The 243,793-nt window shown below is 43.7% G+C and overlaps 12 protein-coding genes, 1 long non-coding RNA gene and 2 pseudogenes across 22 annotated transcripts in view; 6 read left to right on the top strand and 9 right to left on the bottom strand.

Annotated features, from left to right (window-relative positions):
- LOC139374141 (pre-mRNA-processing factor 19) overlaps positions 1-544 on the top strand; it is a 12,882-nt gene extending 12,338 nt beyond the window's left edge. The window contains exon 16 of the mRNA XM_071115143.1: positions 1-544. This exon is cut by the window's left edge and continues 567 nt beyond it. The gene's annotated coding sequence lies outside the window, so the exon portion shown is untranslated.
- A 124-nt stretch (positions 545-668) lies between these two features.
- Positions 669-21,830, top strand: LOC139374863 (V-type proton ATPase 116 kDa subunit a 3-like). Its single transcript, XM_071116035.1, has 21 exons — positions 669-837; positions 3,959-4,081; positions 4,746-4,824; positions 5,091-5,239; positions 5,481-5,576; positions 6,026-6,090; positions 6,967-7,093; positions 7,290-7,372; positions 7,553-7,646; positions 8,193-8,405; positions 14,115-14,268; positions 14,408-14,547; positions 15,066-15,223; positions 15,310-15,400; positions 15,844-15,962; positions 16,438-16,651; positions 16,806-16,919; positions 17,142-17,228; positions 17,455-17,575; positions 20,661-20,832; positions 21,192-21,830. Exons 2-21 carry the CDS (start codon positions 3,965-3,967, stop codon positions 21,274-21,276), a joined length of 2,478 nt encoding a protein of 825 aa, XP_070972136.1. The 5' UTR covers positions 669-837; positions 3,959-3,964; the 3' UTR covers positions 21,277-21,830.
- Positions 21,831-23,291: 1,461 nt separating this feature from the next.
- LOC139374864 (lysine-specific demethylase 2A-like) lies at positions 23,292-42,693 on the bottom strand. Of its 5 annotated transcripts, none has more exons than XM_071116036.1 (22): positions 42,532-42,693; positions 36,568-36,706; positions 36,265-36,343; positions 36,064-36,110; positions 33,578-33,756; positions 33,257-33,363; positions 32,975-33,068; positions 32,678-32,831; positions 32,375-32,490; positions 32,107-32,233; positions 31,347-31,579; positions 31,105-31,182; positions 29,518-29,769; positions 29,137-29,271; positions 28,803-28,886; positions 28,385-28,699; positions 27,810-27,842; positions 26,496-27,688; positions 25,591-25,754; positions 25,340-25,486; positions 24,870-25,085; positions 24,306-24,702 (listed from the first exon to the last, which is right to left on the bottom strand). In XM_071116036.1, the coding sequence occupies exons 1-22, from the start codon at positions 42,691-42,693 to the stop codon at positions 24,521-24,523; spliced, it is 4,236 nt and encodes a 1,411-aa protein (XP_070972137.1). In that variant the 3' UTR covers positions 24,306-24,520. The 5 variants fall into 5 exon arrangements, with proteins under 5 accessions (XP_070972140.1, XP_070972137.1, XP_070972138.1 ...); XM_071116037.1 differs by lacking the exon at positions 42,532-42,693 and adding an exon at positions 41,158-41,412; XM_071116039.1 differs by lacking the exon at positions 28,385-28,699 and having other exon boundaries at positions 23,292-24,702; positions 42,532-42,673.
- Positions 42,694-44,132: 1,439 nt separating this feature from the next.
- On the bottom strand, positions 44,133-49,508 carry LOC139374142 (syntaxin-3-like). Of its 2 annotated transcripts, XM_071115145.1 has the most exons (10): positions 49,439-49,508; positions 49,236-49,335; positions 48,960-49,034; positions 48,648-48,718; positions 48,369-48,477; positions 47,793-47,866; positions 45,705-45,839; positions 45,475-45,585; positions 44,779-44,870; positions 44,135-44,219 (listed from the first exon to the last, which is right to left on the bottom strand). In XM_071115145.1, the coding sequence occupies exons 1-9, from the start codon at positions 49,457-49,459 to the stop codon at positions 44,793-44,795; spliced, it is 774 nt and encodes a 257-aa protein (XP_070971246.1). In that variant the 5' UTR covers positions 49,460-49,508; the 3' UTR covers positions 44,135-44,219; positions 44,779-44,792. The 2 variants fall into 2 exon arrangements, with proteins under 2 accessions (XP_070971245.1, XP_070971246.1); XM_071115144.1 differs by having other exon boundaries at positions 44,133-44,870.
- A 7,728-nt stretch (positions 49,509-57,236) lies between these two features.
- On the bottom strand, positions 57,237-64,727 carry LOC139374865 (GTP-binding nuclear protein Ran-like). 2 transcript variants are annotated; one of them, XM_071116041.1, is made up of 7 exons: positions 64,540-64,727; positions 59,608-59,666; positions 59,339-59,423; positions 58,937-59,062; positions 58,575-58,762; positions 58,003-58,173; positions 57,237-57,771 (listed from the first exon to the last, which is right to left on the bottom strand). In XM_071116041.1, the coding sequence occupies exons 2-7, from the start codon at positions 59,632-59,634 to the stop codon at positions 57,727-57,729; spliced, it is 642 nt and encodes a 213-aa protein (XP_070972142.1). In that variant the 5' UTR covers positions 59,635-59,666; positions 64,540-64,727; the 3' UTR covers positions 57,237-57,726. The 2 variants fall into 2 exon arrangements, with proteins under 2 accessions (XP_070972142.1, XP_070972143.1); XM_071116042.1 differs by having other exon boundaries at positions 64,528-64,615.
- An 18,112-nt stretch (positions 64,728-82,839) lies between these two features.
- LOC139374143 (snaclec GPIB-binding protein subunit beta-like) lies at positions 82,840-86,604 on the bottom strand. The gene is made up of 6 exons (XM_071115147.1): positions 86,419-86,604; positions 86,166-86,265; positions 85,312-85,436; positions 84,833-84,982; positions 84,443-84,551; positions 82,840-83,536 (listed from the first exon to the last, which is right to left on the bottom strand). Exons 2-6 carry the CDS (start codon positions 86,242-86,244, stop codon positions 83,394-83,396), a joined length of 606 nt encoding a protein of 201 aa, XP_070971248.1. The 5' UTR covers positions 86,245-86,265; positions 86,419-86,604; the 3' UTR covers positions 82,840-83,393.
- A 12,950-nt stretch (positions 86,605-99,554) lies between these two features.
- Positions 99,555-106,064, bottom strand: LOC139374867 (NADH dehydrogenase [ubiquinone] iron-sulfur protein 8, mitochondrial-like). Its single transcript, XM_071116046.1, has 7 exons — positions 105,986-106,064; positions 105,058-105,102; positions 104,602-104,667; positions 104,207-104,296; positions 103,691-103,863; positions 101,288-101,416; positions 99,555-101,022 (listed from the first exon to the last, which is right to left on the bottom strand). The coding sequence occupies exons 2-7, from the start codon at positions 105,098-105,100 to the stop codon at positions 100,891-100,893; spliced, it is 633 nt and encodes a 210-aa protein (XP_070972147.1). The 5' UTR covers positions 105,101-105,102; positions 105,986-106,064; the 3' UTR covers positions 99,555-100,890.
- Positions 106,065-117,136: 11,072 nt separating this feature from the next.
- LOC139374417 (uncharacterized) lies at positions 117,137-122,522 on the top strand. The gene is made up of 4 exons (XM_071115471.1): positions 117,137-117,263; positions 117,923-119,368; positions 119,604-119,791; positions 121,976-122,522. The coding sequence occupies exons 2-4, from the start codon at positions 117,923-117,925 to the stop codon at positions 122,520-122,522; spliced, it is 2,181 nt and encodes a 726-aa protein (XP_070971572.1). The 5' UTR covers positions 117,137-117,263.
- A 5,277-nt stretch (positions 122,523-127,799) lies between these two features.
- LOC139374144 (P2X purinoceptor 3-like) lies at positions 127,800-147,048 on the bottom strand. Its single transcript, XM_071115148.1, has 12 exons — positions 146,927-147,048; positions 146,094-146,229; positions 144,516-144,587; positions 144,252-144,321; positions 143,889-143,982; positions 136,322-136,399; positions 136,044-136,185; positions 134,035-134,171; positions 128,931-129,024; positions 128,706-128,771; positions 128,309-128,386; positions 127,800-127,922 (listed from the first exon to the last, which is right to left on the bottom strand). The coding sequence occupies exons 1-12, from the start codon at positions 147,046-147,048 to the stop codon at positions 127,800-127,802; spliced, it is 1,212 nt and encodes a 403-aa protein (XP_070971249.1).
- Positions 147,049-151,611: 4,563 nt separating this feature from the next.
- On the bottom strand, positions 151,612-162,538 carry LOC139374418 (FACT complex subunit SSRP1-like; annotated as a pseudogene).
- Positions 162,539-163,556: 1,018 nt separating this feature from the next.
- LOC139374869 (uncharacterized) lies at positions 163,557-170,767 on the bottom strand. The gene is made up of 3 exons (XR_011627740.1): positions 170,694-170,767; positions 170,090-170,145; positions 163,557-165,550 (listed from the first exon to the last, which is right to left on the bottom strand). It is a non-coding gene; the product is annotated as an uncharacterized lncRNA (long non-coding RNA).
- A 4-nt stretch (positions 170,768-170,771) lies between these two features.
- Positions 170,772-172,849, top strand: LOC139374868 (DNA polymerase delta 4, accessory subunit). Of its 2 annotated transcripts, XM_071116048.1 has the most exons (5): positions 170,772-170,920; positions 171,342-171,449; positions 171,749-171,838; positions 172,113-172,224; positions 172,686-172,849. In XM_071116048.1, exons 2-5 carry the CDS (start codon positions 171,344-171,346, stop codon positions 172,708-172,710), a joined length of 333 nt encoding a protein of 110 aa, XP_070972149.1. In that variant the 5' UTR covers positions 170,772-170,920; positions 171,342-171,343; the 3' UTR covers positions 172,711-172,849. The 2 variants fall into 2 exon arrangements, with proteins under 2 accessions (XP_070972149.1, XP_070972148.1); XM_071116047.1 differs by lacking the exon at positions 170,772-170,920 and having other exon boundaries at positions 171,299-171,449.
- Positions 172,850-174,938: 2,089 nt separating this feature from the next.
- On the top strand, positions 174,939-191,507 carry LOC139374870 (sarcoplasmic/endoplasmic reticulum calcium ATPase 2-like). Its single transcript, XM_071116049.1, has 23 exons — positions 174,939-175,343; positions 176,178-176,297; positions 176,623-176,640; positions 176,726-176,808; positions 177,060-177,164; positions 177,288-177,426; positions 179,711-179,877; positions 180,728-180,883; positions 181,167-181,308; positions 181,599-181,765; positions 181,954-182,042; positions 182,846-182,948; positions 183,431-183,562; positions 183,717-183,842; positions 183,962-184,183; positions 184,343-184,454; positions 184,937-185,178; positions 185,377-185,597; positions 185,944-186,146; positions 186,375-186,460; positions 186,587-186,720; positions 187,164-187,281; positions 188,991-191,507. Exons 2-23 carry the CDS (start codon positions 176,180-176,182, stop codon positions 189,297-189,299), a joined length of 3,192 nt encoding a protein of 1,063 aa, XP_070972150.1. The 5' UTR covers positions 174,939-175,343; positions 176,178-176,179; the 3' UTR covers positions 189,300-191,507.
- Positions 191,508-191,978: 471 nt separating this feature from the next.
- Positions 191,979-243,353, top strand: LOC139374871 (large neutral amino acids transporter small subunit 3-like). Of its 3 annotated transcripts, XR_011627741.1 has the most exons (16): positions 191,987-192,180; positions 206,107-206,267; positions 206,882-207,065; positions 207,268-207,323; positions 207,471-207,547; positions 229,591-229,683; positions 229,881-230,014; positions 230,162-230,316; positions 230,590-230,736; positions 231,068-231,103; positions 231,314-231,425; positions 232,132-232,261; positions 240,012-240,085; positions 240,399-240,522; positions 241,189-241,528; positions 241,568-241,637. XR_011627741.1 is itself a non-coding variant. In XM_071116051.1 (15 exons), the coding sequence occupies exons 2-15, from the start codon at positions 206,114-206,116 to the stop codon at positions 241,390-241,392; spliced, it is 1,680 nt and encodes a 559-aa protein (XP_070972152.1). In that variant the 5' UTR covers positions 191,979-192,180; positions 206,107-206,113; the 3' UTR covers positions 241,393-243,353. The 3 variants fall into 3 exon arrangements, 2 of the variants coding, with proteins under 2 accessions (XP_070972152.1, XP_070972153.1); XM_071116051.1 differs by having other exon boundaries at positions 191,979-192,180; positions 241,189-243,353; XM_071116052.1 differs by lacking the exon at positions 191,987-192,180 and adding an exon at positions 205,719-205,797 and having other exon boundaries at positions 241,189-243,353.
- LOC139375493 (general transcription factor II-I repeat domain-containing protein 2A-like) lies at positions 235,929-236,934 on the bottom strand (annotated as a pseudogene).
- Positions 243,354-243,793: the final 440 nt, after the last annotated feature.

The raw sequence follows: 243,793 nt of genomic DNA on the forward strand, positions 1-243,793 counted from the left end.
GGTGCCATTTGGGACGCAAGCATTGACTGAATCACACCAAGAGCCATACAAGCATATTGTAGACCATGTCCATTCATCAATGTGTATATCGTACCTTGTAAGACCCCCCCCCCCCCCCCACACACACACACACACACAGGTGACTTCAGAGTGAACATTATTGTTTTAGATATATATAATATAAATATTTGAAGCTCAGTGCCACCTTTATTTTTATTCATATCATTACAGTATAAGTATGTGGTATTAGTCTTTACAGCTTGTGAATGTCATCTTGATTTCATGCCTTTTATTCTCCTCATCTTTTTTTTTTTTACTATCCATTGTTTATTGTACAATGTGAATGATTTCGGTTAGTTGGTAAGTGATGCCAATGATTTGAGGAAATTCTAATATTTGTATATATTTTTTAAAACCTTCATATCTTTATTTTATTATCGTATTGTCCCTCCTTTCTTCATGAAATGCCTGTTTTATGCATTATGCTTTTGCCAGGTGAAGACTGTTTTTGTATCATCAATCAATAAACGTCAAAACAGTCTAATCCGCTCTCATTGTGTGTTGTCTATTAAAGGCTTATTACACACATTGTTATACAACGCAATGTGTGTGTGTGTGTGTGTGACAACACTGTCCCAGAATAACGGGGGGGGGGGTCAAATAGTTTCAGCCATCTAACGTCGTTATCTAACGTAACGGTCATCTGTACTGTAGTCCCTTTGTTTACATACATCTCTGCATCGTGCACGTTGCACCACCCCACCTGCTAGAGGGAGAAACGCTGGGATAGCATGCCCCAGTTAATAGACTGCTAACCGGCGAGCTACCGAGATAACGGTAAGTTACAGAAGTTCCTTTTCGGTCCAGGTAACCGTTATCGCCCTACGACGTGAAGACGTTTCGATTAAATGGTCAACCATCTCTATTTTTGACGGGCATGTGTACAGCTATGCGAGCCAACGTCGGCTAGCTTGCCTTTACCAGCTAGGTTACTGCTAGCCGTTTTGATGCTGCTGATTGATGGCCGCTAGCCAGTTTAGCGTCTCCTACTGCAACGATTCGGGACAGTGTTGCATGACTCCAAAAGAGAGTAGTTAGCGACATTGCCTCGTGGTGAGTAATTGTGTCGTCCTCGCATCGTATCCTAGCTAGCTATGCTGAATCCGATGAAACTAAAACTAGCCCATCACTGCCCCTAGGATTCCAGAGCTCTAGTTTCAGCGTTGATGTACTGTCTCTGCCTTCTTATTAACTGTAGCGGGGTGAACAGGCCGTGGCTCGGGTGGCTGAGGTCCTTGATTATCTAAATTGGCCTTCATGTGACACCGGGTGCTGTAGTTGTCCTGGAAGGAGGGCAAGCAGTGCGTCCCCGGTGATGCGTTGGGCTGGATGCCCCACCCTCTGGAGAGCCCTGCGGTTGTGAGCGGTGCAATTGTCGTACCAGGCGGCGATACAGCCCGACAGGATGCTCTCAATGGTGCATCTGTAGAAGTTAGTGAGGGTCTTAGGGGCCAAGCCGAATTTCTTCAGCCTCCTGAGGTCGCCTTCACCAAGCTGTCTGTCTGAATAGACCATTTCAAATCAAATTGTATTTGTCGCATAAGCCGAAATAAACAGGTTTAGACTTTACCGTGAAATGCTTACTTACAAACCCTTTCTCAACAATGCAGAGTTAAAACGTAAGAAAATCAGCACAAAAAAATAGTAACACAAATAAACAATAAACCCGGCTATATACAAGGAGTAACAGTACGAGTCAATGTGCATGGGAACAATGTAGTTAAGGTAATATCTACATGTAGGTAGGGGTAAAAGTGACTAGGCAGTCAGGATAGTTAATAAAGAGTAGTAGCACCGTATGTGAAAGTGTGTGCGTGAGCATATGTCTTGTGTGTGTGTATGTCTGTGTTGGAGTGTCAATATAAGTATATGAGTGTGCATAGAGTCAATGATAGTCAATGGGAAAGAAAGGGTCAATTAAATTCCAGGTAGCCATTTGATGGCTGTTCAGCAGTCTGAACAGTTACCTCTTTTCACGAGCCTTTTGGTACCAGACTTGGTGCTCTGGTACCGCTTGCTGTGCAGTAGCAGAGAGAACAGTCTATAACTTGGGTGGCTTGAGGTGTTTGACACTTTTACAGGCCTACCTCTGGATGGTAGGGAGCTTGGCCCCAATGATGTCCTGGGCCATCCGCACCACCCTCTGTGGCGTCGGATGCCAAGCAGTTTCCATACCAAGCGGTGATGCAGCCAGTCAAGATGCTCTCAAAGCTGTAGAACCTTTTCAGGATCTGAGGGGCCATTTCAGGTTGTCAGTGATGTGCACACCGAGGAACTTGAAACTTTTGACCCTCTCCACTGCGGCCCGTCAACGTGGATGGGGGTGCGCTCTTTCTGCTGTCTCCTGTAGTCCACGATCAGTTCCTTCATTTTGTTGACGTTGAGGGAGAGGTAATTTTCCTGGCACCACTCCGCCAGGGCCCTCACCTCCTGTCTCGCCTCCTGTCTCGTCGTTGTTGGTAATCAGGCTGTTGTGTCGTCAGCGAACTTGATGATTGAGTTGGCCACGCAGTCATGGGTGAACAGGGAGCACAGGAGAGAGCTGTACTCCCCTGTGGGGCCCCCGTGTTGGGGATCAGCGTGACGGTGGTGTAGTTTCCTACCGCCAGGAAGTCCAGGACCCAGTTGCACAGGGAGGGGTTCAGACCCAGGGCCTCCAGCTTGGTGATGAGCTTGGAAGGGGCACTATGGTGTTGAAGGCTGAGCTTTAGTCGATGAACAGCATTCTTACATAAGTATTTATCGTGCCCAGGTGGGATAGGTCAGTGTGCAGAGCAATGGCGATTGCATCATTCGTGTATTTGATATGCGAATTGCAGTGGGTCTAGGGGTGTGTCGGGGAAGGTGGAGGTGATATGATCCTTGACTAGCCTCTCAAAGCACTCCATGATGGCAGAAGTGAGTACTACGGGGCGATAGTCATTTAGTTCAGTTGCCATTCGCTTTCTTGGTTTACAGCAACAATGGCGGACATCTTGAAGCAAGTAGGAACAACAGAGTGGGATATGGAGAGATGCTCTGAAGCTTGGGATGCCGCCTGGGCCGGCAGCCTTGCGAGGGTTTACGCGCTAAAACGACTCGCTCACGTCGGCCACGGCGAACAAGAGCACACAGTCCTCGTGAGAGTCCATCACTGTTGAATACAGCCTGTACATGTTTCCTTGCTATGTCTTCCTCTAAGTAGGTCTGAATACTTAATTCTATCAATTTAATTAAATGGTAACTAGCTACTATTTATATTAGTAGTGATAGTACTTCCATGTATACTAAAGTGTACTACAGCTCTCTGATTTATTTTTCTTATTTGCAGTACATACGTGTGTGTGTGTGTGTGTGTGTGTGTGTTTTAGGGCCCCCGCTACGCCTCAGCTGACTTTGATTATAGGTTTGAGTGACTGTAGTATTTCATCAGTCTCTCTCTCATTACCATCTCTCAGTCACATGGGGTGGTATCCTGTTCTCTTCCCCTCATCTTAACTCAATTACTGTCCGGCCATCTGTCCCAGAGTCACATATTCGAGAAATGAACTTTTCTGTGTTCAGTAGCTCGCGACAACTCCTCCTGCCTGGTCTTATCTCTTCTTACTCTCCATCTTTCTCTTGATGCTTACACTCCTCTCCGGACGGTCTATATTAGCTTTTATTTATTGACATTTTTGTTACCGCTGTTAGTTAACCAACCTGACAGGTAAAGTTGAGAAGAAACACTTTTTTTTTTTTTTAGCCTGGTCCCAGATCTGTTTGTGTTCTTTGCGAACTCCATCGCTGGTCAGCGTCAGGCCAAACATTGACACTCAGGCTATTGTCTTTTTCCAATAATGAGTCTATCGGAAGTTTTGAACAGGTCATTTATAATGTCTTTTATAGTTGATTGTTTATTTGACACTCATTTCTGCAGGCCGCCATGGGCGCTTTCTTTCGGAGCGAGGAGGTCTGTCTCGTGCAGCTCTTTCTCCAATCGGGGTCAGCCTACAACTGCGTCAGCGAGCTTGGAGAGCTGGGACTGGTCGAATTCCGAGACGTGAGTTCTTAACTTTGACATTCTAGTATTGAACATCTATTGTAAACGCTGATAGTAGACTAATTAAACAATAAGCTTACTTGGCTTATAAATGTATAATTAACGTCAAAACCATAGATATCCTATTAAATTACCGGAGGGGCTATGCCACAAATCCTCAGTTCCAGACTGGGGTGAAAATATCAGCCATTGGGGTCAGTGAGAAATCCAAACCAGTCTAATTGGAATGAATGGTATTAAATGCATAGGAGATGCATTTCCTGCTTATACTTAAGCAGTAAAGTGAAATTAAGGTATGTAGTACGACATAAATTGTCTAAGTCCTATCATCAACTGATTTCAGCCAGTGTGTGGCTGTGAATTGACTGCATTGTTTGAATGGAGTGTTGGGATATTGGCAGTTAATCTGGAACAAATAACGGGATTATTCCTCTAAGACTGTATGGCTGGCTAGCTAGCTAGCGAACATACAGTGCAGATAATATTCACATTCATTGTTTTACACAATTATCTTATTACAGTACTGGCAAACTATGGTTGACCAACTCCCTTACTAAAATGGCTGACTTTTTAATCCGTCATAAGAAGGCTCACGTCCATTCTAGTATTCTAACTCCTCCTCTTCTTCCTTCTCCTTCTTTTCTTCCCCTCCCCTACACTCCAGTTGAACCCCAATGTCAACTCGTTCCAGAGGAAGTTTGTGAACGAGGTGCGGCGCTGTGAGGAGATGGAGAAGACCTTCAGTGAGTCTCTGACCTCTGACCTTCACACCATACGATCAGAGAGCATTCCCATATGGGATATTCATCAAGCCTCCTCTACATATCCTCACTTCCTCTTTGATAATCTGCACCTGATGTCCACTTGCTCCCTCGCCCCTCTTCCACTCTCCTTTTCTGCGCATCTTCTTTCCCTTCTCCATCCCTCCATCCGCGCTTCTGTTCATCGCCTACTCCGTTCATTCATCTCTCCGCCCCACCTTTCCTTCTCTTCGTCCCTCTCTCCCCAGCGTACCTGGAGCAGGAGATCGTTCGGTCCCTGTTCCCCCCGCAGGCGGGTCCTCTCCCCACCCCCAGCCCTTTGCCCGCCGCCCCCCAGCCCAGAGAACTCATGGCCATCGAGGAGGAGAGCGAGAGGCTGGCCCGGGAGCTACGAGAGGTGAGGAGGGGAGAAAGAGAAGCTAGGAGGGGGGAGAAAATGGGAGAGGAAGTGAGGGGGAGAGGTACTGAGAAAGGAGGGGGCATTGTTTTCCTACTTTGAAAATATATCCCTCCTTAGACATTCCAGTCGAAACGTTGCAATTGACTCTACAGGACCATATACAGCTGTACGCCAGGTTATTTTTGATTCCTTTCATTGTTTGGGCTATTCATACTGTTCTGCTGTCTGATTGGTCCAGGTGTCCAGGAACAGAGACTGCCTGATGAACCAGCTGATCCAGCTCAGCCAATACAGAGGGGTTCTGATCCAGACACACACTCTCACTGTCTCACAGGTAGGAACGACAGCTCGCAGCATGGCCTCTAATCACCTCACAGGTATGAACTACAGATCCCAGTGTTCTCTCTGCTGCTCTGTGGTCGGCCATTGTTGCACTCACACGCTCTTGGAATTCTGAGTTTCCAATGTCAAAAAAAAACGATTCAAGTAAACCTCGGTTATTTTCAAACGGGATGGGCCAAGTTTCCGAGGAACTCATGAACACAGCAGATGTGTATGGAAAAGCGTTGATTTCTTTAGCTGAAGCTTTCATTCTGATAAAGGACATTGACGGCCAAAACATCATGATTTTACCTCGAATTTGATAAATAAAAAGGATCAAGATTAGAATTTTAAGCGAGAGTTGCACCTATTCCTTCCAAATGTTCTCTTGATTTTTGGTTGTACTTATTCTCTCATTGGTTGAGCGCCTTGTACTCTTCTCCCATCTCCCTCTCTTGTCAGGCTCATCCTCCCTCTACTCTGGAGACTGCTGCCTTACTGGACAACAGACAAGACATCAGGCTGAGGTGACAGACGGACAAATATATATATATATATATTAATCAGTGGAGGCTGGTGGGAGGAGCTATAGGAGGACGGGCTCGTTGTAAAGACTGGGACGGAATCGATGGAAATACATCAAACATATGGAAACCACGTTGGACTCCGTTCCGCCCATTCCATTCCAGCCGTTACAAAGGAGCCTGTCCTCCTATAGCTCCTCCCACCAGCCTCCTCTGATATCAATCACTTCATTGTCAATGGCTGCATCTCAAATAGAACCCTGCTTCCTATGCGGTGGTCTGGCTCTGGTCAAAAGTAATGCACTATAAAGGCAATTGGGCTGGGTGCCATTTGGGAAGAACACTATCCAATGGACTTTCCCTGCTGGCTTGACAAGCAGCCTAAATAGAGTTCGCATTGCAATATATAAAAGAGAATATGTGATCAGCAAAAGGGGTTGCGTCCCAAGTGGCATTCTATTCCCTAAGGGCCCCGGTCAAAATAAGTACACTATATAGTGAATAGGTTGCCATTTGACGCAACCAGTGTCAAGAGGAGAAAAGATGAAAGATATTTGGTCAAATGTTATTTGTATATTCCGGATTTTCATACGATCAATAGACTATCTGTTGATAAGCAACTGCTTTCTAAGGTTAGGGTTAGGTTAAGCATAAGGTTAAGGTTTAAAGTTGGGGTTAGAGTACGGGTTAGGATAAGGGTCAAGGTTAAGATAAGGGTCAAGGTTAAGATAAGGGTCAAGGTTAGGGTTAGAGCTAGGGTTAGGGTTAGTAGATAGTTGGTCGAAATGTTACTGATAGTCAGTAGACAGGCGGACTATCCAAATAAAGTGTTACCGGGTATTTTTTTCCCTCGCGTGTCTTCTTCCGTCTCCTTCCCAGTTTTGTGGCTGGCGTGGTCCACCCGTGGAAGGTTCCGTCGTTTGAGCGGCTGCTCTGGCGAGCGTGCCGCGGTTACATCATCGTCGACTTCAGGGAGATGGAGGAGAGGCTGGAGCTTCCTGAAACGGTAACAAATGAGAGGGTGGACAGTAGAGGGATGAATACAGGAAATAAGGAATAAAGATGGACGAGCCAAGGAAAGAATGTCGGAGGATCCTTATGAAGAATGGACGTATTTCCCTTTCCACACACATCAGCAAAATTATGTTTCCCCCCTTCTAAATCCCACTTCCTTACTTTATTTTTTTTACGACCAATCACAGGGTGAGATGGTCCAGTGGACAGTTTTCCTCATCTCTTTCTGGGGCGAGCAAATTGGACAGAAAGTCAAGAAGATCTGTGATTGGTTAGTGAGAGCAGATCCAAAGTTTCTAACAATTTTCAGTTACATGTTGAATTTGTCTAATTTATTGTCTAATCTAATGATTCTTGGTCTCCTTTTTTTTCTTACCCCTTCTCTCTCTCTCTCTTCCTGTCTCTCTTTCTTTCTTTCCTCCGTCTCTTTCTTCTTCTGTCCTTCTCTCAGTTTCCACACCCACACCTTTGACTACCCAGAGGGCACGACGGAGAGAGAGAAGATTCTGCACGGGCTGCAGGGAAGGATAGTAGACATCAAAACGGTAAGAAAAGAGAGCGAGATTGAGCGATAGAGAGAGATGGGCAGAGACGAGCAGATCATTTTGAGCTGGAACAGTTTTCTGTGTCTTCGTCAGTCGTCATCGATGTTGGGTAGATATCAGGCTACTCCTGTTCTATCTTGGGCTCCCGAGTGGCGCAGTGGTCTAAGGCACTGCATCTCAGTGCTCGAGGTGTCACTACAGAACCTGGTTCGATTCCAGGCTGTATCACAACCGGCCGTGTTTGGGAGTACCATAGGGCGGCGCACAATTGGCCCAGCGTCGTCTGGGTTTGGCCGGGGTAGGCTGTCATTGTAAATAAGGATTTCTTCTTAACTGACTTGCCTAGTTAAATAAAGTTTAAATTTAAAAAAATACTCCTATGGCAGCACCCTGGTTTGTTAACCTCTTCCTCTTCGCCATGATTTATTTCAGGTCTCCCAGACAGGAGGTTCTGCCCCAGTGGAAGGTGTTCATTAGAATGGTTCTCATTCTATTTGTATGGATTCTTATCTATTCTGTGTTTATTAAACCCCTTCCTTCCCTCAGGTCCTCTCCCAGACGGAACACTACCTGCAGCAGTTGCTGTGTCGCTCGATGGCCGTGCTGCCCCAGTGGAAGGTGCGAGTCCAGAAGTGTAAGGCCGTCCAGGCCGTGCTCAACCTCTGCAGCCCCTCCGTCACTGACAAGTGTCTGATCGCCGAGGCCTGGTGTCCCGTCAGGAAACTGCTACTGTTGCAGAGCGCCCTGATAGAAGGAACGGTGAGAGAGGAGGGAGGGGAGGAGATAGAGAAGGGATGGGCAAATGGCGGCTTTCTCTCTCTCTCTTTTTTTTCTCTCTTTTTTAGCTTTTGTAAGCCCTTGGATCAATTTCCAAAAACATTTATTTTTGTATTTCTTTTAAGAACTCAGTCGAGGTCTCAATTTACGAGTTAGAATAGTAGAATATACAAGGTGCAATTTCTACTTTTGGTTGTGCATCAGCAGTTTTTCCTCTTGTTATGTCAGTCACTGACAGTCACTCAATTATCCATGTCAGCTCATCATTTTTAGATTGGTAAATTAGTCTGTGAAATAATCTGTCTGTAACCAATTGTTGGACAAATGACTTGTGTCATACACAAAGTAGATGGTCTAACCGACTTGCCAAAACTATAGTTTGTTAACAAGAAATTTGTGGAGTGGTTGAAAAACGAGTTTTAATGACTCCAATCTAAGTGTATGTAAGGGAATACCCCCCTGAAATGGACAAAAATGAATGGGAAGTCATTGGCACTGGACAAACCATATACACGGTGTCCAATACCACTCAATTCGGCGTCGTTTCGTGTAAAGTTGATTGCAAATGCCATATGGCAAATGCCAGTTGTAACACTTTAAAAATCCAACAGTTGGCGAGTGCGTTCCACCTTGGTTTTTCATATTGGAAATGTAACCTACAAGTCAACATCCAAAAGCAAAATTTTGAAAAAGTGAATTTTTTTTCAAAAACGTATCACCCCCCAAAAAAGTGCTTTCTGGACCGTTTTTCGAAATTCTTTCGATTTTTGTGTCAATTACACATGTATAAGAACTGTATGAATATACTTTTGTAAAATGTTATTATCATATTTTTTTATTTTGTTTTACTTGTGCATAAGGAATATGATTTGTCCATTTGCAATATGATTTCATAGGAAGTCAAAAGTCAGAGTCAAAAGTCACTTTTTTTGGGGCCAAATGCCATAAGAAATTTGACATGCTCAAAAATCATGCAGAAATGCAAAATTGAATGCCCTGATGAACTGGGGATGGCCAGGCAGTGATTGTTGTTCCTTTCCATCACTCGTTGTGTTGATTTCATCATGTCCATTTGGTGATGTTTTTTTCACTATAGAATCATATTGCAAATGCACGTGCATTTGCAATATGTTTCAATGGGAATTTACCATCACGAATTTGGCATGCTCAAAAGTCAAACTATACTTTGCTCAAACTATACTTTTAATATCATATATATTTTTTTTTCACTTGTGCATAAGGCATATGTTTTGTCCATTTGCAATATGATTTCATAGGAAGTCAAAAGTCAAAGTCAAAAGTCACTATTTTTGGGGCCAAATGCCATAAGAAATTTGACATGCTCAAAAATCCTGCAGAAATGCAAAATTGACTGGCCTGATGAACTCGGGATGGCCGGGCAGTGATAGTTGTTCCTTTCCATCACTCGTTGTGTTGATTTCATCATGTCCATTTGGTGATGTTTTTTCACTATAGAATCATATTGCAAGTGCACGTGCATTTGCAATATGTTTCAATGGGCATGTACCATCATGAATTTGTCATGCTCAAAAATCCTGCAAAAATGCTAAATTGACTGGCCTGATGAACACAGGATGGCCGGGCATTGATAGTGGGTCTTCTCCATCGCTCATTGTGTTGATTTCATTATGTCCATTTGTTTATGTTTTCTCACTTTTGCAAAGTCACTGTGCATTTGCAATATGGTTCATTGGGCATTTACCATCACGAATTTGTCATGCTATAAAAATCCTGCAGGAATGTGATATTGACTGGCCCGATGAACTCGGGATGGCTGGGCAGTGATTCTGGTTCATCTCAATCGCTCGTTAGGGTTGATTTCAGAATGTCACTTTGGTGATGGTACCTCACTGTTTAAACATATTGCAAATGGACAAGAGTCACCAGCAAGTCACCGTCCATCAGTCAATTAGATATCATTCTGACACCAAACTGATACAAACTGACACCAAACACACTTTTTCCAACTCGTTTATTAGCCAACTATCGCATACTTCAGAGCTGGCCCAAAATTCACAACGCCTTCGGTTCAAACCATAAAAAAAACATAAAACACGTAGTTACGTTCTAGCTGCGGGTCCATTTCTGATGTTATGTGTAGGCCTAGCTGAGGCGACCCCGAATCCCAAGTTTCGGCTCGATAGGTCATTTGGTGTCCGAGCAAGACCCTAATTGGTGCTGAAAATCCACTTTTTTCCATGACTTGCTACGGGGTCCTTGAATGAGCTATCGGACAGGAACGTTGGGGTCCGTCTATATAGGCCGAGACGGTCGCAATGCACCTAGTCTTGCGACTCTGGGACATTTCTAAATGTCGTCATTTTCGTGATGCAAAAATTAATTGAAGTCATTGCAAATGTACGAGGCTGTTTCTCGGTCCGAGAACCTTCTAGAGCCACGTAACTCACCACGCACTATCGACCTGAGGTCTAGAACAGGTTTCTAAAGTTTCGGAACTCTAGGTCTGACGGTTCTTTAAAAGTTCCAACAAGGTTAACTAATGCAGGCAGTGTATGTCTCTACGCACCTCAATGGGTCCCTCCTTCCAAGCTGTGTGTGTGTGTGATTTAGTTTTCCTTTGAAATTTTATGGGAAAAATGACTGATTTACAGTTCATGGGGGTTGCCTAATCACACATATGAAGTTTTGGACAGATCTGACTTTTTTAACCCTTTAGCCCCTGAGACACCAATTATGGCACTTCCGGTTGGCACAGGAAGCTATAAGTCAACACGTATCCTCATTGGGTTATGCTTTTGCAGAATCCTGAGTTTTAAGTCTTTACGTTAAGAACTGACTGATTTACACAGGCTTGAATGCACTATGTCTATCAAACTGCAGGCAGGGTATGGATATACACTTTTAGGGTGATTTTAACCACTTCCGGTTGGTCCAGGAAGCTTAGAATCAACACAGGTAGACCTCATAGTGGCCTGATGGACTGTTACCGAAGACAGGTTCATACGGCATTCATAACCCATATAGGCTTCAGGTTGAATTTAGGGGTGCAGGCAATGTATTCCTATGGGGAGAGATGTCATTGTAATCTGTGAGATCAAAAAACCCTGATTTACTGTTAAGGGTTAATGCCACACGGTCAAGGTTAGGCTTGCACGGATCGAGAGGACCTTAGGAACGTACCTGAGGTCGAATTGTGCTTCTCACCCTAACGGTTCTCTCACTGTCACCCAAAAGCAAATGACGTTGTGGGGCAGGCTTAATTTTGGGCCTAATTTTTTTCACGGTCGCTGCACTCAGAGCGAGCTACGGTCAAGCGGGGCGTCTCGTTGAACTCGGCACAGTCTGGAGACTATGGTGATGCCATTTTGTTGATGGTCCCTCTCCGTTTAAACATATTGCAAATGTACAAAAGTCAACTAGCAAGTCAGTGTCCATCAGAGCGAGCTACGGTCAAGCGGGGCATCTCGTTGAACTCGGCACGGCCTAGAGAATATGGAAATGCCATTGCAGGCTCTGTGTGTCTTTAAGCACCACACTTTGTCACTCCATCCTTGCTGTGTGTGTGTGCCTGTGTGTGTGTGTGAGAGAGAGCTTTTCTTTGACATCTGTTGGGAGAAATTACTGACTTACAGTTCATGGGGGTTGCCTAATCACACATATGAAGTTTTGAAAAGATCTGACCTTTTTAACCCTTGGAAAAAGCCACTATGACACCATTTAAGGCACTTCCGGTTGGCACAGGAAGCTACAAATAAACTCATATCCTGATTGGGGTATGCCTTTACAGAATCCTGAGTTATAAGTCTTTACGTTAAGAACTGAGTTATTTACAGAGGGTTTAGTGAGTGTGTGTTATTTCAGAAAATCATAGAAAATCACAGAAATCTCGCAGAGCTCCGCAGCACACTTTAAAAAGATTTGTATGAACACCCTGCAACTGGATCTGTAACTGTTTAAAAATACAAACACCTATTTTTGAACATCACCAATTTGACATTGTACGATTTCTCTTAAATGACGATAGATAAATGGCTGGTTCTTTTTTTATTGACACCGGAGGCTCCTTGACTTTGACGTGAAGTGGAAAAATAATTTCTCTATTTTCATTTTGGACCTTTTTTCCCAGAAAAATGGCCATAATTCAAAAACCGTTGAGGCTTAGACACCATCTTGTTCGGGGCCAACTCCCCATTATGCCAAACCTACGCTCACCAAGTTTCGGCTTCAAAATATTTTCCGTTTTGGAGATAGGCCACGTCGTGATTCGTGATGTTTTGTACATTTGCAATATGATTGCTTTTGCCCTCTTGTGGGATTTTCCGGGACAGCGGAAAAATGACCAAAATTTGATTATTTTATTAAACGGAAACCGAATGTCCGATAAAGTTCGTTTGATGACTTCCCGGTAGGTCCGGCCCTGCCTCTCGGGCCGACGCCGTCCGCGAATTTTAGAAACGTTTTCGGACGTCTGGTAAGGGACCGTACATTTGCAATATGGACTTTCTCACTAACCATACAGCAAATGTCAAAATGTTCCCTTAAGGTATGTAAACTTCCGAATTCAACTATATATACAATTCCTGGAGGCTGCAAATGACCATTTTGTCCATGGCCTGCATACTCACCAGACATGTCACCCATTGTGCATGTTTGGGTTGCTCTGGATTGACGTGTACAGCAGCATGTTCCAGTTCCCGCCGATATCCAGCAACTTCGCACAGCCATTGAAGAGGAGTGGGACAACACTCCACATGCCACAATCAATAGCTAATCCATAGATTAGGGTCTAATTTAATTATTTTAATTGACTGATTTCCTTCTGTGACCTGTAACTCAGTAAAAACGTAGAAATTGGGCTCCCGAGTGACACAGCAGTCTAAGGCACTGCATCTCAGTGCTAGAGGCGTCACAACAGACCCTGGTTCGTTCCCGGGCTGTATCACAACCGGCCGTGATCGGCAGTCCCATAGGGCGGCGCACAATTGACCCAGCGTCGTCCGGGTTAGAGAAGGGGTTTGGGTGGGGGGGGGCTTTACTTGGCTAATTGCGCTCTAGTTACTCCTCGTGACGGGCCGGGCGCCTGCAGGCTGACCTCGGTCGTCAGGTGAACAGTGTTTCCTCCAACACATTGTTGCGGCTGGCTTCCGGGTTGAGCGGGCGGGTGTTAAGAGCGGGCGGGCGGGCGGGTGTTGACTGGTCACGTTTCGGAGGATGCATGACTCGACCTCCGCATCCCAAACCCACTTCGGGAGTTGCAGAGATGAGAGAAGATCGAAATTGGGGAGGAAAAAAGAGGGTAAAATACCAATAAATAAATAATATAATAATTTGAAAAAAATCTTTGAAATTGTTGCATGTTGCTTTTATATTTTTTGTTCAATGTAGTTTAACTGCACAGATGGATTGATTGCACAAATCAGTCGACTACATGTGTGTGTATGGATGTGGGTACGCAGACCCGCAAGTTTACTGCAGCCCCTCATGACCAGTTAGGATTTTGTGTGGCCCCCACCCCCATCAAAGTTGCTCTGAGATGGGAGGGATAGGGAGGACAGGGATGATCAATGTGAAAGAATAGACAGGGATGATCAAGGTGAAAGAAATGAGACTTTTGGTCAGGTAGAAACGTCATAAGAATGCGTAATCAGATTTTGGTGTTATGATTACTTTAACAGGAATATCTCTCTCGCATCTCTCCCTCTCCCACAGAGGAAGAACGGTAGTGGTGTGGACTCATTCTATAACCGCCTCCCGGACCCCAGCACTACTCCTCCCACCCTCTTCCACACCAACTCCTTCACAGCCGGCTTCCAGAGCATTGTAGACGCATACGGTGTTGCCAGATACAGAGAGGTCAACCCAGGTATATATATATATATACATACACACAAACACACACACACACACACGAAAACTCAACAGTCATCCACCAACTCTGTCAACCCTAACTCTCGCTCTGTGTATGTTTTGTGTGTTTGTCCCTCCTGTGGCTCCGTCCGTAGCGGTGTACACCATCATCACCTTCCCCTTCCTGTTTGCGGTGATGTTTGGGGACGTGGGCCACGGCCTCCTCATGACCATGGCCGCACTCTGGATGGTGCTGCAGGAGAGAGACCTCAATCTCAGGACCAACGACAACGAGGTACACACAGCTTACCACTCTCCTTGTGGATGGTACTACAGGAGAAAGACCCGAAACTCAGGACTATTTTATTTAAAAAAATAAAAAATGTTATTTATTTAAATCGGCAAGTCAGTTAAGAACAAATCCTTATTTACAATGACGGCTTGGATTCGAATTTACAATCACGGCCTGGATTCGAACCAAGGTGTCTGTAGTGACGCCTCTAGCACTGAGATGCAGTGCCTTAGACCGCTGCGCCACTCGGGAGCAACAAGGTAAACAGGAGGAGGGGAGAGCCCTCTAATGCAGGGGTGGGCGACTCCAGGGTGTGTCACCCATCAGGCGCCAGAGGACTGGAGCTGAAGCTAGAGCCTCTTCCCAAACACACAATCATCCCAGTTTCCTGTCTCTAGTTTGTCTTCATGTAAAATCAGTACTGGAAATGAAAGTGTTTCAACTGGCCCAGCCACACACTGTACCCGTCTTGACCTCATCCAACTGAAGAGCAACTCTCTCTCTCTCTCACTCTCTCTCAGATCTGGCAGATGATGTTTGGTGGTCGGTATCTGATCTTGTTGATGGGTCTATTCTCTATCTACACCGGAGCCGTCTACAACGAGTGTTTCAGTAAAGGCCTCAGCCCCTTCCCGTCGGGATGGCACCTACAACCTATGTTCCAGCACTACAACTGGACGTAAATGGATACACACACACACATGTATGCGTACACACACACAGACGCACACACACACTAACATTGTCCTCTCCATTCTGTGTCAGTGATGAGACTCTGAGAGAGAACCAGTATCTTACTCTGGACCCGAACGTGACCGGAGTGTTCCAGGGACCCTATCCGTTTGGCATCGACCCGGTAACTAACTCTAAACTACATCCGTCCATCTCTTTTATCTATATCGGTTTGGCCTATTTTCCCGTTCGATGTCTTCATTCCATACTGAATGAGCCGGCACTGGGAACCCCCTTGAAACATGTATCCAAGCTCTTTCATACTGCTGCTTTGGAGTGAGTCGGCTCTGGTGATGCCACATCAACATTTTTCAGGACTGAGTCAAATGAAAACATGGCGTTAACATTACGCAATTCCATTTCCTTTTATTGTCCTGCAATGGCGATTACTAACAGGCATAGGCCTATAACCGTACAAATATGTTAGGTACTGTGCTGGTTTCAAAAAGAAATGAAAAGAGAAACAAAACTAAACGTAAAGAAACTTTCTTGTGTGCGGAATACTTGAATTCGACACATTCCAAAACAATGTTTGTCGTGCTCTGTTTTCTGACCTTTGACCTGTAGATCTGGCGGCTGGCCAACAACCACCTGACGTTCCTGAACTCGTACAAGATGAAGATGTCCGTCATCATCGGGGTCGTCCACATGACTTTCGGAGTCTGCCTGTCCTTTTTCAACTACATGTAGGTCTCCACTTCCACTCCGACACAAACACTTCAACCCTAAAACCATTACCGTAACAAATGAACAGTGATTTACAGTGGGGCAAAAAAGTATTTAGTCAGCCACCAATTGTGTAAGTTCTCCCACTTAAACACTTCAACTATGACAGACAAAATGAGGGAAAAAAATCCAGAAAATCACATTGTAGGATTGTTTATGAATTTATTTGCAAATTGTCTGTCATAGTTGAAGTGTACCTATGATGAAAATTACAGGCCTCTCTCATCTTTTTAAGTGGGCGAACTTGCACAATTGGTGGCTGACTAAATACTTTTTTGCCCCACTGTATATATACCGTAGTCTACATCTTTTGGCACTATATCTTCTAACCCTATGAATTGAGGTTTGTATTATAATGAACCCGGTCTTTTCCAAGGAGACCTTAGTAACACATCTGATCACAGTCATGTTCTTTGTCTCTCTCACACCCTCCAGTCACTTGAACCAGCTGAGCAGTGTGTTCCTGGTACTGATCCCAGAGCTGTTGTTCATGCAGTGTCTGTTTGGCTACCTGGTCTTCATGGTGTTGTTGAAGTGGGTGGTGTTCAGCCCCCAGGACTCCGACCTGGCCCCCAGCATCCTCATACACTTCATAGATATGTTCCTGTTCACTGAGAATGAGGATAATCCGCCCCTCTACCGTGGACAGGTGAGACGCGCACACACGTCACGTGTGGACGGCAGACAGACATGCACGCACACACGTGATCGTACCTGTCCTCTCCACCTAGCTGCATTGAAGCTCTAGCAATGGACAACTTGAACGAATGTCTGTTTCTCTTCTGTCCCCTCCCTCCCTCTAGATGATAGTCCAAAGGGTCCTGGTGGTGGTCGCTCTGGCGTCAGTGCCTGTCCTGTTACTAGGGAAACCACTCTATCTCTACTACAACCACAGGAGACGAGCCAACACAAGAGGGGTAAGGGGGGGAGGGAGAGAGAGAGAGAGAGAGAGAGAGTGAGAGAGAGAGAGAGAGACCGGGATTGGAAGTGGATAACTACATTTTTGCTTGTAGGCGAAGGAGTTAAGTGTGTGTGATTGAGACATGAAGCCTGTTTACCCCACTGAGTCATTGGTTCTAGACCTCAACCCTCTGATTGTAAGTAATAGATGCCACATGTCGTGTGTGTGTGTGCGACAGGGAGAAGGGCGCCACCTTGTGACGGACACCAGCTCCATCAACGCGTTACAAGGAGACCTGGAGGAAGGAGGAACCAGAGAGGAGGAGGTGAGGGAGAGGGAGGGGTAGAAAGTAGGAGGGTTCATTTGAGGAAACTGGGTCTTGTTAATTAATGTAAACCGTACCAAAAGGTTTTTCAACTGAAAACGAAAATGGGTGTTTCTTATTGGACAAGGTAGTCCCTCCAGGTTTCGGTCTGTGTCTCGTAAATATGGACCAGGGCTAAGTGTTGATTTGGGATTCTGGTTTTAACCCTTTCTCTCCTCCCCTGCAGGAGTTTGATACAGCGGATGTGTTCATGCACCAGGCCATCCACACTATAGAGTACTGTCTGGGCTGCATCTCCAACACAGCTTCCTATCTACGACTGTGGGCCCTCAGCCTCGCACATGCACGTGAGTCTCACTCTCTCTCTCACACACTCACACAGTCACATTGTGCCAGTGACGTTTGTGCCTGTGTGTGACATTGTCATAACACACACGCACACACATAAACTTAAATCTTAAGTCTCCTGCTTTATCTACACACGTCTCAATTGTTTTTCAAATCCATCCTTCATGGCACTGATCTGAAAGAACTGACCAGGTGAAAGCTGGCCTAATGATGAAAGGGGGGATACCTAGTCAGTTGGACAACTGAATGCATTTAACCCAACCCCTCTGAATCAGAGCGGTGCGGGGGGGGGGGGGGGGGCTGGCCTTGAATCCAGCTTCCATCACATGACTTTCTTTCACCTGTCAAGTACTTCCGAATCAGAATAGATAAAGGGCGGGAGACAAGGAGAAGACTACTTATTTTATTTTTTTTTATCAGGAAACCCTTTTCCTATCACCTTTAAGCAATCGAAAGAGAGCCCACATTCTATTCCCAAGTTGACTCCAAATGTTGAACGATGCCAACATAGCACTGCAGTTCATGGACACACAGTATGTTGTGGTTGAGTCCAAAACTAAAAGGCTATCGGGATGCCATTTTGAATGCAATATCCAATATAACATAAGTAACATAACTATTACAGCATCGAGTCGTCTTGGGTATGATGCTACAAGCTTGGCACACCTGTATTTGGGGAGTTTCTCCCATTCTGCTCTGCAGATCCTCTCAATCTCTGTCAGGTTGCGGCACAGCTATTTTCAGGTCTCTCCAGAGATGTTCGATCGGGTTCAAGTCCGGGCTCTGGCCCAGCCACTCAAGGACACACTTGCCCCAAAGCCACTCCTGCGTTGTCCTGTCGGAAGGTGAACATTCGCTGCAGTCATAGGTCCTGAGCGTCTTAACAGGTTTTCATCAAGGATCTCTCTGTACTTTTCTCCGTTCATCTTTGCCTTGATCCTGACTAGTCTCTCAGTCCCTGCTGCTGAAAAACATCCCCACAGCATGCTGCTGCCACCACGCTTCACCGTAGGGATGGTGCCAGGTTTCCTCCAGACGTGCCGCTTGGCATTCAGGCCATAGAGTTCAATATTGTCTTCATCAGACCAGAGAATCTTATTTCTCATGGTCTAAGAGTCTATAGGTGCCTTTTGGCAAACTCCAAGCGGGCAGTCATGTGCCTTTAACCGATGAGTGGCTTCTGTCTGGCCACTCTACCATAAAGGCCTGATTGGTGGAGTGCTGCAGAGATGGTTGTCCTTCTGGAAGGTTCTCCCATCTCCACAGATGAACTCTCGAGCTCTGTCAGAGTGACCATTATGTTCTTGGTCACCTCCCTGACCAAGGCCCTTCTCCCCCAATTGCTCAATTTGGCTGGGCAGCCAGCTCTAGGGCGGAATGATGTAGGCCACTTTCTTCTTGGGGACCTTCAATGCTCCAGAAATGTTTTGCTACCCTTCCCCAGATCTGTGCCTCAACACAATCCTGTCTCGGCTCACTACGGAAAATTCCTTCGACCTTATGGCTTGGTTTTTGCTCTGACATGCACTGTCAACTATGGGACCTTATATATAGACAGGTGTGTGTCGTTCCAAATCATGTCCAATCATTTGAATTTACCACAGGGGGACTCCAAGTTGTAGAAACAGCTTAAGGATGGTCAATGGAAACAGGCTGGACCTGAGCTCAATTTCAATTATCATAGCAAAGGGGTGGAATCCTTACGTAAAAAAATGTCATACATTTTAGTTTGAGGATTTTTGATTTATTTAATCCATTTTAGAATAAGGATGTAACGTAACACAATGTGGAAAAAGTCAAGGGCTCCAAAGTTTTGGCCGGTACTGTACACATATCTTCACTACCGTTCAAAAGTTAGGGGTCACTTAGAAATGTCCTTGTTTTTGAAAGAAGAGCAAATGTGTTGTCCGATAAAATAACATCAAAATGATCAGAAATAGTGTAGACATTGTTAATGGTGTAAATGACTATTGTAGCTGGAAACTGCAGATTTTTTTAAAATGGAATATGTAGGCCCATTATCAGCAACCATCACTCCTGTGTTCCAATGGCACGTTGTGTTCGCTAATCCAAGTGTATCATTTCAAAAGGCTAATTGATCATTAGAAAACCCTTTTGCAATTATGTTAGTACAGCTGAAAACTGTTGTCCTGATTAAAGAAGCAATACAACTGGCCTCCTTTAGACTAGTTGAGTATCTGGAGCATCAGCATTTGTGGGTTCGATTACAGGCTCAAAATGTCCATAAACAAATAACTTTCTTCTGAAACTGTCTATTCTTGTTCTGACAATTGAAGGCTATTCCATGCGAGAAATTGCCAAGAAACTGAAGATCTCGTACAACGCTGTGTACTACTCCCTTCACAGAACAGCGCAAACAGGCTCTAACCAGAATAGAAAGGGGAGTGGGAGACCCCGGTGCACAACTAAGCAAGAGGACAAGTACTTTAGAGTGTCTAGTTTGAGAAACAGACAAACAGACAAGTCAACTGGCAGCTTCATTAAATAATACCCGCAAAACACCAGTGTCAACGTCAACAGTGAGAGGCGATTCCTCTGTCCAGAGGGTGTTCTTTTGCCGATCTTAATCTTTTCTTTTTTTTGGCAACTCTGCCTAGAAGTCCAGCATCCCGGAGTTGCCTCTTCACTGTTGTCAATGTCTAGACTGCTTTTCTTTCAAAAACAAAGACATTTCTAAGTGACCCCAAACCTTTGACAGTAGTGTACATTTTAAGCAGCTCTTCTACATACATAATCATTTATATATTTGTGTGACCTGGTGATTATATAAAAAAAGAGCCACATATTTGTATGCTCTTTGCTAAATGGAAAAGTGACAGCCTACTTATGGTGCCTTCAAGACAACTGGGAACTCTTTAAAAAAAACAAGGTCAAATCATGACGTCAGTGAGCTTCAGGTCGGCGCTCTAGAAAGATGACAGTTTCCGAGTTGGATGACCGTTCAAAATGATTTTTCCCATTCGGAGCTAGTTTTTCTCAGAGTTACCAGTTGTCTTGAACTCACTCAAGTCAGAGTTCCCAGTAGTTTTGAGTACGGCATAATACCAGTTGTGTGTGTTGCAGAGCTGTCGGAGGTATTATGGGTGATGGTGATGCGTATCAGCCTGTCGTGGCAGGGCTACGTGGGATCTGTAGTTCTAGCCGTCATCTTTTCCTTCTTCGCCACACTCACCGTCTCCATCCTGCTCGTCATGGAGGGGCTGTCCGCGTTCCTGCACGCGCTCAGATTGCACTGGTGGGTCACACACACACACACACCCTGTTGCCCCTCACTTTCATTCACATACCTAACTGTTGCCCCTCAATGTTTTCCATCTCTCACGCCCACAAACACAACCAGTTGATTTGTATCCCACGCATGCACAGCACACATGGGGACATGTGAAACTTCTCAGCCTGAAGTGTCGCAGAATTGTGAGCGTTTCGGTGGCGCTTCGGGAGGGCAGTCACGTGTGCTAGCAAAGCAGAGATGCTTGGTTCGAGCCTCAGCTCGAGCCACGTCAGGAGGAAGTGGTCGTCGCTGAATAAGCAGCGTGACGTCCTTCAAGCCACACCATTCTCCATCCCTAATATTCCTATTTTTCCTCTTCCCAGGGTGGAGTTCCAGAATAAGTTCTACAGTGGAACGGGATACAAGCTCAACCCTTTCTCCTTCTCCTCCATCCTGAACCCTGTATAGGATTTCAACACAGGACATTGTTACAGAGGAATTGCAGTACCTACACAGATATAGCCCAATAATAAGCTTGCATTGTTCTATATACCGCTTTCAACACAGGACGTTATGTTACATATGAAATACTGACAGATGTAGGGTGTTTGGGATGGCAACCTATTCCTTATATAGTGCACTACTTTTGACAAGAGCCCTATGGATCCTGGTCAAAGGTCGTGCACTATATAGGTTTTAGGGTTCCATTTCAGATACATGCATAGCCTAATAAGCTATTGTTTGATACTAACAATTTTTGACTTGAATTTTCATCTTGCAGATGGTATCCTTCTTAAAAAGGAGAGGAACTTGTGAATATAGTTAGCGTTTGTTTTGCTCAGGAAGCGGTTTTTGACTTGCAAGTTTCTCTTTAATGGTGAGCCTACAACAAAAATGGCTACTGTAGGAGTGCACTACGTTTCCCAGGGACAACTGGGGCACCATTTTGTGCATGGGAGCTTTCTATGTTATTACCACTTATAAATGAATGCCATTAAAGGATTGTTTTATAATCCCTAAAAGCTTGTGGATTGTCTCTACTTTACTGAAAATCCACTACAATGTTGAGTATAAACACGGCAGCAAACATAAATGATAGTTTAGATATCTACTTATTCAAGGGTTACTTTACTATTTTCTACATTGTAGAATGAAGACATCAAAACTATGAAATCATGTAACCAAAAAGTGTTAAATCAACATTTTATATTAGAGATTCTTCAAAGTAGCCACCTTTTGCACACTCTTGGCATAATCTCAACCAGCTTCATAAGGTAGTCAGTCACCTGGAATGAATTTCAATTAACGTGTGTGCCTTGTTAAAAGTTCATTTGTGTGATTTCTTTCCTTCTTAATGCATTTGAGCCAATCAGTTGTGTTGTGACAATGTAGGGGTGGTATATTATGGCAACAGCTCAAATAAGCAAAGAGAAACGACAGTCCATTACTTTAAGACATGAAAGGTCAGTCAATACGGAACATTAAGAACTTTGAACGTTGTTTTTGCAGTCGCAAAAACCATCAAGCGCTATGATGAAACTGGCTCTCATGAGGACCGCCACAGGAAAGGAAGACCCAGAGTTACCTCTGCTGCAGAGGATAAGTTCATAAGTGCTTCAGAGTTCAAGTAACAGACACATCAAAAATCAACTGTTCAGAGGAGACTGTGTGGATCAGGCCTTCATGGTCAAATTGCTGCAAAGATACCACTACTAAGAAGACTTGCTTGGGCCACGAAACACGATGGACAATAGAGCGGAGGAAATCTGTCCTTAGGTCTGATGAGTCTAAATTTGAGATTTGTGGTTCCAATATCCGTGTCTTTGTGAGACACAGAGTAGGTGAACGAATGTTCTCCGCATGTGTGGTTCCCACCGTAAAGCATGGAGGTGGTGGTGTGATGGTGCTTTGCTGGTGACACCGATTTATTTAGAATTTTAAAAAAAGGCACACTTAACCAGCATGGCTACCACAGCATTCTGCAGCAATAACGCCATCCCATCTGGTTTGCGCTTAGTGGGACTAGCATTTGTTTCTCAACAGGACAATGACCCAACACACCTCCAGACTGAGTAAGGTCTATTTGAGAGTGATGGAGTGTTGCATCAGATGACTTGGCTTCCACAATCACCTGACCTCAACCCAATTGAGATGATTTGGGATGAGTTGGCCCGCAGAGTGAAGGAAAAGCAGCCAACAAGTGCTCAGCATGTGGGAACTCCTTCAAGACTGTTGGAAAAGCTGTCATCAAGGGAAAGGGTGGCTACTTTGAATCTAAAATGTATTTAACACTTTTTTGGTTACTACATGATTCCATGTGTTATTTCATAGTTGATGTCTTCTCTATTTTTACTATTTTCTACATTCTAGAATAATAGTGAAAAACCCTTGAATGAGTAGGTGTCCAATTTTTTAAAAAAATGGTACTGTATATGGATACTGACCTCCGTTTAATTTAAAAATCAAGACGTGCACGCACACTACTCATTGAAGATTTGTTTTATTTCTCTTTTTTTCTTGTAAAAACCACAAATGAACAACAAACAAAAAAGAATTTCTGCAAAACATTTCAGAAAATATTTATATCATTGATTGCAATGCTACAGGCATGTTCCAGGCCCATTGAGCAACTGCAGTAGGGCAACCAACACAATTCACCAAGATCAAGGCCGCGTCCCAAATGGTATTCTATTCTCTATATAGTGCACTACTTTTTCAAAAGTAGTGCACTATACTGGGACTAGGGTGACATTTGGGACGCATCCCATGAGCCCTCCGGTTCAACAATAACATTATGGGTGATAGAGCGAAGGGATGAACAAAACGTTACCCCTCTGAAAAGGACTGACAGAAAGGAAAGAGATGAATACGACAAGAGGAGGAAAATATTCTGTCAAATGAGGGAATTCGAAGACTATAACGTTAAGACCTGTAGTGGCTGGTAGTGAGAAAGGGGAGTCAAGTAAAACTGAAGAGACTATGTATTCGTCCCAAATAGCACCCTGTTCCCTATATAGTGTACTACTTTTGAACTAGGGCTCCATTTGGGACGCACCCTAATGAGCGATACAGTACGGTTTTCATCCAACAAAACTCACGGCTGTGAGCGTATCAAACGGAGAGGGGTGAGGATGGTGCGAAAAGGAGGAGGGACAGCGGGGCGGGGGGGTTTCTAGGACAGGTTTGGCACCCGTTCGACGGCTCGGTTTCCCAAGGAGTCCATGGAAAGTTCAGCATAGAGTCTAGACCTAGTGGGACACCAGTCATGTCCGGAGTCTTCTCCAGTCCCCTTCCCTCTCAACCCCCTCTGAAATCTATACCCTGATTCACTCTACCGCTTTGTGGGACCATGTCGTACAAACACCCACATTCAAATCGTCGGGTTCCCATTTTCAGCCATGTAGCGTGAACAACACTAACAAGTGTCTCTGTGCTATTCATAACTCCTAACCCGCCTAATAAACACATGATGCTGCAACAGCACAGTCGACCCTCTCCCTCCACCATCCCTCCATGTCTTCCTTCTATCACCCTAAGTGAGGAGTGTGAACGTCTTTTCACCTTTTTCTTGCCCCCCCTTTTCTGGAGCGCTTGTTCTCCATATCGGGGGAGGGGTGTTTGCTGCTCCCCCTCTCTCCCCCTGCCTGGCTGGTGTGGGGTCTGTGCCCCTTGCGTAGGGGTACGAACGAGAGGGGGGGGGGGGGGGTCAGTTTTACGATATCCTCTGGATGAGTTTCTCCTCCGTCATACAGAACAGGACGCAGTGAGAGAGGTCCGAGATGAAGCCCTCACAGCCCCGCCGCGTCACACCTTTGCAGCCCCGCAGGTCCAGCAGCGCCAGGCCAGACGCCCTCTTCAGGTACGCCAGACAGCCGTCCGTCAGCTTGTTACAGCCTGGGGGAGGAGGAGGGCTGTGACACAGGTAGAGGCATACAACCTGTACGAGGGAAATGAGTGTGTGTACTTGCGAGGTTGATCTCAGGGATTGCAGTGTGTGTGTGTACCTCCAAGGTTAATCTCTATGTTTTTCATGGGATGCGTGTGTGTATGCATGCGCCTACCTGAGAGGTTGATCTCCGTGAGTGTGTTACGCGTGTGTGTGCCGGCGGCGGTGAGCAGGCAGACGGACTGGTCCGTGAGGTCTCCGCAGTGAGCCAGGTCCAGCCGCTCTAGCAGGGGCATGTGACGGAGAATCAGCCTCAGGGTGGAGTCACTGATATCCAGGCCGGCTAGACGCAGCACCACACAGCCACGCAGCCGAGACCGACTGTCACAACCTGCAGGGAGAGAGGGGTTAGATACAGTACACCCTTCAATACAAATACTTACTTGCCAACCCAACCCCCTAAAACACTAGATTCATTTATCATAGGGGAGGTGAGGCAGCTAGATAATTCCCCAAAAGAAACCACTACAGTCAAAAACACACGCGCGCCCACAAACCGGTGGCCTGCTGCAGTTATAACAGCCTGTCGGAAAAGGAGAGAGATGTAACTCCTAACACCTCAGTCAGTTAGTATTGACTAGTGACCTGGTGGTGTGACCAGGTCCCTGATCTGGGTGTCTTTGACCCCCTCTGCCCAGCGCAGGTCCAGGGTACGGAGGCACGGCAGGCTGGGGGTGGACAGGGCTGACATGGACGACCAGGAGCAACCTGCTATCATCAACTCCTTCAGACCTGAGAGAGGAGAGGAGGTGGGGAAGGTTAATTCATCTTGCATTGTTCAGGTGTGTGTGTGTGTGTACCGGACAGGCAGCAGGGTTGAGGTGTGTATGTCCTACCTGGCAGGCGGTGTATGAGCAGGGTGATCTGTTTCTTGGACACGGGGGTCCAGGAGAGGTCCAGGGAGGTGGGCTGGCGTTTGATGATGCCCTGCAGGGCCTGGGAGGAGAGCGAGGGACAACGCGATACATCCACACCACTCCACAGACGCTTGTCACAACTCCTACAGAGAGGAGAGAGAGGGAGGAAGAGGGCAGGAAAGGAGAGGGGGAAGTCAGCAGGGTGGGGGGGTAAAGATATGAGGATCTGGACACAGTCTTGTTGGATGTCTCCCGTTTCTGGTTCAACAAAGCTCAAGTATTTTCCCAGCCATAAAAATGACATCACATGCTCGGGTGTAAAAAAAACCCTGCTTTATGGAGAAGCCCCATAGAAAGTGTCCTTTAGTCCACAGATTACGGAGACAGTCATGCAACTTTATCGGATGAAAAATCCTAAAACTGCATTGAAGCAGAAACAGGAAGTAAACTCCTTTATCTATAGAAACAATAAGTAGGGCTGGTAATTGCCAGGGAGCTCACCGTGTGATATTATCGCGACACTTCGGTGCCGATGAGATTCTATTTGTAACGCGATTCGATACTGCGATTTTAATGCGATTCGATGTTCCAAACGTTTTGCTCAGAGAGCCACGAGAAAACTAGTTTTAAATCAGTCATGGAAAAAGTACTGAAAACAAAATTTGCTCCATATTTGAAAAAAAAAATAAGCTATGACGGAAAAATTAGCACAAAAATAATATTGCGATATTGTTAATACGATATATCGCCAAAAAATAATATCCCAATATGCAACTGTATAGCCCCCCCCCCCCCCCCCCCCCCCCAAAAAAAAAATCACTAAAACAAGCCATGCGAATGGCTGTGAATGTTACTCTAATAACAGAGGGACGGGTGTGACTCACCATTTGTACCAGGCCTTACAGACAGTCATACAGCTAGCCAGCTCGGCTCTGCTCAGGTAAAGGAACACCGCCACCCACACCTCCTTCTCCCCTCCTTTCTCATTTCCTACATCCTTGAAGGAGGGCAGCGACAAGAGCGAGGAAGGAGAGTGGGAGGAGTGGGGAGGAGGGGTGGGGGAGGCCGAGGAGTCTGAGGAGGAAGGAGAGGCAGTGTCCCTCTCCCTGTCTGCTGTGTCGCCGTGAAGATTGTTGATACGGTGACGAGGCGGCCGGCCGACTGGATTCTTGGCGGGCTGGGCCAGGCCATTGCCGGCGGCGACCGTGCCGTTTTTGTGCCGCGTCTTCCCGAGGGTTTTATGTTGGACGTAACCTGGACCGCCGCCGTGGGTTCTGGGAGACATGGCGGCCTCCAGCTTGGGTACGATGGAGCCGGGGTGGCGTTTAGCCCTTGGGGGGCGCTGTAGGGTCACGGTCAGGTACGAGCCATTTAGGAAGTCGTCGTTAAGGTCAGACACTAGGAGAACAGGAGGCTCTGGTTCGGAGTCTGACTGGTTCTCGTCATCTTCCTCATCCTCGTCTTCATCGTCCACATCCTCATCCTCCCCCTCCAGGTCCCGGGCTGAGCTGTCTTCCTCATCGTCTTCATCGTCGTCTTCTTCGTCGTCCGTTCTCCTCCGCCTGCGGCGTTGCCGGTGGTCTTTATGCCGGTGGTGATGCTGCGGATCTTCCTCGCTGTCGTCATCTTCATCGTCATCATCATCATCATCATCGTTGTCGTCCTCCTCTGACTCGTCCCTGCGTCTCTGCATCCTGGTGCCTCCCCGGAGGCGCACTCTCCCGCCTCTCTCCCTGTCCCCTCGCCCCACCCCCAGCCCCCCTCTGCCACGCCTCATCTTCAGGGAGGAGTGAGGGGCCAGCCCACTCCCACGGCCTGCCCCTCTATGGGAGGAGCCTCTCCAAATGCCTCGCCTCCCAGTCCCGTAGCCTCTTCGAGAGGCGGAGCCACTGCCGCGAGGGCGTGGTCCAGACATCTTCCTTCCCGCGCCGCCTCCTCCGCCCCTGGAGCCTTCATCATCATCATCATCCTCCTCATCATCGTCGTCATCATCATCGCTGCCCGAGTCATCGCTGTGACCACCGCGACGGTAGATCTTAGCTATGCGGCCGTCGAGATACGAAGAAGACTTGCGTTTCTGGAAGGAGAGAGGGAGGAAAGGAGAGGAAAGGAGAGAGGGAACAAAGTATCCGTTAGGGTAAGGATGAAAAACGGTCTTCGGTTTAATTGAATACATTTTTATTGGCTGGCATGCTTACCGCGTGTAACATTTTATTCTTGTCCCCTTTCACCTGAAATCAACAAACAAATAAGAAAAACATCAATGCAACAGAAATTCACTGTTCATTGAATACTGTAACATCTCTGTTGACATAATGCCTGCTGCACTGTGAAGACAGACAAGTACATTCACATCACAAGCCGCCGTTTCTCTCACTCAACCTCCGCATGCTTTGGGCTTTCGTTCAGGCTACAAACACTTTCTGCTCCACAAATACTGTCTCATATGGACTAGACCTGGGTTCAAAGGGTTGAAAACCTCGAAATACTTTTGAGTTTGCCTGGAGTGCAAGATGTGCAGATTTGGGACTATTCTATTGGAACATTAAGCTAGGGAAGCTCAAAACAAGAACAGATAAAGTATTTGAAATGACTTAAAACTCAGGTCTGATATCAACCCTAAAGCAAAGTGTTCTGCATTCGCCCAGTATTTGTGGAGCCCAAAGCACCACGTCTCCCCCAGCCCCTCCCCTCGTCAGTCAGAGCAGCGATAGGCGCGTGATGATGATGTAACGGGCGGGGGGAAGGACGGTGGCGGCGGTAGGCCTCTCACCCTCTTCCTGCGCCCGCTTGCCCATCTCCCCGCCCGCTTGAGGCCGCGCTGCTGTGGTAGTAGCTGACCAGGGGAGGGAAGGGGCGCCTCTGAGGACCAGGAGGAGGAGGAGGGGGGGTGGTTGGGAACCAGCCCTGGGTGTAGCAGTAACGCCCTGCCCCAGCCCTCGTCCCCCAACCCAGGAGCAGAGAATGGCTCCATGGAGACGCCTAAAGGCCCCTGGGAGGAGGAGAGGGCGGCGGGGGAGAGGGTGCTTGCGCCAGCGCCGAGGCCAACGGACGCCCCGCTGTCGTCATCATCATCGATACCCGAAGACTGACACACAGCACAGGGAGAGAGTCACGGCCGTTAGCTAGCCGGGACACAGTGGTGTGTGTGTGTGTGTGAGAGAGTGTGTAGATAAAGGAGGAGGGTCTACCTCAGTATCGGTGATTCCTAGAACACATTTTGGACACTCCCAGCAGCTGGGCAGATCTGTGTTCACCACACCCTCCCCTGTTACCTAGAGAGACAGAGAGAGAGCGAGAGGTGGAGAGCATTTTGTTTGAGAACAAAAAGAAAGAGGTAAGAGGGAGAGTTTAACCTTCATCTGTACTGATGTCACAAGACAACAAAAAAGTGATTGTGTGTGTGGTCATGCGTGTTTGAATGCCGATTAGATTGCGAGAGCTCTGGTGAGTAAGATGTACTCACGGCAAATGAAGCTGAAACTTGAAGGTAAGGTATAGTTTGAGGAGTGTGTCGGGAGTTACCTTGAGGCAGGCGGGGTGGGCTATCTGGGCACAGTTGGAACACTCCATGAGGGTGAGGGCGAAGACTGGCCCCTCTCCTCCCTCCTGGTTCCCCTCTCCACAGAGCTCACACACCACTGACAGGGGCAGACCCGGCTAGGGGAGAGAGGGAGAGAGAGAGAGGAGTTAATACACCGAGACTAGTATATTCTGTCAGAATGAATCAAAAACACACACAGTATACTAGCTGGGAAACAGATAAAGAGTTAGGACATAGGCATCAAATCCAAGCAGTAAGTGACACACACAGCTAGCAGAGGGAGAGTGACAATGCTTCGACTGTACAAATCTGACAGCTCACACAGATCAAACACACCCCCCCCCCACCCATCTTTCTCTCACCGCCAGACACTGTCGGAGCACGCAGGTCTGTTTGAGTTTCCCCGGCCCGCCGAACTTCTTCATGTCCCTGCAGAAGTTACAATCCCCGCACTCCGTCCTGACGCACGCCTCGCAGCGCTTACACCGCACGCGCCGCCGCCGCAGCACGGACATGGAGGAGGCGGGCTTCTGGGGTCGCGGGGTCACCACCGTGGCAGACAGCTTGGGACGAGCCACCGGGGGAGGAGGGGGAGGAGGCTGGTACCACGATGGCTGGAAGGGTGGGAGGGATGAGAATGAATGGGATAAAGATGCATTCAAAGTTTTGGGAGGCGAAGGAAGGCAACAGTCCAGCACAAGGCTTAATCTCTGTCTGGAAAAGCATCCCTCTGTGGATTAAATGACCCTTCGATTTGGGAGTCAGATAAGTACATGGATTTTAAGCGTTTGGGGTGTGGAGAAGTCTAAGAACGTGGCGTGATTCGCTCTCGTCTTATGACAATGTACAGTACACGCGTGTTAACCCTTCAGACTTGTGGGTAGAGGCCTATATGGACAGGGCTACATTGTAATGGTTCTCACAGAACAAAATGCATAAGAATGGTAGCAACAGTTGTGGGTTATGATGGAAAAATTATTCAACCAAAGTTGAGGACAACAGTTTACCTGACAAGATTGAATCCAAACATTAAACTTGATTTTATGTGCATTTTACATTTACTGTATTCTGGATACTTATTTAATTCAATGCACTTTTATGTGAAGAGCCTTCAACTATATAAAGGTCCTTTTTGAGCTCTCCTAGTTGTGCCGTTGAGGAACTAGAGCAAGTACACTTGTAGATGATTTGTTTGGAACACAGCCCTGTGTCCCCGCCATCACACAATTACTGCTGTGGTTCACGCTGTTCAAAAACATCTCATTATAAACTGCAGTCTGGGTCAAGTGGGCATCACTTGAAAACTTGTTTCTACTGCCAACATGACTGGCTAAGTTGTCAAATACGATCTTACGGTGTCAGGCTTTCACAAGGCAATTCAGAGAAACAGATGGGAATTTCGGTGTGCGTAGAACGGAGTCGGGAGTGCATTCGTGTGCGTGACGCGCCTAGAAATTCTCTTCACGATAGACAAACATACCCTGTTCTGAACAGAATGAGCCTATGACACCATGCCATCTTATACATCAAACAGTGATCATTAACGCTGTATATGACATGACTTTTATATGGAAATGTGCAGTTCCGGTGTTTGGCTTGTATGATGTCAAAGTTGTATTTATTATCAACCTCAACACTTCATCTTTCAAAATACATTGAGTCCTCATAATTTAAAATGCATTTCCGTCACTCAGACGACCCCCCCCCCAAAAGGAGGGGTGGGAGGTCAACTTCTTGTCGTGCGGTGCTCAAGTTTATAATGGCTGTCAGGAGCCGTAAAGTGGAGAACCTGAGCTCTGACGTCAGGTACAGCATGTTACCGTACAGCCGCTGGTGTCCCAATTAAGGCGCTTATTATATGGCCAAACCTGCCAATCTGAACCCGTTTACGGCTACGAGTGTAAACGGTTACTATGAGCATGTGACTGAATGTGGCGTGTCCTTCTCACCCTAGTGGGCCACTTGACGATGGGCTTCCCAGTGTAGGACAGTTTGGGGATGTCATTAGCATGCTCCTTCAGCAGGGCCTTAAGAGAGGACAGGAAGGTTAATACGTGAACAAAAAAGACACACACTTTATAATACATGCCAATCACCAGACGCTTTCATCTAAAGTGACTTACAGTCAGTCATGCATGCATCCATTTTGATATTAGGATATTTAACTCTGTCAGACACACCCCGTACCCACCCTGATGTCGTGCAGCAGCGCGGGAGCATTGTGTATGCCCGCCGGGACACAGTTCTTCTGTGAGGGCAGCGACTCCAGCTTCCCCAGCAGGTTCCACAGCCCCTCCAGCTCAAAGGGCGTCAGGTGAACCTTCACCCCGGGCTTAGAGCCCCGCGTCGGGGGAGCCTCCTCTTCATCCTCCTTCTGGGTGTGGCCGTTGACTGACTCACAGGTGGAGGGGTCTCTCGTAAGACCTGGAAGGGGGGGGGGTGGACGGAGAGATTAAGAAGTGGAGCTGGAAAGAGAATAAACTTCACAGAGCAATTCAAGGTTTGTAGTCTAACACACAATACGGAGAACGCACGCCTCAAGCTATAGATCTCGTGTTGTCATTCAAACGGAATCACCTAATATAGAGTAATGATGGTTAGAGAAGTGTTGAGAGAGGGAGGGAGGGTGGGTGAGAGAGGGGAGGGTGAGAGAGGGAGGGTGAGAGAGGGAGGGTGAGAGAGGGAGGGTGAGAGAGGGAGAACAGAGAAACAAAGAGAGAAACAAAGAGAGAAACAAAGAGAGAGACAAAGAGAGAAACAAAGAGAGAGACAAAGAGAGAAACAAAGAGAGAGACAAAGAGAGAAACAAAGAGACAGACAAAGAGAGAAACAAAGAGACAGACAAAGAGAGAGACAAAGAGAGAAACAGAGAGAGAAACAAAGAGAGAAACAAAGAGAGAAACGGAGAAACAAAGAGACAGAAACAGAGAGAGGGTAGTGTTGGCACTGACCGATGCCCAGGGAGTGTTTCTGGAAGTCAGGCGTGAGGTAGGAGGTGTTGGTCAGACTGAAGAGGTATCTCTCCAACACGTACCAACACATCTCATAGTAGAACGGATAACGGAACTTAGCTGGTACCTGCACAGACACCAAGTTTAACTTATTAGTAACCTCCACTACATACATAGGAACTTCTCTTCTACGAGTGCTCAGGAATAAAAACATTCAGTACATTTAGGAGAGAGAGATTAAATGGGAGAGTGTGTGTGTGTGACCCACCCGTGTCCTGTCCTCAATGCTGTAGATGTTGAGTTGCATGGGGATGTTGAAGCTGTGGAGAAAGTTCCCCCCAAACACCAGGGTGTCCACTGGAGTGTAGACCGCATGGATCCAACCTGACAGGACACAAACAAAGATAAACATCAGAAACAGGAACAGACAAGACTAGGTTGAAGTTCAAACGGTTAAATATCTGTATGTGCCAAAGCACAAGTAAAGTGTATTTATTATGGATCCCCGTTAGCTGCTGCCAAGGCATTACAATATATGTACACCAGATTTCACTACATATTAAGTGGGTACCTGAAGGGATCATGAAGGTATAGCCCTGCTTCAGCTCTATCCTCTGACAGTCCTGGGCCTTGTCTCCCAGGAAGATGTCTCCCTGTTTCCCTGACAACACCCAGTCCTCATACAGCTCCAGGTTCTGAGGCGTGGGCGGGATCAGCCAGAACACCTGACAGGAAGCAAGGGGTCAGAGGTAAGAAGTGAGGGGAAACAAGAGTCGCTCTTACTCAAATCCCAAGTCGTAGGGGCCCGAGTCTTAAGTAGAGACTCGAGTCAAGTCTTACAGTGTGAGATTAAGTCTTCCGCTCTTACCTTGCCTCCCCGCAGTATGTGGTACCAGACCGAGGAACCTCCGAAGTCAATGTGGAAGTCCGTGTAGCAGCCCTGCACACTCATTAGACAGTACCTGGAACAGAGGTTGGAGGAGGGAAAAGAAGGGGGAAGGAGAATGCAGTTGATGAGGGAGAGGGTCTCACTTCTGCACTTTGGGGTACTGCATGTCTGATGGGAGTTGGCAGAGCCTGCAGACCCTGGTCAATAGTTGTGCACTACATAGGGAATAGGGTGCCATTTGGGGACACATTTGAGCCTTACTTCTGCACTTTGGGGTACTGCATGTCTGTGATGGAGTTGGTGGAGTCTCTCTGTCTCTCCTTCAGGTGCCGAGGCCACATGTTGTCCACCCAGTCTATGATGTCCACCTGATAAGATACACAGGAGGAGGTAAGAACAGACAGGAGGGGGTGTGTGCGCCGATATGCGTGTCTGCGAGCTAATATGCCTATGTGTGTGTGTGTGTGTCTCAGACTGGCAAACGCGGGCCTCCGGATCAGGATCGTCAGCTCGGTGTGTGTGTGTGTGTGTGTGTGAGAGAGTGTCCGTGCGTTCCTATGTGTATATATATATCAGACTGACCGATGTAGGCCTCTGGACCAGGTTCTCCAGTTTGGTGTGGCTAAACTCCAGGCTGATGACGTTGTAGAGTTTGTCCCTTTGGGAGGGGGGCGTCTCGTAGTAACGTCGCCACTGGGCCATAGACATCTCTATACCCTTCTGAGTGCTCACATCCATCACGTCGATCATACGCCTGCTGCCTGGGAGAGCCAAGGAGGGGGGGGGGGGGGGGGGGGGGGGAGAGAGAGAGAGAGAGAGAGAGAGAGAGAGAGAGAGAGGAGGGTGGACAGACAGATGGGTGATACAGTGAGGGGAGGAACAAAGGAGAGAAAGAGGAGACAGACAAAAAGGTGAGAAAAAGGTCAGAGTGTATTTAGTGTTTTATTGGGATCCCCATTAACTGTTGCTGAAGCAGCAACTCTTCCTGAACGTGAAATAATACAGAACATCAACAGACAACAGCTCAAGGACTGAACGACACCAATTTAAAATGAGAACAGGACAACAACAAAAAGGTCCTGCTGACAGGTACCCACACATCAGTACATGTACAGTACATTCTAAAAGCATGCAGACACGTTGCCCTTTTCCACTTTTTGTAACGTTACAGCCGTATTCACAAATGGATCAAATCTACACACAATACCCCATAATGGCAAAGCAAAAACAGAATTCAGACCCTTTGCTAAGAGATTTGAAATTGAGATCAGGTGCATCCTGTTTCCATTGATCATCTTTATGATGTTTCTACAACTTGATTAGAGTCCACCCGTGGTAAATTCAATTGAATGTACATGATTTGGAAAGACACACACCTGTCTATATAAGGTGGACAGTCATGTCAGAGCAAAAACCAAGCCATGAGGTCGAAGGTATTGTCTGTAGAGCTCCGAGACAGGATTGTGTCGAGGCACAGATCTGGAGAAGGGTACCAAAACATTCCTGCAGCATTGTAGGTCCTCAATAACACAGTGGCCTCCATCATCCTTAAATGGAAGAATTAAGGAACCACCAAGACTCTTCCTAGAGCTGGCCGCCCGGCCAAAACTGAGTAATCAGGGGAAAAGGGCATTGGTCAGGGAGGTGACCAAGAACCAAACGGTCACCAACAGAGCTTGAATTCCTCTGTGGAGATGGGAAAATCTTCCAGAAGGACAATCATCTCTGCAGTACTCCACCAATCAGACATTTATGGTAGAGTGGCCAGACAGAAGCCCCTCATCAGTAAAAGGCACATGACAGCCCTCTTGGAGTTTTCCAAAAAGCACCTAAAGGACTCTGACCATGAAAAACAAGATTCTCTGGTCTGATGAAACCAAGATTGAACTCTTTGGCCTGAATGCCAAGCGCCATGTCTGGAAGAAACCCGGCACCATCCCTACGGTGAAGAATGGTGGTGGCATCATGCACAGCATCATGCTGTGGGGATGTTTTTCAACGGCACGGACTAGGAGACTAGTCAGGATCGAGGGAAAGATGAATGGAGAAAAGTACAGAGAACCTTGATGAAAACCTGCTCCAGAGCGCTCAGGTCCTCAGACTGTTCACCTTCCAACAGGACATTGACCCTAAGCACACAGCCAAGACAACGCAGGAGTGGCTTTGGGACAAGTCTCTGAATATCCTTGAGTGGCCCAGCCAGAGCCCGGGTTGGAACCCGATCAAACATCTCTGGAGACCTGAAAATAGCTGTGCAGCGATGTTCCCCATCTAACATGACAATGCATAAAAACCTGTTTTTGCTTTTTCATTATGGGGTACTTCATCAATTTTAGAATACGACTAATGTGATAAAATGTGGGGAAAGTGAAGGGGTCTGAATACTGGCTATCGGTTAATTAGGGCAGATGGGGAGAGGCCTTGTTCTGTGAGGTCTTGTTTTGAAGCAACATTTTTTGCGGTTTGCTTGAGTCATTTGAGATGGGTGTTCCATGAAATAATGGCTCTATAGAATACTGTGCGTTGCCTTGAATTTGTTCTCGATTTGGGGACTGAAGAGACCCCTGGTGGCATGTCTGGTGGGTAAGTACACCTGTCAGAGCTGTATGTAAAATGATTATACAACCAATTTGGAAATTAACACTATTTCTCACAAGAATTGATGCAGTCAATCTCTCCTGTACTTTGAGCAGAGAGAGACTGACATGCAGACAGTTGACATTAGCCCCCTGTGCACATTGAAGGGCAAGACATGCTGCTCTGCTCTGGGCCAGCTGCAGATTTTCTAGGGCCAGCTGCAGATTTTCTAGGGCCAGCTGCAGATTTTCTAAGTCCTTCTTTGCAGCACTTGACCATATCACTATTAGATCAAACTAGAGCCTGCAGGCTTGTTCGGTCGATTGTGTTGTTAAAAATAGGAGGGAGGGAAATAAAGGAGATGAGTAAATGAGGGAGTGTTAAAAAGCCAAAAGAAATGGAGGAAGAGTTAGCATAGAGATAGAGTGTGGGTGAAGGAGAGAAGTTGGAAAAAAGGGGAAGAGAAACACTGGAGGAGGGTGGAATCTTACCAACAAATATCTTGACGTCGTTCACACTGAAGTCTGGATCTGGCATCCTTTAGAGAACACAACAAACCGGGGTTACATACTACTCAAGGAGGCTTACAGACTAACACAATTTCAGCCATTCTAATTTCCCCAGAGAGAATAAAGCGAGTGCGTTTCCAACAGAGTTTGGAGGGGGGGGGGGGGGGGGGGGGGGGGACGTACTTGATACCCAGTCCGTCTGGCTTCTCAAAGATGATCGGGTCCCTCAACCCACCTCTTTGGATGTACTCAAACGTGAGGTCTGGAAAAACCACACACACACGATAATCCATAAACTAAACAGGAATCCTCAAAGCTACTCAAGTTTGTAACCCAATAGCATACTACTACTGTCAAAAGACGTGCATTATATTGGGAATAGGGTGCAATTTCAGACGCAGCCAATGTCTCCAATATTTAGCCACAGCCAAACCCTCCACTGTAGAAGGACACAGATATAGGATTACGATGACCCCCAACACTGACCTTTCCCCTCCATGCGTTTCACCCTGTCTGAGGTGAACCTTTCGCTCCTCAACTTCTCCTCCAGGTCAAAGGTCCTCTTCCCCTCGATCTCGTCGTCCGAGATACCATCGTCATGGTAGCGCCGCCTCGTGCCCGACCGCTGGAGTGAGGAGGGGGAAGAGGAAAGAGATGAGGAGGGGGGAGAGGGGGAGCAAAATAGAATAGGAAAGAGGAATGTGAGGAAGAGGGAATAAAGAGCAGAGATTTACCTCAATGTGTTCAGCAGCTGTAAACCCTTTAAATCCCATTGAGCACTATTTTAGGGTATTTACGGTACTTTGTAATAGTTAGGCTTAATACTTCTAGGTTCTTTAAGGTCTTTCTGTCAAATGTAACACTACTTTAAAGACAGCAGCGTTTGGCTGTGTTAACAATGCTCCCACACAGTTGCCTGCTGCTCCCTCCTACAAAAAGAAACCTGCTCTCGTGCCAAGAGATTGAAGTCGCAATACAACACACACTGGGGCAAGGAAGAATGAACATACCCACACAAACCCATATCAACACAGACAACACACTGATGTTCAGACTAGGGTATTAATTCTCTAATGTAGCCTATCATATTAATTTCCCCTCACACTGACTCTCCCTTCTCTCGGGGATGGGGGGATAAAGCTAGAGGGAGAGAAAGAACAGTGGGGAGGGGGGGGGGGTACTTGGAACCTTTCTTTACCCAGTGCTTCAAGGGCACAACAGATGATAGAAGGATAATATCCCACCCTCCCCTAAACCTGACTTAAGGACCATGCCCCTTTCCCCTGCTCAATATTGTCAACCTAGGTTTATAAGATATTAGGTAGAAGTCAGTCCATAGATTTTAAGTTTGTAAAGCAGCTGGCAACACAAGTTCACAATTTTTTCCCTCATATTTATCCAAATTTTATCTAGTTATCCAATGTCCACCCCGACTCATCATCCTCAAGAACACATGCTAGGTTATAGTAAACCCCCTTTTAGTGTCCATCCATTCTCACCGCCTTGCATTGGGTTGACAGCTTCAATGATTAAAAAAGCATGGTGAGTTCAAAGGGGACTTTTCAAAAAACCTAGGTAGGTAATAAAATGAAAGCAATCTGTCTGACATGTAGGCCCCCATAAAATTGTTAATTTTTGGCCTGAATCCACATAATTCTCCCCCCAAATTCAATTTTCTCCGTTTTGTTTTTCCATGTTTCCGTTAAAAATTTTATTTAAAAAAATAAAAAAAGTTTAAGAAATACAACAACATTTAATGTTCTAAGAGCACAACAATGGATACACCACATCAGGAGACTACTTTTGAGGTCTTGGAAAAATCAAATACATTTTTAATTATGGGTGTAGTTACCCTTTAAAGCAAGTGTGCATGCCCTTTGGTTAGCAGTGTTTTTGTAGCGCTCATGTGATTGCAGAGTCTGCAAAAACAAATGGCCATTGGATTGACGCAAATAATCCTGATATCATTCTGCCAGAAAGGCAGAGGCTACTTTTTAGTTAACATTTAACTGAGAAGGTTTTTCAGAAAGCCTTTCCATCTACCAGCAGATGGTTATCATTAGCAGTATCGCTAACAGCTACACAAAGTGGACCAGGGAGTGGGCCAGGGTTGCCATAGCAATGCACCAGCTGACCCTGGGAGGGAGGGGGGGGGGGGTCCAGCAGCCCAGAGCTCTGTGACAACAATAAGAGATGTCGGAGAACGCAATCTCTCCACCCGTCTCTCACACATACAAACATCCTCAGCTGGCCCTGAACACACACACCTCTAAACATCTTCAGCCTGAACATGACACACACAACTCCTTGCAAACACCACACAATGTGAAACGACCTCACTGTATTGTCCACCAGTCAGCCACAAGCCAATGCCACTCCACAGCAGGACATTAAACAGCACTAGTATCCACCGCTGTAGCAGCCAAATCAGTGACACCAGATGCAGCACGAGGCACCTGCCCTACCTCCAATATCTCACTGCCCATCTGCCAGCCGCCGCAATCCTCCTTGGCTCCGGGCAGCCCAGCCCTTCAAAAAGACAACCCTGGCCCAGTAAATTCAAAATCCATTATCCATTTTTAAGCCTGGTTTGACGAGAGAGCTTTGTTCCATTCAGGCGGTTTGGTAGAGGAGACGGACACAACGGCATTGCAGTGAATTGCAGCGAGCGGTGTAATGCAGTGTGCCTGTCCGTCTGTGCTCCCCTGGGCCGGTGCCCAGTACAGTGGACAGTGGCTGCGTGTACCCAAATCGCTCCCTAGATAGTGCACGACGTAGGGAATAGGGTGCCGTTGGAGACACAGACAATGACACAGCATACCGTCTCTCAGCGACGCACTACGCTGCCACAGCACCCGGCGAAACCAACCACCTTTAACGGAGACATCACACAGACCAGCTGCTGGTAACACACACACCGCAGTGTCCAGCTCCACCTAGTATTCCCAAGTCGGGAACTCGGCTTGCATGACGACAAACTCTAGAGAGAGAAACAGTCTGGAGGGATGCGGGAGGGATCCGTCTGGGAGATGCCTTGGCTGCGGAACGACGGACAGCCATGGCCCCTGTCTAGATCCTGGGTCTCCAGGCAGCCCACTCACTCAGCTACTGAAGAAACAATGGACGACCCTGAGCTACACAATCACACCACGACGCCTGAGCAACCAGAGTGGGTAAGGGCCGACGCAGTATCTAACCGCATTGTCCATGTTTATTATCAAAGATCATCGCCAAGAGACGGTGGGTCTCGGAGCCAGTACAAGCAGGGCTACAGATGTGCTCTCTCCCCCTCTGCAGCAATCCAGTATCCTTTTTCCTCTCAATTTTATTATATTTCTCTCCTTTTCTCTTGCCCTTTCCCTCTCTTGCAGTGCGCCTTGGGGAATCCTGTGGGATGGAGAGAGACTCGCCACACCTCGCACCTTCAGTGTCACCATTACATCCCTCTTCCTCTCTTTATCTTTCTTCCTCCTCTTTTCCCACATCCCTTCGTAGTGCAGCAGCATCTCTGTTCGCCATCCTCCGCTCCCCCTCGCCTCTCTTTTTAGAGTGGAAAAAAGGCCTGCGGTCTATCCAGCTCTGTCATCCTTTCGCCTCTGCAGTGCCCCCCCATCATCATCATCTCCTCCATCTGCATTTCTGCTCACATGGCCAGTCAGGCAGCCAGCCTCTCCAGTAACTTCTCCTCTCGCTTCACACAGAGCAGACAGCGTGCCCTCACCACAGTGTCCTCTCCACTCACACACACCACCCTCCCTCCAATCCACTTACACCGTTGTACTGCATGCAATATGCCTTCTGGAGATGCATGGCTCAAAGTACAGGCAAAGAAAAAGAGCTCCCTCCCTCTCCCTAACAGACCAGAGACTAAGAGATGTAGACCTGACCACTACTGCCTAAATCTCATCCTATTCATAATTGATAAAACTTTGTCTCTGCATCAGAGGAGTGATGGTGCCTGGCTACTGCTCTGAGCGATACATGTTCTGCTTCTGCTCCGACAAAACGTGACTATCGTCTGAAACGCAACTTTAACAATCACAATACTGTACATTATAAACATAATGTCCACTGTCTAGTAAAAGCCTTTGTGTGTCACCTCACCTGTAACTATCCAGATTCTACACAGTCAGGTAGGCTGAGATCCTAGTCACCTTACTAAACCTTGCAGTACACATTCAAATTCGCTCAACAGGCGTGAAGCCAAGGATACTCCTGTCTGATACCCAGAACAAACCAAAAATGCAATTACAATCGAATGCAAAAAAAAACAAAAAAAGATAACTCACCTCAAACACAATCAATAATCTTATCTGACATGTTGGACCCTCAATCAAAAACGCACCATGTAACAAAAATGTGCAATATTCCTTTTCAAGGCTTTAGCTAGATCTGACACTAATCCCAGCCATTGCCCAACCCAACCCTGTGATCACTGCTCTAGACATAGTTGATCTGGTCCTCTTTAACCAAATGTCTTCTGCTCGGTTTGCTTTTACAATGTTTTGGTGCGACTGTGACATGATGCACACTCCTGGCAGGGTTTAACCTCCCAAACAATGGACACATGAACCTGAGTCGTCTTAAAATGACACCCGCTCCCCTTTATAATGCACTACTTATGACCAAAGAGACTGTTTTCCGTGCTCTCTCAAATTGCAGTCAAGAGTGCCAATATGGACTACATGACACCATCAAGCAAGACAAGTCAGAGACAAACTTCTCAGCTTTTTGGGATTGGAAACAAATTAAATTTTTACTTAGGGGGGGAAAAAACACTACAGTTATTCCCATAACCTAAATGATGAGGTATTGGAATTTAAACGTAGACTAGTAACGTTAACTCACTTCCTCTCTGACTGTCTTTATAATCCCAACATCTCAATCCATATGCTTAGTTTAAAAACACACAACAAATAATTAAATATCCATACCACGCACCTTTCAACATAGTTAGTGACTACCGGTAGTCCATGCCATTTCAGATCGTTCATCACCAACGTCTAAAGTAACGTTAGCTAAGAACTCTTACTACAGACAAAACAAGGAGACATTGAAATAACGCTAGTTACTTACCAGTCGCTTGCTGAATCGTGGTCGACGCTTATCTTCCATATTTTATGGACAGTCACTTGACAGTGGACTGCTTTGGTAGGCGATTCACCAATACACGTGGGTCCCCGACTGCGCTGTCAAGCTGCTGAACACTACAACTAACTCGTGATTGGAAATATAGTTTGACTTTATTTGACAGAGCTAAGCTAACTTAAACATTGCACTACTAAAAATCAGCTGTGTCTACTGTCACTTGAGGGTTAAAAACAGCCTTTCAAATCGGACAAACTAAATATAAAATACAGTCAGCAATGTAGCCAAGTTAAGACATGTTGATTTGATTCAACAGCACCGTACGAATAAAGAGCTAACGATAGATAATTACCACTAGGACATAGCTAGTGAAATAGTAAAGAGGCTAGCTATCCCCCACTAAAGGGAAGCATTGTTGTCGATCACCAAAACAAAACCCTACCGAGAGAATGGGATTAACCAACAAGTTTTAGTTTGTGTTTATAGCGCCAATATTGCATTTGGGATTATAGTGTGGTTCATTATCTAGCGTTTAGCGTGGTTATAGCTAAAGTTAGCTATAGAGTGTAGCTTACTATTGATACAATTTAGACACTTGTCTGGCTAGATTTAGGGTGGTGAGGGGGGTGAGGGGGTTACCAGTACGGGGTTATTTGCGGCAAGTAACGTTAGTTCACACACATTTTCTTATGCTGAACAACAAACTGTTAGCTAAACTAAAACGAACGTCCGAGTTTAAAATGCAACGGCAGACAGCGAGTAACCTATTATTTCCAAGGGAACTTTCCGTTTTGTCTTTTGGAAAACTCCAGCCAAAGAGTTTAGGAAATCGTTAAAAAAATCGGGTAATATTAAATGACAATTAAGTTCTGTTAAAATCGACAGAGAACGCCGGTTTAAATCGCAGTTATATATGTATAATATCCGATAGTCGGCGGTCAGCCATCCGCCGCCATTTTCATCTCGTCACAAAACGCTACTAGTTTCTCAAGACCCGCCTACAACAATAAAATTGTCCAAAGGCAGCAAAGCCGGCGAGGCGCTAAATGGTCGGTAAGTATGTCACTCAGAAATACATTGTCGATAGGGATTGGACAAACATACAACAAAAGTGAAAACGACACGTGAATGACCAATTACATTGCAAGTTATTGGACGACTCGAACTCCAATTGGCGACCATTTTGCTACAGTCTTCAGAGGAGAATAATAATTGGTCAACATACAAAAGGGGTCAATATGGCAGCCAATGAACTATCACGCAATTCAGACATCGTGTTACCCAACTCAACCTTACAAAAATTGCCAGACCAGCCATACAACTTATGAACCCATAAAAATAAAATGTATTTCTGTTACACACCACCATGATTGAGTAGAACTGTTCAAGGACGGTCGACCGGGCCAGTCTGCGTAGTCTGCTTCCTGGCTTCTGCTGTGTCTTGACTCCCGGAGCTTTGCATTGCTGAGACACGTTTTCTGGGTAGCTACTTCTGTCTTGGGTTGCTACAGCAAAGCCGCCCATTCATGGCAGTTGTAATCCGGAAGCGGCTGTCTATTGGTCCCACAGTTGGGTGGATGGCAGCAATTGGAGGCTTTGGACTGCCAATTAAACAATATACAGACGGCGAGAGATGTCAAAAGCAATCCGTTTCGTTTTATTTTCTATTTTTCAAATCAGTTTAAAATAATTGAATAATGAAAACTTACAAATAAAAACACTTGGCAAAGGGCGAATCTTTTTTTATTTTATTATTTGTCAACAGACGGGAAAGGCTACAAAAACTGAAATCTGACCTTACATTTTGATCAGATAACATTTTCCATATAAATGCCTACACAATCACTACAAACGTATGCGACTGAAGACATAAACACATATATTGGCTATTCACTTGATACTGCTTGCTTGCTCACATCACAACAAAAATACTATCTTATCTATTATTAGATAGGATAGAGCAATGACTTACATAAATAAACCCTGGACTGTTCATGCTATGTATTGGCCAATGAAATGCTTTGAAGCCACCGGTCGGCCATATTGGCATTCCCTTGAAGGCGCAGTCCTCCATAGGAATGAATGGAATTCTACGGTATTTCAAGGACAAAATTACATGTATTTAAGTTGTTGTTTTTATGTAGTGGTGACAGTAACATAAGTACTCTCCCCATATAAAAAAAAAATGTTTAGCTCACATAATATAATTTTAAAGTATGCATTAAAGTGTATTTAATAAAAAAATAAAATGTGTCAAAAACGAATGTAGACATTAACAAATCCATTTCTATTGCTTCCAAAATATTTTTAATGCTTGAGGAGGATTACCAAGATGGCTGCACGGTGGCTTCAATACAGCGCCCCCTGACAGTCATCCAGGGTTTATACACATCATTCCTAGAGAGAGTGCATGTGACAGTTTGACACAGGCATGCCCCCTGGTGGTACATGCATCGATACACATGTAGGATAAAAATGAAATGCGTGGGTGAAATATTATGCAATAACTTCAACACACAATAATACAATAACAACATAAAAGCGTGCCATTTTGGGGTCCTTTTGATTACTAGCTGTCAGTAGGGCAGTGAGAAATTGTATAGTTTTTTTAATCATCGTTTTATATTCATATTATTTTGTTTACCAATATCTTTAGGTTACTTGACATGACTACACTGTGATAACGTTCACCTGTCTTCGCCAAGGTTATTAAGGAAGCACACTACCAAAGCTAATTGACACAAATCCTTGAAGTGGGAAAAGGAGCTGTGGGGGGAAGCATGCCTTAAAAGAAGAACGAGAGAAAGAGGGAAAAGAGGGAGAGAGAGAGAGTGTGTGTGTGTGTGTGTGTGAGAGAGAGAGAGAAAAAGATGGAAGGAAAGAGAGAGAGAGAAGACGAAAGACAATGTAGGGTGGAAGGCCTTTAGCCGGACTGAGGTGTATCTCCTCTGAGTAGCGCTGAATGTATCTCTTGACAGACAGTGTCCACTGTTGATCCATCCACCCAGGTTAGACTGGGGGTAATCTGGGACACTCCTCTTCAACTTCACCTGAGGCCAGAGTCACAGGTGATTATCACATTGAGGCCAATGATACAGCCTAAGTCTACATCCCAAATGGCACCATATTCCCTATGTACTACAAAGGAAATAGGGTGCCATGTGGGACAAAGACTAAGAATAACCTGGATCTAACGTTATCTAATCTGGTCCCGTATTCATAAAGCATCTCAGAGTAAGGAGTGCTGATCTAGGATCCTGCCCCGCCTGTCCATGTAATCTTATTCATTGTGATCTAAAAGGTTAAACTGATCCCAGATCTGCACTCATACTTTGAAAGGCTTTATAAATACAGGCCCTGATCACACCTGGAAATCCTTTATGCACATCTGCATCCTTTTAGCCTGAGTGCCAGCCTGTTTGTGCTATCATGCCAACTCCTTGTCACTCATCGTCATGCCACACATGTTTGGCTTGACAGGGACAGGAATGGAGTTTGCAAGAGTACAAACACATTTGTGACCAGGCTGACATCCTTCTGCATCATTACATGATTTAAAAGTGTACGTTTTGAGTTTTGAACACATCTCAGTTTTACAACCAGTTTTACCCGGACGGTATTTCCTATTTGATAAAGCTGTAGAGGAAGGACCCTCCGATGACACAGAGAATGACACAGCAACACATGATCATCATCTGCTTCTAAAGGGTCGGAAGACAGAACGAAACAGTCAAAGAAAGACAGAGGATGCGAGAGAGGAAGAGGACACAGAGGAGGAAGTGGAGGAGGAAGAAATATAAAGAAACAATGAAGGGAAGGGAGAGAAGAAACAGAACGAGAGAAACCTCAGAAAAACGAAAGGGAAAATTGACCTGAGCATAGAGAGAAAACATAAGCCAAGATAAGTATTTCGAGACTAAATGTGGCATTGCAGGTTCTGAAGTTTTAAGAGATTCTTTGCATCAGTGAGAATGCTGAACCCCCTGTAGCAAGACAGTAGATTTAGGTTGCGTCCCAAATGGCACCCTTTTCCCTATATAGTGCAGTACTTTCCTGTATAGTGCAGTACTTTCCTGTATAGTGCAGTACTTTCAAAGGCAATGCACTATGAAGGTAATAGGGTGCCATTTGGGACAAAGCCAATGTATCCCTTCACCTGTATGAACCAAGGTGATAGGTAATAGGTCTAGGGTCCGGACTGAAGTGGACCTATAAACAGGACGTTTCAGCCGTAGAAATAGAATCACCTATTATCGCATCATCGACCGACCCTCATTCTAATTCTATGGTTTCAGCCCCACTCACCCTACGGGCCTCCTGCTGAAATTTGGCTGCTTTCTTGGTGTCGGCAACCGCCCGCTCTACGAAGCCCACCGATTGGTCCATGTTGCTCTCAATCTTGTCAATCATACCGCCCTTTGAAGGGGGTGGGCGGAGCGGAGTGTTGGGAGAGGCGCACACACAAACAGCGGTCAAAAGCAGTGTACTATGTAGGGAATAGTGTGGGATGCACACTAAAAGGTGTGAAGGGTTACCTGGTTCTCCACCAGCATAGCAATGTCCACGAACATGTCATGAAGCTCTTTGATGCTGCTCTCCAGCCTCACAATGTCTTTGTGCCGCGCCTCAATCTCATTCAACGCCTGCTTTGATATACCCGACTCCATGATCTACAAAACACATACGAGAAGATATACACAACGGTTTAACACACACACATAGGAGAGTATACACAACGGTTTAACACACACACATAGGAGAAGATACACACAACGGTTTAACACACACATAGGAGAGTATACACAACAGTTTAACACACACACATAGGAGAAGATACACACAACAGTTTAACACACACACATAGGAGAAGATACACACAACGGTTTAACACACACATAGGAGAGTATACACAACAGTTTAAAACACACACATAGGAGAAGATACACACAACGGTTTAACACACACACATAGGAAAGGATATACACAACGGTTTAACACACACACATAGGAGAAGATACACACAACAGTTTAACACACACACATAGGAGAAGATATACACAACGGTTTAACACACACACATAGGAGAAGATATACACAACGGTTTAACACACACACATAGGAGAAGATATACACAACGGTTTAACACACACACATAGGAGAAGATATACACAACGGTTTAACACACACATAGGAGAGTATACACACAACGGTTTAACACACACACATAGGAGAAGATATACACAACGGTTTAACACACACATAGGAGAGTATACACACAACGGTTTAACACACACACATAGGAGAGGAGAGGATATACACAACGGTTTAACACACACACATAGGAGAAGATATACACAACGGTTTAACACACACACATAGGAGAGGAGAGGATATACACAACGGTTTAACACACACACCTAGGAGAAGATATACACAACGGTTTAACACACACACATAAGAGAAGATATACACAACGGTTTAACACACACACCTAGGAGAAGATATACACAACGGTTTAACACACACACATAAGAGAAGATATACACAACGGTTTAACACACACATAGGAGAGTATACACACAACGGTTTAACACACACATAGGAGAGTATACACACAACGGTTTAACACACACATAGGAGAGTATACACACAACGGTTTAACACACACATAGGAGAGTATACACACAACGGTTTAACACACACATAGGAGAGTATACACACAACGGTTTAACACCCACACTCGCAAGCATGCACGAACATACATAGACTCACAATCATTTTTGCTTGTACACACCCACACTCACAAGCATTCTCGCTTGTACACACACACACACACAATCACAAGCATTCTCGCTTGTACACACACACTCACAAGCTTTCTCGCTTGTACACACACAATCACAAGCATTCTCGCTTGTACACACACACTCACAAGCTTTCTCGCTTGTACACACACAATCACAAGCATTCTTGCTTGTACACACACAAGATTTCTCGCTTGTACACACACACACAAGCTTTCCCGCTTGTACATGTAACAGTATAACTTTAGACCATCCCCTCGCCCATACCCGGGCTCGAACCAGGGACCCTCTGCACACATCAACAACAGTCACCCACGAAGCATCGTTACCCATCGCTCCACAAAAGTCGCGGCCCTTGCAGAGCAAGGGGAACCACTACTTCAAGGTCTCAGAGCAAGTGACATCACCGATTGAAACGCTATTAGCGCGTACCACCGCTAACTAGCTAGCCATTTCACATCGGTTACACTCACCCCCCTTTTGACCTCCTCCTTTTCCGCAGCAACCAGTTATCCGGGTCAACAGCATCAATGTAACAGTATAACTTTAGCCCGTCCCCACGCCCATACCCGGGCTCGAACCAGGGACCCTCTGCACACATCAACAACAGTCACCCACGAAGCATCGTTACCCATCGCTCCACAAAAGCCGCGGCCCTTGCAGAGCAAGGGGAACCACTACTTCAAGGTCTCAGAGCAAGTGAAGTCACCGATTGAAACGCTATTAGCACGTACCAACGCTAACTAGCTAGCCATTTCACATCGGTTACATATACACACACACACACACACACACACACACACACACACACAGAATTACCCCTGCGGTGAAGACGGCTGCGTTCCCTCCTTCCAGCATCTCCTCCAGCTCCTCGTCGGTTGTTGTTTTTCCCGCTGTGGAATGGAGATTTCACAGAAAAGGGTTAATAACATGTATGAAAGGGTTAATAACATGTTTAAAAGGCTTAATGACAACTTAACAACATATAATAGGCCCTTAATGCTGGCATAGAATAAACTAATACATACCATCAAAAGTAGATCTGGGTTTCAAATACTTAAACAAATACTTCAAATACTTTATCTGTGTCTGTTTCCGCTTGCCTGGCTTAATAAACCAGAAAAGAAAATGAACAAAACTACAACCCTGCCCAACTCCAGGCAGATTCAAGCAAACACTCAAAGTATTTGAAAGGATTTTCCAAGTATTTTAACTGGTAAAGAGCACTGTATTGGCTTGAGTCTGTCTGTGATAGGTTGAAACATGTACTCCCGTCTTCAACTTAATGCAACTTGGGCCTGGATTTTTTTCCTGACAATTGACTTGTCCAGGAACAAAAACCCTGGCCCTAGTTATACCAGGTATCTTGTCTCTACGACTGGCAATCAGACTCACTGATCTCCAGCTGCCGGGCGATGCGGCCTTTGCTCTTGTCTCTAAAGTCCGTCTGAGCCTCGTTGTACTTGGTCATCACCTCCACAAACTTCTTGGCCAGGATGGCATGCTGGGAAAAAGTGGAGATGGGTAAAGAGGTTGTTATGGTAACCAGTGGGAATGAAACCCGAGTCTCCAACCCCGGTCTCCAACAGGAAAAATGATGGGGGACATGATTGACGTGCAAACCGATAGGGTTAAAGGATCTGGTTGAGGTTAGTTGGTTTTTTAAAGGGTTACCTGGGACTTCCGGATCCTCATGTCTGCTGACGACCGTTCCTCTGTGTTTGTCTCAAGTTGCTTCTCGATACCTGCCAAGGATGGGAACAGGCACCCGTTAGCGTGACTATGGCCATCGACAACAATAACTACCATGGTTTTGCCGTCCATGGCAATGAAGAAACACACATGATCTTGACAGGGAAAACTACCTTTATACACTTATGTTGGTCGTCAGAATACGGTTGGTCGTCAGAATACGGTTGGTCGTCAGAAAGACTGTGGGATAAGATAATGGTGCGTTTAATATTTAAAGGGGCAGGAAGGACTTACTCTTTAGTTTGTTGCGAGCGGTGCCGGCTGCTTTCTTGATGTCGTTGGTGACCGCCTCCAAGTCATCTTGCGTCTCTGGTGAAGACAGGGAAGGAGAAAAAAAGAGAGAGAGGTTGTAACATAGAAGTATCAACAAGCCACAAAGGACGGAAAAATATGGAATGGGAATGAAAGGGGGTGAGATAACAAAGAGACGAAGAGCGAGAGAGTGAAGGAGAGAGAGAGAGAGAGAGAGAGAGAGAGAGAGAGAGAGGGGGATTGAAGGATGATGTTTACTCTGCTCTGATGTAGGGGCGGAGAGGATGGTCGAGTACAGCTTCTTTGCTTGCGCCACACTCTCATCTATCTTATCGATGCTGCTGCGAATCTCCTCAATCTGAGACCGAGACGGGCAATGATGACACACCGGTGAACACACACGCACACAGTATGGCGAACACCTACACACACACACACATCAGGAGTATGGCCGGAAATACCTGGGCGAAGAAGTCATCCATAAAGGCTTGGTTCTCCACTGGAACCTCCACATCGTCCCCAGCCACATCACTTTTCTGTTGACACACACACACACACACACACACACACACACACACACACACACACACACAAAGACACACACACAGAGCCAACAGAGTTGTTGTGGTGGTAGGTTTATAGTGAGATAATCACACTCACAGGCTTTTTAGCGGTTCCTACGTCAGTGAAACAATGTGATTTGAATCCACTATAAAGTTGTTTTTTAAACCAGACCCAATTAGACTTGCGGTGCACATAAACTACAATGAATAGCCTACATCGATAACCTTGAGACCTTGGAAGAGGTGGAGGAAATGAGGAGAAAACAATCCTTTCATATTTCCTTAATCGACCCTTCTGTTCCCCTCTCTCTACCCACCCACCTCCATTTGTAACGCACCACCAATAAACAAGTGCACAGCCTAAATATCATCACACCGCAATTAGGCCTACCTACTTCCAAGAATAACTTAATACTCTAATGTTTATTAGCGCAATATTCAACTAGACTATTTCTGCTTTTCTAGGCCTGAAAATGGGATCAACAGTTGATGAACGTTGTGGTCAAACCGCTCAACCGCAACCAACCGCATCTAGTGCGCAAAAAGAAAACGATTTAAATCAGATACTTCCCCAAAAACAAACGAGTAAATCAGATACGTCCCCCATCCCTATTATATCATTCTATATGATTAGCAACGGTTATATGTTAAGCTAATAGCAAGCAAGGCCACGAAAACATGAACAAGTGTATAAAAAGACTAAGCTTACCGCTTTCAACTGTTCCAGTCTGTCCTTCATCTTCAAAACTGTGTTGCCACTGTCACAATCTCTAAACTATCAAAAATAGATATTCTAATCTACAACCACTAATTAAACGTTTACCAAATGAGACCATTACAATTTATTAGCCTACTGATTAATCCAGTGATTTGTCCGAAAATAAGTTTCAAAGTTAGTTGTAAAAATACTCAGTAGACTAAATAGTCATTAGAATATGGTAATCAAATAAAATAAAATAAATCGTTTTTTTACAAAATGTCTGTTCAATATGGCTGCAGCAGTGTTTCCAACCTGTAGTTTTACTAAGCCTATCCTCTCAAGGAGGATTAGAGTAACAGTTGTGTAGAGGGAGATTAATCTCTCTCTCTCTCTCTCTCTCTCTCTCTCTCTCTCTCTCTCTCTGATCAATAGCATGCGTAAAAACGTATGCAAAGTAAATATCACGCATGCTTTCTGTTTTGGGCACACTACTCAAACATGTCACCGAATGGAAAGGTAGTAGGTTAAATTCTAAATCTGTAAAGTCAACCCAGTGGATTGTCCATCTATAAATAAAATTGAGGCTGTATTTGTATTGTTATTTCTTGAACACATCTGCTTGCTAAATATTGCTAAATTAAGGTCAGGTCAACAAAAGAAAGTCATGCAACGATTATTGATTAATGAAGATATTTTTGTATTCCTTTTTTATTTGCTAGTCAAGCAATGCGCAGTGTTTCACAGTACCATCAATGTGAAGCAGCATTTCATCAACACAATTCCCCCTGAAAATAGATTAGGTTACACTGTTTTCTGACAATAGGCCTAGATAGGATTCTCAACTGCAGTGGTGTAAAGTTCTACTTATGTCGTTTTCTGGGGAATCTGTACTTTACTTTACTATTTCTATTTTTGACAACATACTTTTACTCCACTACATTCCTAAAGAAAATTATGTACTTTTTACTCCTTTCATTTTCCCCGACACCCAGAAATACTCGTTACATTTTGAATGCTTAGTAGGACAGGAAAAGTGTCTAATTCACACACTTATCAAGAGAACATCCCTGGTCATCCCTACTGCCTCTGGTCTGGCAGACTCACTAAACACACATGTTGAGATGTTGAACTGTGCCCATGGCTATCCTTAAAGAAAAAATAAAAAAATAAAATCATGTTGTCTGAAAATCATGTTGCTTAATTAACATAAGACATTATAAATGATTTATGCTTTTGAATCTTAAGTACATTTAAAACCAAATACTTTTAGACTTTTACTCAAGTAGAATTTTACTGGGTGACTTTCACTTTTACTCTAGTCATTTTCTTTTACAGTATCTTTACTTTTACTCAAGTATGAAAATTGGGTCCTTTTTCCACCACTGCTCAAATGCAATGTGTTTAGAAGTTTCTAAGACAATGAGTTGTTTCATTAAATCTTTGGGCGGACTGAAACTGACTGTGACGGTGAGAACTTTTAGCAGACAAAGGCTTAGTCTATGAACAGTGGGTTTTCGCTAACATTTTACAGGGTCCTGGGGTCGTGATGTCTGAGAAAGCTGTAATGCAAAGCGTATCTGACAGGTAGTATATACTGCTATACTGCTCATCTGTCATCTACTTTAAATGATAAACCTCCCACTCCCTTTTTCCACCATCCCCTCTTCTTCTCCTCCATTCGGTTCCTGTCTTTCCTCAAGTTTCAAGGCACACAGAAAGTAATTGGTTTGGCTGCACGACTTATCATTCCATCCCCCTTGGTCTGAGATGTAGATAAAACGAAAAAGTTATTTTTATTCATTATTAGTCCCTTTTTGAGCTATATAATTAGCTAAGCAGCCTTGTCCAAGCCAGAACGGCATGAGCCTATCTACTGTTTCTGTACCATGAGGCTTTTGATGTGTCGTTTAATATAAGTACACCACCTGGACACTAGTCTATCGCAGGGCCTTACCCCGAATCCTTCTCTTTAATGCTGAGTGCCAAGCAGAGAGGAATCTGGCCCCTTTTGGTATGACTTGACCTGGGATCGAACCCCCAACCTTCCAAGTTCAGGACAGTCACTCTAGCCACATGGTCGCTGAGTTATATAATACAAAACATGTGAGATTTGTCATACTTCAAATCAAAAACATCCCACTCCCTTTTCCACAATAGTTAACACAATTCTGAATACATCAGCATACTGGATCTGGTGCAGATGGTAGCTTTGAGGTTAAGAGAGTTGGTTTAAAACCCAGAGCTGACTAAGTGAAAAATCTGTTAATGTGCCCTTGATCAAGGCACTTAAACTTAATTGCTCCTGTAAGTCGCTCTGGATAAGAGCGTCTTCTAAATGACTAAAATGTCAAATGTCATTTCAAAACATTTCATGTCCCCTCTTCCCCTTGCCCCCTTGCCCCCTCCCTTTCATCCATCACCCCCTCTCTCCACTCCCATTATCCCTGCCTTCTCTTGCTTCCTCTGCCAGATTATTTCCATGCACTGTCCATCCCCGGATGGTTGCTTGGGCTTCTGAAGCCAGGAAAAGTAGTCCATGCTGGACCCATCAGTCCAGAGGTAGCGGTGAGGCTGTGAGAGAGAGAGAGAGAGAGAGAAACAGAGACAGGAGAGAGAGAGAGAAACAGAGACAGAGAGAGAGAGAGAGAGAGAGAGAGAGAGAGAGAGAGAGAGAGAGAGAGAGAGAGAGAGAGAATGAAAGAGACAGAGATCAAGTATAAGGACAGAAGGAGTTGGGGGGCATGGACACTGTTGTCCACCTGGTTTTTATCTAGATGGTCAAATTGAATGGTGAGCACTATGGGTTTGGGTTCCTGGATACAGATTAAGCCTAGTCCTGGACTAAAAAGCAGACTCAATAAAGAATCTCCATCAACAATAATTGTACAGCATGCTGCTTTGAGAGTTAGTTATGGTGGTAATTTTGGTAATTCTGCATATCATGTAGAGATACAGAGGTACACTACAATATGTAGTGAGACATTGGTATCAATGGGACTCTCTTGCCTAAATAAAGGTTAAGTAACTGAGAAAACATGGGCAGTACTTACTATAGAATGTTGTAGTATACTGTAGAATACTATAGTAAATACTACAGTATTATCCACACAAAAAAAAAAATTGTAGTAAAAAAATATATATTTTTAATTTTACCTTTATTTTACTAGGCAAGTCAGTTAAGAACAAATTCTTATTTTCAATGACGGCCTAGGAACAGTGGGTTAACTGCCTGTTCAGGGGCAGAACGACAGATTTTGTAAATAGTACAGTAGTTTCCGCAAAACACTCCAGTCTGCAAAAACACTACACTTTTTTTTAACTATAGTAAATACTACACTATCTTATTTTCATATAACCTGCCCATTACCCTCAACCATTTCACATTTTTTTCCACCCATAAGTGAGAAACCTACATGCCAGAACCTACATACAATTTGGGTTGTTAAGTATATAACAAATATTGTGTTCCCTACAGGTTATAGAAAATTAGCTCTTAGCTCTTATTTCACCAGTAGGTTTCCTGGAGGAGAAAGCCTCGACTTCTATGTCAAAGATGATAAAACAAAAACTCCAGTAAATACTACAGTATACTACAATCCACAAAAACACTACGTCAATTGCCATAGTATATACATGTACATTTTAGTCATTTAGCAGACGCCCTTGTCCAGAGCACCTTACAGGAGGATTTAGGGTGAAGTGCTTTGCTCAAAGGCACATCGACAGATTTTACTACAGTATATATACTACAATTAACTGTAAATACTACAGTAAATAAAACAGTATACTACAGTAAATACTACAGTAAAGTCAGCAAAAACGCTACAGTGAATACTATAGTATATATTTTCTTATGTGGGCATACACAGATCTTCACATGGCTATTCTAATTTGAGCGTGCTTTTCAGTCCAGGATTAGGTTTATTCTCGGTCAGAGTAACCGGCCTTGAAAATACATGTTCTACTGAGAGAATCTACATCAGTCACTGTGGTGTTGAGATGATGAGGGAAGGCTACTGTACCGGTGGAGTTTAGATCATTGAGCACCATGGCAGACGTCCCGAGTAGCATCACAGCCAGAATGGGTAGGACCTTCATCATGGGATCTTCATTTCTATTCAGCTGTTGTGAAAAGAGCAATGTTATTATATGTGTTTTTTAAATGAAACTGGGAGTTCCGATCTGTGGGGGCACACGACCAGACCCCGGCACACTCAGAGACAAATGAGAGAGAGGTGCATTTTCTCATTACAGAATCAAATATTTGGGTTTTACCTTGTATGTAAATGTCGTCTTTTTCCTCTATTCTTGCTTCTCTTTGCTTCAGATGCTCTCTTTCACTCAGCTCTGCTTCCTTATACACCTATTCCATACCTCTTAATCTCCATCCTAATCTCAGATGTATTTCCTCTTTTCTGCTGTCTCAACCTCTTACACATAAAAAGTTGCAACCCCTCTGGGTTTGTCTAGACAGTATGTGCAATCCCTGGCTACAGTTGTCCCCCTTTCACTTTTCAACAACAAAACATCTCCAGTTATTTGTTTTACTTCTCCCATTGAAAAAGGATATCTCAAGTATAACTACAGTAACGTATCACCAAGTGAAGCATTCCTCCCTTCAATCAAACATGGGAGAGTTTCGATAATGCTGCGGGGTTGGTTTGCTGCCTCTGGTACTGGGGGCCTTGAACATGTGCAAGGCATCATGAAATCAGCAGATTATCAAGGGGTTTTGGAGTGGAGTGTTCAACCCGGTGTCCAAAAACTAGGTCTCCGTCGAAGGTCGTGGGTATCCAGCAGGACAACGAACCCAAGAACATAAAAAAGCACCCAGGAATGGTTCAAGAAGAAACACTGGACTGGAGTGACCACCAATGAGTCCAGATCTGTGTCCCATCGAAAACTTACGATGAGATCTGAAAACAGCAGTTGGTCAAAGGCAACCATCAAACATTGAAGATTTGGGAGCAGTTTGCAGCTGAAGAGTGAGCAAAATTGCCAGTAGAAAGGTACAGCAAGGTGAGCTTCAGGGAGGGCTACAAGAAGCATTTGCCAGCAGTTATGCTGACCAAAGGCTGTGCAACCAAGTACTAGTAATGGGTGATAATAATTCTGTCAATGCCATTTGTTTTTATTTTCTAAAATGTGCTACCCAGCCGTTGCAAATTGTAGATCCCCCCCCAAAAAAATGGTTCTGCAATGTGGAAATAAGAAATAACCAGGTGTGGAGACAAATGTATTTTCAATTTCAACTTATTTTAGACAGAATTATGAATTATTCAAGAAAAGTGCAAGGGTAGCAATATATTAGGCCACAAAATGTTCATCCTGTCTGCTGGTTGTTTCAAAAGAGAGCAACTTGTCAAGACAACTTTTCACGATAGAACAAAACATGAGAAAAGTACCTAGTGCCTTCAGAAAGTATTCACATCCCTAGACTTTTTCCACAGTTTGTCGTGTTAAAGCCTGCATTTAAAATTGATTGAGGTTTTGCGTCACCGGTCTACACACAATACCCCATAATGTCAAAGTGTAATTATATTTTAGAAAGGTTGACAAAAAAAATATATACGAAAAGCTGAAATGTCTTGTCTTGAGTAAGTGTTCAACCCCTTTATGACAAGCCTAAATTTGTTAAGGTGTAAAAATGTGCTTAACAAGTTACATAGACTCACTCTGTGTTCAATAATAGGGTTTAACATGACTTTTGAATGACTACCTCATCTCTGTACCCCACACATGCAATTATCTGTAAGATCCCTCAGTAAAGCAGTGAATTTCAAACACAGATTCAACCACACAGATCAGGGAGGTTTTCCAATGACTCACAAATAGCACCTATTGGTAGATTGGTCTCAAAAAATGTTTACCAAAAAAAATACATTAAATATATCTCTTTGAGCATGGTGAAGTTCACTGGAGGCTGCTGAGGGGAGGACGGCTCATAATAATGTCTGGAATGGAGCCAATGGAATGGGATCAAACGCATGGCAACCATGTGCCTGATGCATTCGATACCATTCCCCCTATTCCGCTCCGACCATTACCACGAGCACGTCCTCCCCATTTAAGGTGCCACCAACCTCCTGTGGTGGTGAAGTTAACACACCAGCCAAAATGTAATTAATACACACTTCCTTACTCTCCCGGAGAGTAAGGAAACCGTTCAGGGATTACACCATGAGGCCAATGGTGACTTTAAAACAGTTTAATGGATGTTTCAATAACATTGTAGTTATTCCACAATACTAACCTAAAATGACAGAGTGGAAAGAAGGAAGCCTGCACAGAATAAAATATTCCAAAACATGCAAAAGGCCCTGAAGTAAAAATGGTAAAAATGTGGCAAAGAAATTAACTTCATGTCCTAAATAGAAAGCGTAACGTTTGGGTCAAATCCAACACAACATCACTTAGTACCACCCTTCATATTTTCAAGCATTGTCATTAGCAAGGAATAGGGAGTGTTTTGGAGGATAAAAAGAAACGGAATAGACCTAAACACAGGCAAAATCCCAGAGGAAAACCTGGTTCAGTCTGCTTTCCACCAGACATTGGGAGACAAATTCACCCTTCAGCCGGACAATAACCTAAAACACAAGCCCAAACATACACGGGTTTCTTACCAAGACGGCATTGAATGTTCATGAGTGGCCTAGCTTTATTTTTGACTTAAATCCACTACAAAATCTATGTGAAGACTTGAACATGGCTGTCTAGCAATGATCAACAGCAAACTTGACAGAGCTTGAAGAATTCAACAAATATTGTATATATGTAATCGCTGCAAAAGGTGATTCTAACGTGTATTGACTCAGGGGTTTGTAATGTCATTACAGAGTATTGTTTGTAGATGGGTAAGAATTTTTTATTTTTTTATTTAAATCCATTTTACAAATTCAGGCTGCAACACAAAATGTGGAATAAGTCAAAAGGTATGAATACTTTGAAGGCACTGTATATTACAAATAGTACAAATGGATTATTGTACACAAATATGTATTAAGGTATTTACTATAAAACTTTGTTGTGGAACCAGTACATTTTCAATCCAGATCAACCACACCACAGGCACCTCTGAAGAATAAAATGCTGTCAAACAATCAGTCCCACAAGGAAGTGAAATGTGCTTTTTGCTAAATTCCAGTCACACGCCCATTTTGTTTACATGAATTGATACAGCAAATAGTTTATATTCAAATACTTTTTGTTTTAGTGTGATTTCATATCACCCTTAGTCAGTATCGTACAGCGAGTGAACAAAGTCTTTCGTTTGTATGTGTGTGTGTGTAACGCCTACTGTGAGCAGTGTGAAATTCTACTCCTGTTTGTCTCTACTAAAATCTTCACGCTACCAGAGACGCATTTTCAGTTTGAAACACAAAAAAACAAAACATTGGGGGGGGGGGGCTTTTACAATTAAAGGTCAAGGTCAGCAATAGGCCACACCCCCAGAACACTGAAGAGGCCAGAGAGAGGTCACAGGTTAAAGGTCATCGTCTTCATCTGGGAGCGCTGTTTCTGCGGCAACCTGGAGGTGTGAGTAAAAATTGTGTATTCATTATTTTTGTCACCTGTAAAACTAAATACTAGAATGCAAGTTCCTGATGTAAATAAATACAATTTTAATAAAGAACACATTAAACACTGACCTAGCCTGTGTGTGTACGGCATGTGCGACTTCTGCATTTGTGTGTGTTCTGCCTGCGGGTCCCCTGCATGTGTGTGTGTGTACGCTTTCAGCATGCGTGTGTGTACTCACTTTAAGGTCGTTCTCGTACTGCGCGGCCAGGGAGGCGTCCATGACGACCTCCGGGGGGGCGAGGGCAGGCATCTCCACAAACTCCAAGTTGGGGTCTCCTACCAGCTTCCTGGCCAGCCACAGGAAGGGCTTCTCAAAGTTGTAGTTACTCTTGGCTGAAATGTCGTAGTACTGATGAGGAGGTGGAGAGAGAGTCTTGATTAGGTATAGTCATATCTCTCTCTCATACACACACACACACACACACACACACACACACACACACACACACACACACACACACACACACACACACACACACACACACACACACACACACACACACACACACACACACACACACACACACACACACACACACACACACACACACACACACACACACACACACACACACACACACACACACACACACACACACACACACACACAAAAAAAATGAACCAGGAATGGAGAAAGACTGCAGACACACAACACTCCAGCTGAGGAATATAGACTTGTACAGACAGGTGTGGTAGTTGGCAGGTACAAAACACTTTCTAAAAGTGTGTGCGTTGGGTTGCCACGGTTACCTGAAGGTTCTTCTTGCGGTGGAACACGATGCTCTTGGCTTTGACCTTCCTGTCCTTGATGTCCACCTTGTTGCCGCACAGGACTATGGGTATGTTCTCGCAGACGCGCACCAGGTCACGGTGCCAGTTGGGCACGTTCTTGTAGGTGACGCGAGAGGTCACGTCGAACATGATGATCGCACACTGGGCTGGAGAGAGGTAGGGTAGAAGAGGGAGAGTGATTGAGTGTTTCAGATAATCATTAAATGTGTGGTGCCCGTAATCATCCGAGTCATTTTGCACCAGAGGGTAAGATTGTATAGAGATCTGAGGTCGGGATGTGACCTATAAACAGACATGTGACCCACACAAATGTGACGTACCCTGTATGTAGTAGCCATCTCTGAGCCCCCCAAACTTCTCCTGGCCGGCTGTGTCCCAGACGTTGTACTTGATGGTCCCTCGAGTGGTGTGGAAGACCAAGGGGTGCACCTCTACTCCCAGAGTCGCTACACGGGGAAGAGGAGGGGGAGCGAAGGGCAGGTCAGCCATGGTTCAGGGATGTAGAAGGGTTTCAACTCTTGTATGGATAGCATATTTTGTTCATCATGCTACCCTTGCCTGCAAACTCAATTTCCCTCTGGAGAGAATTAAGTGTGATTATTGATTGAAGGTATGGTGGGGTTATGAAGGAGAAGAAGCAGAAGACGGCAAATAAGAGGTATGTAAAGCTGAGAGAGAGAGAAGAGGGAGAGAGAGGACTGTCTGGATTCTAAGGAACTCACCAACGTATTTCTTCTCAAACTCTCCCGTTAAATGCCTCTTCACGAAGGTGGTTTTTCCTGTGCCTCCATCTCCACACAACACTAGCTGAAACACGGACAGTAATTAAACAACGCATTGATTAAAAGGATTAGCAACTAAACACCAATGTACTACTGGTTAGGGCTAGACCAAGGAACAATTCCAAATGACACCTGTATTTTATTCTAGTCAGTTGAGAACAAATTCTTATTTACAACAATGGGCTACTTGTAAATAGTCAAAGACTCACCTTAAATTGTACATCTGGTTCTGCCATAGCGGTCTGTTCTATGAGTTGGTGATTAAACACTGGAATAACAAGAGGAGAAGAAGAACAGGTCAACAATTGGTAGTGTTTGTGTCCCACCCTTTTCCCTTTACAGTGCTGCTCAAAAGACAGCATCAATCATCAATATTAGAAGCCACAAAGGGTGCTGCTGGTGTGATGTGGCGTCACAACAATACCTGCCAAAAGTGACAGACAGACAGACAACCATGTCCTATTAGTGTTAACTACTTGAGTAATTCACATGTTATTCAGTTATTGACACTTGGTTGACATGACTGTCTTGGCACTAGGAAAGCCATTTCAATGTGTTTTGTTTGAGACATGGTGGAGAAAGAGGCTGAAAAACCAGCCTGGTCTCAGACTAGGCGTAACATTGTAAACATACATCCAGGACACTCAAATTAGTATGATATGTTACGTTTGGCATGGTTACATAAGACAGAATGTTACTTAAGGCAAATATGATAGGAGGGTGGTTGGTCGGGGTGGATAGGTAGGTACATAATGCGAACGTCTAGCAACCAAAGTTTGTTAAAATGGTGATGAGATTCGAACACGCGAACACTTACTTCTTAGCTACTTTGCAACTACTTAGCATACTAGCTAACCCTTCCCCTAAACCTTTAACCTAACCCCTAAACTTAACCCCTAACCTAGCTAATGTTAGACACCTAGCTAAAGTTTTACAAATGTATTGGTTGCATACGTGTTTAGCAGATGTTATTGCGGGTGTAGCGAAATGCTTGTGCTTCTAGCTCCGACGGTGCAGTAATAACTAACAAGTATTACTGCATCGTGCTTCTATACCTGCATTGCTTGCTGTTTGGGGTTTTAGGCTGGGTTTCTGTACAGCACTTTGAGATATCAGCTGATGTAAGAAGGGCTATATAAATAAATTTGATTTGAAATTTGATTTGAAGTAATATCTAACATTTTCACAACATATATCCAAAATACATGTAAATCTAAGTAAGGAATGACTAAGAATATATTTACATATATGTCAGAGCGGCATTGGACTAAGATGGTGGCATAGTATAGAATACAGTATATAAACTCAGCAAAAAAGTAAGAGCCCCTTTTCAGGACCCTGTCTTTCAAAGATAATTCCGAAAAATCCAAATAACGTCACAGATCTTCATTGTAAAGGGTTTAATCACTGTTTCAAGTGCTTGTTCAATGAACCATAAACAATTAATGAACCTGTGGAACGGTCGTTAAGACATGAAAACTTAGGACACTAAAGAGGCCTTTCTACGGACTCTGAAAAACACCAAAAGAAAGCTCCCTACTCATCTGCGTGAACATACCTTAGGCATGCTGCAAGGAGGCATGAGGATTGCAGATATGGCCAGGGCAATAAATTGCAATCTCCATACTGTGAGACACCTAAGATAGCGCTACAGGGAGACAGGGCAGACAGATGATCGTCCTCCCAGTGGCAGATCACGTGTAACAACACCTGCACAGGATAGGTACATCCGAACATCATACCTGCGGGACAGGTACAGGACGGCAACAATGCACAATCCCTCCATCAGTGCTCAGACTGTCCGCAATAGGCTGAGAGAGGCTGGACTGAGGGCTTGTATAGGCCTGTTGTAAGGCAGGTCCTCACCAGACATCACCGGCAACAACGTTGCCTACGCGCACAAACCCACTGTCGCTGGACTGGACAGCAGTGCTCTTCACTGACGAGTCGCAGTTTTGTCTCAACAGGGGTGATGGTCTGACTGGCCCACCCATTCCCCAGACCTGAATCCAATTGAGCACATCTGGGACATCATGTCTCGCTCCATCCACCAACGCCACGTTGCACCACAAACTGTCCAGGAGTTGGCGGATGCTTTAGTCCAGGACTGGGAGGAGATCCATCAGGAGACCATCTGCCATCTCATCAGGAGCATGCTCAGGCGTTGTAGGGAGGTCATACAGGCACGTGGAGGCCACACACACTACTGAGCCTAATTTCGACTTGTTTTAAGGACATTACATCAAAGTTGGACCAGCCTGTAGTGTGGTTTTCCACTTTAATTTTGAGTGTGACTCCAAATCCAGACCTCCATGGGTTGATAAATTTGATTTGCATTGATAATTTGTGTGATTTTGTTGTCAGCACATTCAACTATGTAAAGAAAAAAGTATCTAATAAGAATATTTCATTCATTCAGATCTAGGATGTGTTATTTTAGTGTTCCCTTTATTTTTTGGAGCAGTGTATTTATCTGTACATGGAATTGTATTTGGGTTTTCTAATCTTTACAGGAAAATGCCACGGACACCATCTGATGTAGAGCAACATTTATCTGCAGCTGATGTAGAATGAAAAGCGGTGTACTTTTGCAAATACTGTTTCAAATCATATGTCAAGAATGCAACAAAGATGCAGAATCATCTGGCCAAGTGCATAAAGTTCCCTCAGCGCTCACAACAAGCAATCTCTGACTAAAGTCCATCTACTTCTATTCGAGGTGAAAATGGTGAATCAGACACCTTATCGATTTGCAACAGCTCATGGTCCTCCTGGAATCAGAAGTGTTTTTGACTCAACGGAGGAACGTAGTCAGGGAAATGCTGATAAAACATTAATACAGCTCGAGCTGTATATGCAACTGGTTCACCTCTGATGCTCACAAGCAGTGTGTATTGGAAGAGATTTCTGAATGTTCTTCGCCCAGCATACACCCCTCTAACCAGACATGCTTTATCTACTCATTTGCTGGATGCAGAGTTCAACAGAGTTCAAGTGAAGGTCAAGCAAATCCTAGAGAAAGCAGACTGTATTGCAATCAGCTCTGATGGGTGGTCGAATGTTCGTGGGCAAGGAATAATTAACTACATCATCTCCACCCCTGAATCAGTACTCTACAAGAGCACAATGAGCAGATGAGCTGAAGGCAGTCAATGACCCTTGACCACAGAAGGTTTTTGCACTGGTGACAAACAATGCTGCGAACATGAAGGCTGCTTGGTCTAAAGTGGAGGAGTCCTACCCTCACATCACACCCATTGGCTGTGCTGTTCATGCATTGAATCTGCTCCTCGTGCATTGAATCTGCTCGTCAAGGACATCATGGCATTGAAAACAATGGATACACTCTACAAGAGAGCCAAGGATTATTTTTTTACCTTTATTTAGGCAAGTCAGTTAAGAACAAATTCTTATTTTCAATGAGGATCAGTGGGTTAACTGGGTCAGGGGCAGGACGACAGATTTGTACCTTGTCAGCTCGGGGGTTTGAACTTGCAACTAGTCCAACACTCTAACCACTAGGCTACCCTGCCGCCCCACAACGGGTGTTGCTGGGCAGCTTCAACACATACCTACATGGTTAGGTATGTGAAGGGTCATCAAGTTATAACAGCAATCTACCTCACCAAGCAAAGTGAGAAGAATAAGAGCACCACATTGAAGCTGCCCAGCAACACCCGTTGTGGTGGTGTTGATGTCACCATCTCTCCTGTCTCCTGGAGGGGAAGGAGTCTCTCCAAGAAATGGCCATATCACAGTCTACCGATATGGACAGCACCATCAAGAGGAACCTCCTGGATGATGTATTTTTGGAAAGAGTGGTAAGCAGTCTGAATCTCCTGAAACCTATAGCAGTAGCCATTGTGCGAATTGAGGGAGAAAATGCCATCCTGTCTGATGTTCAGACTCTGCGTGCAGATGTAAGAGAAAAAATCCATACTGCCTTGCCCACTGACCAATACAAGGGTTGAAAAATTGGTGGCCATCCAGGCAACTTTGAGGCTTTTTGAGCCTGACAACGAGCCATCATCAAGGTTGGAAAGTGACAGTGAAGATGAGGCCTCAGAGTCTGATGTTGAAGAGGTGGACATTGAGGAGGTCCAGGGAGAAGACATGTAAGCCAGAGGAAGACAACCAAAGCTTTAATTTCTAGACTATCATTTTACAGATGTATGTTGAAAACGTTTTTGGGAGAGTCAAATAATTTAATTACAGTTCAATTTTTTTTTTTTTTACATTTCTATTGGAAGGATTTAATCATTTGCAATTATGTCTACTTATGATAAGTTAAAATGTTTATGTTTCTGTCTCCATATGATACGGTAAATATATCCAATGCAAAAAATCTACATTAAAATGGCAACTATTCGAACCTTTGCGTAGAAAATATACTGAACAAAAATATAAACGCAACGATTTTACTGAGTTACAGTTCATTTAAGGAAACCAATCAATATTTATGACACCTTGAGTCTGGACCAGCCCCCCCTCCAAATACGGACATTTCTATTAAAGAAAAACGCACCGGTCATACGAATACAAATGTTGTTGAGCTTTAAAAAACAGCCATTATATCTATCGTTTCCATTACAAGTTGAAATGATTTTATTTGCGACATTTTTGTCGAATAAACCTGGGCCAATAGAAACCTGCCTACTGTTGCCTTATGGAAGTGGTCCAACTGTCTGTATACACCGTTTTGCTGCAGTTATAGCGTGCTATAGTTACATATGCAATAAGTCCAGTCAAACCGCCTATATTTAGCGAACTACAGCACTTTTTCACGAGGCTTCGCGTCACACTTGGTCCAGTACCTAACAACTTGTTTTTACGACAATGTACCAAAACAAAACTGTTGCATTTACAACCCTGCATGACCATGATGCACTGATAAATCTCAGCTCGAGCGGAACAAGTCGATATGCTAACGTTAGCCACCGTGAACCGTCTTCTCTGACTACGCTAACAAGCTATACAACGTTAGCTAGCTAAATAACATAATTGCAAACGTTGTTTAGGACGAGGCACGAGTGTCAATACAATAATTCTAATTCTGTATTCAGATCTTTGAATTGATGTCTGTGTTCTGACATGGATGAGTAAATTTCGAATATTTTCAAAAATCTTACGTCCACACTTACCCCCACGATTTCGGATGGGACAGTTAGCTAGGTGCTATTGGCCTTCGATTAATTTGGCTAATGTATGTGACGCTTTTGTGTCTATCACGTGATTTCTGACGGTCAACAGAGAAGGTTGTTGATGGTTTTATCAGAGTACAATATGAGTATAGGCAGAAACTGCTTCTCCAACAGACGGGTTGTTTGTTAAGCAACAAAACCGACGGGGGTTGGCCTAGATTGTTGACAACATGTAAACGACACTGAGTGAGTGTACAAAACATTAGGAACACCTTTTCCCACGACAGACTATCCAGGTGAAAGCTATGATCCCTTATTAATGTCACTTCAAATAATGTAGATGAAGGGTAGGAGACAGGTTAAAGAAGGATTTTTAAAGCCTTGAGACATGGATTGTGTATGTGTGCTATTCATAGGACATAGCAGAGTCGATTTCCGCGCTGATAAACCCAGGGTCGTTACAATATGAATGGGAAAGACAAAATATTTAAGTGCCTTTGAACAGGGTATGGTAGTAGGAGCCCAACAGTTCATGTTCAACAGTTTCCTGTGTATCAAGAATGGCTCACCACCCAAAGTACATATATCCAACTTGACACAACTGTGGGAAGCATTGGAGTCAACATGGGCCAGCATCCCTGTGGAACGCTTTCGACACATTACGAAAAAGTGCTATAGCATTCCTATAAGAAACTGTATGTTTTGAATAATAGCTTATAGTATGCTATGATATATTATTTTGCCATGAAAATACTATAGAATGATTATAGGAGTCTCTATAGTATGTATTTTTGACCTATAATAACTTTCAATGGTAATAAGATTTCAATGGTATACATATTCTGCAGTATCTCTATAATATTCTTCTGAATTTAAATAGCGTTCCTGCATTATTTTTTGTAGTTTTCCCCTGAAGTTATTGAAGGCTATTCCTGTCGGGTTTGTAATAGTATTCTAGTTGAGGCGATGAAAATGATCCAAGCCAAAACATTTCCTGCAAGCAATAACAGAAAGCCAACCAATATTTATTTTATATGCCAACATTGGTATAGCCAGGTTACTTTTAAAGTAGTGTGCATTTTTGGAATGGATACTTTCAATACATTACATCAATTAAAAACACGTTGCATCTTAGTAAAAACAGACCAGTAATATTAATGTTAATTTCTTTTTTATTTAAAAAAAAAACTTATTTTTTTACTGAACATGTGGTTAACATGTACAATACAATATATAAGTGATGGCCCTTGCATCACTGATGTATGTCCCTGATAAGTTATCAATGTGTGATACTATTAGAATCACACAGATTCAATTCAACACACATTCTGTGATCTCCAACTATTACTCAAAACTAAATGCATGTGTTTTACCTGGAAGCTGCCCGTCCCTAACATGTCCTCACACTGGACGGACCTGAACTAAGATATGTTGATGCTTTTCTCGGTCACCATTGCAAATGAGAATCAGCTCTAATGATCAAATCAGCTCAATAACATCAACCAGCTCACTAAAAAACAGCCATAACTAATCTCTCTGATAAGTGTTTGACAGAGGGACAAGTCAGCAATCCACATAAATAAATTTACACTTGATATCTTTTTTTTTGTTGTCTCGACCTCTCAACTTCACACTCTTTTTGATGATGAGATGCCTAGATTGCGGTTGATGAACATGCTGTCAGCTTGAATTACATATGGTTGAACCACAACAATGGGAACAGGTGGACATAAGCAGTTTGTTTGACAAATGCAATTCAGTCTAACAAAGAAAAAGAACAGCAGTTGTCCACAACGTCCATTTTTGAACACGACTGAGGTATTATCCCTTTTTTTCTGAGATTTTGTAGTTAGTTGTGTGATAAACAATCTGTTCATAAATTAATTGGCCTTATGTCTCCACAGGCTGGGACGAAGCAGATCTGCTAATTAGTTATTCTACAGCAAGTTTTACACAAGCTGTGAGGTGAAGAGGTACAGATTTTCCAAGAGTGTTGAGGGAGCCTGAGATTTTTTCTCCTTTCAGTCTCCTGTCTGCAAGCTTTGTAAGGAATATACAGAACTCTAACTCTGGGTGAAATCCTAAAACACTAAGACGCTTGGGAATGACTCGCCAAAGAAAGAAAAGCTGGCAAATTCGTTGCGGAACGCACTGCGTCCCATGGAAAAGAGATTTCAGACTCCCATTGTTACCCTCAAATGTAAAAGATGACATTGCCTTAAGATGCCTCCAATTCAGTACACTATCAGTAAGGTGGATTAGCTGATGACAATTGAAAGAAACATTTTCTTGACAAATACGACTAAAGAAATGTGAGCTAATCTAAGGTCACGCTGTGAAATAGATCCTTGAAGCAAAATATGCATGCTGAATGGCAGAACAGTCATTGAATAAAACAGGAAATCCACAACACTCCGATGCTTTTCAGAATGTTCTTATATGCAGTGATCGCGGCATTCTTGTGGTTTCCTTTGAGGGCTTAAGATTTGGCAGTCGAGAGTCTAATTCTGTCATTTGTCGACCTATGTACCGTGGATTCAAACAGTTGCATGTATCCTGTTTTTGCTTCCGTTGTTCAACATTGTGTTTGGTTTTGTGCCTGACTACATGCATTCCTCGTCATAACTCTACAACTTCTGTCTCTTCGGTTGGACAACAGAAGCATAAACAGTGTTGACAACCCCTTTGCACCATTTTGCGGAATGTCAGTGCGAGCAGCGTGAAATGCATTATCACTTAAATTGATTGTGTGATCTTTCAATTTGGAGTTGTTGACTGTAAGGATCTTACATATCCTCTGCCTTTGGGGACAACTTTACTGGGGTGCAAGCACCAGTCACAACCATATTCACCATTGAATTGCTTACAGTAATGAAGGATTGGCCTGGCAATTGCATCTGAGGAACAAATCAAGGAGAAGACCTTTGTCCTCTTCAGAATCCCACTGTTCTCTCTCCAAAGTTATGGGATTAAATCGCAACATTAATCAATAAAAAGGTATCCATTCTGCAACCATCACATTTTCTTTCCAATGTATGTAAGGCAGTTCATTTATGGTAAATTGGAAGGGGCCAAACTGAGTAATTTGAAGAGTTAAAAATGGGTACTCCATCACAGTTCCAGGTTCATGTTAAATCATCAACAGATAGCCTCTTCTCTTTCAGTAATGTTTGGTACATCTTTCCATCCATGACATCCTCGATTTCATATTCTTCTTCCTTCACCGTTTTCCTCAAAACATCTATTCTATGGTTCTCCAGTGTATCTCGCAGAAGGAGCCTCAAAGGTATTGACAAAATTAAAACATTTCGTTTCTCTGATGAAGAACATTCCACAATGTGAGCAATTTGTGTCTTTGGGTTGCTTTTAATTTTGGCATTCATCACAAAAGAAACAAGAGACAGCTGTCAGGGCTGGATTACCCCAAAACTTTTTGAATAGATATTTAGATGTTGGAGACAAGCAAATTCAGCAAGGCAAGTAGGTCTATCAGGGCAGTTCCAGTCAGGTGATGCCGCAGAAAAAAAGAGCATTATTGCCATAAGGCATTGCCCCTTTGTTACTGATTCCCCAGGGTAAATCCTTTCTTCATTCTGAAAAGAGTTAGATGCAAAGTATATTTAGACATTTGTTTAAGCCAGAAGGAAACCTATAATAACCTGACACTAACCATCTCAGGGGCATCATCATAGTCTAAATGATCAGAGCCATGTTGACTGGGGTGTGTCTGGGGGTCCTAAATTAGGAATACATGGAGAAAACCAACACAGAACATCTAACTGAAATATTTGCTAGAATACATAACACTGACTTCACAAGGGTGAGGCTAAAAACTGAATGTCTGTGTGTGTTTGTACCACATTTATGCGGGTACCTGATGTCCCCACATGTATACAGAAACCTGACAAATTGGACCTCGTGGGGACATTTGGCAAGTCCCCATGAGGGGAATTGCGATTTTTGGCTTAGGGGTTCAATTTAGGGGAAAGCATACAATTGGATATAGAGTTAGAATTGGGGTTACTATTAGTTTGAGGCATTGCGGGTTAAGTTTAGGGTTAGGCATTAGGGCCAGGTGATTTTTAGCCTTAACAATTAGGTAATTGAGGTTAGGGTTAGGATCAGAGTTAGGGTTATGTTTAGGGCTATGGAACATGTTTTTTGGGTCAAGTTTAGGTCTCAAGTCCCTACAAGGATAGAAAAACAAATGTGTGTGTGTGTGTGTGTGTGTGTGTGTGTGCGTGTGTTTGTGCACTTGACACTACCCATCTCAGGGGCATCATCACGGTCTAAATCATCAGAGCCAGGTTGATTGGGGTATGTTAGAGGGTCCTACAAAAGTAACCAACACAGAACATTATCTAATGAAAATATTAGCTAGAATACATGACACTGACTTCACAAGGGTGAGGCTAAGAAACTGAATGTCCGTGTGTGTGGGTCAACATGGCTCTAAATAATCAGAGCCATGTTGATTGAGGTTTGTAAGTAGCTAGCTAGAAACTAGATACTGAATACAAACACTGTCAGTATACCATCTAGCTAGCAAGTTCATTAGCTACTGTATCTAGCTAGCAGATATACAGCTAGTGTATACATACCAGTAACAGCATAGCATAAGCAATTGAACACACCAAATAGTAATAGGGTTGTAGCTACATAAAAAAATGAATCTAGTTTTCTAGAGCTCACACCGAGCGAAGGCAATATAACAACAACACTTTAATATTCCTGCTTGACCTGGTGTGTCGAGGAAAAGGAAAGTTTTCATCATGCATCCATTTTTTATATGGTCTCCTTATATCACTCAGACTGGAGGCATTTCTAACTAAGCAAATGAGCTAATTGTTGAAAACTGCTTGCATCATGTCAACTGCTAATGAAACTGATTCCGTAGCTAGCCATAAAATAAACTTTGCGGCTAAGCATAAAAGGCGAAAGTTTAAAAAAACTAGGCGCAAGCAAAGAAAACGGTTTACTCTCAGAGCTAACATTAGTAACCTAACTAATTCGCTATAGTATTAACTGGTATACGACTCCTTGCCACTCAAGTTATAACACGTTAGATGCTTACTGGACCCTGGAAATCTGTGTGAAATGTTAAATAGCTATCGAACAAAACACTATCTGTTAACTAATGTTTTCCCTCTACAGTATGTGGTTAATTTTTGGAATGAGAGAATTAGGTGAAAATGAGTGGATTCAGGGATCAAGTGGAGCTGGAGCTGGGCCTGGCTTAAGCTGGATGCCACTATAGATGTGAAAGGACCACCACACACTTTCCTTCTTTCTCACTTTTGCTCAAACACATTGTAGAACAGATGTCCACAGGCAGAAAGTGTATAATTTGCAGTGTAGCCCAAATATATTGTTTTTGTTGTGTTGAACTTGACAGTAACACGTGTGTGAGTGAGGGGGATTATACACTGCTCAAAAAAATAAAGGGAACACTAAAATAACAGTATCCTAGATCTGAATGAATGAAATATTCTTATTCAATACTTTTTTTTTACATAGTTGAATGTGCTGACAACAAAATCACACAAAAATTATCAATGGAAATCAAATTTAGCAACCCATGGGGGTCTGGATTTGGAGTCACACTCAAAATTAAAGTGGAAAACCACACTACAGGCTGATCCAACTTTGATGTAATGTCCTTAAAACAAGTCAAAATGAGGCTCAGCAGTGTGTGTGTGGCCTCCACGTGCCTGTATGACCTCCCTACAATGCTTGGGCATGCTCCTGATCAGGTGGCGGATGGTCTCCTGAAGGATCTCCTCCCAGACCTGGACTAAAGCATCCGCCAACTCCTGGACAGTCTGTGGTGCATGGAGCGAGACATGATGTCCAAGATGTGCTCAATTGGATTCAGGTCTGGGGAACGGGCGGTCCATAGCATCAATGCCTTCCTCTTGCAGGAACTGCTGACACACTCCAGCCACATGAGGTCTAGCATTGTCTTGCATAAGGAGGAACCCAGGGCCAACCGCACCAGCATATGGTCTCACAAGGGGTCTGAGGATCTCATCTCGGTACCTAATGGCAGTCAGGCTACCTCTGGAGAGCACATGGAGGGCTGTGCGGCCCCCCCAAAGAAATGCCACCCCACACCATGACTGACCCACCGCCAAACCGGTCATGCTGGAGGATGTTGCAGGCAGCAGAACGTTCTCCACGGCGTCTCCAGACTGTCACATCTGTCACATGTGCTCAGTGTGAACCTGCTTTCATCTGTGAAGAGCACAGGGCGCCAGTGGCGAATTTGCCAATCTTGGTGTTCTCTGGCAAATGAAAAATGTCCTCCACGGTGTTGGGCTGTAAGCACAACCCTCACCTGTGGACGTCGGGCCCTCATACCACCCTCATAGAGTCTGTTTCTGACCGTTTGAGCAGACACATGCACATTTGTGGCCTGCTGGAGGTCATTTTGCAGGGCTCTGGCAGTGCTCCTCCTGCTCCTCCTTGCACAAAGGCGGAGGTAGCGGTCCTGCTGCTGGGTTGTTGCCCTCCTACGGCCTCCTCCACGTCTCCTGATGTACTGGCCTGTCTCCTGGTAGCGCCTCCATGCTCTGGACACTACGCTGACAGACACAGCAAACCTTCTTGCCACAGCTCGCATTGATGTGCCATCCTGGATGAGCTGCACTACCTGAGTCACTTGTGTGGGTTGTAGACTCCGTCTCATAATACCACTAGAGTGAAAGCACCGCCAGCATTCAAAAGTGACCAAAACATCAGCCAGGAAGCATAGGAACTGAGAAGTGGTCTGTGGTCCCCACCTGCAGAACCACTCCTTTGTCTTGCTAATTTCCTATAATTTCCACCTGTTGTCTATTCCATTTGCACAACAGCATGTGAAATTTATTGTCAATCAGTGTTGCTTCCTAAGTGGACAGTTTGATTTCACAGAAGTGTGACTGACTTGGAGTTACATTGTGTTGTTTAAGTGTTCCCTTTATTTTTTTGAGCAGTGTATATATATTTTTTTAATTTAGTGAACGTTATATTTGCACACATGTTGCCTTGTGCACTTGATCGATGTCTATAGTATAGTGTGTATATATATATATATAATAGAGACAAAATAGAATGCATGTTGGTTTCATTCTTTTCTACTTTAAGATGTTTTTTCCCAAGTGCAATATTTATGTTTGTGTGGTCACAAGCGTTCTATTATAAAGGCTGTCATGGCTAACTGCAATATTAGTGTATCGTTTTTTTCTCAAGACTTAAGTGGCATTTGCAGTAAAGTTTAGGCAACAAATAACATTGGATTGCTATCTTGAATTTTTTTAGCTGTGAGTTAGGTTCCCATTAAGCACTTTATTTTACACACAGAGACAGATCATGTAGATCATATTCTTTGTTGTTTAATTAGTTAAAACCTGCATTTCTCCTTATAAGTTTTTTTTTTTTCATTTTTCAGTGCAAAACAAAAAGTGGCTCGGAAGACTAACGGGGCATTCATCAACCCGTACGGCATGATGAGGTACTCATAATGCCCTGAGGTAGTACTGAACTCTGTCTTCCATTCGTCTCCCTCCCGGATATGCACCAGGTTGTAAGCGCTCCTGAGATCTAGTTTGGTGAAGAAGCGCGCCCCGTGCATTGACTCAATCGCTGTGGCGATGAGAGGTAGCAGGTAACTGTACTTCACAGTGATCTGGTTTAGGGCTCGATAGTCAATACACGGGCACAGACCTCCCTCCTTCTTCTTCACAAAAAATAAACTTGAGGAGACGGGTGAAGTGGAGGACCGAATGTACCCCTGACGCAGAGATTCGGAGACATGTCTCCATAGCCGCCGTCTCCGCCTGTGACAGGGGATACACGTGACTCCTGGGAAGTGTGGCGTCTACCTGGAGGTTTATCGCACAATCCCCCCTACGATGGGGTGGTAATTGAGTCGCCTTCTTCTTGGAGAAGGCGAGAGCCAAATCGGAATATTCGGAAGAAATGCGCACGGTGGAGACCTGGTCTGGACTTTCCACCGTAGTAGCACCAACGGAAACCTCCCCAAGCACTCTTGCGACCACCCCGTGAGAGCCCTCCGCTGCCACGAGACAGTGGGGTCATGACAGGCTAACCAGGGAAGGCCTAGCACCACGGGAAACACAGGAGAATCAATGAGGAAGAGACTGATTCTCTCCTTGTGACCCCCCTGCGTCACCATGCCCAGGGGAGCGGTGGCCTCCCTAATAAACCCGGACCCTAAGGGTCAGCTATCTAGAGCGTGAACTGGGAAGGGCACAGCCACTGGAACAATGGGGATCCCTAAACTATGAGCGAATGCTCTGTCTATAATGCTGGGAATGCGGGAAAACTCAGGAAAAATTACATGCAAAAACAGGTGTGCAACAGAGGGCCGCTCTACCCTCAGGCGGGTGGTTGAAGACTGCTCGGAAACGATGGGTAAACTCCTCGAAGTGGTCCAGCACCGCATCTCCTTCCACCCACACGGCGTTGGCCTACTCCAGGGCTTTCACCGAGAGGCACGAGACAAGGGCGGACACCCTCTCACGGCCCGAGGGAGCCGGGTGGACGGTCTCCAGATATAACTCCAATTGCAACAGGAAACCCTGGCAGCGGGCAGCCGTCCCATCGTACTCCCTGGGGAGGGCGAGACGAATCCCACCGGAACCGGGTGCAGGGTTAGTGGTTAGTAGCGATTAGTGGAGGCCCCTGTTGTGCTGCTGGGGGTGCTGGAGGGACTCCCTGTCTCTCCCAGCGGTCCATTGTTTGGACGACGCGGTCAATGGCGGCGCCGAGATGGTAGAGCATTGCTGCATGCTCCTGGACGCGCTCCTCTACCCCAATAACAGGGGCACCTGCTCCTGCTGATCCATCATGGGTATGGTATTCTGTCAATGGTGGGTGCAGTTGGTGCATGGAAGTTAGGCGCAGGAGAGCAGAGATGAGTGAACAACAAAGCACTTTACAGAGGCAATAGTAAGAACTAGAGGTCGACTGATTAATCGGAATGGCCGATTAATTAGGGCCGATTTCAAGTTTTCATAACCTTGTCAGCTCGGGGATTCAATCTTGCAACCTTGCAGTTAACTAGTCCAACGCTCTAACCACCAGATTACATTGCACTCCACGAGGAGACTGCCTGTTACGCGAATGCAGTAAGAAGCCAAGGTAAGTTGCTAGCTAGCATTAAACTTATCTTATAAAAAACAATCAATCATAATCACTAGTTAACTACACATGGCTGATGATATTACTAGTTTATCTAGCGTGTCCTGTGTTGCATATAATCGATGCGGTGCTTACTCGCGAAAAAGGACTGTTGTTGCTCCAATATGTACCTAACCATAAACATCAATGCCTTTCTTAAAATCAACACACAAGTACTGTATATATTTTTAAACCTGCATATTTAGTTAATATTGCCTGCTAACATGACTCATTGCAAACTGTGAAGACTATTTCTTCCTAACAAAGACAGCCAACTTCGCCAAACGGGGGATGATTTAACAAAAGCGCATTTGTGAAAAAAATTCACAATCGTTGCATGACTGTACCTAACCATAAACATCAATGCCTTTCTTAAAATCAATACACAGAAGTATATATTTTTAAACCTGCATATTTAGTTAAAAGAAATCCAGGTTAGCAGGCAATATTAACCAGGTGAAATTGTGTCACTTCTCTTGCGTTCATTGCACGCAGAGTCAGCGTACAGTGGTGGCTGACCAAATACTTTTTTGCCCCACTGTATATGCAACAGTTTGGGCTGCCTAATTTGCCAGAATTTTACATAATTATGACATAACATTGAAGGTTGTGCAATGTAACAGGAATATTTAGATTTATGGATGCCACCCGTTAGATAAAATACGGAACAGTTCACTGAAAGAATAAACGTCTTGTTTTCGAGATGATAGTTTCCGGATTCTACCATATTAATGACCAAAGGCTCGTATTTCTGTGTGTTATTATGTTATAATTAAGTCTATGATTTGATAGAGCAGTCTGACTGAGGGGTGGTAGGCACCAGCAGGTTCGTGGGCATTCATACAAACAGCACTTTTGTGCGTTTTGCCAGCAGCTCGTCGCTGTGCTTCAAGCATTTAACGGTTTATGACTTCAAGCCTATCAACTCCCGAGATTAGGCTGGTGTAACCGATGTGAAATGGCTAGCTAGTTAGCGGGGTGCGCGCTAATAGCGTTTGAAACGTCACTCGCTCTGAGACTTGGAGTAGTTGTTCCCCGCCGCTTTTGTGGAGCGATGGGTAACGCTGCTTCAAGGGTGGCTGTCGATGTGTTAATTGGTATCGGTATCGGCGTTGAAAAATCGTAATCGGTCGACCTCTAGTAAGAACAGAACCCAACCGCGTCACAAAAACAAATGCCCAAAGAACAAGTGAGGCAGCACAAAGTACAACATCCAAGTACAAAGTACCGGCTGCCACAAATCACGGGTAACAAATAAAACCAGGCGCAAACCAGCCGGAAGCGTGCCAACCTAGACAATAAACAATACCCCACACAGACATGGGGGGGAACAGAGGGCTAAATATACATAGTAATCATGAGGAGATGTAAACCAGGTGTGCAAGAAAAGAAGACAAAACAAATGGAAAATGAAAGGTGGAGGTGGATGGTGGATGGCTAGAAGACCGGTGACATCGACCGCCGAACGCTGCCCGAACAAGGAGAGGGACTGACTTCGGTGGAAGTCGTGACATATGGTCAGAAATACCTGGGCGAAGAAGTCATCCATAAAGGCTTGGTTCTCCACTGGAACCTCCACATCGTCCCCAGCCACATCACTTTTCTGTTGACACACACACAGAGCCAGCAGAGTTGTTGTGGTGGTAGGTTTGTAGTGAGATAATCACACTCACAGGCTTTTTAGAGGTTCTTATGTCAGTGAAACAATGTGTTTTAAAATCCACTGTAAAGTTTTATAAAAAGAATTACCAGACAGAATAAGGCTTGCGATGCACACAAGCTGCAATGAATAGCCTACAGTACATCGATAACCTTGAGACCTTGGAAGAGGTGGAGGAAATTAGGATAAAACAATCATTTCATATTTCCTTAATCAACCCTTCTGTTCCCCTCTCTCTACCCACCCACCTCCATTTGTAACGCACCACCAATAAACAGCCTAAATATCATCACACCCCAATTAGGCCTACCTACTTCCTAGAATAACTTAATACTCTAATGTTTATTAGCCCAATGTTCAACTAGACTATTTCTGCTTTTCTAGGCCTGAAAATGGGATCAAACAGTGTGGTCAAACCGCTCATCTGGAACCACACTCCTAAATCAGATATCTCGACAACAACAAACGAGTAAATCAGATACGACCCCCATCCCTATTATATCATTCTATATGATTAGCAACGGTTTATATGTTAAGTTAATAGCAAGCAAGGCCACGAAAACATGAACATGTGTATAAAAAGACTAAGCTTACCGCCTTCAACTGTTCCAGTCGGTCCTTCATCTTCAAAACTGTGTTGCCACTGTCACAATCTCTAAACTATCAAAAAGAGATATTCTAATCTACAACCACTAATTAAACAGTTACCAAATTAGACCAATACAATTCATTAGCCTACTGATTAATCCAGTGACTTGGCCAAAAATAAGCTTCAAAGTTAGTTGTAAAAAGATTTAGTAGGCTAAATGGTCATTAGCATATGGTCATTAAACTAACAAAACAAGCAATCTTTTTTACAAAATGTCTGCTCAATATGGCTTTATTGTTATGGGAAACATATATGTTAACATTGCCAAAGCAAGTAAAGTAGATAATAAACAAAAGCGAAATACACAATACAAATTTACAGTAAACATTACACTCACAGAAGTTCCAATAGAATAAAGACATTTCAAATGTCATATTACGTGTCTATACAGTGTTGTAACGATGTGCAAATAGTGAAAGTAGGAAAGGGTAAATAAACAAACAGAAATATGGGTTGAATTTACAATGGTGTTTGTTCTTCACTGATTGCCCTTTTCTTGTGGCAATTAGGTCACAGTCTTGCTGCTGTGATGGCACAGTGATATTTCACCCAAAATGGGGTTTGTTTTCAAATTCTTTGTGGATCTGTGTAATTTAAGGGAAATATGTGTCTCTAATATTGTCATACTGTATATTTGTCAGAAGGTTTTGTGGGCAGTGTTGCACATAAGCAGACCTGGCTCTCAATAGAAGACAGGCTATGGTGACTTGCAGACTTGTTTTTGAGTTGCTGTGCGTTTTGTTGCCAACCTGTTTTGCTACCTGACAAATTTACGGTTTTTACTTTTTAATTACCGTTTATATTTTTGTTTTTTCCTACTCAACTTTTTCACTCCGGACGCTTTATCTGGACACGGTTCGTCAGGACCTCCAACAGCCGAAGCTAAGTAGTAACATTAACATGATGCCTTCTAATTGCAGTCGCTGTACTCGCCTTACGGCGAGGATAGCTGTGCTACAAGCCCAGCTTCAGACGCAATCGCTAGGCAAGGGTAATTTCAGTGTAGGAAAGGATGAGACCGCGTCTGTGCCACCAGTAAGTACAGATAGTAGTATAAATCCCCTGGCACAGTCCCCGCAGCCGGACAACTTTCTCACGGTTTCTGGAAGGAAATGCTGTAGGAACGCTCAACCGGTGTCGCTCATTCAGCCGACAGAAACTTTCAACCGGTTTTCCCCATTAAGCAGCGGGTCGGAGTCAGAGGCCGAGTCTTCTCTGGTCTCTCCTCCTCCCGTTACGGGGTCTGAGACGCCGAAGCTTCCCACCATTAGCTCTGACAAATTGAAAACTCTAGTCATTGGCGACTCCATTACCCGCAGTATTAGACTTAAAACGAATCATCCAGCGATCATACACTGTTTACCGGGGGGCAGGGCTACCGACGTTAAGGCTAATCTGAAGATGGTGCTGGCTAAAGCTAAAACTGGCGAGTGTAGAGAGTATAGAGATATTGTTATCCACGTCGGCACCAACGATGTTAGGATGAAACAGCGCAACATAGCTTCTGCGTGTAAATCAGCTAGAAAGATGTGTCGGCATCGAGTAATTGTCTCTGGCCCCCTCCCAGTTAGGGGGAGTGATGAGCTCTACAGCAGAGTCTCACAACTCAATCGCTGGTTGAAAACTGTTTTCTGCCCCTCCCAAAATATAGAATTTGTAGATAATTGGCCCTCTTTCTGGGACTCACCCACAAACAGGACCAAGCCTGACCTGCTGAGGAGTGACGGACTCCATCCTAGCTGGAGGGGTGCTCTCATTTTATCTACCAACATAGACAGGGCTCTAACTCCTCTAGCTCCACAATGAAATAGGGTGCAGGCCAGGCAGCAGGCTGTTAGCCAGCCTGCCAGCATAGTGGAGTCTGCCACTAGCACAGTCAGTGTAGTCAGCTCAGCTATCACCATTGAGACCGTGTCTGTGCCTCGACCTGGGTTGGGCAAAACTAAACATGGCGGTGTTCGCCTTAGCAATCTCACTAGGATAAAGACCACCTCCATTCCTGTCATTATTGAAAGAGATCATGATACCTCACATCTCAAAATAGGGCTACTTAATGTTAGATCCCTTACTTCAAAGGCAATTATAGTCAATGAACTAATCACTGATCATAATCTTGATGTGATTGGCCTGACTGAAACATGGCTTAAGCCTGATGAATTTACTGTGTTAAATGAGGCCTCACCTCCTGGCTACACTAGTGACCATATCCCCCGTGCATCCCGCAAAGGCGGAGGTGTTGCTAACATTTACGATAGCAAATTTCAATTTACAAAAAAAAAAATGACGTTTTCGTCTTTTGAGCTTCTAGTCATGAAATCTATGCAGCCTACTCAATCACTTTTTATAGCTACTGTTTACAGGCCTCCTGGGCCATATACAGTGTTCCTCACTGAGTTCCCTGAATTCCTATCGGACCTTGTAGTCATAGCGGATAATATTCTAATCTTTGGTGACTTTAATATTCACATGGAAAAGTCCACAGACCCACTCCAAAAGGCTTTCGGAGCCATCATCGACTCAGTGGGTTTTGTCCAACATGTCTCTGGACCCACTCACTGTCACAGTCATACGCTGGACCTAGTTTTGTCCCATGGAATAAATGTTGTGGATCTTAATGTTTTTCCTCATAATCCTGGACTATCGGACCACCATTTTATTACGTTTGCAATTGCAACAAATAATCTGCTCAGACCCCAACCAAGGATCATCAAAAGTTGTGCTATAAATTCACAGACAACACAAAGATTCCTTGATGTCCTTCCAGATTCCCTCTGTCTACCCAAGGACGCCAGAGGACAAAAATCAGTTAACCACCTAACTGAGGAACTCAACTTAACCTTGCGCAATACCCTTGATGCAGTTGCACCCCTAAAAACTAAAAACATTTCTCATAAGAAACTAGCTCCCTGGTACACAGAAAATACCCGAGCTCTGAAGCAAGCTTCCAGAAAATTGGAACGGAAATGGCGCCACACCAAACTGGAAGTCTTCCGACTAGCTTGGAAAGACAGTACTGTGCAGTACCGAAGAGCCCTTACTGCTGCTCGATCATCCTATTTTTCTAACTTAATTGAGGAAAATAAGAACAATCCGAAATTCCTTTTTGATACTGTCGCAAAGCTAACTAAAAAGCAGCATTCCCCAAGAGAGGATGACTTTCACTTTAGCAGTGATAAATTCATGAACTTCTTTGAGGAAAAGATTTTGATTATTAGAAAGCAAATTACGGACTCCTCCTTAAATCTGTGTATTCCTTCAAAGCTCAGTTGTCCTGAGTCTGCACAACTCTGCCAGGACCTAGGATCAAGAGAGACGCTCAAGTGTTTTAGTACTATATCTCTTGACACAATGATGAAAATAATCATGGCCTCTAAACCTTCAAGCTGCATACTGGACCCTATTCCAACTAAACTACTGAAAGAGCTGCTTCCTGTGCTTGGCCCTCCTATGTTGAACATAATAAACGGCTCTCTATCCACCGGATGTGTACCAAACTCACTAAAAGTGGCAGTAATAAAGCCTCTCTTGAAAAAGCCAAACCTTGACCCAGAAAATATAAAAAACTATCGGCCTATATCGAATCTTCCATTCCTCTCAAAAATTTTAGAAAAGGCTGTTGCGCAACAACTCACTGCCTTCCTGAAGACAAACAATGTATACGAAATGCTTCAGTCTGGTTTTAGACCCCATCATAGCACTGAGACGGCACTTGTGAAGGTGGTAAATGACATTTTAATGGCATCGGACCGAGGCTCTGCATCTGTCCTCGTGCTCCTAGACCTTAGTGCTGCTTTTGATACCATCGATCACCACATTCTTTTGGAGAGATTGGAAACCCAAATTGGTCTACACGGACAAGTTCTGGCCTGGTTTAGATCTTATCTGTCGGAAAGATATCAGTTTGTCTCTGTGAATGGTTTGTCCTCTGACAAATCAACTGTAAATTTCGGTGTTCCTCAAGGTTCCGTTTTAGGACCACTATTGTTTTCACTATATATTTTACCTCTTGGGGATGTCATTCGAAAACATAATGTTAACTTTCACTGCTATGCGGATGACACACAGCTGTACATTTCAATTAAACATGGTGAAGCCCCAAAATTGCCCTTGCTAGAAGAATGTGTTTCAGACATAAGGAAGTGGATGGCTGCAAACTTTCTACTTTTAAACTCGGACAAAACAGAGATGCTTGTTCTAGGTCCCAAGAAACAAAGAGATCTTCTGTTGAATCTGACAATTAATCTTAATGGTTGTACAGTCGTCTCAAATAAAACTGTGAAGGACCTCGGCGTTACTCTGGACCCTGATCTCTCTTTTGAAGAACATATCAAGACCATTTCAAGGACAGCTTTTTTCCATCTACGTAACATTGCAAAAATCAGAAACTTTCTGTCCAAAAATGATGCAGAAAAATTAATCCATGCTTTTGTCACTTCCAGGTTAGACTACTGCAATGCTCTACTTTCCGGCTACCCGGATAAAGCACTAAATAAACTTCAGTTAGTGCTAAATACGGCTGCTAGAATCCTGACTAGAACCAAAAAATTTGATCATATTACTCCAGTGCTAGCCTCTCTACACTGGCTTCCTGTCAAAGCAAGGGCTGATTTCAAGGTTTTACTGCTAACCTACAAAGCATTACATGGGCTTGCTCCTACCTATCTCTCTGATTTGGTCCTGCCGTACATACCTACACGTACGCTACGGTCACAAGACGCAGGCCTCCTAATTGTCCCTAGAATTTTTAAGCAAACAGCTGGAGGCAGGGCTTTCTCCTATAGAGCTCCATTTTTATGGAACGGTCTGCCTACCCATGTCAGAGACGCAAACTCGGTCTCAACCTTTAAGTCTCTACTGAAGACTCATCTCTTCAGTGGGTCATATGATTGAGTGTAGTCTGGCCCAGGAGTGGGAGGGTGAACGGAAAGGCTCTGGAGCAACGAACCGCCCTTGCTGTCTCTGCCTGGCCGGTTCCCCTCTTTCCACTGGGATTCTCTGCCTCTAACCCTATTACAGGGGCTGAGTCACTCACTGGCTTTACTGGGGCTCTCTCATGCCGTCCCTGGAGGGGGTGCGTCACCTGAGTGGGTTGAGTCACTGATGTGGTCATCCTGTCTGGGTTGGCGCCCCCCCCCCCCCCCTTGGGTTGTGCCGTGGCGGAGGTCTTTGTGGGCTATACTCAGCCTTGTCTCAGGATGGTAAGTTGGTGGTTGAAGATATCCCTCTAGTGTTGTGGGGGCTGTGCTTTGGCAAAGTGGGTGGGGTTATATCCTTCCTGTTTGGCCCTGTCCGGGGGTGTCCTCGGATGGGGCCACAGTGTCTCCTGACCCCTCCTGTCTCAGCCTCCAGTATTTATGCTGCAGTAGTTTATGTGTCGGGGGGCTAGGGTCAGTTTGTTATATCTGGAGTACTTCTCCTGTCCTATTCGGTGTCCTGTGTGAATCTAAGTGTGCGTTCTCTAATTCTCTCCTTCTCTCTTTCTCTCTCTCGGAGGACCTGAGCCCTAGGACCATGCCCCAGGACTACCTGACATGATGACTCCTTGCTGTCCCCAGTCCACCTGGCTGTGCTGCTGCTCCAGTTTCAACTGACCTGAGCCATAGGACCATGCCCCAGGAATACCTGACATGATGACTCCTTGCTGTCCCCAGTCCACCTGACTGTGCTGCTGCTCCAGTTTCAACTATTCTGCCTTATTATAATTCGACCATGCTGGTCATTTATGAACATTTGAACATCTTGACCATGTTTTGTTATAATCTCCACCCGGCACAGCCAGAAGAGGACTGGCCACCCCACATAGCCTGGTTCCTCTCTAGGTTTCTTCCTAGGTTTTGGCCTTTCTAGGGAGTTTTTCCTAGCCACCGTGCTTCTACACCTGCATTGCTTGCTGTTTGGGGTTTTAGGCTGGGTTTCTGTACAGCACTTTGAGATATCAGCTGATGTACGAAGGGCTATATAAATAAATTTGATTTGATTTTGATTTGATTTGACCTTTCTCAATAGCAAGGCATAGTCCTTAAGTTTAGGTCAGTCACAGTGGTGAGGTATTCTGCCACTGTGTACTCTCTGTTCAGGGCCAATTAGCATTCTAGTTTGCTCTGTTTTTTAAAAATGACTTCCAATGTGTCAAGTAATACTTTCTTGTTTTCTCATGATTTGGTTGGGTCTAATTGTGTTGCTGTCCTGGGTCTCTGTGGGGTCTGTTTGTGTTTGTGAACAGAGCCCCAGGACCAGCTTGCTTAGGGGACTCTTCTCCAGGTTCATCTCTCTGTAGGTGATGGCTTTGTTATGGAAGGTTTGGGAATTGCTTCCAGAGTCTCAATTTGGTGTTTGTCCCATTTTGTGAATTCTTGGTTGGTGAGCGGACCACAAACCTCACAACCATAAAGGGGAATGGGTTCGATAACTGATTCAAGTATTTTTAGCCAGATCCTAATAGGTATGTCGAATGTGATGTTCCTTTTGATAGCATAGAAGGCCCTTCTTGCCTTGTCTCTCAGCTCGTTCACAGCTTTGTGGAAGTTACCTGTGGCGCTGAAGTTTAGATTAATCTCTCTCTCTGATCAATAGCATGCATAAAAACACACGCAAAGTAAATATCACGCATGCTCTCTGTTTTGGGCACACTACTCAAACAGGGCACCGAATGGAAAGGTAGTAGGTTAAATTCTAAATCTGTCAAGTCCACCCAGTGGATTGTCCATCTATAAATAAGATGAGGCTGTACTGTTATGTATTGACCCCTTGTTCCCATCTGGTTGCTAAATTAAGGTCAGGTCAACAAAAGAAAGTCATGCAACGATTATTGATTAATGAAGATATTTTTGTATTCCTTTTTTATTTGCTAGTCAAGCAATGCGCAGTGTTTCATAGTACAAACAAGTGAAGTAGCATTTTATCAACACAATTCCCCCTGAAAATAGATTAGGTTACACTGTTTTCTGACAATAGGCCTAGATAGGATTCTCAACTGCAGTGGTGTAAAGTCCTACTTATGTCGTTTTCTGGGGTATCTGTACTTTACTTTACTATTTCTATTTTTGACAACATACTTTTACTCCACTACATTCCTAAAGAAAATAACTGTTTTACTGTTTTCTGACAATAGGCCTAGATAGAATTCTCAAATGCATTGTGTTTAGAAGTTTCTAATACAATCAGTTGTTTCATTAAATCTTTGGGCGGACTGAAACTGACTGTGACGGTGAGAACTTTTAGCTGACAAAGGCTTTGTCTTTGAGCTGTGGGTTTTCTCTAACATTTTACAGGGTCCTGGGGTCGTGATGTCTGAGAAAGCTGTAATGCAAAGCGTATCTGACAGGTAGTATATACTGCTATACTGCTCATCTGTCACCTACTTTAAATGATAAACCTCCCACTCCCTTTTTCCACCATCCCCTCTTCTTCTCCTCCTCCTTTGGTTTCCTCTCTTTCACCAGGTATGAAGGCACACAGAAAGTAATTGGTTTGGCTGCACGGGTAATCATTCCAGTCCCCTTTGCCTAGATAAATAGAGATGGAGAGATAAAATAAAAAAGTTAGTTTTATCCATTATTAAATCCCTTTTAGAGAGTTTTGAGCTACATTAGTAGCTAAGCAGCCTTGTCCAAGCCAGATCGACATGAGCCTATCGACTGTTTCTGTAGCATGAGGCTTTTGACGTATCATTTAATACAAGTACAATGCCTGGACACTAGTCTATCGCAGGGCCTTACCCTCAAAACTTCACTTTAATGCTGAGTGCCAAGCAATGAGGAATCTGTCCACTTTTTGGTATGACTCGACCTGGGATTGAACCCCCAACCATCCAAACTCAGGACAGTCACTCTAACCACATGGCCACTTATCTATATAACACAAAGCTATGAGATTTGTCATACTTCAAATCAAAAACATCCCACTCCCTTTTCCACAATAGTTAACACAATTCTGAATACATCAGCATACTGAATTTGGTGTAGCTGGTAGCTTAGCGGTTAAGAGCATAGGTTCAAATCCCAGAGCTGACTAGGTGAGAAATCTGTCGATGTGCCCTTGATTAAGGCAATTAACCCTAATTGCTACTGTAAGTCGCTCTGTCATGTCCCCTCTTTCCCTTGCCCCCTACTCCCGGGTGGCGCAGCGGTCTAAGGTACTGCATCTCAGTGCTAGAGGTGTCACTACAGGCACTGGTCCAATTCCAGGCTGTATCACAACCAGCTGTGATTGGGAGTCCCATAGGGCGGTGAACAATTGGCCCAGCGTCGTCCTGGTTAGGGTTTGGCCAGGGTAGGCTGTCATTTTAAATAAGAATTTGTTCTTAACTGACTTGCCTAGTTAAATTTTAAAAATACTCCCTCCCTCTCCGCCTGCCTTCCCTCCATCACTCTCTCCCTCCCCTCCCATTATCCCTGACTTCTCTTGCTTACGCTGCCAGTTCATTTCCATGCACTGTCCATCACCGGATGGCTGCTTGGGGTTCTGAAGCCAGGAATAGTAGTCCATGGGGGACCCATCAGTCCAGAGGTAGCGGTGAGGCTATGAGAGAGAGAGACAGACAGACAGACAGACAGACAGACAGACAGAGAGATCAAGCATAATGACAGAAGGTGTTGGGGGGCATGAACACTGTTGTCCACCTGGCTTTTATAATGATGATCAAATTGAATGGTGAAACTCTGGGGTGGTTTCCTGGATACCGATTAAGCCTAGTCCTGGACTAAAAAGCAGACTCAATAAAGAAACTCCATCAATAATCATTTTTAGTCCAGGTAAATCTGTGTCCGGGAAACTGCCCCTTTTTAGTCTAAAACCGCCACCTGAAGGGGGTCAGATACTGTAAAACCGCCAAGCCAGATGCGAGGGGAATCTCTGCTGAATGTCTGAGCAAAAACGTCCACATCCTTGTTCTCCTGGCTGGAGTGGATTGATATCAGATGAGATTTGCCCTTTTGAGAGTGGCAGAAACCCTGTGTGGGTGAGAATGAATGAATGAGAAAACGAAAGAGAGAGTTGTCATCATCAAAATCCATTTAGAGTTAGACACTAATGCACAACACTGGACACGGGTAAAGACAATGGAGTGGATAACCTGAACTAGAGTACAGCATGCGGCTTTGAGAGTTAGTTATGGTGGTCATTTTGCGTATCATGCAGAGATACAGAGGTTCACTACGGTATGTCTACCTTTAACGAAAAGAGACATTGGTCTCAATGGGACTCTCTTGCCTAAATAAAGGTCAAGTAACTGAGAGAACATGGGTCTGTAGACTAAAACCTTAGAGAAGTCTGAATTTACCTCAGCAGATTGAAAGTCCAATTCCTCCTTGAAGTGCTTAACACATTTGTGCCCCAATTTATACCAGGTAGAATGGCCAGGACATTGAGGAAAGTCCTTGACCTTCCCAGAGACCTGCCTAGGTTCTAAAAGGACAAGGGGAGAACAAGGGAGAGATTAAAAGGACGGATATGAGAGAGAGGCTCCGTCCATATACTCACAGGGCTGGTTTCCCACCCACATGAAAAAAAAACTACAGTTTACTATAGAATCTTACAGTACTTACTATAGAATTCCATAGTAAATTGTGGAACACTACACTACACACTGTTGTATCTCTCAAGCATGTGTAGTGCTTACTATAGAATGTTGTAGAATTCTATAGTAAATACTACAGTATTATCCACACAAAAAAACACTGTTGTAAATAGTACTGTATTTTCTGCAAAACACTACACTTTTTTTAAACTACAGTAAATACTATACTATCTTATTTGCATATAACCTGCATATTTCCCTCACCCATATTGCAATTTATTTTTTCCACCCATAAGTGAGAAACCTACATGCCAAGTATATACCAAATATTGTGTTCCCTACAGGTTATAGAAAAGAGCAGAGTCGAGGTCTGTCTTAGACCCCTATAGTATTCACGCTGCAGTGAATACTATAGTATTTACATGTATACTATAGCATATATTTTCTTATGTGGGCATACACAGATCTTCACATGGCTATTCTAATTTGAGCGTGCTTTTCAGTCCAGGATTAGGTTTATTCTCGGTCAGAGTAACCGGCCTTGAAAATACATGTTCTACTGAGAGAATCTACATCAGTCACTGTGGTGTTGAGATGATGAGGGAAGGCTACTGTACCGGTGGAGTTTAGACCATTGAGCACCATGGCAGACGTCCCGAGTAGCATCACGGCCAGAATGGGTAGGACCTTCATCATGGGATCTTCACTTCTCTTCAGCTGTTGTGAAAAGATCAATGTTATTATATGTGTTTTTTAAATGAAACTGGGAGTTCCGATCTGTGGGGGCACACGACCAGACCCCGGCACACTCAGAGACAAATGAGAGAGAGGTGCATTTTCTCATTACAGAATCAAATATTTGGGTTTTACCTTGGTGTATGTAAATGTCGTCTTTTTCCTCTATTCTTGCTTCTCCTTGCTTCAGATGCTCTCTTTCACTCAGCTCTGCTTCCTTATATACCTATTCCATACCTCTTAATCTCCATCCTAATCTCAAATGTAGTTCCTCTTTTCTGCTGTCTCAACCTCTTACACATAAAAAGTTGCAACCCCTCTGGGTTTGTCTAGACAGTATGTGCAATCCCTGGCTACAGTTGTCCCCCTTGCACTTTTCAACAACAAAAAATCTCCAGTTATTTGTTTTGCTTCTCCCATTGAAAAACAATATCTACAGTAATGTATCACCAAATTAAGCATTCCTACAACATTCCTCCCTAAAATCAAATATGGGAGAGTTTCGATAATGCTGCGGGGTTGGTTTGCTGCCTCTGGTACTGGGGGCCTTGAACATGTGCAAGGCATCATGAAATCAGCAGATTATCAAGGGGTTTTGGAGTGGAGTGTTCAACACGGTGTCCAAAAACTAGGTCTCCGTCGAAGGTCGTGGGTATCCAGCAAGACAACGAACCCAAGAACATAAAAAAGCACCCAGGAATGGTTCAAGAAGAAACACTGGATTGGAATGGCCACCAATGAGTCCAGATTTGTGTCCCATCGAAAACTTACGATGAGATCTGAAAACAGCAGTTGGTCAAAGGCAACCATCAAACATTGAAGATTTGGGAGCAGTTTGCGGCTGAAGAGTGAGCCAAATTGGATCTGCAGAGAAGAATGGGAGAAACTCTCCAAATACAGGTACTTCAAGCTTGTTGCATCATACCCAAGAAGACTCCAAAGGTGCTTCAACAAAGTACTGAGTTAAAGGGTCTGAATACTTATGTAAATGTGATATTTCAGCTTTTTTTTGTGCAAACATTTCTAAAAACATGTTTTTGCTTTGTCATTATGGGGTGTTGTGTGTAGATTATTGAGAAAAAAAATAGTTAATCCATTTTAGAATAAGGCTGTAACGTAACAAAATGTGGAAAAGTCAAGGGGTCTGAATACTTTCTGAGTGCACTGTATGTACAGTACCAGTCAAAAGTTTGGACACACCTACTTATTCAAGGGTTTTTCTTTATTTGTACTATTTTCTACATTGTAGAATAATAGTGAAGACGTCAAAACTATGAAATAACACATATGGAATCATGTAGGAACCAAATATATTTTATAATTGGCATTCTTGGCATTCTCTCAACCAGCTTCATGAGGTAGTCACCTGGAATGCATTTCAATTAACGGGTGTGCCTTGTTAAAAGTCCATTTGTGGAATTTCTTTCCTTCGTAATGCGTTTGAGCCAATCAGTTGAGTTGTGACAAGATAGGGTTGGTATACAGAAGAATTTGCCAAGAGTTAGCCAAACACAAAATCTCAATTTAATCGATTTTATATTCAGGCTGTACCACAACAAAATTTGGCAAAAGTCAAGGGGCGTGAATAATTTCTGAAGGTACTGCAGGAGGGAGGGCATGCAGGCTGTCGCCAATTTATTGATGCACAATTTGCCTAAATGGCAAACACTTCAACAACTTCATTTTTATTCGACACTGTAGTTTATTTTAATGGTTTTGTTGTGATGTCAATATGTCCAGTTGTTTAAATCGAGACAAGACTGTTAAATGGAAACACATCGCAGCAGGCAATTGTCAAATTTATTTCCTATGTAAACGTTCTAAATGTCAACAAATTCACTGGACAAGTTGATGGAAACGCAGCTCTTGTTACGACGAGGAGATACTTTTGTATTGTACAATGTAATGAGTTCGTTGTGAAATTTAGCTTGTGAGCACCTGAAAGAGACGCACGCATTACCTTTGTTATTGTGCAGGTCATTTTGGAGGTTTGCACATAGTAGCCAGCGGGGTTGGCTGGACCACACTTTATCTGGAGTTACTCTAATATTTCAACATGTCTCATGTAAGAGCGCTGGTCTATGATGCATTTCTTAACATGGCTAATGTTTACTCGTAGAGGCCGATAGTGTCGGCTGAGAAAACTATACTAGCACCGAGTTTCTAAACCCAGAGTCACAACATCATGAGACTTCTGAGAATGCTTTTGAAACAGACAAAAGCAGACCAGGCCAGGGTTTGCCATTTGAGAAGCCAATGAGAGAAGTGAAAAATGATTCCTTCGTTTTTCATTTTCTCAATCTAAAAGGCACAACTTAGATTGGAGCCATTGTCTTCAGTAGTTGAACATGTTATTACTCCAACCTTGTGACAAACTAACGTTTTCATTTGTCAAAACAACTTCATATCGAAGGAGGGACTTTGATTTGACGGCCTGCACATGCACAGTTCGGCGCAAGACGACCATTAGACTCCATGACGTGTTTCTGCACATAAGCTTAGCTGACCAACGTCGCAGTGACATCTCCTACAAGCATTATCGGGCATTTTGATAGAAGACTCAAAATGCCTATAGAATAGAGAGTGTAAAAGTGCCACAGTTTCCTCACTAAATACGCCTACAGATAGTCGAGCACTGACATCTAATTTAGTTATCTTTTTTGTTTTCTACAGAGACCCACAACAAAGGGGAACTGCTTGACAAGTGGGAGGCCGAGATCTTTGCCAACATACAAGCTGATTATCTCTATCGATAGACAGACAGGCTGGCTGACTCTTCTTCTTCTACATACACTGTGTTCCAAATGGTACCTTACCTCCTACATAGTGCACTACTTTTGACCAGGGCCCATAAGACTCTGGTCAAAAGTAATGCCCTATATAAGGAAGAGGGTGGCTTTTGGGACGTAGTCCTACTCTTTGTGTTTTAAGGGCAGAGTGTTGTCATTTTGTTAGAAAACTTTACACAACCTGTTGGCACATGATAGACTCAGACACGTGTGTGTTGCTCTATTAGAACTATTATCATTATTATTAATATTATCCTCAAACTCTAGTAGATATATTAGCCTTCTGCAAACAAAGTTCAAGGTTTTTTTTTTTTCATGAGAAATGTACAAAGGTTACATACTCGTGGACTCGATGTTGAATAAATCATGTTTTCAAATGGTTTGCGGCATCTTCTTTTAAAGGCCCAGTGCAGTCAAACACTATATTTTATATATATTTCCACACTATGAGGTTGGAATAATACTGTTAAATTGTGGCTAATGCCCTTTTAGTGTAAGAGCTGTTAGAAAAGATCAGCTGAAAGTCATCTGCCTGGTGACATCACCAGGTATTAAATGAGTTCTATATTTTATACATCTGTTAGCAGACACTTTAATCAGAGCAACTTACATTCATGCGTGCATACATTTTTATGGGGGGAAGACTCCGGGATTTGAACCCACTACCCTGATAGTGCGAGCACCATGCGCTACCAACTGAGCCATACAGGACCAGTTAATAGACCAATTAGAAAGAGAGTTACAAGGCTCTCCGCCAACAACAGGTAATTTTCCATTTTCCCCTCCCCACTCAGAACACTCTCAGACGGTGCTAGAAAAAGGATTACTTGAGAAATTGCTATTTGCTAAGAAGCTATTTATTTTTTGTCATTTTAATAGAAAATAATCACAGTAAGGTAGTTAAACTGTTAACAAGTAATGATTTGATATTGAGATAAAATGGCTGCATTGGACCTTCAAGTCACACATGACTTTCTAGCTTTATGCTCCAAATAAGGTTACAATTACATGGAGCTTGCTCTTGCATCTCAAAACTTGGTTGATTGATGGTTCAACCCAGGCTATCCAGGCCCCAATCTAGGCCAACCAATTGGTCAAACCAGCCCCTACCAGAGTGGCCAACCCTACCCCCAGGACTCTTACACTCTCCAGGCGGCCAGTTACCATCACCAGGTTCCAGCCCAGGCCCCAGCTCAGCCCTACCAGCCCCTGGCCCAGCCAAACCAGGCCCCAACTCAGCCCTACCAACCCCTGGCCCAGCCATACCAGGCCCAGCTCAGCCCTACCAACCCCTGGCCCAGCGAAACCAGGCCCCAGCTCAGCCCTACCAGCCTCTTGCCCAGCCAAAACAGGCTCCAGCCAAGGCCCCAGCTCAGCAATCAGCTCAACCCCATTAGCCTCCGGCCCATCCATACCAGGCTGGAGCCCAGGCCCCAGCTCTACCAGTATCCGGCCCAGCCCTACCTGACCGCAGCTCAGCCCTACCAGGCCCCAGCTCAGCTTCTACAGCTCACCATACGCAGCCTGCCCTTTATGCTTGCTTCGAGGCAAGCAACACATAAGCACCAGCTGTTCTGGACAACTGTGTGATAACGCTCTCAGTAGCCGACATGAGAATGACCTTTAAACAGGTCAACATTCACACAACAGCGGGGCCAGACAGATTACCAGGACGTGTACTCAAAGCATGCCCGGACCAACTGACTAGTGTCTTCACTGACATTTTCAACCTCTTCCTTGTTTCAAGCACACCACCATAGTCCCTGTGCCCAAGGAAGCGATGGTGATCTGCCTAAATGATTACCGCCCCGTAGCACTCACGTCGGTAGCCATGAAGTTGTTTTGATGGCTCACTTCAAAAAACATTTCCCATTGAAAAACGATATCTCAAGTATAACTACAGTAACATATCACCAAATGCAGCATTCCTACAGCATTCCTCCCTACAATCAAACATGGGAGAGTTTCAATAATGCTGTGGGGTTGGTTTGCTGCCTCTGGTACTGGGGACCATGAACATGTGCAAGGCATCATGAAATCAGCAGATTATCAAGGTTATCAAGAAAAAACAGCCCGGTCTCAGACTAGGCTGGCATTGTAAACATACACCCAGGACACTCATTAGTATGATATGTTACGTTTGGCATGGTCACATAAGACAGAAAGTTACTTAAGGCAAATATGATAGGAGGGCGGTTGGTCGGGGTAGATAGGTAGGTACATAATGCGAACGTCTAGTAACCAAAATACATCACCATTTTAACAATCACTTACTTTTTTGCTACTTTGCAACTACTTAGCATACTAGCTAACCCTTCCCCTAAACCTTTAACCCCTCTCCTAAACTTAACCCGTAACCTAGCTAATGTTAGCCAGCTAGCTAAAGTTCAAATAAAATGTATTGGTCACATACACGTGTTAAACAGATGTTATTGCGGGTATAGCGAAATGCTTGTGCTTCTAGCTCCGACAGTGCAGTAATATCTAACCAGTAATATCTCACAGTTTCACAACATATACCCAAAATACACGTAAATCTAAGTAAGGAATGGATTAAGAATATATACATATGTCAGAGCGGCATTGGACTAAGATAGTGTCATAGTATAGAATACAGTATGCATATGAGATGGGTGATGCAATATTTACACACAATTAAAGTGACTAAAATACAGTAGAATAGTATAGAGTACAGTGTATACATTTGAGATAAGTAATGCAAGATACGGAGACATTAGTAATGATTCCTAATCTATGTCTAGGGTCATATGATTGAGTGTAGTCTGGCCCAGGAGTGGGAAGGTGAACGGAAAGGCTCTGGAGCTGCCTCTAACCTGCCTCTAACCCTATTACAGGGGCTGAGTCACTGGCTTACTGGGGCTCTCTCATGCCGTCCCTGGAGGGGGTGTGTCACCTGAGTGGGTTGATTCACTGATGTGGTCATCCTGTCTGGGTTGCCCCCCCCCCCCCCCCCCCTTGGGTTGTGCCGTGGCGGAGGTCTTTGTGGGCTATACTCAGCCTTGTCTCAGGATGGTAAGTTGGTGGTTGAAGATATCCCTCTAGTGGTGTGGGGGCTGTGCTTTGGCAAAGTGGGTGGGGTTATATCATTCCTGTTTGGCCCTCTTTCTCTCTCTCGGAGGACCTGAGCCCTAGGACCATGCCCCAGGACTACCTGACATGATGACTCCTTGCTGTCCCCAGTCCACCTGGCCGTGCTGCTGCTCCAGTTTCAACTGACCTGAGCCCTAGGACCATGCCCCAGGAATACCTGACATGATGACTCCTTGCTGTCCCCAGTCCACCTGATTGTGCTGCTGCTCCAGTTTAAACTGTTCTGCCTTATTATTATTCGACCATGCTGGTCATTTATGAACATTTGAACATCTTGGCCATGTTCTGTTATAATCTCCACCCGGCACAGCCAGAAGAGGACTGGCCACCCCACATAGCCTGGTTCCTCTCTAGGTTTCTTCCTAGGTTTTGGCCTTTCTAGGGAGTTTTTCCTAGCCACCGTGCTTCTACACCTGCATTGCTTGCTGTTTGGGGTATTAGGCTGGGTTTCTGTACAGCACTTTGAGATATCAGCTGATGTACGAAGGGCTATATAAATACATTTGATTTGATTTGATTTATCCTCAAAGTGAGCAAAGAAGGTGTTCAGTCTGTCCGGAAGCAAGACGGTGTCTGCGATGTGGCAGATTCAATTTTATAATCCGTGATTGTCTATAGACCCTGGCACATACGTCTCGTGTCTGAGCTGTTGAACTGGGATTTAACTTTGTCCCTTGTGGCAGACCAGGGGTTGTGGTCTAGACGTTTACACAGATCAGACACGGACAGAGTAGGATTAGCTCCATTTCAAAGGTGTTTATTTAAATAATAGTTCAAAAGAAAAGAATAGGTCTCCCCCATGAGACCCTCTCCGGGATACCATCTTCTGGGTCTGGCTGTATCCTGTCGGGCACAAGAACTGAACTCCCTCATTGTAGCTCTGGCACCATTTCCAACAATACAGAAGTCACCTTTCTTCCCCCAGTTCCTCCCCTGTTTTCTGTGCTTAAGCCATTTTGTCACAACTTTGGAAGTATGCTTGGGCTCATTGTCCATTTGGAAGACCCATTTACGACCAAGCTTTAACTTCCTGACTGATGTGTTGAGATGTTGCTTCAATATATCCACATAATTTTCCATCCTCATGATGCCATCTATTTTGTGAAGTGCACCAGTCCCTCCTGCAGCAAAGCACCCCCACAACATGATGCTGCCACCCCCATGCTTCACGGTTGGGATGGTGTTCTTTGGCTTGCAAGCCTCCCCCTTCTCCAAACATAACGATGGTCATTATGGCCAAACAGTTCTATTTTTGTTACATCAGACCAGAGGACATTTCTCCAAAAAGTACGATCTTTGTCCCCATATGCAGTTGCAAACCGTAGTCTGGCTTTTTTATGGCGCTTTTGGAGCAGTGGCTTCTTCCTTGCTGAGCGGCCTTTCAAGTTATGTCGATTATAGGACTAATTTTACTGTGGATACAGATACTTTTGTACCTGTTTCCTCAAGCATCTTCACAAGGTCCTTTGCTGTTGTTCTGCGATTGATTTGCACTTTCGCACCAAAGTACATTCATCTCTGAGAGACAGATCGCATCTCCTTCCTGAGCGTTATGACGGCTGTGTGGTCCCATGGTGTTTATACTTGCGTACTATGGTTCGTACAGATGGACGTGGTACCTTCAGGCTTTTGGAAATTGCTCACAAGGATGAACCAAACTTGTGGAGGTCGACAATTTTTTCTGAGGTCTTGGCTGATTTCTTTTGATTTTCCCATGATGTCAAGCAATGAAGCACTGAGGTTGAAGGTAGGGCTTGAAATACATCTACAGGTACACCTCCAATTAACTCAAATTATGTTAGTTAGCCTATCAGAAGCTTCTAAAGCCATGACATCGTTTTCTGGAATTGTCCAAGCTGTTTAAAGGCACAGTCAATTTAGTGTATGTAAACTTCTGACCCACTGGAATTGTGATACAGTGAATTATAAGTGAAATAATCTGTCTGTAAACAATTGTTGGAAAAATTACTTGTGTCATGCACAAAGTAGATGTCCTAACCGACTTGCCAAAACTATAGTTTGTTAACAAGATTAACAAGAAATTTGTGGAATGGTTGAAAAACAAGTTTTAATGACTCCAACCTAAATGTATGTAAACTTCCGACGCTCAGTGTAAATTAAGTTTGATTTTAGTTGAATGATGATGTAATGATTCAAATGTTTTAGGCTATTATTTGGGGACATAAATATGGGAGCATCTTTAAAAGTATTTTTGTGGTACCAAAAATATGTAGAATTGGTTTGTATGTAGACCTACTGATAGTTTATTTATTAGACAGATAGCTACTGTAAGTTCTATTTCAGCTGACAGTGATCACCGAAAAGTACACTTCCTGAAGAGAATGTGAAGTGCTTGTTAAATTGTTTTAAAATATGTATGGTTTTGAAATCAGTTATAGTAGTGGTATTGTGCCTGCAGTAGTAATGGTTGGTGAATAGCTTAAAGTGTGGGTAAGATGGGTGGGAGGTAACGCAATGGGTATGTCTGCAAGAACACAAGGAGAGGGTAGCCTCGACCTTTTATTGAAACAGGTTTGTTGGTCTTTTATAGGCTTCAAATTATAAGAAATGTCACAGGTGAGTAAAGCTGGTTTGTCTAGGAACAAACAGAGGAAACAATCACTTAACATCAAGGTATAACGGTTAAATAGCACTATTAAATCAGGAAGTAACTACAAACAATATACAGTGCATTCGGGAATGTGTTCAGACCCCTTCCCCTTTTCCACATTTTGATAGGTTACAGCCTCATTCTAAAATGGATTTAATAATTGTTCTCTCATCAATCTACACACAATACCCCATAATGACAAAGCGAAAAAGTTTTTTTCCAACTGTATCAAAAATAAACAACAGAAATACCTTATTTACATAAGTATGCAGACCCTTTGCTATGACACTCGAAATTGAGCTTAGGTGTATCCTGTTTCCATTAATCATCCTTGAGATGTTTCTACAACTTGATTGGAGTCCACCTGTGGTAAATTCAAATAATTTGGACACAATTTTTTAAAGGCACATACCTGTCTATATAAGATCCCACAGTTGACAGTGCAAGTCAGTGAAAAAAAAAGCCATGAGGGCCCCCGAGTGGCGCAGCGGTCTAAGACACTGCATCTCAGTGCTGGAGGTGTCACTACCGACCCTGGTTCGATCCTGGTCTGTATCACAACCGGCTATGTTTGGGAGTCACATAGGGCAGGGCACAATGGACCCAGGGAAGGGTACCAAAACATTTCTGCAGCATTGAAGGACCCCAAGAACACAGTGGCCTCCATCATTCTTGAATGGAAGAAGTTTGGAACCACCAAGGCTCTTCATAGAGCTGGCAGCCTGGCCAAACTGAGCAATTGGGGGAAAAGGGCCTTGGAATCTGATGATCACTCTGTCAGAGTTCCAGAGTTTCTCTGTGGAGATGAGAGAACCTTCCAGAAGGACACATATCTCTGCAGCACTCCACCAATCAGGCCTTTATGGTGAAGTGGCCAGACGGACGCCAGTAAAAGACATGACAGCCCACTTGGAGTTTGGCAAAAGGTACCTAAAGGACTCTCAGATTATGAGAAACAAGATTGTCTCTGTTCTGATGAAATCAAGATTTAACTCTGGTCTGAATGCCAAGCGTCATGTCTGGAGGAAACCTGGCACCATCTCTACAGTGAAGCATTGTGGTGGCAGCATCATGCTGTGGGGATGTTTTCAGTGGCAGGGACTGGGAAACTAGTCAGGATCGAGGGAAAGATGAACGGAGCAAAGTACAGATTGATTGATTGATTTAAACCTGCTCCTGAGCGCTCAGGACATCAGACTGGGGTGAAGGTTCACCTTCTAACAGGACAACTACCCTAAGCACACAGCCAAGACAAAGCAGAAATGGCATTTTGGGACAAGTCTCTGAATGTCCTTGAGTGGCCCAGCCAAAGCCCGGACTTGAACCCAATCTAACATCTCTGGATAGACCTGAAAATAGCTGTGCATTAATACATTAGCAATTTCTGAACCTGTTTCTGCTTTGTCATTATCAGGTATTGTGTGTAGATTGATGAGGAAAAAAACGAAATTAATCCAGTGTAGAATAAGGCTGTAACGTAACAAAGTGGATACAAAGTGGATAAAGTCAAGTGGTCTGAATACTTTCTGAATGCACTGTAAAGGGATAACCTGCCTTTCCAGCCACACCACATTCATACAATACTCGGTCAATGAACGCATCTCTGCTGTTATATGTTGTTTTCATTGTAAAAGGGCTCGTAATCAAACGTCAACAGGTGCATGCCACGGCCTACTATACTGGAGTGTGGAAGCTTTTCAACTGTCCATCCAAATCCACTGCCTTGTCTACTAGTATATTCCCATCAGCCATCTAGAACAGTAGCAGTGAGATGACCAACCTCACAGCTTTTCAGTGAAACCCACGTGTAAAACTCATTCCACGGAGGACCGAGTGTCTGCAGGTTTCTGCTCCTCCCTTGTACTTGATTGATGAATTAAGGTCACAAATGAGTTTAAAAAAAACTCCCCTCACCTGGTTGTCTAGGTCTTAATTGAAAGGAAAAATGTTTAACCCGCAGACACTAGGCTCTCAATGGAATGAGTGACACCCCTGGTCTAACACAATAAGCTAACTGCTGCTGCCTCTACTAATAATGAACTTACAGGTGTTGATTTAAATGCACCAGTACATATCCTTAAAGATCTATACTGGATTCTGTCCATCTCTGAAGCCAAGTGTTCCCCGCTGTTCCATTAACTACAGTATCTTGCAAAAGTATTCATCCCTCGTGGCGTTTTTCCTATTTTGTTGCATTACAACCTGTCATTTAAATTTATTTTTATTTGGATTTCATGTAATGGGCATACACAAAATAGTCCAAATTGGTGAAGTGAAATGAAAAACATGACTTATAAAAAACAAACAACAAAAAAAAAAACGGAAAAGTGGTGTGTGCATATGTATTCACCCCCTTTGCTATGAAGCCCCTAAATAAGATCTGATGCAACCAATTACCTTCAGAAGTCACATAATTAGTTAAATAAAGTCCACCTGTGTGCAATCTAAGTGCCACATGATCTGTCACATGATCTCAGTATATATACACCTGTTCTGAAAGAACCCAGAGTCTGCAACACCACTAAGAAGGGGCACCATGAAGGCGAAGGAGCTCTCCAAACAGGCCAGGGACAAAGTTGTGTAGAAGTACAGATAAGGGATGGGTTATAAAAAAATATCAGACACTTTGAATATCCCACGAAGCACAGTTAAATCCATTATTAAAAAATGGAAAGAATATGGCACCACAACAAACCTGCCAAGAGAGGGCCGCCCACCAAAACTCACAGACCAGGCAAGGAGGGCATTAAATCAGAGAGGCAACAAAGAGACCAAAGATAACCCTGATGGAGCTGCACAGCTCCACCGTGGAGATTGGAGTATCTGTCCATAGGACACTCCACAGAGCTGGGCTTTACGGAAGAGTGGCCAGAAAAAAAAGCCATTGCTTCAAGAAAAAAATAAGCAAACACATTTGTTTTTTTCCAAAGGGCATATGGGAGTCTCCCCAAACATATGGAAGAAGATACTCTGGTCAGATGAGACTAAATTGTAGCTTATTTGGACATACATAAAAAAATATATTTAAAAAATCAAGGCAAATGCTATGTCTGGCGCAAACCCAACACCTCTCATCACCCCGAGAACACCATCCCCACAGTGAAGCATGGTGGTGGCAGCATCATGCTGTGGGGATTTTTCATCGGTAGGGACTGGGAAACTGGTCAGAATTGAAGGAATGGTGGATGGCTCTAAATAGAGGAAATTCTTGAGGGAAACCTGTTTCAGTCTTCCAGAGATTTGAGACTGGGATGGAGGTTCACCTTCCAGCAAGACAATGACCCTAAGCATACTGCTAAATCAACACAAGTTATTTAAGGGGAAACATTTAAATGCCTTGGAATGGACAAGTCAAAGCACAGACCTCAATCCAATTGAGAATCTGTGGTCTGACGTAAAGATTGCTGTACACCAGCGGAACCCATCCAACTTGAAGAAGCTGGAGCAGTTTTGCTTTGAAGAATGGGCAAAAATCCCAGTGGCTAAATGTGCCAAGCTTATAGATACATACCCCAAGAGACTTGCAGCTGTAAGTGTTGCAAAAGGTGTCTCTACAAAGTGTTTTCTTTGGGGGGGTGAATAGTTATGCATGCTCAAGTTTTCTGTTTTTTTTTTGGGGGGGGGGGGGGGGGTATATAGTTATGCACGTTTTCAGTTTGTCTTATTTATTGTTTGTTTCACAAGAAAAAAATATTTTGCATCTTCAAAGTGGAAAGCATGTTGTGTAAATCAAATTATACAAACCCCCCCAAAATCCATTTTAATTCCAGGTTGTAAGGCAACAAAATAGGAAAAAGCAAGTGACGCCCGGTTTATACCGTCCATCTGCTTGGTCTCTAATTGATTATTCAGGGTTCAGCTCGAGACCACTTTACACGCCAGCAGCAACCTGGCATGTTTTGGTCTGGTTCACAAAGTTTCTAACCATTTCAACATGTGGACCGCAGCCTCACGTTCTCTGGACTGTATGCTAATTCTTAGCGAGTCCTTTTAAGCACTCTGGACTTGGAGGTCATTCAGTCATGTTGAAAAGAACTCTGAGCTCACTTGGGCGTGGCTACTGACTGGGCACAAGTTCTCATAAAAAACTATTATAATTTAGAAGGCTAAAATCACAAAAGTATTCTCATATTTAATCATATAATTTCTACAACATTTAGATGCTAACTTAATACATAGGACACGTACACTTTCAGAGTTACAGTTACCTTGATATAACATCCTTAATGACATCACAAAATATACAATGCGACAGGTTTATTCTTGAAGTCCCCACTGACCATTTCCCACATTCTTTATGTTAGAAAAATTGTTCCAAAGTTCTTCTTTGGCCGTTAGACCTTTTAGACGGGCCACACTCTGTAACAAAGGGATTTCTTTCCCAATACTGCAGGCCAGAAAGAGAAAGTTCTCTCTAAATTTACGACCGGTTGTTAAGTCCCAACTCCTCCTCCCCCTCTCCTCTGTCACCTTTTATCCTCACCAAGGAGTCATGACAACGGTCAACTGTTTGGACCTTACATAGACAAGTGTGTGCCTTTCCAAATCATGTCCAATCAATTGAATTTACCACAGGTGGACTCCAATCAAGTTATAGAAACATGTTAACATTGATGAATGGAAACAGGATGTACCCGAGCACAATTTCAAGTATCATAGGGGTCTGAATACTTATGTAAATAAGGTACTTGTTTTTGTTTTTTATAAATGTGCAAACATTTCTAAAAACCTGTTTTCGCTTTGTCATTGAGAAAAAAAAATTTGATCAATTTTAGAATAAGGCTGTAACGTTACAAAATCTGGATAAAGTCAAAGGGAATGAATACTTCCCGAATGCACTGTATAACTAATTTACCACCTGGAAACATGCAGTCTTTTCAACAGCTATTACACTAAAAGGGCATTATCAATTCCACAGTACTCTTCTAACCTCATAGTATGAAAATATAAAAACACAGGAAAATCACACCTTTGACTTCAATGGGACTTTAAAAGACAACGCTGCAGGCCATTTTAAAACTTAGGACAGAACAATATTTATTCTTCATAATTTCAAGTCCACAAGTACTTAACCTTTGTACAATTATCATGACAACAAACCCCCATGTAACTTTGTGTTTGCAGCAGGCTAATATATTCTCTAGTTTGAGGATAATAATAATAATTATAATAGAGCCCGAGTATCATGTGCCAACTGGTTGTGTATTACTCTCCGACAAAATGATAACACGCCGCCCTTAAAACAGAGTAGGACTGCGTCTCAAAAGCCACCCTATTCCTTATATAGTGCATTACTTTTGACCAGTCTTATGGGCCCTGGTCAAAGGTAGTGCACTATATTTGAGGTAAGGTACCATTTGGGACACAGAGTAGGTAGTTGTCCCTAACCACTAACACATGGTCAGATTTTTTTCCCTTGTCCCTACTGGTTCAAGTTAATTTGATCTGATCCTAGATCTGTGGTTTGGGGCAATATCTTACCTCGAATCAGATAGACAGTACTGTTGAGCATAGACATCAGGGGTGCATTCAGCAGGGCACAGCGTTGTGGAACGTTCAGACACATGGTATGTAGAACAAACATGCCTCAATGACAAGTAGAATAAAGAATCATGTCAACTCTATTGATGCAATTTCTTTATGAACATTTCCACAACGTATCCCTATTGAATGTGCCCCAGGATAGGTATCTGTGGGCTGGCTGCCGGTACAGGAGACCGAGGGTGCATCTCTCTGTGGGTGAGCTGAGCTTATTTTGACAGTGGTCCACACAGACCTGGTTCTGGAGAGCTGTGGCTCCCTGCTGTTTATTTTGTCCCAATCATCCAAGTCACATTCAATATCTATGCAATAGATATATGCAATATAGATAAACAGTGCTGTCTGGATCTCTGGAAACAGGTCTGGGTGTGAACACTGATTTGGATCAACAGTACAGTATGGATGGACGTGTGTCTGTGTCAAAGAGGCTGAAGGATATCTATACAATGTGTGTGCCAGTTTGTCATACCGCATCTGTGTGTGTTTCATAGTTATCAACAGAGCACGGTCGATCAGTCTGTCGGTGTGTGTGCGCTCGTCAGCCAGCCTGTCTGTCTATCGATAGAGGTAATCAGCTTGTATGTTGGCAGCGATCTCGGCCTCCCACTTGTCTCCGTTGTTGAGCAGTTTCTCTTTGTTGTAGAGCAGCTCCTCATGGGTCTCTGTGGAAAACTCAAAGTTGGGGCCCTGAGGGAGAGAGAGGTGAAAGAGACAGAGAGAGAGAGGGGGGGGGGGGAGGAGAGACACCACACCAAATAGTTTTACAGGTCCTTCACGCCAACCTCAGTCACAGGAATTTGAACATCCAAACATCTACAGAGGAAGCTATGATAGAGGGGCACTCTTTAACCTACATAGTGCACTCTCTTTGGTGAAATGTAGTGCACTCAGTAGGGAATAGGGTGCCATTTGGGACACCGACCACAGTAGAGGTGTAGAAGGTTCTGCTCACCTCCACGATGGCATCAACAGGACAGGCCTCCTGGCAGAAGCCACAGTAAATACATTTGGTCATGTCGATGTCGTAGCGCGTTGTCCTCCTGCTGCCGTCTGAACGGGGCTCTGCCTCAATGGTGATGGCCTATGCATTGGGAAGGGGGGGGGGGGGGGGGGGCAGACATAGGATTAGTCCCAAATGGCACCATATTCTGTAAATGGTGCACTTCTTTTGACCAGGGCCTATAGGGTGCAATATGTAGGGATCTGCGCAGCCATGAATGTATTTACATTGCAAAGTGCAGGTGTTTTAATGCCCTGAGAATGGTAGGGATATGCAGATGTGAATAGTACAGTTGTGTAAACACTACAGGGTATGGTTGCTCCAGTTGGTCGTAACTCTACTCAGACGTAAAATGCACTTAACGCCGAAAAAAGAAATCACCTGGGCCGTCTATGAGCTGTCTAGTAAGGAGCAGGAGTATGACTTCATCCCCCCTCTACTGGTCGGGTGCCCAGAGCAGAAGACTCTGCTGTGCACCAATGGGGCTCCTGCTCTGGCTAGAGCAGGTCCGCCTCCAACCCTTCGGGACCATTCAGAAGGCGTCACGACAAGACTCTAACTACATTATTCTATGTATAAAAACTGCTGTAACCTTTGTCTAAGCCCCTTTTTCAGCTAACTCCTTCTGAGCTATATGAATCAGGTCCGTGCACGTTAAACTGCAGGACAAGATATCTTTTGACCAATAAACTGCCTTTTTGTTACAACTGAAATCCACTCTGTCCAGCGTCCATGATTTGGTCTCACTCTCCTGTAAGTTAATCATCAACAATTGCCAGGGTCCAGTAAGCAACTAAAACGTTATAACAGCAAGGAGTCGTATACCAGTTAATACTATAGCGAATTGGTTAGGTTACTAATGTTAATAGCTGTCTGACTTTATTAGCAAGCAAATTTTCACACCATAAACTCAATTATTTGATCAGAGAAGTTGGAAAATTTTGCTCAACATGTCTCTGGCTAGCTAACGAAGAATTTGATCCAGCTAGCAAGATACTTAACAAGCCACACCTTCTCCCTCACCTCAAACTTTCCAAATTACAGTTGTTTTTCGGTTACAAATCATGAAGTACAGTCGTGGCCAAAAGTTTTGAGAATGACACAAATATTAATTTTCACAAAGTCTGCTGCCTTAGTTTGTATGATGGCAATTTGCATATACTCCAGAATGTTATGAAGCGTGGTCAGATGAATTGCAAAGTCTCTCTTTGTCTTGCAAATGAACTGAATCCCCCCAAAATATTTCCACTGCATTTCAGCCCTGCCACAAAAGGACCAGCTGACATCATGTTAGTGATTATCTCGTTAACACAGGTGTGAGTGTTGACGAGGACAAAGCTGGAGATCACTCTGTCATGCTGATTGAGTTCGAATAACAGACTGGAAGCGTCAAAAGGAGGGTGGTGCTTGGAATCATTGTTATTCCTCTGTCAAACATGGTTACCTGCAAGGAAACACGTGCCATCATCATTGCTTTGCACAAAAAGTGCTTCACAGGCAAGGATATTGCTGCCAGTAAGATTGCACCTAAATCAACCATTTATCGGATCATCAAGAACTTCAAGGAGAGCTGTTCAATTTTTGTGAAGAAGGCTCCAGGGCGCCTAAGAAAGTCCAGCAAGCTTCATGTAATTGTCAATAAAAGCCTTTGACACTTATGAAATGCTTGTAATTATACTTCAGTATTCCATAGTAACATCTGACAAAAATATCTAAAGACACTGAAGCAGCAAACTTTGTGGAAATTAATGTGTCATTCTCAAAACTTTTGGCCACGACTGTACACTTCATCACCTTCTCACCCCCGTCTCTGTGGTCAGGCTTCTCACCTAACATTGCCTCTTCGTTATCGTTCAGGCAAGCTGCCTTTCCAGAGCATGCACCGATACTGTAACTGACAAGTTGGTTCTCTCTTCTCTCTTCAGTCACGTGCTGCGCTGCATTCCGTTACGTGAACGATTCGCTGAGCCCTGGATACAGACAGTATTGCTCCAAAATGCGCATCACTCGTTCGCTTACAGCCAGTAGTGATCCAGCCAGTAGTGATCCAAAGTCACCCCCACCAAACTTTTCTCATCGTCTCTACACGAATCACGTAGGTCATCTATTTTGGTTTCAAAACGCCGAATTGTGCCGAAAGGTGACTCGATTGCATCCCTGATTATGAAGCATTAAATCTCATGAACGCACATTGCTTACACGGGACTTAGCTACGACGAGTCTTATTTTAGGTTGGTGCAACAGGTGGAAATTCTGATCACAAAGTCTGACGTAGCTACGCCTGACCTAGCATTTAAGACCACGTTTTTACGCCCAACTGGTGCAACAGGCCAAAACAGGTGTGTTTCTATGTACCTGGGCGGGGCAGATGGCTTCACACAGCTTGCAGGCGATGCAGCGTTCCTCTCCAGAGGGGTACCTGCGCAGGGCGTGCTCACCGCGGAAACGGGGAGACAGGGGCCCCTTCTCAAACGGGTAGTTTATGGTGGCCGGCTCTCTGAACAGGTAGCTCATGGTCATGCCCAATCCTGGCGGAGCAGGAAGTGATGTTATACACTACACCGGCTGCATCCAAAATGGCACCGTACAAGTACAGAGTTCAGGTAAAGACTACTTTGTCAGTATGTAGCCTTTATAACAGTCATTGCAAGGCTGGTCCCTGATCTTTTGGTGCCCTCTTGTCAACTCCTATGAAAGTTGTCATAGGAGTTTGCAAAATACCAACAAAAAAATCTGGGACCAGGTTATTCAGTGGCTGTGTCTGAAATGACACCCTATGGGCCCTGGTCAAAAGTAGTGGACTATATAGGGAATATAGCACCATTTCAGACATGGGGGTTGGTGTCACGAAGAGTCAGGAGTGAAACTGACCTCTGAAGAGCTCCGTCCATAGCAGAGTCTGAGCGGCTCTGTCTGTTATGGACTTCATGTCTGTGGGCAGATCCTGAGCATTCACATACTCTACAGAGAGAGGGACGGGAGGGAGAAAGAGAGGGGAGTAGAGAGAAAAAGAGTGATATTAATGTTGAATGCGTGTCTGAACATTCATACTAATCAAAGGCAAATAAAGTGAAGCTGTGTGGGGAATACAGTGGTCAGGTGTATTTGAGAGACACTGGGTGTGCTCGTTTTGAATTTCCCGGTGCCCCGGATGGGTGGGGGATGTCCCTTGAGGACTAATGGAATGTGCAAATGCCGCCCACCCGGGGCACCCAGTGATGCAAAACTAACGTGCCTTGAGAGCCGGGGGAAGAGGCAGTACTTACTGAATCCCTCTCTCTGGGCCGACAGACTGATTGGACGCACAAGATTGTGTCCAGCCGCAATGGTGCCTGTGAAAAAAAAAAGAAAGGAGTAAAATTATGACATAAGGCAGAGGATGGAATGGCGCTACCAGGGAAATGTTTTCACCACAAGAGGTCAACAATTAGCAAGAAGACTTCAATGACAACTAACAAATAATAGCATTGACTCGTCTTACAGTTTCACATTTAGCAGACACTCTTATCCAGAGCGACTTATAATCAGTATCTTCATAGACAGTTGAGATGTGTTTTGGGTATCTGTAACCACTGTTACCCCAAATAACTGAGTAGAGCCTAAATTTGAACTGTTGATGACCAATTTGACTTTCCTATCAATAAAGCAGTGCACCACATCATCAATATCCATCCATCTTTCCATCCCTCCCTCCCTCCCTCCCTCTTCAGGTGAGGTCTTACCTGGCCGGGACACAGAATATAGTACACGCAACGCTGCAGACATGCCTGGAAAATTCCAACGCCACAGGAAGAAAGAGGTAGAGAAAGAAACAGAAACATGTTATTATTAACCATGTGACACGGAACAGGTGCAATACAGGGTCTATGCACATAAATTGGCCAATATTTTTTTGTAACGGGTCAATGATCTATTAAACCGACAATGTGAAATCTATTGCCAGATAATACAGTACATTGCACTCATTCAGAAAACCGGCATTGGTATTACTTTGTTTGTCATGACATAATGTAAAGATGTGCCTGGTCAAGAAATAGGTAGATAGCTAACGAAGTTCCATAGCTAACAGGTTCGAAATTGTGCTTGTTAAACAGGTTCGTATTTGTGCTTGTTAAGAAAATCGTTAATGTGTGATGATCATTATGACCCTTATGTCAGCGCTCAGCTGGTCCTTGTGATGACAGCATGCGATGCGAGAGAAGCTACTACACTGCTGAATATCTGTTGACATCAGAGGTTAGCCAGTACGTTATCTCGCTAGTTGAGGATATAAGTGTTCTAGCAAGACTGTTCTCCCCGAAAACAAAAGTCAACCGTCTACCCAGGTGACCCAGGCCCCGTGACATGATAGATTGTAGCAAAATGTCTTACTCACAAAAAGCTAAATACCAAAACGCTATACACTATGACAAATGCTTATTAGATAGGTATTAGCGAGCCGGCTAGCAACCGGTTAGCCATACCATCCTCAAGGACTTTTCCAATGACTGACGTTATGTCACTTAGCTGTAAAAACAGCGGTCATACAAACACCAAAAGTAGGTAGAAATGTAAAATATATTATTGTAAAAAATATATATTGTTGTAAAATATATTTAAAATCATTGCAAATAATGATGTAGTTGATAAAATAACTTGAAACTCACTGACCTGTCGCTATTTGGCCTTCTAAACCAGAACAGCGGACGAATTACGAAGTGCAATCGGCGTGGGCAGGAAGTGAAAGAACGTTATGACAGAGATCTCGTGTTGAACGTCAAAAAGTCACCATGTTTGATGTGGCGAGTTCAAAAGTTTGAGAATATTATTTTCTATCCTAAAATACAGTGCTACGTGAAATGATTAAATGCATCGTTGTTGTTTTGAATTGATTGTGCTCCATTCAGTATGTAGTAGTGATATTTTACAGACACACACACACACACACACACACACACACACACACACACACACACACACACACACACACACACACACACACACACCAATGCTTGATACGGCATTTGCTAGCAAATGAAGCAGGATAGTTTTAATTGGAGATGGTATTTTTGGTGACGTCACTTTGTGTAATCTCCACTCTCCCATCCATAACTCCCTCTATCTCCTCATGGTTGTGGACTAAATATCAGTCTTAAAAGTAAGTACGCTACTGTATTACAATTACATTAATTATTCTATAATATCAACGATTTTTCTACACGTTGTGAGGCTTTCAAGATTATATAATTTGACTAACCAACAGTAATTGGCTGAATTCATTTATATCTTTCTAAGTTATAATCACTGTTCTTTCTCTTCTCCATCGCTCAGTGAACGAGTGGGCCAACAGTACAGCAGTAGTGTTGGAGCAGTCGTGGACGAGGGTTGAGAGGTCAGTGCTGGTGGCAGTTCTGAGCATGGAGATGGTGCTGGGGGTCATTGTGAACTGTCTGGTACTACTGGTAAAAATCCTATAGGTAATTGTTATTAACTCTGAGCGTGACTTCTCTATCTCTCACATACACACACTTCTCTCCCTGAGTTACTGTTAGGAGATCAAACTAAGGACTCGTATATCCTCTTTTTATCCAGTGTTCTGACTGTAGCTTACTTCTGTGAATGTGTTTTACTTTACATATACCTACCTGCCTGATGGTGGCACTCTTTTACAAATGTCATAGTACAAACAAGCTCTATCTGCTGATAGAGGCAGAGCCCATATAAAAGCTTGAAATCTCTTTCTCAGTGTAGGGGTCGGTTTCCCTGTAGATACTGGGTCCCCTTCGTCAATCTGACCCCTCTCACCACAGCGGATACTCCTGGTTAGACTGGACCTATCCCCTGCACCTGATTAGCGGAGAACCTGTCGCCGGTGATGCTCTACCTGGACTGCGAGTTGAACCCCATCATCTACTGTGCCAATCAGGACTTGCGGGACTTGCTCTGTTCTAGACCAGTAGGAAGTTGTTATTCTCAGAGCCTGTGCTGACAAGCATGACAAAGTTGGAATTGGAAAGAGTGACAACAAAATAAATTACAGTGGGGCAAAAAAGCATTTAGTCAGCCACCAATAGTGCAAGTTCCCCCACTTAAAAAGATGAGAGAGGCCTGTAATTTTCATCATAGGTACACTTCAACTATGACAGACAAAATGAGAAAATAAAATCACATTGTAGGATTTTTAATGAATTTATTTGCAAATTATGGTGGAAAATAAGTATTTGGTCAATAACAAAAGTTTCTCAATACTTTGTTATATACCCTTTGTTGGCAATGACAGAGGTCAAACGTTTTCTGTAAGTCTTCACAAGGTTTTCACACACTGTTGCTGGTATTTTGGCCCATTTCTCCATGCAGATCTCCTCTAGAGCAGTGATGTTTTGGGACTGTTGCTGGGCAACACGGACTTTCAATTCCCTCCAAAGATTTTCTATGTGGTTGAGATCTGGAGACTTGCTAGGCCACTCCAGGACCTTGAAATGCTTCTTACGAAGCCACTCCTTCGTTGCCCGGGCAGTGTGTTTGGGATCATTGTCATGCTGAAAGACCCAGCCACGTTTCATCTTCAATGCCCTTGCTGATGGAAGGAGGTTTTCACTCAAAATCTCACGATACATGGCCCCATTCATTCTTTCCTTTACACGGATCAGTCGTCCTGGTCCCTTTGCAGAAACAGCCCCAAAGCCTGATGTTTCCACCCCCATGCTTCACAGTAGGTATGGTGTTCTTTGGATGCAACTCAGCATTCTTTGTCCTCCAAACACGACGAGTTGAGTTTTTACCAAAGAGTTCTATTTTGGTTTCATCTGACCATATGACATTCTCCCAATCTTCTTCTGGATCATCCAAATGCTCTCTAGCAAACTTCAGACGGGCCTGGACATGTACTGGCTTAAGCAGGGGGACACGTCTGGCACTGCAGGATTTGAGTCCCTGGCGGCGTAGTGTGTTACTGATAGTAGGCTTTGTTTCTTTAGTCCCAGCTCTCTGCGGGTCATTCACAAGGTCCCCCCGTGTGGTTCTGGGATTTTTGCTCACCGTTCTTGTGATCATTTTGACCCCACGGGGTGAGATCTTGCGTGGAGCCTCAGATCGAGGGAGATTATCAGTGGTCTTGTATGTCTTCCATTTCCTAATAATTGCTCCCACAGTTGATTTCCTCAAACCAAGCTGCTTACCTATTGCAGATTCAGTCTTCCCAGCCTGGTGCAGGTCTACAATTTTGTTTCTGGTGTCCTTTGCCAGCTCTTTGGTCTTGGCCATAGTGGAGTTTGGAGTGTGACTGTTTGAGGTTGTGGACAGGTGTCTTTCATACTGATAACAAGTTCAAACAGGTGCCATTAATACAGGTAACGAGTGGAGGACAGAGGAGCCTCTTAAATAAGAAGTTACAGGTCTGTGAGAGCCAGAAATCTTGCTTGTTTGTAGGTGACCAAATACTTATTTTCCACCATAATTTGCAAATAAATTCATTAAAAATCCTACAATGTGATCTTCTGGATTTTTTTTCTCATTTTGTCTGTCATAGTTGAAGTGTACCTATGATAAATTACAGGCATCTCTCATCTTTTAAGTGGGAGAACTTGCACAATTGGTGGCTGACTAAATACTTTTTTGCCCCACTGTATGTGGTGAGTGTGAAAGTGTGTGTGGCGTCAGTATGCATGTACAGTTGAAGTTGGAAGTTTACATACACCTTAGCCAAATACATTTAATCTCAGTTTTTCACAACTCCTGACATTTAATCCAAGTAAAAATTCAAAAATTTAGGTCAGTTAGGATCACCACTTTATTTTAAGAATGTGAAATGTCAGAATAATAGTAGAGCAAGTGATTTATTTCAGCTTTTATTTCTTTCATCACATTCCCAGTGGGTCAGAAGTTTACACTCAATTAATATTTGGTAGCATTGCCTGTAAATTGTTTAACTTGGTTCAAACGTTTCTGGTAGCCTTCCACAAGCTTCCCACAATAAGCTGGGTGAATTTTGGCCCATTCCTCCTGACAGAGCTGGTGTAACTGAGTCAGGTTTGTAGGCCTCCTTGCTCGCACATGCTTTTTCAGTTCTGCCCACACAATTTCTATAGGATTGAGGTCAGGGCTTTGTGATGGCCAGTCCAATATCTTGACTTTGTTGTCCTTAAGCCATTTTGCCACAATTTTGGAAGTATGCTTGGCCATTTGGAAGACCCATTTACAACCAAGCTTTAACTTCCTGACTAATGTCTTGAGATGTTGCTTCAATATATCCACATAATTTTCCAGCCTCATGATGCCATCTATTTGTGAAATGCACCAGTCCCTCCTGCAGGAAAGCACTCCCACAACATGATGCTGCCACCCCCGTGCTTCACGGTTGGGATGGTGTTTTCGGCTTGCAAGCCTCTCCCTTTTTCTTCCAAACATAACGATGGTCATTATGGCCAAACAGTTCTATTTTTGGACATTTCTCCAAAAAGTACGATCTTTGTCTCCATGTGCAGTTGCAAACCGTAGTCTGGCTTTTTTATGGCGGTTTTGGACAAGTGGCCTCTTCCTTGCTGAGAGGCCTTTCAAGTTATGTCAATATAGGACTCATTTTACTGTGGATACAGATACTTTTGTCCCTGTTTCCTCCAGCATCTTCGCAAGGTCCTTTGCTGTTGTTCTGGGTTTGATTTGCACTTTTCGCACCAAAGTACGTCCATCTCTAGGAGGCAGAACGCGTCTCCTTCCTGAGCGGTATGATGGCTGCGTGGTCCCATGGTGTTTATACTTGCGTACTATTGTTTGTACAGATGAATGCGGTACCTTCAGGCGTTTGGAATTTGCTCCCAAGGATGAACCAGACTTGTGGATGTCTACGATTTTTTTTCTGAGTTCTTGGTTTATTTCTTTTGATTTTCCCATGATGTCAAGCAAAGAGGAACTGAGTTTGAAGGTAGGCCTTGAAATACATCCACAGGTACACCTCAAATTGACTCAAATGATGTCAATTAGCCTATCAGAAGCTTCTAAAGGCATGACATAATTTTCTGGAATTTTCCAAGCTGTTTAAAGGCACAGTCAACTTAGTGTATGTAAACTTCTGACCTACTGGAATTGTGATACAGTGAAATAATCTGTCTGTAAACAATTGTTGGAACAATTACTTATGTCAAGCACAAAGTAGATGTCCTAACATACTTGCCAAAACTATAGTTTGTAAACAACAAATTTGTGGAGTGGTTGAAAAACAAGTTTTAATGACTCCAACCTAAGTGAATGTAAACTTCTGACTTCAACTCTAATTGCTCCTTTTGTCCAGGTGGGAAAGGGCAGTGTGGAGTGCAATAGAGATTGCGTCATCTGTGGATCTGTTGGGGCGATATGTGAATTAGTGTGTCCAGGGTGTTTGGGATGATGGTGTTGATGTGAGCCATGACCAGCCTTTCAAAGCATTTCATGGCTACAGATGTGAGTGCCACGGGAAACGCAGAATCGTCTAGAATGTCATTGTATGCTGTAGCGTTAAGATTTCCCTTCACTGGAACTAAGGGGCCTGAACCATGAAAAACAGCCCCAGACCATTATTCCTCCTCCTCCAAACTTTAGTTGGCACTATGTATTGGTGCAGGTAGTGTTCCCCTGGCATCCGCCAAACCCAGATTTGTCCGTCAGACTGCCAAATTGTAAAGCATGATTCATCACTCCTGAGAACGTGTTTCCACTGCGCCGTAGTCCAATGGCGTTGAGCTTTTCACCACTCCAGCTGACGCTTGGCATTGCACATGGTGATCTTAGGCTTGTTTGCGGCTTCTTGGCCGTGGAAACCCATTTCACGAAGCTCCCGACGAACAGTTCTTGTGCCGACGTTGCTTCCAGAGACAGTTTGGAACTCGGTAGTGAGTGTTGCAACCCGAGGACAGACCATTTTTACGCGCTTCAGTACTCGCCGTTCCCGTTCTGTGAGCTTGTGTGGCTTACCACTTAGCAGGTGAGCCGTTGTTGCTCCTAGACGTTTCTACTTCACAATAATAGCACTTAAGGTTGACCGGGGAAGCTCTAGCAAGGCAGAAATTTGATGGAAAGTTAACATCTCACAATGGTGCCACATTGAAAGTCACAGAGCTCTTGAGTAAGGCCATTCTACTGCAAATGTTTGTCTGGAGATTGCATGGCTGTCTGCTCTATTTTTATTTTACACCGGTCAGCAACGGGTGTGGCTAAAATAACCAAATGCACTAATTTGAAGGGGTTTTCAACATAGTTGTGTGCATATACAGTGGAGCAAAAAAGTATTTAGTCAGCCACCAATTGTGCAAGTTCTCCCACTTAAAAAGATGAGAGAGGCCTGTAATTTTTTTTATCATAGGTACACTTCAACTATGACAGACAAAATGAGAAAATAAAATCCAGAAAATCACATTGTAGTATTTTTTATGAATTTATTTGCAAATTATGGTGGAAAATAAGTATTTGGTCAATAACAAAAGTTTATCTCAATACTTTGTTATATACCGTTTGTTGGCAATGACAGAGGTCAAACGTTTTCTGTAAGTCTTCACAAGCTTTTCACACACTGTTGCTGGTATTTTGGCCCATTCCTCCATGCAGATCTCCTCTAGAGCAGTGATTTTTTTTGGGCTGTTGCTGGGCAACACGGACTTTCAACTCCCTCCACACTTATATCATTTTTCACACTGAACAAAAACTGATATAGGTCCATTTCAGCACCCCCTATAGGTCAATGGTGAAAAAGCACTCACCTGTATTGACATTTTGGGTCATGGCTTCTTCCTCTGTGTTGCCCCAAAATTCCTTAAAATATTTGTATGTTATAACCTTTATGATTGCAACAATGAAGAAAAACAGAAACCGCAGAAAACTCGGTAAAATGTTATATTTTTACTTTCAATGTGGTGTTTCCAAGTTACCTTTTACACTCAATTTTACACTAATGTATCCATCTCATAATTAAATGACAATTTACATGATGGTTTTGACATCCAATCATGATTATGCATTACACCTCATGGCACAACAAGCTGCTTAATACTGATATACAAATATACTTAATTTTTTCAAACATACATTCCAGATGAAATCCTGCGATGGGTCATATTCGGCTGCCCAACTACCTACCCGCTCGACCCCATCTCCTCCCTTTCCCCAGACCATCTCTGGAGACCTTCTTCCATTCCTCAATTCTCTCATCATCTAATCCCTGACCACTGACTTCAAGATAGCCAGAGTCGCTCCCCTCCTCAAGAAACCAACACTCGACCCCTCTGACATCATATAGACTGGTATCCCTTCTTTCTTTTCTTTCCAAAACACTTGAGCGTGCTGCCTATGACCAACTCTCTCATTATCTCTCAGAACATTCTTATTGAACCTTACCAGTCAGGCTTCAAGACGGGTCACTCACCCTAGATCATTCTCCTCTGCGTCATGGAAGCTCTCCACACTGCCAAAGCTGACTATCTCTCCTCTGTTCTCATCCTCCTAGATCTATCTGCCGCCTTTGACACTGTGAACCATCGGACCCTCCTCTCCTGATTTCACTAATGGTGTCACTTGGCTCCGTCATATCCTCACGTGGTCTCTCCTATCATCGCTATGTTGATGACAGTCAATTACTTTTCTCTTTACCCCCTACTGACACCCAGGTGCTGACACGCATCTCTGTGTGCCTGGCAGACATCTCAGCTTGGATGTCGGCCCACCACCTCAAGCTCAACCTCGACAAGACGGAGTTGCTCTTCCAGGGTTTGAGCATAGCCCGGAGGTAGGGAGGCACAGTTCCCCTTGCTGCACGGTCTTGTAGTGGATGCGAGCTTCGACTGGAAGCCAGTGGAGTGTACAGAGGAGCGGGGCGACATGGGAGAACTTGGAATGGTTGAACACCAATCAGGCTGCTGTGTTCTGCAACAGTTGCAGGAATTTAATAGCACAAGTGGGGAGCCCAGCCAACAGCAAGTTTCAGTAGTTCAGAGAGGAGATGTCTGTATTAGGACCTGCCCCACTTCCTGTGTGATTTAAGGTCGCACTCTATGAATGTTCTTACCTTCATGTCTGCGGCCCAAACTTGGCACCGTTGGCCTGTAGTGTCTCTCTTCTGGCCCTGATTGTAACAATAACGCCACATTGAAATGAATACCCTAATTGAATGAAACCAGAGTAGCAACATGAATAAAGGGGCTTTTTTCTCCTTTGAATGTGCATATAACGTTAGTCATTGTTGTTAGCTAGCTAGCTAACTAACATTAACAAACCATCTAAGGTTAGCAAGATGGCTAGCTACGTAACTCGGCTAGCAAGGACATAATCAGATAGAAAACTAGCCATCTTAACAGCATTTACCCCATAATTTACCTAGCTAGCAACTGCTAAGTTCATGTTTCTAACTAGCTAAGTAGCTAACATTAGCAAGACATCTAACGTTAACAAGCTAGCCAAGTAACGTTAACTAGCTATCTAGCTTGCATTATTGTCGTTTTTTATGTTAATGCTTTACACAAGTAAAACTACACACAAATGAAGGAAAGCTGAAACGTTCCTTACTTGGGCAAAAAAACTTTGCATTCCACATTTTGTTGTGTTACAGCCTCCCTTTGAGCATGGTGAAGGTTTTCATTACACTTTGGATGGTGTGTCAATACACACAGTCACTACAAAGATACAGGTGTCCTTCCTAACTCAGGACTGGGGAAGGTGGAAAGCTCCTTGGCGTACACATCATTGACAAACTGAAATGGTCCACTCACACAGAGAGTGTGGTGAAGAAAGTGCAACAGCACCTCTTCAACCTCAGGAGGCTGAAGAAATTTGGCTTGGCACCTAAAACCCTCACAACCTTTTACAGATGCACAATTGAGAGCATCCTGTCGGGCTGAATCACCACCTGGTATGGCAACTGCGCCGCCTGCAACCGCAGGGCTCTCCAGAGAGTGGTGCGGTCTGCCCAACGCATCACTGGGGGCAAACTTCTTGCCCTCCAGGACCCCTACAGCACCCAATATCACAGGAAGGCCAAAAAGATCATCAAGGACAACAACCACCTGAGCCACTGCCTGTTCACACCGCAATCATCCAGAAATTGAGGTCAGTACAGTTGCATCAAAGCTGGGACCGAGAGACTGAAAAACAGCTTCTATCTCAAGGCCATAAGACTGTTAAATAGCCATCACTAGCACATTAAGCACTGCTGTCTATATACATAGACTTGAAATCACTGGCCACTTTAATAAATGGAACACTAGTCACTTAAATAATGTTTACATATTTTTGCAGTACTCATCATATGTATATACTGTATTCTATTCTATTCTACTGTATCTTGGTCTATGTTACTCTGAAATTGCTTGTCCATATATGTATATATTCTTAATTCCATTCCTTACTTAGATTTGTGTGTATTGGGTATATGTTGTGAAATTGTTAGATATTACTTGTTAGATATTACTGCACTGTCGGAGCTAGAAAAACAAGCATTACACTACACCCACAATAACATCTGCTAAACATGTGTATGTGACCAATAAAATGTGATTTGATTTGAGTTGCTGGAGAGGAAGTAAACTTCTCAAGGATTTTACCATGAGGCCAATGGTAACTTTAAAAAAGTTACAGTTTCATGGCTGTGATAGGAGAAAACTGATCAACAACATTGTAGTTACTCCACAACGTTAACCTAATTGACAGAGTGAAAAGAAGGAAGCCTGTACAGAATACAAATATCCCAAAACATGCATCCTATTTGCACAGCCTGGTCTCACAGACTAGACGTAACATAGTAAAGGTAAATTCGGGACACTCAAATTGGTATGATATGTTACGGTTGGTATGGTTACATAAGACAGATGGCTACTTAAGGCAATAACTAAAGTAGGGTGGTTGGTCTGGATAGGTGTATAATGCGAACCTTAAGGACTGGGGAGTTTTTCAGGATAAAAAAGAAATGGAGTGGAGCTATGCACAGGCAAAATCCTAGAGGAAAACCGGTTGTCTGCTTTCCACCAGACACTGGGGGATGAACTCCCCTTTCCGCAGGACACTAACTTAAAACACAAGGCCAAATCTACACAGAGTTGCTTTCCAAGAAGACAGTGAATGTTCCTGAGTGGCAGAATTTTGAAAATAATAATGGGAAAATATTGCACAATCCAGGTGTGGGAATCCCTTAGAGACTTACCCAGAAAGACTCCAAAAGACTCCAGAAGCCAAAAGTGCTTCTACAAAGTATTGACTCAGGGGTGTGAATAATTATGTAAATGAGATACTTCTGTATTTTATTTTCAATACATTTGCAAACATTTCTGAAAACATGTTTTCAGATTGTCAATATGGGGTATTGTGTGTAGATGGGTGAGAAAAAAAACATATATTTCCACATTTTGAATTCAGGATCTAACACAACAGAATGTGGAATAAGTCAAGGGTTATGAATACTTCCCGAAGGCACTGTATATCGAATGTGTGCAGCTAGTGTATTATTGTTCAGTGTTTCAAAACGTTTGGTGGTGATAAATACAGACAATTAAACTGTTCTTTACCTCCAAAAGCCTGTGGCGTTTTCTTTCCAAAAGCTACTGGCTTGTTCTTCGTGTGGCATGTTGCTGCCTTTCACAGTTCAGTAAGTGCATTGCACATTTTGTTCACAATAAAGGGAAAATGGAAATGGGGAAAATATAAATTGCATCAACATCCAACCCTAGATCGATACCTCTATCCCCAACAAACCCACAACCCCATCCCACTACTTTGGCCCTGACAGATCCTACACTAGGCCGTCAGCCTGTGGCGGCTGGGACCCCTTTTCTCAACCCCCCCCCCTGTAATTCTACACTAAAATCTCTTGACACCCAAAAACATCTCTGCTGCTACTACCAATTCAATCTTCTGGGATTTCCTTTCAGAATGCAATTAATGACCATCATAATCAATGTCAAGAAGCCAGCCTTACTAAAGGACAAACTGTTCGGGTAACTCTGTACTGTCCTACTTCCTCACAGGGATCCTCTCAGGCTCCCTCACCCTTAGCCCACCATCCTCTACTTTCCTCACAGCCTCAGAGCTACTGGCTACTACCAAATATCAAAGATAGTTTTGAAAACTCGATGGGAGGATGGCAAAAAAAACAACTTCCTGTTGAAAGCTTTTCAGCACCTTCCGTGGGGTTTACACGGTGCCGCCACCTAATGTATGTAGTGATCTGCACTTTTCTTCCAGTGGGTGAGGCGGTTTAGCGACTGGCATTTATTGATAGAAAGGAACCGTTCGGATTGGCTCAAAAATATTGTATATCGAATCAATGGCAAACATGTAGGCAATTTTGGGGTATATTCTGAGAAGAGAGGACAGCTATAATCACATCTTGAATGGCAAACTCTGCTCACTTGCTGGCTGTAGGAATTTATAGGCTAAAGCCGGCCCTGGTTGGTCTACTTTGTTGGAGGAGTAGGCAAGTAGTCAAAGTGTGTGTGTGTGTGTGTGTGTGTGTGCGTGTGCGTGTGCGTGTGCGCGTACGCGTGCGTGCACAACATCTGATGCCAAATCTAGCTTACACAGTTTAGTCACAAAAGCCAATGGAAACTGGCATCTCAAAATGTTCAAGGAAAAAGGTGGGTCATTTAGTGTTTGGAAACGGTGTGATTAATATAGCACGCCATGCAATTTTAAACTTTGAGTCACTGACACTGTGCGCGGAATGGGAGAGAACTGGTTTTGGCAGTTTCGATGAAGAAATTATTACACACTCACACACACACACATGCACGAGCACACAGAGCCAGAGGGAAACGTCAGGAGGGAAGAGTGAGGCCGGACATGTTAGAGTTGTGTTTGTTAGGAACACACGTGGGAAAAAGAGAGAGAGCGAGGGACTGAATGAAAGCAGCTGAGTTTAAAGGAAAGCTTCTCATGAAAAGAGGGCTGGAGGAGAAGAGGATGAAGTGAAGAAAACACAGAGGAAGAGAATAGAACAGCGGTAAGAGAAATATACAGACAGATTTTTCCAGAAATCCTGGTGGGAGGTCTCTGGATTCCCTGCTTATTCCCTCCTGATTCCGGGAATATTCTATTCTAATATTCTGGGAGTTTGGGCAAATGTACCGATATTTTGCAACCTTAAGTCTAATACATAGATCTCTAAAGAACTGTGAAGAAGCAGTGATTGAAATGCATTGACATTACACTGAGAGAGAGGACGTAGTAATGTCAACCGGTTGTTGTACGGCTTCTGTAGGGGCATACAGGACGTCTTGAGTGAATCCAAGCTGTGAATAGCCTCAGTTGACAAAACTAACTCGAGATCTCTGTAAAAATTATGCCATCAATGACCTGTGCGGACTTTGACACACACTGGTCACAGACAGGCGGACAGACAGGTCGAGAGACAGACAGGTCGAGAGACGGACAGGCAGACAGACACTGAGTGTATTATTACTGTAGAAATCTGGTTATGAAACAACACTCTGTATGCCTCCAAAATGACACCGTATTCCTTATGTAGTGCACTACTTTTCACCAGAGCCCTAAGGGCACGATATTTGGAATGGGCCCTGGTCAATAGTAGTGCACAATAAAGGGAAAAGAGTGCCATTTGGGACACACAATAAAAATCTCTCTGTATTCCTCTCTCTCTAGATGTCTGAGGCGGACAGTCACTCTGGAAATATGTCTCTGATCCAGTCCATGCTGCACAGACTGAGCACTGCAGAAGACACGGATCAACCTCCTAACATACAGTCGAACACACACCGTAACACACACCAACACCTCAGAACTTCAGTGGAAACAGACAGGGGATTCTATGTGACCCCTCAGGACCACAATAATGCAGAGCTCAAATTCAAAGGAAAGCTTGCTGAAGTGATTGAGGATGATGATGGTGATTGTGTTGATGATGACAAGGATCCACAATTGAAAGTTCCGACTGAAAGGGACAACGATCCGGAATCATCAGACAGAGATTCAGAAAGAGAAGAGGGGAATTCCGGTATTCCATTTTTGGATGCAGGATTGGAAAACCTGGGCAACGAGGAGGAAGAGGAAAACAGCGAAACCCCCTCTGTGATTCCCAGATGGGAGGGAAGGCAGTTTCTACCGTGTCCCCCTGGCCTGGATGCCAGACCCCCGCTTCCCCCCGTTCCCCCCAAGAGGAGGGCTAAACCACCGCTACACCCTACAGAGCCACCGCCCCCTCCACCAGCCCTCGACCCTAGCCGGAGTGTTCCTGTGTGGGGGGGAGTGGTAGGCGAGAGCCCAGGCTGTGAGCTGAGGCCTACAGGGCATGGGAGAGGGCCTGGAGGACAGAAGGAGGATATACTATTGTCCTCAGGGGATATGCTGTCAATATACTCAGCTGTCATCCTCAAGTCAGAACGCCGATTCTCACAGCCCATTCTGGATTTTACTCTGGGCTCTACAGCACAGAGGGGTGAGGGGGTGCAGCAGTTGGAGACGACTGTGTCCATGGCAACACAGGACCCTTCCAAGCTGAGGGGAAAGGATATAGGGCGCCCCCCTAAATCCTCTGAGCCGGTGGGGATGGGGGTAAGGGGGATACCCAAACCGTTGGAATTGACCCCACCCAAGCCACTTATACCAAAACCTCCACGCAAAAACAGATCTCTGCCCCAGGGACCTGAGGGGAGAGTCCAGGACAGCCCAGATGGAAGTGCCTCTTCTGGGTCTGAAACGAGAGACATCCCCCCTGGCTTCCAGTCTGTAGCTCCAGGGACAGAGGGAGTCAGAGAACCACCAGATCCTAGCGAACACATCGCAGATGGGAGCGAGAGCTCCAGAACCCCTGCAGAGATTCGGAGTAACACGGAGGAGGGAGGTTTGTTAGAGGGGGGGAGGAATTTAGAAGGCACACAGGAAGTTGTAGTTCAGGACACTGCAACATGGGGTGGTGGGGGTGTGCTTGGGTCGAAACACCCAAATATGAAGAAAATGAAGGGAGGAAAGCTGAAGAAATTTACCAAGAAGATGATGAGCAGATGGAAGGAGAGTCGAGAGGAGAAGGGAGGAAATGGAGAGATTCAGGATGACGACAGAGAAAGAGAGGTGGAGAGCGAAATGCCGTTAGTGAGTCTTTCTTGCTCATTAATGCGACGAAATTACATTTGTATTCTTTCTTTTACTCCAATGAACTATTGAACATTAAATAATGAGTCAATTATTGCATCATTTCCCTCTTACAGTTATGTTATAACAGGTGAACCTCAATCAAGATCGACATCCAGTCGAACTATCTAACATTGATTAAGAATGAAGTCGCCCTCTTCTTGTAGGATGATCATGGTGTGATTTTTTTTGACAGGTGCATCTCCATCAAGATCGACATTCAGCCAGGTTGCATGCTAATATGTCTGTCATAGAGGAAGAGGAGGGGAAAGAGGAGGAGGAGAAGAGGAGTGGTGAGGCTACACAGGAGTCGCCAACGATGGAGCGGCCCAGCCAAGCTGAGACGGAGAGGAAGCCTGTGGGACTCCATGCACGTTTTCAGAGGTGAGAGACAGAATGAGAGGGAGCAAGATGAGGAGAGAGAGAGAGACACGTTTTCAGAGGTGAGAGAGAACGAGAGGGAATAAGATGAGGAGAGAGAGAGACACATTTTCAGAGGTGAGAGAGAACGAGAGGGAATAAGATGAAGAGAGAGAGAGAGAGAGAGACACGTTTTCAGAGGTGAGAGAGAATGAGAGGGAATAAGATGAGGAGAGGGAAAGAGACATTTTCAGTGGTGAGAGACAGAATGAGAGGGAGCAAGGTGAGGAGAGAGAGAGAGACGTTTTCAGTGGTGAGAGACAGAATAAGAGGGAGCAAGGTGAGGAGAGAGAGAGAGACACGTTTTCAGTGGTGATGGAAAGTGAGTCTTGGGGAGTTTCAATCCACCACACCCTCTCTTTTTCCTTGACTCTACTTAAGAGGCACTAGATACTGTGTTTGCCATAGCAGAGCACACACATTCCTTGGACTCTGTGTGTGTGTGTGTGTGTGTGTGTGTGTGTGTGTGTGTGTGTGTGTGTGTGTGTGTGTGTGTGTGTGTGTGTGTGTGTGTGTGTGTGTGTGTGTGTGTGTGTGCGCGCGTGTGTGTGTTTTGTTGATGAAGTTACAGTAACTCAGACACTACTTCCCCATAGCTGTCATGACTTCCTAAGTGCCCTGAAGTCACCACACGCACGCACACACACACACATTCTGTGCTCCGAGACGTCAGTCCAGTTATGTGGCATTTTTGCAATATCGTTCCCCCCCCCCCTCCCCATCGCTTTGATGCTATTTTCACAAGTATGTGGTGAATTTTCCCACACAACGACATAGGTGACCCATTCACCTTGACAGGCCTGCTCAATCTCATGGACTAAAGAAAAAATAAAACAACATTATTTTGGATCCATTCTTACTGTGTGGGTGATGCATTTGTTGCATACAGTGCATTTCTGTTCTTGTCAATATCAGACTTGTTTTTTCAACTTTCCGTAGAGTCAAATCACAATAGCCATCGTCATAATTGTACATTACAGTATGTATCCCTTTCCATGACATAGACTGAGCGGGTGAAAGCTATGATCCCTTATTGATGGCACTTGTTAAATCCATTTCAATCAGTGTAGATGAAGGAGAGGACAGGTTAAAGATGGATTTTCATGAGACATGGATTGTGTGTGTGTGCCATTCAGAGGGTGAATGGGCAAGGCAAAAGATTTAAGTGCCCTTGAACGGGTTATGGTAGTGGGTGCCAGGCGCACCGGTTTGAGTGTGTCAAGAACTGCAACGCTACTGGGTTTTTCACGCTCAACAGTTTTCCTGTGTGTATCAAGAATGGTCCCACCACCCAAAGGACATCCAGCCAACTTGACACAACTGTGGAAAGCATTGGAGTCAGCATCCCTTGTGGAACGCTTTCGACACCTTGTAGAGTCCATGCCCTGACGAATTGAGGCTGTTCTGAGGGCAAAAGGATGCAACTCAATATTAGGAAGGTGTTCCTAATGTCTTGTACACTCGGTGTATATCATACGTTATGTTTATACTATACAAATATACATTTTTATTCCGTAGTTATAAAAATGAGAACATGGGTTTTACCAAATGGTTAAGTGATGATCAATTAAGAGCAGTTGGATTAAGTAATAGAACAAAGTATTTTAACAAATGAGGACAGAATCATATGAAAAGTAATGTGAACATTGCATTGTGAAAGGCTATTACTTTATATGAACATGTATTGTAATGTCAAACATGCATTTCTAGATTAAACACTGATTAAGTGTGGTGAAAAGTGACGGTGGGATTTTGTGCGTTGTACTTTGTCAATTGAAAATGTGCTTAAAGTTTTGAAACAATTGCCTTTTAGATGATATGTTTTGGATTTTGTACTAACTAGAGTTGTGAAAATGTACCACATACTTGTGAAAATTATTATTATATATATTTGTTTAAAGAAATGTGACCACTGCTTTCATCAACCCATGACAGATGACATAATATCTATTTTGTTTCACAAATGGCACCCTATTCCCTATATAGTGCACTAATTGGTCAAATGTAGTGCACTTTATAGGGAATATGGTGAATAGTGCACTACGTTTTATCAGAGCCCTGTTCAAATGTAGTGCACTATATAGGGAATAGGGTGCCATTTTGTGACAAAACGATTAACCTCAATGTTTTTCCACCTCTATTTTACAGCTCCTTCAGCTCTTTCAAGTTCAACTTCAGTCCCATCAGCTTGGTGGACGAGATTCTAACAGGAGATGAGTGGTCACCATTCCTGTCTATAAGGGACAGTCCAGCCCCCTCACCGTCCGTTTTCCAATCAGAGGCTGCTAGCCAACACGGTTATGATGAAGGCGACCAATTAAAGACTGGACCAGAGTTGTGCCTTCCTAACGACGTTCAACACAACCACGAGGACATAGGCTTTTCTTTATACGAGGCTGTCAGCTTCAGCCAATCAAGACCGAATGAGATTGTGGACAACCAATCGGACAACAGACAACAGGAAGTAGACAACAACAATGACACAGGAGCTGATGCCATTGCTGTCATCAAACCGAAGATACTATTGGAAAATGATGCAGCGGAGGAGAGTGAGTTGGACCACTCCAGACCCATATCTAAGGACATCCATGACACTGTTGAATTATGCAAGTCCCCCATAAGGACCCAATCAAAGGACCTTCTTGACTTCCTCTGTGTTGAGGTGAGCCACACTGCTGGATTGTGGGTATTGTAGTCATTTAAAGTGCTGTTGTAGCCCCCCCCCCCCCCCCCCCCCCCCCCTCCGCAGGTTTTTGCTTCAACCCCAGTTGTAACTAACCTGATTAATCTTATCAGACAGCTAATTATTAAAATCAGGTGCTCTAGATTAGGGTTGAACACCTATGGGACAGTAGCTCTGCAGGAACAGGGTTGGAGAGCCCTGGTATATAAACACTTACTGCAAAATCTTGTTCTCTTGTTCTTATTCTCACTGTCTCGCTGTCTCTCTCTCTCTCACTCACACACACACACACACACACACACACACACACACACACACACACACACTCGCTCTCTTTCTCAGTCAACTGGAGTTCTGGACAGTTCTGCTCAGAAACATAAAATTCGTCTGAGCAAAAAGAGAAAGCACAGACTTCCGGGGCTAAAGAAGACAAGTAAGAGTGAATGGCTGGAAAACTAGATGAAATAATCAGAAAAATAGACAGGATGAAAGGAGTTGGACAAAAGCTGAGACACTGAAATATTCATTTTTTTCCGCTGTTCTCTCTCTTTTCAGAAACAGAGACCTTCAATGTAAGATGCACTGCAATCAAAGCCCCTGAAATCAAATTCCTCAAACCCGCTCCTCCTTCCACACTCTCCTCCACATTACTCCCTTCTTCCTCCTCTGTTTCCTCCTCCCTCTCTTCCTCCTCTTCCTGCTCCTCTCCCTCCTATGTCTTTCCGTCCTCTTTCTACAACATCCCTCCGTCCGCTGAAAAACAGGACCCTGTGACATCACCGACACAGGACAACCTCTCTGTTAAGGTCAGAGTTCATTTGACCCCATAACCATTGGCAACATTTTCAAACACGGCATATGATGTGTCTCTGAAGTGTGTCTGAAATGGCACCCTACTCCCTAGTGCACGATAGGAATAGGATGTCATTTCAGACAGACTGTAGCTTATTACTGAATGTACTAATGTATATTAGCATCACTAACCCGGTTTCCATCCAACCTTGTTATGTGAGTAAAGTGCATGTCAGATAAAACATGTCAGGACAGGCCTGATGGAAACAACACATTTGGCGGTGAACTTTCCAACTGTCGACAAAACAAAATACGCCAGGCAAGGTGGAATCTTTCTGTGTCTGTAAAATTAATTATGCGTGAAATGGCGGTGGAAACACCTTTTATGCGCAGATATTGATGTGATAACCGTCATATCGAAGTCAACTTGGATTCAGGTGATATGTTGTGTGCTCCTCCCACTACGACTCGGGAAAGCATGCGGTTTATTAGGCTACAGGGGAAATAAGTTATGATGAGCTTTACAGAGTGGCGAAAGTGCACAGTGATGAGCTTGATCCTGGTTTGACAAATACAAATAATTGTGCTCTTTTTTTCCCATAATATGTCATCACGCTCAGCTTTTTTTTAAAAAATTATCACAAAAGGTAAATTTGAAGGAAACACATCTCTGGTGGGAAAATGCGCAAATTGTTTTTAATGCAGATTTTTAGAATATTCACATGAAAATCTGTCACCAATTGGATGGAAACCTAGATATTAGCAGAGACCACTTCAGTACTCCAAATATTTCAAAATGGTTCTCTCTCTTTCTCTCTCTCTCTCTCTCTCTCTCTCAGACCACTGAAAGCAGCAGAAAGCCAGGTTCAAGTCCCAAGCCGCCTCTGTCCAAATTCATGACAGTCCTGAAAGACAAAACCAAGAGGAAGCTTAAAAACTAGGTCTTGGTGATCCAATAGTAACCCATAGCTCCTTCTCATAGCCCCTACCTCTAAGCCCTAGCCACTATCTCTTTAGTGTTTACAGTTTTAGGTGTGTAAGCGATAACACCGCAGATGCACACAGTAATGGAACATGTATGCCTATCTTTGATCAAATGATTATCTTACTATATTGAGTGTGTTACCAACACTTTTAGTCACTAATAGATTTTCTCTAACATCAGTGTTATCTGAATGAGATTCTGTAAGATCTGAATAAATGTTGTTTTTATTTATTTTATTTTTTTACCCTTTTTCTCCCCAATATTGTGGTATCCAATTGGTAGTTACAGTCTTGTCTCATCGCAGCAACTCCCATATGGACTCGGGAGAGGAGAATATCAAGAGCCGTGCATCCTCTGAAACACAACCCCATCAAGTCGCACTGCTTCTTGACACAATGCCCACTTAACCCGGTGTGTTTCCTCTGGTTTTGAACTTTTGCCTGTCCACGACCATTCTCTTGCACCTTAAACTCCAACCATCTGCCTCCTGTGTCTGCATTTGGGTCTCGCCTTGTGTCATGATAATGCAAAGCAAAAAATAAGGAACATTTGCAAACTGTATTCTGAAAAATAACCTTGCCAGAGTGTGGACTAGGTTGCTTCTCCCCTTTTCATACTCCCTCTCTCTCACACATTTGGTACTCCCCTCTTTTATAGCAAATGTATTCTCACCTCCTGCCTGTAATTCCCTGTAAAATGTTTTTAATACATCTACAGTAATAGTGGAATGATAGTGTTTCACAATATTTATTTATTGTGGCACATAAAATTGCATTTTAATGGTGCACCCTTCTTATTGGTCAATAAAAGACGGACACCTGGTTCTTGTTGTCAAATTGACTGGGGACAGAAAATCTATTGTTGTCAAATGGTGATTGGCTGATTGTGTCAGAGGCTGTGGCACGTACAATCGGTTAGTGCGCGGAGCCACTCAAATTACCTAGAGCAACTCGCCCCTCCTTTGGCACAATCCGAAGTGATTTGTTTAACAATCAGATAAAACACCATGACTGGTTGTGTTCATGGCTACATTAAAAGGTAATACGTTTGTATAGTTAATTAGATGTCTGAACTATACATCTATGGAACGCCGTTTGGGTCTTTACGTGCCAATTAAAGATACACATCAAATAACTATATTTGACGTGTTAAGTAAGCTTTTAATTTGACACGTCAAATAACACAATTCTATTAGAATGCTGTGTGTGATGAATTTGCACGTGTAAGCCAAGCGCCACCACTATCAGTATCACTGTCAAAGCTGTACAAAAAAAGTCAGCAGACGAGCACACACTGGCCACGAACGATGTGTTTACAGTACCGCGATGGTAATACGGCATTATTTGTTCGACCGCAACTTCTGGGGTAGCTTGCTAGCACCAATACAACCAGTCTGAAAACAATGACCAGTATAAACTGCAGTCATTTTCATCATCCTTAACAATGACTTATGAATCCTTGTGAGTAAGTATTAGCTACGTAGCCACTTGTTGTTCGCCTATTGAAATTGAACTTCAGTTCATGGAAATAAATGGCTAGCCAGCTGCCAAACCTTGTTGCCCAAAGCTAACGTTATAAGCAGCCAGCTAGCTTCACCTGGCTAGTGACGCTCGACCGGACCGGTGATGTGTTGTGAAGTTAGCCACAATAAGGATTAGACACAATAGTGGAATTTGCGGTTTGCCTTCAAAAAGAAAAGTACCTCTGAAAGTGATGCAGAAGGTTACATTTGGTAGAATTATGCCATGTTTAGACTTGATAATGTTAAACCAGGTTGGAATGTGAAGCAATGAAATGGGTTACCAGTCTACTCTGTGACACCCACAGAACACAACTGTGAAGAGTTTACGTAAATATTAGTGTTGTATCTCTTATCGCGGGACTCTGGCTGTGTGAAATCACCTCCCCAGTCAGCCTATTGTGTGTATCGACATTCATATTCCACTGTACAGCTTTACCTAAGGATTGAGGATAAATGAAATGGGGTATCAGTCTACTCAATACCCAAGATATCCTCAGTTATCAGACTCCAAAACATCCACACAATATTGTTTTTCCCCGGGAATGGTGTTCAATCACATGGGTTGAAAATAAATGTGACTCAATTCACAGCTGTTTCAGAGTTCCACGATAAGTGCTATGATGCTAATGTTTCTCTGGGTGTCACTGAGTGGACTGATACCCCATGTCATTGATCCAATCAGTATGCCCCCAATGCAATTCTAATGTCTAATACATTCCGTGTAATTTCCACAGCTTTTTGTCAAATGAACAAATTGTCTTTTGTTGATTTTATATAACAACATTTCAAACTTATTTAGCATGATCTATTAAATTATGGAATAATTATATTTGTATTAATTTGCATCACTGTCAATGACACTTATTTTGAAGGCTAACCACAAAGTCCACTATTGTGGCTAGCTTCACATAGATGGGTCCGACCACCATTAATCAAATAAGAACCGTTTTATGAGGGTTATTTTAGATGATGACACCTAGCTATATAGTTAGAAACAGATTATGTCGTTTTGCTTTGTTTTTGGGGAAGAACATTGTTTGCATCCATGAGCTAGCCAGTTTTTATTTTATGACCAGCACTGTAGGTGTGCGAGACAACTTTACCAGCGTCATAGCATGCGTACCAATGAATCGCTGTGACATATGAAATACGAGTGATTGTGTAATAACTACGCAAAAAAAAATATGAACGCGTTAAATTATTATGTGTAGTTATATTCATATTATATTGAGACTCGTGTCCAAGTCATGAGACTCGTGTCCAAGTCATGTGACTCGTGTCCAAGTCATGTGACTCGTGTCCAAGTCATGTGACTCGTGTCCGCACCTCTGATACTTTTTATGAAGCAGCAATGGGTCCCCTGGTCAAAAATATTGCACTATAAAGGATAGGGTGCCATTTCGCACTCACCCTGCTCCTCTCTCTAATGATCCCAACCCACAGATCTCCCACTGTGAAACCAAACCACAGAGAGATGTGCCTGCTTAATGCAAACTATCAATAAAAAGTGTTGAGCAAGTAGACAACTAGAGTATTTGTTTGTCCGTTTCCAGCAGGATTTGAGCCTCTGGCAGAATCCAAGCAGAACCAAATTTAAGTGACATAATTTTATTGAAGTTGTGGGTAGACTTTAATACTTTGTAGAGGTAGGAGTTCAAATACGATAGCCCATGGTGGGTCACATGCAGGGTCACATGCAAAGTTAAGGATTACACATACAACCTCCACCATGACAATATTACAGGTAAATTACAGGTTCATGTGAAATATTAGGGATATTACAATGCCATACATATATGCATTCTCTGATCTAGGATCAGTTTCCCCTTCCCCAATCCTCACCATAACCATTTGTGGGGGAAATGTTAAACTGATCCAAGATTAGGGTCTATGGGCAATATCACCCTAAACCTACATTTGCAACCAAACGTCCCAAATTGCCACCACCCAACCCCTTTCCCCTCAAACACTCCATTCTATTGGCTATCCGTTAGCCGTATTGCCCAATGGAAAAGGCCCCTGAGTCGTTTGACTGTTTCTCTACTCCAATGAACTCCCTACTCCGATAGAGCCCATTGCTGGATAAGGAGTTCTCGATCTGCGTGTCTGATACCTAATGGAGTAATGGTAGATTGGGGGAGAGAGAGAGATGAGATTACTTTATTGAATTGTATACACTTGAAGAACATCAGGAGCACATTTTCACTTAGTCTCCAGTTGGTATCAATGCAGGATTTAAGTGGAAGTTAGGATTTGCCACTTAGTTTAAACTATTCCTCTGGGCTGTATGTATCAACTTCTCAGAGAAGGCTTACTGATTTAATATCAGTCTTTCCTTTTAGATTACAATGAATAAGGTAATGGGACAGGGGTGAGCTGATCCTAGATCAGCACTCCTACTCTGAGATGCGGCCCCAGGCTTGCAAAGGCTGACACTGGTTATTAAGAGAAATATCTATATCACAGTAAGCAGGGTTGGTGTCTTGCCTCAAACTTTACCTCCTCAAACTTCTTGGCCTTGTATTGCTCTGCTCCCTTCAGAAAGTTCAAGAGTATGATGTCACAAAGCACGGTGCCCTGCAACCAATCCAAGGCAGAGAAAAAAAAACAAGGTTTTAAAATAGAATAGAAAGGAATTGAAGAAATGAGGAGACGAGAGGAGAGAAGAAAGGAGAAGAGAGTAGAAAATAAGAATAACTTTATTTTCCTGGAAATAACTTCAGTTGGCGTGACAGGAACACACACGGCACAGAGACATTTTCAAACTAGCCTAAAAGAGACTGTGGATAATATTATTACAAAGTTAAGAGACTGAAGGTGGAAAGGACATGTTTTAATTTAAAACTAGCCAAGAGACGGTGTGGATAGAAAGTAGAAACTGAATAGAAGGGCTCACCACTCCAACTGACGTAAAGGCAGCTACCATGTTGATCAGAGTCGGGATCATGTTAAACTTCCCTGCCTGTAAGAAACAAGTTAAGTACTTTACAGAAGTAAACACACACACGACCCCCCCCCATCTAACAACACATATATGTAGAACAGTCATGGACCCACATAGGCAATTAGACTCATGCAAACCACAGACATGTTTTCACACGCACAAATTGAAATCACTCACATTTCCATTGACAAGCACATCAAACCTGATGGCATAGGCCTTCAGCAGAGTACGGTAATCTGTCCCATTGTCCATCTTGTAGTACTTAGCATACCTATCAGCACAACATGGACAGAGTGTAAGGACATGGGTTGACAGTTAATCCTACCCCGAGTCCTTATTTACAAACAAAGCATGTGTTTAGTGTGTCCGCCAGATCAGAGGCAGTAGGGATGACCAGGGATGTTCTATTGATAAGAGTCTGAATTAGACAATTGTCCTGTCCTGCTAAGCATTCCAAATGCAACGAGTACTTTTGGTTGCCAGGAAAAATGTATGGAGTAAAATGTACATAATTTTCTTTCGATTTTGGAAAATGGCGCCGAAGAGGATGGCTGACGTTTTACATGCCCGTAATCAATTGTGCTATTTTGTTATTTTTTTTTGCATTGTTCGTAACTTATTTTGTGCATAATGTTGGTGCTACTGTCTCTTATGACCGAAAATAACTTCTGGACATCAGAACTGGAATTACACAACACAGACTGGAAGAAGCTTTTTCCTCTAACGAGTCCAACGAGAAGGATATACTGCTCTCCCAGGAAGAAGGCCCAGGTCCACGTCATTGGCTTGAAGAAAAGACGTAGGAAAAGAGGACGCAGATCAGGCTGCCTTTTGAGAATCCGTAGGCGAGCGACAACTCCCATTAACATCAATTCTACTTGCTAACATGCATTCATTGGAAAATAAAATGGATGACCTACGATTACAATTATCCTACCAACGGGATATTAAGACTTGTAATATCCTAAGTTTCACCGAGTCATGGCTGAACGACGACAGACATTATAGATCTGGAGGGATTTTCAATGCACCGGCAGAACAGAGAAGCTACATCTGGTAAGACAAGGGGTGGGGGTGTGTGTCTTTGTCAATAACAGCTGGTGCTGATATGAAAGAAGATTGATTCCTGCTTACAAGCTAATACTAAAACAGGAAGTACCAGTGACTCGCTCAATACGAATGTGGTCAGATGGTGCGGATGCTACGCTACAGGACTGTTTTGCTAGCACAGACTGGAATATGTTCTGGGATTCATCGAATGGTATTGAGGAGTATACCACCTCAGTCATTGGCTTCATCAATAAGTGCATTCCCACAGTGACCGTACGTACCTATCCCAACCAGAAGCCATTGAACATCCGCATCTAGCTAAAGGCTAGAGCTGCCACTTTCAAGGAGCGGGATACAAATCCGGATGGCTATATGAAATCCTGCTATGCCCTCATGCCCTCAAGCAAAGTGTCAATAAATGATTAAGATTGAATCCTACTACACCGGCAGGGCTTGAAAACTATTACGGACTACAAAGGGAAACCCAGATGCGAGATTCCCAGTGACGCGAGCCTACCAGACGAGCAAAATACCTTTCATGCTCGCTTCGAGGTAAGCACCACTGAAGCATGCACGAGAGCACCAGCTGTTCTTCATGACTATGTGATAACGCTCTCGGTAGCCGATGTGAGCAAGACCTTTAAACAGGTCAACATTCACAAAGCCGCAGGGCCAGATGGATTACCAGGACATGTACTCAAAGCATGCGCGGACCAACTGGCAAGTGTCTTCACTGACATTTTCAACCTCTCCTGACTGAGTCTGTAATACCTACATGTTTCAAGCAGACCACTATAGTCCCTGTGTCCAAGGAAGCGAAAGTAACCTGCCTAAATGATTACCACACTGTAGCACTCACGCCGGTAGCCATGAGGTGCTTTGAAAGGCTGGTCATGGCTCACATCAACAGCATCCTCCTGGATACCCTAGACCCACTCCAGTTTGCATACCGCCCCAACAGATCCACGGATGATGCAATCTTAACCGCACTCCACACTGCCCTTTTCCACCTGGACAAAAAGAGCACCTACAGTTGAAGTCGGAAGTTTACATACACCTTAGCCAAATATATTTAAACTCAGTTTTTCACAATTCCTGACATTTAATCCTGACATAAAATTCCCTGTCTTAAGTCAGTTAGGATCACCACTTTATTTTAAGAATGTGAAATGCCAGAATAATAGCAGAGAGAATTATTTATTTCAGCTTTTATTTCTTTCATCACATTCCCAGTGGGTCAGAAGTTTACAAACACTCAATAAAAATGTGGTAGCATTGCCTTTAAATTGTTCAACTTGGGTCAAACATTTCAGGTAGCCTTTAACAAGCGTCCCACAATAAGTTGGGTGAATTTTGGCCCATTCCTCCTGACAGAGCTGGTGTAACTGAGTCAGGTTTGTAGGCCTCCTTGCTCGCGCACGCTTTTTCAGTTCTGCCCACACATTTTCTGTAGGATTGAGGTCAGAGCTTTGTGATGGCCGCTCCAATATCTTTTGTGACTTCGTTGTCCTTAAGCCATTTTGCCTCAACTTTGGAAGTATGCTTAGTGTCATTGTCCATTTGGAAGACCCATTTGCGACCAAGCTTTAACTTCCTGACTGATGTCTTGAGATGTTGCTTCTATATATCCACATAATTTTCCATCCTCATGATGCCATCTATTTTGTGAAGTGCACCAGTCCCTCCTGCAGCAAAGCACCCCCACAACATGATGCTGCCACCCCTGTGCTTTATGGTTGGGATGGTGTTCTTCGGCTTGCAAGCCTCCCCCTTTTTCCTCCAAACATAACGATGGTCATTATGGCCAAACAGTTCTATTTTTGTTTCATCAGACCAGAGGCCATTTCTCCAAAAAGTACGATCTTTGCCTTTATATGCAGTTGCAAACCGTGGTCAGGCTTTTTTATGGCGGTTTTGGAGCAGTGGCTTCTTCCTTGCTGAGCAGCCTTTCAGGTTATGTCAATATCGGACTCCGTTTTACTGTGGATATAGATACTTTTGTGCCTGTTTCCTCCAGAATCTTCACAAGGTCCTTTGCTGTTGTTCTGGGATTGATTTGCACTTTTCGCACCAAAGTACGTTCATCTCTAGGAGACAGAACGCGTCTTCTTCCTGAGCGTTATGACGGCTGTGTGGTCCCATTGTCACGTCCTGACCTTAGTTCCTTTTTTATGTCTCTATTTTGGTTTGGTCAGGGCGTGAGTTGGGGTGGGAATTCTATGTGTTTGGCCTGGTATGGTTCCCAATCAGAGGCAGCTGTCAATCGTTGTCTCTGATTGAGAACCATACTTAGGTAGCCTGTTCCCACCTGTGTTTGTGGGTAGTTGTTTTCTGTCTTTGTATTCTGTACCAGACAGAACTGTTTCGGTCTCGTTCATTCTCTTTTGTTGTTTTTGTCATTCAGTGTTCAGTTCATTTCATTAAATCTACGATGAACACTTACCACGCTGCGTGTTGGTCCGATGATTCCTATTCCTCATCATCAGACGAAGAGGAGAGTCGTTACACACATGGTGTTTATACTTGCATACTATTGTTTGTACAGATGAACGTGGTACCTTCAAGCGTTTGGAAATTGCTCCCAAGGATGAACCAGACTTGAACCAGACAATTATTTTTCTGAAATTTCTTTTGATTTTTCCATGATGCAAAGAGGCACTGAGTTTGAAGGGAGACCTTGAAATACATCCACAGGTACACCTCCATTTGACTCAAATGATGTCAATTAGCTTATCAGAAGCTTCTAAAGCCATGACATAATTTTCTGGAATTTTCCAAGCTGTTTAAAGGCACAGTCAACTTAGTGTATGTAAACTTCTGATCCACTGGAATTGTGGTCTGACCCATGACTGCACCACACTCTGGAGAGGTTGAGGGCGGTGCAGTTGCCGTACCAGGCGGTAATACAGCCCGACATGATGCTCTCAATTGTGCATCTGTAAAAGTTTGCGAGGGTTTTAGGTGACAAGCCAAATTTCTTCAGCCTCTTCTTCACCACTCTGTCTGTGTGGGTGAACCATTTCAGTTTGTCTGTGATGTGTACGCAGAATAACTTTCAACTTTCCACCTTCTCCTCTACTGTCCCGTCGATGTGGATAGGGGGGTGCTCCCTCTGCTGTTTCCTGAAGTCCACGATCCTCTCCTTTGTTTTATTGACGTTGAGTGAGAGGTTGTTTTCCTCACAACACACTCCGAGTGCCCTTACCTCCTCCCTGAGTCCTGAACCAAATCTTGCGTGTCATTCATTTGTTGTAGCCACTAGGTGGTGATCTAGCTCAGTGGTCTTCAACTGGTGAGCCTTGAGGAACTCAGGTATGCCGCGAAACTTTTCCTAATCTGGATAATTTTTTGAACACAACATTTTTTGAATATACGTGACCTGTGAAATGCACATGGAATTCTGTCTTGGGAGCACCAGTGCCGCTCAGATAATACATTGAATGGCACATTGTTTCAAGTCCCATGTGCTCAGGCTGTTGTTACCTTTGTATCATTTGAAGGTCACGCATCAGGAGCAAAGTCATTTTTTATAATTTTACTTTGCCTGTGACTGAGAACCATTAGCACATGCACGTCTGATTAGGCTTACCTGTACCACAGCCTCTGCCATAGAAAGATATGGAGCATGGTTTTGTGTTCCTGGTTGCACCTTTACAATGCAGAAAACCAATGTCTCTAAACCCAACCCTTTCAAAATGAATGATCTATTTTATCAGAGCTACAAAAAAAATCCTTCCAGCACATTTTCGCGGGGTGCTCATTAAGGGGTATCAGAAAAATGTATCATCAAGAATAAGGAACTATGAAAATAGTTCAAATAAACCCAATTTAATCTATAAATATGTTTGTCACAGAAGTAGATGACTTGCAGTTTGGATCAGATAAGACAGAGTTAATTTACACTAAATCAATTAATAGGGACATTTTAGGTGTCAGACCTCATTTTTCTTCCATCAAGTTGTGCCACGGTAAAATCACTGATCTAGCTTAAAGCCATTTACTACCCATAGGCAACCCAGTTTGAAGAAGAAGACGATGCTCTGATCATTGACTGATCACTCCCAACCCATAGGAATCCCCACCCATTTGACTACCGGTACTTTAAAATGGTGTAAGCCCTCAATGGCAATGTCCATGCAAAAACTGGTTATATTCATCAAGATATCTCTATGTATCTCTACGGGGCTCACTCTCCAAAGGCCAGAGGTTAGAGGTCAGAGGTCATGGCTACCTGAAGTTGTACCCGGGGGAGACGCTGTTCTTCTCCGACATGGCGTCCAGCCGCGTGAAGGAGTAGGAAGGGTTACACTCATCCTCTGACTGGTCCAGGTCACACATCCAGCCAATCTTTATACCTATCACCCCTCCCTGTAGGAAGGGGTTGACATACATTTAGAAAATCTCTCTCATTTGTTACTTTATGAGAGTGGGAAAAAGACAGCATTTGAATGTAGCCTAAAGGGGAAGGAGTGAATACAGCCGACGGGTAGGGAAAAGAGAGAAAGAGAGCATAATATGTGAGTATATAAAAATACTTAGTATGGATGGAAATAGCTGTGGATAGAAATCACAGGAGGCTGCTAATAATGGCCGGAACGGAGCAACTGAAATGGCATCAAACACCTGGAAACCACGTGTTTGATGTATTTGTTACCACTCCACTGATTCCACTCCAGTCATGAATAAGAACCTGTTCGCCCCAATTAAGGTGCCGCCGACGTTCAGTGATGGTAATGCAGTGCATTCAGAAGGTATTCAGACCCCTTCCTTCATTACACATTTTGTTACATTACAGCCTTATTCAAAAATGGATCAAATCTTTCCCCCCCCCCCTCTTCAATCTACACACAATAACCACAATGACAAAACAAAAAATGTTGTAAATTTATATATATTTTTAAAAAACAGAAGTACCTTATTTACATAAGTATTCAGACCCTTTGCTATGAAACTCGAAATTGAGCTCAGGTGCATCATGTTTCCATCGATTATCCTTGAGATGTTTATACTACTTGATTGGAAGTCCACCTGTGGTAAATTCAATTGATTGGACATGATTTTGAAAGGCACACACCTGTCTATATGAGGTCCCACCGTTGACAGAGCATGTCAGAACAAAAACCAAGCAACGAGGTCGAAGGGATTGTCCATAGAGCTCCGAGGGTACCAAAGGGTACCAAGACGTTTCTGCAGCATTGAAGGTCCCCAAGAACACAGTGGCCTCCATCATTCTTAAAAGGAAATAGTTTGCAACCACCAAGACTCTTCCTATAGCTGGACACCCGGGCCAAACTGAGCAATTAGGGGAGAAGGGCCTTGGTCAGGGAGGTGATCAAGAACCCGATGGTCACTCTGACAGAGCCCCAGAGTTCCTCTGTGGAGATGGGAGAACCTTCCATAAGGACAACCATCTCTGCAGCACTCCACCAATCAGGCCTTTATGTGGCCAGACGGAAGCCTCTCCTCAGTAAAAGGCACATGACAGCCCATTTGGAGTTTGCCAAAAGGCACCTAAAAAGACAAGCTTCTCTGGTCTGATGAAACCAAGATTGAATTCTTTGGCCTGGCACCATCCCTACGGTAAAACATGGTGGTGGCAGCATCATGCTGTAGGGATGTTTTTCAGTGGCAGGGACTGGGAGATGAACTGAGCAAACTACAGAGATCCTTGAAGAAAACCTGCTCCAGACTGCTCAGGACCTCTGCTCAGGACTGGACAATTACCCTAAGCAAACAGCCAAGACAACTTAGAAGTGGCTTGAGTGGCCCAGCCAGAGCCCAAACTTGAACCCTATCAAACATCTCTGGAGGGACCTGAAAATAGCTGTGCAGTGACATTCCTCATCCAACCTGACAGAGCTTGAGAGGATCTGCAGAGAAGAATGGGAGAAACTCCTCAAAGACTGGTGTGCCAAGCTTGTAGCATCATACCCAAGAAGACTTGAGGCTGTAATCACTGCCAAATGTGCTTCAACAAAGTACTGAGTAAAAGGTCTGAATACTTATGTAAATGTGATATTTCAGGTGTTTATATTTTTAAAAAATTGACAAAAAAATCCAAAAGCCTGTTTTTGCTTTGTGCAGATTGATGAGGGAAAATAACAATTTAATTCGTTTAAAAATAAGGCTGTAACATAACAAAATGTGGAAAAAGTGAAGGGGTCTGAATACTTACTGAATGCACTGTATGTCAAGTTAATATACTAGTATGGATATATACCTGGGAGTGAACCACCATACCTTCTGTGCCAGCGTGGTGAAGTTCTGGTGTGCATAGCGGATGACATCCCCCACCCTGAAGATGGGACAGTAGGTGTTGTTCTCATGGTCAAAGTTACACGCCTTGATGTACTGAGGGGTGATGGTGGGCAGGAAGTTACCCCTGAGATGCGCACACACACACACACATAAACACAGGAGAGACAGGGGACCAGTTAGAGTTGTAACATGATTATCTTTGTCATCATCGTCATCAACATCATTATCAACATCATTATCATCATCATCATCCTCCTCACTTGGTGAAGTTGAAGAGGGGGAAACGGATGCTGTTCTTGATGAAGATGGTAAAGTTCTCCACCTCCATCATAGGATGCCTGAGGGAAGGTCAGAAAGAAAACTGTGTTCATTCATCTGAACGAGAGATCTCGGTTTATTGTTTTTGTAAAGCTGTCAGTGTTTTTATATACTTTTGTTTGATTTTGGATCCTGCGGCTCTGTTGGGGCTTAGTTGCTCGGAGCGCTGCTGTCTGTCCCAGGATCCCTCAGGATTCCGCAGAGGGCTAGAGACATGGAAGCCGAGCTAGACTAGCTGGCTCGGCGGTCTCAAATTGAGGTCGCTATTGAACGTTTCCAGTGCTGCAGGAGCTGTGTTTACCTTTGCTTTGTTCCAGGACAACGTGGACCACGCTGACTTTCAATGCAGCAACTGCTTGCTTGCGGAGGACTATAGGAGCGAAGTGGCTACTCTTAGCAAGCAAGTAGCAAACCTACACAAGCTACTGGGGAATCCACTCCCTTGTACTTTTTCATTTTTCTTCCACCCCAGTAGCCGGACGCCGCTCTGTTCTGGTGGAATGGAACACGCGTCACTTTAATAATGTTTACATATCGGGCATAACTCATCTCGTGTGTACATTTGGAGTCGGAAGTTTACATACACTTAGGTTGGAGTCATTAAAACTAGTTTTTCAACCAATCCACAAATGTCTTGTTAACAAACTATAGTTTTGGCAAGTCGGTTAGGACATCTACTTTGTGCGTGACACAAGTAATTTTTCCAACAATTGTTTACAGACAGAATATTTCACTTATAATTCACTGTATCACAATTCCAGTGGGTCAGAAGTTTACATACACTAAGTTGACTGCATTTAAACAGCTTGGAAAATTCCAGAAAATTATGTCATGGCTTTAGAAGCTTCTGATAGACTAATTGACATCATTTTAGTCAATTGGAGGTGTAATCTGGTTCATCCTTGGGAGCAATTTCCACACGCCTGAAGGTACCACGTTCATCTGTACAAACAATAGTACGCAAGTATAAACACCATGGGACCACACAGCCATCATACCTCTCAGGAATTAGACTTGTTCTGTCTCCTAGAGATGAACGTACTTTGGTGTGAAAAGTGCAAATCTGCAGAACAAGAGCAAAGGACCTTGTGAAGATGCTGGAAGAAACAGGTACAAAAGTATCTATATCCACAGTAAAACAAGTCTTATATCGACATAACGTGAAAGGCCACTCAGCAAGGAAGAACTGCTCCAAAACCACCATAAAAAAAGCCAGATTGCGGTTTGCAACTGCACATGGAGACAAAGATCGTACTTTTTGGAGAAATGTCCTCTGGTCTGATGAAACAAAAATGGAACTGTTTGGTCATAATGACCATCGTTATGTTTGGAGGAAAAAGGGGCAAGCTTGCAAGCCGAAGAACACCAACCCAACCATGAAGCACGGGGGTGGCAGCATCATGTTGTGGGGGTGCTTTGCTGCAGGAGGGACTGGTGCACTTCACAAAATAGATGGCATCATGAGGCTGGAAAATGATGTGGATATATTGAAGCAACATCTCAAGACATCAGTCAGGAAGTAAAAGCTTGGTCGCAAATGGGTCTTCCAAATGGACAATGACCCCCAAGCATACTTCCATGCAAAATGGCAAAATGGCTTAAGGACAACAATATCAAGGTATTGGAGTGGCCCTCACAAAGCCCTGACCTCAAGCTTATAGAAAATGTGTGGGCAGAACTGAACAAGCGTGTGTGAGCAAGGAGGCCTACAAACTGACTCAGTTACACCAGCTCTGTCAGAAGGAATGGACCAAAATTCACCCAATTTATTGTGGGAAGCTTGTGGAAGGCTACCCAAAACATTTGACCCAAGTTAAACAATTTAAAGGCAATGCTACCAAATACTGATTGAGTGTATGTAAACTTCTAACCCACTGGGAATGTGATGAAAGAAATAGCTGAATTAAATAATTTTCTCTACTATTATTCTGACATTTCACATTCTTAAAATAAAATGGTGATCCTAACTGACTTAAGACAGGGAATATTTACTAGGATTAAATATCAGGAATTGTGAAAAACTGAGTTTAAATGTATTTGGCTAAGGTGTATGTAAACTTCCGACTTCAACTGTATATACAGTTTTCTGTACTGTTCTACTGTATCTCATTCACTTAATAATGTTTACATATCTTGTATTACTCATCTCATATGTATATACTGTATTCTATACTATCCTACTGTATCTTGGTACGTTCCGCTCTGACATCGTTCGTCCATATGTATATAGTCTTAATTCATTCCTACTTAGATTTGTGTGTATTGGGTATATGTTGTGTAATTTGTTAGATATTACTTGTAAGATATTACTGCACTGTCGTAGCTAGAAGCACAAGCGTTTCGCTTCAACCGCAATAACATATCACGTGTATGTGAATAATAAATGTGATTTGGAATTGTCGCCGCGGTGTTGGCTCTCCACAGCTGACTGGCCGGTGCTCAGCAGGGTTCCATCCCCGAAGGTGTCTCCCCCTTCCCTGGAGAACAGAGCTGTTCTCGACCCAACCAACCAGCCATGTAGATACATCACCCGACGTGGAAGTCGAAGACAGCGTCCTCTGGCAACAGGGGTCTTCTTGGAGATGTTGAGCCCGGACCTGACACAGACCAGAAACAGCTTTGCCGCCCTGGATCCAGAGGTTCCGGCACCTTCTTCCTTGGGGGCTTCCCATTCAAGATCGGATCCGGAGGTACCTGGGTCTTCATCCTCTGTTCTGTCTCCCTCTCCGGTGGCTTCTACCTCAAGTTCAGATTCTCGGAGCTCCCACCCTCATCAGACTGTGAGACTGCGTGAGAGACATCGCCAGCTGTCACCATAAGCAGCTTTATGAAACATCTTGGTTCCCAAGGCAAAAACCCTGTGCTACCCAGGAGCACGAATACAGGACATGATTTTAGCATTAAAAAACTCAAAAGAACAGCCAATCGTTTCAGGACCAGTACCATCGTTGGGTGTGAAAGATTCAGCAGGCTACTGGCCTTACACATCTGGCAAAAATATTATTGTAGCTCTGCTTGAGTCACTTTTATAGATAACTTTGACACCTTCTGGAAACAGAAGATACTACAGGAATGACGGAGTCCATCCGAATCATATTGGCTCCTGCATTTCAAGGCTGCGTTGAAACAATGACTTATCAATGACCCAAGACCAGCTCAGCTAATCCCTACCATTGAGATGTCATAATGCTGCATTAAATGTACATTATCATAAAGGCATTGGCAGACACAATGTAAGTAAATTAATTTATGTCCCCCTAATTGCCCTGAATACCTTTGTTAACCCTACAGCTATTGGATGCAGTAATCATGAGCCTATGAACCAGAGTTACACTGTTAGCCTTGAAGCGGTGTACCCTAGTAGGAAGACCACTTTGTGCAGCTCACCCTGCACTATCAAATCTACTTCTGATAAGCTTCCCAGTAAAGCATTAAAAACAATCAAGCAACCCAGAAAAGTTATAAAATTAGCCCATATTAACATATGCAGCCTGAGAAACAAGGTCCATGAAGTCAATAACTTGCTTGCAACAGATGACATTCATGTCATTCATGGACCTCACTTTCGTATCGTCCGAGATCCCTAAAGACTGGAAAGCTGCCGCGGTCATCCCTCTCTTCAAAGGGGGTGACACTCTAGACCCAAACTGTTATAGACCTATAACCATCCTGCCCTGCCTTTCTAAAGTCTTCGAAAGCCAAGTTAATAAACAGATCACTGACCATTTCGAATCCCTTCTCCGCTGTGCAATCTGGTTTTCGAGCTGGTCACGGGTGCACCTCTGCCACGCTCAAGGTCCTAAATGATATCATAACCAGCATCGATAAAAGACAGTACTGTGCAGCTGTCTTCATCGACCTGGCCAAGGCCTTCGACTCTGTCACTCACCGCATTCTTATCGGCAGCCTTGGTTTCTCAAATGACTGCCTCGCCTGGTTCACAACTACTTCTTAGATAGAGTTCAGTGTGTCAAATCGGAGGGCCTGTTGTCCAGACCTCTGGCAGTCTCTATGGGGGTGCCACAGGGTTCAATTCTCAGGCCGACTCTTTTCTCTGTATATATCAACGATGTCGCTCTTGCTGCGGGTGATTCCCTGATCCACCTCTATGCAGACGACACCATTCTGTATACATCTGGCCCTTCTTTGGACACTGTGTTAACTAACCTCCAAACGAGCTTCAATGCCATACAACACTCCTTACGTGGCCTCCAACTGCTCTTAAACGCTAATAAAAACCAAATGCGTGCTTTTCAACCGTTCGCTGCCCGCACCCGCCTGCCCGACTAGCATCACTACTCTGGACGGTTCTGACTTAAAATATGTGGACAACTACAATTACCTAGGTGTCTGGCTAGACTATAAATTCTCCTTCCATACTCATATTAAACATCTCCAATCCAAAATTAAATCTAGAATCGGCTTCCTATTTCACAACAAAGCCTCCTTCACTCACGCCGCCAAACATACCCTCATAAAACTAACTATCCTACCGATCCTCGACTTCGGCGAAGTCGTTTACAAAAAAGCTTCCAATACTCTACTCAGCAAACTGGATGCAGTCTATTACAGTGCCATCCGTTTTGTCACCAAAGCCCCTTATACCACCCACCACTGTGACCTGTATGCTCTAGTCGGCTGGCCCTCGCTACATGTCCTCTATAAGTCTATGCTAGGTAAAGCTCCGCCTTATCTCAGCTCACTGGTCACGATAACAACACGCATGCGCTCCAGCAGGTATATCTCACTGGTCATCCCCAAAGCCAACACCTCCTTTGTCCGCCTTTCCTTCCAGTTCTCTGCTGCCAATGACTGGAACGAATTGCAAAAATCGCTGAAGCTGGAGACTTATATTTCCCTCACTAACTTTAAACATCAGCTATCTGAGCAGCTAACCGATCGCTGCAGCTGTACATAGCCCATCTGTAAATAGCCCACCTGATCTACCTACCTCATCCCCATATTATTTTTATTTACTTTTCTGCTCTTTTGCACACCAGTATTTCTACTTGCACATCACCATCTGCTCATCTATCACTCCAGTGTTAATTTGCTAAATTGTAATTACTTCGCTTCTATGGCCTATTTATTGCCTTACCTCCTCACGCCATTTGCACACACTGTATATAGACTTTATTTTTTTTCTATTGTGTTAGTGACTGTACGCTTGTTTATTCCATGTGTAACTCTGTGTTGTTGTTTGTGTCGCACTGCTTTGCTTTATCTTGGCCAGGTCGCAGTTGTAAATTAGAACTTGTTCTCAACTAGCTTACCTGGTTAAATAAAGGTGAAATAAAAATAATAAAAAATATATATTCTGACTATCTCTGAAACTCACTTAGATAATACCTTTGATGATACGGTGGTAGCAATACATGGTTATAATGTTTACCGAAAAGACAGAAATGCCAATGGGGGCGGTGTTGCAGTCTATACGAAGAACCACATTCCTGTAAAGCTTAGATCTAATGTTAAATACTGTTGAAGTAATATGGCTACAGGTTCACCTGCCTCACCTAAAGCCCATTCTGGTGGGAAGCTGCTATAGACCACCAAGTGCTAACAGTCAGTATCTGGATAATATGTGTGAAATGCTTGATAATGTATGTGACATCAACAGAGAAGTATATTTTCTGGGTGATTTAAATATTGACTAGCACTCATCAAACTGCCAACTCAAGAAAAAACGTCAAACTGTAACCAGGTCCTGCAACCTGATTCAGGTTGTCAGTCAACCTACCATGGTATTTACAAACAGGACAGTAATGAACTCATTAACAATTGATCACATCTTTACTAATGCTGCAGAAATGTGCTTTAAAGCAGTATCCAAATCCATAGGATGTAGTGATCACAATATAAAAGTCATATCTAGGAAAACCAAAGTTCCAAAAGCTGGGCCTAATATAGTGTATAAGAGGTCATACAACAAGTTTTGTAGTGATTCATATGTTGATGATGCAAATAATATTTGCTGGTCTGTGGTGCGTATTGAGGAGCAACCAGACGCTGCACTTGACACATTTATGAAATAGCTTATTCTAGTTACTAAGAAGTACACACCCATTAAGAAAATGACTGTAAAAACTGTTAAATCCCCTTGGTTTGATGAGGAATAAAACAATTGTGTGGTTGAGAGGGATGAGGCAAAAGGTATGGCAAATAAGTCTGGCAGCCCAACTGATTGAGAAACGTACTGCAAATGAAGAAATAATGTGACTAAGCTAAATTTAAAAAAAACTACACTATGAAACAAAGATAAATTATGTAAAGAATGATGGAGCACCTTGATATGACATTTTGGGGAAAAAAGCCAACTCGGCTCCATCATTCATTGAATCATGCCAGCAACAAATGCTGACACTACACATCCAAGTATATCTGACCAAATTATGAAAGACAAGAATTGTACTTTTGAATTCCGTAAGGTCAGTGTGGAAGACGTGAAAAAAATTATTGTTGTCTATCAACAATGACAAGCTACTGGGGTCTGACAATCTGAATGGAAAATTATTAAGGATAATAGCGGATGATATTGCCACTCCTATTTGTCACATATTCATATGCCTACTAGAAAGCGCGTGCCCTCAGGCCTGGAGGGAAGCTAAAGTCATTCCCTACCCAAGAATAGTAAAGCCCCCCTTACTGGCTCAATTAGCTAACCAATCAGCCTGTTACTAACCCTTAGTAAACTTCTGGAAAAAATAGTGTTTGACCAGATTCATTGCTATGTCACAGTAATCAAATAGACAACAGACTTTCAGCATGCATATAGGGAAGGACACTCAACAAGCACGGCACTTACACAAATTACTGATGATTGGTTGAGAGAAATTGATAATAAAATGATTGTGGGGGCTGTCTTTTTAGACTTCAGTGCAGCTTTTGACATTATCAATCATAGTCTGTGTCTGGAAAAACGTATGTGTTTATGCTTTACACCCACTGCTATAATGTGGATAAAGAGTTACTTGTCTAACAGAACACAGAGTGTGTTCTTTAATGGAAGCCTCTCAAACATAATCCAGGTAGAATCAGGAATTCCCCAGGGTAGCTGATTAGGCCCCTTGCTTTTTTCAATCAATACAAATGACATGCCACTGGCTTTGAGTAAGGTCAGTGTGTTTATGTATGCAGATGACTCAACACTATACACGTCAGCTACTACAGTGACTGAAATTACTGTAAAACGTAACAAAGAGCTGCAGTTAGTTTTGGAATGGGTAGGAGGAATAAGTTACTCCTAAATATTTCCAAAGCGGGGACTGTGAAGTAACACAAACATAGGCACAGACACATGCACACACACACATGATAACATATGCACTATGCACACACATACACATGGATTTTGCGTTGTAGATATGTGTTAGTGGAAAATGGGCCTGAGGGCACACACTTAGTATTGTATTTTTTTAAAAATTGTATATAACTGCCTTTATTTTGCCAGACCCCAGGAAGAGTAGCTGCTGCCTTGGCAAATACACACGCACACACACGGTTACCCACGTCTTGATGTAGTCGATCTCCGCGGGGCACCAGCCTCTGATCTCACAGGTGTTGAGGGTGTCGTTGAAATGTACACACCTGCCCGTTGGAAGACCTGAGGAAGATAGGTAGGGAAAAGAGAGCGAGAGGTAGGGGAGAGAGAGACAGAAAGAAAGACAGAAAGAAAGAAAGACAGAAAGAAAGAAAGAAAGAAAGGATATATGACACAGAAAGGGGGAGGACGGATAGGGACAATAAATGACAAAGACCAAACCATTATTCTGGAAGCAACTGTTTTGCAAATTCTGTAACATCTTCTATCCTCTGAAGGAAAGACAATAAGAAAAGGAAGTGAATTGATCCAGAAAAAGTAGAGAACCTCACCATTTCCTCCAGGCTTGTTGAGGAACCTAGTGCAGTTGTTGTCGTGCGTACACTTGTATTTCATCTCACTCTGTGCATCACACATAATACACGTTAGAGTAAAATAGAGAGACAGACAGACACAAAGAGACACAAAGACAGACAGACAGACAGACAGACAGACAGACAGACAGACAGACAGACAAAAACAGAGAGAGACAGAGAGAACATATGGGGGGGGAGACAACAGAAGGCCAATGGTAGAGTAAGTGTGAGTGGTCTCACTTCGGGACAGTATCCCTGCACCTGGTTCTCTGTGGTGATGAATTTAGTGATGATGCAGAACACAGAGGCCCCCTGTCAGACACACACACACACACACACACACACACACACACACACACACACACACACACACACACACACAGCATCAAAAACACTCCCATTTCCATTGACCAGCACATCAAACCTGATGTCATAATCCACACATACCTCAGTATCAATATTTGGTATCCATTTAGTCAAGTATTAAGTGATGTTTAAAGAGCTTTTAACAAATCGGCAAGGAATTTGTTAATAGGGCGGCAGGGTAGCCTAGTGGTTAGAGCGTTGGACTAGTAACTGAAAGGTTGCAAGTTCATATCCCCGAGCTGACAAGGTACAAATCTGTCGTTCTGAACAGGCACTGTTCCTAGGCTGTCATTGAAAATAAGAATTTGTTCTTAACTGACTTGCCTAACTGACACATAAGGAATCCAAATATCTCAGACCATAATCAATAGTTGTGTGTGTGTGTGCTTGGGTACCTACAGTACGTGTCTGTGTGTGCTCATGCACACGTACAGATTAGAAGTTGACCGATTAATCGGAATGGCCGATTAATTAGGGCCAATTTCAAGTTTTCATTACAATTGGGAATCGGTATTTTTGGAAGTCGATTTAAAAAAATATATTTTCTTACACCTTTATTTAACTAGGCAAGTCAATTATTAAGAACACATTCTTACTTTCAATGAAGGCCTAGGAACTGCCTTGTTCAGGGGCAGAAAGACAGATTTTTACCTTGTCAGCTCTGGGATTCAACCTTGCAACTGTTAACTAGTCCAACGCTCTAACCACCTGCTTTTGTGGAGCCTATCAGCCTAATGGCTGTTGTAACCAATGTGAAATGGCTAGCTAGTTAGCGTGGTGCGCGCTAATAGCGTTTCAAACGTCACTCGCTCTGAGACTTGGAGTAGTTATTCCCCTTGCTCTGCAAGGGCCGCGGCTTTTGTGGAGCGATGGGTAATGCTGCTTTGAGGGTGGCTGTTGTGGATGGTGTTCCTGGGGCGAGGAGAGGGACGGAAGCTATACTGTTACACTGGCAATACTAAAGTGCCTATAAGAACATCCAGTAGTCAAAGGTATATGAAATACAAATGGTATAGAGAGAGAAATAGTCCTATAAATACTATATGAACTACAACCTAAAACCTCTTACCTTGGAATATTGAAATCTCATGTCAAAAGGAACCACCAACTTTCATATGTTCTCATGTTCTGAGCAAGGAACTCAAACATTAGCTTTTTTACATGGCACATATTGCACTTTTAGTTCTCCAACACTTTGTTTTTGCATTATTTAAACCAAATTGAACATGTTTCATTATTTATTTGAGGCTAAAGGTTTTTTTATTGATGTGTTATATTATGTTAAAATAAGTGTTCATTCAGTATTGTTGTAATTGCCATTATTACAATTACATTTCTTTTTAAATCGGCCGATTAATCGGTATCTGGTTTTTTGGTCCTCCTTCGGTATCGGTATCGGCGTTGAAAAATCATAATCCGTCGACCTCTAGTACAGATGTTTGCGTGTGTTACCTGAGAGGGGGTGACGTACTCAGCTACGTCCATGACTCGGTTGTTGTACAGTCCAAAGCCTTTGACTTTGGTCATGACAGACGACTCTATAGCCGTGTCTCTGATCTGGTACGCCTTCTCATGCACAAACACCCACCTGAGAGAGGTGCAGGAGAGGAGAGGAAGAAGGAGAGAGAAGAAGAGAGAGGAGGGGGGGGTGGAGAGAGAGGGGTTGATATAACATAATGGGAAAATCATTCAATCACAGTTTCCCTTCTCTTTCTGTCACGTATAGAGCAATCACAGTTTCCCTTCTCTTTCTGTCACGTATAGAGCAATAACAGTTTCCCTTCTCTTTCTGTCACGTATAGAGCAATCACAGTTTCCCTTCTCTTTCTGTCACGTATAGAGCAATAACAGTTTCCCTTCTCTTTCTGTCACGTATAGAGCAATCACAGTTTCCCTTCTCTTTCTGTCACGTATAGAGCAATAACAGTTTCCCTTCTCTTTCTGTCACGTATAGAGCAATAACAGTTTCCCTTCTCTTTCTGTCACGTATAGAGCAATAATGAATGATCTATGAGTCTTTAAAGACTTGCCCTTTGTTGGGCTGAAAGAGATTCTAATTAACAAACAATAGAATCAGCTCCATAAGCACAAGACGTTGAAAAGACGTTGAAAAGACGTTGAAAATACATAAAGCACAGCCTTTATAATGAGAAATGTGCGTCTGACTGGAAGTGTGCGGAGACTTTTTCCCGTTTCTCCAAAGGAAAGACGTTGAAAAGACGTCTTTCAACCAATTCCTCTCACTGGGAGATCCAGAATGTGAGTGATGGAGCGATAGTACTGACCCGATGAAGTAGGTGATGATGAGGAGCTGTACGACGCGGTTGATGATCCCGATGGTCCAGCTCTTCACCACCACCGACTTGGTGGTCTCATAGGTGAAGAAGTTCGTGATACACGTCCACATCCTGGCGTTGAGGCAACCCGCAACACCCAATAAATTCAACGTGTCACAGCCAACAATCCACAGAATGCCTCTTCGGAGAGTGTGTACAGTGTGTGTGACTTAGCTAACCCCACAAATCTCAAGATATGTTGGTTTCCCTACATACTAAAACACTGCTATTTGTTCCAAAAAAGCAACCTGATCCTATTCTTCGCTTCTTTCAAAAAGGTCCAAATAACGGACCTCAATGTCGCTGCTGAAGTAGTGAAATGGTAAACATCCTTACACTCTCCCTCCCCCTTTCTCCATCTCTCTCTTTACCCCCCTCTCTCCATCACTCTCTTTACCCCCCTCTCTCCATCTCTCTCTTTACCCCCTCTCTCTCCATCTCTCTCTTTTCCCCCCTCTCTCCATCTCTCTCTTTACCCCCCTCTCTCCATCTCTCTCGTTACCTCCCTCCCTCCCCCTCTCTCTTTCTGTCTCTGCTTCCCCCCCCCCCCCTCCACTTACCAGATTGACTCTCAAGATGAGGAAAAGACTTGAGAGTTAAGGAGGAGGAGATTCATTTCCTGAGTGGTGCCAGTCAGTCTGTCAGCATCCTCAGTAAAATTACCAAAACTGGAGTTTGAAGTAAAATACAATCCCCATTACAGTTAATGACAGACACAACGCACGCACACACTAACATTTAATGAGCAGTAACCTTGATGGTTCATTTCCTCATCTGTTGTCTTTGGTCCTTAACCTGAGGTCTAGAAGTCCACGACCATAGCGATTTGCATGCTACTGTATGTATGTTATAGATACATTTTCATATATATATCGATTTCACCCGATGTTTCAACCGTGTCTTTATCCCAAATGGCACCCTATTCGCTATATAACGCCCTACGTTTGACCAGGGTCCATAGGTCAAAAGTAGTATGTTTGTTTATAAAAAAACTAGGAATCAAAGTTTTAACATTAAAAAAACGGTGACTTTCAAACACTATGACATTCACGGTGGCGTGGGGAACAAGAAAATACCCTCCCTCTAGCTAGAAACACGTCGCAGGTTTTGAAAATCACTGTTTGTCTTCCTTTTAATCCTACCCTGTGATGTCACAGAGAAGCATTTTCCCGAACCTTTCTTCCTATCTTTTATAACCATGCTGTTTTTACGTATGGTTTGGTGCCGGAGATAATGAATAAGGTTGAAAAGTAGCCCTTTAATAATGAATAATAATTGATTGTGTTTATATAGGGCTCTTCCATAGACTGAAAGATACTAGACTAGAGATTAAGGCAGTATCTCTGGATGTTAGATATGTGTATGTATACAGTATAATAACAATACATTTTAATTGTACAGCGCCTTTTCATTCCAGAGTTGTTTTGTTCTATGTTGCTCTGTCTGTATGCTACGTCTTGCTTGTCCTATGTTACTCTGTCTGTATGCTACGTCTTGCTTGTCCTATGTTGCTCTGTCTGTATGCTACGTCTTGCTTGTCCTATGTTGCTCTGCATGTGCTCACTGCTCAATGATTGTCTATATTGTAATTGTTTTTAATAACCTGCCCAGGGACTGCGGTTGAAAATTAGCCGGCTGGCTAAAACCGTCACTTTTACTGAAATGTTGATTAATGTGCACTGTCCCTGTAAAAATAAACTCAAACTCAAAGGTCTACACTACCGTTCAAAAGTTTAGTGTCATTTAGAAACGTCCTTGTTTTTGAAAGAAAAGCAAATTTTTTGTCCAGTAAACTAACATGAAATGGATCAGAAATACAGCGTAGACACTGATTTTTTATGGAATATCTACGTAGGATTACAGAGGCTCATTATCAGCAACCATCACTCCTGTGTTCCAATGGCGCGTTGTACAAGTTAATCCAAGTCTATCATTTTAAAAGGCTAATTTATCATTAGAAAACCCTTTTGCAATTATGTTAGCACAGCTGAACACTGTTGTCCTAATTGAAGAAGCAATAAAACTGTCCTTCTTTAGACTAGTTGAGTATCTGGTGCACCAGCATTTGTGGGTTCGATTACAGGCTCAAAATGGCCAGAAACAAAGACTTTCTTCTGAAACTCGTCAGTCTATTCTTGTTCTGAGAAATGAAGGCTATTCCATGCGAGAAATTGCCAATAAACTGAAGATCTCATACAACGCCGTGTCATACTCCCTTCATAGAACAGCGCAAACTGACTCTAACCAGAATAGAAAGAGGAGTGGGAGGCCCCGGTGCACAACTAAGCAAGAGGACAAGTACATTAGAGTGTCTAGTTTGAGAAACAGACATCTCACAATATCCTTAAATAGTACCCGCAAAACACCAGTCTCAACGTCAACAATTAAGAGACGACGCCGGGATACTGGCCTTCTAGGCAGAGCTGCAAAGAGAAAGCCATCTCTGTCCAGTGTCTGTGTTCTTTTTCCCATCTTAATATTTTCTTTTTATTGGCCAGTCTGAGATATGGCTTTTTCTTTTCTTTCTAGAAGGCCAGCATCCCGGAGTCACCTCTTCATTGTTCCAAACTTCTTCCATTTGAGAATGATGGAGGCCACTGTGTTCTTGGGGACCTTCAATGCTGCAGACATGTTTTGGTACCCTTCCCCAGATCTGTGCCTCGATACAATCCTGTCTTAGAGCTCTACGGACAATTCCTTCGACCTCATGGATTGTTTTTTGCTCTGACATGCACTGTCAACTGCGGGTGTGTGCCTTTCCAAATCATGTCCAATCAATTGAATTTACCACAAGTGGACTCCAATCAAGTTGTAGAAACATCTCAAGGATGATTAATGGGAACAGGATGCACCTGAGCTTAATTTTGAGGGTCTGAATATATTTATGCTTTTCATTTTGCAAAGATTTAAAAAAATATTTAAAAAAAACTGTTTTCACTTTGTCGTTATGGGGTATTGTGTGTAAATTGATGAGGATTTTTTTTTTCATCATTTTTTAATAAGGCTGTAACGTAACAAAAAGTGGAAAAAGTCAAGGGGTCTGAATATTTTAAGAATGCACTGTATTTCTGTATTTTGAAAGTTATATATCTTGAAAACTTGATTGCTGACATGCAACACATTTTGGCACTATATCAACAATTGACTAATGAAAAAAATACCAAAATATCATCTTCCTTTACATTTCCTCAGGTTGAGAGCATTGGGCCAGTAACTGAAAGGTCACTGGTTCAAATCCCAGCACTGACTACATAGGTGAACAATCTGCCGATGTGCCTTTGAGCAAGGCACTTATCCATAATTGCTTCTGTAAGTCGCGTTTTATAAGAGCATCTGCTAAATGACTCAAATGTTAAGGAATTGAATGGGCGTTAAATCGGTCAGAGACAGTGTCAGAGACAGTGTCACGGGGGCGGCGACAGTGTCCTAGTCCAAATTACAAGCACTGTACGATGGATCGTAAGTATTTAAGGTCATGACCCTGTTAAGTATTCAGTACACCATAGCATCCGTCTCTCTCTTAGCCCAGAGGGTTAAGTCCCAAATTACACCCTATAGGCCCTGGTCAAAAGTAGTGCAGTATATAGGGAATAGGGCGCCAGTTGGGATGCGCCCAGAGAGTTATATTTGTCTTAATGATGATTGTGGCGCCGTTAGAGAATACAGATACTGGGAAGTTCCTTCCAACTTGTTATTAGATTTCCTTAGAAATGGGAGAACGAGAGAGAGGGGGAGAAAAAGAAACAAGGGAGAGAAAGAGAAGAGATAGCTGGGGGAGAGACAGAGAGAAAGAGATGAAGAGAGAGAAAGGAAATGGACTTCAGTAGATGATAAATAAAACTCATCCACACCTTAAATTAGATTACCTAGTAAGTGGTCTGAGAGGAAGGAGAGGGCTAGAGGGGGTGGAGAGGACAGACAGAAGACGGAGGAGAAGGGGATGGAGAACAGACAATGATAAGGGGAGAGAGAAACAGCAAAAAAGAACAAAGGGCATGATGGAAACGGCGGCAGGTAGCCGAGCGGTTAGAATGTTGGACCAGTAACTGAATGTTTGGTTTGAATACCCGAACTGACAAGGTGAAAAATCTGTCGATGTGCAAGGCCGACCCTGTAAAACAACACAGTTCACTGCATCTCTCCGGTGTGTGTGACAAAACAAAATATATCTACTGTATAAATATATATCAATCTAGGGCTAATGTATAGAGAGAAGAGAGTAAGTGTCGTAGATAAACAATATAACTGTCATATACAGAAGATGGTGTGGTTGGAGAGAGGGGTGTGCAGAGAAACAGAGAGAGGGAGAACAAAATGGAGTGCGAGAGAGAGAAAGAACAAGGAAATAGATTTAGAGGTTGGCTGAGAAGTAGAGGGGAGAGAGAATTGATAGTATGGCTGGAAAGAGAGCGAGGGAGCAGGAGGAGATTGTGCTCCTTTCGAGCGCTTGTCATCAGTATCAGATTACGCACCGACACTTAAAAGACAGGCCTCCTCCATCCATCTCTCTCTCCTGTCCTCACCGTCGTTCTCACTTCTCATAGTTGACCACACCGTGGCATATTGAAACCACATCCCTCTTCACTACTCTAACTCAGTCCAACACCACACATCCTTCTAAACCACATTGAATAACCATAGAATGTTTATTGTGCTTCGCTAACAGCAAATGGTAGTTTATGTGTGTGTGTGTGTGTGTGCATGAACATGTGTATATGACAGACAGCATTTAAGCCAGTCAGAGCATTTACTTATAATATTTCATTTAGTAATATTCTGGAAAACTACATTTCACAGTAGGCAAGGGGTTTTACCTGAGTTGTTCACAGCCTAAACCGACAGACAATGTCATGCACGTGTAGCTGGGAAATATAGTCATCACTGGTCAGGTTATGGGATTTTTGCACTGGGCTAAAATAATTAAATACGGTATTTTGCTTCCTAAGATAAGAGGGATAGTTTTACAATTTCTGGACAGAATATTTTTGAATACGTCGGTATTTATCTTCATACTTGCTTCATGTACTTTAAAATATAATATAATTAGCGTGAGAGAGGAACAGAGGGCGGTAGAGAGTTCACAACCCCTCTCCACACTTTGCCCTCTTTTCCCTCTCTTCGTCCTTCCCTTTCTTTCTCTCTCTCTCCTCTCAGACACGCCTCAGTCTGATCCTGAGTCAGAACTGGGTGGGGTCGAGGCCACCTCCTCCTCTTGTTCATCTGAACCCTGAGAGAGTGAGATGGAGAAAGAGAGAGGGGGAGAGAGAGAGAGAGAAAGAGAGAGGGGAAAAGAAGAGGCGTGAACATGAATAAACAAAACAATTGTCTGAAATGCCATACTTGTAGCAAAATGTTTTACATTTGAAGTACAGTGTGTGTGTGTGCATGGGGCGTGTGCATGTGTGTCCTCACCTTGCGTTTGCCCGTGCCACTGTCTGGACTCTGAGGAGCTCTCTTCGCTGGAGATAAACTCCCTGCTCTTAAAGCTGTCGTTTCCTGTCTCCCTCTCTCTCTCCCTCCACCAGACTTCCCCTTCTTATTCTTCTCATCACTCTTCCCTTCCTTCTTTTTCTTCACTCTGAACACGTGAAAAAGAGGAAGAGATTATATTCAAGACATGATAAATAAGCAAACGTTCAGACACAAATACCTCAAATATGATGCACCTTTTGGTGTTGTGATCAGCAAAACTCTTCCATGATAATCGATGACACAGACCCAGACTAAGCCTAGTCCTCAATTAAAAAGCATGCTCAATGGAGAATCTCAATTAGAAATTATTTCTAGTCTAGCAGTATGCTTAATCTGGGTCTGGGAAACCATCCCACGTTATACAGTGCCTTGCGAAAGTATTCGGCCCCCTTGAACTTTGCGACCTTTTGCCACATTTCAGGCTTCAAACATAAAGATATAAAACTGTATTTTTTGTGAAGAATCAACAACAAGTGGGACACAATCATGAAGTGGAACGACATTTATTGGATATTTCAAACTTTTTTAACAAATCAAAAACTGAAAAATTGGGCGTGCAAAATTATTCAGCCCCTTTACTTTCAGTGCAGCAAACTCTCTCCAGAAGTTCAGTGAGGATCTCTGAATGATCCAATGTTGACCTAAATGACTAATGATGATAAATACAATCCACCTGTGTGTAATCAAGTCTCCGTATGAATGCACCTGCACTGTGATAGTCTCAGAGGTCCGTTAAAAGCGCAGAGAGCATCATGAAGAACAAGGAACACACCAGGCAGGTCCGAGATACTGTTGTGAAGAAGTTTAAAGCCGGATTTGGATACAAAAAGATTTCCCAAGCTTTAAACATCCCAAGGAGCACTGTGCAAGCAATACTATTGAAATGGAAGGAGTATCAGACCACTGCAAATCTACCAAGACCTGGCCGTCCCTCTAAACTTTCAGCTCATACAAGGAGAAGACTGATCAGAGATGCAGCCAAGAGGCTCATGATCGCTCTGGATGAACTGCAGAGATCTACAGCTGAGGTGGGAGACTCTGTCCATAAGACAACAATCAGTCGTATATTGCACAAATCTGGCCTTTATGGAAGAGTGGCAAGAAGAAAGCCATTTCTTAAAGATATCCATAAAAAGTGTTGTTTAAAGTTTGCCACAAGCCACCTGGGAGACACACCAAACATGTGGAAGAAGGTGCTCTGGTCAGATGAAACCAAAATTTAACTTTTTGGCAACAATGCAAAACGTTATGTTTGGCGTAAAAGCAACAAAGCTCATCACACTGAACACACCATCCCCACTGTCAAACATGGTGGTGGCAGCATCATGGTTTGGGCCTGCTTTTCTTCAGCAGGGACAGGGAAGATGGTTAAAATTGATGGGAAGATGGATGGAGCCAAATACAGGACCATTCTGGAAGAAAACCTGATGGAGTCTGCAAAAGACCTGAGACTGGGACGGAGATTTGTCTTCCAACAAGACAATGATCCAAAACATAAAGCAAAATCTACAATGGAATGGTTCAAAAATAAACATATCCAGGTGTTAGAATGGCCAAGTCAAAGTCCAGACCTGAATCCAATCGAGAATCTGTGGAAAGAACTGAAAACTGCTGTTCACAAATGCTCTCCATCCAACCTCACTGAGCTCGAGTTGTTTTGCAAGGAGGAATGGGAAAAAATGTCAGTCTCTCGATTTGCAAAACTGATAGAGACATACCCCAAGCGACTTACAGCTGTAATCGCAGCAAAAGGTGGCGCTACAAAGTATTAACTTAAGGGGGCTGAATAATTTTGCACGCACAATTTTTCAGTTTTTGATTTGTTAAAAAGGTTTGAAATATCTAATAAATGTCGTTCCACTTCATGATTGTGTCCCACTTGTTGTTGATTCTTCACAAAAAAATACAGTTTTATATCTTTATGCTTGAAGCCTGAAATGTGGCAAAAGGTCGCAAAGTTCAAGGGGGCCGAATACTTTCGCAAGGCACTGTATATACTGTAAATTATATACAAGTAGTGCATCAATTGTATCTAAACTAAACTAAAATTCTGGATAGAACCAAAAAGGGTTGTAGTGCATTCTTCATATTCATAGGTTGCACCTCCGTCACTCGGCGGTGACATAGTGGTGCCCTAAAGTGGTGATAAACCCAGTCACTCTGGACAGAGGCTAACTACTGTTTAGTCTAAATTACACTACTGTGCCTGGAAATACAATGACATTGCTAAAGTAGTCAAATATTTAGTAGGAAACAACTTTGCCAGCATTATCATGTCGTCAAAAGTACTTCACATATTGCAATGTTGTCATTAGCTAGCAAAGTTTGTCAAAAATAGCTAGCAATGCTAACGTTAGCGAGCTAACAATCCGGTGGCCTCTCCTCAATCTTAGCTAGCTAGCTAACGTTGTACTGTATCTAAAGTCAATCTGGTGACATCAAAATGATGACAAAAGGTTTTCCTACTAATTATTTGTCTCCTTTTGAATGTCATTGTATTTCCTTTTGAATGTCATTGTATTTCCTTTTGAATGTCATTGTATTTCCTTTTGAATGTCATTGTATTTCCTTTTGAATGTCATTGTATTTCCTTTTGAATGTCATTGTATTTCCTTTTGAATGTCATTGTATCGCTTTTTCTCCTCATCAATCTACACACAATACACTATACTGACCAAGCAAAAACAGGTTTTTAGAAAATGTTGCAAATGTATAAAATATTAAAAAACGGAAATATTACATTTACATAAGTATTCAGACCCTTTACTCAGTACAATGTTGAAGCACCTTTGGCAGCGATTACAGCCTCTAGTCGTCTTGGGTACGATGCTACAAGCTTGGCACACCTGTATTTGGGGAGTTTCTCCCATTCTCCTCTGCAGATCCTCTCAAGCTCGGTCAGGTTGGATGGGGAGTGTCGTTGCACAGCTATTTTTAGGTCTCTCCAGAGATGTTCAATCGGGTTCAAGGACTTTCAGAGACTTGTCCCGAAGCCACTCCTGCGTTGTCTTGGCTGTGTGCTTAGGGTCGTTGTCCTGTTGGAAGTTGAACCTTTGCCCCAGTTTGAGGTCCTGAGCACTGGAGCAGGTTTTCATCAAGGATCTCTGTACTTTGCTCCGTTCATCTTTATCTCGATCCTGACTAGTCTCCCAGTCTCTGCCGCTGAAAAACATCCCCACAGCATGATGCTGCCAACACCATACTTCACCGTAGGGATGGTGCCAGGTTTCCTCCAGACGTGACGCTTGGCATTCAGGCCAAAGAGTTCAATTTTGGTTTCGTCAGACCAGAGAATCTTGTTTCTCATGGTCTGAGAGTCCTTTGAGTGCCTTTTGGCAAACTTCAAGCGCGCTGCCTTTTTTTTAGGCTGCTACGTAACAAAATGTGGAAAAAGTGAAGGGGTCTGAATACTTTCCGAATGCACTGTATGAAGCAAGCATTAGAACCCTTTTTGGTTCTATCCAGAACCTTTTTTTGTAAGAGTGTAGTATGTAGGTGTTTAACGGGGACATGATACTGAACTTTTTGGAGGGGGCAGAGGATCCTCTTCCACTCTCCCTGTACTCCCTCATAGTCCTTCTTCGCCTCCTCCACTTTCTCATTCCACTCCTGACAGACAGACAGACAGACAGACAGACAGACAGACAGACGGACAGACAGACGGACAGACGGACGGACGGACAGACAGACTGACAAGGGTAGAGGGAGAGAGAGAAAGGGAGAGACAAAGAGAGGGAGAGACAAAGAGAGGGAAAGACAAAGAGATGGAGAGACAAAGAGAGAGAGAGGGAGAGACAAAGAGAGGGAGAGGAATCGGGCAGAGAAAAAGAAAGAGATAGTCAAAAGGTCAGAAATGAACTACATTTTTTATAATGAACTACATTTTTTTATTGAAAGGGAGAGCAAAAGAAATACAAGAGGGAAGGATGAAAGGAGGACAATTGCAATAGTGGTATCTCTCTCTTTCCCTCCCTCTCTCTCCCTCCCTCCCTCTCTCACACCTCTTTCTGCTCCACATCTCCCCAGCCCTCTTGGAGATCTCTGTGATGATATCCCAGGGTGCTCTGCTTTGATGCTATCGCGAGTGGCGTTCAGCCACAGGAAATAGGCGCTCATCGGCCTCTTGGGGGCGCCACTGTCCTTCGGCTTCTTCTGGGGAGAGAGAGGGAAGGAGGGAGAGGGGAGAAAAGAGGGAGGGAGAGAGGAAGGGAAGAGGAAGAAAAACAGAGGTGAAGAGAGAGAACATGCAAATAGGAAGGACAGAGAAAGAGAGGAAAGAGGAGGAGAGATGTTGAGAGATAGAAAGGAATGGAGGAAAGACGGGTTCATTTCAGGTGAGCTACTCAGTTTTACCTCTCTTCCCTCTTTCCCTCCATTCCTCCCTCCTTTACCTTGCGTGGTTTCCTCTCCTTCACCAGTTTGGCCTTCTTGGCTGGTCTCTTCTTCTTCTCTCTGTCACTGTCTCCCCCCTCTGCACTGCTGTCACTGGCTGACGCCTTACTGTCATACCTGAGAGAGGAGACAGAGAAAGAGAGAGAGTGTGAGAGAAAGAGAACGTGTGAGAGTGAAAGAAAGGAGGCAGGTCAGAGAGAGGGAGGCAGGATGAGAAGAGAGAGGGGGGAAGTGAAAGAAAGGAGGCAAGTCAGAGAGAGGAGGCAGGATGAGAAGAGAGAGGGGGAAGTGAAAGAAAGGAGGCAAGTCAGAGAGAGGGAGGCAGGATGAGAAGAGAGAGGGGGAAGTGAAAGAGATTGACTGATGAAAACATTGAAAAAAAGCGGTAAATATAAGGGAGTGATGGATTGAAAACTAATACATACTCTTCCGTTATGTCATCATCCTCCTCTCCAGGGTTAAAAGACTCATCTGAAGACAAGAGAAACAACTGTGATTGGCCCTGCCTCCTGTCACTCACCACTCTCACTGACATCGTTTCAATTATTTGAGTTCCATTTCGTTCCGTTTTTTTTTTCTGTGATCCCAATGTGCAGTTACTCTAGAGATAAATCAGGTCAAGCCCAAACTGTGTGATGTATGAAGGAGTTGTAGTTTCCAACAGGCCAATATTCTACACTGTTTAGTACAGAAAACATGGTAAATAACTTCAATGACCATAATACATTGCGCGCCTACTTGTCCGGTCAGGACAGACACCAGAGGGAGAGAAGAGATAGAAGAATGCGCTATCGAGAGGGATAGAGAGCAGTTGCTTCGCAAGGTAATTAAAAAAATACATGATATAAGTGATTGATAGTTGGTAGTAAAAGTATGGCCAGAAAAGTACGACTTATTAACAATGAAGAACTACTAAAATAATGATTTTGTCAGACAGCATAGGCAGCAGCTTTATAGAAATGAGATGACTTGTAAATGAAATAACAAACTAATAAAATAAAACAAATGTAATATACACAACAACTGAAATATTTTATTAACGTTAAGTAATGTGAATAAATGATGGTTAATAAGTGATAAGCAGTAATGGGCAGACACTACCATCATGGGACTTTTATTCATTGTTTTATTCTCTGTTGTTACTTAGTTTAGTAAGTTACTTAGTTCAATCCACATAATGCATAGTGCTTTTAATATTTACAAAAATTATCTAAACTGATTATTTTTTAATAATCAAACCGAAACTACATAAATAATCGCTCAGCAATATCTGTCACTCACTCGTCACTCGCTCACTCACCCACAGCATCGTGCTGGTCCTCGTCTGAGTCCTCCAACATGTCATCTTTACCCTTCATACCCTGACAGGACAAAAATACCCAGCAGTATCATAGTAAATACACAGTAGTATCATAGTAAATACACAGTAGTATCATAGTAAATACCCAGCAGTATCATAGTAAATACACAGTAGTATAATAGTAAATACACAGCAGTATCATAGTAAATACATAGTAGTACTGTAGTAATACAAGGCAATATCATTCGTTGTAAAACGCAGACAACCCATGTAAAGATGCTAACTAACTTTGGGAAATATACACAGTGAACAAAATAGAAAATGTTGTCTCACTTACCAAGTTAGGTGTTACTTTGCTATATCATCAGTAATAACACACACAGATTTAGACTCCTCCCTCCCACCCTCACAATTCCATAAGAGAAAGGCAATGCAATTAACACCCCCAATCCTGATCACAACATTCTCCCAAATCACACGCCATGCAGTTTAAAACCAAACCAACACCTCCGTACAGGACCAACCTTTTTCTACCGGACCACAACACAGAGAGACAGAGAGGACAGGTCAGCGGATGAAGGGATGAAAGCACATCTAATGAAAGAGTGAAATAGTGTAGTTTACAGGTGAACAGGTGAGATGTTTACCTCTTTGAACCCTCTGTTCTTGATGCTGAGCTTCTCGGCGGTCACAAAGTCAAAAAGCTTCCCATACTCCTCTCTGACGGAGAGGTAGAACGAGAGAGAGAGAGAGAATGGAGTGAAAGACGAGACGTGACAAAGGTGTGTGTATGTAGAAGTGTATGTGTGTGTGTGTGTGCGTTTCGTGTACGCGTGTGTATCCGTCACCTCTCAATGCTGCTGAAGGGTGAACTCGGTGCCCTGCTTGGTTTTCGATCTCAAAGTCGAGGGAGCGCGTGGTGGTGGTGGTGGTGCCTCTGGCGAAGTTAACACACCGACACCTGGATGGATGGATGAAGAAGGAGTAGAGGAAGTAGACGTTCACTTTGTCGTCCAACGTAGGCCTGCGAATAAAGGAGTGAAAGAACAGCAACAAAAAGGGGACACTTGAATGTCTCATATGGACAAATGACAGGCATACAGCACCTCCTGGGAAGCGCAGGTGCACGGGGGGGCTTGTGTATGTGGACGAAACCCCTCTACAGAGGGTAGAGCAGGCCTGACCACGCTTTGTAGGAACACGTTATACACTGGGACTGCAGGGGAGAGAGTTAGAGTTGTATTTCAGAGTGGAAGGAGAGTGTGACAGAGACAGAGCAACATGAACGCTGGCTGTGCGCAGCAGTTGGCCGTCCTATCGCCTCTTTACTCCTGGAAGTTTGTGTGTGTGTGTGTGTGTGTGTGTGTGTGTAAACATGTGTGCGTGTGAGTGTGTGTGTGTGTGTAAACATGTGTGCGTGAGAGTGTTTACCCCAGGAAGTTTCCTGGCACGGTGATCTTCCTGTTGACCAGAGCCTTCATCACCCTGCTGACCATCTCATAGAGGGAACCTGACATGTTCTTACTGAGCTTCCCCCCATAACGCTTCTCCACTTCCTCCCTAGAGAGAAGAGAGAGGAGAGCAAGAGAGGAGAGAGCGGGGAGAGAGAGGGGAGAGAGAGAGAGGAGAGACAGAGCGAGAGAGAGGAGAGAGAGTAGAGAGAGAGGGGAGAGTGAGAGAGAGGGGAGAGAAAGAGAGGAGAGAGAGAGACGAGAGAGAGGGGAGGGAGAGCGAGAGAGAGAGGGAGAGAGCGAGAGAGGAGAGAGAGAGCGAGGACAGAGAGAGAGCGAGGACAGAGAGAGAGCGAGAGAGGGGAGAGAGAGCGAGGACAGAGAGAGAGCGAGAGAGGGGAGAGAGAGCGAGGACAGAGAGAGAGGGGAAGACAAACATAAATAAATTATACAAAAAGCATGAAATATAAACCTCAGTATCTAATCTGATCGATTTCTTCTAACATTTACCATTCCTTCTCCAAACACTTAGAAATCAAATCCAATTTTATTTGTGACATGCGCCGAATACAACAGGTGTAGACTTTACCGTGAAATGATTACTTACAAGCCCTTAACCAACAATGCAGTGTTCAGAAAATAGAGTTAAGAAAATATTTACTAAATAAACTAAAGTAGACAAAACAAAAGTTTCACAATAAAATAACAATAATGAGGCTATGTACAGGGGATACCAGTATAATATCTCTCTCTTTCCCTCTCTCATACTCTTATATTTCCATTGCCTCCCCTCACAGTCGCTCTCTCTCTCTCTCTCATTCGCTCTCTCTCTCACTCTGTCATGTTGAGGGAAAGGCTGAGGTCCTCCTCCTTGGAGAAGAGCAGGATGAGAAAGTGGTAACATGTCTGCCCCTGTTTAATGGGTGGGTCTAGACTGAATCTACAGAGAGAGAGAGGGGTACGTGGGTGGGCGGGAGGGAGGGAGGGAGGGAGAAGGTGAGAGGGAGACAGACAGACGTTTGTATTCAAATTGTATACAATCTTGAGGTCTTACGTATGATGACTATTGAAACACGCACCAGAAGTACATCTGCCTCTGATCCTTGTGTGGTAGCAGAAAGAGACGTAGCACAGTGGTGTAGGGGATCTTATAGTCAAATGTCTTACCATGGAGGAAGCTAGGGTAGATATCATACCAGCGAGAGAGCGAGAGAGATACAAAATCAATGGTAGGCTTCGAGGGGACTCCTATGGTAGGTACACCTATAGCTTATCTCTTGGCAGTAATAATGTGGACTACTTATCACTGACCTCAACCCAGAGTCTCTCAGAGCGTTCACAGTCAGCCCACTCACACCCTTATCAGATCACAGCAAAATCACAGTCTACTTGAACAGAACAGTACTCAATCATGAGGCATGAATAAGAACTGAATAATATTAAGACATGCGATGGATGGAAGGCATGTAGTGTGGAAACCTACAGAAAAACAATTAGGCAACAACAAATTCAATCCCTTTTAGACAACTTCCTGGACAAAACATTCCACTGTAAATGAAAACTTGGCACAAGAAAATCTAAACAGTATATTTGACCTCTCAATTTCAAACAGAAAACCAAAGAAAATGAACAGCAATGACAAATGGTTTGATGAAGAATGCAAAAACCTATTAAAGAAATTGAGAAACCTATCCAACCAAAAATATAGAGACCAGAAAGCCTAAATCTACGCCTTCACTATGGTGAATCACTAAAACAATACAGAAATACACTACGGGAAAAGAAGCAATAGCATGTCAGAAATCAGCTCAATGTGATTGAAGGATCCATAGACTCTAACCACTTCTGGGAAAATTGGAAAACTCTAAACGAACAACATGAGGAGTTATCTATCCAAAATGGAGATGTATGGGTAAACCACTTTTGGCCCTATAACAAAGAACAAATAGCAAAAACACATACATGATCAAATACAAATCTTAGAATCAACTATTAAAGACTCCCAGAACCCACTGGATTCTCCAATTACATTGAATGAACTACAGGACAAAATGCATACCCTCCAACCCAAAAAGGCCTGTGATGTTGATGGTATCCTCAATGAAATGATAAAATATACAGACAACAAATTCAAATTGGCTATACTTAAACTCTTTAACATCATCCTTAGCTCTGGCATCTTCCCCAATATTTGGAACCAAGGACTGATCATCCCAATCCACAAATGTGGAGACAAATTACGGTGGGATATGGATCAACAGCAACCTTGGGAAAATCCTCTGCATTATCATTAACAGCAGAATTGTACATTTCCTCAGTGAAAACAATATACAGCAAATGTCAAATTTCCTTTTTACCAAATTACCGTACGAAAGACCATGTATTCCCCCCTGCACACCCTAACTGACACACAAACAAACTAAAACTAAGGCAAAGTCTTCTCATGCTTTGCTGATTTCAAAAAAGCCTTTGACTTAATTTGGAATGAGGGTCCATTCAAATTGATGGAAAGTTGTGTTGGGGGAAAAACATACATTATTAAATCCAAACAACAAGTGTGCGGTTAAAATAGGCAAAAAACACACATTTCTTTCCACAGGGCCATGGGGTGAGACAGGGATGCAGCTTAAGCCCCACCCTCTTCAACATATATACCAATGAATTGGCGACGGCACAAGAACAGTCTGCAGCACCCGGCCTCACCCTACTAGAATCTGAAGTCAAATGTCTACTGTTTGTTGATGCTCTGGTGCTTCTGTCACCAGCCAAGGAGGGCCTACAGCAGCACCTAGATCTTCTGTACAGATTCTGTCAGACCTGGGCCCTGACAGTAAATCTCAGTAAAACAAAAATAATGGTGTTCCAAAAAAGGTCCAGTTGCCAGGACCACATATACAAATTCCATCTAGATACCGTTGCCCTAGATACCTTTGCCCTAGATACCATTGCCCTAGATACCGTTGCCCTAGATACCGTTGCACACAAAAAAACTACACATACCTCGGCCCAAACATCAGCGCCACAGGTAACTTCCACAAAGATGTGAACGAGCTGAAAGACAACGCAAGAAGGGCCTTCTATGCCATCAAAAGGAACATATAATTTGACATAACAATTAGGATCTACTAAAAAAAATCAGTTACAGAACCCATTGTCCTTTATGGTTGTGAGGTCTGGGGTCTGCTCACCAACCAAGAATTCACAAAATGGGACAAACACCATATTGAGACTCTGCGTGTAGATTTCTGCAAAAATATCCTCTGTGTACAACGTAAAACACCAAATAATACATGAGCAGAATTAGGCCGATACCTGCTAATTATCCAAATCAAGGAAAGAACCGTAAAATTCTACAACTACCTAAGAGGAAGTGATTCCCAAACCTTCCATAACAAAGCTATCACCTACAGAGAGATGAACCCCTAAACAAGCGGGTCCTGGGGCTCTGTTCACAAACACAAAAAGACCACACAGAGCCCCAGGACAGCAACACAATTAAACCCAACCAAATCGTAAGAAAACAAAAGATAATTACTTGACACATTGGAAACTATTTACAAAAAACAGAGCAAACTAGAATATTTGTCTCTAAACAAAGAGTACACATTGGCAGAATACCTGACCACTGTGACTGACCCAAAAATAAGGAAAGCTTTGACAATGTACAGACTCAGTGAGCATAGCCGTGTTATTGAGAAAGGTCGCCTTAGGCAGACATTGCTCTCAAGAGAAGACAGGCTATGTGCACACTGCCCACAAAATCAGGTGGAAACTGAGCTGCACTTCCTAACCTCCTGCCAAATGTATCCCCATATTAGAGACACATAGCGTGGGGCAAAAAAGTATTTAGTCAGCCACCAATTGTGCAAGTTCTCCTACTTAAAAAGATGAGAGAGGCCTGTAATTTTAATCACAGGTACACTTCAACTATGACAGACAAAATGAGGGAAGAAAATCCAGAAAATCACATTGTAGGATTTTTTATTAATTTATTTGCAAATTATGGTGAGAGGAGGATAAAACATGTTACATTCCATGCAATATCTACATTTATTCATTTGAGGCATCTGGCTGATACTTTTGTTCAAATCCCCTGTAGATACTCATTTATTTCAGTTTTAACATGTCCAACTTTTATCCCAATTAGGTTGAACTTGACGGTTGGTGGCAGTTCAGTTGCACAGCCAGTCCAAGCCGTTTGTCACGCCCTGGCCTTTAGTTATCTTTGTTTTCTTTATTAATTTGGTTAGGTCAGGGTGTGTCATGGGGGATTTATCTGTTTTGTCTGGTCTAGGGGTTTTTTATGTTTATGGGGTGTTCTCTAGTATAGGTGTTATGTACGGTTTTTTAAACCTTTATTTAACTAGGCAAGTCAGTTAAGAACAAATTCTTATTTTCAATGATGGCCTAGGAACAGTGGGTTAACTGCCTGTTCAGGGGCAGAATGACAGATTTGTACATTGTCAGCTCGGGGATCTGAACTTGCAACCTTTCGGTTACTAGTCCAATGCTCTAACCACTAGGCTACCCTGCCTGATTGGTTCTCAATTAGAGGCAGGTGTTTATCGTTGTCTCTTATTGGGAACCATATTTAGGCAGCCATGTTCTTTGGGTATTTTGTGGGTGGTTGTCTTCTGTCTTTGTACCAGATAGGACTGTTTTGGTGTTCACATTTGTTATTTTGTAGTGTTCTCGTATGGTCTTGATTAAACATGTTGAACTCTAACCACGCTGCATTTTGGTCCTCCTCTCCTTCAACAGAAGAAAACCCGTTACACTGTTTGAGTGTCTCATTATTCAGACAGAGATGTCTAGTCGCTGAGTCCTGACACTGAAGTTTGTTGTGGAGAAGGGTTTGCTCTGCAGGACTGAAAAGGTAAAAACATCCATAATACAAGCTGACTTAGGTCATCAGTTGGACAGTGTTTCCTCCGACACTTTGTTGCGGCTGGCTTCCGGGTTAAGAGGGCAGTGTGTCAAGAAGCAATGCGGCTTGGCAGGTCACGTTTCGGAGGACACATGGCTCTCGACCTTCGCCTCTCCCGAGTTCGTTGGGGAGTTGCAGCGACGAGACAAGATCGTATCTACCAACTAGATATCACGAAATTGGTGAGGGGAAAAAAACAACATTCATAATACTGGTTTCTATGAGAGACTATGCATTATCCTGATGACTTACTGTAAATATTCTGTAATTATCAGTTGCTTCGTTGTGTTTTACATCTTAATAAGTGATCTTGTCTGTATGTACTTTGCTTGCTGCAAAATGAATTGCCTCTTGAGGACGTTAAAGTTTTCTGAATCTGAATATGGGACTTTGACGAATGCTGCCATCCATTTGTTCTGACCTCTGCTGCTAAAAAAAATAATACATTACAACTTAAAGAATATTTCAGTGAGTGGGTTTTTCCTTTCAAGTCTATACCTCACACACAGCTCACACACCCCCCCACCTCCACGGGTTTTGGCGGTGCCCCAGTTCTGACAGCTCCGCTTTGAAGTACTCAGATATCTTAAAGTCCTGGAGAGAAAGATGTTTATTTTCCATGCTGATTTTTCTGTTTCAAATTATTCTATACTCTCTGATCTCGTTCCTACTCCAAACTCTTTTCATTCCCATTCTTTCCTCCCTGTTTTCATGTTTTCTCTCTTCCATCCTCCATACCTCCCTTCCCTCCATCTGTCTCCCCTCAACGATATCTCCCACCCTCCCTCTCTCCTCCTACCCTCCCACCCCTTTCCTCTCCTCCACCCCCCTCTCCTTCCCCTCTGGTCACTGTTTTTCTCTGAAGCTGTCATATTTGTAGATGTGCCCGGTGCTGGTGGTCAACTTGGTGCCTGGTGCTGGTGGTCAACTTGATGCCCTGTCCCAGACACACACGTCTCCACTGGGCCTGAGACAGTTCCACAGATGGGATGCTGTCCACCTTCCCTGTCTTATGGCTCTTATACGTCATTCTGGGGAAAAACACAGTAAACTGTTGACATACAGTTGAAGTCTGAAGTTTACATACACCTTAGCTAAATACATTTAAACTCAATTTTTCCCAATTCCTGACATTTAATCTTAAATGTAAGTACATTTTCCCTGTCTTGGGTCAGTTAGGATCACTACTTTAAAGTGAAATGTCAGAATAATAGTAGTGATTTATTTAAGCTTTTATTTCATCACATTCCCAGTGGGTCAGAAGTTTACATACACTCAATTAGTATTTGGTACCATTGCCTTTAAATTGTTTAACTTGTGTCAAATGTTTTGGGTAGCCTTCCACAAGCTTCCCACAATAAGTTGGGTGAATTTTGGCCCATTCCTCCTAACAGAGCTGGTGTAACTGAGTCAGGTTTGTAGGCCTCCTTGCTCGCACACTTGTTCAGCTCTACCCACAAATTTTCTATAGGATTGAGGTTAGGGCTTTAATGGCCAGTCCAATACCTTGACTTTGTTGTCCTTAAGCCATTTTGCCACAACTTTGGAAGCATGCTTGGGGCTCATTGTCCATTTGGAAGACCCATTTGTGACCAAGCTTTAACTTCCTGACTGATGTCTTGAGATGTTGCTTCAATATATTCACACAATTTTCCATCCTCATGGAGCCATCTATTTTGTGAAGTGCACCAGTCCCTCCTGCAGCAAAGCACCCCCACAACATGATGCTGCCACCCCCGTGCTTCACGGTTGGGATGATGTTCTTCAGTTTGCAAGCCTCCCCCTTTTCCTCCAAAAATAACTACGGTCATTATGGCCAAACAGTTCTATTGTTTCATCAGAGGACATTTCTCCAAAAAGTACAATCTTTGTCCCCATGTACAGTTGCGAACCGTAGTCTGGCTTTTTATGGTGGTTTTGGAGTGGTTGCTTCTTCCTGAGTGGCCCTTCAGGTTATGTCAATATAGGACTCGTTTTACTGTGGATATAATTTTGTAACTGTTTCCCCCAGCATCTTCACAAGGTCCTTTGCTGTTCTGAGATTGATTTGCACTTTTTGCACCAAAGTACGTTCATCTCTAGGATACAGAACGCATCTCCTTCCTGAGCAGTATGACGGCTGCGTGGTCCCATGGTGTTTATACTTGCGTACTATTGTTTGTACAGATGAACATGGTACTTACTATAAGGCATTTGGAAATTGCTCCCAAGGATGGATCAGACTTGTGGAAGCCCACAATGTTTCTTTCTGAGGTCTTGGCTGATTTATTTTGATTTTCCCATGATGTCAAGCAAAGAGGCACTGAGTTTGAAGGTAGGCCTTGAAATACATCCACAGCTACACCTCCAATTGACTCAAATGATGTCAATTAGTGTCAATGTACGGGACACGCTTCTTCACAAAATTGGATCTCAGGAGTGCGTACAATCTGGTGCGTATACAGAAGGGTGTTGAGTGGAAGACGGCATTTAGCACCACCTCAGGTCATTATGAGTACCGTGTCATGCCATATGGGTTGATGAATGCTCCATCAGATCTTCAGGGACCTGCAGGGTGTAGTGGTGTATATCGATATCCTGATATACTCCGCCGCACGCGCCGAGCATGTGTCCCTGGTGTGCAAAGTGCTTGGTCACCTGTTGGAGCATGCTCTATGTCAAGGCTGAGAAATGCTTGTTCTTTCACCAATCCATCTCCTTCCTAGGGCATCGAAATGGAGAGCGACCGCACGGTTAAGGAGGTGCAGCGTTTTTTTTTTGGGGTTTGCCAATTACTACTGGAGGTTTATCCGGGGTTTTGGTCAGGTGGCTGCTCCCATTACCTCACTGCTAAAGGGGTGCCCAGTGCGGTTGCAGTGGTCGGCTGAGGCGAAAAGGGCTTTTAAGCACCTGAAGACTCTGTTTACCTCGGTTCCTGTGTTTGCTCATCCGGTTCCCTCTTTGCCATTCATAGTAGAGGTGGACGCATCCGAAGCTGGGATAGGAGCAGTGCTCTCTCAGCGTTCGGGTACGCCACTTAAGCTTCGCCCCTGTGCTTTCTTTTCGAAGAAGCTCAGCCCGGCGGAGCGAAACTATGTGGGGAACAGGGAGCTGTTAGCTGTCGTAAAAACCTTGAAGGCGTGGAGGCATTGGCTTGAGGGGGCTAAACACCCTTTTCTCATCTGGACTGACCATCGCAATCTGGAGTACATCCGGCAGGCGAAGAGACTGAATCCTCGTCAGGCAAGGTGGTCCATGTTTTTCACTCGTTTTATGTTTACTCTTTCTTACAGACCAGGCTCCCAGAACGTTAAGGCAGACTCATTGTCCCGGCTCTGACACAGGAGCGGTCCATGGATCCCACTCCCATACTCCCAGCTTCGTGTTTGGTGGCACCAGTAGTGTGGGAGCTGGACGCGGACATTGAGCGGGCGTCACGTGCAGAGCCCTCTCCCCCTGAGTGTCCAGCTGGTCGTCTGTACGTTCCGTCTGCTGTCCGTGACTGATTGAGCTATTGGGCCCACACATCACCCTCCTCTGGTCATCCTGGGATAGGTCGGATGATGCGCTGTCTTGATGGGAGGTACTGGTGGCCCACTTTAGCTAAGGACGTGAGGATTTATGTTTCCTCCTGCTCGGTGTGCGCCCAGTGCAAGGCTCCTAGACACCTGCCCAGAGGTAAGCTACAACCTTTACCCGTTCCACAACGGACGTGGTCGCACCTGTCTTGGATTTTTTTTTAACTGATCTTCCGCCTTCACAGGGTAACACCACGATCCTGGTCGTTGTGGATCGGTTTTCTAAGTCCTGTCGTCTCCTCCTTTTGCCCGGTCTCCCGAGGCCCTGTTTACACACGTTTTCCGGCACTATGGGGTGCCTGAGGATATAGTGTCTGATCGGGGTCCCCAGTTCACATCAAGGGTCTGGAAGGCTTTCATGGAACGTTTGGGGGTCTCGGTTAGTCTTACCTCAGGTTTTCACGCAGAGAGTAATGGGCAGGTGGAGAGTTAACCAGGATGTGGGTAGGTTTCTGCGGTCTTATTGTGAGGACCGGCCAGAGTGGGCGAAGTTCGTGCCCTGGGCAAAGATGGCCCAGAACTCGCTACGTCACTCCTCCACTAACCTTTCTCCCTTTCAATGTGTATTAGGGTATCAGCCGGTTCTGGCTCCTTGGCATCAGTCAGACTGAGGCTCCTGTGGTGGACAATTGGTTTTGGCGTGCTGAGGAAACCTGGGAGGCAGCCCATGTCCACCATAATGCGCCAGAAGGTTGGTGCAGACCGTCACCGCAGTGAGGCCCCGGTGTTCGAAACAGGGGACAGGGTCTGGCTTTCGACCCGAAACCTGCCCCTCCGCCTGCCCTGCCGGAAGCTGGGTCCTCGGTTTGTGGGGCCGTTTAAAGTCCTGAGGAGAGTGAACGAGGTATGTTATAGGTTACAACTGCCCACTAATTACCGTATTAACCTCTCGTTCCATGTCTCTCCTCAGGCTGGTGGTGGCTGGCCCGCTCCAGGAGGCTGAAGTGCGTGATGTTCCTCCGCCTCCTTTAGACATCGAGGGGGTCCCGGTGTACTCTGTTCCATCCATATTGGATTTGAGACGTCGGGCGAGGGGCCTTCAGTGCCTCGTGGACTGGGAGGGGTACAGGCCGAAGGAGAGATGCTGGGGTTCCGGTGGAGGACGTGTTAGATCCTTCCATGTTAAAATAATTGCAGTCTCCATCCGGAGGGTCGTCCCCGAGGCCTGTGTCGACGCGCGGCTCTCCTTGTTCGAGCGGTGGTCGACGTCACCGGTCTTCTAGCCATCATTGATCCATTTTTCATTGGTTTTGTCTCGTCTTCCTACACACCTGGTTTCAATCCCATTCATTACCTGTTGTGTAATTAACCCTCTGTTTCCCCTCATGTCTTTGTCAGAGATTGTTTTATGTCAGTGTTTGTATAGGTGCACGACAGGTCCTTGTACCCATGTTTATTATGTATATTTAGTGTTTGGTGCATGTTTAGTGGACATATATTAAAAGGACTCCATTACACTCGTTTTACTCTCCTGTGCCTGACTTCCCTGCCACCTATACACACGACTCTGACAATTAGCCTATCAAAAGCTTCTAAAGCCATGGCATAATTTTCTGGAATTTTCCAAGCTGTTTAAAGGAACAGTCAACTTAGTGTATGTAAACTTCTGACCCACTGGAATTGTGATACAGTGAATTATAAGTTAAATAATCTGTCTGTAAACAATTGTTGTAAAAATTACTTTTGTCATGCAAAAAGTAGATGTCCTAACCGACTTGCCAAAACTATAGTTTGTTAACAAGAAATTTGTGGAGTGGTTGAAAAATGATTTTTAATGACTTCATAAGTGTGTAAACGTCTGACATCAACTGTACGTCTAAACACCTGAAGTAAACAAACACACATTTAGGATAGTTGGTCATAGTTAACTGACTTGTTACTGCATTGTCAGATATATGTTGCTGTGCAGAAACACACACAGTCTCCTCGAGGTCCTCTTTCTCTCACACGCACAAACGCGCATGCAAACACACTCACCCATGACCCTTTGACCTCCTGGTAAATGTCACTGACCTCCAGTGGGTTGCCCATGGCAGCTATTCCTCTGGTCCTCAGGAGCCACTGTGCCTCTAATACCACACACAGAGAGAGGACAACTGTCTCCATTATACTGGTCCTCTAGCTCAATTGGTAAAGCATGGGGCTTGCAATGCCAGGGCGGTGGGTACGATTACCGGGATCACTCGTCAAAGTATGCACATAACTGTACTGTCTAGTATAAACTAACAAACTCATAGAGCTATATCACTGTCTAACTCATTATATACATTTGTAAGAAATATATATTGTTTCAATGATTTACAATTTATGTGCAGGAAGTGGACTAAGTCTTGAATGAAATACATCTAAAGGATTTATATGGAAGCCTGTATGAACTGCATGCCCCAACAATTTAGCATAGCAGGCCTTGCAGTGATTATAACAACCAACCCAACATGCTTGTTATGTGTAGCGGTCAGCTGTCAAGCAAATTGGGACTGAGACATGTAAATAACCCTTATGACATGTAAAAACTATTATGCATTATAGTACAGCTTGCTATAATGGTGCCATTACTATGTTATTGTCTACCAACTATCGTTGATCTGTGGAATAACGTCTTGTTTACATTACTAACCGTTGTGTTGTAGCTGTCAACTTGTAATGTGAGTGGGGAGAATGTCAAGTCTTTACGTCGTGTGCGTCGAAAGTGACGTGCCCAAGGCTGTTATGTGTTACGTTTGACGTTTTCTTCTTCTCTTGGTCCGGGTTTGTTGCGTTTCGATTGTTTTGTTGATGAGAACATACAAATTGATCGTCAGGCAAAAACCGAAGTGGAAAGACATCGAACAGAATTGCGATCTGGTATGTTATAAAACAATATCAAGGGCTTGATAAAAAAACGTTTTTGCACACAAAGAATTGCGCAAGTACAAGAAACCAATGAAAACGCGCAGAAAATGTAATATGATAGTAATGCATACAAAATGTTCACAATACTTTACATTATTGGCGAAATATCGTCGAAATTGCAAGTTATGCAGCTAATGTTTGCATTACAGACTTCAATCCATTTGTAAAGAAACTAAGGTTGGGGGTGGGACGTTCAATCGCTGTGTCAAAATGTAGTTATGCCCTGTGTGTAACGTCAACCCGCAAACTATACTGCAGACTTGGTTTAAACGAAACAAGAACCCAGATTCGGAATTTTACTATTGAACTAGAAACATTGCCTACTCATCAATGTCAGTAGAAAACACACCCTCTCTGTCTGTCTGTCTGTCAGCTATGACGGCCAAACGTGCAGCTCTGATCACCGACTCCTACAAGGTGGTAAAGAGATCCAGGAGAGAGGAGAAGAGGGAGAAGAGGGCCCCATCGCCTCCCCAGAAGGGTTAGAGTTGTGTGTGTGTGTGTGTCCAGCAAACCACACAGCAGTCATACAAGACAGATGGGACATAGTAGAGTATGAAATTGAACCACTGTTTTCAAATGACACCCAAATAATGACACCCAAAAGACACAATGAATAAAATGAAATAGCGTGCTAGAATAGTTTTATTGGTCTCTGGAGAGGAAATTAGTGATTCAGTGATGCAACTCAACTTGTCAATAGAGCACTATGGCCCAGCTGTAAGTGATTGGTCATGGTGGTGTCACTCTAACCTCGCTTCCTGTCTCTCGTCCAATCAGACACTGAGCCGCGCCCCCTCACGGCCAGAGAGATAGAGCTGCAGGAGCTGAGGCAGTTTGACCAGGACTGGCGGTATGGACCCTGCACAGGTACCCTGCAGCAACCCGTGTTAACTATCTTGACAACACATTTTTAATACCGTTGTTCATAATAACAATATGCAGCACAGCGGAGCGCCAGTGTTTCATCTTTGCACGGTTCCTTTATAGTGTGATGTTTTAGCGTTTCCTCTCCTGTGACGTATTGTTTTGCAAATTGTTTTAAACCGATCCAATTGTTTTCCTTCCTGTATCTCATAGTGTTATATGATCTACAGTAGCGTTCCTACTCGCACTGTACTCCCACTCTCTCTCTTTCTATCAGGTATCAGTCGCTTGCAGCGGTGGGAGAGAGCTGCACAGCATGGGTTAAACCCCCCTCAGGAGATCAGAGATATGCTACTTAGCGCAGACACAGACCCGGACTACACACACTGGTACTATGATCAGAACACACAACGAACAAGCAGATGCATACACAAATGCATGTACATTCTTTAGAAAAAAGGGTTCTTCGGCTGTCCCCATAGGAGAAGCCTTTTGGGTTCTAGGTAGAAGTCTTTTGGGTTCCATGTAGAACCCTCTGTGGAAAGGATTTTACATGGAAACCAAAATGGTTCTACATGGAACCAAAAAGGGTTCTTCAAAGGGTTCTCCTATGGGGACAGCCGAAGAACCCTTTTAGGGTCTAGATAGCACCTTTTTTTCTAAGAGTGTACACACACCACACACACAGTCAAACACACACAAAAAAACTCTCATAAACACACACACTTGATTCTGGACCATTACAAATGTATTCCAGCCATACAGTATCATAAGTAGCGTTGTGCATAACAGTAATGAGATATTATACAATTGTCATAAAATATTGTCTTCGTACTGTTTTGTCTTTCAGCCTGTGGAGTGACTATCCATTGTGAGAAATAAAAAGTGGAGAGACAGAGAAGATAGAAGTGAAATGTCCAAAGTTCACGTGGTTTTGCTTTTGTTCAGTTCAGGTTTGACTGCTAACCATCACACTACACTTAAAAAATAAATAAATAACATTTTCTACCCAAATATCTGTTTTTGTTAGGTCTGTCACACAAACACACCACTGCCTACGTCACACATTTGGTACACTTTTGAGACGTTTACATAAATATTTTTTATAGGTAACCTATTTCAAAATAAAGTTTTTAAATTGTATATGTACCAGAGTGAGGAAGAGAGAGAGAGAGAGAGAGAGGGACAGTCAGATGTTGCTATTACCTGCTAATGTTGTGTAGACAGTGACACATTCTATTACACAGTAATACACATTGAGTATACCAGACATTAGGAACACCTTTTTTTTCTTGAGTTGCTCAGGATTAGAAAGGGATTTCTAATGTCTGGTATACTCAATGTATTATTACTGTGTAATAGAATGTGTCACTGTCTACACAACATGTGTGGATGGTCCCCTTGGTTCTCAGCCAAGGGAGTGGGATCACTCACAATTTTGCCTCAGAACACAGCCATGAATAAAGAATGATACCAACACATCCTCCAAGAGCAACTTCTCCCAACCATCCAGGAACAGTTTGATGATGAACAATGCCTTTTCCAGCATGATGGAGCACCTTGCCATAAGGCAAAAGTGATAACTAAGTGGCTCGGGGAACAAAACATTTATATTTTGGGTCCATGGCCAGGAAACTCCCCAGACCTTAATCCCATTGAGAACTTGTGGTCAATCCTCAAGAGGCAGGTGGACAAACAAAAACCCACAAATTCTGACAAACTCCCAAGCATTGATTATGTAAGAATGGGCTGCCATCAGTCAGACTGTGGCCCAGAAGTTAATTGACAGCATGCCATAATGGATTGCAGAGGTCTTGAAAAAGAAGGGTCAACACTGCAAATATTGACACTTTGCATCAACTTCATGTAATTGTCAATAAAAGCCCTTGACACTTATGAAATGCTTATAACTATACTTCAGTATTCCATAGTAACGTCTGACAAAAATATCTAAAGACACTGAAACAGCAAACTTTGTGGATATTAATATTTGTGTCATTCTCAACTTTTGGCCACGACTGTACACAATCCATGTCTCAATTGTCTCAAGGCTTAAAAATCCTTCTTTAACCTGTCTCTCCTTCATCTACACTGTTTGAAGTAGATTTAACAAGTGACATCAACAAGGGATCATAGCTTTCAGCTGGATTCACCTAGTCAGTTGTCCATGGAAAGCGCAAGCGTTCTTAATGTTTTGTATACTCAGTGTATATGTAGCTATACAGACAAGTTTGTCACTCATTGTGTATTTATTCCTTGTTTTATTATTTTTCCAGTATTTCATTTTTTTCCTCTCGGCATTGTTGGGAAGGGCCCGTGAGTGTTAGTCTATATCTGTTGTTTATGAAGCATGTGACAAATAAAATGTGATTTGATTTGAGTAATAGCCCAGAATACGTAATGTAGGCTAATGTGTTGCGTCAGACTAGCAATAGCCTCCTGCTGTTAACGTGACCTCTTATATAGCAGAGAGGAGGGTGTGTGTGTGTGTGTGAGAGAGAGAGAGAGAGAGAGAGAGAGAGAGAGAGAGAGAGACAGAGAGAGAGAGAGAGAGAGAGAGAGAGAGAGAGAGAGAGAGAGAGAGGGGCACATAATGTCTGACCACATATGACTTTAGGTACATATGCGACCAGACATGCCGCGTTCAAAACAACTGGGAACTTGGAAAAATACGAGATCAAATCATGATGTCGGTGATCTTCAGGTCGGAGCTGTAGTAAATCCGATATTGCGCGTCACTCATTAGCATTCTGGTGACAGATGGGCGTTGGGGGAGGGAGCTCTCAGCTTTACCTTTAAATCTACGTCCCGCCTATTTTGCTTGACAAACTTTACTATTGGTCAGGGGTAACGCTAAGCGAGTGTCCTTGCCGAACCCATTGTGTTGTACAAAAGGCAATCATCTGAAAAACGACTGTCGCACGTGCTGTTCATTGGTCAAGCACTGAGCCAAGGGCAAGGTTGGGGTTCCACCCTCCTGCAGCAAATCACTGGTAGGCGGGTTTATAGAAGTTGCTGCAATGTGATTCGCTGTACAGCCAATTCAGTCTAAATCCCAGGTCTCTAATTGGCCTAACTTCTGCTCCTACGATTTCTGCCACTGATGCACAACTGTGTAATTCTGTGGCCTAGCATTAAATAAAGCGACGGCTATTTAGATAGCTGTGACATAGCGAGTGGATTAAAGCGCACGACATCGGTGTTGTAATCAAATATAAAAGTAGGGGAATACGGCTCCAACAAATCTTAGTTGTACCGGAAGAAAATTACTGTTATTCTCTGAAAATGCCTTCCTTATAATTTTCCAGGACGTAACGTTAGCTAGTGATTCAGTGGGAGAGATAGCCAGGCAGTTAATGTAACGTTAGATCGATTTCTCAATTCGTCGTGGGAATTACCGTTTTCTTTTTGTGATTTTCTAATCCTATTTGTTTTGATATTGTGTTATTTACTCAACGTTTCGGAATTAGTTGTTAGTCAACGCAATACCGGGATACGTAGTGTACTGGTAAGTCTCCCTAAATTAATTGAGCGTAAACGTCCCGTGCAAACAGGATTATTCGCTAGGTACCGATTCTGAGAACGCCAGTTAGCAAATGTTAGCATATTGAAGGCGTCGCAGCGGCTCGGCCTGGAAGTAGGACATTTACCTTCAATGCAGATATTTAAAAGCTCGTCAACAAGACTTTATCGTTGTATGTCAACAAACACACGACATTACTTTTATTTTAATTGTAAAATAATGTGAGTGGTTGACAAACACTTGACCCGTGTCTGCGTGCTCACTTGAGCTCTGCGTCGGATGCTGCGAAGATGATTCTGTCGGTAACATTCTGAGATTCTGACATTGTATCTTCTTCGAACCATCGATAGGTGCATTTAGCACAACGTGACGGAGAATTCACGGTTCTAGTGTATATATATATATATATATATATATATGATGTTGCGAAGTTTATTGTATCATGTGTTGAACCCCCTCCCGAACCGAACAGGTGCTGTAAATCAACCTAATTTACACGCAACAGGTGCATCTGATTCACTATCTAGGCTCGTTTTGTAATGTCCTCAGGCGCGGTTATCTCGGTCTCAACATTATCGGTATTTACAGCATCAAGTCGGTCCCCATATTGTGGTCATGTTTCATTCAGTGCAGTGAGATCATGAATAGAATGGAGAGTACACAATTACCCCCCCCCCCCTCCATTTTATTTTCACTAGTTAAGATTTCATGTTATGTAGGCCTACGGATGTGTTGTGTATCCATCCACCTTCACACTCTCTCTCTCTTTGACTCCCCCCCCCCCTCCACCCCGCTTCTCTCTATCCCGCTCTCCTTCAGGGATGGACAATGCCCATACTAAGACCGTCGAGGAGGTGTTGGGGTATTTCTGTGTGAATGAGTCGACAGGCCTGAGCTGTGAACAGCTGAGGAAGAGCAAGGAGAGATGGGGCCCAAACGGTATGTCCTAGTTCGTGACCTAAATGACACTATTACCTATGTAGTGCACTGCTTTTGACCAGCGCCTATAGGACTCAGTTCACTATTTTTTGACCAATGTAGGGAATAGGTGCCATTTGGGACACAGCCCAAACCCTTCACTCCTAATCCTTTACCCTTGACCCCTTTTACTCTCACCAGTATTCAATTGTTTCAATGATTATCACAAAGTAATGACACCCAAGTTAGGCCTATGTTTAGTAATGTGTGATGATGGCTGATAATGTTATTACTATGTTTATAACAATCTCTCTTTCTCTCTGGATTTCTGAACTCCGTGATGCAGAGTTACCGGCAGAAGAAGGTAAGATGTTCATTATCTCTCTCTCCGGTCGCTCTCTCTCTCTCTGTCCCCTGCATTTACATTCTTTCCATATCTGTGTTTCCAGGGAAGTCGCTATGGGAGCTGGTCCTGGAACAGTTTGAGGATCTGTTGGTTCGGATTCTTCTGCTGGCTGCCTGCATCTCCTTCGTAAGAACACACACACACAAAGACAACCTGAACAAACATTATCGTAAATACTGTAGCTTTACTGTATATGGCTAAGTTACAGCCTACCCAAAGCCAGTCAGGCATATGTTTATAGCTATTTCAATATTTTGCTCTGAGCATTACTATTCACTCTTTATATCCTCACAGTATTACCATCTCTGTCACATACTCTCTTGGTTGTTGAAAACAAGTTCCTCTTTAACCTCTCTCTTCTCTCTCTCTTCTGACAGACTCTTGCCTGGTTCGAGGAAGGAGAGGGGACCATCACAGCCTTCGTGGAACCCTTCGTCATCCTCCTCATCCTCATCGCCAACGCTATCGTCGGGGTGTGGCAGGTAAAGTCAGTGTTTTGACATGTTGCATTAGTGCGTGTTCCTTCCTAAGTGTGTGTGTGTGTTCATGCATAAACAAGTTTAATGTGTGACGATGTGTGTTCATTCACGTGTGTGTGTTTCCAGGAGCGTAATGCTGAGAACGCGATCGAGGCGCTGAAGGAGTATGAGCCTGAGATGGGGAAGGTGTACCGACAGGACAGGAAGAGTGTCCAAAGGGTCCGGGCTAAGGACCTCGTACCTGGGGACATAGTGGAGGTGGCAGGTAGGCAGAACAACTACAAATCCCAGAGTCCTCTAGGGACCACAGTGTTCTACACTGTAACTGATAACATTGTTGAGGTACTATAGCAGGTAGGCAGAAAAATCCCACCATCCTCTAGTCTTGGGGCCTAAGTGTTCTTTATATTAGAAGTCCTCCAATAATGGAAAGAACAGCAATTCACCCCAAAAAAACACCTATGATATTGAGGTACTATAGCAGGTAGGGGAAAAAACTACAAATTCTGTAACTCCTGAAAGGTCCCTAGTGTTCTATACATTGCACCTGGGGGGTGGAGACACAGCGAAGGTGGCAGGTGTGTAGGGGGAAACAGAAACTACAAATCCCATACCCATTTAGTAAATCCCATACCCGAAGTGTTCTATTATTGACCGAGTTGTTTAAATTTCCCAAAATATTTTTTTTCTGTTTTTGTCTGTATGGGTTGGATATTTGCCCTCTCGCATCATCATGGGAATCAAAGAAAGGTTTTATGGGAAATTAATAATTTAATCAAGGTGCTGTCAGTTGATGTGATATCCGAAGAGGCCTACAATACCCAATATCCCTGCATCTTGATAAGCTCTGGGAATGGGGTCAGCGACGCTAACCTTTTCCAAATATTTTCTCAATTAAACTTTTTACAGATATCTGACTGAAAATGCGGTTTCGGGGTCAGTTTCAAATTTCTGTGTGACTTTTAGCGACAACACAGCTCAAAGGGTTAAGACCGCCCCAATTGTCGAATCCTCAAGGCGCTCCGTTTCTATTCTTAGAGCTTCAAAGAAGTAACAGAGGAAATGGGAGTTGAGTGTGTTTTTTATTTGTGTGTGACTCCGAGAGATTCACAGTGGCGATGTTTGGCTTAAAGAGCATGGGAACTTTGTGACACCAATCACAGTTTACACAGCGGAACACTGGGGGATGCATCCCAAATGGCACCCTATTCCCTTTTATAGTGCGCTATTTTTGACCAGAGCTAGGGAATAGAGTGCCATTTGGGAATCATCCATGGAGGATTGTAAAAAAAAAAAAAAACGTAACACACTGTTTATCGCATCAATCATCACATCACTGCCTGTCTATCCCTCTGAGCCAATGATGTTGCAGAGTTTGAGATGTTTATCAATTAATTTGGTTGATAAATAACCCATAAATAAACAAAACAGCAGTTGTGTGGAAATAAGATGATAATAGTCTATGGGCTTTAGTTTAGTATGGGTTGTATTATAATATGGGTTGTATTAGAACAAACTTAACACTGGCGGTGTCAAATATTTTTGCTATTTTCACAACCATAATTATCGACGCTGTTTGCTGACATGGGCGCGAAAGGGCTGGGTTTTTATGAATAAACAAGTTTAGGGTGTGTCGACTTGGCCCCTCACTGGCCAATCAGAAACGTGCTCCATGGCGAAATATGTGGTTGCTTTAAGATGTGTATTTATGGTCTTTTATGTATTGCCTTGGAATCAATTCCAATGTTAGTCCATTATAGTTGGTTAAACAGCTTACAGAAACTAAATAACAAAATGTAGACCTATCCCATCTTTGCTAAATTCAGTATGTTAACTTGACCCTGTTTGCATTCTACATTGTTCTAAGAAATTGCATGGCTTCAATGTGGAAATATACACAAGTTGAAACAACTTGTTTTTAAATACAGTAGCTGGACAAAGGTCCACTATAAAGGGAGGATGTCCACTCAACTTTTTAAACTGCTACCAAGTATGTTTTATATACACTACCATTCAAAAGTTTGGGGTCACTTAGAAATGTCAGTGTAGAGTACAGTACAGTGTAGACATTGTTTAATGTTGTAAATAACTATTGTAGCTGGAAACGGCTGATTCTTTTATGGAATATCTACGTAGGCGTACAAAAGCCCATTATCAGAAACCATCACTACTGTGTTCCAATGGCACGTTGTATTAGTTTATCATTTTAAAAGGCTAAGAAGCTGACAGTTGAGGACTTGTGAGGTGTTTGTTTGCTTACAGTTGACTGGGGCAGCTCTAGCAGAGCAGAAATTTGACAGACTGACTTGCTGGAAAGGTGGCATCCCATGAAGGTGCCACGTTGAAAGTCACTGAGCTCTTCAGTATGGGCCATTCAACTGTCAATGTTTGTCTATGGAGATTGCATGGCTTGTGCTCAATTTTTATACTCCTGTCAGCAATGGGTGTGGCTGATATAGCCAAATCCACTAATTTGAAGGGGTGTTCACATATTTCTGCAATGTAAGAATTGAACCATCACCTCCCTGTTCCACCCCGTTTTCCCCCAGTGGGTGATAAAGTCCCAGCAGACATCCGGCTGACCTCCATCCGCTCCACCACACTGCGAGTGGACCAGTCCATCCTGACGGGGGAGTCGGTGTCTGTGATCAAACACACAGACCCAGTGCCTGACCCGCGAGCCGTCAACCAGGACAAGAAAAACATGCTGTTCTCTGTAAGTGGGTGGGAGAGAGTGTGTGTGGTGGGGGGGTAATTATCTGATTAGAAATAAACCTGCACAGCACGTGGGATTAAGGCATCAAGCTAAAAGGTGCACATTTGTTTGTGTAAGTGTGGGAGAGCGAGTGTGTGTGTGTGTGTTTTATTGATCTAATGGGAGATATGGTGTGAGAGAGGAACCAGAACTCAGGACTGTGTGTGTGTGTGCACTGTGATGCTTTGATGTGAGTGTTGAAGGTGTGACTCAACCGTTTGTTGAATAAAACATAACTCGCATTGTTTGCACAGGACACGTACAAAAACACACAATATACTGTGTGATGTAACCTACTAAAGTGCTCCTCGTGCACTTCTGAAGAGCCAGGTGAACAAGCTTCAACACCACTGTCTTCCAGGTCAATGTACTGATAGTGGAGCCATCGAACTGGACCATCGAGGGCTGTGTTGATACTAGACCTACCCCCACATACGGATTCTGTTCTGTATATCACTAAACGATACCGAATGTGTGAGATGCATGTTGTTGACACCCCCCCCCCCCCGCACGCCACCTACATAGTCAGAACACAATTTGTGATTTATAATACATCTACCCAATGAGCACAAGATGTTGGAAACACTTCTTTGTGGTTTTAAATGTCTTTGACAAAATGTTGAAAATACAGTGTGTATTTCTGGTTGAAAAGACGTCTTTCTGCTCTTGTGTTGACTGTAATCCCTACGTTTTTTTTCTTCTCTTGATTCGTGTTTCTATTTGATCTGGAAAAGTATGCTGCTTATCAGATCAAACTCCTGTAGTAGTTAAGAGTGTACCAACACATTGTTTTGTATCATTGTTCTTCCAGGGCACCAACATTGCGGCGGGCAGAGCTATAGGTGTGGTGGTAGCTACAGGGGTGCAGACTGAGATCGGGAAGATTCGCGACGAGATGGCTGCTACAGACCCAGAGAGAACACCGCTGCAGCAGAAACTGGACCAGTTTGGAGAACAGCTGTCCAAGGTACAAGGACTTTCCTTCTCTTCCCTCTTTCTTTTCCTCATTCATTTTATTTAATCTGTCAGCTGTATTGTTCCTTAACTGACTTTCCTAGTTAAATAAAATAAAAATGTTTAAAAAAAAATTGTGAGTGGCAGTGTTGTGATTACAGGCTCTCTCCCTCCCTCTAGGTGATCACAGTGATCTGTGTGGCAGTGTTGTGATTACAGGCTCTCTCCCTCCCTCTAGGTGATCACAGTGATCTGTGTGGCAGTGTTGTGATTACAGGCTCTCTCCCTCCCTCTAGGTGATCACAGTGATCTGTGTGGCAGTGTGGGGTATCAACGTGGGCCATTTCAATGACCCGGTCCACGGTGGCAGCTGGCTCAGAGGGGCCGTCTACTACTTCAAGATCGCTGTGGCACTGGCTGTAGCTGCCATCCCTGAGGGTACGTTGTGGGACCAACCACCTCTCTCTTTCCTATCTCTCTTCTCTTATTTCCTTCTCTGCCGCCATGTGACACACACAAAGTAGAGCATGAGTCAATTCTATTATATTCTGAGCAATCTAAACCAAAATGAATTCTCTCAAGACAGCTCCTCTCTGTGTCCATGTAGGCTCTTAACTCGATAAATAGATTGATCAGCCAGTGTACTTTTGTTACATGACTCGGAAGAACCATTATGGAACCATATATTTAACTGTCCCTTCACCCTATTCAATCTTGCCCGCCCACAGGCCTACCCGCTGTGATCACCACCTGCCTGGCTCTGGGGACCAGACGCATGGCTCGGAAGAATGCCATCGTCCGCAGTCTGCCCTCTGTGGAGACCTTGGGCTGCACCTCTGTCATCTGCTCCGACAAGACTGGCACCCTCACCACCAACCAGATGTCTGTCCACCGGGTGAGGGAGAGAGGGGGAAAAATGGAGATAGGAGATGAGTAACCACTTTTGGTTCCCTGGAGCTGACCTGAAAGTGGAATGGTTTGGCATGTTGATTGACAGACACTGATGCTGACCTAACCTAACTGATTGTGACAATGAGTGTGTATTTTCTAACCCGGTCTGTCTGTATCTGCATGTGTGTGTAGATATTTGTTGTGGACAGTGTGTCAGGGGAGCGATGCGCCCTGAGTGAGTTTTCGGTGACCGGATCGACTTACGCCCCGGAAGGGGAAGTGTGAGTGCCTTTAACCTTTTAACCCTTAACTGATGATTGCCATGTTCAAAACAACTGGGAACTTGGAAATATCGGACTTCAGTCCGTTCAAGACAACGGGGAACTCGGGAACAAAACGAGCCCCGCCCGGGAAAAATCGCTTTGAATGGTCATCCAACATGAAATTCCATGCGAGAGTTTCTGGCATCTTTCTAGAGCTCTGAAATTCTGACCTGAAGATCAGGGAGGTCATGATTTGACCGCGTTTTTTTGGAGTTTCCAGTTGTCTTGAAAGCACTAGATGTCATGACGAATCACTCATCCCCAATTTTGCTAGGACTGTCTGAGTGGGGAGGGGAAAACTGAAAACTACCTGTTATTGGCAGAGGGGTTTGGAACTCTTTCTTATTGGTCTATTAACTAATTTACTGCCTGGTGATGTCACCAGGCTGGCCAAAACTCTATCCCACCAAAATAGGCTGAAATTTCAGGCAGTCTTGTCAATTGGACATGATCATTTTTCACAAGTTCTGTTTTATTTCAACCTCAGTGTGGAAATATATATATTACAGATGAATCACGTTTCTGATTGCACTGGACCTTTAAGATGCTGAGAAATGTTATCTTTCTAATATTTGGTTCCCCTCTACTTTCTTTCTCTGGTCTCATTCTCCCCCTCTTCTGGCTTTTCACAATCCCTTACTTCTCACTCCATCTTTCCCCTTTCTCTCTTACCATCTCTCCCTCTTATCTCACCCCATGTAATCTTCCATATCCACCTTTAACTCTCTTCTCCTTGTCCTCTCTCTCTCTCTCTTCCCCAGGTATAAGGATGAGACGATAGTGAAGTGTAGTCAGTATGAGGGCCTGGTGGAGATGGCCTCTATCTGTGCTCTGTGTAACGACTCCTCTCTGGACTACAACGAGGTGAGAACAGTGCCAGCCCACTTTGCTCACTGCACTGCACACCATAACCACTACACTACACACCATAACCCCTGCCATGCACACCATAACTACTACACTACACACCATAACCACTACACACCATAACCACTGCCCTGCCCACCATATAACCACTGCCCTGCCCACCATATAACCACTGCCCTGCACATCATAACGACTACACTACACACCATAGCCCCTGCTCTGCCCTGCACACCATATATAACCACTGCTCTGCCCTGCTCACCATATATAACCACTGCTCTGCCCTGCACACCATATATAACCACTGCTCTGCCCTGCACACCATGATACATACAAATGTCCACGGACAGACACTTCTTAGTTCTAGTCCTGGAGAGCTACTTTTTTTTGTTCCAGTCCAGTAGCATCTGTTTGGAATAATACATTCAAATAATATCCTTGTTGACCCTTAACCTGTGGGTGTGTGTCCCCCCCCCCAGTCTAAGGGTGTGTATGAGAAGGTAGGCGAAGCCACAGAGACGGCCCTGTGCTGTCTGGTGGAGAAGATGAACGTGTTCGACACAGACCTCCGAGGACTGTCCGCTGTCGAGAGAGCTACTGCCTGCTGCTCGGTGTGTGTCTGTAAAATAAATAAAACATCTGTGTCCGTGCTTTTGAAAAAATCTGTGTGTACCATTTGAGACGTGCTGACCTAATTTACCTCCTGGCAGGATGATTGAATGATATCTCCTCTCTTTCTCTCCCTCCCTCTATCCTCTCCATCAGGTGATTAAACAGTTGATGAGGAAGGAGTTGACGTTGGAGTTCTCTCGTGACAGGAAGTCCATGTCAGTGTTCTGTTCTCCCAACAAGCTCAGCCGCTCTGCCACGGGGGCCAAGATGTTTGTCAAGGTCAGCTCTCTCCTCTCTCTGTTCTTTCTTGTCGTTTCTATTCCTTACGCGTTTCTTTCTTCTGAGCTCTTTCTCTATCACTCTCCTCACTTTGTATCAACTTGTCTTCTCTCTCCCAGGGAGCACCGGAGAGCGTGCTGGAGCGCTGCCGTTGGATTCGGGTGAACGGGGGTGCGCGGGTGCCCATGACACCAGCAGGGCGGGAGCAGCTCCAGGGGACCGTCAGGGAGTGGGCCACGGGGCGGGACACCCTCCGATGCCTCGCCATGGCGACCCGGGACTCACCCCCCGAGATACGCTCCCTCAACCTGGAGAACTCGGCTACCTTCGCCGACTACGAGGTGAGCGATTTTTAGGATTATTTCATCCTTTGTGTTATTATGCACTTTTTATTAAATCTCTTTTTATTGATTTTTGACTAAAGTGTGTTGTGGATTTTAAAGGCACTTCAAATACAGTTTTATTTGATTAGCGTTAAATAAACAACAATGTCCCCCCAGTCGGACCTGACCTTCGTGGGCTGCGTGGGGATGCTGGACCCCCCCAGGAAGGAAGTACTTGGTGCGGTCCGCATGTGTCGACAGGCTGGCATCCGGGTCATCATGATCACGGGTATGACACGCCTCGCACACACTCCCTCGGTTGTTTGTTGTGTTGTGATACGTGTTTGTTGGATGGGGAGATGCAAGACACATAATCCGAGGGGATTCAATAAAGTCAACTGAACAGAATTTCTATCCTCCCACTCGTCTACCTTAAAATGATATTATAACGTGAAAGGCCGGGACGATAGCAGTATTGCAATATTTTTTCAATGGCAAAAATGAAAACACGATGCAGACAACTTTTTTTGTCCTTTAAAAAGCTGCTGTATGTCAAATATTGTTTGCTTTAACTTGGAAAATTAAATAAATGTGACATTATGGATTTTTTTTCCTCTAAGTTAAATCCGCTTTGTGTTTTGTTTACTTGCCACGACACTATCGAGTATCACGATACTGGTATCGGCCCGGGCCTAATAACGCAATTTCAAATCGTTTTGCCTGCTGGGTGTCATCTCTAACATCTTGCCTCTAAACTCACGTCCCCCCCAGGTGACAACAAGGGCACGGCCATGTCCATCTGTCGTCGCGTGGGCATCATCACAGAGGAGGAGGAGGAGGCGGGCAGGGACGACCCGTTCTCAGGGGGCCTGACGGGGAGGGAGTTTGACGAGCTGCCCCCCCACCTCCAGAGGCAGGCCTGTCGTACCGGACGCTGCTTCGCCCGTGTGGAACCCACACACAAGAGCCGTATCGTGGAGTACCTACAGAGCCTTGATGACATCACAGCCATGGTGAGGGGGGGATGTGTGTATGTTTAGGGGGTTGGTGAAAGTGTGTCTCTGGGAACAGTGTCCCTGTCTAGGGCTCTACTTTGTGACACTTAAAAGGGCATGTTTGCATTGTGTGGGGCCTTTCATGCGTTTCCTCCTTTGTATTGACTCATCGCCTGTTCTTGCCCCCTCCCATCCCTCCATCCCACTCTCCCCCAGACTGGTGATGGAGTAAATGACGCGCCAGCCCTGAAGAAGGCAGAGATCGGTATCGCCATGGGTTCAGGCACGGCTGTGGCCAAGTCCGCCTCCGAGATGATCTTAGCTGATGATAACTTCTCTACCATCGTAGCGGCTGTAGAAGAGGGCAGAGCCATCTACAACAACATGAAACAGTTCATACGATACCTCATCTCTTCCAATATAGGAGAGGTTGTCTGGTGAGGATAGGGGGGACGAGAGGGATGGATTAGAGGAGAGGAAGGGAAAGCCATCTATAACAAAATTAAACTGTTTATAGGAGAGGTTGTATGGTGTGGAGAGGGGGCGGGAGAGAGGGTGGTGGGGTTACGGTTATAAATAAAGGGGAAGGATAACAGAACAGTGGTGGGCATTTAGGAGTACTCTTTAGGTCAGGTGACAATAGGGAGAAGGAACATTTAAAAGGAGGGATGGTTGAAGGGATTGAGGGGAAACTTGAGGGAAAACAGTAGTCTGGGACAGTGAAAGAGGATTTCTGAATTATTATGTTGTATCCCTCTCTCACTCCGACCCTGTCCCCTCCAGTATTTTCATGACGGCTGCGCTGGGCATGCCCGAGGCCCTGATCCCAGTCCAGTTGCTGTGGGTCAACCTGGTGACAGACGGCTTCCCGGCCACCGCCCTGGGCTTCAACCCCCCTGACCTGGACATCATGTCCCGCCCCCCACGCTCCCCCAAGGAGCCACTCATCTCCGGCTGGCTCTTCTGCAGATACCTCATTGTCGGATGTGAGTAAATCTAGTATATCTATATCTATGGCAGATACCGCATTGAGGCTATAGATTATGAACAGACAGTATTTTGAGCTTGTATACTTTGCAGAGGTAGCCTCATGAGCGCTTTGTGACTGATGTATTTGTAAACCAATAACATTTGGACGATTTGATTGATTTTTACGTCACAATATCAGCTGGGATTCTAGAATATACACATCTAACCTTTGACCTCTCTCTCAGGCTACGTGGGAGCGGCCACAGTAGGAGCTGCAGCCTGGTGGTTCATGGCAGCACACGACGGACCCAAACTCTCCTTCTACCAACTGGTAAGAACACGTCCCTCTCTTCTCTCACTTCTCTTACTTTAACATCTCTGACCTCTCACTCCCTCCCCATCTTGCTCTTTTTATATATTTTTTGCTCTCTCTATTTTCTCTCCTCCTCCTCCTCAGTCCCACTATCTCCAGTGCAGTGAAGGCCACGGGGATTTTGCGGGGGTGCAGTGCTCAGTGTTCGAGTCGCCCTACCCCATGACCATGGCCCTGTCTGTGCTCGTTACCATAGAGATGTGTAACGCCCTCAACAGGTACGCTACTAAAACTGCAACTCCCAACGATTCCTTGCGGTACTTAGCATCGGTCACAGAGATTATTACTTGTGACGCGACACAGAACAAGTTTAGTTCTCGTACAATAACATTTCTATGTATTAGTCACAGTACATTCTACATGTATGAATATTGACTGTACAGTTCATTCAGTTCTATTGCATTTGTAGTCCACCTTTTCTCTTTTCAATCAGACATATTTACGTCAAATTAAACAAACAAAAAAGATTATGATATGCATGCCTATTCAATCGAGTACAGATTTTTATCAGATTATTTAGTATATGTGTGGATATTTTACTGACATCTGACTTTGTACTGATATCCAGAGCTCTGTTGTGTTAATATCAATATTCTATTGGCATCTTTTGAGTTTGTACTGGTCCATTTCTGAGCACCGCTGTGTGTGTCCTTGTCCTCAGTCTGTCAGAAAACCAGTCCCTGCTGAAGATGCCTCCTTGGTCCAACCCCTGGCTGGTGGGAGCTATCTGTCTCTCCATGGCGCTCCACTTCCTCATCCTCTACGTTGACCCCCTGCCTGTAAGTGTGTGTGTGTTCATTCATCTGGCATAAATTTTCTACTGACTCAGAAAAACACTAAAAGAAAGATGCCCAGGGTCCCTGCTCATCTGCGTGAACGTGCCTTAGGCATGCTGCAAGGTGGCATGAGGACTGCAGATGTGGCCAGGGCAATAAATTGCCATGTCCGTACTGGGTGATGCCTAAGACAGCGCTACAGGACGGACAGCTGATCGTCCTCGCAGTGGCAGACCACATGTAACAGCACCTGCACAGGATCGGTACATCCGAACATCACACCAGCGGGACACGTACAGGATGGCAACAACAACTGCCTGAGTTACACCAGGAACGCACAATCCCTCCATCAGTGCTCAGACTGTCCGCAATAGGCTGAGAGAGGCTGGACAGGGCTTGTAGGCCTGTTGTAAGGCGGGTCCTCACCGGCAACAACATTTGAGCCTATGGGCACAAACCCACCGTTGCTGGACTGGCAAAAAGTACTCTTCACGGATGAGTCGCGGTTTTGTCTCACCAGGGGTGATGGTCGGATTACACAGGGACCTGTACTCTGGAGCGGGATCGAGGTGGAGGGTCCGTCATGGTCTGGGGCGGTGTGTCACAGCATCATCGGACTGAGCTTGTTGTCATTGCAGGCAATCTCAACGCTGTGCTTTACAGGGAAGACATCATCCTCCCTCATGTGGTACCCTTCCCGCAGGCTCATCCTGACATGACTCTCCAGCATGACAATGCCACCAGCCATACTGCTCGTTCTGTGTGTGATTTCAGTGTTCTGCTATGGCCAGCGAAGCGCCCGGATCTCAATCCCATTGAGCACGTCTGGGACCTGTTGGCTCGGTGGGTGAGGGCTAGGGCCATTTCCCCCCCAGAAATGTCCGGGGACCTGCAGGTGCCCGGAGGAAGAGTGGGGTAAAATCTCTCAGCAAGAACTGGCAAATCTGGTGCAGTCCATGAGGAGGAGATGCACTGAAGTACTTAATGCAGCTGGTGGCCACACCAGATTACGAACTTACTTTTGATTTTGACCCCCCACCCTTTGTTCAGGGACACATTATTCAATTTCTGTTGGTCACATGTCTGTGGAACTTGTTCGGTTTATGTCTCAGTTGTTGAATCTTGTTATGTTCACACAAATATTTACACATGCTGAAAACAAACGCAGTTGACAGTGAGAGGATGTTTCTTTTTTTTGCTGAGTTTATAATTATTATTTATGCTTTGTGGAAGAATATGATCTAATGCAGAAAAATATCTTGGTAGGACAAGGTTATGTATGTTTATGCACACGGAAGTCAGTGATATGTTTAATATTTACTATAGGTTAAAGAGGCAGTACAAATGTCATGTGACTAAAATGAAAGGACATTTTAGTTGACCAAAATGGTCCCATTGTTTTCATTATTTTGACAGACTAAATCATTATTCAAATGCCAAAAAATGGGACTAAGACTTTTTTTAAGTGCCAAAATGACCTCTGCTGTACAATGAAGTGCCTGTGTGTTACATTGTGCTCCTCCGATATCTCATTGTTTAACCACCCCTTGCCTTCTCTCTCCCATCCCTTCTCTCCCTTGCCTTTTCTTCCCTCTCTCCCTTGCCTTTTCTTCCCTCTCTCCCTTGCCTTTTCGCCCCTCTCTCCCTTGCCTTTTCGCCCCTCTCTCCCTTGCCTTTTCTCCCCTCTCTCCCTTGCCTTTTCTCCCATCCAGGTGGTGTTCCAGATCCGCCCCCTGTCATGGCCACAGTGGGTTGTGGTCCTCAAGATGTCCCTGCCTGTCATCTTCATGGACGAGGCTCTTAAGTTCCTGGCCCGGAACTGGATCGAGCCGGGTACCAACGTGGAGCGCCAGGAGGAGGAGCGGGAGCGCCGGCGGAGGGGTCAAGGGCCAGAGGGCATGACCGCCGCCGTGAGCAGGGCGTTCAAGGGCGTGTCCTGGTCGTTTGTTTTAATGTCGTTCCCGCTACTGGTCTGGATTTACAGCCTGGACTCTGATATTACTAACATGTTCTATGAGTGAAGGGGAGAAGATGGGGTGGGAGGGGTTTGGGGAATGAATGAAAGGGAAGGAACTATAAAATAAATAGGGGAGCAAGTTGAGGTGAAGATGGAGTGCAGGGAAAGGAAACATTAAAAAAATACATTTTTAGAGGGATAAAGCCAGGGATGAAAGGTGAACAATCTGAGACGGTGAGAGGAAGAGGGATACAAAGGAAGTGAAGAGGAGGGAGCTGATACAACCTAGCTCATCACTCTGACTTTTTTAATACGGGCCCTGAGCGTAAGTGAGGGATTTTACAAAACTCAAGGTCCTATTTAATCATGCCTGGTTTAACGTGTTACCGGAATAGTTCTTGAAAATAACACTCCTCTTGTGCAGAAAGAACGCACGTTTGGGTTCACGTAGCTCCTTGACAACACAATTTTTACAATGTGGGACAAAGCAGAGAAGAAACGCAACTTTGTAGTTGATTCAAACTATCTTTCTGGCCGCTCAGAATGAGTTTAACTTCTCCCCAGAAAGCTTGTTTAGCGGATTTGATTGAATATGGCTGTTGCTTGTGTCTTGAACTCTCTCCTGCATATTTATTCAATTTTGAAAGGTAAATTCCTGTCTATAGATGATTTCTAACATAAGATAGTACTTATTAATTTCATTCCAGTTTCTCTACCTGTAAGGTGACAGGTGGGAAGATAGAGAGAAAGCAGCTTCTTCAGTCCAGTCTAGGGAATGGAGGGATGACTGGATGGAAAGGGAAAGCTGAAGAATCTTCCAGCATCAGTCAGACTGGCCACACACTGACATTCCAGCCAGCTTCAGAAATTAATCAATTAATATTTGATTTAATTTAGGTGTCATCAAACTGTGTCTAGAGAAGAGGACAGCAGAGTACTTCTTTAATGTGTATTTCTTAGGGTTATGGGCTGGCAAAGCTGAATTTTGAAAAGTAAAAGATTTTGCGTTCGTTTTCACTGCACTATTCATATTTATTAACGACATGGAATTGTTTTCTTTTTTTGATTTGTCAGATTTCTATGCCTAACTTCTTTGCTACAGAATGGATGTTGCCTCCATGTACGGTTCTGATTAAGGTTGGCTACTCTTTATGACATCATACCCTTTGTCTCCTTATCATCATGCATGTTTGAGATTGACTACTGGTACATTGCAGATGGACTGCTCAGAATCACTGATCTCCAAATCACCTTGCATTCTAAATAACTACTCGTTATGTGATCAAGATTAGCGATTCTGCGCTGTGCCTTGCTCAAACACATCCTCCTCAAACACGCTGACTGTTGCTCTATACTAGAACTGTCTAGGTTGGGTAGTAATGGGCTTTAGGTGCAGGCTTGGCATCTTTTTGCGTTACCAGATTTGTTCTGATGTCCTCCACACGATTTCAGCTGCGTCCTTAAAGTTCCTCACGTAGGCCTAGAAGTAGTAGACTTGCCTCTCCGGAAGGCTCCAACATCTCTGACATTGTTGTCGGGCTGAGAAATTGCATCATATTTCAGCTAGGCTACTCTACCATTCTACTAGTTGATCATGTGTTTTGATAGTCTTAACAGCCACTCTGACATCACACCATGAACTAAAGGTACAAAGTTGTGTAGTCTGCTTATGTGGAAACCAATACCACTTCCCCTATAGTAGTGGGTTTGTTAGGGCTGGGAACACTTGTGTTTTTTTGACTACACACCAAATTTGCTAACCCCCCCGCCCCCCCCAACATTATTTTTTGTTTATTATGATTGAGATAACTACTACGGTAATTCTGATTAATTGTTGCTGTGGCATCTGTAGTACCCCTACTGTGCCTGTAAACAATTAGGGGTGCAAATTTTTTTTTTTGTAGTAAAAGGTTATTATAAAAATCATTAATAGGTGTAAGAATGAGAGGAGTGGAAAAGGGAGATTAGGGATGAGGGAGATGCTGAGAGAGGTCTCTTTTCTTTCCATCTCTGTTTCTCTACTAGTGTTCTGCAAGTGCTCTCTGTCTTCATCTGAAACCAATAAGCAAAATAATTCTTAAATTAACAACTTCAAAGGAATAAACATTGAGTGGAGTAATTGGAACTTTTTACAACATTTAATTTTGACTGAATTAAAGTGGGAATGTATTTTGTTTATTGTAAATTGTTCCATTGCTGTCTGCCACATTACTGCTATTTGAAATATTGAAAATGCTTTATGGGATGAAAACAATAAAATTGTTAATTAAAATGTACGTTTCTGTGGTTGCTAATTTGACAGAGGTCAGAGCAATGTATTTAAATACATGGCTGTGGTTAGGGTATTCTTCACATTGTAAAGCCACAATGTGTCTCAATATGGCCCCTCACCATGTCGTCCATGGTTTCCCAAGCTCGGTCCTGCCCCCCCCCCCCCCCCCCCCCCCCCCCCCCCCCAAAAAAAATCAAAGCTTGAAGAAGAGTTGGGTACTTCAATCCACTGTGTAGTGCTAGGGCAAAAAAAACAGCCTACATTGGGAAACGCTGATGTTGGCTAACCTCACCAGGAAAAACATGCTGTTAGTGTATATTTTTTTACATCGCCGAAAGGTGGCGCAGTAGAGCAGGGTTTGAAGATTTGACAGCTGTAAAGTACCACTGACAGCTGGGCGTGCATGCGTAAGTGGAAACTTGTTGCTGTGGGGGGGTCCCATTTATATAGACCGTTGGAAGGCGAGAGGAGGGGTTTAAAGCCATGCAGATGTAATGAAGTTGTGACGAGGAACTAACCGAATGGAAAGTGAAGTTTCACAAGACCCACAGTAACTGACTGTAACGTGTTATTGCAACACATGAACAGTTTAAGTCCCGCTTTTTTTTCCACTAAAGACGGGAAATAAACCATTTACCGTAGATATCGATTCTTTCAGGGATTATCCTCCGAAGTAAGTAATTTCTGTCATATTTTGGGGTTTTGCATGTTCAGAAATTTGAATCTTTTGTGTCTGTGGTAAGAGGAATTTGACTTTACGCACATGGCACAAGACTTCTCTTGAATATTTGTTTTTTCCCCTCATTCTATTTCATTCTTTATATGACAGTCTTTCATTTGTTTTCCTATTAATGTACATGCCTTTTGTGTAGACAGCGTGACAAGGATGATTTTATATCAGTTTAAACAATGCTAAAGTAAATTTTGACACTAGTATGTTTGGCGCTAATTATATATATCTATCACATTTGTTGTTGACACGTTTCAGGTGTCGTTTAGCCATAAGAGTAGTATAATGGAGGGTGACCAGTACATTGTTTATAGTCAACTTTGTATAATTGGAAATAGGTCCAGATTTGAACGCGGCAACGGGCAGTCCATGCGCTGTCCACGTAAAAGGTGGCACCGCCGGTGTCACCTGGACGCAGCTGTTAGTGCGCACACAGGGGAGCACGAGGAGAGGTCAAGTGACTGGCCGCACTAGGGGAAACAGCTGAGAGTGAGTGACAGAGAGTGAGTCGAAAGAGAGGTGGGGCGGTTTTACCACCCCTGGTTTTAAGAAGAGATCTGTGACTATCCATTTGAACTCCATATTACTAGTAGTAGTAAACCAACCTATAACCATGCCAACAGCACCAATCAACCAGGGCCACAGACTTGATTGTGATGCAAACCCTCTGACGTCATCGCTCTCTCGCTCTCGACACACTTCACAGTTAGTTGGTGGACTGATCTGTTCATGACATGGCCAGTGAATGGTGGTGCCAGTGTTAACATATTGTGTATTTACTCTGCCTTCGCTGGTGTCTACAGCAGGAATTGGAAATCCAGCAACTCTTGGAGGAACAGTGGAAGTTGATAAAGTGCTTCTTTATTATTATGTTTACCAATAAAGAAGATCTTTATCAACTTCCTCTGTTCCTCTAAAAGATTTGCTGGATTTCTTATTAATGATGCTTTCCAACTCTTTTGAATCAAATGAAATGTTATCGGTCACATGCACGTATTTTGGCAGATGTTAGTGCGGGTGTAGTGAAATGCTTGTGTTCCTAGCTCCCACGGCGCAGTAGTATCTAACAATTCACAAAACACACCGATCTAGAAGTAAAAGAATGGAATAAATGTATAAATATTAGGACAAGCAATGTTGGAGTCCGGAGTATAAACATAAATATATGATGGGATGTATAGACATTATGGACAGTATGTGGAGAGAATATTTAGTATATATGTGGAAGACGTAGGATAGAATAGTATTTATACAGCAATGGTTGAATGGGATGGCATTGACTAGAATACAGTATATAGATATGAAATGAGTAGAACAGTATGTAAACATTAAGGTGACCAGTGTTCCATTATTAAAGATACCAGTGATTCCATGTCTATGTACAATGGTCAGCAGTCTCTACGATGCAGGGGTTGAGTAATCGGGTGGTAGCCGGCTAGTGACAGTGACTTAAGTTCACGGCAGGGTACTGGGTGAAGGACAAAAAAACACTCCAAAAGTTGCTTAGGAGCAGAGCTGCTATGTCTGTCGGCGCCATCTTCCTGCTGAAGGGGAAAAAAAATCATTGACAGACCATTTCCCCCTTTTCCCCATTTGGTTCCACTGGCACACAAAACAAAAAAATGACTTATGACCAGTGCCTGAATTGGGCCAGTACACACCAGTAATATGTACAGGCTCCTCTATAAAACAGTACCAGCACCCATTTCAGCCCACATCAAGCACTGTTGAAACTATGACTATCAAGCCACATCTCCCTGTTTTTTTTGCTTCGTCGTTTAACAGACACTCTTATCCAGAGCAACTAGGGTTAAGTTCCTCACTCAGGGGCACATCAACAGATTTTTCACCTAGTTGGCTCTGGGATTCAAACCAGCAATCTTTCGGTTACTGGCCCAATGCTCTAAACCGCTAGGCTACCTGCCGTCTCCGTCTGAGTGACGGTTGGAAGTGACGTGACATCCCGTTGGTGATCGTCGTCATAGCGATCATACCACGACCAGCCAGACAGACAGTCAGTCAGTCAGTCATTGTGGACAGGACTCGTGTGGCAGGTCTGTCTCTCTGGATGCATCCCAAATGGGCACCCTATTCCCTACAGAGTGAACTATAAAGGGAGTAGAGTGCCATTTGGGGCCCATCCTCTGTCTGTCCGTGTCAAGGTTGAGATACAACTTTATCTGTTCTGCTGGGGGGCATCGGGGTGGAAAGAATCAGAGAGACAGACAGACGAACTAGATGGAGAGCGAGATAGTAAGAAGAGAGAGATCAACCAAAATGGACAGGGGAGGGGGATTCTTCAGACCCGGTGCCACGCTATACCGCAATAAACATAGTTCAAATGCAGAGGCCATTGATTGAGTGATTTTAAAGTAGCCGATCTCCGCTGCGCTGTATCAGAACAATGGACAGCGCCCTACACACTAAAGCAAGGCCCATCTTGGTGATGAATGTAGGCTACAAGAAAGATTGTGTAATGTACCTATTACAAACAGCCTATATGAATGCAGCCGTACACACAGCTGTCTTGCCAACATAATGCTAACTAAATGCTGAAAGTAGTCGCCTAGTTATTCATGCGTGCAAACTAAAATACTGAATAGCAAGCAGTTTGGCTTAGAATCCCGGCGAATGCGAATGCGAACGAATGAGTGCCGAACGAGTGCCGAACGGATCAAAACAAACAGACCTAGTAAACAAAATAGCAGATCGACAAAGGCACGATCGATATTTAGGCTGGTTACGTTAAACGGTAAACAAACACAGTAATCAAAAAGGTGACTGGAGATCCGAATAGCCAGAACACAGCCTACAGTGAGATGCAGCCACGCACAGCTGTCTTGCCACACAAATAGACCAGTAAAGGCCCACTTCAAAAATGGAAAAACATTTTTTTTACTAGGCAAGTCAGTTAAGAACAAATTCTTATTTTCAATGACAGCCTAGGAACAGTGGGTAAACGGCCTGTTCAGGGGCAGAACAACAGATTTTGTACCTTGTCAGCTCGGGGATTTGAACTTGCAACCTTTCGGTTACTAGTCCAATGCTCTAACCACTAGGCTACCCTGCCACCCCATGGTCCGCTCATGAGTACAGCAACACGTTGTGATATGGCACAATACACTTCTGTGGGTCATATTCGACCCACGTAATCAATTAAGCAATGCCGAAAATAAACACGTTTCCAATACGACGTACAGTTCCATTTACAACCACGAAAACCAGTATGAACCGGTTGCTATTAAAATAACGTTTTTGGACTGAAAACCTGCGGCTAGGGTAGGATTCTAGGCTAACCTGGCCGCCTCCTCTGTTCAAAGACCTTCAGGAAGACTCGGAGGTGGAGAGGGCTATGGAGACATTCTCCTTGCGCCGCTTGTCGATACAGCGCAGCGGAGATACAGATTTTTTTCACCAAGCTGTCACTCAATAATTTGAACGTTTATTTTGCTATTTTTATATTAGGGACGTACAACTAAAACTGAGGGGACACAAGTTTCAGCTGAGGGAGGAGCAGAGAGGTCAGGGGTTAGAGGTCAAAGTCTCACACTTTCCCATGTTGGGCTACCGAGTGGCGCAGCGGTCTAAGGCACTGCATCTCAGTGCTAGAGACGTCACTACAGACACCCTGGTTTGAATCCAGGCTGCATTACAACCGGCCATGATAAGGGAGTCCCGTAGGGCAGCGTCGTCCAGGTTTGGCCGGTGTAGGCCGTCATTGTAAATAAGATTTTTTTCTGACTTGCCTAGTTAAATAAAAGGTTAAATTACATGTTTGTTTGTTTTTTCTGTTTTGTTTCAGTATGAGCACATTCCAGATACAATATCCTTATGTCATATAGATGTGGTAGTAAGTAATCTTTGCCTGATCATAGTTGGCTAAAATCACATGATTCACACCCGATGATGTCATCAGTGTCTCCGGATGATGCCATCGGAAAAAACATATTTTCTTCTATCTTTGTAACTACAAAAAACATAGAAACCTGCCGTTTTCACATGTACTCCCTGTTCACCCATGACCGAATGGCCAAACACGACTCCAACACCATCAGTAAGTTTGCTGACGACACAACAGTGGTAGGCCTGATCACCGACAACGATGAGACTGCCTATAGGGAGGAGGTCAGAGACCTGGCAGTGTGGTGCCAGGACAACAACCTCTCCCTCAATGTGAGCAAGACAAAGGAGCAGATCGTGGACTACAGGAAAAGGCGGGCTGAACAGGTCCCCATTAACGTCGATGGGGCTGTGGTGGAGCGGGTCGAGAGTTCCTTTGTGTCCACATCCCCAACTAACTATCATGGTCCAAACACACCAAGACAGTCGTGAAGAAGGCACGACAACACCTTTTCCCCCTCAGTTCGGGTTATGTTTTGTAGTTACAAAGATAGAAGAAAATATGTTTTTTCCGATGGCATCATCCGGAGACACTGATGACATCATCGGGTGTGAATCATGTGATTATAGTCAATTATGAGCAGGCAAAGATAACTTAAAACCACATCTATATGACATAAGGAGATTGTATCTGGAATGTGCTCATACTGAACCGGAACAGAAAAAAAACATGTAATTTAACATTTGTTTAACTAGGAAAGTCAGTTAAGAACAAATTCTTATTTACAATGACTGCCTACACCGGCCAAACCTGGACGACGCTGGGCCAGTTGTGCGCCACCCTATGGGTCCCATCCCCAGATCCTCAAAAAGTTATACAGCTGCACCATCAAGAGCATCCTGACCGGTTGCATCACCTCCTGGTATGGCAATTGCTCGGCATCTGACCTTTAGGAGCTACAGAGGATAGTGAGTACGGCCCAGTACATCACTGGGGCCAAGCTTCCTGCAAACCAGGACCTAAACTCAGGAAAAAAAGAAACGTCCTCTCACTGTCAACTTCGTTTATTTTCAGCAAACTTAACATGTGTACATATTTGTATGAACATAACAAGATTCAACAACTGAGACATACACTGATCAAGTTCCACAGACATGTGACTAACAGAAATTGAATAATGTGTCCCTGAACAAGGGGGGGGGGGTCAAAATCAAAAGTAACAGTCAGTATCTGGTGTGGCCACCAGCTGCATTAAGTACTGCTGTGCATCTCCTCCTCATGGACAGCACCAGATTTGCCCATTTTTGCTGTGAGATGTTACCCCACTCTTCCACCTAGGCTCCTGCAAGTTCCCCCACATTTCTGGGGGGAATGGCCCTAGCCCTCACCCTCCGATCCAACAGGTCCCAGACGTGCTCAATGGGATTGAGATCTGGGCTCTTCGCTGGCCATGGCAGAACACTGACATTCCTGTCTTGCAGGAAATCACACACAGAACGAGCAGCATTGTCATGCTGGAGGGTCATGTCAGGTTGAGCCTGCAGGAAGGGTACCACATGAAGGAGGAGGATGTCTTCCCTGTAACGCACAGCGTTGAGACTGCCTGCAATGACAACAAGCTCAGTCCGATGATGCTGTGACACACCGCCCCAGACCATGACAGACCCTCCACCTCCAAATCGATCCCGCTCCAGAGTACAGGCCTCTGTGTAACGTTCATTCCTTCAACGATAAACGCGAATCCGACCATCACCCCTGGTGAGACAAAACCGTGACTCATCAGTGAAGAGCACTTTTTGCCAGTCCTGTCTGGTCCAGCGAGGGTGGGTTTGTGCCCATAGGCGACGTTGTTGCCGGTGATGTCTGGTGAGGACTTGCCTTACAACAGGCCTACAAGCCCTCAGTCCAGCCTCTCTCAGCCTATTGCAGACAGTCTGAGCACTGATGGAGGGATTGTGCGTTCCTGGTGTTGTTGGTGTTGTTGTTGCCATCCTGTACCTGTCCCGCAGGTGTGATGTTCGGATGTACCGATCCTGTGCAGGTGTTGTTACACGTGGTCTGCCACTGCGAGGACGATCAGTTGTTCGTCCTGTCTCCCTGTAGCGCTGTCTTAGGCGTCTCACAGTACGGACATTGCAATTTATTGCCCTGGCCACATCTGCAGTCCTCATGCCTCCTTGCAGCATGCCTAAGGTATGTTCACGCAGATGAGTAGGGACCCCGGGCATCTTTCTTTTGGTGTTTACAGAGTCAGTAGAAAGGCCTCTTTACTGTCCTAAGTTTTCACAACTGTGACCTTAATTGCCTACTGTCTGTAAGCTGTTAAGTGTCTAAACGACCGTTCCACAGGTGCATGTTCATTAATTGTTTATGGTTCATTGAACATGCATGGGAAACAGTGTTTAGACCCTTTACAATGAAGATCTGTGAAGTTATTTGGATTTTTACGAATTATCTTTGAAAGACAGGGTCCTGAAAAAGGGCCGTTTCTTTTTTTGCTGAGTTTATACACTAGACAGTGTCAGAGGAAGGCCCCAAAAACGTTCAGAGACTCCAGTCACCCAAGTCATAGAGTTTTTCTCTGCTACCCACACGGCAAGCGGTACCGGAGCGCCAAGTCTAGTACCAAAAGGCTCATTGACAGCTTCTACCCGCAAGCCTGCAAGACTGCTGACCAATTAATCAAATTGCCCCAGACTATTTACATTTACAACCCCCCCCCCTCAATTTGTTTTGTACACTGCTGCTACTCGAATAACCTGTACCCCCCCGCACATTGACTGGTACCCCCTGTATATAGTCTCATTGTTATTTTATTGTGTTACTCTTTATATATTTTTTTACTTTAGTTTATTTGGTAAATATTTTCTTAACTCTTTCTTGAACTACACTGTTGGTAAAGGGCTTGTAAGTAAGCATTTCACGGTGTCTACACTTGTATTCGGCGCATGTGCCAAATAAAGTTTGATTTGATGTTAGGGTGGTGCTAGAGATGACCAATTTCATGTTGAAAAAGGGTGAAGTTTCTCTTTAAACACTTCTCCAGTCATGGTAATAACCAGATATTCTGTGCAACATAGATGTGTTCCCATGTAGTGTACAGGTGTAGTTAAGTGGGACTGGGTCTGTGACCACTGCAGCTATTTTTGGCCCCAGCTGGCCGAAGTCCCAGTCTGGATGCAGGCCTGTGCTCAAGAGAGGTAATAGACCCTCAGTCAAACCTGCTTTACCTACACACACAGTCACAGATAGAATGGCATTTATTCACACTTATATCAAACATGTTGTATAACTAAACCAAGAAAGACCACAGCCGGTCATTTCAAATGGGAACAAATGAGTCATAGTGGGCAGAACAAGGAAGGTGGTGGGCAGAGCCAAGCAAGAGCTAGCGAGATCCTATTGGCATGCTCTCACAACCATTTGCATATGTATGTTAGGGACCGCCTACTCTGAAGTGCGTGTGTGCAAAAACTCAATTCGCCTTTGCTCTCCTTCTAAACAACATATTTTTTTGTTGCTTTTTTGTTGTTTTTGCAAAGGGTAAAGTCTACAAAACTTCAGTCCACTCTGTTCGTAACAGATTCTAGTTTTGGGGAAGAGAAAACTGAATTGAGATCAAATATTTCATTGACGAGAAAATGAGCAGAATGCCGACCAAAATCCATCTCGTTCCATCTTCTCCCACTGCCGGCCACGCCGAGCGGATGCTTCAAGTGTATACATCCGGTGAAATATCTGTCTCATTGTTCTATCTGTGCTTATACGTACTCACACATACATCTAACATCCATTTGTTTGATGCATACAGACGTCATGCCTATTGGCCACAGGTAAACATATACATTTCTGTGAGTTATACTCCGGAGTTATACTCTTCTCATTGGAATTTACATTTTTACAAGGCACATTGCACAAGGCTAAACTCTCCCTAACTAGGTCAGGCTGTGTGCATATGTGTGTGCCCATAGGCACATGCAAATAACATAGTGTGTGTTTGTGTCAGTCCCTGCTCTCTGATACCTGATAGGTCCACGGCATGAGGTCAGACACACAGCGGTAAGGTCAATGTGACGTGGTGAGGCTGGACCCAGGTGCAGGGAAGAGACCAGACGAGGAGTCAGTGGTTAAGGATAGACATAAATGCTTTACTGATAAACAGTAGCCGCAGGATCACAGTACACTGGGGAAAACCCCTCCACTAAGTTTCGAAAACTCACTCAGGAAACAAACACCCCCTGTAAAACAATTAAAGCTGCAAAGGAAACCAGAAAACACCCCCCCCCCCCCTTTAATAGGGAAATCATAATGAGTAATAGGACACAACTGAGTGTCATTAATGTCTTTAATCGCCAGTTTTGTACAACGCAACTCAGACCAGAGCATACCGGACCTATTTTCTCTCCATATCCCTGGATTTCTACCGCAAGCTCTGGATATTTATACCTGGATCTTGCAGCTAGCTAGCTGCTATCCGAGTGACTATTGGCTTACGTCGGTCCCGAAGCAAACATAAATTATTACGGAGCTAGCCAGCTGAAGAGTTCCATCAGCCACTCCTGGGCTACAATCACCTATCCGGACCCGTTTTACTGCCAACGCGGAGCCCCACCGGGCCTTCACGACTGGACTACCGATGTTATCTGCCCGAGGGAGTTATCCAACTGGCCCCTCCGTCGCGACGTTACCTGAACTCCCATCTGAACGGTCCCCTCTACCACACGGAACCCCACTAATCTACCGACGGAAACGCACGAGGTGGCTAAAAACAGACCTACATCCTCTGCCAGCTTGCTACCCATGGCCCTGCTAGCTGTCTGAATTGCCATGACCCCAACCAACCTCACTACTCACTGGACCCTTATGATCACTTGGCTAAGCATGCCTCTCCTTAATGTCAATATGCCTTGTCCACTGCTGTTCTGGTTAGTGTTTATTGTCTTATTTCACTGTAGAGCCTCTAGCCCTGCTCATTATACCTTATCCAACCCTTCAGTTCCACCACCCACACATGTGATGACAACACCTGGTTGCAATTATGTTTATAGAGACAATATCTCTCTCATCATCACTCAATGCCTAGGTTTACCTCCACTGTATTCACATCCTACCATATCTTTGTCTGTACATTATACCTTGAAGCTATTTTATCGCCCCCAGAAACCTCCTTTTACTCTTTGTTCCAGACGTCCTAGATGACCAATTCTCATAGCTTTTAGCCGTACCCTTATCCTACTCCTCCTCTGTTCCTCTGGTGATGTAGAGGTGAATCCAGGCCCTGAAGTGCCTAGCTCCACTCCTATTCCCCAGGCACTCTCTTTTGATGACTTCTGTAACCGTATAAGCCTTGGTTTCATGCATGTTAACGTTAGAAGCCTCCTCCCTAAGTTTGTTTTTATTCACTGCTTTAGCACACTCTGCCAACCCGGATGTCCTAGCCGCGTCTGAATCCTGGCTTAGGAAGACCACCAAAAAACTCTGAAATCCCCATCCCTAACTACAACATTTTCAGACAAGATAGAACGGCCAAAGGGGGCAGTGTTGCAATCTACTGCAGAGGTAGCCTGCAGAGTTCTGTGCTACTATCCAGGTCTGTACCCAAACCATTTGAACTTCTACTTTTAAAAATCCAACTATCTAAAAACAATTCTCTCACCGTTTCCGCCTGCTATAGACCACCCTCTGCCCCCAGCTGTGCTCCGGACACCATATGTGAACTGATTGCCCCCCATTTATCTTCAGAGCTCGTGCTGCTAGGTGACCTAAACTGGAACATGCTTAACACCCCAGCTATCCTACAATCTAAGCTTGATGCCCTCAATCTCACACAAATTATCAATGAACATACCAGGTACCATCCCAAAGCCGTAAACACGGGCACTCTCATATATATCATCCTAACCAACTTGCCCTCTAAACACACCTTTGCTGTTTTCAACCAAGTTTTCAATCAAGCGATCACTGCCTCATTGCCTGCATCTGTAATGGGTCAGCGGTCAAGAGACCTCCACTCATCACTGTCAAACGCTCCCTGAAACACTTCAGCGAGCAGGCCTTTCTAATCGACCTGGCCCGGGTATCCTGGAAGGATATTGACCTCATCCCATCAGTAGAGGATGCCTGGTTATTTTTTTAAATGCCTTCCTCACCATCTTAAATAAGCATGCCCCATTCAAGAAATTTAGAACCAGGAACAGATATAGCCCTTGGTTCTCTCCAGACCGGACTGCCCTTAACCAACACAAAAACATCCTATGGCATTCTGCATTAGCATCGAACAGCCCCCGTGATATGCAACTTTTCAGGTAAGTTAGAAACCAATATACACAGGCAGTTAGAAAAGCCAAGGCTGGCTTTTTCAAGCAGAAATTTGCTTCCCCCAACACAAACTCAAAAAAGTTCCGGGACACAGTAAAGTCCATGGAGAATAAGAACACCTCCTCCCAGCTGCCCACTGCACTGAGGATAGGAAACTCTGTCACCACCGATAAATCCACTATAATTTTGAATTTCAATAAAAAAAATTCTATGGCTGGCCATTCTTTCCACCTGGCTACCCCTACCCCGGTCAACAGCACTGTAGCCCCGACAGCAACTCGCCCAAGCCTTCCCTATTTCTCCTTCTCCCAAATCCAGTCAGCTGATGTTCTGAAAGAGCTGCAAAATCTGGACCCCTACAAATCAGCCGGACTAGACAACCTGGACCCTTTCTTTCTAAAATGATCTGCCGAAATGGTTGCAACCCCTATTACTAGCCTGTTCAACCTCTCTTTCGTGTCGTCTGAGATTCCCAAAGATTGGAAAGCAGCTGCGGTCATCCCCCTCTTCAAAGCGGGAACACTCTTGACCCAAACTGCTACAGACCTATATCTATCCTACCCTGCCTTTCTAAGGTCTTCGAAAGCCAAGTCAACAAACAGATTACCGACCATTTCGAATCCCACCGCACCTTCTCCGCTATGCAATCTGGTTTCAGAGCTGGTCATGGGTGCACCTCAGCCACGCTCAAGGTCCTAAACGATATCTTAACCGCCATCGATAAGAAACAATACGGTGCAGCCGTATTCATTGACCTGGCCAAGACTTTCGACTCTGTCAATCACCACATCCTCATCGGCAGACTCAATAGCCTTGGTTTCTCAAATGATTGCCTCGCCTGGTTCACCAACTACTTCTCTGATAGAGTTCAGTGTGTCAAATCGGAGGGCTTGTTGTCTGGGCCTCTGGCAGTTTCTTTGGGGGTGCCACAGGGTTCAATTCTTGGGCCGACTCTCTTCTCTGTATACATAAATGATGCCGCTCTTGCTGCTGGTGAGTCTCTGATCCACCTCAACGCAGACGGCACCATTCTGTATACTTCTGGCCCTTCTTTGGACACTGTGTTAACAACCCTGCAGGAGGCGTCTCAGCACTTGGTGGACATGCAGTATGTGTTCTGGAAGGGTTTTGGCGAAGATCAAGATGTCATCGAGGTAAACAAAGACGAACTGATTCAATATATCCCTAAGAGTGTCATTGACCAATGCTTGAAAGACTGCGGGTAAGTTCAATAATCCGAAGGGCATGACTAAATACTCATAGTGACCACTAGGGGTGTTAAAGGCAGTTTTCCACTCATCTCTTTCCCTGATTCTCATCAGATTGTAAGCGTTACGGAGGTCCAGTTTGGTGAAGAATTGGGCCCCTTTTGCCAACTCCAAGGAGGCGGACATCAGAGGTAGGGGGGTAACGATTCTTGATCGTAATCCGGTTCAGCCCGCTGTAATCAATGCAAGGACGCAGGCCTCCATCCTGCTTACCCACAAAGAAGAAGTCTGCACACGCTGGATGTAGAAGGGTGAATGAAACCTGCCTCCAGCGACTCCCGGATGTAATTGTCCATGACCAGGAGAATAGTGGGATATGTAGAGCTAGACAGGGGTACCCTAGGATAAGAGGGTTCTCGGGAGCTGTGATCAAAAGGAAACTAAAAGTCTCTGAGTGATTCACCCGAACCTACAGTAGAATGGGCTTGGTCTGATATTCCACCAAGTCAGAGACAATGGGGCATCCATCAAGGGCTTGAATCTGCAGAGGGATGGGACATTTCACGCAGGGGATTTGTATTTTGTTAAAGTCTTGATCAATGAAATTCTCTGTGGCCCCGGAGTCCATGAAGGCTTGAATCTGGTGCTGATGGTTGTCCCAGTGGAGGGTTGTGGGTAGTGACAGACGGTGACTGGGTAGCTGGGAGGTATCTGCACAGCTCGTCAGGGTCTCCCCTTGTCCTGGCGAGCATTGGCATTTCCTGTCAGCTATTGGCATGTAGCTTGGAGATGGCTGAGACCTCCGCAGTAGAGGCAGCAGCCTTTGAGAATGCGCCTGTCACGCTCCTGTGGGCTCAGACGTGTGCGTCCCAGCTGCATGGGCTCGTCAATGCCGAGTTCGGCGGGCTTGGGGTTCTCAGGAAACCGGGATACTGGGGTGGTGTCATAAAGGCGTTGTCTCAAGAGTTCTCGAAGGCGGTTGTCGATCCTGATTGCCAGCATTATCGGTACTCGGGTCCTCCCCCAGATCCTAAGTGGCCAGTTCATCTTTGATGGAGTTAGACAAACTCTGGTGGAAAGCGGTGACCAAGGCCTCCGTATTCCACCCACTCATGGTCTGACCCCTTGGCGGATGTTGAACAGTCAGCTGGCCGCTTCTCGTCCGCCAACTGGGTAGTCGAAGGCTAATATGGAGTTCCAGGATGGTGGCTGCTGTTCCCACACTACCGGTGCCTACGTCGGGGTCTTGCCCGAGAGTAGAGAGATGATGTAGGCGATCATGGCCCGATCGATGTGGAACGAGGAGGACTGTAGCTCGAACACCAGGGAACAATGAGTGAGGAACCCCTGGCATTCTCCCGGGTGGCCGACATACCGCTCGGGGGCTGGGATCTTGGGTTCCAGGTGCAGGTTCCCTGGAGGAACTACGATGACGCCTGTAGGACTGAGCGATGAGACTTGAGCATGGGCTCCTCCTGGGTTGAGGTTGGACTGTTGTTGGAGGGAGTTGGTAAGTGGCCAGAGGCTCCTTGGTGGTTTACAACATTCTTGATCTGGGTGACAGTCAATTCAGGGGTCACTACTCTACTCACCACTCAGGTCTTTTCTCATCTTTGTCTCTCCTTTATTCTCCTCTTCACCAATCCCTTATTCCTCTCCCTCCTCAGGGCAGTTAGTTCTTTCCACTAAACTAAAACTCCCTACTACATTGCACAGTTCGGGCTTGATCTGATTTATCTTTAGGGGAACTGGCAAATGTGCGCAATGAGCTCCCAAAAAATTAAATAACTAAATGGAATTTAAATAATTGAAACCAACAATAATGATAAATAACCAACATTTCGGTTATTCGCTCAGCACTACATTACAGACAGATCTGTGTGTTTTTTTGCTAACTTAGAATAGTCTACATTCAGAGTATTTCCACAATTGATTATGCAACTCATGAAATAATTCAATTTCTCTTGGATCCGTTACATCCGTCTTTCGAAGTCTTCATTCCACCAGTCTGTCATGTTAAGGGAGGGGGAGCATATATTCTATATGTTTTATAGAAAGTCAACACATTCAGGGATTATAGCGGAATTGGCAGAGAAACCAGTCAGCACCGCTTCCTTCCAGAAACCAGAATGATGTGGTCGCCGTGATGGTGGTGATGACGAGTCAGTCGTGTGGTTAACCTCACTCTCAGTGGTAGGATCCCACAGAGGGTTTATATTGCCGTCCTCGTCCGTTTTGTTGCTCTCTGAGCTCAGATGAAAGTGAGGAGGAAAGCAGCTGCATACTTAAAAAAGAAAAACATCCTTTCTTGCTTTGATATGTATTTTTAGTTTTTGTCGACCTTTGACGTTGTTGATGCAACTTTGAAGTTCCGTATGGAGAGTGTGTGCAGTACTTCAGTCTTTAAGAAAGGATTGTTAAACGTTAAACTCTCTCTCCCCTGTCTTCCCCTTCCTCTTGTCTTTCTCTTTCTACCACCTCGCTCTCTCTCTCTCCCCCCAGAGCAGCGATGGCTCCTTCTCTGGCCCAGGCCTACCGTAGGCGGTGGTGGATGGCGGTGACTGCGGTCATAGAGAACCTGCTGTTCTCTGCTGTGCTGCTGGGCTGGGGATCGCTACTCATCATGCTCAAGAACGAGGGCTTCTACTCACACCTCTGCACAGGTACGTCCCCGTCCATGGGTAACACTCACACAGGGATGCCGTATACTTCAGGGTTGGGGTCATTTCCATACTAAGGGATGCCGTATACTTCAGGTTTGGGGTCATTTCCATACTAAGGGATGCCGTATACTTCAGGGTTCAATTCCATTTAAATTCCAGTCAATTCAGAAAATAGACCAAATGCCAATTCAAAATGTTTCTCATTGAAAAGCACAGAAGAGAACTTCAGAGTACTTTCCAAACTGTCTGGAATTGAAATGGAATTGACCCCAGGTATACATAAACCTATGCATAGATACTGTGGGGTGAATCCTAACGACCACTGATATCAATGCATGACTAAGTGAAAATTCAACTCCAGTGGAACTTGGGATTCACCCCTGTATACGTCCATAGAGATATATATGTCTATAGCACATGTGGTTTCCTGTGTCTTGTATAGTTCTCAACTCCCCTCTCTCTCGTCCCCTTCCTTACCCTTTTCCTGCTCCCCCCTCTCTCTCGCCACCTCCCTACCTTTCTCCCCTCGCTCTTTCTCTCTCTCTCTCCACCTTCTTACCCTTCTCTTTCTCCCCTCTCTTTCTTCACCCCCCCCCCCCCCCCCCCCCCCCCAGACAACGAGACAGTGTTCAGTAACATCAGTTCGTGGGACAGTGGTATCTGGCATAGCTGCGTGGACCAGGAAGAGATGTTGAATCTGGGCTTTACCATTGGCTCCTTCCTGCTGAGTGCAGCCACTCTGCCGCTAGGTATCCTGATGGACAAGTACGGGCCCCGCCCGCTCCGCCTCCTCGGCAGGTAAAAGACGGGACACATCATCATCGTCATTGCCGTCATCATTATAGTAATAGTAAATCATCAGCGATTAACACTGATTGTCATTGTCACCATTATAACTTTTTTAACAATCGTCATGACCAGAGTCATTATCTTCACATCCATCGTCATCATCATTATCTTCCATCAGTCAACGTCATCATCATTTCTCTCTCTCTTTCAGTGCGTGTTTTGCTTTCTCTTGTGCCATGATAGCTGGAGCTGCTTATAACCCCGAAGGTAAGGATCCTAAGCCGCTGTAAGTCACTGTAAATGAACACGAAATGTACAGAAACATCACATTGAACACATCTGCTTATTACATTACACTGCACACATAGATCTCACTTAACGGTCTCCTCCTTCCTCCTCCCTTTCCTCCTCCAGTACTCTCGGCCCTCATTTTCATCGCAGTCTCCTTCAACGGCTTCGGAGGAATCTGCCTCACCTTCACCTCCCTCACGGTAAGACACACACACACACACACACACACCATCCTTCTCCTCTACATGGACACAACAAGGACATATCCAAAGTTCCCAGAACACACCAGCGGCTGGTGGGAGGAGCTATAGGAGGACGGGCTCATTGTAATGGCTGAAATGGAATTAATGGAACGGTATGAAACATATGGAAACCACGTTTGTCTCCATTACATTCATTCCATTCCAGCCATTATAATGAGCTCCTCCCACCACTCATGACCAAAACCTCCCGTTACCTGAAAGGTTTCTTACCGCGTGCTGTGGCCCATAGAGACTAAAGGACTGCACTCTATGCTACACCCTGCTTTAAGCCGTCTCTGAACTGTACACAAAATAACTGCACTATACTGCATTTGCACTCTGTTCATGTTTCTGCATGTAGATACATTCACACTGATACTGTAAATGTGTACATCCACTGTATATCAGCAGAATACCCACTGCATATCAACAACATACCCACTGTATAACAACAACATACCCACTGTATAACAACAATATACCCACTGTATAACAACAATATACCCACTGTATAACAACAATATACCCACTGTATGTCTACAATATACCCACTGTATATCAACCGTATACCCACTGTATATCAACAATATACCCACTATATCAACCGTATACCCACTGTATATCAACAATATACCCACTGTATGCCAACCGTATACCCACTGTATATCAACATTATACCCACTGTATATCAACAATATACCCACTGTATGTCAACAATATACCCACTGTATATCAACATTATACCCACTGTATATCAACAATATACCCACTGTATATCAACAATATACCCACTGTATATACCCACCGTATATCAACAATATACCCACCGTATATCAACAATATACCCACTGTATATCAACAATATACCCACTGTATGTCTACAATATACCCACTGTATATACCCACCGTATATCAACATTATACCCACTGTATATCAACATTATACCCACTGTATATCAACAATATACCCACTGTATATCAACAATATACCCACTGTATATCAACAATATACCCACTGTATATCAACAATATACCCACTGTATATACCCACTGTATATCAACAATATACCCACTGTATATCAACAATATACCCACTGTATATCAACAATATACCCACTGTATATACCCACTGTATATCAACAATATACCCACTGTATATCAACAATATACCCACTGTATATCAACATTATACCCACTGTATATCAACATTATACCCACTGTATATCAACATTATACCCACTGTATATCAACAATATACCCACTGTATATCAACAATATACCCACTGTATATCAACAATATACCCACTGTATATCAACAATATACCCACTGTATATACCCACTGTATATCAACAATATACCCACTGTATATCAACAATATACCCACTGTATATCAACAATATACCCACTGTATATCAACAATATACCCACTGTATATACCCACTGTATATCAACAATATACCCACTGTATATCAACAATATACCCACTGTATATCAACAATATACCCACTGTATATACCCACTGTATATCAACAATATACCCACTGTATATCAACAATATACCCACTGTATATCAACATTATACCCACTGTATATCAACAATATACCCACTGTATATCAACAATATACCCACTGTATATCAACAATATACCCACTGTATATCAACAATATACCCACTGTATATCAACAATATACCCACTGTATATCAACATTATACCCACTGTATATCAACATTATACCCACTGTATATCAACATTATACCCACTGTATATCAACAATATACCCACTGTATATCAACAATATACCCACTGTATATCAACAATATACCCACTGTATATACCCACTGTATATCAACATTATACCCACTGTATATCAACAATATACCCACTGTATATCAACAATATACCCACTGTATATCAACAATATACCCACTGTATATACCCACTGTATATCAACAATATACCCACTGTATATCAACAATATACCCACTGTATATCAACATTATACCCACTGTATATCAACAATATACCCACTGTATATCAACATTATACCCACTGTATATCAACAATATACCCACTGTATATCAACAATATACCCACTGTATATCAACATTATACCCACTGTATATCAACATTATACCCACTGTATATCAACATTATACCCACTGTATATCAACAATATACCCACTGTATATCAACAATATACCCACTGTATATCAACAATATACCCACTGTATATCAACATTATACCCACTGTATATCAACATTATACCCACTGTATATCAACAATATACCCACTGTATATCAACAATATACCCACTGTATATCAACAATATACCCACTGTATGTCTACAATATACCCACTGTATATACCCACCGTATATCAACAATATACCCACTGTATATCAACAATATACCTACTGTATATCAACAATATACCCACTGTATGTCTACAATATACCCACTGTATATACCCACCGTATATCAACAATATACCCACTGTATATCAACAATATACCCACCGTATATCAACAATATACCCACCGTATATCAACAATATACCCACTGTATATCAACAATATACCCACCGTATACCCACTGTATATTTGTATGTCTGCTCATTCTCTTATAGCTCTATGCTCACTCTGCCTAGTTGTATATATATATATATAACCTTCTTTAAACTGTCTATTGTCTATCACTAGCAACACCATGTCACCATGTACAGTCCTGAGTATGTCTAAATGTACTTGGTGAATAAAGGTGATGTGATTCTGACCAGCCTCCTCTGAAATACATATGTTAGTTATTATAACCATAGGAATAGATTCTACGGATATAACTAACTATACACTGAGTGTACAAAACATTAAGAACACCTGCTCTTTCCATGACATACAGTGCCTTGCGAAAGTATTAGGCCCCCTTGAACTTTGCGACCTTTTGCCCCATTTCAGGCTTCAAACATAAAGATATAAAACTGTATTTTTTTGTGAAGAATCAACAACAAGTGGGACACAATCATGAAGTGGAACGACATTTATTGGATATTTCAAACTTTTTTAACAAATCAAAAACTGAAAAATTGGGCGTGCAAAATTATTCAGCCCCTTCACTTTCAGTGCAGCAAACTCTCTCCAGAAGTTCAGTGAGGATCTCTGATTGATCCAATGTTGACCTAAATGACTAATGATGATAAATACAATCCACCTGTGTGTAATCAAGTCTCCGTATAAATGCACCTGCACTGTGATAGTCTCAGAGGTCCGTTAAAAGCGCAGAGAGCATCATGAAGAACAAGGAGCACACCAGGCAGGGCTGAGATACTGTTGTGAAGAAGTTTAAAGCCGGATTTGGATACAAAAAGATTTCCCAAGCTTTAAACATCCCAAGGAGCACTGTGCTAGCGATAATATTGAAATGGAAGGAGTATCAGACCACTGCAAATCTACCAAGACCTCGCCGTCCGTCTAAACTTTCAGCTCATACAAGGAGAAGACTGATCAGAGATGCAGCCAAGAGGCCCATGATCACTCTGGATGAACTGCAGAGATCTACAGCTGAGGTGGGAGACTCTGTCCATAGGACAACAATATATTGCACAAATCTGGCCTTTATGGAAGAGTGGCAAGAAGAAAGCCATTTCTTAAAGATATCCATAAAAAGTGTTGTTTAAAGTTTGCCACAAGCCACCTGGGAGACACACCAAACATGTGGAAGAAGGTGCTCTGGTCAGATGAAACCAAAATTGAACTTTTTGGCAACAATGCAAAACGTTATGTTTGGCGTAAAAGCAACACATCTGAACACACCATCCCCACTGTCAAACATGGTGGTGGCAGCATCATGGTTTGGGCCTGCTTTTCTTCAGCAGGGACAGGGAAGATGGTTAAAATTGATGGGAAGATGGATGGCGCCAAATACAGGACCATTCTGGAAGAAAACCTGATGGAGTCTGCAAAAGACCTGAGACTGGGACGGAGATTTGTCTTCCAACAAGACAACGATCCAAAACATAAAGCAAAATCTACAATGGAATGGTTCAAAAATAAACATATCCAGGTGTTAGAATGGCCAAGTCAAAGTCCAGACCTGAATCCAATCGAGAATCTGTGGAAAGAACTGAAAACTGCTGTTCACAAATGCTCTCCATCCAACGTCACTGAGCTCGAGCTGTTTTGCAAGGAGGAATGGGAAAACATTTCAGTCTCTCGATGTGCAAAACTGATAGAGACATACCCCAAGCGACTTACAGCTGTAATCGCAGCAAAAGGTGGCGCTACAAAGTATTAACTTAAGGGGGCTGAATAATTTTGCACGCCCAATTTCTCAGTTTTTGATTTGTTAAAAAAGTTTGAAATATCCAATAAATGTCGTTCCATTTCATGATTGTGTCCCACTTGTTGTTGATTCTTCACAAAAAAATACAGTTTTATATCTTTATGTTTGAAGCCTGAAATGTGGCAAAAGGTCGCAAAGTTCAAGGGGGCCGAATACTTTCGCAAGGCACTGTAGACTGACCATGGGAATCCAGGTGAAGCTATGATCCCTTATTGATGTCACTAGTTAAATCCACTTCAATCAGTGTAGATCAGGGGTGTCAAAGTCAAATGGACGGAGGGCCAAATAAAAAAATCAGCTACAAGACGAGGGCCGGACTGTTCGAATGTTCATTGAAAATTTTTTAAATGACGCATATAGTCTAGTGAACCTAATTGAACCTACTGAAAACCTAACAAATATATTACAATATGATCAGATAAATAAAGCAATATTTTCTTATGGCTCTGTCAGTAATCTTTAATTTTCAACAGACACAAAAGACAAATTTCCTTTATATAAATATCCCCATAACATGAACATTAAATGAAAGAAACCGGTATTCAAGGCACCATCAGTAGACTATATTTTCTATTTTAGCAAAAGTGGGCTAAATTTACTTCAAAGAAAAAACAATAATAGCAATTTTCTATCATCCACTCAACTGAAATATTTTTAAAATATAATTGGATTGAAATACAAAAAAATAAAGTGCAAAAATCTATTAATCAAAAACAACACTTTGTTTAAGGAGAAGTAACATGCAGTGAAAACAAATATTAAATTTTAACTTTTAAACTTGAACTGAGTAAAAACTCTAAATATGTGATTGCACAGTAATGTTCACTTGTTTGAGGTTGAGGGTGATACTTGGTGGTGTCCCATCTTTTCCACAAGTTCATCAATGTTCGGGGTAAGGCTCTGAGCTGAAGAAATCCTCAGAATTGAGTGGAGGTGTTCAGCAGTAAGTCGACTTCTGTGTGATGTTTTGTTCAGGTTCATCAAAGAAAACAGTTGTTCACACAGGTATGTGCTGCCAAACATAGACAACGTTTGAGCAGCCTGGATGCGCAGCTGGGGCATTGTGCCGGGGAGGAAACGGGCGAACTCCGCAGCACCCACTGCCGCATATTTTGCCCTCAGTGCATCATTGCATTGGAGGTCAATCAACTCCATTTGGAGGTTTGGTGGTGAGCTTTCCACGTCAACAGCAAATGGGTTACCGAGCAGTTCCAACCTGCTTTTTTGTGCTTCAAAGTCAGCAAATCGGCGTCGAAAGTCAGCGGCAAGCATACCTATTTTATCAGCCAACTGTGTGCTCGGGAATGCACTGGTAGAGAGCTTCTCTTTCATGGTCTGGCAGCTGGGAAAGTGGCTCAAATTTTCTTTCCGCATCTGCGTCTCCCACAGAGTCAGTTTGGTTTTAAATGCCTTCACTGTACTGTACATATCAGAGATGACACGATCCCGACCCTGCAGCTGCAAGTTTATTGCATTCAGATGACTCGTAATGTCACACAGAAAAGCCATTTCACACAGAAACATTTCGTCTCGGAGTTGTGTTGTGTCTTTCCCTTTGCTGTCCAAGAACAGACAAATCTCCTCACGAAGCTCGAAACATCTTTGAAGCACCTTTCCCTGGCTTAGCCATCGCACCTCTGTGTGATAAGGCAAATCACCATGCTCCGTTTCTAACTCCGTCAGAAATGCCTTGAACTGGCGGTGATTCAAACCTTTGGCTCTGATAAAGTTAACTGTGCGCGTGATGATGCTCATTACATGCTCCATTTTCAAGGCTTTACCGCACAACGCTTCCTGGTGTATGATACAATGATAAGCTGTCAGCTCACCTGTCGCGTTTTCCTCTTGCATCTTTTCCCGTATCTTCGCCACCAGTCCGCTCCTGTGTCCACACATCGCAGGTGCTCCGTCGGTTGTCAAACCCACGAGTTTTTCCCAAGGCAGCTCCATCTCATTTACACATCTTGACACCTCTTCATACAAATCATGCCCCGTAGTTGTGCCATGCATAGGACGTAAAGCCAAAAACTCCTCTGTCACGCTTAGGTTGGAGTCCACTCCGCGGATGAAAATTGACAACTGGGCAATGTCAGAAATGTCGGTGCTCTCATCCACAGCCAAGGAATATGCAATAAAATCTTTTCCCTTTTTCACAAGCTGCTCTTTTAGATTGATGGACAACTGGTCTACTCTCTCGGCAATGGTGTTTCTGCTCAGACTCACATTTAAAAAGAGTTGCCTTTTTTCTGGGCAAACTTCGTCACAAACTTTAATCATGCAGTTTTTGATGAAATCCCCCTCCGTAAATGGCCGGGCTGATTTAGCGATCTCTTCTGCCAAAATAAAACTGGCCTTGACAGCAGCCTGGCCTTGTGATTTGGCTTTTTTGAACAGAGCCTGTCGAGATTTGAGGCCTCGTTTTAATTCCTCTGCCTTTTGTAGCCTTTGTTCCATGTCCATATTCTTGTTTTTGTCCGCGTGTTTCGTTTCATAATGTCGTCTCAGATTATACTCTTTCAGTACCGCCACACTTTCTCCACACAGAAGACACACAGGTTTTCCAGCTACCTTCGTGAACATATACTCCGACTCCCACCTTGTTTGAAACCCCCGGTTCTCAGTATCCACCTTCCGTTTTGCCATTTTTGATGGGTATCTGAAAGTTAATTTTACTGTGATGCTGACGACTGCTGTGCCAATAAATATTGAAATGAAGCAGCCTACTGCTCGGTGCGTCACCTTTGCATTGTGGGAAATGTAGTATTGGTGCGTGTAAAAGATCTGCGGGCTGCCGGCTTGCTGCGGGCCGGTTCTAATAATAAATCAAGATCATCCCAGGGGCCGTAAAAAACCTTCTTGCGGGCCGGATGTGGCCCGCGGGCCTTGACTCTGACATATGTGGTGTAGATGAAGGAGAGACAGGTTAAATAAGGATTTGTAGGCCTTGAGACAATTGTGACATGGATTGTGTATGTGTGCCATTCGGAGGGTGAATGACAAAAACGGGGTATGGTAGTAGGTGCCAGGCGCACCGGTTAGTGACAAGAACTGCTAAGCTGCTGGGTTTTTCACACCGAACACAGTTTACATTGAGTATCAAGAATGGTCCACCCAAATGATATCCAGCCAACTTTACATAACTGTGGGAAGCATTGGAGTCAACATGGGGCCAGCATCCCCAACATGGGGCCAGCATCCCCGTGAAACACGTTCGACACCTTGTAGAGTCCATGCCCAGACGAATTGTGGCTGTTCAGAGGGCAAAGGGGCGGGTGGGGGGGGGTGCAACTCAATACTAGGAAGGTGTTCCTAATGTATGGTATACTCAGTGTATAAAGTGCATTCGGAAGTATTGACCCCTTGATTCTTTCCACATTGTCACGTTACAGCCTTTTTCTAAAATGGAATAAATAGTTTGTTTCCCTCATCAATCTACACACAATACCCCATAATGACATTGTAAAAACTGGTTTAAAAAAAACTGAAATATCCCATTTACATAAGTATTCAGACACTTTACTCAGTACTTTGTTGAAGCACATTTGGTGGCGATTACAGCCTCGAGTTTTCTTTGGTATTACGCTACAATCTTGGCACACCTTGTATTTGGGGAGTTTCTCCCATTCTTCTCTGCAGATCTTCTCAAGCTCTGCCAGGTTGGATGGGGAGCATCGCTGCACAGCTATTTTCAGGTCTCTGCAGAGATGTTCGAGAGGGTTCAAGTCCGGGCTCAGGCTGGGCCACTCAAGGACCTTCAGTGACTTGTCCCGAAGCCACTCATGCGTTTTCTTGGCTGTTTGCTTAGGGTCGTTGTCCTGTTGAAAGGTGAACCTTCGCCCCAGTCTGAGGTCCTGAGCGCTTTGGAGCAGGTTTTCATCAAGGATCTCTCTGTACTTTGCGCCGTTCATCTTCCCTCGATCCTGACTAGTCTCCCAGTCCCTTCCACTGAAATACATCCAAACAGCATGATGCTGCCAACACCATGCTTCACCGTAGGGATGGTGCCAAGTTTCCTCCAGACATGACGCTTGGCATTCAGGCCAAATAGTTCAATCTTGGTTTCATACAGTCTGTATGAAGTCCTTTAGGTGCCTTTTAGCAAACTCCAAGCGACTATCATGTGCATTTTTCTGAAGAGTGGCTTCTGTCTGGCCACTCTACCATAAAGGCCTGATTGGTGGGGTGCTGCAGAGATGGTTGTCCTTCTGGAAGGTTCTCCTATCTCAACAGAGGAACTCTGGAGCTCTGTCAGAGTGACCATTGGGTTCTTTGCCCTTCTCTCCCGATTGCTCAGTTTGGCTGTGCTGCCAGCTCTAGGAAGAGTCTTGGTGGTTCCAAACTTTTTCCACTTAAGAATGATGGAGGCGACTGTGCTCTTGGAGACCTTCAATGCTGCAGAAAGGTTTTGGTACCCTTTCCCAGATCTGTGCCTCGACACAATCCTGTATCGGAGCTCTACAGACAATCCCTACGACCTCATGGCTTTGTTTTTGCTCTGTCATCCACGATCAACTGTGGGACATGATTTAGAGAGTTGTGTGCCTTTCCAAATAATTTCCAATCAATTGATTGGTCCACAGGTGGACAACAATCAAGTTGTAGAAACATCTCAAGGATGATAAATGGACACAATTTCGAGTTTCATAGCAAAAGGTCTGAATACTTATGTAAATAAGGTATTTCTGTTTCTTATTTTTAATATATTTAAAAACCTGTTTTCTCTTCATCATTATGGGGTATTGTGTGCAGATTGATAAGCAAAAAAAGTAATTTAATCCATTTTAGAATAAGGCTGTAACGTGGCAAAATGTGGAAAAAGTCAAGGGGTCTGAATACTTTCTGAATGCACCGTGTGAGGCATAATGTAGCTATTACTATTATACGCTATATTACTGTATATTTTTGTCTGTTGGTGTTCAGAGTCTCTACGGCACATGCTGTTCTGCTCCTGGCTCTAAATTCTAGCACACGGCCGTCGGCCAATCAGATCACTGGGCTGTCGACACGCTCGTCCCTGCCCCCTTCCCAAAACACACAAGGACACCCATCTCTCTCTCTCTCTCTCTCTCTCTCATTCAATTGACTTTATTGACATGGCAAGTTTATTATTACTTACATTGCCAAAGTATAAATATCGAAAAAATAATTTAAAAAAATATATTTATATATAATATATATATATTTATATGTGAATAAATGGTGGGATCAACAGCAATAATAATAGTAGTAGTGGAGATGGGATTACCATTAACAACAACAATATTAATGAGAACAACAATACATTAAAGCAATGGTAGTAGACCAGTGTCAACGTGACTGAGAAGACACATGACGTGGTATGAAAGACAAAACAAAACAAGATGGGAAATATTATCGACATTACTTTGCACTTTTCACTGGCTGTCCCTCAGGTTGTAGCAGGAGGACACATATTTGGCTGCCAAAACTGCACATTTTGGCTTTTCACCCAATAATGATTTGATATTTTCTTCATCTTTTATAGTTTCAAATTCTTTGTATTGAATTATAATTTTGGGAAAGAAATATTCTCTTAGGTCTGAGTATTTGTCACAGTGTAATAGGAAATGCAGCTCTGTCTCTAACTCTCCCCTGGAGCAGAGTGAGCACAGCCTGTCCTCTCTGGGCAGCCAGGTTTGTCTGTGACGACCGGTCTCTATAGCCAGACTGTGCTCACTGAGTCTGTACCTAGTCAATGTTTTCCTCAGTTTTCTATCAGTCACAGTGGTCAGATAGTCTGCCACCATGTACGGTCTGTTTAGAGCCAAATAGCATTGAAGTTTACTTTGATTTTTTTGTGGTGTCTTTCCAATAGGTGATATATTTTTGTTTTTGTTTAGTGATGATTTGGTTGGGCCAGATTTTCTGAGTGCTGTCCTGAGGCTCTATGGGGTTGGTTTGGGTTGGTGAACTGAGCCTCAGAACCTGCTGGCTGAGGGGACTCTTCTCTTGCTTAATCTCTTGACATTGTAGAGCTGTGTGATGGAATGTTTTGGGGTCACTTGTTTTTAGATGGTTGTAAAATTTGATGGCTCTTTTTTCTATTCGAATGAGGAGGGGGTATTGGCCCAATTCTGCTCTACATGCGTTATTTGGAGTTTTTCTTTGCACTTGCAATACAGTCTTGCAAAACTCTGCATGCCGTATTTCGATTGGATTTTTGTCCCATTTGGTAAATTCATTATTAGAGATTGGACCCCATACTTCACTGCCATATAGAGCAATTGGTTCTATAACTGATTGAAACATTTTGAGACAGATTCTAATTGGAATTTTGATTTTGATGTTCCTTTAAATGGCATAGAATGCTCTTCTTGCTTTGTCTCTCAGCTCATTCACAGCCATGTGAAAGTTACCTATGTTGCTGATATTTAGTCCTAGATATGTGTAGTTTTTGGTGTGTTCTAATAGAACTGTGTCCAAATAGAATGTATATTTGTCATCCTTATTTCTGGACCTTTTTTGGAATATCATTATATATTTATTTGTTTAGGTTAACGGTCAGAGCCCAGGTCTGACAGAACCCGTGAAGACGATCTAGGTGCTGCTGTAACCCCTCTTTAGTGGGAGACAGTAGCACCAGGTCATCTGCGTACAGCAGACACTTGATTTCAGTGTTGTGTAGGGTGATACCAGGTGCTTCCGATACTTCTGTTTTTGCCAATTCATTAATGTAGATGTTAAATAGTGTTGGACTTATTGGGCAGCCCTGTTTCACTCCCCGTCCCTGAGAGAAGAAGTCTGTTTGCTTGTTGCCAATTTTAACCGCACATTTGTTTTTAGTGTACATTGATTTAATAAAATCATATGTTTTCCCTCCAATACCACTTTCTATTAGTTTATAAAAAAAGACCTTCGTGCCAAATTGAATCAAATGCTTTCTTGAAATCTACAAAACACGAGTAGATTTTGCCTTTGTTTTGGTTTACTTGTTTATCAATTAGAGTGTGGAGGGTGCAAATGTGGTCTATTGTATGATAATTTTTTAGAAATCCAATCTGGCTTCTGCTCAGGACGTTGTATTCGTCAAGGAAATGATGTAGTCTGCTATTTATAATACTGCAGAGAATTTCCCCCAAGTTGCTGTTAACGCAAATTCCTCTGTAATTATTTGGGTCAAATTTGTCTCCATTTTTATAGATTGGTGTGATCAATCCCTGGTTTCAAATATCGAGGAAAATACCTGCAGTGAGGATAATGTTGAAGAGTTTGAGTATAGCCAATTTGAATTTGTGGTCTGTATATTTGATCATTTCATTTAAAATACCATCAGCACCACAGGCCTTTTTGGGTTGGAGAGTGCATAGTTTTTCCAATAATTATTCTTCTGTAATTGGGTTATCCACAGGATTCTGTTAGTCTTTGACTGCTGATTCAAGGATTTGTCATTTTTATTGTATATCTTTTTGTTCTGGGCTCTTTGAAATATTGCTGTAGAGGTTTGCAAAGTGATTTCTCCACATATCCCCATTTTGGATAGTCAGTTCCTCCTGATGAGGTTTGTTTAATTTATTCATTCTCCCAGAAGTGGTTTGATTCTATGGATTCCTCAATTCCATCCAGCTGATTTCTAATGTGCTGTTCCTTTTTTGTTCTTAGGGTGTGTTTGTATTGCTTCAGTGTTTCCCCATATTGAAGGTGTGTATTTTTGTTGTCTGGTTCTCTGTGTTTTTGAATAGACATATTCCTCAATGACTTTCTTAGATTTTTGCAATCATTATCAAACCATTTTTCATTATCTGTTATTTCTGGTTTGCTCTTATGCTTCTTTAGATTAGCCAAGGAGGCTAATTTGTCAAATATAAAGTTTATGTTCCAAACAGCCAAATTTACACCTTCATTGCTGTAGGAGAATGCTAAGGCTAAAAAGTTGTCCAGGAGAGATTGCATTTTTTGGTTAGTAATTGCTTTTTGGTAGATGTCTGTACTGTTTGCACTCCATCTATAGGCCTGTTTTGTACCATGTGATTTATTGGGTCGTGATGCTTCATGGTTGGGTTCTGATCTTCTCAGATACACTGTGATTTTACTGTGGTCTGAGAGAGGTGTTAGTAGGCTGACTGTGAAGGCTCTGAGAGACTCTGGGTTTAGATCGGTGAGGAAGTAGTCTACAGTGCTGCTGCCAAGGGATGAGCTGTAGGTGTACCTACCAAAAGAGTCCCCTCTCAGCCTACCATTGACGATGTACAGACCCAGTGTTCCACAGAGCTTTACGAGCTGTACTCTGTTTTTGTTTTTCACTTTGTCATATTTGTTTCTGTGGGGGTATGTGGGGAGGGAAAGGTTGTTGCTTCCTGGTAGGTGTTTATCCCCATCACTGTTAATAGTGCCTTGTTCTTCTGCTGTTCTAGCATTCAGGTCTCCACAGACCAGTACGTTGCCTTGGGCCTGAAAGTGACTAATTTCCCCTCTAGAATGGAGAAAGTCTCTTCATTGAAGTAGGGTGACTCTGAGGGGGGAATGTATGTGGCACAGAGGAAGACGTTTTTATCTGTCAAGATGGCCTCCTTGTTGATTTTTAACCATTTAAAGAATTCTCCTGTTTTGATCAATTCGATTGAATGAATTAGTTCAGATTTATACAATATTAGCATTCCCCCTGAGTCTCTGCCCTGTCCGATTCCTTTTAAATTTAGTGGATGCATATGATTATCTCCCTATAACCTAGTGGACAGCCAGTGGAAACATCACCTCTGCACCATGTTTCCTGTAGTACTACAATATCAACATCATCAATTTCTTTCAGGAAGTCTGGGTTTTTGCTCTTTAGTCCAAAAGCAGAGGACTTCAATCCTTGTAAATTTCAACATGCAACGTAAAAAGATTTCATAACTTTTTTTCCCCCTTCTTTACCTTCAAAATGAGACAAACACTCACAATCCAACAAGAACTATTAAAATAGGGTTTTTCAATTAACTTCTTGCTCCTACTTGAGACGCAGATGTCTCAAGTAGACACCTGGAAATGCAAATGCGCTACGCTAAATGCTAAATGTACTCGTTAAAACTCAAACCTTTATCAAAATTCACATGCAGGGTATTGAATTAAAGCTACACTCGTTGTGAACCTAGCCAACAAGTCAGATTTTTAAAATGCTTTTCGGCGAAAGCATGAGAAGCTATTATCTGATAGCATGCAACACCCCAAAATGCCTGAATGCGACGTAAACAAAGACTTTGCTTATCCGGCGCTACACAAAACGCAGAAATAAAATATAAAACATTCATTACCTTTGACGAGCTTCTTTCTTGGCACTCCTATATGCCCCATAAACATCACTATTGGGTCTTTTTTTCGTTTAAATCGGTCCATATATACCCAAAATAGCTTTCTATGGAAGCTGTGTCATTCAGAAAAAAACATTGTTTTTAAACGCTGCGTCATTTTTTAAAATTAAAAAAGTCGACGATAAACTTTCACAAAACACTTCGAAATACTTTTGTAATCCAACTTTAGGTATTAGTAAACGTTTATAATCTATCAAAATGATTACAGGGCGATGTATATTCAATAGCTCCTCGTCTGCAAATCAATGGCTGCCAATGTGCACATTGAAAACATCCTGGTGGAGACCGGAAGAAACGGAATCCAGTTAGTTGGATTTTCCAACAAAAAACTCCATTGAAAATGACGACAATGGCGACATCGTGTGGAATCTGTATGAATTGCATGCAGGTCGATATTACATTTTGTGCCCTTTTAACAACCCATGAAAGTGACTTATGGAAATTATTTTTAGCTTTCAGAGAGCAGTTTTTCTTGCGTTTTTCAATGAAACACACGATATGTTATAGTCACAGCCGTGATTTAACCAGTTTTAGAAACTTCAGAGTGTTTTCTATCCACACATACTAATCATATGCATATACTATATTCCTGGCATGAGTAGCAGGACGCTGAATAGTTGCGCGATTTTTAACAGAATGTTCGAAAAAGGAAGGGGTAGACTTAAGAGGTTTAAAGTAAACTCTTATTATGCAAATGTGATTTGTTTATCATTTAAGATAGAATTTGTGTCATGCCACTTGGGTGGGTGTAGGATGAGGATGGTGGAGTTCTTGTGCTCATCTTACCATGACCCTCGACCTATCACATGTGAGCATAGTAGACTCAGCATTTGTTTAATGTCACTCATTTGGTTGGTGGGGGCTGGGCCAGTTGCTCCTCTCATAGCCTGTGCGTAGCTCTGCCTGCTGGGCTGTGGCTCCTCCAAGTGGGTCTGCAGTGGGGGGCAGGGGGGTGGGAGTAACAGTATAACTTTAGTCCGTCCCCTCGCCCATACCCGGGCTCGAACCAGTGACCCTCTGCACACATCAACAACTGCCTCCCACGAAGCATCATTACCCATCGCTCCACAAAAGCCGCGGTCCTTGCAGAGTAAGGGGAACTACTACTTCAAGATCTCAAAGTGAGTGACTTCACCGATTGAAACGCTATTAGCGCGCACCCCCGCTAACTAGCTAGCCATTTCACATCTCTCTCACTAATATATATATATAGTGCCTTGCGAAAGTATTCGGCCCCCTTGAACTTTGCGACCTTTTGCCACATTTCAGGCTTCAAACATAAAGATATAAAACTGTATTTTTTTGTGAAGAATCAACAACAAGTGTGACACAATCATGAAGTGGAACGACATTTATTGGATATTTCAAACTTTTTTAACAAATCAAAAACTGAAAAATTGGGCGTGCAAAAGTATTCAGCCCCCTTAAGTTAATACTTTGTAGCGCCACCTTTTGCTGCGATTACAGCTGTAAGTCGCTTGGGGTATGCCTCTATCAGTTTTGCACATTGAGAGACTGACATTTTTTCCCATTCCTCCTTGCAAAACAGCTCGAGCTCAGTGAGGTTGGATGGAGAGCATTTGTGTACAGCAGTTTTCAGTTCTTTCCACAGATTCTCGATTGGATTCAGGTCTGGACTTTGACTTGGCCATTCTAACACCTGGATATGTTTATTTTTGAACCATTCCATTGTAGATTCTTTATGTTTTGGATCATTGTCTTGTTGGAAGACAAATCTCCGTCCCAGTCTCAGGTCTTTTGCCGACTCCATCAGGTTTTCTACCAGAATGGTCCTGTATTTGGCTCCATCCATCTTCCCATCAATTTTAACCATCTTCCCTGTCCCTGCTGAAGAAAAGCAGGCCCAAACCATGATGCTGCCACCACCATGTTTGACAGTGGGGATGGTGTGTTCAGCTGTGTTGCTTTTACGCCAAACATAACGTTTTGCATTGTTGCCAAAAAGTTCAATTTTGGTTTCATCTGACCAGAGCACCTTCTTCCACATGTTTGGTGTGTCTCCCAGGTGGCTTGTGGCAAACTTTAAACAACACTTTTTATGGATATCTTTAAGAAATGGCTTTCTTCTTGCCACTCTTCCATAAAGGCCAGATTTGTGCAATATACGACTGATTGTTGTCCTATGGACAGAGTCTCCCACCTCAGCTGTAGATCTCTGCAGTTCATCCAGAGTGATCATGGGCCTCTTGGCTGCATCTCTGATCAGTCTTCTCCTTGTATGAGCTGAAAGTTTAGAGGGACGGCCAGGTCTTGGTAGATTTGCAGTGGTCTGATACTTCTTCCATTTCAATATTATCGCTTGCACAGTGCTCCTTGGGATGTTTAAAGCTTGGGAAATCTTTTTGTATCCAAATCCGGCTTTAAACTTCTTCACAACAGTATCTCGGACCTGACTGGTGTGTTCCTTGTTCTTCATGATGCTCTCTGCGCTTTTAACGGACCTCTGAGACTATCACAGTGCAGGTGCATTTATACGGAGACTTGATTACACACAGGTGGATTGTATTTATTATCATTAGTCATTTAGGTCAACATTGGATCATTCAGAGATCCTCACTGAACTTCTGGAGACAGTTTGCTGCACTAAAAGTAAAGGGGCTGAATAATTTTGCACGCCCAATTTTTCAGTTTTTGATTTGTTAAAAAAGTTTGAAATATCCAATAAATGTCGTTCCACTTCATGATTGTGTCCCACTTGTTGTTGATTCTTCACAAAAAAATACAGTTTTATATCTTTCTGTTTGAAGCCTGAAATGTGGCAAAAGGTCGCAAAGTTCAAGGGGGCCGAATACTTTCGCAAGGCACTGTACATACATACACACACACATACAGTAACCCTCTGGGTCTGTACCAGTAGTTCCAGGACCTAAATCACACATTCGTCCGTCAGTCAATATTAGGTACATGAGCTATATGACCTTACATTCTCCAGGGCAATCGAGACATATCCCATTCCTCTTTTTTTGTGCTTGTAGAATGTTGTTCTGATTCTGTTTTTAAAGCTCCCTGCTTTTTCTCGAGTTCACCCATCTTCCTACCCTCTCTGTGTCTCTCTACCCCTCTCTGTCTCTCTACCCCTCTCTCTGTACCTCTACCCCTCTCTCCGTCCCTCTACCTCTCTCCGTCCCTCTACCTCTCTGTCTGTCCCTCTACCTCTCTGTCTGTCCCTCTACCTCTCTGTCTGTCCCTCTACCTCTCTGTCTGTCCCTCTACCTCTCTCCGTCCCTCTACCTCTCTGTCTGCCCCTCTACCTCTCTGTCTGTCCCTCTACCTCTCTGTCTGCCCCTCTACCTCTCTGTCTGCCCCTCTACCTCTGTCTGTCCCTCTACCTCGACGTCTGTCCCTCTACCTCTCTGTCTGTCCCTCTACCTCTCTGTCTGTCCCTCTACCTCTCTGTCTGTCCCTCTACCTCTCTGTCTGTCCCTCTACCTCTCTGTCTGTTCCTCTAACTCTCTCTGTCCTTCTACCTCTGTCTGTCCCTCTAACCCTCTGTCTGCCCCTCTAACCCTCTGTCTGCCCCTCTACCTCTCTGTCTGCCCCTCTACCTCTCTGTCTGTCCCTCTACCTCTCTGTCTGTCCCTCTACCTCTCTCCGTCCCTCTACCTCTCTCCGTCCCTCTACCTCTCTCCGTCCCTCTACCTCGATCCGTCCCTCTACCTCGATCCGTCCCTCTACCTCGACGTCTGTCCCTCTACCTCGACGTCTGTCCCTCTACCTCGACGTCTGTCCCTCTACCTCGACGTCTGTCCCTCTACCTCGACGTCTGTCCCTCTACCTCGACGTCTGTCCCTCTACCTCGACGTCTGTCCCTCTACCTCGACGTCTGTCCCTCTACCTCTCTCTCTCACACACTCTCTGCCTCTTTCACACACGTACATGTACACATACCCACCAGAGGAGGCTGGTGGGAGGAGCTAGGAGCTAGGACGGGCTCATTGTAATGGCTGGAATGGAATTAATGGAACGGAGTCAAACGTTGCTTTCCGTATGTTGGGTGTGTTTGAGACCGTTTCATTAATTTAATTCCCGCCATTACAATTTGCGCATCCTCCTATAGCTTTTTTTACAAAGAGCATGTGTGCGCCTAAGATTAAAAATGTAAGCGCTCACAAAGTCATTTGGGAGCACAATGAAAAATATAGGAGGTAATGAAGCCAGAATCCCCCCCAAAATGTTGGCGCACTGGTGCTCCTAAATGAAAGCTCCAGGTCACAGCAAAAATATTTAGGCGCGTATGCAAGTAAACGGTTGCACTGCACGACATGGCAAACGAGTCACACGTTTCCCTCCTAGTCATTGACTCTTTCGTTCCATCCACCCAAATAATGTCAACCTTTGGTTCTGTCTGCCTGTCTCTGTCTGTCAGTCCATGGTAGTGTGTGTGTGGGGGCACGTAGCTGAGGCCCCTGAATACCTCCGATGGCTCATTAAGAACGAGCTGGAGCTCAGCCATGACCCGTACACTGATCGACAGGACCTGGAGAGAGAATGGTCATGGTCATTGGGGCAACTTTATCCGTACCTCTGCCAAGACCTGACCAGGGAAACCTGCAGGCCCTAGTTATTGGCTAAAACGACACTCGTAGGAAAAAGGTTTCTATGTAGTACCAAAAATGGTTCTATCACTTCATATAGCAACCCTTAAGGTTCTATACAGAACCCTTTTGTAGGGTTCTTTAATCAGAACCCTAGGGGTTCTATATAGTAAGTGTAGGGCACAGGTTTGTTCCTGGTCAGGTTACTTGGTCTGGAAAACTGTGGTACTGGCTGGTATGTCACTATCAGCAGGGTTAAATTGGTGGGGGGGGAGTGATAAGAATGGAAAAACAGGGAGAGAGACTGTTGTGGAAAACAGGAAAGATCTAGAGCGGGAAAGAGCGGGATATTGTCCTCAATTAAACTTAGAATGTGACCAACTGGAAATAGGGTGTCAAAGTGTGTGTGTGTGTTTTGCTTCTTCCTGAACTGCCCAATGTTGCATTTAATTGTTAAAAGAGAGAGCATCAGAAGCCCAAGCATCAGAAGCCCAAGCATCAGAAGAAGATATATTTTATGAAGGAGTGGTAATTCCCACCTTTTCCCTATTTTCAGATTTGTATTGAACAAATAGTGAATGGATGACGGATGGGAACGATACACAGAGTTATTATTTATATAAATGATTTATATAACTTGTTTACATAGATGCTGTCTTTATAGATTCCGGGTGTAATGCACATCTTTAAATAGAGGTTAGCACAATGGTGTTTGATATAACTCTTTAAGCTCAGCTTGGCACAGTGTGGAGTGACATAGTTTGCATCCGAAATGGCACCATATTCCCTACGTAGTGGTCAAAAGTAGTGCACTATATAGTGAATAGGGTGCTACTTCAAATCGTAACACACATCTGTAAAGAGAAGTGCAAACAGTGCTGTTGCTCTGAGCCTGTACGTTTATATCCAATGTACAAAAAAGCTAATCACATCAATTTGATTTAAGCCCCCATAGAGAAATTCTGTCACAATTTCTGGTATGTATTTAAGCTCAGTGTGGTGACACAGTACGTGTTGTCACTATATTTAACTTGAACTAATTTACCGCTCTGCGCAGCGAACATTCATGTCAGCTCGCGAGATCAGGCGATGTTTTCCAAAGGGGGAGAGAGTGGTGACGACACACAGCCTGATGTGATGTACGTTGCTATCTGTGTGTCTTTATATCTGCGTAGGCTGGCACTGGCACAGTGTCGTCGGCACGACATAGGGGGAACTACTCACAGCTGTTTGTGTTGGGTATTACTTCGGCAGGTTAAGGAGGACACTGCTTCTACTGTGCCACCTGCACAATTCTCCGCACACACACATTCACAGCAACAACAACAAAAAATGCATTTTTGGCACGCAGACGCTCAGTACTTGCACAACGTCCTCCAAAAAGACAAGGGAGAGAATGAGTGAGGAAAATAGGAAGGCAACTACAAGACTTCTTGTATGGCATTTGTTAATTCATAACTCCATATGTCCACATTTTCTACCGTTTCCAAGTTAAAACTGTTAGTTTTGAAAAAGTGCCAGCGACCAAAAAATGTCTAAAATCAACCTTCTACTGTGTAGCAATATTATATGCCAAGTCAGAGGCTGTGAATACAAAGCCAGCCTATTCCCCATGCCTCAGGCTAGCATGTGTCTCCTAAAGCAGCAGAGTAACTGACCTAACACATGTTGCAAAGCTGCATATTAGGACCCTCTCCACAAAGATGGAACAGCTCATATCACCACCTGGTGTTACTTTCATAGAATTGCATCTTGAGCACTTCCAGTGCCTTCCGGAAGTATTCACACCCCTTTACTTTTCCCAAATGTTGCTGTGTTACAGCCTGAATTTAAAATGGATTACATTTAGATGTTCTGTCACACACCATACCCAGTAATGTCAAAGTGGAATTTTGTTTGTAGAAATGTTTTTTTTATTTGGTAAAAAAAAAAGTCAAACTGAAATGTCTTGAGTCAATAAGTATCCAACCCATTGTTATGGCGAGCCTAAATAAGTTCAGGAGTAAAAATGTGCTTAACAAGTCACCTAATAAGTTAATAATAATGTTCAATAATAGTGGTTAATATGATTTTTTTTGAATGACTACCCCATCTCTCTACCTCGCACATAGCATTATCTGTAAGGTCGCTAAACCAAATAGTGAATTTCAAGCACAGATTCAAGCACAAATACCAGGGAGGTTTTTCAATGCCTCGCAAAGAACGACACCGATTGGTAGAATTGTATTAAAAAAATATATATATAAAAAAAAAACAGACACTGAATATCCATTTGAGCATGGTGAAGTTATGAATTACACTTTGGATCGTGTATCAATACACCCAGTCACGACAACGATACAGGTGTCCACCCTAACAGTTGCCGGAGAGGAAGGAAACCGCTCACGGATTTCACCATGAGGTCAATGGTGACTTTTAAAACGGTTACAGAGTTTAATGGCAGTGATAGGAGAAAACTGAGGATGGATCAACAGCATTGTAGTTACTCCACAATACTAACCTAAATTAGAGTGAAAAGAAGGAAGCCTGTAAAGAATAAAAATATTCCTAAACATGCATCTTGTTTGCAACAAGGAAATTACATTTTTGTCCTGAATACAAAGTGTTATGTTTGGGGCAAATCGAACACAACACTTCACATTGTATATTTATCATATATTTTCAAGTGTGGTGGTGGCTACATCATGTTGTGGGTATGCTTGTCATCGTCAAGGACTAGGGAGTTTTTTTTTTTCCGGGGAAAAAATTAACGGAAGCGCAGGCAAAATCCTAAAGGAAAACCTGGTTCAGTCTGCTTTCCAACAGACACTGGGAGATTAATTCACCTTTCAGCAGGACAATAACCTAAAACACAAGGCCAAATATACACTGGAGTTGCTTACCAAGACGACGTTGAATGTTCCTGAGTGGCCTAGTTACAGTTTTGACTTAAATCGGCATGAAAATCTATGGAAAGACATGAAAATTATCAAAGACTCCAGCCACCCAAGTCATAGACTGTTCTATCTGCTAACGCACGGCAAGTGGTACCAGAGCGCCAAGTCTAGGTCCAAAAGGCTTCTTAACTGCTTCTACCCCACAAGCCATACGACTCCTGAACAGCTAATCAAAGGGCTACCCAGACCCCTATTTTACGCTGCTGCTACTCTGTTTATTATCTATGCATAGTCACTTTAACTCTACCTACATGTATATATTACCTCGACTAACCAGTGCACCCGCACATTGTTTAATTATTTGTTACTTTTATTTTCTATTTTTTACTTATCTATTTTTTTTACTTAAACATTTCTTAACTTCTTAAAGCGCTGTTGGTTAAGGTCTTGTATGTAAGCATTTCACTGTAAGGTGATTGTCATTATAGACAATTATCACATGCACCTGTTGTATTCGGCGCATGTGATAAACACAATTTGATTTGACTTGAAATGGCTGTCTGGCAATGATCAACAATCAACTTGACAGAGCTGGAATATTTTTTTTGTAAGAATAATGGGCAAATATTGTACAATCCAGGTGTGCAAAGCTCTTAGAGCCTTACCCAGAAAGACTCAGAGCTCTAATCGCTGCCAAAGGTGCTTTTACAAAGTATTGACTCAGGGGTGTGAATAGATATGTACATTTGATATTTCTGCGTTTCATTTTCCATCAATTTGCAAAACAAATCGCTGGATTCAGTTAATACAGTCACTGCTCACCTGTGATCTTTGTCCGACTTCCTCTCCCTCCCTCTTTTCTATCTCCCACTCTCGCTGTTTCCCATCTCACTACCTCTCTGCCCCCCCTTCTCTCTGTCTCCTAGTTGCCCAACATGTTTGGGAACGTGCGCTCCACTATCCTGTCTCTAATGATCGGCTCCTACGCCTCTTCAGCCGTCACCTTCCCTGGAGTCAAGGTAGGAGAGTTACTCCTCAGTTCCCTCTGGGAGTTTAGGTCAGTGTTTGTTACCTCAAGCACCTTGTGACAAATGTTGATTGGTTTGTTGATTGATTGAGGATTCACAGAAAGGCATCACTTGATGGCTTTACTTGATATCGTGATATATTATAGTTGAATTTTCTTTCTCTCCCTCCCTCTGTTTCTTCCCTCCAGCTGATCTATGATCTAGGTGTGTCCTTCAGGGTGATCATGTGGGTGTGGTCGGGGCTAGCCGGTCTCGTCTTCCTCAACTGCTTCCTCAATTGGCCGGGGGAGTCTTTCCCCGCACCTGAGGACATCAGCTACACGTCAGTATTCATGACAACGTTACTATCATAAACACAACATTCCATGACGTAACTCTAACGTTATAGACTGTCACAGTAACCCAAAAATCGTTGAGGGAGTTCTGAATCTGAACTTTATTCTCTCTCTCCTCCTCCTCGCTCCCACAGTAAGGAGGTGAAGCTGAGTGGCATGGTGATGGATGACAAGGTGACGGGGGACAGATTCTACAGTCATGTGACCACGGTGGAAGAGAAGATGGCTGCGAAGCAGCAGGAACCAGATCCCTCGTCAGAGCAGCTCCCAACTGGAGAACAGACACAGGGTGAGGAATAGCATGGGATCAACAACAAAAACGGTTGAGAGTGAGAACTAGACATAACTGCTTAGAACCGGATAGTTAAATGGAACCGGTCAGAGCCGGTCTTCCAGGGCTTCACTCACCAACCAGAATAAATGGACGGTATTGAGTTCAACCCTACTTTAATCTGTTCAACTTCATAAAAATGTGTTAACAAATTGAGAAAGTAACTTAGCCTAGTGTCATTATCTCATGTTTAATTCTTACCCCCGCCCCTCCCCTTCTTTCCCCCGACAGGTGGCCCTCCTTTCCGTAGTTCAGTCTGCTCGCCCATCTTCCTGTGGAGTCTCATCACCATGGCGATGACCCAGCTACGCATCATCTTCTTTATGGGCGCCATGAACAAGATGCTGGAGTTCCTGGTTACCCACGGCGACCCACACCGTAAGGACCAATCGCTTGTGAAGGCTTTTAAGTCGTGGGCACTGACCCATTTGCCTTGTGAAAGCAGACTGATTTCGTAGTAGCTCACATTCTGTTTCCCTTCAAGTGATGTGAAACAAAACATGAGCGCAGCGGTTAGTCTGCCATTTCTTTATTCTGTCACATATCTTTATCTTTATTTTTTGTCAAGTATATTGAGATGACAAAATAAAACTTGACTTGAATATCTGTGGCACCGGATGGTCACAGTTGTCGGAGAATGGCATCTGGGATTTGTTATGATGTCAGTGGGTGTGAATTTGTGACTTCCTGTGTGTTTTTTTGTTTTCAGCTTCTAAGGAGCTATTGATGGAGGCAGAGCAACAAGGTGAGAGAATGAAACAGAGAGAGATCCTGGTTTGGTATTGGAAGCTTGTGTGTGTGTGTTGAGAGGTGTGTTTGTGCGTGCGTGCGTTCGGGCGTGTGAGAGAAAGAGAGTGTGTGTGTGTGTGTGTGTGTGTGGTAATGCATAGTGACTGTGTATGTGCACATGTATGTACGTGTGTGTGTTTTCTGACCGTGTGTCTCCTCTCCTTAGTGGGTTTCTACTCGTCAGTGTTTGGCTCTCTGCAGCTGCTCTGCCTGCTCACCTGTCCTCTGATTGGCTACATCATGGACTGGAGGATGAAGGAGTGCGACGTAGACCAGAGGTGTGCGTGTGTACGTGTGTGTGTGTTTGTGTGCGCACGCGTGTGTGTGACAGAGTGAAACGGAGAGAGAACGGAACAAAGAGAGAGAACATAGGAACTTCAGTTATAAACTACCCATCTCATCCATCATGCTGATTGGACAGTGTTTATACTTACAGCCCACCAAGAAAATCTCTGGGCCCTAGGTATTTTACATGCATGTGCCTATTGGTGCCTGGGATGCAGTAATACAAAATCACCACTAGATGGCGACATAAGCTGTTCATCCCTATGGAGAGATGGACAGCAGTTGACTAAAATTGGTCAATCAGCTGTCTTTATTATTTTTTTTATCTTTATTTAACCAGGCAAGTCAGTTAAGAACAAATTCTTATTTACAATGACGGTCTACACCGGCCAAACCTGGATGACCCTGGGCAAATTGCGCGCCACCCTATGGGACTCCCAATCACAGCCTGGATTCAAACCAGGGTGTCTGTAGTGACGCTTCTAGCACTGAGATGATGTGCCTTAGACCACTGTGCCACTCTCATTAAGGGAGAAATAATTCAGAAGGGACCAAGCATGGCATGTTGAGAGAGAGCCCGGGTTGTGTTCATTAGACATCTAACTAAAGAAAACGGACAAAAATGCTATTTTCCCTTGGTATTTTCCTGATGCTTAATTTTTTAAATATTTTTTATCATCCCTGACCTCTTCTTTCCAGCCAACCTGAACCCCCGAAGAGAGACAGGAAGATCCAGAAACTGACAAACGCCACCCGTGCTTTCATCATCACCAACGTTCTACTGGTCACCTTCGGAGTCATCCAGATGATAGACAACCTGCCTGTACAGGTAAGAAGACAGCCACATGACCCTACCGCACACAGCTCACCTGGGTTGCGTTCAACAGGACACAGCGTTGTGGAAATATAGAAATATATGGGGGGCCTCTCGAGTGGCGCAGTGGTCTAAGGCTGTGCCACTGGAGATCCTGGTACGAGTCCAGGCTCCGTCGCTGCCGGCCGCGACCAGGGCACCCATGGGGCGGTGCATAATCAGCCCAGCGTCGCCCGGGTTAGGGGATGTTCTTGTTCCATCGCGCTATTGGGACTCCTGTGGCGGACCGGGCGCAATGCACGCTGACACGGTTGCCAGGAGGCCGGTGTTTCCTCCGTCACATTGCTGTGGCTGGCTTCCGGGTTAAGCGGTGTCAAGAAACAGTGCGGCTTGGCAGGGTTGTTTCGAAGGATGCACGGCTCTCGACCTTTACCTCTCCCGAGTCCGTACGGGAGTTGCAGCGATGAGACAAGACTAACTATCAATTAGATACCACGAAATTGGGGAGAAACAGGGGTAAAAGTTTAAAAAATATATTTAAAATATATATATATATATATATATCGACCAATATGCCTCTCTCTGAAATGTAAAAAAGGAATCATGTCAGCTCTATTTGTGATATTTTGATCTGCAACGTTCCACAACATTTCCCTACCGAACCTGGCCCAATACAGGTAGGAACACAGTCACATGACCATGCCTACCCATATACAGGTAAATAAACAAAATGCTGATAACTCACCTTGCAACAAGAACCCTGGCTACATGTCAGTGTTCATTTTGGCACTCTTATTTAAATTGAGTCTAGCCTTAGTCATTTTTACAAAATATAATCCAGTCTTAGTCACTGTCAAGTTGGTATGATGGATCGGGAGACAGGCGCAGGAATGCGTAATAGTTGTATTTTTATTAAGCCCAAGTTACGGCGTGCCGTGTAAAGGCACGAGGACGAAGACCACACAAACATGTAACAAAACACAGGGTAGAAACCCAAAACAAAAGAGCGGAGGTGTACCTCGAATAAATAACACAGGCGCACAATGATTAACACACGGGATGAGACCCGTAATCATCTGCGCCATCCACAAGGGCACGAAAGCCCAAAACACACAGCACAGGTACTCAGACACGCCAACAGACATTGTAACAATAATCGACAGCCCAATGGAAACCAAAGGGCACACTTACAAGTACTACTCAGTGGGAACAGGGGAGGGTAATGAAGGTTCCGGAGGGATCCGTGACAGTCACATTTGTTATTTGAATAATGATTTAGTCTAGTCATTGTCAAAATGATGAAAACTGTGGGTCGTGTTTGTCAACTAAACGCCCTTTCATTTGAGTTGCATCACATTTGTATGGCCTCATTAACCAATAGTAAACATGAATCACTGACTTCCAGGTGCACAAACATACATTGCCTTGTCCTATGAACATATTTTTCTGCATAACATCCTACATTCTGACAAACATATATATAAGAATTATCTGGCCATGTAAATGTCTAATTCAGCCTACATAGATATTGCACATGACATACAAAACAAACAGATACACACTTTCACAGGGGGAGAGAGAGTAGCACCAGATGGTGCCGCAAAGTACTGTATTGGCAAAGTAGTATGGGTTGCACCTCCGCCACTCGGTCGCGTCATTGCCATTGTTTTCAACGTTCCACTGACACGGCTGCCACATTGGTGTCTGAAAGTATAACGGGGGTAGTGGTGTAAAGTACTTAAGTAAAAAATACTTTAAAATACTACTTAATTAGTTTTGGGGGGTATATGTACTTTACTTTACTATTTTTTATTTACTTCACGACATTCCTAAAGAAAATAATGTACTTTTTACTCCAAATATTTTCCCCTGACACCCAAAAGTACTCGTTAAATGTTGAATGCTTGGCAGGACAGGAAAATGGTCCGATTCACGTACTCATCAAGAGAACATCCCTGGTCATCCCTACTGCCCATGATTTGGCGGACTCACTAAGCACACATTATTTGTTTTTTAAATGACGTCTGAGTGTTGGGAGTGTGCCCCTAGCTATCCCTGAATTAAAAAAAAAAAAAAAAAATAATTAAAATGGGGCTGTCTGGTTTGCTTAATATAAGGAAATTGAAATTATTTATACATTTACTTTGACTTTTGATACTTAAATTTTAGAAATTACATTTGCTTTTGAAGCTTAAATATATTTATAACCAAATACTTTTAGACTCAAGTAGTATTTTAGACTCAAGTATTATTTTACTGGGTGACTTTCACTTTTACTTGAGTCACTTTCTATTATTACTTTTACTCAAGCATTACAATTTTGTACTTTTTCCACCACTGAATGGGAGCTAATGACAGTTTCACCCGGTGATGTAATCAAGTCACTAAACCTTGAATCCGAATCGAGTCCCAAGTCCCCTGTGCTCGAGTCCTGGTCCAAGTGCTCAAGTCTGAGTCACCGGGTCCACATGACCTAAAAATAAAGTTATTTACCCAGTCAGGTATACCCTTACAAAAAATATTGAAGTTTGAAACTGCAGTAAAAGTGCAGTAACTGCAGTCGACTGGTATTCTGGACACAGTAATTGCAGAATAACTGCAGTTAAAATATACTACACTGTAAAACTGCATCTACACTGTAAAATTAATGTAGTAAAAAAAAAACGTTATTTTGGACACAGTATTTGCAACATATAGTTAGACTGAATTTTAACTGCAGTTCTACTGCACTCTGTCTGCAATCTTTTTTCGTTAGGGTAGTGCAGTGGCAAGAGGAATTTTGTTCATTTCTTTCTGTGCCACCAAATGTTTGCATGTTTCGTCACAAAATTATTTTGTACGTTCGTTTTGGACTGATGCCCGATTGAGCATTCTACTTAATGCATCGTCAATGAGCACTGATGGAGACTGCATTACAGTGGCTTGGAAATACAATGAAGATTGAGAGGAGGCCACCGGATTTGAGCTAGATAACGTTAGCATTGCTAGCTATTTTTGACAAACGTTGCTAGCTAGCTAATTACAACATTGCCATCTGTCTAAAACAGGCCTGGGCAATTATTTTCCATGGAGGGCCACATTAGAATATATATATTTTTGCCATCGTGGGCCAGAATCATATTACAGGATTATACATCATGTGTATCACTGTGTTGACAGATATATCTACTGTAAATCACGTCCAGATATGCTACTTATTTTTCTTTTTTTAACACGCACAGAAAATAACCACATCCATGTTCCCCTTTTAGTAGTTATTTTCATTATTAAACATGCAACGAACTACACAGAGGGAACAGTACACTGCATTCAGCACCACGGACAGAACTCTTGTTAACGCGTATGCACAAAAACATAATGTAATGAAACAGGCAGGGAGCAGGTCTCGAACCCTCGACCTTCTAGCCCGAAGTCCAGCGCGCTATCGACTCGAGTCGATATCCGCGATTTATAAATCCAAGGTCGTTACAATAAGAAAGAGCGAGAGCTCAACATTACATTTAAACAAGCCAATCAGTTTGACGAGTGAAGGGTCTGATGGGCATTGACTAGAGCATTGAAGTCAGGTATAGTTTCTGACGTCGCTATGTGCAGGACTGCTGAGAGATGTGCCTTGACTTGTTTTATTTCATCACTGAAAATGTCTGTTCACATAGGTTGACCCAAACAGTACAAACATCTTCTAAGCATGACTCCTAATCATTGGAAGGTTTTGTTCATCGAGAGATGCATATAACCTCATCAGTGACATTGTTTTGAATAGTTCTCCAATCTCTGCATCAGACTGAAGGTCGATAAGCTCAAGTTGCAGGTCAGTGGGAGCGTTAACCACATTGAAGGTGAAAGGAGAGGTAACCAACAGCATGTCATTTTCCAACACTTTGAAATCGTCAAAACGACGAGAAAACTCACCATTCAAAGCACGCAGCAGCGATGTATACTTCTCCCGCTGGTCATCTGACAGGGAGCAGACTAGTAGTGTCGGAAGGTGGGTGAGATTGCTGGCTTCTACTTGGCGGGTCAGGAGGAGTAATTTCCCCTTGAAGTCTTTGACAAGGTACATCTGTACATCTGATGTGCAAAAAGGCCCTTCCCTTGTAGTTTGGAATTCAGTTCATTCATGAGGCCATGATGTCCACGGTGAAGACAAAATCAGCCAACCATTCTTTATCTTGCAGTTGAGGGAAATCCACATATTTTCACTTCATTTGCAAAAACTCAGCAATCTCCGACTTCAGGTCCCACTCCCTTTTAAGCACCTTCCCCAAACTCAGCCATCTCACGTTTGTGTGGTAGGGGAGATCTGCATGACCCGATTCTGTCTCTTCCAACAGTGAGACAAACTGCCTGTGGTTTAAAGATTTTGCTCTTATGAAGTTTACCACTTTAGTGACTGTATCCACAACATGTCTCATTTTCAGAACACATTTACAGAGCACCTCCTGATGATCAATGCAATGCAGGAAAATCATTTTCTGATCTGGGTTCAGCTCAGTTACTTGATATTGTATCCTTTTCAAAATACCAACTTTTTTTCCTGTGAAGTTTGGGCACCCATCAGTGGTCACACTGGATAACTTTTCAAAACTCAGTCCCAGCTTTGCCACACACTTATTAACCTCCTCCATGAAATCTTTCCCTGTGGCTGTGGTCTTCATTGCCTGCACTGGAGCAAGCTCCTCTGTCATTTCAACGTCTGGGGTTATGCCTCGTAAAGAATATCAACAACTGCGCCGTGTCACGTGCATCACTGCTCTCATCCAGGGTCAAGGAGAAATAGATGAAATTCTGTACCTTGTCTTTCAACTGTTGTTCCATATTTCTTAGAAATCTTTGAAAAACTATTTTCTGTGCTATTTCTATCTAGCTACTATTTGTAACTGTGACGTGTGTGTCAGACTGTCAGTAGTGCAGTAGTTATTTATACGTGCCTTCAAAATAAATGTCCCGCAAGCGGTGGGAGTTAAATCATTACACAAAGGCAAGTATTCATTGGGCTTTTAATTTGAATAATAAATACGTTTTTCAAAACTTTACTATTATCGCAAATTCTTTCTGTGATCGAAGCATGATTCCTCGGGCCGTATTGAATCAGGTCGCGGGCCGCATACTGTCCCCGGGTCAACCTTTGCCCAGGCCTGGTCTAAAGTAAATTTGACGACATGATAAATGCTGGCAAAGTTGTTTCCTACAAAATATTTGAACATTTCCATGCACAGTAGTGTAATTTAGACGAAACAGTAGTTAGCCTCTGTCCAGAATGACTGGGCTTATCACCACTTTAGGGTACCACTATGTCGCCGCCGAGAAAGGGCGCCTTGAGAACATTCATAACAATGGAATGACGTGACCAAGTGACGGAGATGCAACCTATGAATGAATAGGCTGCTGTAATGCTACCAGGGTCATGTTCAGTTGCAAAACGTTCTCAAACGTTTCAGATATAAATTCCATCAACAGATGAGATGTTAGTTCTTATTCAAAGTGTCAGAGAGGAGAGTTTGTCCTACATAGCATTTATATCTGAACGTTCCAAAAACGTTGCGTCCTACTGAACGCGCCCCCAGGTTGTTAATTATAGCTAGCAAATGAGGTAACATGACTGAACAAGGTGTAGCCTTAACAAATGGTTAACGGTAAGGTCCGCATGTGGCCTAGTTTTAGTACGGCTCGCGATATGCTTGATTAATGTAAAATGCGGCCCGCCAATGCAAGATGGAAAGAAAAAAAACGTAGCGCCGGTATTATGGGTCATACACTATATATCCAAAATTATATGGACACCCCTTCAAATTAACGGATTTGGCAATTTCAGCCACAGACGACAGGTGTGTAAAATCGAGCACACGGCCATGCAATCTCCATAGACGAACATTGGCAGTAGAATGGCCTTACTGAAGAGCTCAGTGGCTTTCCAACAAGTCAGTTCTCAAATTGCGGTTATTGTGAAGTGGAAATGTCCAGGAGCAACAATGGCAGGCCACATAAGCTCACAGAACGGAACCGTTGAGTACTGAAGCCCATAGCGCATAAAAATCATCTGTCCTCGGTTGCAACACACTACCGAGTTCCAAACTGCTTCTTGAAGGAACTTCAGCACAATAACTGTTCGTCGGGAGCTTCATGAAATGGGTTTTCATGGCCGAGCAGCTGCAAACAAGCCTAAGATCACCATGCGCAATGCCAAGCGTCGGCTGGAGTGGTGTTAAGCTCACCGCCATTAGACTCTGGAGCAGTGAAAACACGTTCTCTGAAGTGATGAATCACTTTTCCCCATCTGGCAGTCAGGCGAACAAATCTGGGTTTGGTGGATGCCAGGAGAACGCTACCTGCCCGAAGGCATAGTGCCAACTGTAAAGTTTGGTGGAGGAGGAATAATGGCCTGTGGCTGTTTTTCATGGTTCGGCTAGGCCCCTTAGTTCCAGTGTAGGGAAATCCTAACACTACAGCATAAAATGACATTCTAGATGATTCTGTGCTTCCAACTTTGTGGCAACAGTTTGGGGAAGGCCCTTTCCTGTTTCAGAATGACAATGCCCCGTGCAAAAAGTGAGATTCATACAGAAATGGTTTGTCGAGATCAGTGTGGAAGAACTTGACTGGCCTGCACAGAGCCCTGACCTCAACCCCATCAAACACCTTTGGGATGAATTGGAACGCCGACTGCGAGCCAGGCGTTATTGCCCGACCTCACCAATGCTCTTGTGGCTGAATGGAAGCAAGTCCCAGCAGCAATGTTCCAGCATCTAGTGGACAGCCTTCACAGAAGAGTGGATGCTGTTATTGCAGCAAAGGGGGACCAACTCCATATTAATGCCTATTATTTTGGAATGAGATGTTCGACGAGCACGTGTCCACATACTTTTGGTTATGTAGTCTATCTTTTGAACGGTAAGGGCTAGAATCAAGCCGTTTTCTCTGAGGAAAAGATTGAGACTTGGCTACATTGACCACAGAACCTGGCTCTGAAATACAGTGGGGAAAGTGGACGGGTTAAGTGAGACTACAAATTCAAAGGCTTTTCTATACTTTTCTATAGTCAAGGGAGATAAATACATCGCTAGACCGTTGTTTTACTATTAATCTCAATGCTGCTATTGTTTTTCATTTCATAAAACAGCTTGTGTTTCTTAACCAGCCAAAGGGTAGCTAACTAGAAGGCTGGTGGTGACTGGTTAGCTATGGGGATACAAGAGAGTCGCCAGCGTGATGTGTATAATCGGAGGCTGAGCCTGAGTGGAGCCTGTCTGCCCACACTCATCGCTTGCTCCCCCTCAGCTCACCAGCTGATGTAGGCTGTGTTTGCTGGGTGTGATGTGTCCTTCCCACTGCTTAACAAAACCGCGCTGCACATCTGTGCTGCTAATATTAATTGTGGTTATCACTGAAAAGCTCTCAAACTCTCCAAAAACTCTTGTCCAGTCCACTCAGAAGTCCGATTCCTGTCAAAGATAATTTCATCCTGTCTCGTTTTAGTCAACTGAAATGAAAAATGTAAATGATGATGAGATTATGTATTTAGTTGTGTATATGTTTAGTTTGTATATGTTTAGTGTTTAGTATATGTTTAGGGCCACAATGGAACTTTTTTGTGTCGTCCTTGATGATTTTAAAATGCAGCAGTATCCACGCGTGTGGTTGTATTGTGTTTTTAAATGGCCAAATAAAATTAACAATTTCTCTCCCTCTCCATCCCCCTATCCTTTTTATTTTCCTAATACCCCCCCTTTCTCTCTCCTTCGCCTTCTCTTTCCCTCCCTCCCAGATAATTTCCTTCATCGTCCACACCATGGTCAGGGGTTTCGTCCACTCCTGTGCCGGAGGACTCTATGCTGCCGTGTAAGTGCATTACAACGTCAACTAAACACATTGTTGGGACGCTTGCTTTCCAGAACATTACACCCATGCTATGATCGTCTCAGTAAGATCCGTAGGTGTGTGTGTGTCAGATAGCTTTGGGAATTGTTTGTTACGCAATTTGGAAAACACTATATTACATATCAATAGCAGTGAAAGGCTAAATTATTGGATACAATTCACAAATTGCTACAAACACAAAAAATGTCAAAAATATGTATTATCTTAACAAAACACAGGTAAGGTACCGTCAGTTTTGATTGGGGAGGTAACCATTACATCCCGCCCCTTCCAGATATCCGTCCAATCACTTTGGGACATTGACGGGGATGCAGTCGATGATCAGCGCGCTATTCGCTCTCCTCCAGCAGCCTCTCTTCGTCATCATGGTGGGACACCTGGGAGGAGACCCCTACTGGGTGAGGCTACACACACACACAAACATGTATGCAGAGCATACACACACACGCACACACACACAGAGCATACACACACACACAGATCACATACATTTATGCATGCAGACACACACAGCACACACAATGGCATTAGTGCTTTGCCGTTGTACTACTGAGATTGTAAGGCATAGGCAGAAACAGACAATTGAGGCAATAAGATTTATTAGAAAGGTATGTCTCAAACACGTTAGTTCTCCCGTAACCGGCCGCGACCGGGAGGTCCGTGGGGCGACGCACAATTGGCCTAGTGTCGTCCGGGTTAGGGAGGGCTTTGCCGGTAGGGATATCCTTGTCTCATCGCGCACCAGCGACTCCTGTGGCGGGCCGGGCGCAGTGCGCGCTAACCAAGGTTGCCAGGTGCACGGTGTTTCCTCCGACACATTGGTGCGGCTGGCTTCCGGGTTGGATGCGCGCTGTTAAGAAGCAGTGCGGCTGGATGGGTTGTGTATCGGAGGACGCATGACTTTCAACCTTCGTCTCTCCCGAGCCCGTACGGGAGTTGTAGCGATGAGACAAGATAGTAGCTACTAAACAATTGAATACCACGAAATTGGGGAGAAAAAGGGGTAAAAAAAATAAAATAAAAACACGTTAGTTCTCTGACTAACTCTATCTTCCGATCAACAGATCAACCTGAGCCTGCTCATTGCCTCATTGGCTGGATTCCTGTTGCCCGGATACCTGATCTATCACCGTAGGAACCTGATGCGAGAGAAGGTGGAGGAGTGTGAGAGGGAGGCCGCTAACCAATCAGAAAGAGATAGACAAACCTTACGGCAACCAGAAAATGGCCATACCAAAAACCATACTAATGGACATCTCAGCAATTAAGCTTAAGAATCTTGACCAAACTAACTGTCAAATATCATAGTCGTTAATTGTCAAATATCATTATAGACCATCGTCATGACGATGACAAATGATGGTTGTCATTTTCGACAAGGACAGTGATGACGATATTGTGCACGGGAGTTTAGACATGTCGCCCTTAAGCCCTTTTTAATTTGACATCAAAATACACACTCAATATACTCATTTTGTTTTAGGAATGACATGCCAAAGAAATCCTAAAATATGCTATCTTTATTTTAGTTAAAAACATAATTTCATGCCTAAACGTGAAATAGAAAATCTCAATGGAAATTGAGTTTCGGCAATTCAATAATTAAGCAATAATATTTAAGCTGACCAAAAATTCCATGAAGGTTATTGGTACCATTTCAGGTCACCCTTCCACCAACCAGAAGCACAGCTCTCAGTATTCTGTAGTAGACAGGAAGTGGATTTATTTCGCTATCAGATTGGCTGGTGTAACATTGAACTACCTCCCCCACCCAACTCTCACCAAACCACAGTCACTTCATTAATTTAGGCCTAGCAGCCAGTCTGGTAGTATTATTTTATTGGTCATTGTTTGTTTGTCTTTCTGTCTTTTCCGGTTCACTCCCTGTATCTATACTTGTCTTTATTGTGTCTTTACATCTAGCGGAGAATACAGATTAGGAGGAGACATGGTGGAGAAGGTGAACCGCAGTTTCCCCGTACATGTGCCCAGACCACCAGCCCATGGGGCCTGCACATCCCTATTAATTTGACTATCAATCTGCACCTGCAATCTTTCCCTGTGTCCCCTTCTTTATCTCCATGTCAGACCTGTCATTGTAAGTCCACTAAGTACTATGCCCACTTGGTCAAGTCTGCGGCTATGTCCGAAATGGCACCCTATTCCCTATATAGTGCACTACTTTTGACCAGAGCCCATGGGGTACAATTTCAGACACACCCTGGGTCACTACCTCTATTTTCCTGTGTTCATCCCAGAGTTACTATTTAAATGACTCCGTGCATCACAATGTGTCCACCTGAAATGTTTGTTCGTCCCAAATGGCACCCTATTCCCTATTATGTGCACTACTTTTGACCAGGGCTCATAGGGTCTGTTTGTTTGGTCAGACTTCGATGGTCCCTCTGTTTTTGCGTTATTTGATCTTTAGGTTCTGCGTCCCAATTGAACTATGATAAAATTGCAACGTGAAATGTCTGTGTAGTTCAAGAGAAATGCCAATCAGTACCCATCCCCGAAACCTTTTAAGGTGAGCTGTTACAAAGGAGCTCTTACAGAGAGCTGTAGATTAGTTTAAAAGAAAAGTATTTATATAAATGTGGGCAAGAAAGAGCACTTGTCAGAAGCTGATTCAATCTGGTCAAACAGCCCACCAACCGACCATCTTGAAATGTTAAACCGTGTTTACAGTTAACAGTACTGTACGAGATAATATAGATGTACAGATGTGTTGCTCAAATCAACTCCAAAAGCTGGTTGAATCTGATCAACCAACCGTCTTCGGTATTCAAAAACAATAAATGATTTACAGCTGACAGCCCTCTATGAGGTCAAATAAAACAGTATTTTACAGTTCATATTATTGTATTTGGTCAAATAAAAGTGTTGCTAGTTAACAGTACTGTATGAGATCAAATATAACAAACAGTATTACTAGTTAACAGTAATGTATGAGGTAAGGTGGATACACCTGAACCCCGATATCACTGTCCCCATGACAACGACAGTAGAACCACCTCATTGGAGCAGGGCTTCATTTAGCAGGTGCATTGGAGCTACTAGGCTATTTATTTAGTGTGCATCCCACTAAATCCCTCTGTAGGTTATGGGGTGCCATTTGTGATGGAGACCGCGTGTGTGACTTAGTAGCGCTTGAATCTGAAAGAGAATACTGTAATGTATGTATGTAATGATATGTAATAAATTGAATGTGTGTGCTTTATTGTAAGTGCCTTGGAAGCAAGTATTTTTGTGGTAGCCTGGTCTCAGATCTGTTTGTGCTTTCCCCAACTCTATTGCAAGACAAACATGGCATGTTTGAAAAGGAGTTGACACGATTGCACAAACAGACTGGCACTCTGGCTACTTTTGTGCCATGTAATGGTATGTGTAGTACCTATAGTGTCCGAATTGCACTATGAGAATGTAAAGCCATAGTTTTGCTATATATATATATATATATGCGCGTGGAATGTTTTCTCATCTTTTTAAGACTTGAGAGTTTGCTTTGTCATTTATTTTATTTGAGCATCAGAAGAAAAAAAAAACGTTGGTTCATCCACATCACAGTTGCTCTCCAACTATGCCTCTCAAGAGTAGGAGTGGTGATCTAGGACCAGTTTAGCCTTTTAGATCAGAATGAATTAGATAACATGGACGGGGGGGGGA

The sequence above is a fragment of the Oncorhynchus clarkii genome, chromosome 19 (genome assembly GCF_045791955.1).
Source record: "Oncorhynchus clarkii lewisi isolate Uvic-CL-2024 chromosome 19, UVic_Ocla_1.0, whole genome shotgun sequence".
Taxonomy (NCBI): domain Eukaryota; kingdom Metazoa; phylum Chordata; class Actinopteri; order Salmoniformes; family Salmonidae; genus Oncorhynchus; species Oncorhynchus clarkii.

Coding starts and splice junctions, on each gene's coding strand:
- LOC139374867 (XM_071116046.1), bottom strand. CDS start 105,100: ATGTCTGCAGCGTTGCGTGTACTATATTCTGTGTCCCGGCCAG. Junction 104,297..104,601: donor GGCCCAGAGAGAGGGATTCA/GTAAGTACTGCC, acceptor CTCTCTCTGTAG/AGTATGTGAATGCTCAGGAT. Junction 101,417..103,690: donor AAGCCATCTGCCCCGCCCAG/GTACATAGAAAC, acceptor CCCAATGCATAG/GCCATCACCATTGAGGCAGA.
- LOC139374871 (XM_071116051.1), top strand. CDS start 206,114: ATGGCTCCTTCTCTGGCCCAGGCCTACCGTAGGCGGTGGTGGATGGCG. Junction 207,548..229,590: donor TCACCTTCACCTCCCTCACG/GTAAGACACACA, acceptor TCTGTCTCCTAG/TTGCCCAACATGTTTGGGAA. Junction 240,523..241,188: donor TGGGAGGAGACCCCTACTGG/GTGAGGCTACAC, acceptor TCCGATCAACAG/ATCAACCTGAGCCTGCTCAT.
- LOC139374868 (XM_071116047.1), top strand. CDS start 171,299: ATGTCAGTAGAAAACACACCCTCTCTGTCTGTCTGTCTGTCAGCTATG. Junction 171,839..172,112: donor GCGGTATGGACCCTGCACAG/GTACCCTGCAGC, acceptor TCTTTCTATCAG/GTATCAGTCGCTTGCAGCGG. Junction 172,225..172,685: donor GACCCGGACTACACACACTG/GTACTATGATCA, acceptor TTTGTCTTTCAG/CCTGTGGAGTGACTATCCAT.
- LOC139374142 (XM_071115144.1), bottom strand. CDS start 49,459: ATGGATGACTTCTTCGCCCAG. Junction 49,035..49,235: donor CGCCCCTACATCAGAGCAGA/GTAAACATCATC, acceptor TGTCTTCACCAG/AGACGCAAGATGACTTGGAG. Junction 48,719..48,959: donor CGCTCGCAACAAACTAAAGA/GTAAGTCCTTCC, acceptor CATCCTTGGCAG/GTATCGAGAAGCAACTTGAG.
- LOC139374864 (XM_071116036.1), bottom strand. CDS start 42,693: ATGGGCGGCTTTGCTGTAGCAACCCAAGACAGAAGTAGCTACCCAGAA. Junction 33,757..36,063: donor CGACGTCAAGATATTTGTTG/GTAAGATTCCAC, acceptor TGGCTCTCCCAG/GCAGCAGGCGTATGATCGAC. Junction 32,832..32,974: donor ACATACTGCGGGGAGGCAAG/GTAAGAGCGGAA, acceptor GCTTCCTGTCAG/GTGTTCTGGCTGATCCCGCC.
- LOC139374870 (XM_071116049.1), top strand. CDS start 176,180: ATGGACAATGCCCATACTAAGACCGTCGAGGAGGTGTTGGGGTATTTC. Junction 176,809..177,059: donor TGGCTGCCTGCATCTCCTTC/GTAAGAACACAC, acceptor CTCTTCTGACAG/ACTCTTGCCTGGTTCGAGGA. Junction 177,165..177,287: donor CTATCGTCGGGGTGTGGCAG/GTAAAGTCAGTG, acceptor GTGTGTTTCCAG/GAGCGTAATGCTGAGAACGC.
- LOC139374417 (XM_071115471.1), top strand. CDS start 117,923: ATGTCTGAGGCGGACAGTCACTCTGGAAATATGTCTCTGATCCAGTCC. Junction 119,369..119,603: donor TGGAGAGCGAAATGCCGTTA/GTGAGTCTTTCT, acceptor TTTTTTTGACAG/GTGCATCTCCATCAAGATCG. Junction 119,792..121,975: donor CTCCATGCACGTTTTCAGAG/GTGAGAGACAGA, acceptor TCTATTTTACAG/CTCCTTCAGCTCTTTCAAGT.
- LOC139374144 (XM_071115148.1), bottom strand. CDS start 147,048: ATGTGGACGTGTATCACGAACTTCTTCACCTATGAGACCACCAAGTCG. Junction 143,983..144,251: donor CAACAAGCCTGGAGGAAATG/GTGAGGTTCTCT, acceptor TATCTTCCTCAG/GTCTTCCAACGGGCAGGTGT. Junction 128,772..128,930: donor ATGTGCTTGTCAATGGAAAT/GTGAGTGATTTC, acceptor TGTTTCTTACAG/GCAGGGAAGTTTAACATGAT.
- LOC139374865 (XM_071116041.1), bottom strand. CDS start 59,634: ATGGCAGAACCAGATGTACAATTTAAG. Junction 58,763..58,936: donor AGATGGCTACTACATACAGG/GTACGTCACATT, acceptor ACCTCTCTCCAG/CCCAGTGTGCGATCATCATG. Junction 57,772..58,002: donor AGTACGAGAACGACCTTAAA/GTGAGTACACAC, acceptor TCACACCTCCAG/GTTGCCGCAGAAACAGCGCT.
- LOC139374143 (XM_071115147.1), bottom strand. CDS start 86,244: ATGATGAAGGTCCTACCCATTCTGGCCGTGATGCTACTCGGGACGTCT. Junction 84,552..84,832: donor CAGTATCTGACCCCCTTCAG/GTGGCGGTTTTA, acceptor TCTCTCTCATAG/CCTCACCGCTACCTCTGGAC. Junction 83,537..84,442: donor CATGGAAATGAACTGGCAGC/GTAAGCAAGAGA, acceptor CTATTTATCTAG/GCAAAGGGGACTGGAATGAT.
- LOC139374863 (XM_071116035.1), top strand. CDS start 3,965: ATGGGCGCTTTCTTTCGGAGCGAGGAGGTCTGTCTCGTGCAGCTCTTT. Junction 5,240..5,480: donor TGGCCCGGGAGCTACGAGAG/GTGAGGAGGGGA, acceptor TGATTGGTCCAG/GTGTCCAGGAACAGAGACTG. Junction 7,094..7,289: donor GGCTGGAGCTTCCTGAAACG/GTAACAAATGAG, acceptor GACCAATCACAG/GGTGAGATGGTCCAGTGGAC.